The sequence below is a fragment of the Monodelphis domestica genome, chromosome X (assembly GCF_027887165.1).
Source record: "Monodelphis domestica isolate mMonDom1 chromosome X, mMonDom1.pri, whole genome shotgun sequence".
NCBI classification, from domain to species: Eukaryota; Metazoa; Chordata; class Mammalia; order Didelphimorphia; family Didelphidae; genus Monodelphis; species Monodelphis domestica.
In genome coordinates, this window is record NC_077235.1 from 58,076,840 (window position 1) to 58,332,184 (window position 255,345).

Genomic DNA, 255,345 nt, shown 5'->3' on the forward strand with positions numbered 1-255,345 from the left:
CCTGACTCAGTGCCCTTGCTGTCTACCTTCACAAAGTCTTCTAAGCAAGGTAATACAAATTTTGTCATCTCCACTCAACAGATGAAGAAATGAGTCACACAGTTCATAACCATCATCTGGACTCCGAGGGCACCTTGGCAGAGGATTCACAGGCAGCCCCAGAAGTCTCAGTATCGATAAGTGTCACTTACTATGAGGAGTAAGGAAACCAGGTGGATGTGGTTTCAGACTCATTTTTGAAGCTACTTCATTTTTTTTAGACAGGCACAATTTGAAGCTGTGAAAACAACATGCTAAAGAAGATGTAAGAAGATCATGAGCTGCAATCACTCCCAAACTGTGGTTTAACTGCAGCTGAGAAGAGGCGCATCTCTGTTTCTTGGAACTATCACCCAAGGTAACAAATGGTAATTGTGTGTGACATACTGAGCCCATCGAAGGCCTGCTTGCCCCACTCCCACCGTGACTGGGAGCATGGGGGTGGGGAAGCTTCTCCAGACCCCCAAGATACCATTTGTTTTTCCCAAATAGCACACAGCTCCTCTTGCTAACCCAGTAAAGATACGCTTTCCCCTGGCATACTACAGGTGGGCTATGCTTTCAAAAACTCCAAAATATGGCCACAGAAATGTACAGAACCAGTAGGTGGTAGAACTTGGAGCTGTCAGGAACCTTATTAACAGTCTAGGCCAACTCCCTCATTTTTAGAGAAAGAAATGGAGTTCGACTAACTTTCCTAAGGACACACGGGCAGACCTGGGACCCACACGACTTAAGGTCAGGGTTTCTGACCTTAAATCGAGCCCCTTCTCCAATCTGGATTGAGAGGGATAATTGATGTTATGGAAGGATTCACCAGCAGCATTCCTTTGATTAGGCTAGGTTAGGAGTATGTCAAAGAAACCAACTCCAAGCTCATACTGTAGCTGGAGTCACATCAGAGCCAACAGGAACAAAGATTAGGACCGTTCCATGAGGATCACAGACAGAGCTAGAAGGAATTTTGGAGGCCATCTAGTGTTAAGGTCCGGGATTTCACCCACCACCATGGAAGTCCACGAACAATGCAAACTGGCAGAGAAAGGCCATTTATTGAACTGATACACGCATCAGTGGGAACCTCTATCATCAGAGTTCCGAGTTGCTTCTGACAGGCTGGGCTTTTTATACTTTTCTGTAGGCACCTTATCTACTGTATACCATCCTTGAAATTTTGCCTGCATGTATGGCTCTTATCGGCTTCCTACTATTCTCGGAACTTTGACAATTCTATATTATTGGGGTCTTCCTGGCCTGTTGCTTGATATATTTGTTGGGGTCCTCCTGGCCTTTATCTGGTATCTACTTGCAGCTGGCGGTTTGGCATATTTATGGTTCTGACAAGTTTCTCAAGGCTGACCAGCTCATTAGGCCTTCCTGCTAGGATTTGGTATATTTACCGTTCTGACAGGTCAGCTTGTTAGGCCCTCAAGTTTGGCCATTTTCTGGCCTCCCTCATTCCCAACTCCTTTTTCTTTTAGGGGGCAGTGGTTAGGCCCACCCACTGGGGCAGCTCGTGGCTCTCAGCTAGGGTCTGTACTGTTGTCGAACCGCCAATACCTGGATGGCATTTAGTCAGTCTTTTATGAACCAAACAAGGCGGTTAAAGATACAGGGGCCAAATGTCAAAAGTAGGGTTAAGATTATAAGGGATCTTATAAGGAACGTGACTAGGGAGAAAAGGTCGGCGTATCAGGGGCCGGAAGTTTCCCTCTCCTTCCGTCAGAGCTTCTAGACCTTCTCGTAGCTTGCTCAGGGAGTCCCTAATAATCCCTGAGTGGTTAACATAGAAGCAGCACTCCTCGCCCAAGGCTGCACAGAGGCCCCCTCCCTCCTTAAGGAAGAGGGGGTCCTCCTTGGCATAGCAGGTCACTCGGGGTACTATTGCGAGGGGGTGCAGCGGGCAGTGAGGGAGCTAGGGGAGACACAGGGCTGTAGGCCAGAACGGGGGCACAGCCAGTGCGCTCCTGCAGGTGGGATAAGGTATTTCCCAGTTGAGGGATACTTTGTGACAAGGGAGGGGGAAACCAAGAGGTGGGGGAGAAAGTGAAGTAATGGAAGTGAGTGGGTCATGTATTCCTTTTGCTAGCTGTCTCCCCACTGCTTCTGGTGAGTCGTGCCATCTGGCCAGCCCAGCCATCCATAGGGGAACCACACAGCCTCCCGGAGGGCCAGAATCTCAGGCCCCACCTGGTTCAGTGCCCCCTGCCTTCCCATCCCCTCCCCTCTCCAAATGTCTAAGGGAAAAAGGGCGGAGGTCCAGATCTTCTGTAGTTTCTTCAGTGCTGAGCATGGGTGTAGAGCTGTCCCTACCTATGTGTAGGAAAGAGAGGGAGGGGAATACGAGGGGGAGGGAAGGCTGCAGACAGTGTCTTTAGGGGCGCGTCCTCAGTGGATTCCAGGGTCCCAGGTCAGTGGAGAACTGCCTGGAGATCTGAAGGGTGTCCTGTCACTCCTTCCCTCGATTGGCAGACCCGTCACAAGGGGACGTCAGCCCCTAAGAGAGAAGTGTACTGGGGCAAATAGCAGATAGGAACAGGACATTAATACAATAGCAATGAACATCACACATTTGCATTTGGGTATCTTAACCAACAGACTTCATCCTCAGAAATCATCTTCTGACAGGAACAGATCCCTTCCTGAGTTGTTTGCAGAGCTGGTATGTGACGTTTCTGTTAAAGAATATCCCATTGCAAAATACACATTAACTATGACGTCTATAACCACTGGAGTAACAATATCTTACAGATGTATTTCCTTACCCAGAAGCTGGGGAAACCAAGAAGGCTGTGAGCTATATTCCCAAGCTCAAGAACCAAACCTCAACTGTGGTAAATTAAGGCTACAAATACAAGCCATCTAGGAATAAACTCCACCTATTTCTCAAAGCATGTTCCTAACAATTTGAGAATTTCCAATTATTAGGGTTGTTTGAGGAAATGGAAATTTTAATATCACCATTTGCATTCTGTGCTGATCATGGGAATTGTCACGAAGGAAGACGGCCCTGAAAGGGAAATATCTCCAAGTCACAAAAGACACCCCAAGCAAGGCTGTCACTTGCCACTGTTGTTCCACTCGAGGATGGTCAGGAAAATTCAGTCCATGGTGAGCCTTGGGCTGCCTTCTCTATAGCCATCCTAGGACTTTTTCTCTCCTTAGAGCCCTTGCCCCTGGGTCCCAGAAGCCTTCTTTTTCCTTAAAGGACAAGTCTCACCCATTAACAGCTCAGAGAAATTTGCTTATCAGCAATCCAGAAACAAATCTCCACACCCCCCAAAGAAGCCTTTAATATCCCTACAAGGCTGATCACACAATTATTTTCATGTATTTACACATCAGGTGTAGTCACATGAGTGCTGAATTAAGTGGTTCCCTATAAACCAGGGCTGTAGCATCTCCTGGACCTAGGCCATCTGAAAGACTAAGACAAGGTCATGCAGGAATCACTTCAGGGTAACTGTCCAGAGAATCCTGTGTGATTTTCCCACATACATTCCTTTATATATTATCCCTAAGTCAAAGAGCCAATTGTGAGAGCAGAATGTTCATCTGTTCCCTTTCACCTTCTCTCTCTCCCCTTCTGTTCCTCCAAAACCCTCTGCTTAAAAAGCAGAACACACCGTCCATCCTTCCTTTACAAACCCGCATACTAAAGCTTTATGGACTCTAAATCAAAGTCCCCTCCTACCAAATCCAAACCCAACATACCTCCCCACTTTCTCTACCATGCTTTTACCATCATAAGTCAAACAACCATCCCCCCTGGTATCACTTCAACTGCTAATCGGTAACCCCAAAGAATTCTGATGTAAAGGATGACATCATTGAACAGTCTTGAGCATAGAGCGCAACCATTATAAATTTCAGTTCATAGCACAAATTGGTAGACTGAGGTAACAAAATATATGGTAGAGTCAGGTTTACAATAAGGTTTGGTTTACATCCAAATAATACTTAAACACATTTTAGCAGCCATTCACATAATAATCATAAATTTCTGAGCAAGCATTTTCACATATGTGCCCTTTTTAACACCCTACCTATTCTTTGGCTATTGTTTGCCACATATATCCTTATACAGATTAAAAATGTAACCAAAATATCAACCAACAATCCTCAGAACCCGTATGAGGTAACTTCATCAATTACAGATCACTCAACTCATTTTATCATTCTGGACCTGGAATGTTTGTAGTGAGATTCCACAGCTGCAAGCAAGCTTTTTTGGTCAGCCAGGGCTGGCAATATTTGCTTGCCCTCCGTATCTACAATTAAGATACACTCATCTGTAAGTTCTATCACACAGCGGTTGTTAACTCTTTGAAGCCCCCATGTCAGATCATAAGTATCAGTGTAGAATAATTATAAGCACTTCCTTCTCCTTCCTGTGTGCAAGGAAGGGGTTAATAGCTTCTGAGCAAGTTATCGTAAGGCTGCTTGACTCAATTTAGATTTATTACTTAACAGCCTTGTCCCATCCTTCTTTAACAAGTGAGCGTACTTCAATTTAAAATTTTGAATTTATCAAACCTCTTTCATAATAATTTACTCTCAGTAAATTTTTAGTTTGAACTTCCCAACTCCCAAATAACTGTGATTAAGTTCTCTAGCAATCTTTCAGGGTGTAACCAAACTGAAGTACAAAGCACTTAGATCCTCCTGATTAGTTTTCTTGTAGCTCAAAATATCGCTACAAACTTGATTAAATTCCAATTTATAATTTGTTGTATCTTAATATCAACTAGTATCTCTATTCATTATTCTCATTGAAATGGGGCACTTCGTAAAATGAATCGAGACACCCCAAAAGCCAATTATTAACGTATCTAGCTAGGTTATAAGATATGAAGTTATTTCCTTTCACATGGACTTAATCACCCTTCCCTAGTTAGCTGCATGTTACCTGGCGTTCCAGCCTGACCTCTCTGATATAGCTGAAGCCAGACTGTATTTAATCCTCATGACAAGCCCTCTCGATTACACGGCTGGTTGAATTTGTCTTGTTAAGGGCACACAGGTTGTATGTCATATACCCTTAACCTCTTTAGGTGGAAAACTTAATCCTCTTCATAACATAATGCATACATATTTAGCATTCACTCAGCATTACTCATTTCCAGCATTTGGCATCGGAATACATACATGTTCATTTCTAGATTACAAATTCCTTCCTATGCATTTTGCACGTTTAAAAACAATACGTGTGGGGGCAGCTGGGTAGCTCAGTGGATTGAGAGCCAGGCCTAGAGATGGGAGGTCCTGGGTTCCAATCTGGCCTCAGACACTTCCCAGCTGTGTGACCCTGGGCAAGTCACTTGACCCCCATTGCCTAGCCCTTACCACTCTTCTGCCTTGGAGCCAATACACAGTATTGACTCCAAGATGGAACGTAAGGGTTTAAAAAAAAAAAAGCAATACGTGTAACCTTGATTAAAAACATCATCATTTAAAAATTTCCTCTTTTGTAAAACATCAATTCTTAGCACTTATCTCATTAATCCCATGCACAGATTAACCACTTAAAAAAAAACTTCTTGTGTGTGTAATATAATTTCTTGCTGCTATTAAAATAAATGTGATTTGAAGGATTCCCAAATTCAAATTCTAGAATAAGTTCTTTTCAACAACACAAGTTTCTCTGAATGACTTTTACATCTATAAAGTAGTCAGTACAATTTCTGTCCATACAGAATAAACTTTCCTCTCTGCATCAGACTTGCTATCAATCACATTTACACAATTCTCAAATTCACTGAAATCATTGTGCATTGCAAGACCTAACAAAACAAACCCCTCGCCATGAGTTTTTGTGCTCAATAAAAATCTGGCAACATTTCACATTTAACTGGCAAACAGTAATACATGAAATTACATTTGTACCATATCAAAATCATTAGCAATCCTCCCAGTTTGAGAATTAATTTTAAGAGAAAGTTTCTAACTGTGGAGCAAGAATCTCCCTTTTCGGCTCAGAATTTTCTCTCTTCCACTCCTTTGGGGGCCCATCCAAAGGGAGAAGGAGGGAAAAATCATCGAACGGACAATTGCACTCTCTCTCGCCCTGAAGCCTGCTTGCAGGAGCAGGAACAGTGTTGTTACTTCATCATAGCCTGCCTGGTTGGAACGCAGGCAGAGGGAGCAGGGGTACAAAATCTATTCTCCTTTGTGACCCTGCATCCCAAACTCCCCCCCCTTTTTTTTTAATCCAGCCACAACAAAGACTCAAAGACACCTATAGGACACCCTCTCCCACACATCCACATACCTGCGTCCAAATACAGAAAGACACACGAGACAAACAGCAAAAGCCAGAAGAAAAATAACAGAGACACAGACACATAAACTGCTCCGATCCTAGGAGCTTATCTTAAGATCTCATTTCTTGGCATGTACTTGTAAGGACCCTAAAACCCTTAAGCAAGCTGTTTGACAAAGAGACTGGTTTTCTATTATTGAGACCAAGAAGTTGCAAGGAAAGGGTTAACCACTGCCCAAGGCAGCCTGACCTTCGGCTTTTTTTTTTCCCTGCTGCTTCCTTCACAGTAAAGAAAGAAACCTGATACCCGCAATTACTCATCAGTGGCCAGCTCCCTTCAGCTGCCTCTAGAGTCCTTCGGCTATCTCCGGCTATCTATCAGGGGCAAGCAGCCGGCAGCTGGCCACCTGATCCCTCCGTGTGGCAAAAAAACCTCAGTGCATCTAAAAATTACCTAGAGATCCTGGGGTGTCCCCCAGTCTCTCCTAGGGATGCAATATCTTCCCAAAAAGGGGACTGAAAAAACCCCTTTCCCTACACTAGACAGGGACTCGAACCCTGTCCCAAAAGTGCCAGGGTACCTGACAGAGACGCGGAATCCCGTGCTCAGGGCCTGACTAGACAGAGACTCGAACTCTGTGCAACAGAGACAGACCTCTGTTCTCAGGGGCCTCTAACCACCTGAAAGTTCCGATCTCGGCACCTGCCCTGGACCGTATCCTTCCCTTCCCCTGACCACAAATGCTTCCTCCATTAACTGACTGACTTTCTCGCGAAAGTTCAGAAATGCAGCCATCTGGAGTCCGCACTCAGAAATAGGTGGGAGGGTCAGACCAATGCCGCAAGGCTAAGCCTCTTGCCTTAGAAAAAGGCGGGCCCTGGGGCTTAGCATAGGGGCTCTTGTTTAAACCGCAAGAACGAATGCCCCACTGAGCCATATGCCCATCAGAGGTCGTCGTCTCCCCCATACACATTTGGTCACCATTCTCACCCACAGCCACACAACACTCAGCTCACCTGAAGGTCCGGTCCAAGGCAGTGCCTTAGGCCCTCCTGTCCGGGGGGTTCCAAGGTGGAGGGGTACCAGTGAGCCCCCAAATGTTAAGGTCCAGGATTTCACCCACCACCATGGAAGTCCACGAACAATGCAAACTGGCAGAGAAAGGCCATTTATTGAACTGATACACGCATCAGTGGGAACCTCTATCATCAGAGTTCCGAGTTGCTTCTGACAGGCTGGGCTTTTTATACTTTTCTGTAGGCACCTTATCTACTGTATACCATCCTTGGAATTTTGCCTGCATGTATGGCTCTTATCGGCTTCCTACTATTCTTGGAACTTTGACAATTCTATATTATTGGGGTCTTCCTGGCCTGTTGCTTGATATATTTATTGGGGTCCTCCTGGCCTTTATCTGGTACCTACTGCAGCTGGCGGTTTGGCATATTTATGGTTCTGACAAGTTTCTCAAGGCTGACCAGCTCATTAGGCCTTCCTGCTAGGATTTGGCATATTTACGGTTCTGACAGGTCAGCTTGTTAGGCCCTCAAGTTTGGCCATTTTCCGGCCTCCCTCACTAGTACAATGGCTCTTCTTTTGATATGCGAAGAGACAGAGGCTAAGAGTAATTACATAGCTTGTCCAAGGTCACAGTGAGATTTGAAGCTAAACGGACTCAAGAACCTGGATTCTTTCCTCTACAACTCAATCAAAATGAAAATAGGATTTGCCTTATGAAAAGGAAACTGACAATATTTGCAACTTTTCAGGCATGTGTGCCTGCTGAGGTAAAGGTAACCTGGAAATGGCATTGGGCAAAGGTTCCCATCTACTGAAGTTGTCCAATAGTGTAAATGGGACACTTTTAAAAGGATGGGGGGGGGGGCGCAGCTGAGTTGCCCAGTGGATTGAGAGCCAGGCCTAGAGATGGGACATCCTAGATTCAAATCTGGCCTCAGATACTTCCCAGATGTGTGACCTTGGGCAAGTGACTTGGCCCCCATTGCCTAGCTCTTACCTTTCTTCTGCCTTGGAACCAATACATGGCATTGATTCTAAGACGGAAGGGAAGGGTTTAAAAAAATAAATAAATAAAATTAAAGTGGGTTCCCCCTTAGTGGAGATAAAGCACTTAACCCAATATATTATAGAGAAGAATCTAATTGAGCTGGAGGTCAGACTAGATGCCTCTGTAGTTCCTCCCAACCAGGAGAAACTGTTAACATAGCAAACAAAGGCTATTTAAAAGAGCCAATATTTTAGTTCCCAGGAAACCTCATGTCATGAAAGAATTTACATTTTCTGAGAATTACTAATGTGGCTATGCAGGTGGGCTGCAGAGGGGCACCAACTAACCACAAAAATTTCCCCTGCTTGCCAGTGTCTGAACCCCAACTTAGTCAGGATTTGGAGGAAAGCATTGTATTTTTTCAGCATTGCCCTTCTCTTCTCTAACTGCCCTCAATTGCCAGACCCCTCCTCTGATTCTACCACTGATCTCCCTGCCCAAGCTTAGATCCCAACTAAAATCCCAACTTCTACAGGAAGCCCTCACTAATTCCTCAATTCTAGTATTTTCCCTTTTAATTATTTTCTATTTCTTGTCTATAAAGCTTGCTTTGTATGTGTTTGCTTGCATGTTGTCTTCCCTATGTAGAGTTTGAATTTTGAACCTTTAGACTTCATCCCCCAGAAGTCCTTCAGTATTTCCCAGAATTCCTCTTGTTATATGGTCACCTTTTATATAGTGGGGAGAGGAGGGGCTCCTTCCTGGCTCTCTCTTTCTTTCTCATCACTTAAGTGAGTTAGCTCTCTTTTAACTAGTTTTTAAAAAAATAAAACTTATAAATATAATATTTGAGTTATTGGATATTACTTTTAATCCTCACACCTATTCAATTGTAAGCTCTTTAAGAGCAGGGACTCTTGTGCCTTTTCATATCCCGAGAGCTTGGCACCTAGCAAATGTTTATTAAATGTTTATTGAGTTGAATTGAATTGTGAAAAAGCAAATGTGACCTAGAAGAGTTAGAAAATTAAGCTTTTAGAACTATCGTCCTCATATAAACTAGATTGTTCACAAGGGAGTGAGCTACTAGCCCTATTTCAGCATGGTGTAATGCAAAGAACCCAATATTTAATGGCATTTTATCTTATTTCCAGTTTTAAATTCTGCCTCTCCCCACCTCAGCTCCAAAAGCCATTACAGACATGCATAATTGTGTAACAGAAGGTTCTGCATTTGCCCTGTTCCCTGCTCCAAGAAAGCGGGCTTTAATCAGCATTTCTTCATGGAAGGTGGGCAGCATGGTTCATCATCGGTTCTTTGGAATGATGGTTGGCTGTCGGTTGAGCAGTTCCCAAATCCTTCGGAGTTGAGTGTCTACAACAGCTCTTGTTGTATTGAGTGTCCTCTGACACTGGGTATTACTTGGTTGGAGTCCAAATTAAGCCTCTCCACGGTCTCTCCCCTTATAAACAGAATAGCTAACATTTACATGGGACTCTGACTAGTGTGGACCATCTTCACAAGAATGAGGAGCATGCAGGGTTACATAAGTGATTATTACACAGTTATAAGTCCAGAGTGTGAGCTAGGTGGATTGGAGGAGTGTGGTCAGGGAAGAGAAGGGTCAAGGAGATCAGAGCAAAACATTGGAAAGGACCTCAGAGGTCCCATGATGAAACTTAAGCTCAGAGAGGGAAAGAGACTTGCCTAAGGTCACACAGGTGACCTTGGTGGTAGAGTGAGGATTTGAACCCAGGTGACTTTGTTCCACTCTTCCAGGACTCCTTCCACAAACAAATTTCATGTCACTTTTACCAAGCTTTAATACTCAGTTCCCCCCCTTTCCTCTCTACCCCACCCCAGGAAGCTTTGCACAGTACTATTCTTAAACTCTATTGCATTATATCAAGATCCTCCTGAGAGCCACTCCAAAGAGACTAGTAGAACTCTCCCTTTGGTTACATAATGAATGGGTCCTCATCTTCAGATCAGGGCCGGTTCTGCGGCCGGTCTCCTCACCCAGATAGACTAAGGCTTCCACCCTCACCTTTTGTCCTGAAAAGGCAAAGCCAAGGCTTAGTAAGAAACGGGCTTCTCGGTTAACGTGAAAGCTTGAGGCTGTTATCAATTAGAATCTTGAACCCTTGGACTTCATCCCCCAGAAGTCCTTCAGTATTTCCCAGAATTCCTCTCCTCTCTCCAGCACGTCTGCGTGGTCACGTTTGTATGTAGTTCCGTGTAAGCCACGCCCTCACTCTTTTTTCTCCCCACTGGCTGGGTTCGGGTAGTTCTTTTACTTTAGTTATTATTAATAAAATTTTACAAAATATGATAGTTAGCTATTACATATTGATTTTTAAACCCACAAGGCCAACTCCGTCTCCTGCGCAGGATCCTGCCAGGTTCCTTTTGGAAGGATTAAATAAGTGTTAGAAAACGACAGCCAAGCTAAGAGCCTGCTTCTAAAACCTTCTCGCGAGATTTGAAGGAACTTGTGACAGTGGTTAGAGCTCCGAGGGACCCTGAAAGCCCCTCTATTCATTCCAAGTCTATCCCCTTCGAGCAGGCATTACGCATTCTAATGACAACACTGAGGGAAGAGACCGGAGGGATGGAGCCACGGAGGCTATCTGACCGAGTCCCATCTAAAGTCACTCAGACTTCACATTTGTTATCACTGTCCCTCCCCCAAAATGGTTTACCTAATCAGACGAGAGTTTGAGGTTTTATTTTTCTTGGGGGTGGGGGGGAGGAGGGGAAAGGAAGGGTATTTGGGCAGTGCCAAAAATTGCCAACAGGTGACACCAACTGGCCCAAACTTTCTCTTGCTCGCCAGTTTCTGAACCACCACTCAGTTTGGGGTTAAAACATTGTTTTCCCAGCAGTCCCACTGGATCCCACCTGGACCTCCCCTCTGGTCCCACTCCTCATCTCCTTGCCTCCTAAAACTACCCCCTTCTGTGAGAAGCCTTCACTAACTTGGACTTCCAGGGCTTTTCTTTTCTTTTCTTTTCTTTTTCTTTAAACCCTTACCTTCCGTCTTGGAGTCAATACTGTGTATTGGCTCCAAGGCAGAAGAGTGATAAGGGCTAGGCAATGGGGGTCAAGTGACTTGCCCAGGGTGACAGCTAGGAAGTGTCTTGAGGCCAAATTTGAACCTAGGACCTCCCATCTCTAGGCCTGGCTCTCAATCCACTGAGCTACCCAGCTGCCCCCGGGCTTTGCTTTTCTTAATGATTTCCCCCTCCTATAAATAGCTTGCTTTGCAATATATTAGCTTGTATGTTGTCTTCCCCACTGGATTGTTGAACTCTCTGAGGGCAGAGACTTTCTCGCCTTTTCACATCCCCAGAGCTTAACACAGTGCCTTTTATTTATTCTCTTTATATTCCAAAGAGGAAAACAGACTCATGTTTCACGGCATTTACAAAAGCTTTTCATAATGACGCTGGAAACCATGGAGATACTCATTAATTGGGAAAGCTGAAAAAAGTATGGCATGGGGGCAGCTAGGTAGACGCCGAGACCTGGAGTCGGGAGGACCTGGGATCAAATTTGGCCTCAGATGCCTCCTACAGCTGTGTGACCCTGGGCAAATCACTGAACTCCAATTACCCAGCCCTTGACGCCCTTCTGTCATAGAATTGATACCAAGATTGAAGATACCAGTTTTTAAAAAATGGAATGAAAGCTTGGAAAGTCTATATGAACTGATGCAAAATGAAGTATGCAGGACCAAGAGAACGATTTCTACAATAACAGTGAAACAACTTGGTAAAACATCATTCCACGAACAATGGCGACTCCAGAGAGCTGATGTTGCTACCCATTCTCCTGAAAGAGATGGATTCGAGATGTTGAATTAAGACATACGTTTTTAGAAATGTTGACAAGAAAGTTATTTTACTTGATCAAGCACTAACAAGGGCTTTTCTTTATTTAAATTAGGGGGAGGGGAGATAATACCTTTTCAGTGTAAAACAATAAAATGAGGGGGAAAAAAACCAGTAGTCTTTGATCTGTTTGAGCTAGGAGTGGTAAACTCCAGGAAGACTAAGAAGTCTCCTCCTTGACTCTAAAGCATTATAAAGCTCCCACAAGCCAGGGGCTGGATGTGCCCTTTCATTTCTGACATATAACAAACCCATATGTATAATTTGTAGGCAGTTAGTAAATGCTTTTAAAACTGAGGGAGAACACAATACACTTGGGCACTTCATAAGCATCTAATACTGTTATGATCTTAGCAAAGGGTTTGCTCATGAATGGGTCAGTAATCCAAATACTTTTTTCTACAAGAAATGAATCTCTTCTCTAAAATATCATTAGATGACCCATTAAAAATAGAAAAAAAATTTAAAGCACTGCAGAAAATGGTGCTGGGGGTGGGGGGGAACAGCCAGTTAATAAGGCAGTAAGATGGGGGCAGCTGGGTAGCTCAGTGGATTTTAGAGCCAGGCCTAGACATGGGAGGTCCTAGGTTCAAATCTGGCCTCAGACACTTCCCAGCTGTGTGACCCTGGGCAAGTCACTTGACCCCCATTGCCTAGCCCTTACCTCTCTCTGCCTTGGAGCCAATACACAGTATTGACTCCAAGACAGAAGGTAAGAGTTTAAAAAAAAATCTGGCCTCAGACACTTCCCAGCTGTGTGACCCTGGGCAAGTCACTTGACCCCCATTGCCTAGCCCTTACCTCTCTCTGCCTTGGAGCCAATACACAGTATTGACTCCAAGACAGAAGGTCAGAGTTTAAAAAAAAATCTGGCCTCAGACACTTCCCAGCTGTGTGACCCTGGGCAAGTCACTTGACCCCCATTGCCTAGCCCTTACCTCTCTCTGCCTTGGAGCCAATACACAGTATTGACTCCAAGACAGAAGGTAAGGGTTTAAAAAAAATAAGGCAGTAAGATGGCAGACCAAGCCAGATCAGCAATTTGTAGGTCACTATAGGTAACTTTGCAATATGTTTTCAGTAGCAGATAACAATGAAGTCTGATAAAATGAAGGAATGAGAAGCCATGGATGGATAAGATCCTAAGCTCTTAGGTAAGGAAGAAAATATCTGAGAAATACCCTCTGTACCCCAACAAAGCCACTTCTTCAGGAGGGCTTATGTTTATGTGGAAAAGGGCAAATCCATGTAACGTGGACTTTCAGCTTACCAACAAGAAAAAAGTATTCAAAATTACTTGAGGAGTAATACTTATTCGGTGACATTAGGAACCATGTTCTCTAAACTACAAAAAGGGGAAAAGTGAGAGAATAAAGCTAATGCAGAAGCGAGATAAAAGGGAGACAAAATTAACCTAAAGTAAGTTTATGTTTAGGTTGGTTGAAGCCTAAACACATTTTAGTTGAAAAAAAAAAAGTTAATTTATGACAAATCAGTGTACTATAGGTCAAAAAGAATCTACAACATCAACATCTTGTATAGGACACTACAAATTCATTTATGAAAAAAACCTTTCTAAATATGAATGTTTCCTTTGTAGTAGTAAGATACTGATATTTTTGTCCTAAGAGGGCCACAATTTTTAATGAATATTGAAATCTAACAGAACGCTGGTTTCAAATCGGAACATAAACATGGCTGAATTTGGGTAAAGTTAGCAAAAAATGATGCATGATGCCTTCTAACACCGTTTAATCAAATAGCTTATATCCCAAACTTGAGATGAAGTAAATGTAACACACAGCTAAGAATTCTTATAAACTATTTTATGTCTCACGTTTTATGTTTGCTGTTTCCAGTACATGACTGGCTGCCTTTTTTGGATAAGGGGAAGGAAAAGGAGGTATATATTAACGTTATATGGACTCAAGATCCTCTGAGGGGCTGACAATTTCTTTACTGACAAGAACCAGGCCCGATTCAATTATACAGCTGCATCACAACTTTTTTTAAAATCCATAAGCACTATTTTTGAGTTCAGCCAATTATCAAATTTTACAGTCTCTTCCACATCTACTAGACCTTTTCACTGGAAAACATGAGAAACAAATGACTAAATATCATAATACTTTCTCAGGAGAGAAGAAAAATGATGCAATATGGAATAACCCTAATTAAGGGCCATTTTTTTAGCATCTCCTGTTGTATGCCAGCACTGGGAAAGACATTATCTTTCATGTATTTTCTTCTGATTCCAAAACCTCGCCAAGATGTCTGCTGTACGCCTCTTGGCCTACAGAAAGTAAGGAGTAATCCATCCTTCTTAGCATCTCTTTCCCAAACTGCCTATATCGCCAAGATTTCCTCACTAAGGTGACATAACTCTGCCTTGCCCTAAAGCAGATCTGTACCTGGCTCCATCTACTTGCTCGCTTAGCTTGATTGGAAGAAAACTCTTGTTAAATGAGGCTGGGTTGTTCATCACTCATGAAACGTGCCCTTTTGTCAATATGTGCTTTCTTCACGGGACAGTAACCGTTTGGATTTCTGCCTGCTGAGTCAGCAGTGACAAGTGTTATCGTTGCTATGTGTCCACTTTGAGGCTTGCTATCTCTTTGACCTAATCCAACCCACACCAACTCAAATGAGCTGGTCAGAACCCAACTGATCGTGTGTGTGTGTGTGGGGGGGGGGGGGGGGGGGGGGGGCGGCCGCGCCAGCGCCTTTCTTCTCATCTGCTAAAAACAAATTTTAATCTCTGAAGGTCCTTGATCTCTTCAACACTCACCAGATCAGTTGGTGACTTTGGGGGGAGACGATTTCCCGGGGCAGTTATTTTTGAAACAGCTCGATGCCATATTCGAAGACATTTAAAACAATCAGGATTGCATAGCTGGTCTACTTTAAGTTATTAACCCAATTAGTGCTTTATTCACATTAAAAAACTTGTACAATTTGTTACAAATATAAAACAGTGCTGTTTTCCATACATTATATCAACTTTGAAACAAACACTTAAAAGACATGGTAAAAGAATTCCTATAAACATAACATTTCCATCAGGATAAAGCTTACTTTAGCTGCCCTCCCCCCCAGCCCCCTTATGATTCAAAAAGAGCAAACATACAACATACTGTAGGTTTATTTTTATTCAAAAAGTTACTGTCTCAAGACATAAATACAAATCAGAAAACAGTACAATTAGGACAATAGAATGTAGAGGACAACAGGTTAAGGTAAATATATAAAACATTTTTAGCTGGTTGAAAACAAAGCTGTAAGAACTGCTTTCACAAAGAAATGTTCCTTTTTCAAGAGTGAGAAAACAAATCAACTTAAGTTGAAAATCATATATACAGTCCTCTCAGCAGCTCTATTAAATGCAGTGGTGTGGAGAACAACATAGGCAGTACTTTCAGACATGAGATTATTTGTTTATGAAAGTGAGTTAGGCAGGTCTGGTTGGGGGCTGGTCAGTAAGCCCATGACTTAGTAAAATATTGAGAGTTGCTCACGATCCCTTAAGATCATTTATGGTTTTTGGCTACCGCAGCCCAATGCTTACTTTTGGGAATCCAGAAACAGGAAGGAAGCCTTTCTTTCAATTCATCTAACTGGGGGATGTTCTGGTATTGCAAGCATAGTAAGGCATGGAATGATTAAAAGAATATACCTCAAGAACTGAGAGACAACTGACAAAAAATATACATATGTAATATAAGTTAATATTTTGTTTAAAATGATGTCTAGCTGCCTAAGCCTAGCAAAATGAGTTGATGTCAAAATGGCAGGTCGCCACTTTCTGTTGGATTCGTTTGTGAAAGGACACAAAATGAAGGTTTAAAGCTTAGCTTTCAAAGAATATTATGGGTTATGGATTTCTATTATCCCATCTAATTTACATACAGAGGAAATGTACTGTAACCTGTTAGAAGTATCTTTAACCTGAAGACTGCTTGCAAAGACAGATAGATAAAACAATATAAAATACAAATTTAAAAATCATTTTAAAGCATGGAACACTCATGCTTTTCTATTTTTAAACATTGTTAAACTTTCAATATATTTCTGAAACCTCATAATTTTAAGTTGGAATTTAAAAGTAAGAAAAAACTAAACAAACTGCGCAATTATAAAATCAGCACCAATTTATATATATATATAATTTTATTTAAAATTTAGATTCCCTATTCCCACACTCTAATAAGCTGTATAATTTTTGTTTAGATTTTTTCTGCAAACATACTACAATAAGCTTCTTTTATTTGGAGACAAAATACAGTGGCACTACTGGAAAGAATTTCACAACATTACATTTTTTTTTTCTTTAAAGGACAAGCAAACTTTCAGGGTTGATAATGGGCAAGCATGTCTGAGATTGGTTACCTTCTGGCAGTTCACTGAATCTGGATATTTCTGAGAAGACTAGAGAAGCTTTTGGATTTTAAAAATATCTTAAAATACATTTTAGATGAAAAAATTGTAAAAGTTCTGCTTCTAAGTTTACTTTTCTCCATGACTACAGCACTTAACCCAAAATTTCCATTGATTGAAGTTTTGAGCATTTAAATTTAAAATGCCAAACTCTTCTGTTCTACAATCCCAGGATGGGAAAAATTACTCCATCTGTCATTTCAGTTCATGGATGTAAACAAAAATCCAGCAGAGGTCATGATTATTTAGTACACTCAGTAAATAAATGTGTGAGAAAAGGATTTTCTATCTGTATCAAGTACCTCTCAGATTCTTGTTAGATTAAAAACAAAGAGGGAATACTTCTTATGATTTGAAATCAACTGATAGCACATAAATAAAATAACTGCTTTCCAACAAAAACTGTAGCTTATCCTCAAATTGTTTACTTGTCCTTTACTTTTTTTTTTTCAGGCAAACAAAACTGCCTCTCAATGCACTTGATCTCGGTAGGCAGGTTTCATTCTCCTTAGAGAAAAATCTGTACAGAATTTCACTGTATCTACTAGCCCAACTTTATTGAAAAACTTCCTCTTCCACTTAGAAAATGACTTCACCACAGATTAAAACATTGACACCCCAAGAACCTAATGAGAGAGGAAAAGAGATTGTTAAAATCAAGCATGTATTAGACCACTAGTTCTATATAACAATTCAAAAGTCAGTGTAGTAACGCATTTATGGCATCCTGCAAGAGATGGCCCAGCTCTCTTGCCAACTTATTTGACAAGGGCCTGTTTTTTTCCTTAACAAGAATGAAATGATTGAACCAGAATTGACTTTACATGTACAACTAAGGACAGAAGTTTCAAAAATTAATTACAGATCCCCAAATAAAAGTTAACATCTTGCTTCATCTCACAGGTTCATGTTCATAAAGAATATTTTTGGAGAGGAAAAGGTAAGACCCACTTCCATGGCCCTTATGTTTGGTCATCTGTACCCCGAAATAAGTATAGCTATCAAAGAGTAAACAGATGGCAGTCTGGGGAAACCTATGGGTCCCTCGGACTAATATTCAGAAATAGTTGAAGGAAATCCTAAATTTTAGCTAAACATTAGGAAAAATAAAGATGTATTTTTTTCCCCACCACCCTAGGTGAAGAACCCTTTTTTTAGAGAATTTACTCCAAGTGAATTGCCATGTAATTTTAATATTTTTAGAAATCAACGAAATAAGGATAACATGAAACAAAATACTCTTCTTTTCTGCAGCTTCCCAAAAAAGCTGGGAAAAGAATGGTCAACACACACACAATCTTAATAACTTATCAATGTTAAGATAGTTGCCAACCCTGGACAACTAAGAAGAAGTGTGGAGGGGGGTGGGAGTGGGAACATCTCTTTTAAAGAGGGGATCCAGGTTTCAGTTATGTCTCTGCTAGAAATCTAAGTGGTTACTCTGCCAATAAATTGAAATGAATCATCTTTTTCGTCTTGAGCAGAAAGATAGGATGAGAACTTAGCTAAGTCAAGATTTGCCTCAGTTTATAATTACAGCTGAAACCAAAAAAAAGCTGAGCACCATCACCACAATGGAGTTCAGGAAGCCTTCAAACTATTTCCCCCAAATAAAATGTACACTGCTATCAAAATAGCTTTCTGAGACCTAGGAAGATATTGACCCCAGACTTATCTGTAAGTAATTAACAAGGAAAAAAGAAATGCTTTGAACTCTGTAGAGGAAGAAGAAATGCATCATTCCCTAGTTCTCCCACTGTTTTGCTTTGGCAGTTACAGACTAGATGTAGATGGTGAGTATTTATCTGGGTGAAAATTAGGTCCAATAACAATGCCAAGAATACTTAAGTTTTTCTAATCAGACCGTGTACACAAGAGTCTTTGTTGTATATAACAGGCTAAAAAAAGATTAAGCACTGGTTCCATGAATTAGGCATTGGAATATAAGAACAGCTTTGTTATGCTATGCCTTCTTAGCAATATAATGGCATGTTGGCACTATTGCTCTACAGACAATTTTGATGATTAAAGAAAAAGCAGAAACTATAAAGGAAATTTGTTCTCAACATCTCCTTGTTCTTTAAACCCAAAATAGGCCTGTTCAAAACAGAATTTATAGCTAAATAAGAAAGTGCACACACATTAAAAAAAAAACCACTTTGGTGTTATCTTGATATTAAGAAAGAATGGTGGTGGCCTGTATGTGGAGGAAAAAGGCAGTGTCACAAAGGAATAAAGTAGCATTGCATGCTTCCAGACAGTAGAAAGCATCTATTTAAAAAGCTAGTGTCTAATAATAGAACACCTTAAAAATTATCTGTTAGAAAGGTAGTTGGAATGAAGTTAGGCCAGTATTAGATATAGCTGACAAAAGAATGTCAATTTGAAGAAGCAAGTTGAAGAATTTCCTTATTTTTTCTCATTTTCATTAGGATCTCTCTGATGAAGTGTTAAGAGCTATAAAACCCAAGAGATCAAACAGTCCAAACCTCATTTACTGATAAGAAACCTGTAGGCCCAACAGGGAAATGCTTTGGGAAAGATCACATGTGTAGAGTAAGCTTTATCACACCATGTCATGTGAATTCCTTCATGTACCTTACTATATATAGCATTCTAGAATTCTATTGCATAATACTTTTGTTGCTTCCTAATTGTTTGCTATGTAGATTTCACATATGAATAACGAGTAGGGATCAGGTAAAGGAACATGGTACGGGGTAAACTTGACTGGTTGGGAATGAAAGGACCTGGCTTTTAATCCTGGCTCTTGGTATGTGACCTTGCCCCAAACATTTAAGCTTTCTGAGCTCCTGCTGAACTGGAAATCTGTGGAATTTGGTCCTGTTATTCTAATATTAAAGATTGTTTTTAAAAACCCTCAATATCAAATGAATGCCTTAATGTTTCATGCTGCATATTTCAAACACTATTTCTCTGATACAGACTTTTTAGTCTGTCTCCTGAAGTAAGTGTCCAGAAAGCAATAAAAAAGGGCAGAAATTTAAACTGTTTGGGTTTTTTGGCTTAAAAAAACTCCTCTATTGTAGCAATAACTAAAAACAGGGCATTTCACGAAACACAAAACAGATTTGTTTTACTTAATCAAAATGCTACAAATGTACCTCGAAATAAGTCATTTAATTTGAAAAAAATTTCCACTCTTAAAATCATGTAACCACACAATGATAACCTGCTGCCATCATGTGGTGGTAATGAGGAAATGAAAGTTTAGGTTCCACAGCATGTGGGAAAGTCAGTTGATATAGACCAAAAAACACACATGAAAAAAATAGCGATCCCACATGGACTATGCTTTGGGACCTTTAACAAATAACCTCTATGCCTTAAACACAATAAGAGTGCTGTGCCACATAGAGCTGATGTGAAAAGTAATGCAAGAGTGGTTAAGTCACAATTTTACAGTATCTTTATATACTGACCTTAATTACAGTTTAACTACTAAATCAAAAACATTCAAAGGCTGATCGTTCATCCACACCTCTCCCTGGTATTCCATAAGTCCAGGACAATGTGTAGGAAACACAAATAATGGCAGTAATGGGCAGCCTGCCTCTCTCAGGATATCACAAAGAAAGAAAATGTTTACTAGAATTTTTTTTCATATTAAGGAAATACAGAAAAATCATCCTGGTTAAATACTTGGTTTGAATGCCTGCTGTGAATCTCCAAAATATATTACTGCTGTCCTGTCTTGTGACATAGAGAATACTGAACATAATTCAATATGATGTTGATGGACTACTAGTCTGAGCATTCATCCTCACTGTCTGTAATGTAAAGATTAGGTTGAATGCATAAAGCCAGAGAGAAATGTTATTGTAACCATTCATATAAAGAACTTCCTACCAATGAATTATCCGAAACCGAGAGTAGCTGCTGCGGCCTCATGAGATAGTGCCCACTAAAAGCGTCCGAGCAGTGGCTCTACGCGTGCTAGGGGCCGTCGCCTTTCTTCCAGTAAAGGCATTGAGCACTAGATAACCTGAAGAAGCAGCAGGAAGGCACCCAGGCAAAATCCCGCCTAGGATGGCCCTGCTTAGCAGGCACTAGAGACAAGTTAACAGGGGGAACTTTCAGAAATTGTACTCTACCCTAGAACTTCATTTGAGGTCAGAGAAAATCCTAGCTTCGGACATTTTCCTTCACAAAATTTTAAAATAAAAGTAATTTCCCTCTAATTCTTTGTGATAAAACACTCAAGATTATTGTTCCTTTGTAAGGAAAGATGGAACATTTCTGTCTTAGAGTTGTTTCTAAGATAAAGCAGCCCCGCAAAATGACAGACCCAGTGAATAGAGTACTCAGCCTAGAGTCTAGTGACCTAGCCTCAGGCACTTCCTATTTGTGTGACCCTAGGCAAGTCACTTGACCCTAATTCATTAGCCCTAGCCCCTTCTGACTGGTTACTAAGACAGAAAAGAAGGGTTGTGAGTTTTTTTGTTTTGTTGTTATTGTTTGTTTTGGGGGTGGGGTGGGGGATTGGAACAAAGGAAAGCACGTCTGGGGTTTCTTCCCAAATGAAGACTTACTTCCCTGAGAACAAGGGCAAGAAAAACAATTCTTTATCACAGGCCCAAAGGACAGAGCATGGAACACTGCTGTCATTTAGATATCGGTTGTGTACAACTCTTGGCTACTCATAAGCTATTCATGAGGTTTTCTTAGCAAGGATGCTGGAGTAGTTTGCCACTTCCTTCTCCAACGGATCCTTCTGTCAGGTAAGCAGAGGTTAAGTCACTTGCCCAGGGTCACAAAGATAAGAAGTGCCTGAGGCTGCATTTGAACTCAAGCCTTCCTAACTCTAGGGTAAGCACTCTCAACTGAAGCACAGCTGTTAATTGAAAGTGTGCACAAGAAGTTCATGTTTTTCCTAAGTCCTTCACCATCACCATCTGCCTCAACATGATCATCATCTCTGTGGCCTTTGGAATGTTAGAAAATAGTTATCCTCTAAAGGTATGCGAAAGAAATGTAATCCCTCATTTTAAAAAGTAGAGAAAGCTAGGGCTCAAGAGGCAAGCTAAGAAGATGCTAACCAAGATTGTGATCAAGGATCTGTTTTTATTCCAATTAATACAAGGCAACTTTTTCTCTTTCCCCTTACTCCTTCTTGGTCAATCCATAGAAGTAAAAGCCCTTTTAAAAATGCCCCAAAATACACAGACTTCATTCTGGGACAGAAGAGTAAGAAAGTACTTCTATTTCATAGTGATCAATGTAAAAGCCAATAATTCAATCCCTGGAGACCAAGGGAAAGGAAGGGTAGTGACTTGGAATCTTGCCAAAGACTATGAAGTAAACTCAGGAATTTATGCAATCAAAAAGCCCTAAATTACAAAAGCTTCACCACTGAGGTGGTTCCTATCACCTTCTCCTCTCTGCAAACTCCCCCAAACCCTCCAGTGTCCCATTTTCTACTGCTTGAATGAGAATATGGTAAGATATGTCCTTAGCATTCCAAACTAGAACTCAGAATGCATCTTCCCACAGAAAAACTGTTCTATGTGAAAGTTAAGTCTCATCGGGTATAGAATGAATTAATTATAATTAGGCTTCGTCAATTAGTCTGGGAACCCGTTCTTCGAGTATAATATGGAAGAATGTACTCCACAAGTTCCAAATAACTCACAAACATGTTGAACACAACACAAATTTTAAATGGAAAACCCCATGTACTTTTGAGTTTGAAATCCTAATGACTTAAATAAGACCTACTGATTCATCCATAATTGAAGCAGGATCAAAGAAATCGGGCTTCAGCTCTGTCCTCTCTCTCCTGTTCTTGGATGGTGGCTTTGAAAAAAAGAGAGAAAAGAAAAAAAGGAAAGTAAGTGTACATTCAGGAATAACTAGACGGAGCCTGATAAAGTATTGTTCACATTGGCATTAGCACGCAACAGGGGCCCCATTATTTTGCAATATTAGAAATATACATAGACTATGGAAGAATAAAGAGTTCACTGGAAGAAAACTTCATAAAAGTGTGGCTAAAATGCAAATACAACATTTCAAAACAAGATTTCAATAGCAAGACAATTAAACTACATGACTTCAAAATGTATCATCTCATTTTCTGAGTGACTTTATTTGACAACTGCAACTAGCAATAATTAAGCACCTGCTAAATGGGCACAAGGCCCTGTACTAAGCCCCAGGAAATGCAAGGATAGAAGACCTGGACCTTTACCCTTCAGCATCTTACAATCTAGGTAAGGAAAGCAAACATACTTAAATCTTGATTAGAATTTTCATAGCTAAATTCAAAGGAGGGCTACAAAGCAGTATGAGAGAACAGGATTATGAGATTACTATAAAGAAATATCACTGTCCAATATGGCAGGATGGTTGGAAGAATAAAGTTGAAGGTAGCCCAAAATATATCAAGCAATGTATATACTTGATCCAATAGAATCATTAAAGGGTTTTGAGAAACAAAGTGATAGGACCAAACTCTTCTTTGGTTGGCTATAAGGCCAAAGTGACAACGGACGAGACCAAGGGAGAGTAGTTAGAAGGATACAGTAACAGTTCAAATAAGAGAGAAAAAAAGCAGAACTAGAATGTAATGGAGAGATGGATTAAAGAGATATTAAAGAGAGGAACAAATAATTTAAGAGGAGAGACAAAATCTGTTTTTAACAACAATAAGGCAGCAGGAATTACAGGTAGAAATAAAAAGCTGGCAGTTTTATGTGGGGATGTACAGCTTAGTGAAAGGTTAAGACTGGATTACATGAAGAAAAAGATTTTTAAAAGATAGAAGTATTTAAAATATGTGAAAAATTCCAGAAACAAGAGAAAAAGAAACCCAGTCAAAAACACTTGGGTCAAAATCAAGGCAGGGAGAAAAAAGAAGTGATACTGCCATATAACCCCCATAGAAAGAAAGAATAAATTGTTGAGGAGTGTAAGAAAGATATCATAAGCTTGCCGTGAAACAGTGATAAGGAATGTCGGTTAATGGACACCTGCTGGAGTGCTTTCTCCACCAAAAGCAGAGTAGTTAATGATTCCTTGGCTTGATTTAACAATAATCTCACCCTTCAGAAACTTAGAGGAACTAACAAGGAAAACTGGTAGAATTTATTTTCGCCAATGAAGATGAATGCTACTGTTGGTAGAATGGGGCAAACAAGGGGAAGGAGGGAGAAGAGAAGTACCCATTTCTCAAACAAAGAGGGATGGGCAACATTTAAGAAGGAAATTCGAAAGATACAAAAGGAAACAATTCTGATCAGAGAGTACTTTTTTCTAAAGAAAATGGCACACAATGTCACTAACTTAAGATTCTTTTGTCACGATTTGAAAACTTATGAAAACTACGTAAAAAGAAACCACAAAGTCAATATATTTAAAAGATATACATAAGCAGATGAAAATGAAAAAATGGCTCAGTATTGTCACAATAACATAAGGAGCAAAACAATGCTCAAAATGAGGCAAGGCCGGAAAGGAAAGCTAAAGCCAACCCAAAAATATTTTAAATATAGTTGGTAAAAGAAGATGATCAACGAAAGGATAGGACTACTGTTTAGAGTGGCTTTGGAAAGAAGGCAGAAAAATCTAATTTACTTTCCTTCAGTTTTCTATGACAACATAATTTGAAATGGAAAGGAGGGGGGGAGCATGGAAATGAAGCACAAGATAAACTGAGAGAAAGTCACAGAGTAACTACTTTTCCTTGATGAGTTCAAGTTATTAGGCCTATAAAAACTACAAGCTAAGATACTGAAAGAAATGGGAAATGTATTCATAGACCACTGATCCGTAATCTTTGAAAGATCATAGAGGAAAGGTACCACAAAACTAGAGAGGGAAAGAAGTTCTGATTACAGAAAGAAATCAACTAAGTCCTACAAACTACAAATCAGGGCCCTTGATTGAGATTCCTGACAAAATTCTAAAATATGTGTTCATACAAGTGGTCTCTAGACAGCTAGAAAAATACCAGTTATCAAGTAACCAATTTAACTTCATTGAAACAGGCCATACCAGACTGACCACAGTGTTAATTTTTAAAAGAGTTACTAGATTCAGGGGAATGTTGTATATGTAGTGTACCTAGATTTTACAGTCCTTCATACCATTCCTGTGGAGAAGATAGAAAAATGCTGATAGTGATTTCAGAAATGGAAAAATAGCCAGACCCAAAGGGTTAATTAATGGTTCAATAAAATTTGCAAGTCATCAGTAGGGTAACCAAAGGGATCTATAGTTAACCCCATTCTCTATAACATTTCTTTTTAATCACTTAATCAATGACTTAAAGGTATGGAATAGCACATGCATTAAATTCATACAAGACAGAACCAGAAGAGATGCAACATGAAAGGATTTGATCCACATCAAGACGAATGGAAGAGTGTAGAAGTTGAGATAAAAAATAAACTTTTATCAGAAGGGAGAAGTATGGCTACATAGGAGACCCCAAGTATTTTCATGAATAGCAAGCTTATCTTGGAACACAAAGGGCATGATGTCCAGTAGGAAAGTGATCACTCTCTACTGTACTGTCCTTGCCGGATGACACTGTGTTAAAATTGTGTTCAGTTGTAGGCATCTTATTTTAAGGACTTTGATAAACTGAAGATTATCCAGAGGGAAGAAATTAAGACAGTAAAGGGCTTTGAGTCAAACCCAAATGTTTATCAGCTAAAGAAACTGGAAATATTTAACCTAAAGAAAAACAACTCCCAAGTGCTAAAAGATCATGGACAATAGGACAGGTACCACAAAACTGAAGAAGTGAAAAATACCCACCACAGAAAGGTTGACACAACTAAAAAGGATTAGACTGAAGCCGAAGTTAAAAACAACTAGAAGCAATGTAAGAGAGAATTAGTATCTTAAAGTAGAAAATCCAGAAAAGGACTGCGAGGAGTGGGCTCCTCTTTAGACATTCTTCAAGCAAAGCCTAAATGACCACCTGCCAAGTACAATGTAGATATATTGGTTCTGGCATAGTGCCCCTCCCAGTGCTGATTCTGGAGAATGATCTGAAAAGAGGAACGAAGTATTTACCAAGTCTATATCCATTGTGTCAAAATCCATCCCCTCATTAAGATCCTCAATCCTCCCTTCCGAGGACATCATGACATCTTCAACAATTGGTTCTTCATCATCTTCCATTAGGCTGGTACCACGACGACTAAAGAAACAAAATTTGAAACTGTCACGATTGAAGGCAAATATTATGAAAGATTATGATTAAATTTATTTTAAAAACACAAATGCTCAAACATCTATAAAGCCCCAGAGTTTCTGTTTATTTTACTTTACTATGAGAAATACAAGTATGACTAAGTTTTGTTGTCTTCTAAATGTCAATGAAACAATATGAGTATCAAATAACCCTAGCAAGAGAAGTTCATTTTTGTGCTTAGTTAGATCAGCAAATATGTTTGCAGAGTGCTTTCTGAATAAGAACAGATGAAGAAAATGAGGTTATGTGCCTCATCTATGGGTTGGCGCAGCTATGGAAGCACCTGAAGTTCTTGAGCACACATCTATTGACACCAAATCTAGCACTCTATCCAATGTAGTATGCTGCCTTTCAGTCAGTAAGTAATTATTAAGGGCAATGTGCTAAGCACTACATGAAAAGATAAAAGTGAAAAAAAATAATTTCAAGATTTACTTCATTCCAGCTTCCTTTAATAAAAGATGAGTCTCCAATACACAAAAGAGCATATAAGCCCTTGAAGGAGCAGATCTCAAATAATACATTTCAGATGATGATGATGAGAAAGAGCATACTTTCACTCTATGACTAAAGCTAATTTTCTGGATTTTAAGTATTGTGTTGTTTTTTTAAAAAACTTAACTTAAGCTTATGAGTTCCAAGAGCAATTTTTTAGTTTAGTCAGAATCAGGGATTAAGAGAAACTCTCAAAGTGTTATTTCATCCAACTCTTATCTGAAGTGTGAATCCTCTCCTCTAACAATCCTAACCCAAATGATCAGGAATTTAGACATTCTTAGGCCTGCCCATTCTGGTTTTGGAACTCCATGAGTCAGATTTTTATGAGTTAGCCTTTGCAGCTCAGCATTGTCAATTTCATTTTGCCTTAGAAGAAAATGTATCAAGAAAACAAAATAACTGACTTGCAAATAAAGATTTTTGGAAAGATGACCAATACTTAATTTCATTAAATTCCCAGTCAGATTTCTAAATCAAGTTTCAGAGGAAAAAATGTCTTTAACTTTGATGAAATATAATCTTTTACAAATATAAAGTGAAGCCTTTTAGTAGCTTCTCAATTCATCTTGTTCAAAAATATTTTACAAAGCCCTTTTATATGTATTATCTGCATGGTCCTATAAATCTAAAATGACTTAACTGGGAGTTGAAATCAAGGATAACTAAGAAGATAGTAAGAGTACTCAGTTGCCCTTCAAGAATTCAAGCAACATGGACCAGAACTATATACTTAGGTCCTGAAACAACCAGTAGATGTGATTGCTAAATTGTTGCCAGTAACACTTAGAAGATCACAGAAAGCAAGAGAGGTAGTACGATACAGAGAAAGCACAAATACTCTTCTGATTTTCAAAAAAAGGGAAAAGAACGATCTGTAAAGTGAACTTGATTTTGATTTCTGGGAAAAGATTTGTGTTTTGTCAAATCTAGATCTGACACCAAATCAAAAAGGCATTTCCATATACAACAGAAAAAGAATATTGTAAATGAAACAGTGAATCTCTACCATGTGATGCTTGCTATTCCTCTATGACAAAATGAACATATAAATTTCAAAACTGTCCTTTTTGCCTGTGTTTCCTTTTAAATTTCCTTCTGTCCTTTTTTGGGAACTTAAAAAAGAACTCTGATGATCCTTTCTTTTTTTGATTTTGGCAAGTCAACTTCCCTTGGAGGCCAGAGGGGACAGGGGAATCAAAACCCTTGTAACAAATATGTATAGTGATGCAAAAGAAAGCCCAAGAAGGAAATGGTGATTACATAAAGTAGCATGACTTACTCAAGAACAAGTCATTTCCCCTTTACACAGAATGACTAAACTAGCAAATGAAGAGAATGCTACTCGAGATATTAGCAAGTCTTGAGATAAAGTACTTCATACTATCCTTATGGATGGAAGATATGGCTTAGATGAAAATACAATCTCATATGGATTCAGAGCTGGTTGGGTAACCAGTCTCAAAGAATAGCTGTATATGGTAGATCTCCAGTCAAATATCTCCAGGATATAAATACCTGGGATCAAGGCATTTGGGGCATGCTAATCAAATTTACAAATGATATAAACTGGGAGGAATAACTCATATATTGAATAGAGGGAAAAGAATCCAAAAGGATCTTGACTGAATGGAATAAGAGTTAGAGATGGGGAATGAACCACCTGCGGTATCATTGGCATACAGAACTCCTAGATAAGGATATATTCTACCAATGTAGGTAAAAACTTTATTGGCACGTATGGTCAATAATAATAGTTAACAGCAACAGCAGCAAACATTTATGTAGAGTTTACTCTGTGTCAGAAACTGTGCTAAGTACTTTACAATTATTATCTTATTTCATCTTCAAAACAACCCTGCAAGGCATATGTTAACTTATTATTGCCATTTTGCATATGAGGAAACTAAGGCCAAAGAAGATGAAGTGACTTGCCCAGGGTCACATGGCTAATAAGTATCTGAAACCATATTTGAATTCAGGTCTTCCTGACTCCAGGTTCATTGCTCTATTCACTGAACCACTTACTTAGTTGCCTGGGAAAATGTAACGGATTTCCTACAGTGCTGAGAGGTTTAGTGAATTGACCAGGATCATATGGCTAGTACTGTGCCAAAGGTGAGATTTGAACTCAAGTCTTCCTGTCTCTGGAGTCAATCTTTTCATCAATACTACAGTTTGCTAATAATAAGAATCTATTTAGTGGATATTTAATAGGTACAAAATTTGTGCCAAAAAAAGAAAAAATATATCAACCTAAGTATAAGATTGGAGAAGGATGGTTAAGACAGTACTTGGGGGGAGGGAGAAGGATGGGGGTCAGACACCACTGCAGGTTTTAGTGAACCACAAGTTCAGTAAGTCAGTAGTGTGATATAACAGTCAAAAAAGTCACTATGATCTTGGGCTACACTGGGGGGCATAGTTTCTAGGAATAAGACAGTGATGGTCCCTTTGTACTATGTGCTATCAGACCGTATCTGGATTATATTCAGCTCTAGTCACCATGGTCCAAGAAGGGTATTGTTATGCTAGAGTATGCAGAAGAAGACAATCATAAAAAGTGTCTGGCCATGAGTTTCTGTCATAGACTGGTTGATGGAACTCAGCATGTTTAGCCTTCAGAAGGGCAATACAATAGCTGTCTTCAAGTATTGGAAGGGCTATGTTGTGGAAAAGGGATTGGACTTAATTCTGCTTGGCCTTTATAGAGTGCAGAACCAGAAGCAATTAGTGGAAGGTAAAAAAGTCACTTGGGCCTGATGTCATGAAAGACTTCCTAACAATTAGAACTGTCAAATAAAGATGGAATGGCTGGAGAGTCCTCCATGCTTGGAGGTCTCCAAGCCCTGTGGTGTAAGGGCCATCAAGGTTCAGTATTTTCCAACTCTTGTCTATGGTCTATGGTCCTCAAGACAGTCTTGTGAAACAGACCAGGCATATATCAGGAATCAAGGGATACATTACCTGAGTGATTTGGTCAACATTGTAAATATATTAAAGTAAATAAGATTAAATATCAACACTCTGATGTGCTTTTCACTGGATTATGTGACAAGGAAATCACTTAAAAGATTGATATATATTAATTTAAGGTCGCCAAGGAATTCAGCTATGTAATTCCTTAATGAAAACTCAAGTCAGCAGCAGTCAACCTTTTATGGAGTTTAATTACAAACAGGTGGAAGAAGAGGGAGGGAGAGAGGGAGAGAGGGAGAGAGGGAGAGAGGGAGAGGGAGAGGGAGAGGGAGAGGGAGAGGGAGAGAGAGAGAGAGAGACAGAGAGAGAGACAGAGAGAGAGAGAGAGAGAGAGAGAGAGAGAGAAGGGAATAGGGCTTAAATACCCCCTCTGTTTAGGCTGAGCCAAAAGGCCCAAGCCCTTAGATAGCTGAGGCAAAGAAAAGAGATCAGTCCCTATCACTCACGTGACCAAAATGGAGAAAGTCTCAGGGGCCTCCACCTCCAGCTTCCTTCAGAGCAAGCTTTTCAGAGCACAACCTCTCAGAGCAAAACCTCTCCAACCTCCCTAGTCCTCAGACCCCACTATCTTTAAGGAAACCATCCAAGTTCCCTCCCCTCAGTTCTCACATCTACCAATCACTGTCCATGTCTTCCCTGTGCCAATGGTGGCTCTAGCTTCACCCAGGACCACCCAGAGGTCTGTGGCTTTGCACATGTCTGTTGAAGGTCATATTCTCAAATAATTAAATCTTGATCCTTTGCTGTCTAAGAAATTTTAAGGTTTACAATTAGGATGGCTGTAAAAAGGTTAGACCAGGCACAATTTCAAGGATGTTAAAACTGAATTAGAGAAAATCCCAGACTTACAAATATATGGCCCTCTCACTTACATGGCATGCTGAAGGTTAGTTCGCAGCTTAACATAGCTCATTGCTGCTCTCTCCTGCTGTTGCCTGGCTGCTTCTTCTTGTTGTCTTTGAGCTAACATCCATGTTACCTGCGTGCTTCAAGGAGAATTTTATTCTTCTTTAACTGAACTTTTGTTTGGCATGTTGTTAATAAATTTAAAGCATAGAAAATGATCAATTGTACTTACTTATAATCAAGTGGTGTAGGATGGTGCTCTGGCTGTATTGGATAGACACCCATGTAGTTCTCCTCTGGTCGTAATCTTTTAGGTTCTCTCATTATAGTTGAAGTAAGCTGTGGTGTCTGCATCATAACAGGGGTGTGCATTGTCTGTTCTCTATTCAACCACATGCTATCACTACTACTACTTTCTTCAGCTAGAGGGAAGAATAAATAAGTAATGTCAATTACACACAGTGACCATATAGCATCAAGATTTATAATTTAGGACATATAAGTCAAAAGAGCTAGATCTATTCTAGCATTAAATGTTCATTTTATAAGTAAACCTATAAATAAGTGTGTCTCTGTGTATATGTATACATACACATATGTGTGTGTATGCATGTGTATATAGGTATGTTTGGGAGCTTGTTTTTGATAAATGTGTTTGTACATTAGTTATCTGGTACCCAATGGTCCAGGCACAATGGAAATGGAAAAGACAACAACCTACTTATTTCCAACAAATGTTTCAATCAAGAAGCACTTTCAATACTTTGTCATCACAATAAAGCCAAAAGAGTCAAGAAACTGCTTCAACCAACCAACATTTCATTTCACTGTGAAAATGAAAAGGAAAATTAAGAATAACATCATTGTGGAAGAGTAGCTCATTTGTAAATTAAGACAAGAAAAATCATGTTATAAAAGAGCAATTAGCACTGAAGGGAGGGAAAAGAGTCTACAGAAAGTTTAGAGTAAGAGTCAATTTAAGTAGAGAATTTCATCATTTAAGTGGAAGGAAGATGACGGGAAAGATCGTTCAAGGTTTCTGTGAAAAACTACTTTTCCACAAACATTGGTAGAGGTAACATATTTGGACTCAACATCACAAACTACAAGAGAAAGAACAAAAAGCACTTAAGGAAAAAAGGGGAGGAGGGGAGGGAGGGAGGGAGGGAAGGAGGAAGGGAGGAAGGGAGGAAAGCAGATGGAGCAGACCAAGTGAATAAAGAGGAGGGCTGTTCAGTATGTGACACAATTTTAGCTTGACTCTCGGTTGAGTCTCAGAGCCAGGCCTGGAGAACCAAGTCCTGGGTTCAAATTTGCCTCCGACACTTCCTAGTTGTATGACCCTGGGCAAATCATAACACCAATTGCCAGGCCCTTACCATTCTTCTGCTACTGACACTTAGTACTGATTCTAAGAAAGAAGTTAAGGGTTTAAAAAAAAAAAGAAAACTGATTTCTCAAGACATCTGAAAGAAGGGAAGATACAGAATGATAGGAAGGAAAGCTATGTGATCAAGTGAGTGAAGTCTGAAACTAGCAAGAGCATCTCTGATAATAATGTCTTCACAAAATATATTCACTAGGAGACCACATATTTGCAGTCATATAACTGATAGCAAAAAAGGGGAAAAAAACCCAAGAGTTATTGACTAAGGAAAATGCATTTTTTTCAGAAGTCAGAAGAGCAGGATGTAATCTTGTAGACTATAATCCAACAGAGTATGTAGCCCATCCAAGTGTTAAAATTTTATGATTCCATAAACAAAGCAACAAAAACTACCTTGAAAATACTTTCATTCTTAGTATTAAATGAGGCATAAAAGGAGATAACCATGCCATCAGCATATGAAGATTAACTATCTGGCAGCTCAAAATAAAATTATTTTAAATTCACAAAGAAAAAGAATGAGCTATAACAACAATTCTAACACATGAAGAGTCCCAAAGAATTAGCAATGTATACCTTCAAAATTTCAAAGCTTACCCAAAATGTATCCAAGACATTCAACACACTATGCTTTGCATTGAAGCATACAAATACAAAGAGTGGCTGCCCACAAAAAGCTTACAATCCATGCCTTTATCAAAGGGAAATTTCCTTGTGGGAGTCAAAAGGAATTAACAGCTAAGGTTAACAAGAGAGGCCCATACATAGGGTATAGTGCCCACACATTCTGAAAGTATCGAAAACATATCAGTAATCTATCAAAATCTTTCAAACAACTACAGAAGACATTCAATATAAAAAGGGTATCACTCCCAACAGTGTTACCTGACAAGTAGCATTAAGACAAAGAAAACCAGACTATCTTCTTTCTCTTAAATGACAATGACCATAAAAGACTGAGACAAACTATAGAAAGAATTGTTTTAGCTAACCACATGTAATAAACTCAAAGCAAAGGGGAAGCACAGTTTTTTTTAAACCCTTACCATCCGTCTTGGAGTCAATACTATGTATTGGCTCCAGGGCAGAAGAGTGGTAAGGACTGGGCAATGGGGGTCAAGTGACTTGCCCAGGGTCACACAGCTGGGAAGTGTCTGAGGCCAGATTTGAACCTAGGACCTCCTGTCTCTAGGCTGGGCTCTCAATCCACTGAGCTACCCAGCTGCCCCCGGGGAAAATATTTATAAAATAACTTGCCACCCCCACTAAAGAAAGGCTTCTCTCTTAATATTATATTAAATAATGCTAAATATGTAAAATGAGTATTTGCTATCTGAGAATATAGTTTCTGCTTTAAAAATATAGGAAGATTCCAATCAACACTTTGAACAAAAAAACAAATGAGATAGACTACCTTCTCTGTGACTGCAGAAAATCAAAACTTACGGAATGCCACTGATCTAGCCTACTGTGGCCCAACAAACTGTTCAAGGATCTAAAGAGGATACGTTGATCAGAAATATCAAATGGAAAAATTGGCACAATGCCCCCACACAATGTATTATGAGAGATAAAAACCACTTTACTGTTTAAGCACAAACACTCCTTTCAAAGTCACAGAGATATGTCTAGGTCACCTCCATTATCAGAAATAATAGCAACCCATTTTAAAGAGAAGAGGTATACTGAGATTAAATTAATTATCTAGACTCTCAGCAAATTGCTAGAAGTGCTCACATATCACTGCTTTAATCTTTTTATAGAACTATATTATACTTCATTTCTCATGTCAATAACTATTCATATATATATATATATACACATAAACATAAACATAACTATTAGGTGCTAGCTGCCAAATTCAGGACAGGTGTAATTAATAAGGCAAGCTCCAGAAGTAGTTTTCATGAGGAGAAGACCTATAGCCTAAACCTCCAAACCACCAGAGTCATTTATTTTCCAGTGGCTGAAAGCAAAAATGGTACAGTGAAGAGTAGGGACAGAACTTGAAGATCTAGGTGAAACGTGTGGTATTAAATTTATTGGCTGTGTGACCTAGGCAAGTCACTTCAGCTACGTCAGCCTCAATATTCTCATCTGTAAAATAAATTATCTAGGAATACTTATTAGTGTAAACTTCACATCAACAATGATTAAAGAAAAATTTGGAATATTAACCACAAGACCAAGAAGTCTGTACAGATCAACATTTCATGACATACATGTGCAATAGTATACTATAGTATGAAGTGACTTGTGGACTAGAAGACCTGGATTTCCATTCTGGTTATGGGGGAAGTCAATTGAAACAAGATAGTCTTCAAGAATTGCTCCAACTTTTTGATTGAACAGATACTGTACAACAGTAGAATTAATTGTCCAATCAAAACTGAAATGCACTTTAACTATAAAAAGCTACTAATGTCTTCATGAGTAATAAGAATGGAAAGAGGGATATTTAATGAAATAAGGCTAATTACCTTCAGGTAATTTTCGTTTTCCTGTAGCTGGTTTAGTTTTTTTATTTCTCACAGTTGATCCTCGACTGCTAATTCCACTGATAACTGACATGGTGTCATCATCACCTCCAGCTAATAAAGAATTCCTATAAGACATCAAAGGAAGCCACACATCTTCTCTTCGCAGTGACATCTGAAAGGTCATGAACTTTTCTAGATAAACATACCTAAAAGAGAAGTAATAGCAAAATCAATGCAACCAAAATTAGAAGGCAAGCAACAAATTGGGGGATAAATTATATAAGAAAAATCTCTGACAAAAATCTAATTTCTCAAATTTATTAGGAATTAAGTCATATTTAAAAGAAATCAAGCCACTCTCCAATTAACAAGTGGTCAAGGGGTATGTGAATAAGAAGTTTTCAGATGCAGAAATCAAAATCCATAATCACACAAAAAAGTATTCTAAGTCCCTCCTGATTAGAGAAATGCAAATCAAAACAACTCTGAGGCACCACCTATCAGATTGACCAATATGACAGTAAAAGAAAATAATAAATGTTGGAGGGGATGTGGTAAAATTGGGACATGGGCAGAGTTGTGAATTGATCCGACCACTCTGGAAGGCAATTTGGAATTATGCTCAAAGGGTTTAAAAAAAATGCCTGCCCTTTGATCCAGCCATAGCACTTCTGGGTTTGTGCCCCAAAGAGATAATAAAGAAAAAGACCTGTACAATAATATTCATAGCTGCGCTCTATGTGGTGGCCAAAAATTGAAAAATGAGGGGATGCCCATCAATTGGGGAATGGCTGAACAAATTGTGGTATATGTTGGTGATGGAATACTATTGTGCTCAAAGGAATAATGAACTGGAGGAATTCCATGGAGACTGGAACAACCTCCATGAACTGATGCAGAATGAAATGAGCAAAACCAGGAGAACATTGTACACAGAAAGTGAAACACTGTGTAATGATCAAATGTAATCAACTTTGCTACTAAAAGAAATGCAATGATCCTGGTGGACAACCCTGAGGGACTTATGAGTAAGAATGCTAGCCACATCAAGAGAAAGAACTGTGGAAATAGAAACACACACACACACACACACACACACACACACACACACACACACACACACAATGATTTATCAATTGTTTATATGGATAGAGGATGTTGGGTTTTGGTTTTTAAAAGATCACTCTATTAACAAAAACAAATAACATGGAAATGGATATTGGGTGATAATACATGGGAGGGATGGGGGGGATGGATGGACAGGACATGAATCATGTAACCATGGGAAAATAAAATAAATATTTTTTTAAAAAGAGAGTAACTGTTACAAATATGATTCCAAATAAAATAATAAAATTTTTAAGTGTGTATGATTTATCACATAATTCCTAACAACTTAGAGATAGGGAGAGTTTCCTAAAGTAAACTAACTGGCACCACACATTTCACTTTTCAACTGCAAAATCTTGATTATAAAATTCTTTCATATGGTTATCTTTACATTTAAAAAAATTTTCTTTAAAATCATTTATACACTGCTCTGTTTAAAGCAAACTATGTGAATTCACCAAATATACAATCCTTTCCTTTCTTGATTTATTGTCTTTTTTCCCTCAAGAAAACTATTGGGGTTAATAAACCACTTAAGTCTCTTCAATATTTTCTTAATTAAGTCATGATCATTACTGTTAGTTGAAATACAGAAAGAACAGATTTAAGTGATTTGGTTCAATCAAGGGTTTATAAGACACAACACAGTCTATTATGTCCAGTATTACTTGGATGTCTAAGTTGACTTTAACCATTTTTCCATAGAAGACAGCACAGTACCAAGGTAAAATAATCACTTCCAACTGTACAAATACTGGAAAGGGTTGCTCAGGTCTTCTCTTTCAGGTATGCACAGAAGGGTTCTAAAAATCATTACTTGATCAAATGTGGCCTCAGGTACTTCTTGGTTGTGTGACCTTTTTTACCCCAATTGTTTAGCCCTTACTGCTTGTCTGCCCTAGAACTAAAAACACTGAATTGATTCTAAGACAGAAGGTGAGGGTTTAAAAGAAATAAGTCATCACTTGATATTTTAATATGACAATACTATTTTTTGGTCTCGGATCAATATTGTACTCTCTTCACCAGGTGAAAGAAGGTTGTCATAGAAGATTCTGCTTCACTCAGGTTGTCTACATAGTCTCTCTAAATTAGGCCATGTAAATTATTTAGTCACTTCCCCACAAAACCAGGAATGAAGAAATTCACAGCTGTTCATAGCTAGCCACTGCATTTTAAAAGAATATATCAAGGGAGCAGCTGGGTGGCTCAGTGAATTTAGAGCCAAAGCCTAGAGACCAGAGGTCCTAGGTTCAAATCTGGTCTTCAGACACTTCCTAGCTGTGTGACCCTGGACAAACCACTTAACCCCCACTGCCTAGCCCATACCATTCTTCTGTCTTGGAACCAATACACAGTCTTGAGTTGGAGATGGAAGATGAGGATTAAAAATCTCTCACACACACACACACACACAAATTTTAAAAGGAAGAGCTTTTTAAAATTAAAATTTACTTGATACTATTTCTAGAATCAAACCTTTAGACGTTCTCTTTAACATTTTAAACTGGTATACTAAGCAAGCGAATATTTTAAGTCTTGTTTAAAAATATCAATAATAGTCTTAATGCTCCAAAGTACAGTTCCAATAGTTATAAGGTATAAGCATTCCTTTGTTTACTGTTATTTCAACCTTTTAAGCCTGTGCCATCCTGGAATTCAATGCAAGGAGGAAGCATAAAATGCCTTTGAATTCATGAAATTGAGTATTTTGGTAAGAGGTTGGATATTAAATACTTACACTGTTCTTTTGTCCTGTCGGAGGAGTTTAGAAGAAAATTCACTCAAAATATCAAGAAATGCCAAATTTAAAGGTGGGTGGCTTTCACCTTGTGGATTAGGTTCTTTAAATGCAAATTCAATCCCATCCCTAGAAAGAAAAGGGCATAATTACTATCTGAAAGATTGTCATTCAAATGTGATATTATAGAATGGAAGAGACTTATCTGGACAAGTTTTCCACTAACAAGAAGGCTAGATGGAATGGATTTGTGCTGGTGTCTATTGATTCAGATATATAAATAAGAAGTGGATGAAAGAAGGGTGACAAGTGAGGAAAGAGCAATTTATTGGTCATATAAATTCTAACTTTGCTAAAAGCAATATAGACATGGCATGGTATAATTAATTAATTACTTCTGGGACATCCTTAGAATCTTACCTAGGAAAGAACCCAAACCCTCCCAAATAGTAGACTATTCCTAAGTAATTGAATATTCAACATTTTAAGAATGTTGGGATAGTATCACAGCCCATAAGAAAGCCTTCAAAGGCTATAAGGGGAAGATGTAAAGAAGGATATGGGCAAGAATCCCACTGACACAGACAGTATGCATGGTAAGGTTATACAATGATCTACATTTGTGTCAGTCAACAGTAGCCACACTGATGAAATCACAAATCCAAAGTAAAATAAAGCAATTAAACCAGCTGTAGACATGTACTTGGAATGATAAAACCATCTGCTGGCAAAAAAGCAGTAACTAACTGAACAAGAAGTTCAATAACAGAGTAACTTCCCACAAGGCCTGCAGTGACACCTGGGAGTGCAGCAACACTTTTATCAAGGAAGAGGAGATCCTCCAATTACATACACAGTATGTACTTAATATATACACACATTCAGTAACTTTACTAGGATAATGAAAAGAGGGTAGGAGAGAAGAAGAGATTCAGGGTTACCGGAAGAAAAGAATTACTAGCTAAAATACAAGCATTATGGGCTCTGGGATCTCAGGGGCATAGCTTGGAAAAGAGAATGGATTGAGTAGTAGCTGGAAATGAAAATTCTGAAGGCAAAACAGGCTATTGACAGTAAATACAAGCTATTTGGGGAGTGGCAAAGGGTACTTCTGAAATCAGGAACTGCGGGGGACCTTTGCCAAACATAGAATATCACCTGACCTGCTTTGTGATTTCTAAAATAATTTTAATTGGAGAGGGGGAAGGAGTATGGGTAAAGTCTTTTAATATATAGGCATAAAATTACAGGTAAATAAAAGTATTTATGCGTTAGATAAATCATTGAGAATTACTTAGTCAATATAATACAACTCAAATCACATCATATAATATTTTACAAAAACAAAAGATCATAAATAAGGGGGCATAATTACCACATGATTAAAAATAGTTACGACAAAGTAGAAGCTACCAAGGACACAAAAGAAACTCCCCATACCACCCAACATTGCTTATGATCAGCACTCTTTACCTTCCACTAACAAGAAATAGAAACTGTATGGAGAGTTATTTGCTGTCATGCCTGAATGTATATGTCTCTATTTCCCATCATTTAAAAAAGCTTTGAGGTGTGTTTTGTTTAATAAGGGAGCTTGATTTCAAGATTGAGGTATTACTAGACCGATTTTTTTTAAATCCTAAGAATGGAGACTTTATAGCAGAAGTCCATACACTAAGGTATTAACTATTAGCCCAACAATTATTTACATTCTCACAATGATTCAAAGTCAAACTGAAGCAGGCCGAACAAAGAGTGGAAAAAGCACTAGGTTAGGGGCCAACAAACCAGGATTCTGGTTCTGGCTCTACCACATGTTGGGCAACTCCCCTTCCCCTCTCAGAATCCATAAAATAAGGGCAATACTGGAATTCCCTACTCTCACAAGTGTGTAGTGAGAAACAAACAAGAATATACACGCTTATAAACCTCCAAGGGTTATATTAATGTCAGCCATTATGATTAGTTGAATTCAAGTAAAATATTGGGAAATTACTTGTGTAACATGGCGATGGCTTCTCTTGTTTTCAACTGATCAAGTCCAAAAGTTAAAGCAAAACGTCGGGCAAGTTCTTTAATACCACTGAATGTTGGTGATGATCTGTCAAAATTATACCCATTTTCTTGTATCATTTCGTTGAACAGCTGTTTGGAATCAAAGAAAACATTTGGGATTTTTTTGGGTTGCTAATATTAATAATTAGTATAAACACTTCTATGCCTAATCTGTAATAAATATTTAATACTGTATAAATTAATAAAGAAGCACTTTAAGCCGGTGTTAGTTATCCTCTTTAGATCTTTTTAGTTAAGTCAAGGCAAAACTATTTCTTGATGGTTTCAACACAATTTCATAATTGTGTTGAACCTAATGAATAAGGATATATTTTTTAAAAAAAAAGAAAAAAGATAGAAAGAAAAGAAACAAAGCCCAGCACACTAATTATATCTATCCATAGCTATCAAACAAGAAGGGGTTATTGTAGTTCTCAAATTTTTGTAAATCTATACAAAAGGCAAATAGGCGTGTGATTTATTTAGGGGGAAAAAAGGTTTTTCAGTTTGAATATTAAACAGCTTTTAAAAGAATCAATAAATACTTTAAATTATTCATTCTTACCTGCTGTAAACTGAGAATAAGTGTCTTTGCACACTGGATTTTGTCTATCTGCCTTGTTTTACTCATTGTTTCTTTTATAATATCTCCATAATCATTGTAATACTAGAAAAGAAATTTGCATGTATTAACTGAACTTTACATCATAAAGAAACATTTGTGATTCATAGGTAGACAGATAGCCAAGGATAGTGGAAAGAAAGCTGAAGTAAGCATCAGAGGAATTGTAATCTCATGCTGGCTTTACCACTAATTAGTTCTGTGGTTTGGGGAAAGCCACAAATTCCCAGCCTCAGAATCCTCATCTGCTAAATGGGAACAAATGATGCCCTATCTACCCAGAAAAGCTTATTGTAAACAATAGTTTAAGATATGCATGGAAGTACTTTATATCCAAGGTCAGTGGACAGTCTATGATTAATTGAAATATTATTGTTTATCAGCCTGGAATCAAGAAAATGAAGCATTCTGCACAAACTATTTGGTGAAGAAAATTCTGATCACTAGAAAGGCATATTCAACAAGGGAACAGAAATCATCTAGGCTTTATTACAGCCCAAAATACCTCATAACACTATCCAATTCCCTTTGCATTGATTCCATACTTGCAATGTAACCATCTAAATTGGTAATTTGGTTTCCCAGCTAGCTTGGGGTACCCTGGGTATTGAGAATTAGTATTCTGGTTGCAATGTATTTCCCACAGTAAATTAATAAATTGGCATTCTGGTTTATAAATCCCTCTTGTGAATTTGGTTAGCATAAATTATTCCCTTAGTACCTGATCACCCCTGAGTAATAAGATAAAAATGAGTTTCTGGGCCTGCAAGACTGCAGACCAGACTCCAAAATACTGACAACGATAAGATCTGCAATCTTAAAAAATAAAAACCCAAATTGCTTTCAAGCAAAGAACAAGTGCCAAAAATCTTTTCCATGAAATGCTATCATTTACTTTCTAAGTACCAACATGCAAGTCAGTTCTAGCACAACAATGAGGGGAGAAGGAGGGCCAGGGAAAAGAGCAAGGCAGGCTTCAAGTGGTATATTCTCCAAATATTTTCCAAAAATATTCTGTCATATGTATTCATATTTACCTTCATATATTGCTTGAAAATATCTGCAGCTGTATTCATTTCCACCACAGTATATACAATGAGTTTACAAAAAGCTGCAAGTAAATTTCTCCGCTTGTGCAGTGCTTCAATTTTGCTAGCTTCATCATCCTGCTGTCCATCTGAAAAAGGGCCTAAATATTAAACTAGGAGGTTTTTGTAAAGCTACTTGCTCAATATCATAATTTTACCTAACACTAAAAAATGCTCAAAAAAGAAGAGATGGATTGAAGAAAACCCTTTGAACACAAGTTTTTCACAAAGCTGCTGGAGAATGGACAGTAACCTTTCTACAACATTTAAGTCAAAAACCACTCCTCCGTTCAAGTCCTTCTGTGATGTCTCACTGTCATATGGAGGTGAGCCAAGATTCTCAAGCCTTACTTGGCAAAGCCTGGCAGGTCCTAAGCCAGAAAGCCTTTAAGAATGGTCCCAGTAAGAAAAAAAAAAAAAAGAATGGTCCCAGTAAGAACCAGCCTTAATTACAAAGAGGCTCATCCACAAGTTGGGCCATAGCATACTAGCTCTAGATGACCAACTCCTAAAAAAGAAGGGCTGCAGTTTGTTCCTATAGAACTGATATTAGTATCCGTCCTTAGAGAGAGCATTTTTTTCACCTTGAACTATTTTGAGTTTTTTATGCATCTTACAAACAAAATATACAGGATCCCATTATACATACCAATTAGTGTACTATACATGAATAAAATGATTAGGGCCAGAGATATACATATAAAGCAATTTATCCATATGTAAAATCATCCCAGATTTATCTTCTTTTTAAGTCCCTATCTGATTTCTAGAGACCCTTCATCTGCTATCATGTCATTAAAATAACATCTCGCTGATGTTAGAAGGTCTAAAGAACAGCACTTGTTTCTCCTTGTTTCCTGTTTCTAATTTGAGACTTTTAATCTGCTATGGGATGGAAAAAGAGATCATTAAGCTTGTTAGAATAGTACCTGAACGAAGGGATTAACAACCACAAGAAGCTCCACAGTGAGTTAACTGTATGAGTTAGACTAAATGACCTCAGAGATCTTTTACTAATATGGTGATTTACTTTATGATATCCGACCAAGATGATCTCTGAGGGTCTTTCTAATTTTGAAAATCCACAGTACAGGATGTTACCCTAAACAGATTCCAGATCACCAAGTGTATTCCAAAAAGCTGATAATATACACATATTCTAAAATCTCTGGGGAAGCAAGATCTCATCATAAATTGTTTGAGAAAATTCTAAATTATGTTTGTTATTAGTGGTCCTATATCTTTAGACTCCTGCTGACAATAATTTGTAGGTATACATGTTTATAAACATGCTGGCATTAAGTTCTCTCTTAAGCAGAGCTGAACATCAAAAACATGAGAAATAAAATCATTACCTTAACATAAAAAGGCTACAAGGGAAAAAAAAAGTCAAATCATCTATGAAATCTCGGTTAAATAGAGAAATTCAGCACAATTTCCCCCCCAGAACATTTTGTATTATCTTGGCAAATCTGTAGAATAGTACAGAAACCAATTCAGGAAATTATTTTGCAGTCTTATTTATAGTATCAAGAGATATATTTTAAAAGAAATCTAGAAAAAATTACTTTTCAGAAATAATGATGCATAGACTATATTATTTTATTGGAATTCATGAATTTTAAAGCACCTAAATTAGTAAATGATCCTAATGGAAAAAAATCAGAGCACTTGAGCAACATGTATTTTGGGTTATTAAATATTTTCCAAAACATAATAGTTCAAAACCTTCAGTAAGTATTGCTTTAAAAACCTCAACTTGAATTAAGAAGAGAATTACCTGCACTATTGTTATCATCATCCTGGTCAATAAAGACATGATCCAGAATAAAGCTGAGCAATTCTGACTGCAATGAAGAATCAGGAGTGTAAACAAGTGGTTCTAGCATGTCCCGTCCTCCTGACATAATCTGATGGCTGGAGATCATCAACACATCACACAAAATAGTGAAGGCCTGTATAAAAAAATTAGATATTTTATAAACCAATATTTCTTAGTTTCTACTACCCAAAACAAAATTCCCAAACAATTTAAATATCAATTTAAAGAACTGACAAGTGACAGATGTTGGCAAATACCAGTAAGTTACAATTAAATATGTGAAATGTAAGGAATATACTTATGTTCTGCAAAAATATGTCACGTTAAAGGTGTTTGACAGAACTGGAAAAACTAACCATTCTAATTTCAAATATTTCTCCCTCTCAATGTCAGTCAATCTTTCAATAAACATTTATTAAGAACTGAAGATGTTGGCCCTGTACTAGGCACACAAAGAAAGGCAAAAGACAGGACCTGCTCTCAAGGAGCTTACAGTCTGAGAGTGGAGCTGACACAAACACAACTATGTACAAACAAGCTAAAGGAATAGGAAGGCATTAGCATATAACATTCAGGCACAATCTTGCATAATATAGTCCACAATTGCCACCTGATAGTAAATATCATTAGTATTATTATAAATTACTGGCTACTGTGAGCTCCTTGACAGCAGGGACTGTCACTTTCCTTTCTTTGTATTCTTAAGGCTGGCTTTGTTACACAGTGTCAGGTACATATTTAGTATTTAATTAAAATGCCTACTGACTGACCAAAAAGAAAAATTACTGGCTAAGAAAGTTTAGAGAGGTGGTGCCCAGGATCAATTGGGGGGGGGGGGGGGGGGGCGCCACGCATGCTTTGGAGACAGCAGTCATAAGGTATCTGGGAAAGAAGAGATTGAATTACTGACCCTGTCTCTCTGTCTCTCTGGCATTTTAAGAAGGGAAGAGGCGATGAGGATGGATAATGTTACATTATTGAGAAGCATCCAATGGGAAAATATTGGGGATTTAGAGAGTAATAAAGATAGGATACCAGAGATGTCCCCTATGTGTAGAGGCTAGGAAATTATATCCAGAAAGCAGTCTGAGTCAACTATAACTATCTTATGTCACCAGATTAAAAGGTTTCCAGAAAGTCAGATGAAATGACATAAGAATCATATAGGTTAACGCAGGAAAACAATGCTTAAAGCAACTGATCTAGTGAACAGGAAGACTGTCATATTGTATGTACTAAAGATAAAAAGTTTAGGTTGATTAGTTCTCAAACACCAATAGTCTACTCAACTAGAAAGGATCCAAATTAATTTTATTCTTTCAGAGACCACCTTTTCAGAAATTAAAATGCTAAAAAGGAAAATCTTCATCATTACATTTTATTGCTAAAAAATATGTAAAGTCACTGAAACTTGTCAGAAAATTTAAAAGAACAAGAATTCAAAGTATTTTGTAATTGTTTGCATTTGAATTAAAGTGTTGTGGGTTAATAAGAGGAAATTTTAAAAGAACTTGTCTTGGCAATGTTTGCAATCTTATGATTAAATGTCAGTATGACAGTTAAAGAAGTAGTTCCCCAATCTGTCACAGGTTCCCCAAAATAAGCTCTTTGAAAGACAGGATGATAGTATTTTGGTTAATTGGATTCTACAAGATGAGAAGGTTGGCTAACCAAAAATGGCCAAAATGATCCCATTACAAGGTAAGAGAGTAGCCAGCAACTTACAAAAACTTCTGTTTCTAAGTCATAAACACCACAACACCCTCTTCCTCTCTATTCAATATGACATTTAGAAAGGAGGAGAAAGAGATTAGCATGAGTCTAATTGCAACAAACAATCCCAATGGATTTTTATCAAACACTGGGACAAGATCCAAAAACTAAGTAGCTAAAGAAAAAGAGGAACTAGTAATATTTTGTTTTTAACTTCCTGCCGCCTGGTCTGAAAGTAGAAAATGATTTTATTCATAGAGGACTTTTGAAGGGTCAATGGCATCCTCAAAGAAACAATGGTATCAAATCTTCACTTGTGTTTTTCAATCAAGATCATAAACGCCCTTTTGAAAGTATAGTATGTTTCCAAAATATGTGAATATTTAACTTTCATACATCATATATGGAATGACAACTTGGCCAAAGTTATGTCAGGCAGGAGGCTGCCACTGTGTGGGATTCCTTTCTCCTTGACAATCCACTCTTCTGATTGCTGCTTGGGAGTATCCATTTTTTATTCTATAGTGTCACAAGGGCAGAGTGACCATTTGCAACTCTTTCAAGGTATCCAATGTCCTCTTAACCACAAAATTGTAAATACCTAAAGACTGAGATATGAGACTTTGTCTCATTTTTTATGAGGGGGTAAGGAACAGGGACCTATGGCAGAGCTAACTATGCCAAAAGGTTTCTTCTGGGAAAAGGCTTTCACCATATCGCTTGCCAATTGAGTAGAACTTTTATTTCCAAACAAAAATAGTCATTATAAATGTGTGCCAACATTGGGGAATTCCAATCTGATAATAGCAAGCAATAATATGCTCCTAGAAACTTAGGTAGAACTCTGAACAAATGGTTAGAGTTGAAAGACTAAGACCATACTTCAAGTATATGATTTTTATAATCATGTGCTTTCAAAATTCTAAGAAAATTGCTTATCAACAAACTCTTAATGTTGGTTTCTATGCTGGGAAATGTTTGTTTGTTAACTGGACTCTCAAAGGAAGGCTTTATGAAGAAGATGAACAAACAGAAAATTCACCATATTTGTATCATATTCAAGCCTAATAATTTGAACAATCATTACATTACAAAAGATATGTATTCCAAAATTCGATTCAGCTTTCTAATTCCATGCCAAACAATATAGCATCTGTAATATCTATTCAAATGACCTTGTTATTTACAAAACAAACAAAACTAACCTGTTCTTTAACAGCAGTATTCACATTGGTCAGGTAATGCTGACAAATCTGACAGAACACCCTCATTTGTTTCTTTAAACGAAGTAGATCCTCCTATAAAATAATTATATATAATAATTATATTTTTAAGTCTTTCTGTTTTCTCAATAATCATTCTCAGAGACATTCTGGAATATTACTCTACAAGAATCAAGTTATAAAAGATCAAAATTCAACTGTCCATACTATCAAAATGCTTTTAAATATCAAACATTCATTAACAAAGACAAGTCCCTTCTTTTGCTCTATCATTCTTCTTTTATTAAAAGTATCACAGATGATTATTTTTATATAACTGAAACAAAACCTCGCACTCCAGAATTCAGTTACATGGAAAGGCTACTAAGATATGGCCAATTCTATTTTAACACAAAGACCAGCAGAAATCAGGGCTGAACATTAATGATGTTTATTAGCAATGTGGTTATTAATTCCTTTTCTTTAAGTAATGTTAATGAGCTAGGGTAGCTTGTTAGGCTTTTTGTTATTTGTAAAATTGTTAATTTATATAATTTACCTCTCCAATTCACTAACTAGAAGACTAATCTCATTTATTGGGAAACTGGGTCTTGAGTCAATCCCAAGCATAAAACGAGAGCATAAATTTAAAAAAAAATCCACAACATCTAATTTGACGTCTTCATTTTAATGTTGAGGAAATTGTGGCCCACAAGGGTGAAATGACTTAGAGCAGGATACACTTCGCCTTTACCTATCCATTTCATTAATTTTTCTTTTATTTACTGAGTAATATATACTGAAATGTGCTTTATCTTACAACTACTCTCAATTTGTTTTTGAAATGTTGTTTGCACCTATATTCAATAGCCAAGCATGAGCTAAAAATATAAAATAAGAAAAATTTTGCTTAGACATAAAACAAATCTCAATAATCACATTAAAAATATTTAAAATGTACTAGAGATGGACTCATTTCACTTGGGCTAGTATACATAGCAAATGGGTTGAAAGAGGACATTTGAATAATTACTCATTTTTCAACACATCTCTGTACAATCTGTACTAACATTTAACCACTAAATAACATGACTATTAACACATACCTTGGTGGAGCTGCTTTCAGTAATTTTTGCTAGCTGCCAGAGGATTACATAGTGAGTACACTGCAGAGCATGAATAACAATCTATAAAAATAAAACAACGGTAAGTTAGGAATAAAAAGTCATGTTAATTAGAATCCAACTTATACATACAACTTTTAAATACAAACCTGCTCAGGCATGTCTCCATTTTCAATGCCAGTTTTCAGTAACTTGTAATTACAACCAAACAAATCCCATCTTGAAAGATCATGGGTACTGCAAGAAATAGTTGGAATGTTAGTATTAACGGAATACTGTTCAATTCATCACAATAAGCTCCCTCAAAAAGAAAAACAAGAAACAGACCAACATAACAAATTTCTCTTAAACCAATATTTTTAAATCGGATTTTCTTGTAAGAGTCTGAAATCGTTTCCCAATAGTTCTGCAATTCAAAGTTTAAGTAGTAATACATCTAAGATCGATAAATTGTAAAGATAATTAAAACTTCTTTCAACCTCAGGAAATTAATTTTTCCAAGAAAACCCTCACTAAATCCACAATATGAATAAATAAAAATAGCTTACTGATAAGGTCATAGAAGTTATAAAGGACCTTACTAACCCCTTCAGAGAAAACAAAACCTATAGTATCTTTAGCACTGGGGCAAGGAGTGCTAAGAGATCTTAGAGACCTGCCTACCTGCCAAAGCAGCCTTTACTGTTTGGGGAGAGTAGGAATCATTAGAAAACTCTTACTTAAAAGTGAACATATACCCGCTACACTGAAGCTTCCAATAACTGGATCTACCACCTGAGGCCCAGTAAAATAAATCATTAAATGGAACACTTACTTGTGAAAAGCAGTAATCCTCTTTAATGTTGATAAGACCTGATATGCATCATCCTCATCAGGTTCTTCTCCCTGTAAATGTTAGATGTATAGTGTTAGCCACTACAAGCCACAAAAGGAAAAGTATTAGCTATTCAACACAAAACCACCACCCTGATGATACGCAAACTATGAGAGGGAAAGCAAGGACAGAAGTTACAATTTTCATTCCTGTTTCCAGGCCTGCCACCATTTGAGAGATATTGCAAAAAGGACATAACAAACGTTATATCAGTGATACATTACAAAAAAGGGATCACTGGGGAGAGAAAGAACTGGATGGACATACTTTTTTCCCCATGCTAACACAAAACAGAAAGGGGGAAGGAAAAGAAAATCAGGTTCTTAAAGTGAAGCATCTAAGGGAGGAATAATAAAAAAAATGCTATTGTAGCAATTAACAAATGTATGTCCCAACAAACTCTTAAGGAAATATGTCTTAAATCCATGTAAAAGGAGAAAAAGGCACAGAGATGTGAGAGTTAAATTTGCAAACTGGAAAAAAATGCATTTTAGCCATTATTCTTATCATTACCGGGTTAAGATGAGGAAACAAAGGCAGAGAAGTTCTAAGTTCTAAACTAAGGGAAATGCTCAATAAGTTATGGTATATGAATGTAATGGAATATAATCATATTACAAAAAATGATGAAGCAGGCAGTTTGAGAAAAATCTGGGGAAACTTATGAACTAATATAGTTATATGAATAGAAGGGGAAAAATGCAATAATCAATCTCAAAGACTAACGAACTTTGATCAGTTCAACGACCAAGCACGTTAAGACTATAAATTGAGAGTTTCTTTGTTTTGGGTTTTTTTTTTTTGGACAAGGCCAATGGAAGAATTTTGTTTGCTTCATAACTCTTGCTTGGGGGGTGGTTGGTTAGTTGGTTGTTGTTTTGTTGGGGGGGATATCGGGATTTACACATTGCTGGACTAAAGTTCTATTTAATGAAAAAAGCAAAGTTATTCCTCTAAAATTATGGTACTTGTAAATCAAAAATCAGATTCCTCTATATCCCAATTTACTGCATTTAAGAATTTTTAAAAGGTGATTCAATTGCAAATTCCACACTAGTGCATTCACATATTTTAATTACTTAAAAACTGTAAACACTGTATAAGGATGGAATTCAAATGGATAATCTATAAAAACATTAAAAGTGAACATAATACGAGTCATTTAATTTTAAAAGAAGGCTTATGAGATTATTGTAGCAAAGAGAGAGAGAGCGAGAGAGACAGCGAGAGAGCAAGTGTACCATATCCAAGATAAACAAGTTACAGAATTGACAAGATAAAGGAGAACCTGAGTTCTCCTTGCCATCTAGTCCAAACTGAAACTAAAACTGTACCCCAAAAAATTTTCTCCTAACGTGACTGAAAAAGAATCACAGGCTCAGCTTGTCTTACACATGAAGAAACCAAGGCAAAGAGGGAAAAAAAGTTCACCAAGGTCAAAAAACTAGAAAGTAATTATGATATGATCTCAACAACCCCCAGGGGAAATATTTTATTATAATGGAATTCTGCTGAAAAAGATACCAAGTGGCATATAATAGCAACATTCTGAAGTAAATAAAGAACCAGAATGGTTCTGGATGCCCAATGACAACGCAATGACTAACACACACCTCACCCCACCAACTTATAACAATGTCTAACCTGATTCTATGGCACAAATACAACTGATCCCCTGCAGGAAGATTTGTGTCCCTTATGTACATACCATGTTAACTAGATGACCTTCATGCCTAGAAATTTAACCCTCCTCATTTCCACCTCTTGACTTTCTTGGTTTTCTTCAAGTCTCACATAAAATCTTAACTCTTAAAAAACTTAAATCTTAAAAAGCATTTCCCAGTTCTCCTCATGCTAGTGCTTTCCAATTTGTATTTTTTCTTGCATGTTATCTCCCAAAATACTCTGAGCAAATTCCTTCAGAGCAGGACTGTTTTAGCTTTTTGTTCCATCACCAACAAGCCAGGAACATGGCAGGAGTTTAATAAAGTATTGGTGATTGACAAGAAAAATGCCCATCTACAATCTTGCATCACTTCATAAGGCTGAGATGATATGTGTAAAGGGCTTTGAAAAGCATAAGGTGCTATACAAATATTATCTATTATTCTCATCATCCCCTCGTCCATTTGAATCAATGTTCTGCTTTGATCCCCTTCTTTCACCCATTTTGCTTTGTGGCCTTAGCCTTTCTTCTTTACCTGATTTAATATTTCTTCCCATAGTTTCAGATAAGATCACTATAAACTTCTCAAATATGAATAACATTAGAAGACTCTATTTTGAAGAGTACTAAGCAGTATGACAAGTGTCAAGAATGAAAGCTTATTCACAATTCTACTGAACAAGAAATTATAATATGATAAACACTGAGGATGAACTCCAATGGGCAAAAAGAACAAATACCTCTTGCAGAAAATCTTCAAGAAGTCGATTAAATTTATCTGCCAATTCATCTATCAACTGACTTCTTGCAATATCTACTCTGTTAAATATGGTGAACTCTTCATTACAGAGTGCATGGTATGTTTTAGAACAAGCTTCCAAGACATCCGTATCTGTGTGCTTCTCTACAATATCCCGGATTTGTCTCAATAAGGCATCCAAATGCTGCAAAAAAAAGTCAATTTAACATTGGTCAGTAAAACCAAAATATCTAGAAAGTGTCAACATCATAAGAAAAAGATGTGATACAAATAAAAATCAATCAATCTCAGAGTTTGAGTTAGTAGCCATGCAACACTGTCCCACTCTTAATAGTCAATGGCATTGATTCATACCAAGAATATCTAAAGCTATCTGTCCAAGGCAAGTGGGAACCAAAATAGTTCACACAAAGAACAAACCCGTAATTGTGACCTCAAGAGTAGTCTTTTCTAAATAAATAAGCTAGGATATAAAACTATGAAATAGTAGTCCCCCTTTGTGAATGAAGAGACTAGAAAACCAGTTTAAGGTAGGAAAAAACTAACATTTTATGCATGTTTACTTTATTTTGTAACAACTCTACAGAATGCATAAATTAACATGAACTCTGAGCAAATATTTAAAGTGATACAACTTAACCTTCAGGAACAAACTTCATGATCAAAAGTCTAAAAAATTAAAGAGGGGAAGAGGAATTTTCCCTGACCCTGCCTTCCCAAGCTACTATAGAAATCTATTATGAATTGTAACACTTACAAAGACATTGACACCTAAACCAAGTTATTAACTTTTATCTGACCATAAATTTTAATATAAATCTATACAAATTGATGGAACAGAAAATTACTTTTTTAAGGTATAATGACATATGTAATACTTTCTTACCTTTTCTAACCGGCCAGTTGTATAGATTTCCAAATCAAAGTACTGAGGCAGCTGCAACAAGTTAGTCACCTTCTCTGCATCTATCGAGTACTTTTGAAATGGAAAAAAATAGCAAAAAATAATAGTAATGTTAAATAAGAATTATAAGTAACAGATTTGTAAAATCAATTTGTAAATCAATCACACACGTCATTTACAAGTGATAGTAGTAAACAGTACCAAGTTTTTGGTTTCTGCTTTCATTTTCATTTTAACTTTTCCCCAATTACATGATATGAGTTTTAAACTTACTTTTGCTAACAATTGAGGAAGGGCTACTGCAAACAGTTCAGTAATTCTTGTTCTATCATCTAGTTGGGTCTTTTTCTCCTTTGCTGTCAAAACCTAAATAAAATACAAACATAAATTCTAAATTATATTTCTAATCTTCTACTATATTAGCACAATTTGTCAACTGGAAAAGATAACTATAACAGTGTATATGAGATAAGTTGTAAAATCTGGAAAATCAAGTTTAAAAAAAATTAAATATTTTCATATCTTCCCTGCCCCATCCTGTTTCAACTCTAAGCAGGAGAGTTGAATGTCTCTTAAAAAGACAAGAAGTAGAGGGCCACCTACGTGGCTCAGTGAACAGAAAGCTAGGCCTAGAAATGAGAGGTCTTAGGTTCAAATTTGACCCTGAACATTTCTGTGTGACCCTGGGCAATTCAATTAAACCCAAATGCCTAGACACCTCCCTCCTTCTGCCTTAGAACTGATTCTGATTCTAAGAAGGAAGGTAAAGGTTTAAAAAAAAAAAAAGAACAGAAAAGATAAACCAACACAGTTCTATTGAACAACTCGCCACATCTACCTTTAAAAAACAGAAACAAAACTAAGAACAGGAACTATGGAATTATGGGGAGTGCATGCCTTATTTCACTGTACTCTTGTCCTAAATCATGTATAAAAAATACAAATTTATATGTGAACTCTGTAATAATGTAATAAGATTTTTAAAAAGCAAGAGTCCAAAGATGCTGAAATGAAAAGTAGATGAACCTAAAACATTAACAGAGGGAAAAGACCATTAAATAATTTTTTTTAATAAAAACCATCAGCCTAAAACAGTTAAAGTATTAAAAACCCTGGTTGGCTTAAAAATTAAAATTATATAAGGCCCAAATGAAATTATGAAAATGAAAGGCATGAGGAAAACAGCTTTATAATATTTGAAAAGCCAAGGTCTTCAGTTAAGTCATACCCGTTTTCCTGTCCCTCTTCCCACAGGAGGATGACATTCAGCTGCTTGGCGAATGGTACAGAGCATTATCTCAATAAGCGCACTCTCCTGTCTGTCGGTTAATGCTGCAAATGAGAGATACTTGATCAACTCTAGCACCAAACTACTGTGAATAATTATCCCAGAATTGGCTCTTCTCAGATGCAGTATACCTTGAAAAATATTCAAAGGAGTTGCATCCCATAATAACAAATGCTTTTTAGGCATGACAGAGATATATACAGAGTTGTGGACAAGAAGATAAGACAGACATACAGAGAGAAATGCAAGAGGTCCCAGAAATCTTAATGCAGCATAGAGAAGACTTTTGGGAAACCACATGCACATAGATCATCCGATATTATTTAACATAATAATCTCTTTATATAAAATTAGAATGACATCACTATTTGCATACTATAGGAATTATTTGAAGATCAAGTCTGAGTAAGCCAGAGATCTAATCTCAAGAGTCTGCAAAAACTATAGTTAAAACTTCCTTACGTTCTTCTCCACTGAGTGGTTCTTCCAACAGCAAACTATTCATACATTCCCAGTCCTTCAACAGCTCTGTAGCACAGTCCCACATGCTATCCACAAGGTATGCAGCATGTTCGTGCAACTGCAATGAACAGAAATCTTTTTCTTAGTTAAAACTTAGCCACTTTACACCACGCCCCTTTCAAGGACATCCTGTTACTCCTTACCACCATGCAATAGACTAAGACTGACAATCAAGGTAAGAATTAGCACAAAATAGAAAGAAAAAACTGCAAGTAATTGGTCTAACTGGATCACAGCAAACTCTAGGAATGGCTCCTGGAAATGACATATGATAGGATTTAAGGAAGAAAAAAAAATGGATACTTTTTAAATGGCTAAAGACACTGTGGTACATGTACAGAGTAGACTAGTACTATGCCATAAGTATATGAAGAATACAGAGAAGCATGGAAAGACTTAGTAAAATGATGCAACATGAATTAAGACTATAAAAAAACTACACATACAATGATTACACCAATGTAAGAATCACAATCAGAGATCCATGTTACAAAATTACAGAGAACAAGAAATATAAGAATACATCTGCTTCTCCTTCCACCCCTACCTCCTTTGCACAGGTGGAATACAGAGTAAATGCTCAGATTTTAACAAAACTTTCCTGAATTTTTTCTGCACATTCTTTTCTTTTTTAATTTCTTTGTAATAAGAGATGAGATGGCTCTCGGGGAAAAAGGGACAAGGGGCATTTGAAATACAGGGAGGAAATCTAGGCAAAGTAGAGCATGAGTCATTGATAAAAATCTATTTTAAAAAGACTTCATAAAGGACAGCTTACTATACATAAAAAAGGAGGTTATCATATTGCTACTTGGACATATAACCAAAAAGCAGGATTTATATCCACCTTTAATTTTCCCACCAGAAAAATAAGGAGTTTGAAACAAGAAAATGTATAATGTCCCTTTCTAGTGGGAACATTCTATGAATGAAGTAGAATGCTTGAACTAGAAAACTACTTTGTGTGAATGATTGCTTCTCTGTAGCTCATTTAAAATTATAGACAGGTACCAAGTCAGGATAATTAGGCACAGAGGGCAACTCAGTTCAAAGTGGTTCAGAAATATTCAGTCCATGTAGAGCCTGTGATAAGTAGAGTCACATACAAATTCAAAAATATCATTATCTTCCTCTTAAATTTCTGGGTTTTTTTAAAGTAGCAACTAAGATTTTTGAAGTATCATATTTCCCTAAAAATTAAAAAATAAGCACATAACATAATAAAGATAATGGCATAATAGGAGGCTCCAGAAATTTACTATGAAGAGGTAAGCAAAGGCATTTATTGACTTGTAATAAGAGCTGTGTGCAAATTATTTTACAATGGAATGAGTTCAACTATGTACACTCCATCTAATTATGAAATATAATAGACATAAAATAAATGGCAAATGATAGTTAATTAAAACTTTAAATAAAAAATTATCTTGATCTATATTCAAGATCTGAAAAAAGAATTAGTTTGGGGGACTCTAGATAAATATTAAAAACACAGCAGATAACAGAATTAGATTTCCATCAAAATAAAAAAATCAAATAGCCATTTATGTGCAGAGTGGTTCTTTCTAAAGTCCTTTCATACATGTCATTTCATTTTCATGAAAACTAAGAGATTAAGCACTGAGGACTTCAACAATTATGGCAGTGTAGCTCGAAGCAAAATCAACAAAGGCATACACTTGGTGTATATAACATGTTGATGAGCTGTGAATAGCTAATATGAGTACCTGCTACTATTCATTGATGCCTGCTACTGTGCTTGGCATAAAGTTGGAGGAGAAAGCTAAGCCCATCAGAAAGAAGGTGGGCCCACTGTATTAGCATTTAAATATATTAGTGATCTTTGATACAATAACAAATGGAATGACATAGTATGTCATGTAAAAAATTACAAATGCATCAAATGATTTTAAATTAATCCAAGTTGGCCCTGCTCTACTAGCAGGAACAGCTATCAAAATGATCTTCTAATTAGCAATGATAATGTTGAACGGAGTATAAAAATGCCAACTAACCTCACTTTCTAAAAAGAAAAATACCAATGTCTTGACCAGGTTGGCATTTGGGCTTTGTCTTCCCCTTCTTTTGAGGATTCCATCTTCTTCAGGATCCCTGCGACTAAAAAGCCTACAACCAAGCAAAACATTTACTACTTGAAAAACAAAGAATTTTCTTATTTTTTTAAAAAGGACATCTTCTAACTTCATTATGTGACTGGCAAGACACATATGTGTACACTCTTTGCCCCTAACAGAATCTGTGGTATTCTGTCCTCAATTAGAAAGTGAACTGTTTTCATTTGATTCCCAATCAAAATCATAGGGATATTTAAGTAAAGGGACATTTCTCCTCTTTCAAGTCAAGGAAACCCTTTATCCTAAAGGTAAGTCATATATTCCCACCAACCCACCCACCCCACCACCCTAGAAAAAGAAAAAAAATTCAGTCAGTTTGAAAACAAGAAAACCTATAAACACATTTAGGAGAGTACATTTCAATGGGTAATAGAAGATTTTGTTTAAAAAATAAACAACAACAACAACAAAAAAGGGTCAAGAGTCAAATAGGGTGAACAATATGACTAGATTGTGATTTGCATCTTTGGTATAAGTAACCACAGCCCACAAAATTTTTATGGTTGATAAATGTTTAACAACCAGCTCTTTAAAAAGATATCATATACTTTTAAGTTTAAAATAATAAAATAAAACTGGGTAATGAAATGATATAGAATCAAATTAGTTATTATGATAAAAGTTAAATTTTTTCTACATAATACAATTAATAAAACCTCATGAGGTTAATTTCAGGGATCACGAAGATTTCTGACTCTGTGTCTTTCTAAATATAAGCATACTTATTTCCCACAAAATTTGCTTTGATCATAGAGTTCCATTATATTCATTCTCCCTATTCTGAGGTGTTCCAAAGTCTTCTAAATAAGAACAAGTTAAAAATCATACAAGATAAGAGACGCAGCATTTAATAAATACCTACTATGGGAGGGATACTATGCTATGTGCTGGAAGTTAGGTACTATTATCATTCTCATTTTACAACTGAGGAAACTGAGGCCAACAAAGGATAAGTGACTTGCCGACAATCACTAAGCTACTGTCTGAAGTCAGAATTGAATTCAAACCTTCCCCAATTCCAGGTTCTGAGCTTTAACTGCTACATCACCAAGTTGCCTAGCAATTCCTAAACTTCTGTTGATGGCCCCCTAAAAGTAAATGCAGGACTCATTGTTCATGGTTCTAAAATGTAGTTGACTATAGAAATTTAGTCATGCTTCTATTAATGTCAGTGATTCAAAAGAAAAATAATAAGTAAATACTGTAAAATAGCCAAATTTGAAGATTTGATGAGTGACGTTTAATTGATAAAATCAAGTTCAATATCACTGTGTTTTATTATGAAGATTAATCCACTGAAATAAAGTATGAGGTAAATTAAAAACAATGAACACACTGTGGTTCAGGGGTAGAAAGTACACTGAATATCAAATCATTCCAGGCACTCATTTCCCTGGGCCTTAGTTTCTTCATATTAAAATGAAGGCAGAGAAGTAACTGGTCTGAAATAGTTTTTCCAGCATCAAAATCTACTGAGTTAATCATGGGGGGGAAAAGAAATCACTGGAAATGATACAATCTGGGTTTTTTGCAAAACGTATCAAACATGGAGGAAAAAAACTGGATTGAAACTAATGTTTTCTTAAGAGAAGCACTTTTGGTTATGATTCTTAAGTGAGACATAGAAAACTATAATAAATGTTAGGAAATTTCCAGAGAAATCTAAAGTTGACTTACTTTTTGTAAAGAAATTCTCCTGCTGCTACTGCAACTGGCCGGTGGGCTGAATAAACCAAATGGTATACATTTTCACAGTCTTCTGCAGTAAGAACTTCTTCACTACTCCTATGGGAGGAACCAGGTTCCAGTCATTTTTAAAGTTTTATAATTTTAAACCGAAGTTCAAATACAAAAAACTGCACACCCAGGCCATCCTTCCAAAATTAGTCTTCATTTAATGTTACCAGACACAACTACCTACTTGCCCTGATCAAGAAGGTAAACAGCCACCAACCACTATCTGAGAGTTCATTATTAATCAAGAAAAATGCCAGAAATACTTGAAAGGAGTATAATCAACCTAAACCAAATGTGGAAGAAAAAAAACTGAGAAAGAGACAAAGAGAACTGGATGATGGTCATTTGTAGACTTGTCTAAGGCTCTCCCATACTGTTTTGAAGTTTGAACCCTTTCTTGAGCAAATCCTTCTCCATTAATTGCTTTCATGGGCCCTGAATCATAAAACAGCCTTGAAGATAAAGAAAATTGACCAAGAAAAAAGCACAACACTATCTTAAAGCTACAGAATATAAGTTTACTTTAGAGATCATCTTACATCCAGCTAGGAAAACAGAAGAGATAAAAAGGCCAGTTAAAATTTTTTTAACTTCATGAATAGATTACTACTTAAATACCAGAAATAAATTCAAACTACATCCAGTGCTCAAAAACAATTTAAATCTGATAGTATGGACATGAATGGTAAATCTTTCAAAACAAAAAGTCTGTTACCATAGAATACCACATATTAACAAAGAGAAATTAAAGAAATCATATGCGACTGGGCATATATTGAGAGTAGTGAATGGATAATGCACCACTGGTACCTAGAAATCTAAAGGCCCCTAATGTGTCGGTATAGTAGGGAGCAGAGTGAAAGAACAAATAGGTTGGGTTCTATAATGCTAAAGAAAGTACTCATACCATGCATAGTATTCTCACATTCACTTCTACTGGATGGCAGAAAGATGTGTTAAGACAAATGGATTTTGTAAGCATTTCTATGCTTCTAAAGAAGTTTTGCACTTTTTCAGTCTTCTTTCTTCTATACTATCAATCTCCTTGCATTTTCCCCTTCTTTACTAAGTGCTGGCAGAAACTGGATGAGCAAGGTTGTTCGAACTTGACTGAACTTAAGAATCAACAAGTCATAGTGCACGAGAGGAATAGAGTATTAGTGTTTTTAATAACTTCCAAATATGGCAAGGCTTACTATGGGAATCATAGAAACCAGAATAAGGAATATACATACAATGACTGTACCATAAACTATACAAAATGAACTGAATGCTGACTACACATAGCCCCACAGAAAAGATGAAAAAGCACCTCACTCCCTTCCCTATAAGGGTGGGAGCCAATGGCTGTGCAACACTACTTATGATGGTGGACTTACTTGGTTTTTATTCTTTGTCAAAAGAGATATCTCTGGAAGTGGAAAAAAAGTGACAGAAAACACAATGTTTTTTTAAAATGCTACCACTACTTATGTAAAAGAATGCTATCCACATTGTGGGAACTGTGGGAGTAGAAATGCAAAAGCAAAACATATGACATCACTTATCACATGTGTGTATATACAGGTATGTGATTTGGGGTTTTGGCTTTTAAAAATTGCTCGATAACAAAAATGAATAATATGGAAATAGGTATCAAGTGATAACAATTGTACAACCCAGTGGAATTGCTTGTCGGCTCTGGGAGGGGGAGGGAAAGAAAATGAATCATTGAAACATGGAAGAATATTTAAAAATTTAAAAATAAGTTAAAAAGCTAGAAGGAATCTTAAAAAAAAAAGCTAGCACTATTATGCCTTCTAGGTGCCTTTTGTTAATCATTTCCTAATATTCCCAATCCCCAAAACCTATTAGTTCAGCTGTCTTGTAGAAATCATTGTGTAATGTATTTTCCTTGATCTGTGGATTTGTCTCGGTTCATTCAGCTCTTCCAATATTTCTCAGAATTTCGCATTTTCCAATACACTCATATTTCAATTACTCCTGAAATGATGGACACTGCTTCAAATTTCCTACCACTATGCTTTCACACATGAACTCCTGAGGTTTCTCTTAAGTCTCAGTACACTCAATCATTCAAATATCCCAGGTCTTAAATGCAGAGAGCAGTTTTAAATATTGCCCAGGCTATAAAGTTTCAGGAAACTCAGAACTAGTCCAACCATTCCAATTCTCTCAACACTGTCGATGACAAATCATCCAGTACCATGTTACAAAGCATGGAATCTCAGTAACTCCTGAGAAATTTCATTCAACTTCTAAAAGAGCTATTTCTTTTTTCAGCTCAATTCCCTCTACAGTTTCGATCCAATGTTCCTAATACTGCCCTAAAGCTATAGAACAGATCCTGAAAAAAACATGCTATAAAAGTTCCTCAGGAATTCTTTTTCCAAAAATGTGAAAATTATTTCTAAACGTTTTTAAAAGTGACTAATTTTATTCAAAGAGCACAAGAGTAGGATTCAGAAACCCTGGAGAGTAATGCTGGTTCGGTGAGCTCTGTGAACTAAAGCAAAACACAAATCCATGTGAAAATAAATGTTCTTGCCCTCCCCCACAAATGAGGGGGTTAGGGGCTCAATGAATCTATTACAGATCCTTTCCCCTTTAACCTTAATTCATACTGCCTTCTTCACCTATTCTCCTACTCAATTGAGAAAATGTCTAGGCTATAAGTTGCAATAAAATATCTTCAGTTACTTCTGTTTCTCAAGTCTACCCCTTCTATGTATTCATTTTCCTTGACCTCCTTTAAAGTTTTTGACACTATCAATCACTTCCCATCCTCTGACTGCTTTCACCTTCCCTAATCAGACAGTTCTTCATTCTTCTTTGCAGAGTCTTCATGTATATACTAATCCCTAAGCACAGATGATAGCTCTAAACTAAAGCATTTAATAAGATGGACAGTTAGTCAATGAAATTTATTGGGCACCTACTACATTGCAAAGCTACCTTTAAGGTCAAACACCAAAAGAATAAGTGTAATTGTATTCCTTACTTTTTTGAGTAGGATGTATTTTACAAACCCTTTCCAATTAAATGGGAGGGGGTAAGAGAGAAAAGGAAGATAGAAGACAGTTTCTGTTCTCAAGGAGCTCATTCATTCTAATAGGAGAGACAACATTCAAAGAAGCATTTACAAACAAGTACACACACACACACACAAAACTGAATTAATTTCAGAGAGAGGGCTTTAAACTATAAAGGGTACTGAAAAAGACTTCTTGAAGGAGGCTTTGACTTTGAAGAAAGCCAGGAGGGAGAGATCAGGAGAGACAGCATTCTTGGTATATGAGACAACCAGTAAAAATGCTGGGAACTGGAAAGTCTAGTGTATGGAACAGCAGGGTCAGTTGGTCGGTGGCTCAAAAGAGCTTTTTTTTTTTTTTTTTTGGGGGGGGGGGAGGAGGGCGTATAAAAAGTTTGCAGGGGAAGAAAGAAATGTATATGGTCTGCTAGTTCGTGAAGAACTTTGATTTTCTATTTGATCCTAGAATTCATATGGAAACTATTATTGTTTACTGAGTAGAGAATGACATGGGCAGACCTATATTTCTGGAATATCACTTGGAAAGCAAAGTAGAGGAGGGACAAAAGAGAAAGACTAGAGGCAGGAAGATCAACACACACCCTATGAGAAGAGTCCAAGCATGGGATGATCAAGAATGCGGTGTCAGAAGGAGGATTATGTTAGAAGTTATGAACAACAAAAATCAAAAAGACTTGGAAAGAGATTGGATATTAGAGGTGAGACAGTATAAGGACTTTAGGATGACACCTAGGTGGCTTGATTAGAAAGTTGGTAGTGCCCTTAAGAGAAATTTGGCAATAAAGATAGAGTTCAGCTTCCAACATGTAGAGTTCAAAATATATAAAGGATAATCAGTTTGAGAAGTCCAATAGGGAAAAAGCAATACTTAACTGGGAGTCAGCAGAGAAGTTGGACCACATTCCCTTCTCCCTTGAAGATATCATTTATTCAGAGATTCAATCAACCTCTAAAGAGATGAATCCCTAATTTTTTAACACAATTCTAGTCATAAAGCACTAACTACATAGAAATCACCAAGATTGTCAACATTTTAAACACAAAATATCTAAAAACTATGCCATCATCTACCCTCATAAATCAGCACATTCTGAAAACTGAAATCTTCCCCATTTGTTTGAGACACCAAAATCTCAGGTTCATACCCTTAGTCATCATTGAATTCTGCCTCCCTCCCTTTCAATTCCACATATCCCGGAGCCAAATCTTATTGATATTCTATCATAAGAAGTTCTACCATCTACTCCTCTTCATAAAAAACTCATTACCATAGTTTAGCCTATTTTCTACACTAATAAAATAGCCTTTTACTTGGTCTCCTCTCAAACAAGCATGTTTCAAAATCCATGGATTTCCAGATATCAGCCGAAATAATCCTTTAATAGAAGAGATCTGAGCATATCACTCCCATAGTCAAGTCTTAAGTGACTCTAGGAAGAATCCAGGATACACATGAACATCTCAGCCTGCTTTTGAAGGCCCTCCACACTCAGGCTGGAAAGATCCTAACTTTGCAGACTTATGCCCCCCCCATATTCTCTAAAGCCTCAATTCCCCATAAGGGGTATGTAACCCCTGTGCAAGTACTAATGTTTATCTTACTTCAAAGGCTCAGCTCAGATACTATTCTCTATAATGAACTCTTTCCTGAAATTCTCCCCACTTGTTACCAAGTTCTACAGACTCAACACACTTTTTGTTAAATGATCTAGGTAAAGATGACATGTACCCATCACCACCCTGACCCCACCTCTAGTTCCTTAAGTATTTTCTCTAGGTATTCCAAATGTCTACAGTGATACCATGTACTCAGAATGTTGGTTGATTTGATTGTATTTTTTTCCATAAAGTCTGAGACTTATAGTTAATAAATTTAAATAAGCTAGTTGCAAATGATTCATCTCTTTGAATATGTCTACACTCATACATTTATGCAATAAATGGAGTTACTTACTGTAAAACAAGAGTGAGTAATTTTATTGCCTGCACTGCAACATCATATTCTTTATCAAGGGTCATGGAAACAATTCTGTCCTAAGAACAGAAAATAAAAGTATATTTAAAGGCAAAAGGGAGATGAAGAAATAAAATCAGTTTAAAATATAAGTATTTGTGCTTGATAATATCAGACCCTACTAACCTTGAATCGACTGGTGAAGAGCTCCAGTTTAGAATTAAGCTCCTTATTATAATAAAGACCTTGCAGTGCAGTAAGACATTTTAGTCTTACCTCCCCTTGCTAAATAAAGTTGAAAAACAGAATAAAAGTTTACTTAATTTTACATTTTAATAATTTTAATAAAGGTACATAGTATTGTAAACTAAAATGCAAATTAACCATCAGGAAAAAATCCCCAAACCCAGATCTATAAAATCCATCTTAGCAATGAAGAAATGATTCTTAGCAATGAAGAAATGAATACCTTTAAGATGTTATCAAATCTGTGCATAAAATAATGTTGAACATATTGTCAAGAATAGTTTCCCACCCTATTACAGCATGAAAGGTTCTACATGCCTGGCTGCCCTTAAATAGGAATGAAATCTTAACCCACAAGAATCCACTGAAAACAATATCTAAGGTAAGCCACAGTGCAAAGGACAAAAGCACTTTTTATCTTTATTATATTTAAGTGTAGTTGACATATATGATTTTATGTAGACATAGCTAGGAAATTCATCTTTAAAGATATTTCACTTGGTAAAATTATAAAAATGCAGAAACACAATGTCAAAAAAATAAGGAGGATATTGCCTAAGATATCTAATGCCTCTTTTAACTGTGTAACTTACCTTATCATGCATAGTCCACCCAACATATTTTAAATAGCTGTCATTGAGAAAGGCATCACTGTACATCTTCATCCATATTCCAATTTCTTCAATACAAATAGCACGGATTTCTGCTATTGCATCACTGAATCAAAAAGGAGAGAGTTATACCTACTAATAATACTGCAACAGAGTGTAACTATGTTCATTGAACAAGTATTATGTGGTATCCTCTACATATATACCATAGTAATAAATACCATCCAGAATACAAAATAGTATAAAAATAAACTCAGTGTCCAACCTGTTTTCAGCTCCCCCCATTCTTCCCAATTTGCTCCCCTTCCCAAAGAAGAAATTATTGGGCTTTACCGGTATCTATGTACAAAGACTCCTTTAAATATGGCATTCATCATATTTTCTATTTCATCTTGATTTTCTTGAAGCTAAAAACAAACACAAAACTCAGTAAGATGTCTTTAGGTGGACACATATTCTAAAAATACAAAAAAGCCCCCCCCCCTTCTAAAGAAGAGGGCACAATACTGTCCCTCATTAAGAAAATTTTACTGTCATACACATGTATCTTGGTAATTCCACTCAATTTCATTTTTCAAATGTGGCCACCCATCAAAAATATATGGGAGGAAGGGGAGGGGAAGCTGGGTAGATCAGTGGATTGTGAGCCAGGCCTAGAGATGGGAGGTCCTAGATTCAAATCTGACCTCAGACACTTGTCAGCTGTGTGATCCTGGGCAAGTCACTTGACCCCCATTGCCTAGCCCTTACCACTCTTCTGCTTTGGAACCAATACATAGTATTGATTCCAAAACAGAAGGTAAGGGTTTAATATTAGATAGATAGATAGATAGATAGATAGATAGATAGATAGATAGATAGATAGATAGATAGATAGATAGATAGATATGGGGAGTTCCTGTATATTGAAAATGCTTGACTGAAAAGTTTTGGAGGAGGCTTTTGATAACACTAAGTGATAGGAATAACATACCTCTGTTTTCTAAGAAATTTTAATTGCATCATTTGGTACTAAATCCTGAATTACATTAAAATTGAAGGATTTCTTTTTATGTCTATGAAAAAGGAGTCAGCAAGGTTAAGGTGAATAATTCAGTGCCACTGAGTTAGTTAAATACTGCCTCTACCCAGAAATGTACTGACAGCTAACCATATTATTACCCATTTACCTCTTTCCTCTTCTGTAGCAAAAGTTCCAGCCTATCATTTGCTCGTTTTCCAATCATTTTATTTCGCTCTGCTTCATACTGCCTTTGTGTGTTGTCCATGTTAATGCTAAGATTTAATGCCACATTCACCAATGCTGTCATCAACTTCATAGCTATTTTTTAAGAAAGAAAAATCAGAAAGAAACAACAAAGTTTTAGGTCATTTTAAGTCAAATTCAAACCTACTATTCACATGGAAAAAATTAAATTTCAGATAGCTGCTACAACTAAACTCAGAATTCTCTATTCTATTATCTAAATAACAACACATCCTTTGACGACCTTCTCTAAAGTAGAGTTTATAAGAAAAACAAAGTGTAGGTTCTAATTTTTGCACTTCTACATTAAAAAAATATATTTAAAATGCCTACTGTGAGAGACAGCATGACAGGACAAAGAGCCAACCTCAAAAAGGCTTGGAGGGCTTAATTCTCCACTCTGACCCACAAGGGCTATGGAGACCTTGGACAATTTCCTTCCACTGACAGTCCCATGGAAAGGTTCTAAAGTTACAGACATATCTGCATAGGCAGAGCATCTTATTGGGTGCTCACTAATATTAAGGAAAGTACAGATCAGTCCCAGGCCAATCCTCTGCAATTATATACTACCATAAAGCGAGAAGATTGCCAAATCCTAACAGGTATTGTGCTCCATTAAATAATCAAATAAAGGGAGATGGGGATCAATGAAAAGGAGATGTTAGATTAATAGCTCCAAATGAAATTAATTGGATTCATGCAAATCACAAAAAAGTGAATTTACTGGTGTTTCTGCAACTTGTTTTTAACTATACTTTTTATGAGCAGGTTTGTTCTCTGTTCTTGTCAAGAATTTTATTTTTAATGGAACTTTTATTCTCAGGAATATTTTAAAGACTATCATTTGAAGGGCACAATAATATCTATAGAAGGAGATCTGACTATCTTAATGCTTCCGTCATATCCAGCCTATATGTGCACCACAACAAAAATGCCTACACCAATGATGAAGGAAGCAGGTTCTTTTTCAAAGCCCACTTTGCACAGAAAGGTTCAATTTCTTCTCTTATTTTGAGATACTTCATAACACAAAAAACAAATGTAATTAAAATTGAGCATTTAAATTGAGCATTTTGATATTAAACTGATGAACCTAAAGAGTTGCTGATATTGAAAGCTGTGAAAAATCTAGGTTTATTAGATAGATGTAGATAGATACACAGATAAATAGAAAGATAGACTGAATAGATAAGATGGATTAGATAGACCAGTGATGGCAAACCTTTTAAGAGATGACATGCTAGGACTGCCCTGCCTTGACCCTTACCCCACATAGGGAAGGGAAAAAGCACTTATACTTGGCTGCTGGGCAGAGGGGTGGGTAAAGTGAGGAATGTTCTCAGTAGGGGAAGGGGAGTGGCCAAAGCACTCTGCTCCCCCTCCAGCTCTGCTCCCTGTGTGCTCCCATTGGGCTGCTGGGGCAGAGGGGTGGGTAATGTGAAAAAATGTGGTCATATGGGGGAAGGGAGAAGTTCTGCCCAAGTGGTGGACATGGCACACTCTGCATGCCATCTTTGGCATGCGTGCCATAGGGTAGCCATCATTGAGAGATAAATGGCCTTGGAATTAATGACTTATGCCCTAAAAATATTTATTGGATAAGACACAGAACAAAAATAACTGTACTATAGCCAAATTTAAGAGTATTAATTCACAAATTAGGATATAAATAATAAACCATAGAATCCTGAGCATTTTCAATTTTAACACAACATAGGAGTCAAAAATATTAATCAAGATATATGGATCAAAAATAAACTTAACCCCCACAAAATAATAACTTATTTACTATTTTGGATATGTTTATACAATCCATCAGCTTTCTATATTTACTAAAAACAAATGTCCTTACATTTCAGCAATAGAAAATTATTCTATGTATATACTGTACTAAAGTAGGTATCAAAGTATTCTATGTTCTCTCCCCCTAAAAGTTTTAGGACTACATTTTAGAAGATATTAAAACTCATATATTAATCTTACTTATTCATTTTGATCAAAATTGATATTAAGTTGTTAGAAATGTCAATCTTGTCAAAACCAGTCAATAAAACAGTAACCAGTACTATTAATCCCCTAAGATCAATATTTACTATGCAATGAGTTTTCCAATACTGCAATTGATGGAGCTCTAAGAAGGGAATGAAACTTTATCCTCCCTATTTGGTTCTCTCTTCATATCACACTCTAGCCTCTTGTCTTGGCCACTGGTCACTCATATTAAAACTGAGCATAAAAAACAGTACCATCTTTCTAAATAAGTACCCAATAAGGAAATCAAAGTTCTCACAAATTATCTATAATCTAACTTCTCATTCAGCCACTTAGTATTGCTAAGTCCAGGGACAAGTAACTTGTGTAATAGAAAAGGCCCTCTAGTGATAACAAAATCCTAAACAAAATTAACCTGACAATAAGCCAGTCTATGACTTGTTGAACCATTCTCAAGCTTCTCAAGTTGCACATAGGAAAAAATTAGAACTACTCACCTGCCAACGTGCTGGTATGTCTAAATGCCCTGACTTGAGAGTCAGACAATCCTGTAAGCAGTGAAATGACTGTATCCATCATGTACTCATCATATATGATACTATACTGACATTGCCTCACTAATACACCAATGAATTCACAAAAACTGGATTTGAATTTCTTCCATTGAGGACCAGCCATGGTGAGTGGATAATCTCCACTATCCTAAAATAAAATTTTAAAACATCAATTTCTTTAGAAATAGAAAAAATTTTAAATGTGTAATAAAGACTAATAAAGAAACACCTTGGGGAAAAAAGTTTTACAATAGTTGCTTATTAAACTGAATATTAGGGAAAGTAATGGACTATGGGGATAGAGGGCAAGAGGTATTTTTTATTCTTGGGAACAGTTCTAGCTTTCAAATATGGGTATTGAAAAGGAGAAGGTAAAAACTATCTGGAATTAATAAATTCAAGTGGCTATCATCTACTATTAATTCAGATATGATATAGAAATAAAGATTAAAATATCAGAAATTTAACTTACAATAGATTTGTATTATATACAATGGCAACATGAAATACAATTTTTCTTCCCCCCTTATATTTACAAAGTTCATATCCTTAGAGAGGTTTAAAATAAAAAGTATCTAGACTAAGTGACACCACCAAGAAGGAAGTATAGAATTGTATCCGTATGGACTTCTATGACATTCCTATCTAACCCACATCAATGTACCACAAGAGTTTGTCTCACTGAATAACAAAACAGTAGTTCACAGTTTCATATAAAATTCTCTTTTCTGGACTTCTTTGAATAAATAAATGATTGTCAAGTTCATAATAAAAAAGAAAAGGGAAAAAACTTGATGTTTCAGTCAAGGGAGTACAATAGGATAGCATAACACTCTAATTTTCTACAAAAGAATTTTATAAAGTACTGCATTTTAGAAAATAAAAAAAACCACAGCAACAAAATTGACTATTACCAAATGTCAATTTTTGGCAATGAAAGCACAATGGCTGCAGCTAATGGCAATGGCTAATTTAACAGTCAATTCACTCTTTCCTCAGGATTTCATTATAAGCAAAAGGAGTTGTCAATGATACATTAACTTTATTTGATTTAAGGACATGTACTGAATGTACACAGTATTAAAAAACAAACCAACCAGCAATACCTAAGGTGTGACCAACTCCATTTAAAATGTCACATTAGGAAGAAAAGGGCCTGTTGTACATATGGTAATTTAAACTGAAAAAAAAAGAAACATTTTTAATGTGGCTCAGTAACTTGACTTGAAAAGTGGTATTCTAATTATTTGTGTGGCTCATCAGATTGTATTTGGGGTATTTTTTAAAAATTCTTAATCTCTGGCAAAAAAAGTCCCCAATGTCCCCCCCCCCCTTGTTGGAGAAACTATTTACATATTTTAATTCATCTTGAATGCCATTTTAACTCATTTATAAAAAGTAAATAATCTAACTTTTCATCCAAATCCAATTCCAAGTCCAATTATGTCCCTTCCATGGCACAATAGTAACCCTGAGTTTCTGCTGGCAACGCCAGTATAGCATAAGTTCTGCCAGACTGACTAGAAGCACAGGACTCAGACACGGACTGAATGAACCATTTCCCAAGGACCACCCCTACTAAGTTAAGAGAGGAACATCACTAAACCTATTACAGAGTTAAACTCTGTGATAACAGTGCATGCTAAGACTTTATAAACTAAGTCATAAATTATTTCCAAGACTAAAGGGAATACCCATAAGACTAGAAGTCTAGGCCCAAGAAAATTTAAAGTATTTAATAAGGATTTCTCTTCTAATATTTAATATTATAGATGAAATTAAGGTAAAAAAATTATCCTCAATTATTTGTCAACTACTAGGTGACTGATTGACTTACTCATATATTTCAAATTTTTTCTCAACTACCTTTTAGATTAGACACCTTTCTAGAAATTAGGCAAATGAATCTCAAACACAATTGCTCGATCCCGCCTTAGTAATCAATAAGCAAAGTCATCATCTTTGGGGAAGGTAAAATTAAAAATTAGCTAAGGAGGTTTTGTGCTTATATAAGATAAATGATAACAGAGAAATCACTTTTTCATCAAGTTAATTAGGTTTCGTTTTTAAGCTAGTAATACCAAACCAGAGAACTATTGAAGGTTGCTGGCCAGTTCTCAAATTCTGCTTGTCTATTTTTATCCCTGAATGCATCTAAATGGAAATTTCACAGTAGAACACTGTGATAAGAGTTAAATCATAAAGACTAATTCTTACAAGTATGTCTTCACAATTAAGCTATAATAATCATTTTTTAAAACTGAACTATAAAATGAATTTAATGAACAAAAATTAGCTTTTATTCTTTCTTCTGCTGAACAAAGTCCAAATTCTTACCATAAAAAGGTACAATAAATTAAATATAAACCAAATCGTAAAACTAAATCTCTTTGAAAGTAAAAATAAAAACAACAACAAAACTATGGGGAGAAACTTCAATTTATATAGGATCATTTTGCATGTATTTTTTTTGTTCTCTTCATTTTATAACAATAAAACCTAAACAGGAACAGACAACCCAAAGTATAAGAAAGAGCCTCACGAAATCATAAATTCATCTTGCATTAGGAATTTGATCTAACAATGATTAAACCAGGAACATTTGGCCATTCAATTAAAGAACAAAACAATAACTACAACAAATGACATTCCCAAAACACTTTAAGTTACCTCATCAAATTCTTCTGTCATTTTTCGAATTATTTCAGAGTTCTGCATGTGCCTAAACATTTCGGCTGTGACAACTCCTACAATTTAATTTGTAAAATTGAGAGTTTAGTAGGGAATATACTAAAACAGAACACCTGTGAATATGAGCAATTACATTACATAGGCATATGACAAATACATAAGTCTTTATCAATAATGATACTCTAACCTAAAATTACAGGAAAGACAAGTTCTGAATAAAAAGTAATATAGATAGAAAGGAAAACTTCTGGCAACTTTTAAGAATCTCAACCATAGCCAGCATACAAACAAAAAAATCTTAAAAGGCTTCTTTAAAATATTTTTTAAAGTCTCTAATCACTAGATAAGCAGTCAAAGCATGTGAACAAACTATTCAAAAATAGAATTTTAACTGATTAATAGGAAAAATTGCTTCAAATACTTAAATGATAAAGAGACATAATGATAAAAATGCCCCCTATACACCAACAGATTTATAGTGGCAGTTTTTGTGGTAGCAGAGGACTGAAAACAAAGTAGATGCCAAAAGCCTTAACAAATTGTGGTACATGACAGGAATATCATTTGGATGGAAGAATATGTCGAATAGGAAGAAGTAAAGCCAAGACTTACATGAGCTGAAACAAAGAACAAAGACTAAAACAAAAAAACAGAAAACAAAAAGGAAAGAATGGTATCATCAGACAACAAAACAATTTAAAGTGACTTAGTTAAAAAAAAAAGAAAAGAAAGTGACTAAGATGTAAGGCCCAAGCTTTGCCAATTAAAGAGATATTAGAAAGTGCCTTCTCTAATTTCTTTGTAAAGGTGGGGAGGACCTTCCATTGTGTTAGACAACATGGCAGGCTTTTTTCATTATTTGCTGCTTTTTTATCCTTATTATAAGAAAAGGCCTCTATAGAATGGATGGGGGAGGTAAGTAATGGAAAATGTAGGTGAAGTAACAAAAAAAAAATTAAATAAAATGTTATTTTCAAATAAAAGAGGACCTCAGGGATAAGGAATGGATCCATCACAAAGCCATTTTTAAGGTATGAGGATGAAGTATAACTTTAGAAGTGTGAGGAAAGTTAGTAACTTTTCCCTTACAGAGTTAAATTCTAAACATAGTAAAGGGATTAGGTTGCTGTGGGAAACTAGGAGGCAGAAAAGTAGAAAATTACAGCAAGAGAATAGAAATGAGAAGTGAAGAAGAGAGAAGCAACCAAAAAACATTCTTGGATAATAGCAAAGCAAAATGTACCAATATATCTCAATGTAAACCTAAAGCCTAAACCTAATATAACTAAGATGAAGTAAGTTTAATGATTTAATTCAAGCTTCATTAAGCACCTTAAGCATTCTAAGGTGTTGTTCTAATAGGGATACAAAAAGAGTTTAAAAGAAAATCAGTTCTTTAGCAGAGGCAACCCCTATACAAATAACTAAGATTCAAAGAAGAGTGTGATAATTGTCAAAGGATTGGCCAAGAAAAATTTCAGGATCACTTTCTGGTTCTTTTTTTTCCTTTGAGGGGAGAGGTAGAGATAAGAGGATTTTCCAGGTGGTTGTACCTCCTGGAGATACCTTATTCCCTTTCTACTAAATCCAACAAAAGGGGGGGGGGGATATAAAACAAAGGCAGAAAAGGGTAGAATGTATAGCCAGAGTGAATACAGTGGGATCTAACCTGATTCCCTTAAGATAGCCTCTTGACAACTGCTAGCCTTGTAGTGTGCTCGATCCTTTTACATGTATATCACTACTCAACACATTTAACTGTGCTACTTGGTAGTATGATACATGGAACAGAATACATCATCATCTTACCTTTACAGCCTGAACACTGAATAAAGAAGTTGATGAGATCAAGAAGTGAGATATCCCGGTCATGTTTATATGACTCAATCCAATCATCCACTACAGACTGGAAGAGAAAAAATAGAAAATAGAATTGTCATTGACTTTTCACATGAGCTAAAAAGGGGAATAATGTTACTATTCTGAAGATCTAGTTATATGACTTATCCAATCACACACTCCAGACTGAAGAAAATAGGAAATAGAATTGTCATTGATTTTTTCACATATGCTAAAAAGAGGAATACTGTTACTATTCTGATAAGACACAGTATCCAACCTGAAAATATGCTCATAACATGTTTAACAATAAAATTTAGACTCTAATTTAGTAGTTGGGACACTCAGAAAAATTAAGTGAAAAGAACATTCCTATTTTCTCTGCACTAAAAGAAAGCCTAAAACAAAGTTAAATTCTAGAACAGGAATCATGTTCTTTCCTAAAATAGTAAATTTTATTGCTAATGTAAAAAAAATAATAAAAGCTAATATTTTCATTTTTGTTTACTAAACTACTGAAAGAAATAGCATTTCAGAATAATTTTGGTTGTATTTTAGATCTAAAGATGTTTCTTCATGAGATAATTTTAAATGATATTGATTACCAATGTCCTGATGGATTTAAGAGTTAGGAATATAGTCATATGTGTATAAATTATGAGTCCAATAGGTTATCACACTTTCAAATATTTATTCATAGAAATAAAGTTTGACCTGGACCTGGACCCTTTTCTTGGCAACCTTTCCACATAAACCACCCATTCTGTGTCTCTATCCCTAAAACTAAAGGCTCTAATGGTTCAGTTCTAACATTCTAAAATCACAATTGAATTTACTAAGTTAGTAACTAGTGAATTAGTCTTACTATAAACCACTGGTTAATATAAGTCACATGAAACCTTTAAAAGGAGATCATATTGAAGTTCTTCCCTGACCCTTCCATAGCACTTAATTTTTAAAAAAGACAAAACCATCCATTATAGGTTCACATTTATATAAGTCTGAGGGTCTCTTTCTCTCTGTGTATTCCATTTCTTCTCCCTCTTGACCTTTAAATTAAATCTTACTGCTTCATAAAAAAGATAGCTACAAGAATTTCAATAGCCAGGAACTTTTTCCTGTGATCAACACAAATGCTTAAAACATTTTTAAAACTAGAGAGGAAATTTTATATCATACCTGCATAGCGCTCTTGCCCATTTTGACAACTTCAAACAACATCATGTTTTCCACTCCATTCTGTTGATGATGCCCATTCATTCGATTTGGACCGGAAGGTTTCCCCCCTCCATTTCCACCTTTTCCCTTATCTCCAGGACCCTTTTTGCCTTTTTTACAAGTCTATGTTGAAAATAAAAAGATAAAAAATTATTAAAATATGCTTAAATAAATTTTTTCACACTTTTTCAGTCTTTAAAAAGGGGAACAAACCTCCCCACATTATTACAAGATGGTGTTACTCAGCCAAATAATTACACAGTATGGTGATCTTGCTAATTAAGTATGCTACTTCCCTAGGAGACAGCAGTTGGTTTCCTGGCCATTCACAGAACTAGACCTACCAAGTAGTCCTGTCAATTCTACCTTCTCAGATCTCTAATATATGGCCTTTTCCCTCCTCTTGCATTTCTACTACCTTACATCAGACCTGGATTATTGCAAAAGCCTCTAGCAAAGAAGCCTAGCCAAGATGGCAGAATAAATGCAAAGACTCACCTGAGGTCTTCCAAAAACGTTAAAATAAAGCCTCAACAATGTCCTTCAATTGGGCAATGGCTGAACAAATTGTGATATATGTTGGTGATGGAATACTCTTGTGCTCAAAGGAATAACAAAGTGGAGGAATTCCATGGGAACTGGAATGACCTCCAGGAATTGATGCAGAGTGAGAAGAGCAGAATCGAGAGAACATTGTACACAGAGACTGATACACTGTGGTACAATTGAATGTCATGGACTTCTCCATTAGTGGCAATGCAATGCCCCTGAACAACTCGGAGGGATCTACAAGAAAGAACACTATCCACATTCAGAGGAAAAACTGTAGGAATAGAAACACTGAAGAAAAACAACTGCTTGATTACAAGGGTCAGAGGGGATGTGATTGAGGATGTAGACTCCAAATGATCATCCTAGTCAACAACATGGGAAATAGGTTCTGATCAAGGACACATGTAAAATCCAGTGGAATTGCTAAGGGATGAGGTAGGGGGATGGGAGGGAGAGAAAGAATAGAATTCTTATAACCAAGGAATAATGTTCTAAATTGACTAAATAAAATTTTCCAAAAAATAAATGAGACTAGCTACTTTTTCCCACCAAGGAAAATAAAATAAAATAAAGCTTCAAAAGCAAAAGGAATAGTGGAGTAGCAAAACCAACAAATGAACAGGATGAAACCATTTTCCTCCTCAAGACAATTTGGAAGATTGACAGGAAAGGAATGCCTTACCTCACTGAAGTGAGCCTGGAGCTAGCAGCAGGCCTTGGAAGCATCTGAATATGTAATCTGGGCTTCAAAAGCTCTTGGCCCACCCACAATAAGGGGCAAGAATAATAATCATAATAATAATAGGCAATTAGTCAAAAGATTACAGGAGACCCTTTGCTAGCACTAGGTGTAAAATTCTTTTGCAATGCCAATAAAGGTTCTGGGTTCTAGTTTCAGGATGAAGAAGAGTACCAGCACACTGGAATTTGCAGCCCCAGGCAAGTAAAGACCCGGGTCACAGCTCCAGGGTGGAAAAGATTTACTGTTTTCACTCAAAGACTAGAGTACAGGCTAGCAGTGCAGTAACCACATCTCTCCTTAGGTTAGGCCACCCGAAAAAAGAAGAGAAAACTTACAGAATCCTAGAACTAGTTCTAAAAACAGCAGCAGTAAAAACCTGAAGCTTGGGGTGATGCCCCCTCCTCCTCCTGAACAGAACAACTTTAACTTAAAATTAAAAGTCAAGAAAAATGAGCAAACAACAACAAAAACTTGACCATAAAAAGTTACTATGGTGATAGTGAAAATCAAAACATAAACTCAAAAGCAGCCAACACCAAAGCCTCAAAGAAAAATGTAAATTGGTCTCAGGACCAAAAAGAATTCCTAGAAGTGGTCAAAATAAAATTTTTAAAAATCAAACAAGGGAGGTAAAGGAAAAATAGCATTCTAAAGTCAGTCCTAGTACTAAGTACCTCCAAGCCACTTGACCTCTCCAAATCTCAGTTCCTTATTTTTAAATGCAAAGGATTAGCTTTGCTTTGACATTCTATTATGTTAGAATCCTACTTTTTATCTCCATACTACCTCCATGAGATAAGTATCACCTCTTTAACAGGTAATAAAAACCATAACAAAAATTATATACACAAAGCAGTTTATTAAACTTGTTTTTCCATAAAATATTCTCAAATACGTTTTAGCTACATTAGTCTGATTCTGAAGCCTCTTCTTGACAGTAGGTCATGAAATCAAAACGATCTATTTTGCCTTTCATAATTAAGATCAGGAAGGGATAATACTTGAACATATTAAATTTTAAATACACACACACAAAGAGATTCATAGCTTTTTTTCTACCTTTTTATACAGAAGTGTTCATTTGTTGACATAGAAGAGTAAATATGTATAGCATAAAGTATAAATTTTTTTAAATTAAAGATTGTTGCCATAGCTCAGTTATCTAGTTTTTATATACAACTCCTTTATCTTAACATCATCAGTTACCACAAATCCATGATTATAAATACATTGTTTCAGATTTTTTTATATATAAAATGTTTTAATGTAGAATTTTAAAATTAAAGTCTAAGTGGTAACGTCCTGTTAACAACAATTAAGAAAAACCTTGATTTTCAAACCTCCTTTTATAAGTCTTTGACAGTCATATTCTAAAAGGCCACAAGGGGAGGCTCTTAACATCCTTTTTCTTTTTGAATGAGATCATAAAGGATGATCACAACAAAATAAAATTCAAGATCATGGCAAGGAAAGGAAAAAAAAACAGGGAAGATTATCACACAAAAATGTAATATTATATAGCCAATAACCAACAGGAAATTCAGATATTACTTTTAAAATCTGGTTTTAAGGCTAGCATTATTATCTACTCAGTCACCTAACCAACTTCTCTCCCCAAAAATACTAACAAAGTTAGCAATATAAATAAAAAACAAGGCTGTTTGGATTAAAAAGTGGACCAGAGCAAACTATATTTTCTATCAAAGTAGAAGAGGTCAAATTGAAAAGATCAGGACAGTCTTTCCCATGGAAAGGTGTGATTTGAAGAATTATGCTGATTTTTCCTTGTTCCTCAAATTCTCCTTTCCCAGGCTTTCTTATTCTATTCCTCACCTTCTTTCTCCAAGATGACTTGAAAATTGGGAATTTCCCTCTACCATGTCTCTTTCTCTTCTTCAACTAGCCAAAATATGGGCCCAGGGTATCAGGAACCCTGAGAGGAATTAGCCATGCATTTTAAAAAGTATACATACATACATTATATATGTATATATATATATATACACACACACATACATACATACACACATATTTTTAAAGTTAAAATCACCTAGTTCTGACTCCCAACTTTTCCACTAATATTTTTAACCCCTCACCTTCCATCTCAGACTACATACCGTTCATTTGTTCCAAGGCAGAAGAGTGGTAAGGGCTAGGCAATGGAGATTAGGTGACTTGCCAGGGTCACCCAGCTAGGAAGTGTCTGAGGCCAAATTTTAACCCAGGACCTCCCATCTCTGAGCCTGACTCAATTCACTGAGCCACCTAGCTGCCCCCGCCACTCTTATTTTAATCCTGCTCCCCATTCACAAACATTCTCAAGGCAATCTAACTGGTACTGGCACAGGGGAGTAAATTCTATTCTGACACACTCTTAGCTGAGGTCTCAGCTAAGGTGCTATGTCAAAGAACCCTTCCCTGATCCTTCACTACTCAATATTGTTCTCTTTCTCTTCAAAATTCTTCATACTAAAATTTCATGTACATATTGTATCTCTGCACCACCTTTTCACAGTATAATGGAAGCTCCTTGAAGGCAGGCATAGTTCCTTTTTTGACTTTATCAGTAGCATTTAGAACACAAATCCTTGCCCATAGTACCCAACACTTACTTACAGTTGAAAGCTACAAAAAGATCTTTTTGATTTGATGGGCTAACCTTAACTGGAACCTCATACCATTGCCTATTAGCCTTTCCTATCCTGGGCAAACCTTTTCCTCCATTCCAACTCCTCTCTAATTCAATTAGGTGACCTAATATGTGGCGTTGCTAAGGATAAAGCTATGAGTGTTCCTCCAAAGGTAAACTTTACACTTTATTCTTTTGCTGAAGGGGACCTAGATGGATATCTTTTCTCTTTGCCAAAACTAACCCCTCAACTTTCTACACCTGACACATCAGTCTAACTTTCAATTGATACGTTACTGTTGTTCAGTAATTTCAGTCATCTCCGACTTCTATTTTCAAGTTATCTTGCAAAAGATACTGGAGTGGTTTGCCATTTCCTTTTCCAGCTCATTTTACAGAGGAGGAACTGAGGCAAACAAGGTGAAGTGTCCCACCCACAGTCACACAGCTAGGAAGTGCCTGAGGCCAGATTTGAAGTGAAAAAGAGGAATCTACTATGTCATCTAGCTAAACTTCCTAAGCCACATTATTTAAGACAGCTCGTCTTCACACCAACCACTTATTTCTTCAAACCTATTTAAAATATGGTTTGCAAAGACAGCTTTCTAGTTGGGGTTAGAGCAGGGGATGGGGAAATCTGCTCTGTGCTTATGCTCCCATTAGTACTTAAGTTTTCTGAAGCCTTCGATTGAGAGCTATCCTCATTACCTTACTAACTGCTCTGCCTGTTTCCATCCCTTCACATGACTGCCAAAATAACCTTCTAATGACTGTCATTACTCTGCACATTTCAATTCCCTATAGGATTAAACTATCTGAATTCTACAGCCCCAACTATATTCCACAAAGAACACTTTCTACTATACTGGCCCTTTGAATTAAGACTTAAAAGAAAGAGGGAATACATTAATTCCCAAGCTAGCACATCTGAATTCTTTAAAATTATAATCATAAAGATGCCTCCCTGCAACCTGGTGCTTGTAGTTCTGTGCTCAGATCAAAACGATCAAGTCAAAAGTGCAATTATAATAGTAAGCATAATATTATTAGATTTGCCTAACATTTTAGCCTATCTATAATTTCTATTGTGTCCAGCAATCCAGCTTTTAAACAAACTACCAAATTTGTTTCATGGGTAAATTTGATAGACAAGTCATCTACTCTTGTATACAAGGCACTGATAAAAAAAGATATAATTATAATATTTATATCATTTATAATATGATTATTATATATTAATAGCACAGTATCTACTGAAGACTTCCTAAGTTGACACTGACTTAAGTTTTACGTTTGATTTTTTTTAAGTTAGTAAGCATTTTTTCTACAACCCATCTACATCTCCTGCTCTCCTCCCTCCCCCTAGTTGGGGTGGAGAGAAGAATCTTGGAAAAAATATACAAATATACAAAAATTTCCTAGGCTGACCATGTCCAAAAAAACGTGTCTGGGTCTGAAACAAGTCATTTCAGTCAACATAAATAACATGCTTCATCACCTGTCCTCTAGAATCATGTTCTCCCATTTTAATTTTCAAGTTTTTCAAAGTTATTTTACTTTGTAATGTTTTTGTTCTTGCATAAACTGTTCCTCTGGTTCTGCTTACTTCATAAACTTTTCATCAGTTTACATAAATCTTCCCAGGTTTCCCTTAAAACCATTAATATTTCATCATGTCTTACAGAAAATGGTCAATATTGTTCCATTAACTGACAAACCATAATTTGTTTAGCTATTCTTTTAAAAAATGGGGATCCCCTTAGATTCCAGGTTCTTCCTACTACAGAAAGAACTTGGAAATTATTTTTTTAATCATTTAGGGGAACAGGCTTAGTAATGGTATTGCTGGGACAATGCGTGTGCACTATTTAGTAACTTTCGGGTTAGTTCTATATTGTTTTCCAGAAAGCCAGGACCAATTCACCACTTAATCTAAAGTGCATTAGCTTAACAATTTCTCCAAAGCTCTCCAACAATGATCATTTTTCTTGTCATCTTTGCCAATCTGATGGGTGTGAGGTGGAACCTAAAAGTTGCTTTAATTTGCCTTTATCTCTATTGCTGATTTTGAGTGATTTTGATGGCTGTTGATAACCTGAATTTCTTCCTTTGAAACCAAGTTCATATATACTGATCCTTTTATCTATTGGAAAACAATTTGTCCTCTTATAAATTGGAATTACTTCGTTACTTTCTTTCCAAATACTTTTCTTAATACTTCTAAATCAATAAGCATTGTTGTTGTTCATTCATTCAGTTGTGTCCAACTCTACATGAGCCTGGATGGGGTTTTCTAGCTGGATACTGAAGCAGTTATTTCCTTTTCCAATGATTGAAGGCAAATGGAAGTTAACTTGGCCAAGGTCAAACAACTAGAGAATGTCTGAGGCTGGATCTGGACTTGAGTCATCCTGACTCTAAAGAACCAAGCGCTCTATCCATTAAGCCATCAAGCTGTCTCTACAAACTTTAAGTGCCTACATTTTTTATTGTACTTGTTTGTCCAATAATTTTTTGATTTGATAATCAAATTTCCCATTTTTTCTTCTCTTTGCTCTTCATAAATTCTTTTATCAATAGATCTTGCTTCTCTAACTAGGATTTGTCTCTGCATCTGGTCATTCAGTTGTGAATCCATTTAAATGTAATACCTTCAAATTTCCATACCTCAATCTTATTATTCCCTATTTAAAATCTCAGCTAAACTGGACTCTTTTTTTTTAAACCCTTACCTTCCATCTTGGAGTCAATACTGTGTATTGGTTCCAAGGCAGAAAAGTGGTATGGGCTAGGCAATGGGGGTTAAGTGACTTGCCCAGGGTCACACAGCTGGGAAGTGTCAGAGGCCACATTTGAACCTAGGACCTCCTGTCTCTAGGCCTGGCTCTCAAGCTAAGCAGCTGCCCTAAACTGGACCCTTTATTAACAATAGTGACAGCTACTTTTATATCAGGGGAGGTGCAATTCTTATTCTCATTTTATAAACTCAGAAATTAACAATGAAGTCAAATGGCTTGCACAGAATTACAGACAGTAAAAGAGATAAAATCCAAATGTGTTGATCTATTAATTATGCCACCTAGCTGCCTCATATGGCTGGCCATGACTGGAAATCATACAGTCCTCAACCTTGCCTTTCTTATCTTTAAGCTCAAATGGCATACTTCTGAGACAAACAAATCTTCCAGGAATTAAAAATGGATAGTCCCTCTGTATTCTGCTTTGGTCAAAGCAAATATGAAGCACAAGGTTTAGTTTGGACATCATAAGTTATCAAAGATAGTTAATTTTGATAGTGTTTAACCAAAACTGTGAAGTCCTTGCCATGAAAATCCACTGAAAAGACAAAGGATATTTAGGGAGGAGACCCAAGCCATGACAGATGTTTTCAAGTACTTAAAAGGAGAATGATGGGGGCAGCAGGGTGGCTCAGTGGATTAGAGCCAGGCCTAGAGACAGGAGGTCCTGGGTTCTAATCTGACCTCAAACACTTCCCAGCTGTGTGACCGTGGACAAGTCACTTTACCCCCATTGCCTAGCCCTTACCACTTTTCTGCCTTGGAACCAATACACAGTATTGACTCCAAGATGGAAGGTAAGGGTTTAAAAAAAAAGTGGAGAATGATGTAGAATAAGGGTTTAGGCTTTTATCTTCAAAGGCAAAATCAGGAACAATGAATGAAACTGCAAAAAGGTAAAAGGTAAGTTTGGTATGAGGAAAAAGCTTAATAATAACTAGTGCTCTCCAAGAATAAAATGGATTGCTACAGAAGTATTGTTTTCTCTATCACCGATGGTCTTCAAGCAAAGGCTGGATTTATCACTGTTCCAGTTACAGGTTTGTCAAAGTGACTACTGAGGTCAATTACAACACTGAAATCCATCAACACAAAAAACATGCTTTCTAAGTTCGGAATCTCCAGGAGTATTTTCCATGAAAATCAAGAAATTTTGCTGGGAAACTATTGAGAAGCTGACTTTAACTAAATGTGAGGAAATAATTTCTAATTACTAAAATTGCTTAAAAGCAAAGCAGATTGAATGGGCAGACAGTGTTACCGCAGGTCTTAAAATGGCAAGAGGGCCATTTACCTCAGTTACTACTATTTTAGATACTGGGTGCATTGATGATCTTGGAACTCTATTGCATAATTTAAAAACAGAAACAAAAAACAAAGGGACAGCTAGGCAGCTCAGTGAATAGAAAGCCAGAACTAGAGACAACAAAGAGGTTCTGAGTTCAAATCTAGACTCAGACATTTCTACCTCTTTGATGTCTAGGACCAGTCATTTAAATGTGGTTGCCTAACCTTTAACATTCTTCTAAGGTGGAAAGTTAAGTTCTAGGACAAAAACTAAAGTAAACTAAAAATTGCTTAAAGGAAGAAAACATGGAAGACAGGATAATATACCACCAATGATATTTCACAGAAATAATATATTTATTTTTCTCCTTTTAGAGGTGGAAAAAGAAGGCAGAGGGTCCACCAATGCGGAATGTTACATATAATGACAATTTTTTCTACATATTCATTGATTTGGGAGGATCTTTTTATTATTTATTTTAATAAATTATAATTGATGGCTTTCTGGGAAGGGACTAAAAATAAATGAATAGTTTCTGCCCTTGAAAAGCTTACACTGAGGGGAGGGTATGGAAAATGTATGGATATACTGAAAAGTATGTCATGGAGCTATGATTATTCACCATTAATGGAATCACTAATCCATTAACTGCCATAGTTCATCATGGTCAATGAAACAGTGCTCTCTCTCGCTCACTGTCTCTCAAAATACACATAGACTGAGGGTAAGTAAACAAAGAAATAAGTATACACTGAAAATACCTATCTACAAACCACATTCGAATTTTATATAAACCAGATTTAAGAGGGAAATTTTTTGTTGTTCAATCATTTTGGTCACATCCAAGTCTCTGTGACTCCATTTCAGGTTTTACCAGAGTGGTTTACCATTTCCTTCTCCAGGTTATTTTACAGATAAGGTAACTGAGGCAAACAGACTTGCTCCCAGTTATACAACTAAGTAGGTGGTTGAGGCCAAATTTAAACTTGGGAAGAGAAATCTTCCTGACTCATGGCCTGGCACTGTGCCACCTAGCTGCCTTAAGGGGGGAAAAGTGAAGGCCCTGTTCAGAAAAAAATTGCTAAAACTAATATCTAGACTTTAATAAGGGAGAAGTCTCAAATCTCAGTGAGAAAAGAATCAAGTTTCAATACATTAAAGAAGTTGAAGTTCTAAGTATACATAACATTGTAGATTTGATTTAAATAAAAATACCTTAAAGCACTTCATTTGACATAATCTTTACAACTATGTGTTTTTTGCATTTTAGATAAAGGGCAATGTTTATTCAAATTACTTTAGAACACTGAATGATAAGCAAAAATATTTGCATAAAATATCTTTTCTCTGATAAAAGTCTGAAGTTAAATCTACTGAGAGAGAAGGCAAGCTTAACAGGAAATTACTGTGGTGAAGAAAATATCAAGTCGCATTCCAACAGACAAGTGGCCAGACAATTATTAACATACTATCAAAAAGAAGAAATACCAACTATCAACAACTATCTGAAAAATCGTCCAATATTACTAATCATTAGAGGAATGCAAATTAAAATAACTGGAGGATACAGCCTACAGTCCTGAGAAAGCAAAAAATTACCCCAAGTTGGCAGGATGGCAAAATGGCTTCTGGTGAAACTATTCCTTCAGTCACTTCAAAAAATGATTTCTTTTCCAGGATAAATAACTGTCATACCTTTTTATTCTGTATGTTTATTGGAAGGAGAAAAGAAGGTGCCCATGTTTTGCCAGTAACTTTCCAGATAGACCCATTAGGAGGCCAGAAACCAAGTTTACTTACTTTATGATTAACAATGAAACACGTGAGTCACCTCTTATTCCTCAATCTAGACAAGTGACTGGTGACTTTTCTTTGGACAGTATTTTGGTGGTATTTTCATGAAAGCATTCAATCTTCATCCCGATTTTAACTCTTCCCAAATACCTTTCAATACAGATAACAAACCCTTTGGATAACTTGGGTTTTTTTTTAATTTTTGAATTAAAAAAAGAAATTTGTAAATCTTATATTTGTTATCTTGATAAAAATTAATCTATTATTTTTTCTATTTATACCAGTCAATTTGAAGATAAATAAGGTCATTTATGTGCATGAATATTCATTATCATAGGCTCTCCTCATCACTTTAGTAAAATTTGCTCTACCACATTTCTTTCTTTGATTTTAAAAACCTTATCTTAGAATCAATTGTGTATTGGCTCCAAGGCAGAAGAGTGGTAAGGGTGAGGCAATGGAGATTATAAGTGACTTGCCCACGGTCACATGGCTAGGAAGTGTCAGAGGCCAGATCTGAATCCAGGACCTCTTATCTTTGGGACCCACTTTTAAATCTATTGAGCCACCTAGCTTCTCCCAGTCTACCACATTTCAAGGTGTTGATATTCTGTTGCTTTTTTAAATCCCACTCACCATTATGAAAAATAAAGAAGACTTTATGAATGAAACGGCCTACAATTCAAATCCAAGGTATGCCACATTTATAAAGTTTGCAAAGCATTTTAAAGACATTATCCTGTTTGAGTAACATGGAAACCCTGTAAAGTTCATAGTACAGGTATTACAATTTCTTCTTTTTTAGGTAAAGAAACTGAGGTTTTAGTTAGGTCACAATGAATGTCAGAGGTTGGATTAAGACCCAAGTTTTCCTTTGCTCCAAGGGTATCACTCTTATGCACTACAAGCCATGTAACCTTAAGAAAGCAAGATTGTTTCACCTTTCCAGGCCTTATGAGTTTGTTCTTGTTTAAAATCAATGACTGAACTTAGTTGATTTCTAACATAGTTCTCAGTTCCTTCTGCCTAGTTGATATTTCTGTATGTTAGTTATAATTAAAGGAACTGGCAAGTGGGTGGAGAAATGGAAGAATGACAAAAAAAGTATCTACCTAAAATTGACAAAAGAATAAGGTGGGTCATAAATGATTATCATGCTCCTAAGAAAGGAGTTTGAAAGTACTTGACCCTTTTAATAAGAGGTTATTTTAGGACTAAAAGTCTAACCTAAAACCAAAATTCAGCCCTACTTGGAACTCTATTCCACTTGCCTGTGATAAAAATTACAAAGGAATGCTTCTAGCATAAGTAACATTATTTTCGTTATTTTTTTTCATGTCATAAATCTTCCTATGATTCAGAAAAAAAGCATTAGGCAGGAATGTCATCAATTACAACTTTTCTATGACACTATAGACTCAAAAAAATGGGAAATCACAAGATAGTATTAATGGTACATGCTGTACTGAATATTAACATCTCCTATATTAGCTTCAAGATTTTGCCAAAAAGAAGCTTAATACAAAACAGATAATCAGCCTTCACACCTATCACCCAAGAATTAGGCAGTACATTCTTTATAATCTTAAGCCAACACATTCTCAATGTTAAAAAAAAAATTACTATTCCCTTTGACACTGCAATCCTTGGGAATGCTTGCATATTTTGAAAAGTCCAAAATACTAAAGCAATAATTCATGGTAGCAAAGTGGGCTTCCATTAATTAGGCAATGGCTGAAAAAATGCTAGTATATAACTGTCCACCAATATTCTTGTACAAAGAAGCATGGGAAGATCTAAACAGGAGGGAACAAGAAGTAGACTCAAAGAAAATACACAATGGCTCCAAAATATGGTTGGATAGTCACAAGGAAAATGGTTGGGAAGGAGAGAAATGAATGTGTCATAAAGAGAAAAGAGAGCAATAAAAAAAAATTTTTTTTAAAGAAAAATGACTCTTGGATTGATCATCAGTGGATTGAGAGCCAGGCCTAGAGACAGGAGGTCCTGGGTTCAAGCCTGGTCTCAGACACTTCCCAGATGTGTGACCCTGGGCAAGTCACTTGACCCTCATTGCCTAGCCCTCACCACTCTTCTGCCTTGGAGCCAATACAAAATAATGATTCTAATATGGAAGATAAGGGGGGAGGAGGGGGTTAATTAGCTTATTTAAGACTTATCTAGCTTAGAGAACATCTGACAGTAACAAAGCAAACTAGAAATGGAGAAGATCAAGTTTCATCAGGGGAATAGGAAAAACAGGACATTTGGACTATCCCTCTCTTAGGTAAAGAGGTGTAATGGTATTTAAAGTCAGAAGAACAGCTGGTCCTGACCAAGTATATACTCAAGAAATCTACACTGGAGGCAATTCAATTTAAATGGTTACAATATGTTTCCAAGAAAGGGAGACTGCAAAAGAATGTTAAAAAAAATGTCATGGCCAATGCCATGGAGGGACAGGGGGCAAATAACTTTACTTAACCGTATGCTTTTCTCATTTCTATAACGTCTTTATGAGACAGCATGTGTATGCATACAGGCTGGAAACATAAGAAGAGAACAGACCAGCTTTTGGAGACAATTTTCTACAGAGGACATCATCATGGTTATACGACTCATTGAAGCACATGGATTATCTCTACATAAGCTTCCCCCAGCTGTCTCAGAGAATGGCCAGGAGATAGGATCTCAAGAGTAAAGCCTGAAACCAATGTGAACACTGGAAAAACTTACCCACTGGCAGATGTCCAGCCCTCCTAAACCACAACATTGAAATCCACAGTAAAGTGAAAGAAAATGGTCTAACAGTCCACAATAAAGAATACAACATATAAAACCTATTTTGATCAAGTTCTAAAACAGGCCAGCTTCAGGAATTAGTCTGTTAATATATGTGTCTAAGAAAGCAGTAACAGATGAACTGTTAAGCAAGAACCAGAATAGAAGAGGAAAGAGGAGTATACTCAGGAAAGTGAATGGTGTTTTCAAAGATCTCAAACTACTTGCTCTTATAAAAGTTCCCAGGTTTCTCCCTGACCCAGGCCTATAAAATTTCTGACTACAATTTCAGATCCAGACATGATGTCATTCCACCACACCTAGCCTCTAGCCTCACTTTCCTTCCTTCAGCCATAATCGGAATATCTATATATGATCAGTAACTATTCTTGAATCCCTTGCTACCTTGTGTATGGTCAAACTATGACCTTGGGTGTTCACACCGTTTGTATTCTCTGTTCATACAGCTTAACACTCGCAGCTTCTAGACAAAGTTAGAAAACCATCCTGGATTCCCAACAAAGTTATATCATCTAACTGCAGCCTCAGTGCTAAACAAAAAATTTCTAACTTATTTTCTTTTACACTCTTCACATCAGTGGTTCCAAACTAGCTTCTCTCTTTAAATCTACTCTAAACCAACCCCATAGTCTCTAAAGAAGGATACAAATCATACTTTTCCCCCCTTGCATTGTATGTAGACTTTTTAGACTTGCAGTGAGTAAAACAGAGATCAAATCCCACCACAAAACCTGATCAAGTGGCTTAACCTTGTCTCAGCCTCAATTTCCTCATCTGTAAACTAGAAAAATAAATAATAGAACCTGAGTTGTTTTAAATTCAGGTCTGTTAAGTGCTTTGGAAAAGCATTGTATGAAGGTGACCTATTTTAATCTCTTATTTCACACCTGAAAATCCCATTGTCCCCCATTATTTCCTACTTTAATCCAGTACAGCACAAACAAGTGGCTCTTCTTAGTCAAGGCCCACTACTCTCTATCAGCCCTACATCACATCTGTTCAAGGAGCTTTCCCCTCCACTAACTCCCTCCAAAAGTCAATTCTCAGTTCCTATCTGCTGGCTACTTGCTTGCTGCTTCCATACATACATGACCAGATCTTCCTCCTCCTTAGGTCCACAAGTGCTTATTAAACTAGGTGCTAGGGACATACAATGAAAAAAAGTGAGACAGTTCCTGCTGTCAAGAATTTCTTCAAAAATTTTACTTGATCCTATCATCTCAAGCCATTTCATACTTTTCTTGCCTCCACTTCCCCATTATTCTCAACCCTTTATATTTAGGGTCCCATCCCATCTCACTACTAACCTGAAACAGCTCTTTAGCTCTTTATAAACTTACCAATGGTACAGGGTCTATTCTCAGTCCTCATTTATACTGATTTCTGTGCAATAAGACACTGTCAATGGCTCCCAATAACTAGATCTCTCTTGTTGAGTTGATCAAAGGAACTCTTAGTCAGATTTGAGTTTAACTAGACAGCTTCTGGTATTCCAAGATACCTAATCTCTTATCTGATATCAGTTTCACAGTCTTATCAGCTTATCATCATTCAATATCTCACACCCTAACACGGGTGACTGACAAGGTTCTTCTCTCAAGGACCCCACTAGGTCCTATGGGTTTGTCACGTACACGGATATGTCTCCCATGAACTAATTTATCCAGCTAGCCAAACTATAGCTTTCTTTCATCAAATGCTTGGATGTCCCAAAGGCCTATAAAACAACACTATAAAGCCTCAATGAGATCCATAGCCACTCAAAAAAGGTTTGAGTTAACCATCCATAGAAAAAAATGAAACAATGCCTATTATACAGATTATGACATGTGTACAATTAAGAGTTCATCCATTTTGCAATGAATAAGGGCTAGGTCCAGAACTGAACAAGAGAAGAGAGTGAATTGATGCGGGGAAATTGCAAAACTCTTTTAAAGAGTTCAAATTTCTCCCTGAAACAAAGATTTATCTTTATAATATCAATTTTATATTAGTACTCAATTACTGGTAAGTTATGGAACGCCAAGGTAAGCAAAAACTGAGTATCCTTACAACAATGACCAATATGGAAATGTTTTGCATGATAATGCATGCATAATCGAGATCAAACTGCTTACCATCTATGAGAGGGGAGGAGGGACAAAGGGAGACAATTTGGATCTTATAATTTCAAAAAAATGTGGGAAATTGTTATTACATGTAATTGGAAAATAAAATATTTTTTAATAAAAAAAAAAAGAAAAATTGAGTATAAGAAGGAAAACACGAGCACAGAAGAAAGGAACATGATTTGACACATAATAAATAAGCAAATAAGAAGAAATAGACTGTACCACTGGTCATGTGGAAAGAGTGACAGAGCCTAAGCATATTGGTGTCATCAAGATAGCAAAATAAACCAAGCTTGATAGAACCCCTGTGTCAACCTGATGGAGGGATAAGAAGCTACAGATAGAACGTTCATATCAACGAGATCAAAGACCCATTTAATTGAACTTCTCTGCATCTGTGTTGTATAGTATGTTCCATCATGCCCATCCCTTCCCTGACAAATATGCAAGGGCTATTGCATAAGATGCATCCTTAATAATCACTTGCTATGATTCTGTATGACTGAAACCTAAAACAAGAAAAACAAATTAGAAATAACCACCAAAGATAAAAAGGAAAGAGCATGGTGAGTATAAGTAACACAATTTCCACTTCAGACCTAATAGATAAAGTATCCTTGTTCCTTTTCTGAAACTATGTTTCTGTACACAATTTTTAGAAAAGGAGTTAGACTAATGTACCAAGAACAAATATAAAGACTAAATAATACTGATAATCCCTGAAATAAATTAGAGATAGGATAATAAAAGGAACTTTTGGGTTCCTGAGGAAATAAAGAAACCTTTAAAGACCATCTAGTTCAAGCCCTTATTTTATGGAGGAGGAAAGTCCTGAGAGAAGCAAATTGATTCATCCAAGGTCACACAGGTACTACTTAAGCCAGTCAGGATTAGAACTAATATTGCATATTGTATTTAAGGAAAAGAAAAGACAAAAGTAAACGGGAAAATGCATAAGCTTTAAACACAACCATACCACTCCTGGACTTATATCAGAGAGAAAGAAAAGAAGGACAAAATGCATACAAAATATTTATAGCCAGATCTCTTGTAGTAGCAAGAAACTAGAATCTAAAGGGTTCTCTATTCATTTAGAAATGGCCTTATGCCAGGAATGTATGTGATTGTAACATTGCCCTGTAGGAAATAGGAAATGAAGAAGTGGATGGTTTCAGAAAAACCCAAGAAGACCTATATAAATAGATGCAGAATTAAGTGAGTATAACCAAAGGAACAATTTATACAAAAACAGCAACATTAAAAAGATAAACAAATTTCATAAACTTGAGGGCTCTAATCAAAGTAAAGGCAAACCATGATTTAGAAGGAAAAGTGATGAAGACTTGGCGTGCATGAAGAATATGACATTTTTTTTTGGCACATAGCCATTTCAGAAGGTTGTTACAATGGTATTTTCCCCTACCCAAGGTAGAGTGGAAGAGGTGGGGTGGGAAAATAATTTGTTAACTAAAAAAGATTAAATTTTATTTTAAAAAGAGAAAAGAGGAAAGGGACTGTGATCTGTATTAGTAAATTACACTGAGCTGCATTTAGGAAATCAGCTCTAAAGTACCACTTTTCTTTAGAATCTCAAAATGAATGCATGCCTGTACACATACAAAAAATGTAAATATCTAAGTATTATGATAGAGCTTTTACTGTTATAAAGATGTTTTATTTGTCAAAAAGTTGAGCAAGAAGGAAGAACCCTTGATTTTTAAGCACTTTAAAAAATTAATCTAAAACTAAAGCAAAGACAACAGAAGCTGTGCTATAAATTAAGCAGGCTAAAATGTTCTTTAAAAAAAGATAATATTCTTAAAATAGTGAGGCACATTGAATGATTCTCATTTTAAAGATGTAGGAAAGTTATTGGATATTATAAAAGCCAAATACATATTAGCACAACCAAGACAATAGCCCAATTAGCTGGAATATAACAAGGCATTCAACAAAATTCCATTAATATTTTTTAAAACTTGGGACCTTCATTCCTTTCTTTTATTTTTTTTTAAACCTTACTTTCTGCCTTGGAATCAATACTAAGCTTGGTTCCAAAGTAAAAGAGTGATAAGGACTAAGCAATTGTGACTTCCCTAGTCACTCAGCGAGGAAGTATCTGAGGTCAAATTTGAACCTGGAACTCCCTGTCTCCAGGCCTGGGTCTCTCTATGCACTGAACCACCTATCTGCCCCATGTCTTTTAAAAGTTGGTTTCCTGGTCCAGATCTTCAACAACTTTAAATTATTTCCAGCCAACAGCAACATTTAACAACTCCAAAATCTACAACACAGGTAATATGAATGTTGTACATACTTTTCCTTTGCCTTGTTTTTGGTTTTTTCCTTCAATATCCTCAAAGTCTGTGTCAGAAGAAAAATGTGTCTCTGACTCCCTGTAAAAACAAGATAAGCAAATTTTGAAAACTTAATCAGAAAACATTGCAAATTTCATTGTTTTACAAAAACAAAAACTCAAAGGTTTTAGAAATTCCACTGTATACTTAAACACTAATGTCATTAAAACTTTAAAAAACCTACAAAAATCATCCATGAAATATTTCTTTTAGCAAATGCTGCATTAGATATTATTTTAAGGTTTTAACTTAACTTTAATAGTCTAAATGTAAAAAACAATCAGAAATTTAGAAACTGCCATTTTATGACTTTTTTAAATATTCATTTTATCTAAGAAAGTAAAAATTTCAAAAAACCTTAAATACTAAACGTTAGGACATTTCATTACCTAAGTTTCATTTTCTGGTTCTTATAATATTTTTATAGTTTTATCTATTATAAATCTAGAGTCTGTATATATTGAGTTATTTTAAATTATGAAGGGGGAAAATAAATTACAAAGGGAAATATAGTATCATAGATTTAGTGAAGGGAACTCAACCCATTTTACAGAAGAGTAAATCGAAGGTCCTGGGTCTACAAATCTAGCACTTTACACTACTCAATGTAGTGGTGATTCAAAATTTTGTCTTTTTTATAAGAAAAAAGGCAATTTATTAATGTATTAACAAGGGTTTAGACATAGTGATTCACTAATCACACACATGAATCCACATGGATAAAAAGACAACAAACTTAAAGGTGTTGAAGAAAATAACATCTATATTAGAAGGATACTTGTTTGGTAAAGGGAGTTATCTAATGAGGGGGCTCACTAAGAAATAAGATCATGAAGTCATCGATCCAGGCAGGAAAAAAGTCAAGACAAACTGCGTTTTATATTTTAATCACAAAAAGACAAAATAAGCAGAAAACCTAAAATGTATAAGTCACTACCAGTTTTCTTCGCAATATATGGAAGAGAGTTCAAAGAAGCAGACTAAAAGGATAGGTTTCTCTGGTCAATCCAATTTCTTCTAGTTATATTTTATTACAACAATAAGTACTTCTCCAGATGCCATGCAGTGGCATTGATTTTTTAGATCTTAATATAATGACTAACACACCAATATTTAATGAAATATTATTATTCATCAGCTCCTTAGCCTCGGTGCCTCCCTTCAGAGAATTTCAGAAGTATAAATAAACAGTGAGGTAATCTTTGCTCTATCTAGCTCAGGGATGCTGACAAGAGAATATGTCATTTTGTTTATATTTAAGATATTTTATTTTTCCAATTACATGTATTAACATTTTTTCACATACCTTTTCTGAAGTTATAATATCCAAATTGTCTTCTCTACCTCACTTCCCTCACCCCTCCCAGAGATGGCAAGCAATTTGATCTGAGTTATATCTGTATTATCATGCAAAACCTATTCCCATATCGTTCAATGTTATAACAGAATACTTATATAAAACCAAAAACACAAAATAAAATGAAGTGAGAAATAGTATGTTTTGATCTGCATTCCAAATATAACAGTTGTTTCTCTGGAGGTGGATAGCATTCTTTGTCATAAGTCAATCAATGTGATTTTAGAGAATCAGTAGATCAACTGAAGGCATACACTTAAGCTAACTTTTTATAGAAGGGCAGAACTTCAGTTCTGTTCTTTGAAAAACAACCCACCCTAACTCCAGGAAGCAAGGCTTTATAAACCTTCCAAAACTGGAAAATTTTTGCAAATGATGATATTTGAAATTATTCTAAGGGGAAGGGGGAGGGGGAGGGGGGGAGGGGAGGGGAGGAAAGAGGTTTTAATACCCACCTGATGTTTAGGGGAAACTTTCTGCAGCCTACAGAATTAAATAATTGACAGGATGCCATAAAACAGAGAATTTCTCAATAGCAGCTGGTTATTCTTCCTTGCTCTCTATAATGCTCAGTCTTAGTATCTAAAGCATAACTATCTACTGGGGGGGGGGGCGGTTTAAGGCGGGGAGAAAGGGGTGGGAGGAATCAAACAAAAGTAAAAGTGCCAGGAACTTTAGGTTCTTTGAACTTGTATCACTTGGAGAAGTTATTTTATATTACTGGAGCTTAAGTAGTTACAGGACTTTCCCACTGTAAAACCTATGAGCTCAAACTCAAATTGAAAGATTGTTTCAAGTTTCTTTCAATAAGGGAAAAAATATTTCCTTCAACAAAAGGACAAAAGATAAATAGAACGCTACATGGATCATCTAGGGGTGGAAAACTCATGAAAATTGCTCAGCCTGAAGCTTGGTTTCCTGAATTAAAAAAAAAAAACTCTTTATTTTGTGGGCCAGAGGGGGTAAAATGGCTTGCTGATGGTCAGCAACAGAACTATTTAATGGGAGAACTCCTACTTCAGTTTTACTGCTACTTCCTGAAGAGGAAAGAAACTAATCACCCCATGGTGAATAGCTAGGAGGTAATATGGCATAAGGCCCTGCAAGGTTCTTTCAGTTCTAGAGCTATTGTTGATCCTATAACTTGGGTAGGGTCCCACTCTGAAGCAGGATTTAAATGAACGTAGGTCTTCCTGGCCTGGCCAAACAATTTCCACCACACCACACTGCCTCTCCAATTCCATAAAAACAAGCTCATGACTGAAAACTGTTAGAGCAATAAAAACAATAAATCAAAGTTTCACATTAAGGTTATTTTTATGTAGCTTCATCTTGTCCTTTCTGCAAAAGTAAGCTGACAAGGATAGGGTCAGTGTCTTCTTTTGCTAACCTCTTACACTGTTGATAAGTACATTTATTGTTAACAGTGATTATAATAACCACTTTTATGAGGACACTAAAATCTAAAGAAATCTTATGTTTTATTGCAACTAAAACAGCTAATTTCCTCACTAAAGATGCAAAGTTGGAGAAAGGAACATCTTATTATTCTCCAAAGTACCCCTCCCCTTCACCAAGACAACCAAAATCACATAAATGATCTACTTATGTTAGTGACATTACAAAAGACCCAAGACTAAAACCACAGGAAATTCGAAAATCAACCTGTATCATCAAAACTCCACACTGATTACCAATCTCCATTTTGACCCCTATAATTAATTGCCCAAATCTACACACAAAATTAAATATCTGAGAAATTATTACAAACTCTTAATAACTATACAAAAACCTTTTTAAGATGTATTATATGTAATAACAAATTTCCACATAAGTTTGCCAAAGATATATGATCCAAATTGTCTCCCTTCTTCCTTTCCCTCCCCCTCCCAGAGATGACAAGCAATAGATCTAGGTTATCCATGTATAATCATGCAAAACGTATTTCCATACTGATCATTTTTGTAAGAGAATACTCATATAAAACCAAAATACCAAAATAAAAACCCAAATAAACTAAAGTGAAAAATCACAAGCTTTGATCTGCATTATGAATATAACAGTTCTTTCTCTGGAGGTCAATAGCATTCTTTGACTTATGACAAAGAATTGTTTTGGATCACAAAATACTTTTTAATTAAATTATGCTTATAAAGCTTCTCTAGACCAAAAATTAAGTTTATTAAATTATGAATATTATTCTTCAATTTGCATCTAAAAATTTTGTGAATTGAATTTAAATGCAATAAATTTCCAGGTTTTCCTCAAGCAGTAACTATCTGAATTTAGAATCTACACCACCATATTCTTCCAACACTGCTTGGTACAATCACTGAAGACTTTCCAAACATTCCTGTGGAAAAGGATGGCAAAGTGACAGTCCTCCTTCATTTTCATTTGTTTTTATCTTCATTTCTGAGCACTTTTATTTTTGAAGTTTGAGGGGGTTAGGGTAGGCAAAGGCTTGGCACAATACATTTTTTATTAATAAGAATCAAATTTACTTTAGAAAATTCTGTTATACTCCTTGAAATAACTGGTATGTCACAATTGAAATAATTGGAATATCACAAAACCAGGACCAGAAATCACTGTTCCAGAGTAAATGTAAGACTTTTAAAAGTTTATTTGAAAGAGTACATACTAGTTCCTATTTTTGGAACCAATGGAAGATCAATAAATATGGGGGAAAGTTAAGAATAATAATTACCATAATTTAAAATTACTTACTGAAGTAGGTTAAAATCAGTTGGTATTTCTGGAGCTGCTATCATTTCTTTATCATCTTCTGGAACACCACAGTATTAGAAATGTGTTCATAAATTTACGTTTGCAAAGTGCAAGTGTACTTCTTTCTTCTGTGATAGACAATTCCTAAAAAAAGAAAAGCAGGCAATGTTTATTCGGGAAAGCTGAGAAAGGGAAGACAGCAAAACCATCATCCTCAAAAGCTATAGACACCAGTGCCTGCTGTCTGTTTTAGCAAATAAAAGGGCTTTTTTTAGCCTCCCCTTTACTTTAGTTGATGCTCATTTTTGTTATAACTGGGTACAATGCCACAACAAAAGTAAAACAAAAGAAATGCTACTACTATAAATTTATTTTAAAATTTATTTTTTTTATTCCTTAGTTTGATTTCTAAAAAACTACTCTAAATAGCATGTGATTTTTTAAACAGCTTCACGAAATCAACTACTACATTGTTTCAATTTAAAATTCTCAAACTTCAAACGTGTACAAGGAGAAACTGATTTACTGATTTGACAATGAAACTAAAGCTCTTCTCAGCTATCCATTCATTCATTCAATCATTTATTCAAGTTTTTTTTCTATGCAACTCAGTAGAAAGTATGCAGCTTTAACTGGTAGCTGAAGGTAACTTAAGCTAAGAAGCTGATAACCCCCCTACTGCTACATAACGCTTTCTAATTTATTGCAATTTGCAATTGAAAGTTCTTTAAGGTTAACATTTCAAACCAATAATAATGTACTGATTATCTTTTCCAATAGCTCATGAGAAATTAACAAGAGTTTTTCTCTTCCTCTACCAAGTATTAAATAGATGCTATAAAAGCTTTAAGTAAAAAGGATAATAAAAAACAAGGCAAGCTGAAAACCCTGTCCCATTCCAACAGAAAAGAGACCACTACAGAAAGGATCCCTGCTGGCAGCATATTGACGTACGTCTTAAAATGTAATGCTATCTAGGTTTTATCATACTTTCAAATTTATTTGGTTAGATATTTCCAAATTGCAGTTTAATCTGGCTCCACTTACACTTGGGCCACATGCCTGCATTTGACACCTCTACCCTAAAACTGTAGAAAATTCTAATAGCAAAGTAGAGGGACAAGTAAAAACAGAAGGCATGAATAATCTGCAAATTAGAAAAAGCAATTCCTGAATTATCCAAGAATTGTCTTATAAAATATACTGAATTTTGTTACTCTTCTAGAGTGCTCATATTGTAAAAACACCTAATTTAGTGGCATGCCCATTATATGACTAAATCCTCAACTGTTCCCCTCTAAGACTAACATTTAAATACTTCCATTTAAAAATAACTGTGTTGATTCTCAAACCTAGTCAAGTGAGCAGAGGTTCTGTGCTTGCTACAACTTCAGGCACAAAAGCTAACTATACCCACTCCTAATAGAATTAGGAAAAGAAACTGGCAACCTTATAATGTATTGTAACTTATATACACATTCAGTTTATAAACTAATTCTGATTAGGCAACATGGTATAATGGATAAAAGTGCAGGACTTCAGCTTCAATGTGCACCTCTAACACTAATTGTATAATCAACACCAAATCACTTAACACTTAACATGCTGCCCCCCCCCAGAAGTTCTTCTCAAGAAGAGTTTGATGTAACAACATTCTAGTGAATAATGTTGCCAGGTTAAATCAGAATCAACAATGTTACAGAAACTTGAGCCTAGTAATAAGAATAAGTCAATATAATGGCAAGAATGCATTATTACCAAAGCATGAGGGTCATTCAGCAGAAAGCTCTACTTTAAAAAAATTGTTAGGTAATTAAACTTCACCAACTATTTCTCCATCCCATTAAAATAAAATATTGTAGTCATAACTGGTTTTACAGGAACTCTAAAAAACATTTTTTTAAAACAAGAAAAATACTGCCCAGCCCTTGCCAGTCTTCTTTCTTAGAACTGATACTAAGACAGAAAGTAAGAGCTTAGAAAAAGAAATTCTTGCCTCATACATAGTGATCGTGTGCTACTAGGCAAGTCCCAAGTTACCCCAAGCAAGATTCTCAAATGCAGAATTATTATTGCTACAAGAGAGCTGGTCTTTGGCAGCTAGGTGGCTCAGTGGACTGAAAGCCAGGCCTAGAGATGAGAAGTCATGGGTTCAAATATGGCAAAAGACATGTTCAGACTATATGACACTGGGCAAGTCACTTAAACCCCATTACCTAGCCTTTAAAACCAATAATGGAGGGGGGAGAGAGAAAGAACTTCATTCAAGCAATAAAACAAATGTTGAATCCGATAAACATTTGGTCCTTTTTTTTCTTTTTTTAAGGTCAATCTAAGTCCACATAAATCCCCAGTACGCATTTTTTATTTTACCTCGTGAACAATGACACTGATAATGATTTGAATTGGAGAATCCACAAGGAATATCTTTTTGATTACAGATATGGCCACTAATTTTCCTATAAGAAGATGAGATTTAATTTTATGGAAGCATAAGGGTATGAGTTTTGTTAGTAAAAAAAAAGTTTACTTAATGAAATCTAACCCTTATAGTGCTTTCATAAATAATCAGTATATTCAAATACAACTGTATACTCAAAGATCACAAGGTGGAGCTCTCACTCAAAGCTAGAAAAAAATGAACAGAGGTCTGAGTCTCTATTTATAATTTGATCAGATATACTAAATCCATGTAGCATTAAGTTAATCAAAGTCTTACTACAAGGGGGAAAAGGAGGGGAGGGATTACAATGTACAACTCCTCTATCTCTACAAGATTTTGCTTCAGGAGAAAAATTATACAAACTTCCCAACATCCCTTTTTTAAGTTAGACAAGATCAAATGCATAGCTATGATGCATGATTTGCTTTTTAGTAATTTTTTCCACTAAAATACAATCCAATATCCAGTTCAATCAACATTAACCACCCGTAATAGGGATAAATTAAAAAAGACATTTGCTAGGAGCAGCGAAGTGGCTCAGGGGAGAGAGCCAGGAGATCCAGGGTTCAAATCTGGTCTTCTAGACACTTCCTAGCTATGTGACCAACCCTGAATAAGTCAACTAACCCCAACTGCCTAGTCCCTATCACTCTGCCTTGGAACCGATATTCAGTATCAATTTTAATAAAGAAGGTAGAGGGGGTTTTTTGTTGGTTTTTTTTTAAGACAATTTCTTCCCTCGAAGAGCTTACAATCTAAGGTAAATCATAGCAGTATGAGTTTTAGCTTTTACTTACAGGAAGTTATAGATGAAGAAACAAAACACAAAATCACTATAACAAACACCAACTCCCTTTTGAAAAAAATCTAACATCATATCATTAGAGACACTTTCTGATTTTGTAACATAGGTTTATAATATAGACTAAACGAAAAAGCAAGTTTTACTTTATACAAATTCATATTGCTAAAACACCATTTATTACTTCTAGAATGTTATCCTTCCTCTTTGCTGTCTCTGAGAATACCTGGCTTCTTTTATGAGCTCAATTTAAGAGTTAAGACTGTCAAGTGTTTTCATGTAAACTGTCTTCACACATATACTATATACAATATGGTCTTTGGTTAAATTGTAACCTTGAGTGTGCAGTTAACAACGACTAAGAAACTCTTGTTTTTCTATCTATAAAATAGGAATAGAGATGTTACAAAGAAGTAACTTTGCAAACTGCACTGAGTTCTCCTTAATAGAAAGCCTCTGCCAACATACAAAGGAAGGCGATTATTTTGGAGAAAAGAGATTGCAGACTCAGATACATAAATAACTTCATAAGATCATAGATTTGGCACTCAAGGCACTATGCATTCATTACTTTGGCCCAACAGTCTCTCCAAATGTCAAGCTAGGCTTGAAAGGCTAACAGAAGTGTCTACTTTGGCTGTAACGCATCCCCAGTTAAGAATTTTAAGACAATTCTAACAATAAAGTAAATTTTTACCTAAGTAGGAAGAGACTCCTTCAATAGGGCTATGGGCATGTCATCTTCAAACAAGTTTTTCAGTGGGTAAGCAAGAAGATAGAAGCAGAGATGGAGCCTTTTTGAACACATCTAAGCCATCTCTAAGAATTACTAGGAAATAACCTTAAGCAATACAAATAAGGCCTTGTCCCCCTCAAAGGTTAAGTGTACAATGCTGGATGACGTAGAACGAGTACATGTTCAAATATCTCCTACTGCATTTTTCAATTGTAAATAGAAGTGCAAAATTGCGTTAGATTTTTCTCATATATCTTCTTTACAATATACATCCTTTAAAGTTGTTCCTGAAATTCTGTCATTTTTAACAACTAAACCAATAATGTAGGGACAATCCCTAAAACTGGGTTCATTGCCTACTCCTCAGCTCATTTGTTTCCAAAACCACAGTAAGCCTTGGGTTATTTGAACTTTATTAGCTTGAAAACCATGACTGATCATGTGCCAAAAGGCTAAATAAAGTACAGTAGCAATAACCAACATTTTTCAGAGAATTACAAAACAGATTTAATTAAAAGATTTCTAGACCTTGAAATGCATAAAATGCACATTAGGTTACAGGGAAAGTCTTTTATTGATTTAAATCCAAATCCCAGTAGATATTTGTATCATAAAAATCACTTCACACCTGGTTTATCATTTGAGTCAAGTGGTAAATCTCAAACAAAAGAGAATTCATACCAGAAAACACTAGCTCTAGGCAGGATTATGTCATCTATGTGAAAAATCCAAGTTACATATGGCATTAAGCCCTACGCTTTTAAACCATTCTTAAAAGGACTAGAAAGTATCTAGTAAATTTTTCACATAGGTCAAAGTACAAAAGTGACACAATTCAGTTCAAAATATAAACTATTATGAGAAAAGAGCTTGCTCCTAAAAAGTAATACTTTTTAAACTTAGTAATTATTTAATGTAATAAATCAATTTACTAATACTGGCATTATAATTATCAAATTCATTCCAAATTTTAATCATCATTTCCTCCAAACTCCACCCATTTCTCTTCCTTTTCACTTCAAATTAGCTGACATCATAGTAAGTTATTGTCTTCAAGAATCCCATATCAAACAAATTTCTAATAAGAGTAAATTATTTCTATAGTGTTTATTATGAAATACTTCTAAGAACATGTTAACAAAAATAATTTCATCATTAAAATACTTATATAAACATATACTCTTGATTTTAAGTAGTTAATATTATGTTAATAGATATATATAGTAAGAACCGAGTGGCTCTGCTACAAGATGGAATTCTTTCAGGCCAACAACTGAACATAGGATAGATAACTGCCAATTTAAATACCCAAAGGTATTAAAAAAGTGCAATCAAAATCACTTGATCATTATAGAATACCACTCTTTTAAAGTACTACTCAGTGTCTTTTACATGGTCATTTTAGAAATTAAAAGAATAACAATTATATTTATGATATTTTAAATTTAGTAAAAATACAAGTATCTTATTTTTTAAAATTAAGTAACTTTAAATTTTCCAGTTTTATAGCTGGAGAATGATCTAGCCATGTCAGAAAACATAATATTTGCCGCCTTAAGATAAACACTATTTCTGGCATAAGAAGCAAAAATCCTTTATCACATAAAACCATCAACACTACAGTGCTTTTCTTATTACATCAGAAACACAGATGAGTTTACTAAAATTTAGGTAGGGAACGTATCCATTGAAAAAATTGTATTAACTAAAACTACCCACTATATAGACAGCAATATAACAACTAACATTTACATAGCAATTTATAATAACTTTGTCAAGAATGTGGCACAAATATCACACATTCTGCAGATGAAGACAGTGGGGTGTTCCCTTCTTTTTTTTTTTACCACTGAAGAAATGCTCTTACCTACTTCTCTCAAGACAATGATGCCATCGAATGGAGGTAAGAGAAATAAAGGTTATTTAAGAATAATAATCCTATCCTTTAACTACTTGGTCTTACAAAATAAGCAGAGGCATGGAAACAATATGCACCTATAAAAATGTGAATAAAAAAAACGCAAATCAAAATTATTAAGTCACAAAAAAACAAGCCAGGTTCCAAAAAGAGAAATCTCCCTCCCAAATTGCATATGGTGTCAGAATTATTTACAGTGTTGATCCACTTAAAATCATGTGTTATATAAATGGATGGGAGAAAATGAAATTGAATATGGTTATATATTATCACCTTCATTAGTTTGGAAAAAATTACTAGTTCTTTTAACATTTTAAAGTTCAAGGATTTAAACTTAATAAGCTTTAAAAATACACTAAAATTTAAGACACCTTACATATGGCAAAACTAACAGACATACAAATGTTGTTCTTCTGATTTGAAAGATATTTACTATTTATTTCATAATGCATATATTAAAGATGTTCCTTTACTGTAGACCAGTAATTGTTGTTTTTAAATTGTTATGACTTTTTCTTCTCTGCTTCATCTACTGTCTTTGCTCAAAAAGAACGTTCCAGTTTCTGATTATTTCATGCCAAGATGTCTGCTACAATTTTCCAATATCCCACAGCTATACTACTTTGGCTTAAATTGTGTTTCCATGTGTCCTTATATAGATTTTCTCTGCTTGCCCAGCTTGTATAGTCATCTACTCTTGATAGTCATAACAGCTGTTTAGGTATCCTGCTGTCATCCATCCTCCACACACTTCCTTACCAAGAGTACTGTAGCTGGCAAGCACAGTATATTGGTAGACTGTCCAGATTCTAGAAACTTACTGATGATCATACCTTCCTATTCAAGTTAGGTATGGCTTATACATTAACTAAATCAGCTTACCACTAAAAAAAACAACAGTTTATTGGTTCTAAGGAAATTTTCAAACTGATACTAAGCTAAACAGCCTTGAGAAATAGTTAAGCCAAATGTAATACAACTGTAACTAGTTCCATTTTTAAAACTAGGAAAATGGGACGGGATATAGATGGGACTTTTGAGCTGGAAATGAAATTAGCAAATTTTGTTATCTGTTATAAATTTATATTATTTGTTTTTGGCATAATATATTATTATTAGTTGAGTTAGAAATAAGTCTAACTGGCTTACATTAAAGTGTCCCGGTCAGAACTCAAACTCGAGTTCTTTTCACCAAATGTGGATGATGTCCTTTTAGTTTGTCTATCACTCACTCACTGAACGATGTACTGCTGCTCCAAAAACCAAAGGGACAATTTTTAGTTTCATATCACTGACAAAGTAGAACTTGGTGGTGCCGGATAGTTTATGACAGGTGCTGGCTTCCTATAGTTAGATAGCTGTGCAAAACAATCTACAATGTGTACACATTCAGAACCCCATTAGTGCAGATATGACTGCCTGGGTTTGAATTTACACAATTCGAAGTTATCATTATGTAAAGTATGGTTATTAGTTCCAGCCCAATAGAAACACACTGTAAGCAGTATTTTCAGGAGTCATCAAAACTCATTCAAAATTAGCTATAGCAGATTGAGATTTTCCTCATGAATCTGGAAACCTAAGAACCTTCTCTGTTGCATATTCAAAAATAAGCATTTAAAATAATTTGCACAGTTCTCCTTCATTCAAGGTACAGAGAGTAAAGCACCCAAAAAGGAGTGATACAAAGCACTGGTCCTTGAGTCAGAAAGACTTGAGTTCAAATCAGGGCTCAGACACTTCATAGTTGTGTGATCTTGGGAAAATCGCTAAATATCTGCTTGCCTGGCAAAAGGAACCACTGGAGAAGGAAGCTGCAAACCACTCCAGTATCCTTGCCAAGAAAACCCCAAGGATAGCTATGGTCCATGGTGTCAGGAAGAATTGGATACTACTGAATGCTGACAGGCATGCTGAAGGTTTGCAAGGCATTTACATATATTACTTTATTTGATTCTCAAAGGAACAATAGGTATATACCATTCCCATTACAATGATCTGATCCAGATTCTCCTGATTTTTAAGTCCTGAGCTCTACTCACTACAGAACACTATTTTCTTCACCGTAGGTAAGTCTACCACTCTCTCCTGGTTTCTACTCTAGGACTCTAAGTTACGTTGACTCCACTTGTGAACCAATAATACATAATGCATACATGGGATTGTTGCCTGTACTTAATACAATCTTGCTAGTCAGTCTTTGAAAGTCAGAATTTCATCAACTGACTTGTCAGTAATTCCCCATATTTAGTAGCACTGCTACAGTCTGAGGGCATTATTTATTTGATATACCAGAGTATCTGCCACTCATTCTCTCCTGATTCAGTTTGAGATAGTGCCTTTTTGAAAGACTGAGCTCTATCCTAAAAAAGGTTGAAAAGATTCAAGGAATTTTACAGATTCCACCATCTATGACAGATCCTCTGCCACTGTCAGCCCTAAAACTGGTTAGAGCAATAATTTTACATAAAATGGTATGTTTTAGGAGGTGTGGCATTAAGTGGTTTCTCTGAGTAAAGTGCTGTGTTGGGTAGTGGGGAGACAAGACAATATAAAAAGGTGCTCATCCCCAGGGATGATTACTAGATTGTAGGGGACACATACAAAATACACTATAAAAAAGTACAGTAAGTTGACTGAGAAAAGTACAAACTGACAACATCAGATGAGAACGTAATCACTTGCAATTTGGAGAGAAGAGAGGAATGATCCCAAAAGGCTTTCTGAAAGAGACAGAAGCATCTGAGATAGACTTTGAAGGAGGGGGTAAATAACTGTAAGGAAGTGGACTACTTGATAAAACTTTGTTTTTTGTTTCAAAAATAAGAGGAAACAAAATTAAAATGTTTCAAGGATAGATTATCTTTGAGCAATAAGAAATAACAATAAGAAATTCAGAAAAAAATGTGGTAAGAACTGTATGAACTGATACAGAACAAAATAAAGACAGACAACTGATACAACTGCAACAATGTAAATGAAAAGATTGCTAAAAGGAAAGTGAATATCCAACAGCAGAATATTGTATCTAGTCATATTTAGTAACTTTTAAAGTATGTTTTGGTTGACTATTTTTTTGACAGGGGTCTTTTAAAAAAGAGAAAACTTATTGGATATTGGAGCACTGTGTAGAAATAATATGTAAAAAAAGACATCAATTAAAAACAGCATTTTCAAAATATTAAGGACATATAGATTGAGAATCAGGAGACCATGGCTAAATTCTGGTTTAGTATTGCTACATTTTGAAGTGTCAATGTCCTCACCTATAAAATAATTATATCTAAGGTCCCTTCCAATTCTAAAGTTTTATTTTCACTCTCACCAGTCTCCTTAAAAAAAAAAAAAGGAAAACAGACTCTTTTGCCTCTCTAAAGGATGACAGGACTGATGAGGTGTCACAAGGGCAACCTACTGTTTTCACTTAACAGAAACATTTGTAGAGAATTGAAGGAGGAAATCCATTTGTTCCAGTACCTCAGAAACTGGAAATAAGTCATAAATCAGTTTATTATATCTACCCTCAAGTTAATTCTCTCCAAAAGTTACCCTAAAGCTGTCACTACTAAGATCCCCCAAACTAATTGCAATTAATGCCAGTCCCTACTCTCAAGAAGGGTAATCAAATTAGTGAGACAAACTGTTTTCTCAATAGCTGATATTAGCTATTGAAAGAAATTATAAAAAGGAAGGAATAGGAATTAGAAAGAATAGTAATGTAGGTCACACTGTATTGTATGACTTAACACTCATGCTGGGTGTTTCCTTCCTTCATTTTATATTATTTCATAAGTCTTTTCCCATTTCTTTGTTTTCCTAATACTGTATTAACTGCTGTTATTTCTTTATACTTATGCACCAACAAATAAAATGCATTATCCCTAATTTTTCAAGTTTCCCAGTGAGTGAATTTGGCCAAATGAGTCATTACATGCCTATAGGGAACTCTCAAATGTTGTGAGAAACCCCTTAGCTCAGGGGTCCCCAAACTTTTTACACAGGGGGCCAGTTCACTGTCCCTCAGACCACTGGAGGGCCAAACTATTAAAAACACTATGAAAAAATTCCTATGCACACTACACATTATCACCGCCACCACTATACAGGGCAGCAGTATACACAGTGTGGAATCCCCTCCCCCAGATCGCCACTCACCATGCTGATGTCCTCCATTGTGCAGCCACATAATCCTTTGCGCAGCACCTTGTTCTCCTTCAGTCACTCTCAGAACAAGGCGCCACGAAAAGAAAGGATTATGTCACTGGAAGTAGTACTGTACATGAGCAACGCCGCACTTTGCAACGGCACCACATACAGTGCTCCTCTCACTGACCACCAATGAAAGAGGTGCCCCTTCTGGAATTGTGATGGGGGCCAGATAAATGGCCTCAAGGGGCGGCATGTGGCCCACAGGCCATAGTTTGGGGACCCCTGCCTTAGCTGATGTGATGGCTTCTCAAGCTCTTGCCTAGTTTGTTTCTTGCCTAGGACACTCAAAGTTAAATGACTTGGCACAAGTCACTAAATTATTTGTGTCAGAGGCAAGACCTGATCCCAAATTTTCAGGATTACAAACCCAGTCCACATTCCTCTCCATTAAGTAATGTCATTACTATATTGAGAAGTTAAACTTTGTGTATATATAAAAAAGACAGCCCTTTAAACATGTGAAAAATTTCTGTCTCTGAGGCTAGAAACGACTAACAAGGCTGTAAAATTTTGGAAGCTTATTTCAGTATATGCAACACTTTTAACATTAAAAGAACTGGAATTTAAGAATATCTCAAAAGAACAAGGCAGTCTTTTTTCTTAACCTATGAGGAAAAGAAAATGGTAGGATGAGAATTTCATTTCAAAGTAAAATTACAATTATTGGGTTAACTGATACACTTCTTTTCCAATTTGCAGATTTCACAAAATCTAAGCCAAAATTTTAAGCAAGTTGTCTTAAGAAGACAGTCTTTATTAGAAGTTGAAAAATATATCAAAATTACAAATTCAGCAGGCCCTCTCTTTGGCTAAGTTAAAATTTGCAATAAATGCTATTAAATATAATTCCAGAATAAAAATCAATTAAATTTAAATTAAACCTGATTTTTTTTTGACTCTAAACAGCATGATACGCAGTTCTTTTGAATGACATTGAGACTGTACTTAACTTTTGACACCTAACCTTTTCCTAAAGAGAAGCTACTTTTCATTTCATTACAAACTGAAGAGTTAAGTGGGTTATAGGAAGGATAACATGTTGTCAGTACTATGAACAGTTGCCAGTTTGTAGGCCTGGAACCTAAGGATTGAGGGTAAGAAAGCAATTAAGTTATCAAATTGAAAAAGACTTAGTCTTTCATATCAAATTCTGCGATAGGTCATGAATGTTATAAATTCACAAACGAGAATGATTTCCAAAGTTCTTTCAAAAGTCAATCATATAGACATATCTCATAGAAGAAAATATTGTAAACATAAAATAAGAATAGGTACTACAGCCATAAAACTTTCATTGCTTTGAAACTATTCCAAATTTTATACCAAATTCTATATAAACCATAACATAAGGAATGCTGTTTCTGATTATAGCATGAAGCAAATTGTTATAATACTAGTAATGAAATAAGTTGAATGATGTCTATTTGAATGCTATGGGGTGCTAGAAATCAGGTTTAAGCAGTGGATGAACAAGTAAATGAATGAAATAAATGGAGATGTAGAAAAAAGTTTTTGGTAGTTTAAAGGGCTAAAGCCACTGGTTTTTTACTTTATATGAATGCCAAAACTGGCAAATTTCTTCTTAATTGATATAAACAGAAGACTGTGGGCCCATCCATTCTCTAACCTCCATTCCCATAAATATAGGAAATTAAAGAATCCTTTTCCTGAAGTAATTGAACAAACAGAAAGAAGGTTATTTAGGATACTTTGGGTTTTACTACTCTTCAATTTATCACTCCTTTGTATTCTAGATAACATCACACACAAATATCATTGCTATCTGTATAAATCATGTTATTTGTCCCAGATTCGGCTTAATGTTTCAACCCAATTGAAGGTGTATAGATAGATGAGAATTCTGAGGAAAAATAAACTTTGTGCTTTCAACATGAGAAAAGTAGGGAGAGGAAAAAAGGTGATGAGGAAAAGACAGAAGAGATGCTAGTAAAGACAGTCACACACAGTCAAAAAGGTGGCAGTCTCAATAGTGATGTGCAAAAAATCAGATGTCTTTGATTTAAAGAGTCATCTTACCAAAAAAGAAATTGACTCCATGCAAACAAAGTAAGAAAGCATGAGCAGGTAGAATTTAAGAAGAGTAAAGCAGTGAAGGGGCAGCTAGGTGGCTCACTCAATTGAGAACCAAACCTAGGGAAAGAAAGTCCTAGGTTCAAATCTGACCTCAGGTAATTCCTAGCTGTGCAACCCTGGGCAAGTCACTTATCCCTCATTGCCTAGCCCTTATCTTCTGCCTTGAAACTAATACCCAGTATTGATTCTAAGATGGAAAGTAAAGGTTTAAAAAAAGAGTAAACAGTCATTGTATGCTGGGTAAGAGCATGGACAATTGGGGAATGAATGGCAGAACAAATTGTGGTATGTGATGATGATGGAATACTATTGTGCTGTAAGAGGAGGAGGATCTCAGAAAGCTGGAAAGACCTATATGAACTGATGCAAAATGAAATAAGCAGAACCAGGAAAACATTGTAACACAGTAACAGCAATATTGTGGAACTGTGAAAGACTTAGCTACTCTCAGCGAATGCAATGATCGAAGACAAATCTGAGGGACTTCAGACAAATAATGTTATCCAACTCCAGAGAAGGAACTGTTGGAGTCAGAATGCAGATAAAAGAACACAATTTTTCACTTTTTTATTTAGGTATATGTTGGGGGGGTGGCTTTATAAGATTATTCAATTACAAAAATGAAAAATATGAAATGTTTTGCATGATAATACACTTATAACCCAGATCAAATCACTTGCCAGGTTCAGGAGGGAAAAGGGAAGGGAAGGAGGAAGGCAAGTTTGACCATACAACTTCAGAAAACTTACGTGGGAATTTAATACATGTAATTGGTAAATAAAATAAATAAGAGCATGGACAAAGTCAAGGAAGGAGGAATGTTCACTGAACTGTAGGAAAATCAGTTTGATTGGGACTGAAAATATCGGATTGGGAACTAGTGGGACAAAATGTTGGGTAATAGGGTGAGGCTGGCTTATGAAGCAAAAGAGCAACAAGTGTTTTAAAGAAAATTTCTGGCAATGGTCTGTAGGAAGAATCTGTAGGAATTGTTTAACAATTTTTAGGAATTTAAGAAAAAGAATATTAAGTCAAAAAATAACTAGGATTTCTAGAACAGTAGCATCAACAAAAATAAGGAAGCTGAAAAAGGGAGAAAGATCTCGAAGGTGGCAGCATAAAGAGAGGGGATGGTCTCTAAATGTATGATCCTATGTTAAAAAAAAATATCACTCTACTGCAAATATGAATAACATGGAAATAGGTTTTGAACAATGATACATGTATAACACAGTGGAACTGTTTGTCAGCTCTGGGAGGGGGGGAGGGGAGAAAAGATGGTGGAATCGTGTATCATATAACCAAGGAAAAAGTATTCTATATAAAAAAGGGGGAGGAATAAAAATAAAAACAAACATACGATCCTAACACTTCACATCTAGCAATGCCTACAAAATTCTAAACCAATGGAGAGGTACCTTTTTATCTTTTCTGCAGGACCAAGATGAGTCATTTGTTTTCAATACCACTCTGCTCTTTTAGTATTACTGTCATTTACCATAGTCGGTTTTTTAGCAATGGAAATTTCAATGTCTACTACGAACCTAGTTTCTACCACCCTTAAATCAAGAATATTTTTTCTTTCTGATCAGACACATGATTGGGAACAGAGAAATTAATTTTTAACTGAGCATTTTATTCATCCTATTAAGTATTTTTTTAAAAAGCATTCCTTTATTTTTAACTGGCCTTTGCTCTCCACCTCAACAAATTATCTCAAAAAAAGCGATTACTAACTTGTATGTATGTAGTAGAATATGTCAATACTTTCATGAGCCAAGCAGTATAATACGATTCAAGTATAAAAACTGGATGCATTTCTGCTTCCAGGAAGCACTACGATTTTCAGAGATGAAAGAGGGATTCAGTCCTGGCCTCTTTGTTGATGTGTTCCTAATTTTTTATTCCTTTCCCAATAAGACATGAAGAACTGGAAGTGATGTACACACCTACTCTTACAGATAACAAGAACAATTCAACCGAGAGTTTAGGGTAAGAATAGTCTAAAGGTTTTGCAATGAAGTCTGAACCAGGCTCATCCTAGTTGTTTGACTTAAGAGATGAACAAAGAACATGAAGGAAAAGTATATCTAGGTTTTTTTTAAATAAATAAACATTAGTTTGGTTTTGATGGGGAAAGGGAAGAAATTCTGGCTCTAAAAACCACTAACTGAACATTCAGGTTAAAAGAGTCATTGATTGCAGGACTATCATTTTACAGATACAATCTGATCAATCAATATTTATTCTATTGGGAAAGCCAGGGAATGGAAAAAAAAAAACCCAGAACATATACAGAAAAGTAATTACAAAGGTATATAAATAATGAGGATATTCACTTGCCCAATGTCTTACTTGTGTGTGGTAGAGACAAAACTAGAAACCCAAGTTTCTCTCTGACTCCCTCCCAAGTGTTTCTGCCCATAATCCAATGCTGACAGCCTGGCAGTGCCAATTAAGCTCTGTAGAAGCCACAGGACACAGAAAGCACACAAAAAAATTTTCAAAGAAAACTGATTGTGATAGGAGGTTCTACCCCTTTTCTTGCCCTTTTGGCAGTCTGGTGAAATCTATGAACCCCTTTCCCAGAATAAGATATTTTTGTTTTTAATATAGTTTACATTTTTTTTAATATTTAAAATTTAGTTCCAAATTGTTTCCCTCTCTCCAGACCTTCTCCCACCCATTGAGAAAAGGAAAGCAATATGATATCAATTATACATGAAGTCATACAAAACATCTTCTTCTTAGCCATGTTGCCAAAAAAGAAGTAAATGAAAAAAGTATGCCTTAATCTGCACTCAGAGTTCATCAGTTTGCTCTCTGGTATGGATAGCGATTTTCAGTATGACTACTTTGAAATTGTCTTGGATCATTGTATTGATGACAGTAGCTAAGTCTTTCAGAGTTTATTATCAGTGCAATACTGCTGTTATTGTGTACAATGTTCTCTCACTTCACTCCAGTTCCTGTAGGTCTTCCCAGATTTTTCTGAAATCTTCGTTCTCACCATTTCTCATAGCATAATAGTATTCCATTGTGATCATATAAACTACAACTTCTTTAGCCATTTCCCAATTGATGGACATACACCCTTCCAATTCTTTGACACCATAAAAAGAGCTGTTATATGAGTATTTTTTGTACCTTAAGTCCTTTTCCAGAATCCGATCTTTAAGGGGGCAGCTGGATAGCTCAGTGGATTGAGAGCCAGGCCTAGAGATGGGAGGTCCTAGGTTCAAATCTGGCCTCAGACACTTCCCAGCTGTGTGACCCTGGGCAAATCACTTGACCCCCATTGCCTAGCCCTTACCACTCTTCTGCCTTGGAGCCAATATACAGTATTCCAAGATGGAAGGTAAGGGTTATTTTTTAAAAAAAGGGGAAAAAAAAGAACTAACACAGAATAAGGTCTTTAAATGCATCCAAATATATAATATGTAATATACACAATATAAATTTAAATGTATATATAACTCCATGATAAATACATAAGGATTACAAAGGAAACCAAGTATATAGAAATAGTTATCCAATTTTTTTTAGAAGTATATTGACCCTGGGCAAAGAAAAGACATTTTGCAAGGACATAGCAATGGTAAAGATCATAAACTGCAGTACCAATCAGGCAGCAACAAAAATTCTTGTGAGAATAACAGTGGCCAACAGAAATTAACAGTAGGGTTAGCAGGTTGGGAGCTCTCAAACTATAAGTCATATGGTGGAGTATAAAAGAATCAACAGAGAAGAAAAAGAGCAACTCTAGAGGATCATATATAGCCAGTTGAACCTGCATACTATAGCCTCTCTGGGCATCTTTGTGATTTTATTGAAAGATTTCTAGCCACCATAGCTCAATAGTACCAAAGGAAAGATTTTCATTCTACATAAATGACAATGTCTCTCAGCCCTGTATGTCAAGCACCATCTATACCTACAACTATGTAAAATGCCATCACATTCATTTTAAAAGGGAAAAAGGTATATTATTACATTTTAGAGGGACTACAATGAAAGAAGTTTAAAAAGTTTGACTCAATTTTCTGGGAATTTGAATTTGAATTGCCATTTAAGGCAAGCGTTTTAATGTAATCTGAAATCAAGATATTAAACTACAGGTATAAGTAAAATCTAAATTTCAATTAAAACAATAAATCTTAATCAAATGCTCCCAAATCTGATGTTTGTTCTAAGACTTTAACAATGAGATGAAGGCTACAGGGTCAGAAAGTTGTCTTTATTTAACAAATTAGACACAACTCAACCCTCCAGCATCTCTCCTCCCCCAGGAAAAATGCTCACACATTTATTTCATTCTACAGTTTAGTCCAGGATAGAAGTATAGTAGTCATTTACATCCTAGACCCAATGCTGATCATTTTGGAAACTTTAAGCACATCCAACCTGGGTCAGTTCACCCCTTACACAGTATGGTGGCTATTTCCAGAGGTTCATCATATGTTGCCTAATATAGTCCTAATCTAGCTCTAAACTCTTAGCCTCCAATGATCCACCTGAATGCCTTCTCCAAGTGGGATTACAAGTGTGAACCACCATGGCTGGCTGAGAATTATACATAAAACAACATAAAACCTAAAGTTGATCAAAAAAGGAACTCCAACTCTCTCATGTTACGAGTTAGGCCACCTCACATCCAGGAAGATCAAATAACTTGTCCAAAATCACAGAGTACTATCTACAACTACAGAAATAAAAAAAGTTACTACAAAATTGGACAAATTTGGCTAAGTCATATAATGGTAAAAATTATTTTTAAGAGTTCCTGACCCAATAAAGAATATAACAGTTTAAAAGGGGAAAAAGTCAATAAACTTTTGGACACAACTGATATGGGAATTTGTTTTGCTTGACTATATGTATTACCATCATTTTTTCTTTTAAAAAGGAGGGGATGGAAAAAAAATAAAAAGTAAAATAATTTAAATCAAGTAATAGGATGAACAATTTTTCAAAGCAAGAGTTACAGAAATATTCAACAGTCATATACAACCCCCTGTGTTGTACTTGGCATAGAGAAATGTCCATGGTTTATTCTTTGGTAATTAAGTTTAAAATTTTTTGAATTATGTTCGGTCATTTTCACTACTATCATAGATTTTAGATGTCTAAGGAACCCTAAACTACACTTTATAGAAAAGGAAATTGGCCTGAAAGTTAAAATGACTAGTTCAGGATCATATAGGCAATACTTATCAGAACTAGAATTCTAATTCCAGTCTTCTGACTCCAAATCTAACATGATTTCCACTTAATATTCACTACAGAAGGCCCACATGGCAATAAAGTCCTTTGTATGAATCAGCCCAATTCCTACTTCATACACTGGTGCTTACAAAATAAAATGCTCTTCCATCATACTAACAAGATCATCCAGTTGGTATGTCTTCTTGCCTTAAAGAGTTCCTGCCCAAGTCCCAAATGTATTCAAAGAATGCCCAGAGAATATTTTTTGAAAAAGTATGAAATTCATCTTAATTCAGTCCTTTGTATGTAAAGATCCAATTAGAACCAGCAAACCTATGGCTTTGTTGATACAAAAATGGTCTAACTTCCCTCACGCTCTGCACTTGTCTTTTTATTTTTTTTAAACCCTTACCTTCCACCTTGGAATCAATACTGTGTATTGGCTCCAAGGCAGAAGAGTGGTAAGGACTAGGCAATGGGGGTCAAGTGACTTACCCAGGATCACCCAGCCAGGAAATGTCTGAGGTCATATTTGAACCCAGGACCTCCCATCTCTGGGCCTGGCTCTCATCTACTGAGCCACCCAGCTGCCCCCTGCACTGTCTTTTTAAACTCTTCCTGGATTTCCCTTTTGTTATTTACTAGCAACCAAACAAAACCAAGGAGACTTAATAAACGTGGAAAAGAATATATGTCACAATATAGGGAGGAGAGAAATGTCAGGTAGAAATAGATAGCAGAAAGAAAGTGAAGCAACCTACTAGGAAGCAAAATAATAGAGAACCTGTTGAGACCAAGGAACATTACAGACATCTTACAAGATGTCTGACATTTTCTTGGTTCTAACTCTTGGGAGCCACTCCATGCTCCTCTACCCTTGGAGCCCTATCCTAGGAACCACCTTTAGCTTGAAGCTTATGGAAGTCACCACTCCCATTGTCCAGGAAGTGTTCATGTTTCCTCCCCTCCACTGTAGGGAGTATGGGTTTGGGGTATGCAACACACAGCACAGAATCAAGATACATTTTCCCATAGAAACAGTATCACACTTGGTGATTAGTATGAGCACAGGATTATGGGTTAAAAGAGGCCTTTGTGGGCTGGCCAAACCACCAGCAATATTTTTAGAGAAAGAAGTGATTAACAATGAACTCATTATAACACAAAACATGTAAATTGGGGTCTGCCTCTAATATGAACTTTCTTTGGATATTATTGTACTTCTAAAACAAAAGTGCAAAAGTAGCATGCAGGAGTGGATTAGAGGATCATCTTTGAATCAAAGACCTGGTTTAAACATAACTAGCTTTGTGACCACGGGCAAGTCATCTGACCTAGGATTAATTGAAATAACTGTTATTGTCTAAGACAATAGCTTGAGCTAGAAGAAGCCTTAAATGACAAGAGCCATAATCTGAACCCAAAGACCTCTGCCTCCAAATTGTTCATATGGATCAGGATAGTTTCCACAGGAGTAGATGAAATCAAAGGTCACGCAGTTGAGTGACATTAAATAAGTAAAAGGAAGCTTTAAAAATGTTGTTTTTTTTTTCCCTCTATCTCACCCTAGACCCTCTCTATCCTCTGAAAAGAACCACATCTTATTTCTTGCATACCTTTCAATAGTTTCAGTTTCAGGAGATTTGATTTTTTTTTGACCATTCTAAAGTCAACCACTAAGCAACTTTCTGCAGAAACCAAGAGATAGTAGAAGAATCTATTTCTCTCTAAATTTTACCTAAGAACCAGATAACAGATAGGCCACTGAGTGGAAAAAGGGTACTTGGAGTTATTAAATCAAAGTTTTAAGTCCCAGCTCTCATTCTCTTTAGCTGTATGACCATAATCATGTCACATCCTATTTCCCACAGCCCAAGTTTCCTTGTTTACAAAATAAATACCTGCATTTCCTTTCTCACAAAGTTGATAGCGTAAAAAAAGCATTTGTAATTCTTTGTACAGTGCCTAGCATAGGACTAGGATAGTCAATTAATGTTACCTATACTTTTTCCAACTTTACTCTTCTTAATTGAATCAAGCAAGTAAACATTTATCAAGCACCCTGTGCCAGAGAGTGTTTGTTTTGGGGTTATAAAGACAAAAGAAAATAGTCTAAAAATTCTGTACTAGAAGAATTGAATTCATCTTTCATTTTACATATGAGACCCAAATAAACTAAGAGCTTTGCTAAAAATTAAACAGGTAGTAAATGGTAGGGCTTAAATTTAAACACAATTCCTAAAATTCAGAATGCTCTGGGGGCAGAAGAAAGCTTCTGGAAGTGAAGAGTGATTATACATAGTCGTATATATCCCAGAAGCATTGGGGGGGGGGGGGGATGAGTTAAGAAAAAACTGAAGCAGAAACAAATCCAATTCAAGCATAGGAGGCACAAAAGCTCCCTTCAGCAGTGGCCATGAAAGGGATGTGGAAAACTGAGAACATGCCACTTCTATCACATCAGCTTCAGGAAAACAGACACTAGGTCAAGGATGAGCTGATACTGGGACCTGGTCAAAGTGAAGGAAGCTACTGCCAAAGTTAACCTCATCAGAAGTCATTTGTGGAGGGCAAACATAGATTTTCTATCTCAGCTGAGGGAAGCAAGAAGGAAAGACTTGTTAAGACTCCCTGGAAGCCTAGAACCAAAGATTTTCTTGGAGATGAAGGCAGAGAACTTTTGGAAGGACCAATGAGAAATAAGTTCTCAGAGTCAGAAGGAGTACAAGGACTAGAGATGGGATGGCAATGTTTGTAGTGTCAGTGATAAATACTAACTGCCTTGGAAATCTTTCATCCACCTTGGGCAGAAAATGCAGAATTAAGCCAAAGAAAAAATTCAGAAGAAAATAATTCAGTTTATTTTCTGGGGGTAAAGGAAGAGAATCAAAAAGATACAAGTCTAGTTTCCCATATATTTTAATTTGAAGACAAAGATTAGACTTTTAAGATTTGTTTATTTTTCCCTTTATTTTAAACTCATACATGTTTCCTTAAAAACCCTTGCTGAACCTCCTGCGGATATCAGACAAGGTCAGTTTAACAGTGGAGATATGAATCCTAGAAACTACAACACTTGAGGCAGCAGGAAGAGTAGAATCATCTACCAAAAAGCAATTTGGGGCCATTCAGTGAAGGAAGAGGAAAAAAAAAAAGCCTAAACACATGAATATCTTGAAGGGCATCATTGTATTATACACAGCAATTGATATTCATAATAATCCTGAACTACAGATAAAAAGATTAAGTTCACTATATTGTTTAAAAAGCAGGGCTATAACACTAGAAAGCTTTCCTTTCTGAAGTTCAATAGTCTCTAAGCTTTAGGTCTCTAAAAGTTCTTATTGACTCAGCAATACTCTTACTAGGTTTGTATCCCAAAGAGATTTTTTTAAAACCGGAAATGTACAAAAATATTTAAAGCATCTCTTTTTAGAGGGGCAAAGATTTGTAAACTGAAGGGATATCCATCAAATGGAGAATGGCTGGGTAAGTTATAGTAATTGATTGTAATGGAATACTATTATTGCACTGCAAGAAATGACAAGAAGGAGCTCAGAAAAACCTGCAAAGAGTTGCACAAACTGAAGCAGAGTAAAATAATCAGAACCAGGAGAACATTGTACACAGTGACAGGAATACTTTATAATAAACAGCTATGACAACTATTCTCAGCAATACAAAAGATACAAAACTATCCCAAAGGACTCAGAATAAAAAACTGCCACCTACTTTCAGAGAAAAAGAACTAGGTCTGAAATCAGACCAAAGCACACTTTTTTCACTTTCTTAATTTTTTTTTCTACTTGAGTTTTCTTTCACAAGAGGAATAATATGGGAAAATGTTGCTTATAATCTCAAGGGGTTGGGGATAGGGGGAGAGATCATTTGAGACTATTCTTTGAAAAATGTTGGAAACTGTTTTTTTTTTTTACATTTAAGGGGAGGGGGTAAATTAAATTATTATTTTCCTTATATCAAAAACCTCACTCCCAAAGGTAAGTTTGAGCTTTAGTTGACACCCTGATGTCCCCCCACCAGTACCTCACTTCCAAAACCTGTTCCTCTTCTAACTTTTCCCATGAAACTTTATGGTACCACACACACACACAGGTTCTAAATTTCTCATCTTTAGACTTGAAGTATTCAAGAGAGAAAAGGTCAATCTGCTCCTAAACCCTATGGATTGTACCTTCTCCTAATTCTTGCAATTCACCTTCCACTCACATTGCCACCACTTAGACCAGCATTACCTCTTTTTTAAGAAATGAATTTTTACTGGTGTCTTTTTAAATCACCATAACATTCACTTTTGGGTTGTGGGTTTTGGTTGTTTCTTTTCTTGGGGGGTGGGGGTGGGGGGAGCTGCTCATTCTGTCTGCATTATTGTAGTACTATGTCTATATGGCTTCCTTGACTCTGCTTAGTAACTACTCTGTATCAAATCTTTCCATGCTTCTCTGTATCTATATTATAGTATAATATTGTAGTACACCCACATACCACAATTTTTAAAATCAGTCCTCAATCAGGAGGCATCTACTTTGTTTCTAATTGTTTGCTCTCACATAAATGGTTACTATAAATATTTTTATGTATGTGGAACTTTCCCCCTGAGGTATAAGCCCAATAATAGAATTTCTTTTCTGAAAAAGATATAGACACTTTAACCATTTTACTTGCACAATTCTAAATTGTTTCCCAAGATGATTATACTGATTCCTAGGGCCACTAACAATGAGCTATAGTGTTTCTTTCTACAACCTTTCCCTACTAGTCTAGTCTCATCTTTTTTTATCTTTACCAATTTGCAGGATTAGAAGAATGAAAATATTTGTACAGATTCAATTATCAACTTCTCTTTAAAGAAATAAAAGACAACTCAAATACCTGGAAGAATATTCAGTGTTCATGACTGGGTCATCCCATTATAATGAAATGGCAAAGTTAAAACATTTTTAATGCTATACCAATTAAATAATCAGAAGAATATAGGAAAAATAAAAACTAGAACATCAAAGGAAATAATGAAAACATAGGGATGAAAGTGGAAGTGCACTTCCAAACCGGAAACTATATAATACAGCAGCAGATAATAAAGAGTTACTAAGTAACAGCTGGGGGTGGGAGTGGGGGTTCAGTAGAATGAGCCAAGCCTTGAGAAAGGAGGTCCTAGGTTCAAAATATGACCTCAGACACTTCCGAACTTTGTGTGACTCTAGGCAAGTCTCTTTATCCTAATTGCCTAGCCCCATGATGGTGAACCTATGACACCTGTCAGCAATGTCACACAGCCATTTTCGATGATACATGGCGAGAAGTATAAGGCCACATGCCAAGGAGGTTTTCTTCTTGAAGTGACACACCACCCGAGTTATGCTCAGTTTTTTGGCGAATTTTGACACACCAAGTTCAAAATGTTGCCCATCACTGGGTCTAGCCCTTACCATTCTTCTAACTTGGAACTGATACTTAGGATCAATTCTAAGTCACAAGGTAAAAGTTTTTTAAAAATGAAAAAGAGTTACTGAGTTCCTACTAAGAGTCAAGCTCTCCGCTAAAAGCTGAGTCCTTATCAAAAACCCCTGACACTTGTTTAAAAAATAAGAGATGTATATCAAAGGAATAGACTAGATAACCAAGGTAGAATCAAAAACAATGTTCAATAAACAGGAATATAAGGAAAAACCCCTATTAAATAAATGAAGGAAGGAAGGAATAAATGAAACTGGGCAGCAATGTAGCAGAAATTAAGACTTAGACCAACACTTTACACCATATTCCACATTACAATCTTAAGGGATACTGGATCTTAAGATTAAAAAGCAATCATGCTATTTTAAAAAAACAACAACAAAATACAAATCATACAGATCTCAAAGCTAGAGTTAGGAATGTACTCTTAACAAACATGGGTTTGGTTAAGCAACCACCAAAGACAATAAATAACTTAATATATCAAATAGAAAACCTTCTGCAAAAATATATATTGCAGATTCCAAACCCTTCATATAAGACCAAAAACAATTCCTCAATAGAAATGTGGGCAATGGATATGCATAAACAGAATTCTGGGAATTAACCATATGAAATAATGTTTCATATTACTAATAAGAGAAATAAAAAACAAAGCTAAGCTGAGATTTTCCCTCACACCCACATTACCTCTTACTTGGATGGTTTGTAATATAGTCCTCCTTGGGGGTACTCCAGCCTCAAATCTTTCCTCTCCAGTTCATACTAGTTAATTAATTTCTGTACCCTAAAACTACAATTCCCAGCACCCCACTATCCTCACTTTCCATGCTGAGCTAGGGAGGATATAAATTTGGTGTAGCCCCACCTCTCGCTCTCTCTTCCTGTCTTTGCCGGAGCAGGCTTTTTTAAAAAAGCAAGGAGAGCTTGGTCACATGGTCTTATTTTGTTAGATTACTTTTTTATTCCTTTACTTCTAGTGATTATTAATAAACTTTATAAAATATAAACCTTGGAGTATTGGACATTAATTTAAATCCTACAATACCTAAAACAGACAATCTTTTCTTAATGATACAGGCATGGCCATGTCATCCTCTTGGTCAAAATTCTTTACTTAGTAGATCCCTTAGCCTAACTCTTTTTTTCTTCTAATCTACCTAACAAAAAGTCTACAGGGCCAGTAGATTTACAAGTGCTTTCTACCAACAATTCATTCTAAAACTAATATTAAAATGGTTAAAAGAATAGGTAACTAAAGAGACCTACCAATTTCCTGCTTTCACACAAATATAATCAGGAAAACAAACTACAGACTAAATTTTCCTAATAAATACTGCTGCAAAAAAAAGTGTTCAAAAATAAAAACAAGGAGATTTCAGCAATATAATACAAACCAGGCTAGACATACTTGGAATGCAGTTTGTTCAATATTAGAAAAACTACAATGACAAGTGACCTTACCAATATAAAAAAATTACAACAGTTTCAAATAGATGAAATAAAAATACATAAAAGAGAGAGAACAAAGCTTTTGACAAAATACCTCATTCATTCTGGTAAAAAAGAAAAAGAAAGAGAGCATAAAAATAAAGAGCTTTCCTTAAAATAATAAGTAGCACCTATCTACAACCAAAGGTAAGTATTATCTGTTATGGGGATAAACTAAGAAGCCATTCCAATAAGATCAGGAATGAAAAAAGGATGTCCACTATCACCGTTACTGATCAATATTGTACTAGAAACAATAGTTATGACAAGATAAGAAAAATACATTGAAGGAATAAGCCCAGGCAACAAGGAAACAAACCTATCACAATTTTGCATAAAAGATGGTTTACTGAGAGAACTCAAGAAAATAAACTAAATAACTAACACAATTAACTTCAGCAAAGTTGCAAGATTTAAAAACACACACACTGTCAGCATTTCTATATATCTGTATATTCTGTAATCAACAAAACCCAGAGAAAGATAAAGAGAAATTCAATTTAAAATAACTAAAGGCAAGAGAAAATAACTGGATGTCTACTGGCTAATATACACATAGGAACCTTATGAATACAATTACAAAACACTTCACACAAATAAAGACAGACCTACTTCCAACCACCAAGCCATATAATAAAAATAACAATGCTACCTACATTAATATACATCAATGGTAGTGCCATACCAAACTATTGAAGAATTATTCTACAAAACTATCTTGGTGTTTAAATTAATAATGGGAAATAAAAATGTCACGGATACATCACCATTCCCTATAAGTTTAACTGAAGTAAAACAAACACAACAAAAAAAATTTAGCAAGCAAACACAAAGCCCTTTGGCATATAAAATGCATGGAACTCAAGGATAACTTTTTAGGATATTCATTCATATTCAAAAGGGGAAATAAATATATAGAAAGCTCATTGAGAAACCCAATCATTCCACTAAGAATGTGGAAGGGAGACAACAGAGAGATTTGTAAAATGAAAAAAATGGAAGAAATCTTTCTAACAGGCTTCATTATTGAAGTCCATACCTTAATCCTCAATAAATTATAATGGAGAAATATAAACAACACTGAAAATAAGAAGGTGGGAAAGGCAATCATACTAAACCAAATGCACATAGAAAAAAACTTGAAAGTATTAAGAGTTCAATTTAAGATATTGGAGAAATGACAAGAGATCTTGAATTATGTTACTAAAAGAAATTAAGCAACCAAGAGGATGGCAATAGTTACCAACACAAAAGCCTTTTTTATTCCCATAAAATATGTATCTAGAACTACATGCAAAAAAAAAAGATTTTCTAGATAAAAATGAAAGAACACAAGGCCACAAACATTGTCCACAACAAATCATATCTTTAGTTGCATAACTGACTAGAACAGAATAGCGTGTGATTATCTAAAAGCCATCTGATAAAGAAAAGTACAGCATTAAATAAAGTGTTTGCTTTATATTTTGTTAAAGACACTGTAGTGATTTCTTTAGACCCCAAATCATTTACAGGGCTTCAATAATATCCATTATTGTGTCCCCTCAAAATGTCCCTAAACCTAGAAAGATGAATGAATACCTGTTGTCCAAATTATGAGGCATCAGTCCTAATATCAGAGACATACACTACATAAAGACAACAATTTAGGCACAGAATTGAGTAAAATTAGAGTGGGATAGGTTAATTTGGAAAGTTATCACTGGTAAATATTGGGGGAAACCATAAGCTTTTTACCTAACAACAACAATAAACTCATTCATTCAAGAGTATTTTTTTTCTTGTGGTGCAATCTGAGAATTCATCATAAAGCATTACACTCTCAGGAAAATCGAAAGTGACCCAAAGGGCAATGGAAGCACATCTCAAGGAAATATATTAGCAACATCTCATTCTTCATGAATTATACTGAAGAAATGGTTTTTTAAAATTAACCAAAAATTTTTCTCAAAAAATGGTCAGAGAAGTTTGTGATCAGAAAAAGAGATGAGTTGGTCATATGGAACTAACACAGAATAAGATATAGAATTCAAGTGTTGTGCCCACAAAATGTAAAAGGACCAAGACAAAGAACTTAAATGCATTGGACAGATTCTCTTTGGAGGATTTATGAGAAGACATGGACCAAAATGCAATCAAATTTGCACTCATCTTTTGTGATCACATCTCTTTGGTTAGAATTTACACTTCTGGATCTAATGGGTCTTGTTCTTTTTTAATTGTTTTATGCTATATCCTTTAAGAGTCAGGAATGATTGATTCACTTTGAATTTATTGTGATAACATGGTGCGAGAAGTTGGTCTAAACCTGATTTCTTTCAGACTATCCTCTAGTTTTTCCACCTATTGCTTTCAAATAAAGGGTTGTTCCCAGGTAATTTAAGTTATCAGGTTTAGTGAACATTGCATGTGTTTGTTTCCTTTTTGTCTATATTATACTGATGTTCTTTTTATTCTAAACCAGTACTAAATATCTTTAATTACTTTTTCTTAATAAAACTTAAAGTATATCCTTGGTTGTTTGGCTAGGATAGCACTTAATCTATGAAGTCTATAAATTAAATCATATTGTAATAATAATACAAATTCTTGTGTTTGCCCCATAAAATGACTCCTTGATATATTATGCATTTTGTGTTTATTCTGAATGGCACTTTCCATTCTATTATTTCCTCCTGAATATTGCTATTGCTATAAAAATTGCCATTTAATTTCCATGAGTTTCTCTCTTAAGCTACTTTTGCTAAAGTTTCATTGCCTCAGTGTTTCTCTAGATTTTTCTGAACAAAACACCCTATCACCAGTAAAGAAGGAAAGTTTTGTCTCCTCTTTCCTTAACCATATTCTTGCCTGTCCTTTTTTTCTTGTCTCAATGCTATTACTAATATTTCTATAAGGATTTAAGATAACAGCAAGGAAAAGCTGTGTCTTTATTTTACTATTTTATTTATTGGGAAAGCTTCTAGTGTTTCCCCAATGACTATCATGTATGCATTTTTTCTAAAATACTTTTTAGTCAAGATAAAAATGGTCCCTTGCCTAAGCTTTGTAAGATCTTTAAAGACATATACTATATTCTGTTGAAGGCTTTATCCAAATTAATCATAGTATTTGGGATGCTTTTTCTACAAATATGATGATTTTGTTTACCGTGACTAATTTTTTTCTATATTCTTTTTGCTAGCATTTTAAAGTTTTTGAAACAATATTCATTAATGAGTTTGCTTTTCTCTGCTTTATTGTTCCCTTGTTTAAGTATTAAGACTATATTTGTCTCCGCAATGATGTTTGCTAGTGTTTTCTCCAAATTTTTGAGAAAAATCAAACACAGGTAATAATGCTTTGTAATAACTAGGAAGACATGAAATTACACAAAGTGAAATAAGCAGAAGCAGGAAAACAATGTGAACTGAAAGAACAATTGAAACTGAATGTTATAGAAGTATAATGGCCAAAAGAAGGCACCTCTGCACCCCGCTCCCTTCTCTGCAGAGGTTGGATCTACGAGAGTGGAACACTGTATACATAATGTCATATTTGTTTACTGTGTTATTCTTGGTGGGCTATTTTTCTCTCTTTTCTTGTAAGGGGAGAAGGACATATTGGGAAATGCAGTTGACAGAAAAACAAAATGTATTATATGTTAATGCTCTCTACTGGCTAGCATTCACAACAATGATCAAGATGCCTGGATCATTTAAGAGTTGTTATTAAAAAGATCATAAAGCATCAGTGACCAAGAAAATCTCAAAACATAATGTGTGTTCTGCTATCTTTGACCCTAATCCACACATAAAAACATCTTATTTTTTCCCAAGTGAATTAGGCAAATGTGCTTTACTGATTATCAAATAAGAAATGATATCGATATTTTATATCATATAGTTCATTTCAGAAAATGTTCATTGCAACCAGGATGCAGTAGAACTTCAATTAGGTAGAATGCTCAGGGGAGCATGTGATTCTTTTTAGCTAGAAAAATCAATTGACAATGGTTTATCAAAAAATTTGTTTCCAAGTCCACTTCTACTAGGAGGAATCTACAAGAAAAACCACTATCCACACTCAGAGGAAACACTGTGGGAGTAAAAACACCGAAGAAAAACAACTGCTTGATTACATGAATTGAAGGGATATGGTTGGGGATGTAGACTCTAAATGAACATCCCTAATGATCAAGCAACAACAACATGGAAATAGGTTCTGATCAAGGAACCCAATGAAATTTTGGGTCAGCTGTGGAAAGGGTGGGTGGAGGGGAGGGAAGGAAATAATGTGATTATTGTAACCAAGGAATTATGTTCTAAATTGACTAAAAAACTAATTCAAATGGAAAAAAATAATTAAAAATAAATAAATAAAAATCATTCAAAGTGTCTATTTTACCTAATTCTTAGTAAAGTACAATATACTAAAGATTATTTGATTATTCAGGATCTTCTGGTGTACTTCAGTATTATAATGTCAAAGATTTAAGGATATTGAAATCCATCATTATTTAGAACATTTTTAATGTCAAAGAATCTGTAACACCAGCATTAATCCATCATTTCCCTATGTGTTTTAAGAGAGAAATTCCAAAGGAAAATTCATTTCTTTTCTTTTACATGACTGAGTTAAGCTTAAGGAAAAATAAGCTCTCTCCAATAAGTATACACTACGTGTCTACTGTGTGTCACCCATTTACATGGGGAGTGTGTTTTATTGACAGACAAGTCAATAAAAAATGTGCAGGAAGTAAAGACAAAGTATTTGAGGGAGGTCCACAGAAAAATGAGCAATGTCTTAGGTAGGAGTTGGTTGTTATATTGAGCCCAGAAGAGAACTAAGGAATCCAGGGGACAAAGATAAAGAAGAACATTGTAGACCCAGCGGACAGCTTGTATCAAGAAATGTATTATCTTGTACAATGAATAGCAAGCAGGCTATTTTAGCATCATACAAAAGGAAGAAAGGGAAGATAGGTTGGAGCCAAATTGTGAAAAGCTGAATAACTATTCTTTTATCTTAGAGACCTTATATGCAGTATGGTGTCTTTTGGGAGTTAAGATTATCTTGGTCCAATTCTACTTCTAAAACTTACTATTGTATGTGTCTATCCCTTAGCCTCAATTTGTTTGTCTATAAAATGAGGGAGTTCAAGTCCATGGCCTCTGAGATCCCTTTCAGCTCTATATCACTATTATGATATAAATTAACAAAGTCAACTAAAAATAAAAAATTCAATGATGCTGGCAGAGCTATGGAAAAACAGGCACACAAACTACTTATGGAGTTAAGAATTGGTAAAATCTTTTTGGAAATCAACATGGCAACAAATAAGTAATACCTTTTGATAGAATACTTCCATTCCATTCCCTAAAGATCTTACTGACAGAAAAAGACTAAACAAAAATAATAAGTATCCTTTTCCTTGTAAAGCTCTAATTCCAAGCTTTAAGTATAAAATATGCAATAGCTCATATACACACAATCAGAAGCTTTAAAAAGTATACTTCCTGCCCTGAAGGAATTTACAGATAGTTGAAAGGGGAAAAAGGAAGCATAGTTCAGTGGATACTGCTATATTAGAATGAGGAAGACCTGTGTTCAGTCCTGCCCTTCACATTAGTTTAGGTGACCATGAGCAAATGGAAAATCTAATCCTGAGGCAAATCAATAAAATCCTAAATTATAAATGGGTTGAGATCTGCCAGGTGAAAGGAGTTCCCATACTGACTAAATTCCAGCTGTTGATACGAAGGGTGTATACCAGTCAAAATGGGTGTCAAGAAGGAGCTAGCTTATTCATATTCCTTAAGCTCAGATAAGACCTTATCACTCCCCTAAACTCAATAAGCTCCAGTGGCCCTCTCTTGCCTCCCATTTGTATGTTAAAAGCCATTCAAATCCTTCTCTAGCCTGCTTTTCCATTGTTTATTACACATCATTCCCCTTCTCACATTCTAGGGGCCAGCCTACTTGCTGTTCCTCCCACAGAACACCCTGTATTTCTTTTCATCTGTTTCTAAAATATATTTCCTCATCACCATCATCACTCCCTTAGGATCACAGATCTCAAAGTGGAAGGAACTTCAGAGGCCATCTAGTTCAATTTCTTCTTTTTACAGATGCACAGGTAAGTAATGTCCTTCAACTCAGATCTGACACTGGAACTAGTGCATTTTGAAATGTATCAAGCTGCCTCCAGGAATCCCTATAGCTTCCCTCAAAGCTCAGTGAATCTCCTCTAGAAGGCTGTTATGCTCCTCCAGCTGCAAGTGCAGCCCCCTAATCACAGATGAGTTTGTACATAACTTATGTACGTACATGTTGTTTCCTTTCCCCCATTAGTTAGAATATAACCTCCTTTAGGGATGGGGAGGTTTCTTTTTTATCTTTGTATCTCCAAAGAATAGGAACTTAAACCAAAATTTGATCATCAATGTAAGCGGAACTATCTTATTGTCCAAACGTAAACATTTCAGATACTTTGAACAAATAAAGCTGACCAAAAGTCCTAAGTAAACCGCACATTTACCCAACAATAATTTAGGACTGAATTAATTCATCATTATAAGGCGGTTTTAATAAGGTTTACGTCCATACTTCTGTCCCCTGCTAGTTACATCTAACTTCATTTATTAAACCGAAGTAGAAATAACCCTACAGGAAAGATGAAAACAGGCAGACCAGCCCAAATATTCGGGAGATACCTAAGCAGGAGATCTATCACATTTGAGATACCAAGGGGGAACAAAATATCAACTATTATATCATACTTACCATGGCACAGAATCAGAGCACTAAAGAGTTGGAAAGGACTTCAGTGGCCAAGTCCAATGCATACTAGAACAAGAATCCCCTCTTTAACATTGTCAAAAAGTGATTATAAAATCTTTGCTTTAAGACACACTGAGAAGAGACTCCACTACTCCCCAAAGCTGCACACATAAGACTTGACAACGTTTTTAAAAAAGCATTTGATCTATAGAGCTATAGTAAAGTTGGAGTCTTTCTTCAAAGTATCTCCCACACAAATGTCAAAAACAAACTGCCTTCAAAGATGTCACAAATAACTTTTGTTTAATTGTCCCTCTCGTGATTAAGCAAGACATAGACAAGGGGGAGGTAGGTCCAAGAAATGTGTGTGCCATCAATACAAAGCAATACCTAAATGGAAAAAAGATCCCCAATAGCCAGTAAAGTACTTCAGATGCTCCAATTGCAATAGGATATGGTGCTAATTCCACTAACTCTCAAAATACTGTAGTCTAATAAAGGAGATGGGTAATATAAGAAAAATTTGGCCTAACAATTCAAATAGGATAAACTAATTATATAAAGAATGTCTATTGCCTAAACCTAGATTCAGTAGTACCTATATCTTGGATAGCCACAACTGAATAAGAAGACAAAAAGATTGGTACTCTAAGGATATCACTTTATGAACTGAATGGAAGAGCTTAGAGTCAGGGATCAATTAGGAGGACAATGCAACAGTCCTCATGAGAGCAGTTAGGGCCTTGAACGAGGGTGGTGGTCCTGCAAGCAAGTGGAAAGAAGCTGTAAGAGATATTATAGAAAGAGAATTGAAAAGACAATGAGTTATATATTAAAAGGGAAGGAGGTAAGAGTAAGTAGAAGATACTAATAGAGAAGTTAGGGGAAAGGAGAGAGACAGGAAAGATAATGAATTCCCTTTTGCAACAAGTTGAGTTTGAGATGCCTAGTCAGAAATGTGTTCAATCATGATAGCAAACTGGAGCTCAGGAAAAAGACTAGGACTAGCTAGATAGATGTGATTCATCTGCAATGTACAAATAACCAGAATACAAAACAACATGATAATTACAAAGAAGTGATAAAATTCTAGTCATTTGAGGTCTTAGGGGAATGGTTTATGGAGATAATATTTGAGCTGGAATGATCCAGATTCAGGGAATGCTGTTAAGGGGCACTGTAGCCCAGTTTAAGTCATTATTAATGACCACACTATCTACTGTTGTTAAGAGAATAGAACAACAATCCAGGAAGTGCAAAGTTAATCCTCAAAAACAATTTCTTATACTATCTAAAATTAGAACAGGAAAAAACAAAGCTTCTCTCTCTCTGTCTCAGTCTCTGTGTGTGTGTCTCTCTCCCCCTTAGAGTCCAGTTCTTTCAGTGAGATAGGAGGAATAAGCAAGATGTATGCTCATTTGTATAAACTGCAACAAAAGATCTCTCAATTTTATATGTTCAAGTAGATGACACCACCAAAAGAAGTGTCAGAAAAACAATGACTGTCTGAGAAAATATACTAGCAAGTTGTAAACCAAAATCATCCCCTCCACTTCAAGAAAACCCTCATTTACAAATAGGAGGTTCCCTGTTCTCATCTCTGACCCAAGTTATTTTTCCATATTTGACTCAACTGTACCTTTAGTTGTTGAGAAGCTATCACTACATTTTAATACTAGAAAACAAACTTTAAAATGTTACCAATAACTGCATGAAATCAAAGACCTATCTTCCATAAGACTTTATTATTGTCAAAAATCTGTTATGACCCATTCTACTTAAAATGAAGCTCTGCCCAAAATTACTTTTTAAAAAAACAATGTACTTAGTTAAAATATTATCTTTCACTAGTCACTTTTCCATTTTTTCCAAACATTTTCCATTTTTCCAAACAATGCCCTTGAATTTTCTACATTTAAAACTTTCTTCTTACAAAAATGGTAAAGACTGGAAAATTTAATAGGACAAAAACCCCAAAAGAAAACAATTTCCTTGAATTTCTTCTTCTTTAGGAACATACAGTAATTAATCTTAACACAATGCTCATAATCTTCCCAAAATGTTGACTTAAAAACCTACTAGTGATACACAATATCCAACTTAAATTATAAACTGACCTTCATAATAAATCAAACACTAATAAAAACAGCCTGAGAAGAAATCTATTAAAAGATAAATAGCTCCTCAGAGTCCAGCAGTATCAAGGAATTAAAACCACTTCCAGCCTTCTAAACATCACTCTGCTAATTTAAAAGTCATTGTCAATGACTTTTTTATAAAATGCTTTTAAACTGCATACCAAATCAACACTGCTCCCAGAACATTCTTTTTCACAAATAAAATCATACATTTAGCATCCCAGATATTCTTTTAAATGCTAAGTAGCGCCAACTGCTAGAAACGATACAAACCAGCTTATGGGATAGATGGTCATTGACAAGGAGGTATATTCACATTTTATAGTTGAGAGATGATAGATATAGATATATATAAAATACCACTTTTTCTGCAAGGAATTAGAAAAGTTGCCTGACATTTGAACCAAACAGTTATATTTTATAGGAATATCATCCAAAAGGTACTACTATGGAGGAAAAAATCCTACTGCTGAAATTTTAGTAGTCTAAACATTGACTAGAGTATAGCTGTACCTCATTCGTTCTCACAGAACCATACAAATCACCTATCAGTAGGCCAACCAAGTATGTGTTCGAAAACATTACCAATATATTCGGTATTTCATATCACCTAATTTACCTAACTTGAGATTAAAAATTAAAATTTTAGATTAAACAGACTTCAGACCCTTTATAACAAGAACAGAAGGGGGTGAACTGCCTGGAGACCAAAATGATTATCAACTGACTAAAGAGTCCATTGTATGATAACTAGGTTTATCCAGTCCTGAATGGGTTTTGCTGTTATTGTGAAACTGTGGTGCCTTTATCATGTTAGTAAAAATAGAACCGCTTTTGGTAAAAAGGCAAAAATTTGAATTCACATATATGGGAGAGATTAACCAGTGATAAGAATTCCTAACAGATTATCTCCATAATCGAAGAGCAAAGCAAGTTATCCAAAAGCTAACATGAGTTTATTTCTAAGGCATGTATGCTAAGGCAACCATTTTAGATTGAACACCCACACCCACACCCACACCCACACCCCAAAAATACAACAAACAAACCTGCCTATCACAAAGTGACACTTCACTTTTTCAGTAAGGTTTCTCAACATAATATTCACAAACTTTGGAGTAGTAAACATGTTCAAGCATAACTAAAGACCAGGCTTATTTAATACATTTCAGCTGTTACCATGAAAACAATTTTTGGAAAGGATATCAGGCAACAACCCACACTTAAGCCTGAATACAAACGAAGCCACTTGATAGTGACTGAAAGACCAATTCCATGCTTCCTAATTTTCAGATGTTACAAACCTAAGACCTAAAGTTTTATAAGAACGCTTCATGTGAAATCTCTACAGCAGGACAACTATGTCAAATGTTGTTAAAACAAATGATTTTTCAAAACCTAAACAACACTAGGGTGAAGAAACCTTTTGCAAAATGCCTCCACTTTAAAATAGCTTTCAACTATAGTGGCAAAAGGGGGGGTGGGGGGGGAAGAGGGACAATCCCTTGTAGCTTATACAGGGACTTGACCTGAGAATTATAACAAAAGGAGTTATCCCCATTTCACATCATATTGGTTACTTTATTGCTTTTCTATGGAAGTGAAAACAAAAATGGCAGAATGAAAATCTGAAGTTAAAGGAACACCTCCACTTTTACTGCCTCTAAGGATAACACAGAAGAAACTCCTTTGCTTGGCATTTATGACATCTGACCAAAAGCTACCTTTCACCCTTTATTTCCCATTTTACTCTTTCTAAAGAAAAAGCAAGGGAAAATTGAACACCTCCTCCTACCTATTAATAAGTACAAGCAGTCCCTTATGCCTTATTAAATACACTCCCTTCTCAACTCCCCCTCCTCAGAATTCTCATCTTCCTTCTAGACTCCATTCAATTGCCACATCAGCAGAAACCTTCTTTCCAAGATGCCTGAATTATTAGTGTTCTCTCTGGCCTCAAATAGCTTTTTTTTACTTTATCACCACCTAGGACTTAGTTCACTGAGGGCAAAAATTGTTTCCTTTTTGTCTCAAGTATTCTCCAAGGCACTGAGTAGGCACTAGTCACTGAATTGCATTTAAATATTTAATTCTTCCTTAGAATGAATTAGTAAGTTTTGAAAATTCACTTTTGATTTCCATTATTTCAGACATTCTTTACAAGTTGAATATATAATCCAAAATACATCTTATGGGGGGAAAAGCTAATATTTGAGCCATTCAAGCGGCATAAATGGAGCTACTTATAATATTAGATATAGTTTAAATAACATAAAAATTAAACTTCTTAAACTAAGGAAAATTATTGTATGCAAAAGTAAATCATTTTCATTTGTAACATATTCTATAAAAAAAATACTAACCATTAAAGCTAAAATTTAAGTTCCATGGACCTCTTGATGTTCATCAAAACACATACATAAATCCACAGGAAAAAAATGGAGAGAGAAGCAAATGCAAATAATCATAGTAAGCAAGGATTTACAGAACTTTAGCAAGAATGTTCTTCCATGAAAAGGCATGGACAGTTGCAATTTGCACCTTGGGAGGGGCATATTCAGGAAGATACCATACATAGATCCATGCAAGTAATGAAGGGAGACACCACTCCCATTCCACCCTTCTCCCATGCCCCATACCTACCTACAGTATTCCTAATGGTTCTTTCCACTTCTACAGCAGCAGCAGCATTAAGGAAGGGCTGGTTAATAAGTGGAATTCTACTTTTAGGGCCTTCCTCATATCCCTCCAGGAATCCTCAACTAAGGCCCTGTAATCCTTTCTGTTATCACTGGATCTTGGATGCTACCCACCAAGTTTGTTCAACTGCTGCCATTAAACTGGCAAAGCCCATTTCGTTATTAATCCTAGCCAGTAGCACACATGTCTATGTAGGTAGGACCTACCAGATGCAGCTTCTATTTCTGCTAGGAGGGACTTCAAAATAGTCTTTCCAAATTCAATTTCATTAAAATTACATTTTTCCATTTTCAAAGAAAAAATCAGAAGCTTAATCTGAATGTGGCCTGTTCTCGGGAAGTATAAAAGCAAACTCAACCAAAATCTTAAGATAAATCATTATAACTATGCTCTTAATTTCTCTATGTGAATCTCTTTAAATAGATAAACCTCAACTACCTCTCATGGTATGGAATTGACAATTCAAGGCAACAGCAAAGGACAAGCTCAGACAGGTGCTACCGTGATGGTAGAATACATTATTGTCTGAGGAGTATGCTAGCTAAATTTGGAGAGGCTCATCGGATCAACAAGAGATTAAAAAAATTTTTTTCAGCTAAGGCAGAGGGGGGCTGGCTACCTTCATGGGTAGAAAGAGTTTCCCTAGAAGCTTGAAAGAAGTATAAACTCAAAATAAGTCACAAGAGAGAAGAATTGAGAAAGTTCTCAATAAATACATCGATTAATTTAATAGCATTTTCCTTAAAGATACTTCACTTGAAGTAAAAGGGGGGGGGGGCTTAACAAAATCTGCTGCAATAGAATCCATTCATGTATGTTAAAAGTAATTAATCAAATCATTTACCCTCTTTACAATTATCCCCCCCAAAATAGCTATTAAAAACCAATGACAAGAAAATGAAACGAAATCAATAGCTGAGTAATATGAAAAATCTTGTTCCAGAAAGGGGGGGGGTGGTGTATAAATACAAAATATTGCCTGCACTTCTAGATCTTGTCTGGTTAGGTTTTCTTACCTGGCTTTTTTTTAGGAGGGGTGGAGAATATATTCAAAAATGACTGGTTAAAAAACAAAAAGGTATTCATAAAAATTAAGTCAACTAAAAACTGAAATGAAAAATCTGAAATATATTTTCCATTAAAAGCTTTTAAAGAAATATAACCTTTATTCCCTTAGACTTAATTCTAAATAAGAACACAGAAAATAAACGATTATTTACTATTGTAATCACTTTCTACCATTCTTCAAAAAGGAAAAAAAATCATGAAACAAAATAACAGAATGGTCTCCTAAAATCATGTTTCAAGGGCTAGAAAAAATAGCTTTATAATAAATTGTTCCTTTTCATTTCTAATTATAGGACATTAATAGAAATATGATTAGGTCACTTAAAATACATTTTGGAACCCTAATGGTTCAGTGATTAGATGACACCGCAGTTAACTAGGCCAAGGATTAAATCAGTTTTTCTTATCAAATTATTTTAAAGTGTCCAAACTGTTTGAACCAAATATCTATAAAGAAAAAGGTTCCGGTTTTCAGAGCCCCGTTTCACTAGGTAGAGCTCCATTCCTAGGGGTCTAGGCACCAGGATAGGACTAAGAGACGGCCTGGTGCTTTTTTTTTTCCTATCCAATACCGAGAGCAGGAAAGTGCAGCTAGGACAGTAACAAACACAAGAGGCTCCAGAGCAGGCCCAGTTAAGAGCCATGAATGACGCACTTCGGTAACCCGACTCTCTTCTCTTCTCTACTCTTCCCTTCCCTTCCCCTTCCCCTTCCCCTTCCCTCCTCCCTTCCTTTCCTCTTCCCTCTCCCAGCAGTGGTGCTGACACTGCCACCCGTCCAAAGGAGGGAGACAACAGGGAATAAATAGGCAAAGCTCACCAGGTTGGTTCCAGAACCCTTGGTTATTAATCTTTCAACAGACTACTAAGCGAAAGAGGAAAAGAAGCTTGAAGCTTAGGAAAGTCCAGTGACACTAAATTAAGCCAATAAAGAGTCCAGTCCAAAGACAGAGACACAGGGTGTGGCGACTGTGAAACTGGGAGACAGGGAGAAAAATAGGGGTGCAGAATAGAATTTACAAAGCAAGGGAAAAGGTGTCCTAGTTTTAAAACAGGGAGGAGGGATGGGGGGTACTCTGCTACGCAAACCAATACAATTTTGTTTATATGTACACACATATTATATGTGTGTATAGATATTAATAATGTCTGATCCTTCGTTTTAAAATTGTACTATTAAATCCATTTCATGGGAAAGGAATCAAACCTTTCAACACCAGGCTGGAGCCTGGAAAGAGGCATATTTTCCCTTTACCCCTTTCTCTTACAACTATACATAAGAGGTTTAAAAAAAAGCCTACAAGGAAACACCAACGGGGGGGGGGGGGGGGGGACGACGAAGTCACAGTAGCGAAATAAACTTCTAGGGCACTGAGGGAGAAAGTGAAATTAAATACAAGAGCTGAATATTAAAAACAAAATAACAAGCTAGCCCAGAGACTGGAATTGAAAATGACAAACGCATTAAGACTTTACGGAAGGTGTGGGGGGAGTGGAAGAGGAGCCTCTGCTGGAGAGGAAATAAGCAATGAAAAGAGAAACTGTTTCAATCAAGGAGGAAAAGGCAAAACAAGATACATTCCCCATAAGTAAAAGCAACACATTAGCTATTAGTTTGCCTGGCTTAGAGTGTGTTTGGAGGGGGGGGGGGCGTTAAGAGATGAGAACGGGGCTCCAAAGTTTGGTGAAACTATTGGGTTGCTACTAAGATCAACCCTTGCCCTCCCCCACCCCCACCCCCGTCCCAAACATACGACCCGAGATCCCGATCCAGGGTTAAAATTCTGCGACTGATGTTAAAAATCCCCAAAGCCGAGGAAGAAGAAATCGTAGAGGGACCAAGCAGCTGCTGCTTCCCACCTACCTGAGGCAAGATCAGCTCGGTTCAGTGTGCGGTGAGCAAAGACGTGGGGGGCGGGGGTGGAGACGCAAGGCAGGACTAAAAGTAAAACAAAAGTGGCGCCAAAACCCCCCAACCCGCAGCCCTCCCCCTTCCGCCCTTCCCCCCCAGCCGACGAGCGCAGCCCCTTTCAGAGCATGGCCAGCACGCGGGGCCTCCAGCTCTTCCCACCACCCCCCAGCCCCAGCCCACTTGGAAATTGTTCCCCTCGGAGAATTGCCCAAAGTAGGGCCTGGGGAGCGAGGGGGAGGGTCGAGCTCCTACGCATTCCCGCGGAGCGGGCTCCCTGGCGGGGCTGGGGCCGGGGCCGAGACTGGGGGGGACGGAGTGGGCGGGGGGCCAGGTCACATGAATGCTGTTCCCTCTCTAAGGAAGGAGGGGGGAGGCAGGGAGGGGTACTTGCCCCTCCTCTCCCCCAAGCCCAGATGTACACAAGCTAGCCCCCTCCCTCCTTCGTCTCCCTCCTCTTCCCCCCACCCCCCTCCCCCACCGTTCCCAGCACCACCATTTTTGCTCCGCTCCTTTCCCCCACTATGACACCCGCACCCCCTCCCCCCGCGCCGAGCCAAGCGGGGCCGCAGTGGGCTCCCACCGCCGACTACAGCCTCGATCCTTTCCCTCCCTCCCTTCCTCTGTCCGTCCGTCTGTCCGCACCTCGCCCCCCCTTCGTTTACACACCCGGAGAAGCGGAGCCTCCATCTTGCGTGGCTCCGCGTTCTCCATTTTGGGCCGCCTGCGGGGGGCGGCTTGGAGGGGGGGTCTCAGCGGGAGGCTACGGGGAGGGGGAGAAAAAGAAAAGCTGCCCCCGGTGCGAGGTGGGGGAAGCAGGGGCGGAAGGCGCGGGAGCACAGCGCGACGACAGTGGCGCGGGAGAGGGGGGGCAACCCCTGGGGCGGCTAGGGCTCTGGGGGTGCGGGAGGGCAGACAAGGTACGGGGCCACCGCCGACCCCCGACCCCCACCGACAGCTCCAGGCTGACGCCGGAGCGATGGCTCGCACCTCCTCCCGCCCCCCCCCAGCTCCTGCTCTGCCCCCATTTCCAGCCCACACAGACACGCACACGCATACACAGGCAGCCCCCCGCAAACTTCTCGAAGCTTCGCCTCCGCCATTTTCTAACTTACCTCCCCGCGGGCACACGCAGAGGCAGCAGTGGCGCTGGCCCTGGCCGCCTCCCCGCTCCTTCCTCCTTCCTGACGCGGGGCCTTCCTCAGCAGCCCAGGCCCGGCCGACGGGATGAGGGGCTCTACCTCTGGCTCGCCCTCGCGGACCCGGGCTCCTCTCAGGGACTCCGGCTCCCGCGGTTTGCCGGCGCCGGGGGTTGGGGAGGGGGGGGGGGATTGAAAGTGGCAGTCGGATCCGGCGGGTTTTTTTTTTTTTTTTTGGTGGCGCTTCGGGATTGTTTGGGGTGTTTGCTGTTCGGCGACTTGGAGGCGAATGGTGCGTGCAAGCGCCACCTGGCGGCCACAAGCTCGCGCCCGACTCCCGTTGGAGGACAGCGGCATCTAGCGGTTTAGCCCTGGCACTGCAACGCCCCGCTCCTCGCCCTCCCTATCTCTGTCCTCCCTCCGAACTCCCAACCAATCCGCGTGGACCTAACAATGACGTAGGAGATGGGAACGAGGCGCCCGCAGGGGCGCGCCGCCGAGTAAACAAGGTGTCGTGGCCGCGCCTCGCTTACTCCCTAACCCGCCTAGCCAGGCGGCTCCTCCCCTCCCCCCTCTCCCACTTCGGGGGGAGGATGGGAAGGGGGCCAGGCCCGGGCAACTCCGGACGTGGGCGGCCCCCCCTCCCCCGCGGGAGGGGTGCGGTGATGTGTCGAGTTAGGACACACCCCGTTGGGGGCCGCCCGCCTGCCTCATTCCCTCTTTCCTTCTGCCTCCCCCAGCCCTCTGGAATAGACAAACACAATCGTGCCCATTTTTCGATCGCGCATTCACTTGGAACAAAGCGCTTCTCCCATCACAGCCCAAAGGCAGAAATACGATTTCCTCTCTTTGACGGAGGAGGAAACTGAGACTCGGACACGTAGAAAGAGATTGATCCTGGATCCTTTGGTCAACAAGGATTTGGGCAGAAACTCAGGCCCAAACCCTCGGATTAGGGATCCAGTTTTCTCTTCCTCTCCCTCCTCAGCGCTAGAAATTCTAGTTCCATCATCAGTCCTAGCCCTCCCCAAACCCAGGGGGCTAGGGGGGAAGGCAATTTGAGCCTCATGGATGGCCTGCCGGCTCCCCTGCTCAATACTGAGGGTTTCCTTTTCGCTGGGGGAGGGGGAATGGCCAATTCTCCCACGCCGGCCTGGCAGTGCTGAGAAAACGCTTTACTCCCATCATGCCCCAGCACCGCGCTGGAGTCGCGAACTCGATACCGGAGCCATAGCAAACTGGGCCAAAATTTTTGCTATCGATTTAGCGGAGGTTGAAGGGTGGGGCGTGGGCTTGTAGCTTCGTTTTTCCCACCATCGCGGATCATTTTGGTCTGCAGCATTTCTCCCTAGATTCCTAAAGCTCTTGCTGATGAGACTTTAAGGCCAAGTAAATTCCAATTTATTGTATAAACTCTTAATGATAGACCATTTTGAATGGATTCGAGCTTCCCTTCACAAGCACTGACTGTCCCTACTATGTGCCAGGAAACTTCACAGACAAAACCGAAATTGTTCGAGCCCCCAAGGGTAGGAGAAACGAACAGATAAAATAGATAATACTATAAAACCGATATGAAGCAACCAAGGACATTAGCAACTAGGAGACTTGCAACAGTCCAGGCTACCGAAGATGAGGGCCTAAACCAGGGCGGTTATGCTGTAAGAAGAGTGAGGGGAGGGGTGGAATCCACGAAACTGGGCAACTGGCAGAATACTGGGGGGAGGGGGAGGGGATCGGTGAGGAAATGAAAATCCTTTATCAGGCTGACTCTAAGGGCTCGACCCTTAGTGTCTGAAAGGATAGTAGTGCTCTCGGTAGAAAACAGGGAAGTTGGGAAGGAAAGGGGAGGAGGGGGAGGAGGACTTCTCTTTGGACCTAAGTTTGAGATACCTGGAGAACATGCAGATGTAAAAAGCTATAGGGGTCACAACCATTACAACGCACAGGATCGCGGAACCTCGGCAGAATTATCTGTTAAACACCAACTACATGTGTAAGACATCAGGGTTAGGGGGGCGATAAGGACCCTGGGCGGGGGGGTGGGGGACAGACGCGACAATGCTAGACCTTGAATATGATGGGAGCATAGTGATCTAGATCAAGTAAACAGGAAAATACAGAGAGAATCAGTACACTTTAACTAGAGTGATAGAGAAAGCTTCCAGAAGAAAGAGGACACTAGAGCTAAGTAAGCTTTAAAGAGATTAAATTCAATAGAGGAACTGTTCTCTAATGGATAAAGCCCTGGGGCTAGGAGTCTGGGAGAACTAGGTTCAAATGCTTCCTTCACCACCAACTAGCCTAGTGACCTTGGATAAGTCACTTAACCTCTATGTGCCTTAGGCCACTCCCTCAGATACAATAGCAACAAACCACCCGGGAAGTGCCCTTAACTTAAAGACCAAATCCCCGGGAAAAACACAAAGGAAAAAGGGAAAACAGTGGAAACCTTCGGGGAGTTTACATTCTACTTGGGGAGATACTTTGTCACAAATTACTAAATGCTTGGTAATTTGAGGAACTGAGTACTTGAAGTAAATTAAATATTCTCAAAAGCCCTGGGGGTGTGGGAGGTAAATGTATTCAAGACTGTGGAGGTGTGAAGACTGGAGAATGGACCTACCAGTAGTAAAAAACAGCTACTAGAGCAGTTTTAATAGTTCCATGCAATTCATGTCAAAGCTCAGCCAGACCTTGGGAGGCAAGCCTTCAGCTCTGGGAAGCAAGCCTTTGAGCTATCAGGCTAAATAAATAGCCTGAGTCTTGGAGTGAGAGCAATTTTGAATGCCCTTTCTTACAATTTTTTGCAGTATGACTTTGAACCTTGGACAAGTCCCTTGCCCTCTCTGAGCTGCACAGTTTCCTACTCTGTAAAACAGGGGGAAGGGAGAGGAAGGTTGAACCAAGCTCCTTTCAAGGTCAAATATTCTTGGATTCTGTCATTCATTTTTCAATCTCATCCAAAGGCCTCATTTTACAGAGGAGGAAACTGAGGACTAAACGAGAGGAAAGATATGGTGGCACAGGTGTGCCTTTTGCAAAAGGGGGGGATGGGGAGTCCCTGACTTTTTGAAGGTACCCTCAGGATTTAAATAGGGGAAAGATGAGAAGATGTCAGTGACCCTTTGCAGTTAAAACTGCGAAGAAAGGCCTTCTTTAGAATATCCTCAGAAGCTAGAGTATCCCTCTGCTTTGTTACAAGGAAGATGCCAATTTTAATTATAATGTAACATTTTTTTAAAAAGCAAAAACAAACCTGATGTAAGTTAAGTGGCAATTCCTCCATGAAGATATATAGTAACCAAAGCTGGTAAAAAAGTGGCAGATAAGGAAAAACAATGGTAAGAATATAGTAGAGATAAATCAGTAATATCTAAAGGAGAGACAATGTGTCCACTACACACAGAAACCTCAAGTTATCAGAAAAGTACACTCTGTCAATTCCAGTGTGGTGAGTCTGAAGTCTGAGGCCTTGGAGTTGAGTCCCCATTTTGCCACATACACTAAGTATGTGGCCCTCCTTGGTAAGTCTAATTAACCTCTCAGCCTATTTTCTCAGCTATAAAACAGAAAGAATACTTTCATTATGTGGGTCACAGGTTGTTTAAGGTACAAACCTTAATGCAAAAGTGCTATAAAATGTGAGTCATTATTAATAATAATAGCTTCCATTTATATAGTAGCTTAAGGTTTGCACTATTCCATTTGGTTCCTTCAACCTCCAGAGGCAAGAATTGAGCCAAGGTCTTCCAGATTTCCATTCTTAAGCTTTAACACCATGCAGTTACCATGATATTGATAGCAGGCTCCCCAAGCCACCAATTGATTGCCACCTTGAGTTTCCAGACACCAGAAAGGGGGTACCTGAGGATAAATGGCATAGCTATTCTAGTCACTTTTGTACATCCAATTGCATTCGAGTTTACAAATCAAGTTCTGAAGAACTGGACTCCCATGGAGCAAATCCTTGGGCGTTTGATGAGCCATGGACCATCAAATAATATCAATATCAACCTGATAAAAACAGGGGACCAGAAACTACAGTGCTGAGGCTCAGACCCTGGATCCATGACAGCCCCACCCCACCTGGGACCCCAGGGGAATGACTTAAAACAGCCAAGCAGATATCTGTTCTAAACCTCTCGAGTGTGCTATTTAGTATAGCTGCTTGTAAGAAAAATTTGGACTAGCATGGGCACATTGTCCTCTTGACTTTGCATATGTAAACAGAAGCTTGAAAAACTAGGTCTACACTGGAAAAGCAAAGTGGGAGAGTGATCCAAGTGCTACTAAGCCACCTCCTGATAGATGGGTGAGAGACCTAAGAAGCAAAAGGAGACTGACAACTTTGGATATGTCCAATTCAAAAGTTGTTTGGCTTCTTTATTTGTATTTGTCAGAAGGGTTGTTTTTCCTTTTCCCTCAACTAAACACTAGATGACTTATAATGGAAGATAAGTGTGTAAGTGAAAGAAAGTAAAGGCTTTTGCCTCGAAAACTAAAAACCCAGGAAAAAAGAAACCTGACCTAACTAACTGGAAAGCTTAAGCAAAAAGTAAAAATCTGCTTCTGCCAAAATCATCTGAATAATTCTAAATCCAAATCTAGTTCAGCTGATTCTTGTACCACCTAATGTCATCAGCATTTTTGAGGCTGGAATAGGGAATTTGGAATAGGGAGGTGAATGGGATCTGAAGATTTCAGCTGTGCTGGGAACTCCCACTATAGAAACTAGAAACACACACACACACACACACACACACACACACACACACACACACACACACACACACACACACACACACGCTTACTTTTCCTGCCTGAACCCAAGGATAAGTAATCAAATCAGCATTCTTCTCTCTCAATACTGCTTCAATTGATGATCTCATCAGCTCCCTTGGATTTAATTATCATCTCTCTATGCTGATGATTCTTAAATCCACTTATCCAGCCCTAACCTCTCAGCTGACCTCAAGTCTCACTGTCTCCAAATGCCTATTACACACTGAGAACTGAATGTCTTGTAGATATCTTAGACTCAACATGTCCAAAACTGAACTCCTTTTTCCCCACCAAGGCTCACAACTTAAGTGTCACCCTCTATTCCTTGCTATCTCTCATCCCCTCTATTCTAAGATGATTCCAAGGCCAGTTGATTTCACCTTTGTAACATCTATCCACTATGTGCCCTCCTCTCCTGACAGGCAAGCTCTCCTCTCCTCATGCCTGGACTATTTCAGTAACCTGCTGGTGGGTCTGCCTGCCTCAAGTCTCCCCTGGTTCCAATCCACCTTCCAGTCCATCATGATTTTCCTAAATGCCCAGTCCCTTCACCTCCAATTCAATAAACTCCCATGACCCCCTATTGCCTCCAAAATCAAAAACAAAACCCTCTGCTTAGCATCCAAAGCCTTTCATAACCTGATCCCTTCCTACCCTTACAAATTTCTTACACTTACCACCTCTTCCCACACATCTTCCTTCATCCAGTGTCACTAGACTCCTCCTGGCTGTTCCTTAAACAACTCTAAATCCTGGCATTTCCTCTTACTGTTCCCTTGGCTGGAATGCTCTCTTTCTGCAGCTCTACCTCCTGGCTTCCTTCAAATTCCACCTAAAATCCCACTCTGTCCTGGAAGCCTTTACTCAACTCTAATTCTAGTGCCTTCCCTTTGTGGATTATTTCCTATTTGTCTTGTTTTTGTGAGTTCCACAATGGTAGACGTTGCCTTTTGTCTGTCTTTGTACCCATGTCACTGAGCACAGTGCCTGACACATAGAAGGGGTTTAATGAATGCCTACTGATTGACTGCCTGGCTCCTTGCATTAACTTGTAGGGTTAGAAAGCTGCTGAAAATACTGAGCATAACTTTCTTATGGGCACACCATCTATATGGATCAGTTGGGATTTGAAACCAAGTTTTCCTATCTCCAAGGCCAGTACTCTTATCCAGTGTATCACACTGCCTCTATTCATTTCAGTAGTTGTCATTTAATACTTGAAAAAGTTTCTTTAGGGCTACTAGTTAGCACAGTGGGGAGGACCTGAGTTCAAAAGTGACCTCAGTCACTTCCTAGCTGTATGACCCTAGGCAAGTCACTTAACCCCATTTGCCTAGCCCTCGCCTTTCACTAAGATAGAAAGTAAGGTTTTTTTTTTTAAAGTTTCGTTGAATCTTGAAGACAGATGACAGTAGTGTTCTTTCTGGAGACCCTAAACACCAGGTTATTCTTACACTGAATGGAGAACAAAAGCAGATCTTTCATTTCTCCCTTGTTTTGAATTCTTTTTAAGATGATTAAAAAAAAAGATTTTCAGTCTCTTCAAGAGACTTTCACAATGTTAAATGCAAGTGTGTTCAAAAGTTACATGTGGGTAATATTTAATGTATTCTGGTCAACGAGGTCATTGTTGGGCAATAGGCTGAATGGTGGTGGCAATGCTTGCTGTAAGATGGGTTATCAGTCGTCTTCCTCAAAATCAGGCTATTTCCCAATGTTGCTAAAAGTGCTTTCCGTTAAAATCAACATTGCTCAAAGATTCCAAATAAGGCTTCCCTTTTTTGTTGGCAGACACAGGTTTACAGAGCCAAAGGTCTTCTGTATAGCTTTGACACAGAGAGAGACAGCACAGTTATTCATTATTCTTTGGTAATATCAGTACGTTAGTCACCAAAACAAAGAAACTGATCAATTATTTGACATATTAACCTCTCATAGAGGTCCAGTGCAATAACTCCAACTATGTAGTTGCAATTTTCAATTAAATATCTAGCTCCAGGGAAGGGGTACAATGTAGTGGATAGCAGACCACTCTATAGTCAGGAGTTTAAATCCTACCTCTGATATATCCTAACTCCATGCCTCCTTAAATCACGGCCTCCCAGTTCCCCCCAAGAATCTCTCTAAAACAATAAATTACTGAGGAGTTGCTGGATCTATTTTTGGTGGAGGGAGTTTCCAAACTGGAATTCCCCACCCTGATGAAAACACACACACACACACACACACACACACACACACACACTACACACACACACACACACACTTGAGTTTTGTGTGTATGTGTGTTTTGTTAATAGAGTTCTTTTCAACCTCAAGTAGTACCCAAGAAAGAGAAGCAATATACCTGGCATATATGTGTATTTCTCTGTCTCAACAGTTTTCCACTCACAACAGGTCTTACATCTCTCCCCTTCTCTCCTCTGCAAAGGCCACCAATCCTAACTTTCACCCAGACTGTTGCTCTAGCCTCCTGCTTGGCTCCCTTCTCTTGTCAAATCCATCCTTCACACACCTGCCAGAGTAATACTCCTAAAGCACAGGTCTGAAGTCATGTTACTGCTGCTCAGAAAACTCCAGTGACTCTTGCCATGAGAATGAAATGGAAACTCCCCTGTTTGACTTTTTAAAGCATTTCAGAATCTGTCTTCGACCTACCTTTCCAGGTGTATTACAACATCATTCTCCTTCACACACTCCATTCCAGGCAAACTGGTTTACATGCTGTTCCTCACAGCTTTCCACCTCCCACCTCTCTGTTTGCACAAGCTGTACCCTCACCCCACTCCCTCCCCATGCCTGGAATGCCTTACCCTCACCATCTTTACCTCAAAAATCTCTAGTTTCTTCCAAAACTCAGACCAGATGCCATCTTCCATAGAGATAGAGTCTTTCCCAATTTCTCAGTTGCTAGTACCCCACCTCAACCATACCTTAGATTTACTTATGAGTAAACATATCATCTCCCTGGATCCCACAGAATGTCAACTCCTTGAGGGTGAAGCCAGATCCTAGTACTTAATCTGTTTTTAAAAACCCTTACCTTCTGTCTTAGAATCAATACTGTGTATTGGGGTAAGCAGTAGCCCATATACAGCCCAATACAGAAAAGGCTAGGCAATGAGGGTGAAATGACTTGCCCAGGGTCACACAACTAGGAAATGTCTGAGGCTAGATTTGAACCTAGGACCTCCTATCTCTAGGCCTGGCTCTCAATCCACTAAGCCACCCAGTCCCCCCCCCCCCCGACTTTTATTAATGCTTGTTAATTGATTTAAAAGATGTACTCCATGGAAGAGTAGACAGAAATCTTCCAATTTCTACATTATCCTATTCTCTACCTCCGTTTGTGCTCACTAAGCAACTTTCTAATTTTTAATCTGATTTTCCAAGAACCTCTAACCAAGTATTAGGGATGGGGTACCCTGCAGAGTGGACATCAGTATTCTAGTCATCTTTGTAAATTAAATTGGCTTTCTAGTTTATAAATCAGTTTCTTGAGAGTTAGGGTAGCGGGAATTGATTCCTCAGAGAATAATCATCCCTGGGTAATCTTTTTCCTTCATCCAATTAATCACTAAATTCTATCATTACTATCTTAAAAATACATATAGTCCCTCCTTGCAATTCTCACTGTCAACATCCTAGTCAGAGCCTCATCACAACATGAATGGATTACATTTATAATCTCCTGCTGCCTGAATTTCCTGCCTCCAAATCTATCCTACACACTGCCTTGAAATTAATCTAGGAACAACAACAAAAAACCTAAATTGAATGCCATGTAATTATAATGACTAACAACAAAACACTTAAAAAAAATACACAGAAGAGACTAGAACAAACTTCAGAAGGGAAACAAACAGGCCTGCCACTGTGGGTACTATCAGGATGAATTTAATAAATACTTTAAAAACCCTGTATATTATAAGAGCCTCACAGTTTCTTTTTCTGTTCCTTGAATAAGGAAATGCCTGTTTGTTACTGGTAGTCAAATACATAATAAAAATATATATAATAACCAAGCTTGGTTTCTTTTCCTTTTTTTTTCTTTGTTACAAGGGATTCGACTAACTGGTGGGTAGGAGAGGGAGAAAAAATGAAGGTGAAATAAAAGCAGAATATATCAATGAAATTGAACAAAAGAAATTAATCACCATTTTTATCACATCCTCTTGCCCAAAAAATCTTCAGTGGCTCCCCATTACCCTCAGGATCAAGTCTAAAATTCTCAAATTTTCAGTGTTTTCAAGGCCTCAATTCATCATTCATTTGTTCTCCAAATGTTTATTGAATGTTTACTACATTCAAGATACTTTGTAGGATACTTAGCTTTGTCAGGCAAAGTCCCAGCCATTAAGGAGGCAATAATCTAGTGTGGGAGGTAAACCACTTATACAATTAACTAGAATACTAAGTGAGAAGTGTCCTAGGAGTGCTACAGTGTGACAGAATCTGGCCTTGCCCTGTTTAACAAACCTAAAGAATCCCTTGTATAGGCTTATTTCTCTCCAACTTTCTCCCTCCCTCCCTCTCCCTAACCCCCCACCCCACCCCTCTCTCCCTCCCTTCTCCTCCTTCTCCTCCCCTCCCCCCACCTCTCAGCCCAGGGCTAATACTGTCTCCCTCTCTTCCCCCAGACACCCACCCCTTTTCTCTTTATGAATCCAAATCCACCCTTTTGGACATTTGAGGAGAAAGCCTTTTGTTAACCATGGTAGAAACCTAGTAATAAATGCTTGTTTGTCTGTTTGATTGATTGATTGATTAGTTGATTGACTGATTGTTTCTCACACCATTTATTTGTCTCACCTCCCTACCTCTGACATTTCCCTAGCAGCTATCTTTGCATTTAACTGGAGTGGCTCAGCAGAAACAGTTGGATGGAATTGAATTAGCCCTGCTTTCCAAGACTTTATAGGTTAAGCATTTTTTTAATCCACAGAAATCAACATTTCTATGAAACCCATTTTGGGAGAACAGCGATACAAAAGGAAAAAGATGGGGAGAAATTAAGGAGTTCAAAAGTTCTAGATGAATTACAATTCTATCAGGTTATGTGCGGGACTGCTGGGTACAAAGGGATGCTCATGCAAAACTGGAACATTTGAATCTCCTTAAGGCTCTAGGAAGGTATTCTTACACCCGGACAGCTAGGACCACTACTTGCATTTAAATGCAAAAAAGGATTTACTAGCGACTAGCCAAGTTAAATAAAAACAAACACTGGAAGCCTGGTCAGCCTTTGATGTCTATCATGGGTAGCAAGTCTGCTGTTTTATGCTGATAGCACTTCTAATGTTAGACACTAGAAATTAATGCTAGAAGCTGTTGGGGACTGAATAATAAAAGGTGAGAAAGAGAAGGGAACAAAATCAATGAAGTTGTGGGGGAGGGGAAGGGGGAGGGGGAGGGGGAAGATAAAAGCTCCCTCCAGATGTAAACGCCTGAGAAAACATATTTCCAGAAAAACAGTGTTGCTGAAGTCATCCTCCCAGTTTAAGGGAGGGATTCTGAGCCTTTTCATGTCTTGGACCCCATTTGGCAATCTTCTGAAGCTCATAGACTCTTCTCAGAATTTTTCTTTTAAAGACATAAAATAAAAATGCAACGGACTACAGAAGAAACCAGTTATTAAAAAGATGAATTCCCACTCTCCTCATCCAAGTTCATGGACTCCAAGAAAAGAACTATAGATGTAAAGGACTTGGAGTGGAGGGAGTGCAGATTAGGAGGGATGTGTCTAATGAGGTTAATTCTCTTCTGGAGTCCCAGGCTAATACCAGATAATAACAGCTGGCATTATGGCAAGTTAATATTTATTATTATATATTATTATATAGTTATATGTATATATAATTATTATATACAATATTTTATTTATATAAGTATAATATATGCTATTTTATTTTATATTTATGTATATTTATAAAATATATGTTATGTTTGTATTTTATATTTATATTATATTTCAGTTATTTATACATTTTTATATGTGATGTTTATTTATAATATAATATGTTTGCATTCTGGCATTATTATATGGTGCTGAAAGGTTTGGAAAACACCTTACACATTAACTCATTTGATCTCTGGCCCAATCCATCCACTACACACCTGCTGAAGGGCTACACCTAAAACACAGGGCTGAAGTCATGACATCATTCCCCTGTTCAAAAAGACCACGGAATGGAGGCAACTGGGGCATCTCGAAGGCAATGCCAGTTGAATACAGTCTTTGGACTGGCCCTAGTGATGGAGAGAGGCAATGTGGCATGATGGATAGGGCTTGGGATGGATGGCAGATCCACAGGTTCCAACGCGACCTCAGATACTTACTGGCACACCAGTAACACTCTTGGTAGCTATTTGACTAGGAGCAAGTCACTAAACCCTTCTTTATCTCGGGTTCCTCATCAGTAAAATGGAGAAGACCAGTAGTTTTGAACTGAAAGCCTCAAAAGTCTGGGCTAGCTATAATCTAATTAGAAACACAGCTACATCCTCTTGTTGGGGAGGGGCTTGAGGTGCACCCTTGGGGTTCGGGACAGGTACCCTTTGCAAGAATGCAAGACTTCAAAACTTAGCTTAAAAATAAAAAGAAATGTATTCATTTGGTAGAAATGTTGTTGTTGTAAACCTTCACCTTCCATCTTGGAATTGATACTGGGTATTGGCTCCAAGGCAGAAGAGTGGTAAGGGCTAGGCAATGGGGTCAAGTGACTTGCCCAGGGTCACACAGAATTTGGTAGTAATGTTGACAGGTCAGGAAACAGGTTCAAGAGTAGACACTGCCTCCTAGGAGGGATGGAGTCCAGGTTTTTTTATACCCGATTTACAACAGGTTCTATGTGACTGGAGAAGGGTCTGTGATGGTATGAACTTAGCCAGAAGTGGGGGTGTTGGTCACTTGACTGGGGCTAGAGTGGTGTTTTGTATCCCTAAAACACAGGGTTTGGTTGGGCCTAGTTTAGGGGACAAGTAGATGTCCTAGATGACAACCCAATGGATTCAGAGCATAACCAGAAGCTGTCTATCTGTGACCATCTTGAAATCTAGGGGGAAATCCAAGGAGAATTTTTCTCTCAGGTGTCCTTTCTTATCGTGAGTCTCTGATGCCCAGGGTCACCTTTTCCTCAGCATTACAGGAATTCAAGGAAGGGAAGACATTTTCCTGCTCTCTGTTTGACCTGAAAGGTGTTCAGGAAGGGAAACCCAGAGTCACACTCCACTATGGGCTTATTTTTCAAGCATTAGTCTAACTAAGTGTGGCTAGCAGATTCTGATTCATTTTTAAGACCCTAACCTTGGGGCAGCTAGGTAGCCAGGCCAGGAGTTGGGAGGACCTGGGTTCAAATTTGGCCTTTGATAACAACTTCCTAGCTGTATGATGACCCTGGACAAGTTACTTAACCTCTATTGCCTAGCCCTTACAGCTCTTCTATCTAAGAAACTGATCCTAAGACAAAAGGTAAGGGTTTGAGAAAAAATCCTAGCTACTCAGGAGAAGGACCCTGGAACACGGAAAAGTCATATATATACTGGCTTTGGACTTAGAGGACCTGAGTTCAAATTTAGTCTACTAGGGCAAATTATTTCTTCCCCACTCTAGGCCTGAGTTCTTCCTTCATGTGTAAAATGAGGGGGTTAGATTGACTGGCCTCCAAGTTCACCTTCCACTAGTATAAATGGGGATTTTGAACCTTTGGATTTCATCCCCCAGAAGTCCCTTAGTATTTCCCCAAATTCCTTTTAATCTCTCCCCCACGTTGTGTGCTCACGTTTGGATAAGTTCTGAGGCTCTGCCTTCCTTTCTCTGTTTTTCTTGTGACCCAGCTGGGTTCAGGTAGTTCTTTTCCTTTAGTTATTATTAATAAAACTTTATAAAATATAATAGTTATTGAATATTAACCAAAAATCCCACGCACTCTAGAGCCATGTTCTTAATGTGACTTTGGTCAAGTCCTTTCGCCTCTCTGTAGCTCAGGTTCCTTCTCTACTAAATGGCAGCTCCGAGGTCCCTTGGACAGCTTTAAATCTTAAGTTCATGGAAACCAACTACATCCTGACAAGTGGAGAGAGAAAATCTGTGGCTAATGTATTCGATAGCTAAAATATACTGAGGACAATTTTCTTAAAAAGGCTTGCTACACGTGCCCACAGCAAGCAAAGCCAGCCATAAGATAAGTGACATAATACTATGTTCCTCCTGTCATGGGAAAAGCGCTTTGTAATCTTGAAATGGGAGCCATTATCATTATAGTCGTAGGCAGTAATAGTAGTGGAAAATGCCTTCTTCGAATAGCCTAAAAATGCGGCATTACAAACTTACGAAAATGACTAAGTATAGACGTTATTTTATAGTCAGGGAGACCAGGCATGGAATGAACCAAAACCCCAGTGACTAGCCCTAGCAACAGGACTCAGTTTACCCAGCTTCTAGGGAAGCTCATTTCTTTGTCTTTCTCTGTCTACCTTTCAATTGAGGATGGTTAAAGAACCCAATTAAATGCCAAGTGGACTGGGATGTGGGGAAACAGAGCCAGTGGTTCTCCCTTACTGGTAAAATCTGGGAATTGGGGATCTGGAATCAGGGCAATCTTTTAAGCAAGCCATCTGACAGTACCCACACAATAAAGATTGCCAGACTGTTGGAGCCCCTTTGGCCTACTGACCCTGCCAGTGGTGAGATCAATATTTCCCTTTCATTGATGTGGGTGTTCCTCTGACAACCTCGATAGCAGATCGGAATAGATCGGCATCTGGTAGCCAATGAGCATGGCCACACTTACTAGCTGGGTTCTGGAACAATGGACACACGGGGGAAGGAGGGCTAAACAAAGTGCCTGGTGAAAATCAAGAGAGATGGCGTGGAGGAGGGAGATCAAAGAAATTCTCATGGGGAAGTAGCACCTCATAATAGGCAGGAGACCAGTAACGAATACATTCATATTCATCAGGACAAAGCAAAATGTACAAGGTAATAATGTACTGTTCTAGCAAGTAACCACAAGATGAAGATTGGATTCCATTGAAGGCTTTGGAAGTCAAGAACCTTCTGAATGTATTCATCGTATACTTTAGATTTCTCCCTTCATTTCTATAAAAGCTATAAAGAGACAACGGTTTTGTTAAAGACTGACAAAAGGACTCCCCTCCCTGGGAGACCTGAGCTGACATCCATTCCACCCAGCCTCATACTTAGCCTACCCAGAATCCCTGAGAACAAATTGGGGTTCCAGCACAATTTGGACTAGGGAAAGGATGTGAGTCTCTGGAAGCCTTTTTCCAGGCCCCAGTAGAAAGGGGTTCTGGAGGAGAGTGGGGAGAACGAAGGGAAGAATTCTACTCCCCTAACAGCTGATGTGGAGCGCTCTGAGGATCTGCTTTCTGATGCCATCAGGGCTTGCCCCACCCCTCCTGGGAGCATGGTAACTAAAGACTATGTATGTATATGTATGAGTGCTCCATGCCTGAGGGGTCAGCTGTCACCTGCTGTCACCTGCCTTAGCAGCTGGCACTCATCAAGTGGATTATGTGTACAGGGAAGGAGGAGGGAAGGCTGTCACCAGTACTTTGATCCTTCTGCTCCAAAGGGCAGCCAGAAATTGAGGAAGGCAGAATATCAAAGGTTACTGGATTTAGTAAGCCCAGTCCTTAGATCCTGTTCTGCATAGCTTCCTGTTAATGCTCAGGGATCAAACCTGGACCTGGATTTAGCTTAAGTCCTCAACTTCTTTGACTCCCTGAGAATGAGCACCCTGTTGGCCTAAGGGACAAGTCTTCTCTCTTCTCTAACATTTCTTGACCCTCTGGATCCACAGATTGCCTCCATTGCCTTTGGACACACTGTCCACCATGACTGTGAAGTATTCATTCCTCACCTCCATCTCTTTAAAATCTCTGGCATCTTGTAGGGCTCAGCTCTTATGTCACCTCATAGATGACACTTTCCCTAAATCCTATCCCTGCCCCTTGCTCTTTCAAAAAATTATTTTTTTAAATTAAAGCTTCCTTGCCACCTAACCTAAGAATATCCTAGTCATTTGGGGATGTAGCCCCACCTACCCAATGAGCTTCTCTGTCCAAAGTTCTTTGTCCCTTCTCCTTCCTCCTCAGTTATAGTGTACATACTTATCTGTTGTTCTCCTCTTCTTCCTGAGAAAATGTAAACTCGGTGGCAACAACGCTTGTTTTTCCTTTCCCTTTAGCATTCCCAGCACCTAGAACAGTGCCTTGCATGTAGTAGGAGCTTAATAAATATTTGCTGGATTGTCTTCTGCTCCAGCTTCTTCCCTGGGTGACCTTGGGCAAATCAATGCACCTCCTTAGTTCTGTCATCTGGAAAATGAGGAGATTGTACTAGATGAGCCAATAAAAAACCCTTCAAGCCCTAAACTTAGGACTTTGCCTCTGGTAGGACTTTGCCAAGCACTCTAGTAGGAATCGGGGATAAAGTGAAATGATCCCTGCCCTCCAGGAACTTACATTTGTCAGGGCAGATGATTTGTACACATATAGGTACATACAAAATTAACACAAAGAAGACACAAGGTAACCTTGGATGAGAAGGCAGCTGGGGTTTTGGCTGGGGGTATCAGGGAGAAGATGGCACTTGTGCTTTGTCTTGAAGGAAGAAAAGAGTCAGAGAAGGGATGAAGGAGAGCATTCTAGGATACCTGGGATGACCAGGATGGTGAGGAAATTTGCAACCATGCCATAGGAGGATCATTTGACAGAATTGAGGGTTTCTGAGCTTTTTTAGGGCTTGTTCTCAAATACTTCTATTCTCTTCTTACTGCCAAAGACGCAGCTTCTACTTCTGGGAATCTAGAGATCTCCTGATCCCCCCACCCCTATGCTACCAGTGCCCTCCCTCCTGGACTATTTTAGGTTTAACTTTTTTGTGAATATCCATATCTATTCATGTTATGTTTATTTATGTTGCATGTATTTATATATGTTCCTGTCTCCTCTTTAGAACACAAGCTCATTGGAAGTAGGGATTGTTTCATTCTTCCTGCTTATATTCCTAGTACTTGATAAAGAAGGTGTTAACTGATCCATTGCTAGCATGGAGAAGAAGGATTTGACTTATTCTCTTGGCCCTAGATGACAGAGCTCAGACCAGTTTACAAGTTACAGAAAAAGAGGCTAGTTCAGTAAAAGGATGTTTCCTAATGATATATAGCTGTCTCAACAATAGAATGAAGTAGCAGGTTCAGGAAGTCGTTGTTCTTTAGTTGATTAGTCTTGTCTGATTCTTTGTGACCCCATTTGTGTTTTTGGCTTTTTGGCAGAGATTCAGGAGTAATTTGCTATTTCCTTCTCCAATTCATTTTACAGATGAGGAAACTGAGGCAAGCAGGGTGAAGTGACTTGCCCAGAGTCACACAGCTAGTATCTGAGATTGGATTTGAACTCAGACTGTCCTGATTCCAGGCACTCTATCCACTGAGCAACCTAGCTGCCCCAACTAGAGTTCAAATCCAGCCTCAGACACTTACTACTGGGCAAGTCGCTTAACCTCAGTTTGCTTCAGTTTCCCGACCTGCAAAATGGGGATAATAGCACCTACTTCTAAGCGTTGCTGTGAGGACCAAATGAAATAATATTTGTAAAGTAAGTGCTCAGCACAGTCTGAAACATTGTAGGCACTTAATAAATGCTTATTTCCTTTCCTCCCCCCTTTCCCATCACTGGAAGAGTCCTGGGGCTGAGGAACCACAGGATGTGGTAGAGGAGGAGGTCCAGGTAGCTGTTGAGCCCTTCAAGGTCCCTTCCCTCTCCAGCAGTCAGGGATTGTAAGTTTCTAACTAGCAACTATTTGACTTTAATTTTCGTAGTTCATTTCCCTTCTCTGTTTATTTAGTATTCTTCTATAACCTAAATCTCATGTTTATTAATTAATCCAATTAATTTTCACAACAGTCCTTTGAACTAGCTATTCTAGTACACATGTCGGAATAGAAATTGAAATGAAAACTCAAATATGAAAGACATGCTAATGTGCCTTTTTTCTCTTTCACATTTTCTTTCCCTCCAGCCAGACTTCTTTCTTTACAATGAAAGCAAATGTGATAATATGTGAGAGCTTCGCCAAGTATAAAGCCCATATAAATGTAAGGTATTATTATTATCATCTCTATATTATGGTGTAGGGTCTTTTCTGACAGCCTTTGTTCCCTGGCTAGTTTTCCTTTACTTAATCAAGATGGGGACAGGGGAGGGAGGGGAAGGGGAGGAAGAAGGGCTGAGAAGGCTGGAAAGAAAAGGAAGGAAGAGAGATGAAGGCTTTGTTGCTGTACAGCACTTTTTAAATCCACTGTTTTTATCTTGGGGGCCTCCTAGCATCTTAGGGCTGGAAGGAACCTTAGAGATGATCTTGAAAGCAGATCATCTGCATTTTCCTCCCTGGCCCCTGATGGACATCATTAAAAAGAAAGGTTACCATCGGCGTATGGGGGTGTATGAGGTGCTCAGGGAGGAGTAATATCTTTGATATGGAGGGCTTGTCGTGCCCTCCTAGGGCAGCTCTCCAGCCTCTGACCCTCACCTGACACCCAGCTCTCACTTGTGGCTTCTAGTAGCTGCTAGCATGTGGCAGCGGCCACACCCCGGGCAACGGGCTTCGACAGGCCGGCTAAACCTTGTGAGGGTAGCCATCGGGTCGTCGACCCCTGGTGAACTAGGGCTTTGCTCACCCGGCATGTGAAGACTGCTTCGGCTAAACAGATGGAAGAAACCAATAAGAAGGTTCAACGGCTGAGAGGGTGACGCAGCAAAGCACTGTGGAGTGCTTAGGGCATGTTGGAGCACAAAGGACAACACGGCCATCCAATGCAGCTGAGGAAGTCTCTAGGTGTAACGACTTTTCGTGCCACTGGACCCAGGCTTCCAATGCCAAGAGAGTGGGACTGTCACTGTGCTTCGACTTTTCCACTTAAATCTTCACGCACAAGTGTCTTTGTGCACACTCATCTACATCACAGATGAAAGTGCACAAAGACAATTGTCATCCTTGGTTACCGAGAGACTACAAACTGAACTACCATCAGTGAGAAGAGTTGTCCAGAGATCTCCAAAGAGAGATGAAATCTCTCTCTTTGGGGAGATTTGTTGGAGGCAAGGGCTTCAAAGTTTGGTTCAAATGGTATGGTGAAAATGGGCATAGCTGGTTTGGTTTTCCCCATAATCTCCCTGCACCCTAAAGATACCCCATTAAGGACCGGGAATCCAGAAACCTGGATTTGGGTCCTAGTTCTTAAAATTCTTTGATGGCCTCCTAACTCTGTTTCTCAGAATTCTTCACTGGTCTCGTGTAGCAGCCTGCTTCATACCCCCAATCCCATATGCCTGTCCCTTGCCCTCTGTAGAATGCTTACCAGTCATTCTTCAAAGGAAGTGGTGCCCTACATCTCAGTGAGATAGAGTGACAATGGTAAATAATGTTTGCAATGAAAAGCTATATCCCTGCTGTCATGGGAAGCTTGAAGTCAGTAAGAGAATTTTGCTATTTCCCCAAAGTAATCTAGCCCCACTGTCCTCCTCTACTTCTACTCTGGCCCCAACTCGTTGTCTATGTATATTTTCTGTCTCAGTTATACATATAAGCTCCATAATGTGCCCATTCAGATACCTGTTGCATCTGGGCCAAAGATATTCATCATTCATTTGCTCTTTTCTTATGTGAATGGACAATTAAAGGTCTTAGGATTGGTGTAATCAACATGTCTTTCACAAACAGGAACATCTAGGGGACTTCAATATTGATGGGGAATCTCAACCCAAACTCTAGCTGGCTCTCACCCTTACCTTCCATCTGAGAATCTATACCATTGATGGTGAACCTTTTAGAGATGGAGTGCCAGGTCACGCCCCCCCAGACTGAGTGCCAAACCCTACCCTCTCACCTCAAATACCCGCCTCCCTCCCTCCCTTATCACCAACAGGAGAGAGAGGAAGTGTTCCCATTGGGCTGCAGTGCAGAGGGGCAGGTGAAGTAAGGAATGTCCTCAGGTGCATGGAGACGGGGAGAAGAACAGCTCTTCCCTGAGTCTCTCTGGCTTTCTAGTAATGAAGTCTGGGGAGGGTAGTATGTGTGCCCATAGAGAGGGCTCTGCGTGCCATCTTTGGCACCTGTGATGTAGGTTTGCCATCACTGATCTATACTAAGTATCAGTTCCAAGTAGTAAGAGTTAGGCAACTGGGGTTAAGTGCTTTGCCCAGGGTCACATAGCTAATAAGTGACTCAGGCAAGATTTGAACCAAGGACCTCCTGTCTCCAGGCCTGGGTCTCTATCCACTGAGCTTCCTAGCTCCCCCATGGAAGATACTTCAAGTAAGCATTGATCTCTCTAATTTATGCCTCTCCTAATGTTTATTATCAGAGGGCCAGTGAACTAGATTGTTTCTGTCTATACATCTTCACAGGAAAACTGAATGATATGACTGTTAATCGTAATAATAAAAGCAACACAAGTAGTTATATATGGCCTTAAGGTTTGCAAAGCACTTTACATATATTAACTAATTTGATCTTATTAAAGAGCCTGCAAGGTGGCGTTATGTTCTTCCAAGTCAACTGCTTTTATATAATCAACAAGTAATGACAATGGGATATTACAACTTTAAGTCAGTTGTGAAATGAGAAAGATATGGTCCACTGTTGAATATCATTTATAAAAAGCCTGCATGTTCCCTACCAATACCCTCAAAGGAGATACCCTCAATTTGTATCTATATGGCAATATTTAGCTCTTCCAGTAATATGTCCACTCACTGGTCATTGGATAAATATGTCACATTTGAAGCATCAGCCATGAAATTAAAGTTTGTCAATGGTCTAAACCTTGTGTGATTCTTAGCACTCTCTGTCCTCTCTTTCCTTCTATTCTGACAGCAACACTAAAGAAGAGGAAGGGGAACCCATAAGCTTTGAAGGCCATTTTCCATTTTTTCTCCCTTTCAAAAATATTTCATCATAGCATGGCCAGTCTACTAGTGATTTCCATTAGTGGTGCAAGAAAACAGTCTATTCTTTCTTGTCGTTGTTCATCCTGCATTTTCATGGGGTGATGTCTTGACTTTTGCTTGAATTAGATTTAAATGAAGCAGAGTTACACAAAGTCATCAGCCTCCCTCTCCCTTTCAGAGTCATGCAAGTACAGGGGCAAGATAATAGTCAGGGTGTCTCATGATGGCCCCAGATACAGTGGATGGTCTTAGCATCTTCAATGTCTGATCATGCTCTGAGTCTGCTTTAGCTACCTTCATGGCAGCTGGAACAAATTGTCCTCCTCTGCCCATGCCACTGGGGGAAGTCTCCATGTGCTCGGAATAGACATTCCCTTCATTCATGTTGGGTTTAAAGCCCATAGGTTACTCTTCTGCTGGGATGGTTTTACCAGTAGTGTGACCACTTCTACAGCTTCTTGAAGTCACAGGTGAGAGCTGGGTGAAAAGCAGACACCAAAGGTGGATAAGCAGGCCTGAAAAGGGCACCAGAGGTGCTAGTTCTTCCTGAACACATATATCCCACTCTCTTCCTAGAGTCATCATGAAAAAACCTACCAGAGCTTGTGCTCCAGTGGCATAGCCTTTGGGAACCCAGGCACACCTGCAAATCATGATAAGGGATTGGAGTAAGACTTTAGCAGAAGAGGGGGCAGCTGGGTGGCTCAGTGTATTGAAAGTGAGGCCCAGAGATGGGAGGTCCTGGGTTCAAATCTGACCTTCCTAGCTGTGTGACCCTGGGCAAGTCACTTAACTCCCATTGCCTAGCCCTTATCACTCTTCTGCCTTGGAGCCAATACACAGTATTGATTCTAAGATGGAAGGTAAGGGGTTAAAAAAAAGACTTTAGGGGTTCGAATCAAGAACATACGTGATACCCAGTGAAATCGCCCGTCGGCTATGGGAGAGGTGGTGGGAGGGGGGGAGGGAAGAAAAGAAAATGATTTTTGTTTCCAATGAATAATGTTTGGAAATGATCAAATAAAATAATGTTTAAAAAAAGACTTTAGCAGAAGAAGTCTGGCAAGTAACCCAACTAAACAACATCATCCCAAGGAAATTCAAATAAAGCAAAAATTAAACAACAAACTGAAGAAAATTGAAAAAGATTGATGAAAATGCTTACAACAAACTCTTTTTTCCATCAAGGATACTGGAACTCTTCTAACACTCTTCTAACATCACAGTCTCTGTGGTAGGGGATTTAGAAATGGCACCATAGAGAACAACAACAGGAAAACCAGATAGATTGGAATACCAGTCAGGTGAATAGGAATATCACCAGCAGACTGGCTACCTCATGATGAAATTCTTTTGGCCAAGGCAATCTATAAAAAGGGAAAAATGGAAAATGGCCCTCAAATCTTGGAGGTCCCCCTTCTATTTCGTCAGTGATGGTTGGAGAGTAGAAGGAGAAGAGGGAGAGCGTACTAAGAATCACACAATGTTTAGACCATCAAGGAATTTTAATTTCATGGTTGATTATTTTTTTATTTTATTTGGTCAATTTAAAACATTATTCCTTGGTTACAAAAAACATATTCTATTCCTCCCTCCCATTCCCCCACCCTTCCCGTAGCTGACGCACAATTCCATTGGGTTTTACATGTGTCCTTGATCAGAACCTGTTTCCATGTTGTTGGTGTTTGCAGAAGGATGTTCATTTAGAGTCTCCATCCCCAATCCTATCCCTTCCGACCCATATTATCAAGCAGTTATTTTTCTCCGGTGTTTCCACTCCCACAGTGTTTCCTCTGAATGTGGATAGTGTTCTTTCTGGTAGATTCCTCCAGGTTGTTCAGGATCACTGCATTGCCATTAATGGAGAAGTCCATTACATTCAATTGTACCACAGTGTATCAGTCTCTGTGTACAATGTTCTCCTAGTTCTGCTCCTTTCACTCTGCATCAATTTCTGGAGGTCGTTCCAGTCTCCATGGATTTCCTCCACTTTATTATTCCTTTGAGCACAATAGTATTCCATCACCAACAGATACCACGATTTGTTCAGCCATTCCCCAATCGAAGGGCATCCCCTCCTTTTCCAATTTTTGGCTACCACAAAGAGTGCAGCTATGAATATTCTTGTACAAGTCTTTTCCCTTATTATCTCTTTGGGATACAAACCCAGCAGTGCTGTGGCTGGATCAAAGGGCTCATGGCTGATTCTTTAAATGTGAAACCTTTGTCCAATGACCATTGTGTGTACATATTGCTGGAGGAGCTAAATCATGGAAATGACCATATTCTTGCTATAAATTAAATCAAAAGAAACAAGGAAGTTGCAGCTAACCAGAAGAATGGCTTGCAGGCACTCCTTGGAGAAGCAAAGAAAAAGGTTACCAGTAGGTTTTATCCTATGCCCCAAAGGTACAAGAAATATTATCTCATGGGTAATATGGCCATCACAAATTTTAGTATTAATGAAAAACTATTTTCAAAAAGTCTATCACGAAAATAATTGCAAGGTACATAACATCAATTAAGAAGACCAAATTATGGAGAAATTCTACAAATAATTTGATAAGACTCTCTAAATAAAATAAATATAGACTCTGATACTTGATGACTTAAGTATAAAGATAGGGGGAAATGAGAACGGGAAGAAACATGGAAAAGTATGGTTGAGGAGAAAGAAATGAGAGAGGCCAATGGTTTACAGATTTTATGGAGGCCTCACACCAGAATCAGATATCCTTTCTTAAAAAAAAAAAAAGAATTGGTGGATACTGACCAAGGATACTGACATCAAACAAAAATCACCCAAAATGAAATTGACTACTTTTTAAATTTTTTTATTTAATTAAGAAAATTTGCCAATGGTTACATGATTCATGTTCTTTCTCTCCCCTCCTCCCATCTTCCTCCCATAGCCAATGCTCAATTCCCCTGGGTTTTACATGTGTCATTTATCAAGACCTATTTCCATATTATTGATAATTGCACTAGGGTGATCCTTTAGAGCCTATATCCCCAGTCATATCCCCATCAACTCATGTGATCAAGCCGTTGTTTTTCTTCAGTGTTTCTACTCCCACAGTTCTTTCTCTGGATGTGGATAGCATCTTTCTCATAAGTCCCTCAGAATTATCCTGGATCATTGCATTGCTGCTAGTAAAGAAGTCCATTACATTCCTTTGTACCACAGTGTATCCAGAAATTGACTACTTTTTAACAGATAAGAAAAAACATTTTATGGATGTGGGGAAGTTATCCTGAGTAAGTTGTCTGGGTAAAATCAAACCATCAACTTATCAGAATTAGGATCAGATTTTATGATAAATAAGAAGTGTAATGAGAAAAAATATGGCATACAATTAAGATTTGATCTGAATTAAATAAGCTATTGAAAATTAAAATGGGAAATGGACAATGGAAATGACACCTACACCAATGGTCATAATTTCATCTAGAAGTTAAATTAATTGCCATAACAAAGGAACCAAAAGAAACCAGAAAGTGCCTCAGTCCCCCAAATTCTGATTTACTTGCCAAACTGAGACTGTTAACAAAGGCAACATCTGGTTGGAATATATAAACTCATTTTAAAATCTTACAAAGGAGGAAGATAGACAATTATGAGTAGTACTGATTGTCCCATAAAGCAGAGAGAAGCAATGGAAGCTAAAACAGTGACATAGGTAGTATAAATATTAACGTTGCCATTTTCTGGAAATCTGTAAAAGAAAAAGGGCCTTAATCAAGATCGTGCAACTATTCTTTTTGATTCTAAATTCAAAAGTCTTTCCATCATTCCACACTGACTATGGATTCCTCTTAGAATTTAGATGGCTAACCAGCATATGAGGTTTAACATGTTGCTTGCAATTTGCTAGTGTGCTAGTGCATTTGATGGTGCTATAATAACTGTGATCATCATAAACTTCCCAGCCGCATTGAAAATGATGGTTTTTACATCCCATCACAGTGCTTCTGAAAGAAACTCTGTGTCCTCCAGTGCCAACTGAGTGCTGATTGCAAATGGTCCCAGTATCGTTCCAGTGGGGGCCTTCTAGAATGAATACTTTACATAAAGACTTACATGGGAAAACCAGGATCTGTTTTCAGTATGTAATTGGTTGACTGGTGGTTGGTTATTGTCCTTCATACTCAAAGAGGACCAAAATGACATCACCATGGCAGGGTCAATATAGTGTGTCTGACTGTGCCTGATCAGACCAATAGAAGTTTGGAAGGCTCTCGCCCAGGGTGGGCACAAATAGCCAGTATGATTGTTTGGCGTGGAGATGTCACGAAATCGGCCCATCTCATGTTTCTTTGGAAATCCTGCTATTTTGCTTTGCTCGTACAGCACAGCACCTCCTTTGATGCGGGTATGTCATGCCTGGATGGTCTGGTACCAATGTCTCCCATGTCTTTAATGGATACCCAAATTCTTCGGAGAGTTCTTCAGCATGTAGTTAAAGCTTTTCCATAACCTTCACTTTCCTACCACCACTGATTTCTCAGCCCCATATTCAGGTCAAGGTCTTTATTTCTGTCACCTTTGGGGAGGCGCCATAGCTTAGTGCCTAGGGAGCCAGCCCCAAGACCAGGAGGAACTGGGTTTGAGTTTCCCCCCATAACACATGCTGGCTTTCATTTAACCTCCCAGAGCTCTGGCACAGAGAAGGCTCTAAAGTGCAAAGAAGGTACCATTACCTGCGAAGGGCCCTATCGTAATGAAATCACAGGCGTTGTTGCTATTCTTTGGTTAATTTGTGGCTTCTCCAGATCAGAATAATCCTCCCTTCTGTGTCTTTTCTGTGGGTAATTCTTCTTTCCATTTTCTTCTGCCCATGTCATTATAACTGAATATTGACTCACATTTCTGTAGCCTTCTACCAAACTCCTTTGCTCACACAATAAACTTAAAAGAGGCAAAGCAATGATTCTTCCCCCCACTTGACAGATGAGAGAACTGAGGCTGGGTGAGATTAAGTGACTTGTCCAGTGTATACCAGTGAGGAATAGCAGGATGTGAACGCATGTCTCCTGCCAGTATTTTTCTCACTTTGACACATCATCAACTTTGGTTAAGTGCTTCCTGATTTAGGATTATTCATCAAATCCATACCTCAAATACTCTTCCCTCCCTTCTTTGCAGAGGTGGGAAGGGGTCAACTAAGGATGTGGAGCACCCATCTAGGTTTTTTTGAACCCTTACCATCTGTCTTAGTATCAATTCTTTTTTTTTTAAACCCTTACCTTCCGTCTTGGAGTCAATACTGTGTATTGGCTCCAAGGCAGAAGAGTGGTAAGGGCTAGGCAATGGGGGTCAAGGGACTTGCCCAGGGTCACACAGCTGGGAAGTGTCTGAGGCCAGATTTGAACCTAGGACCTCCCATCTCTAGGACTGGCTCTCAATCCACTGAGCTACCCAGCTGCCCCCCGTATCAATTCTAAGACAAGAGTAGCAAGGGCTAGGCATTTGGGGTTAAGTGATTTGCCCAGGGTCACACAGATTTGAACCCAGGTCCTTCCAACTCCAGCCTTGGCACTCTATCCACTGAGCCACCTAGCTACACCTAAATCCATATAGTTTTAGACTCGGTTAATATGTTGGTTAGTTTCCCAGAAACTCTTTCTTGTGCCTCTCCCTCATCTTTTCCTTCTTGGGAATATTTGGAATGAAGGTGATAGGAGGGCTAAAGACATCCAGAAAACGGACTTTTCAAAACTCAAATCTGGAGCCTTTAGCCTTGATCTTTCCTAATCTCTTTTAAATGTCCTCGTCTATGTCGGTGGCTATTGCTTGGTTGACTCTGGTTTTGGAGCGCTTGTCAACCTTTAACAGACTTTCGGTCAGTGTTCCAAAAGCCTACACCTACACGGTAGGTCTGCTGCCAGTCTGGGACACCCAGGCCTCAGCCGCATGGTCAAAGTCGAAGGCAGGGCTCCTTAACTGGTGGTCCAGAACTTGTTTTCGTTGGGTTTTAATAGTATAGTGTCCTTGTTAATCACATGTGTTTTACTTTATGTAGGGGAAAATGTGATTCAGAGAAGAGGCCCATCCATAGGTTTCACAAGACTGCCTGCCACAGGGGGCCAGGGCACACACAGAGGGTTTCTCCTTAAACTCTGGTGGAGTTCCCTAGCCTCAAGCCCCTAAAGAAACAGAGCCACTCTCACACCTGATTGGCGGCTGTGCCTTTGGATCCTCTGGCAAATGCTTGGAATGCTTCAAGTCTCTGTGATTATGTCTTCCACCCACTAAGGGAATTATTGACAAAGAGTCCACCATTAGCCTGTACTCCAAACCTTTCTGATGTGGTGGGACCTGCCAGAGCTGGTGCTTTCCTGGCACGGCATCAGAAAACTCAGAATCGCCTCAGTGACACAATGAACCTTTGAAGGAGGGCTATTTTGGAGGCCCTTGCATGCAGTGGAAGCATCTTTTTTTTTCAAACTGATGAAAAATATATCTTGCTTCAGGGTTGGTGGATCAAGTGTTGGACTTTGCAATCAAGAAGACCTAGAGGGGGCAGCTAGGTAGCTCAGTGGATGGAGAGCCAGGGCTGGAGATGGGAGGTCCTAGGTTCAAATCTGGCCTCAGACACTTCCTAGCTGTGTGACCCTGGGCAAGTCACTTAACTCCCATTGCCCAGCCCTTCTCACTCTTCTACCTTGGAACCAATACACAGTATTGATTCTAAGATATAAGGTGAGGGTTTAAAAAAAAGACCTAGTGATCAATAATGACACAAGTAAAACCCAGTGGAATTGTGCATCAGCTATGGCAGGGGGGGGAGTAGGGGAGGGCAAGAACATGAATCATGTAACCATGGAAAAATATTCTAAATTAATTAACTAAAGAAAATTTTTCAATTAAAAAAAAGACCTAAGTTCACCTATGAGCTGTGTGACCCTGGGCAAGTCATTTAACTTTTCTGTGCCTCAGTTTCCCCATCTTTAAAATGAGAATTAATACTTTCGGTACTTATCTTACAGGGTTGTTTTGAGGCTCTAATGAGGCAATGTGAGGAAAGTTTTTTGCAAACTTTAAAGCATTAATCAAATGTTAGTATTGCCGGTGTTAACTATAATGATGGTGGTGATAAAGGGGCAGTATCCTTTGATGGATAGAACTAGATTGGAAGTCAGGGAAATCTGGGATCAAGTCAGACCTATGACACTGGCTGTGTAACCCTGGGCAAGTCACTAAATGTCTGGTACTGCTGCCAATTTGTGGTAGACCCAGTCACTGTCCCAGTCTATGTGGTCCAGAATATAAGGTTTGCTTTGCTCAAGACTCCCTAGGATTTTTCTTTCAAGCCATAAAGGGGAGACGGGTTGAAGTCTGCAGTAGTAAAGGGAGTTCCAAGGCTGACAAAATCATAGATATTTCCAATATTCATACGCTGTGTATACTCCAGGAATCTATGATGTCCTAGGTGTGGATACTCTCTCCACATACAGAGACAGCAACTCCTTCTATGACTTAGTGGATGGTTTGTGTGGCTTTCTGAAGCTGTAAGTTATAGAAAATAAAAATACTAAAACTAAAAAAGATTCAACAATACGCATTTTAAAAAAACAAAACCCTCACCTTCCATCTTGGAATCAGTACTGTGTATTGGTTCCAAGGCTGAAGAGTGGAAGGGCTAGGCAATGGGGGTCAAGTGACTTGCCCAGGGTCACACAGCTGGGAAGTATCTGAGGCCAGATTTGAACCCAGGACCTCCCATCTCTAGGTATGGCTCTCAATCCACTGAGGTACCCAGCTGCCTCCAATAATTCACATTTTAAAGAGACTCAAAGCACCAAACAATTAGGTACCTTTCTGACTGACCCTTAATTTTTCCTTTATCAACCCAACTGGAATCTTAGCTTATAGGGAATGGCTGTTTCAGATAGTTTAAGTTCGAGAAAATTCTCTCTCCAGAAGCCAACTATATTCTTTCTGTCTTGCAAGGCCATAAGTACTCTGGCTTAGCTGTTCCAGCTGGCTTAACATTCCCTAAAGTCTGAGCTCTGCATCTTTTCTGTAAAAATGAGTGGAAAACAAGCTCAGTAAAGTAGCCCGATACTTGGAGCCATGTAAAAGATGGCGGGTCTGTTTTCCCCCTAATCAGGAGGTACGCTTCTACCACCCCAAAAAGGAAGCTGGATGGCTCCCTCCCTTTGCTTCTCAGGGAAGAAGCATTTCTTTTGCACAGAATAGTAAAGCTGCACCTTAGCTAAGATAGTAAAGAATAGTAAAGTTAGCACCTTGGGCTTTACAATTTCTATGAAAAGCAACTCACTTCAGTTCAGACCAGCCAGTATTTATTATGTCTGTTGTTTGGAGAGAACAGAATTGGAGTTCCAGAGTTGGAAAGGACTCAAGAGGTTTGCTAGGCCGACCCGTAAGCCTTCAGCGAGGAAGGTAGGGGACCAGCGAGGTGGAGAGCACAGTATCACAAAAGCAGTGATGATGCTCTTAGGCTCTGTTAGCAGTGGAGAGAGAGTGCAGTTCAGATGAGAGAGAAGCCTCGCCCTCATGGAACTTAGATGTCAGATGAAAGCCCATATACAAGTGGATCAAGCATTGATGAAGCACCTGCTGTGTTCCAGGCACTGTGCTAAGCCCTTGGAGATACAAAGAGAGGCAAAAGACAGTCTCTGCTATCAAGGAGCATCAAGGAGTCTAACGGGGGAGACAACATGCAAACAATGTCCAAACAAGATATAGACAGGATAAATGAGAGTTAATCAACAGAAGGAAGGTATTAATATCCCCTTTATACAAATAACTAGAATACAAAATAATCAACAAGAAAGGCACAAGAGCTAAGCAAACAAAGAGTCACTGGAGGTCTGAAGAGGGGAACGAAAGGTAATTAGCAACTGGGGGGTTCCCAACAGTGTTCCGGAAAAAACAGCTTTTGCTTTAAAGATTGGGCAGGAATTCTTCAAGCTGAGAGGAGGCCCTAGGAGGGGAGAGAAAAAAGGAAGCTACTAGCAATAACTAATGATAATGACTTAGGATCAAAGATTTAGAGCAGGAAAGGGCCATAAGGGTCATTTAGCCCATTCCTTTCTCCTCCCCCATTTTACAGAAGAAGAAACTGAGTCCCTGGGAGGCAATGAAGACTTGCCAAAGGCCACACAGGTTGTAAGTGGCCAGGCTGCGATTCTAACCAGGGCCCTCTGACTCTGTCTTCAGGGTTCTTTTCCATCATACCACACTTCAATTAAAAGCACACTTCTTATTCAAAGCAGACCTTCTGGCAAACACACGCAATTTTGTCAAAACAAAATGTGAGTCTGGACTTTTTTTTAAAACCTTACCTTCCAGCTTAGAATCAATACTGGGTATTGGTTCTAAGGCAGAAGAGTGGTAAGGGCTGGGCGATAGGGGTTAAGTGATTTGCCCAGAATCACCCAGCTGGGAAGTATTTGAGGCCAGACTTGAACCTAGGACCTCCTGTCTCTAGGCCTGGCTCTCAATCCACTGAGCAACCCAGCTGCCCCCATGAGTCTGGACTTTTAATGAAGGATTAAACCAAATTCCTTTCCCAGAATCCTCTAGGCTCTTACATTACAAATATTAGATTTGTTTCCCAATGGCTGTATTCAGGTGTAATAAAAAAAACTGCATGGGTGCTGTGGGGGCAGGGAAAGCAGGGCCCTGCCATTGACTCCCAGGTCGTTTAAACCTTGCTGGGTCCCAAGAAAATAGAGGGGGGGGGTGAAAAGAAGAACCAGACCTAACCTTTGTGGTCCTCTCAGCTCAGGCTCTAGAATTTATACTTTGGAAACAAACATTTAAGTCCTTTGGACTTCAAAGGGAAAGTCTACTTGTCCCTTTCAGTTCCAAGAGCCCAAGAGGCCATGTTACCTTGGACCACTCTTAATGTCGGAGGCTTTCAGATATTTTCCCACTGGTGGGTGGGGATGGATTTGCATCCTGTGTTGACCTGGAAGGGCTGCTCCTTTGTTCTCTAGCCAAGCTGTGGCTTCCGGTGGTTCCTCCTCTAGAGAGCTTCTCAGGTTGTCCTGTCTCACTACCTTCCTAGCATCTGTTCTCTTGTTCTGCCCAATCCCTGCCTCTACTCTGCATTGTGATTACATCTCCTGCTGTGTAGTCCACTAAAGAATTTCAGGGCTGGTATTTTCCCAAATCCAATTAGAATCAAGCAAAATGCCTCTACCTGCAGGTTGAAAGAATTTGGGGGGAAGAGTAAGAAAGGCAAACAAGGAATTACCAAGCATTCAGCAAAACAAAGAGCGGGGCCTTGATTAGGTTTCAAAAAACATATTTGGGACTCTGATCAGAGCCACCTGAGGCTGGCAGACCAATGTGTGTCAAAGCACGGGTCATCCAGAGCATGCTCTGCTCCCAGAGTCCAAGGATCATTGAATATTAGAGCAGGAAGGGACTTAGATATCATCTAATCTAATCCCTTCCTTTTACTCCTGGGGAATCAAAGCCTGGAGCCAGAGGGAATCCGATTTCAAGCTGGAAGGGACCTCGGAAGCCATCTGATCCAGCCTCTTCCATCTTATAAACATCATTCGGAGGAGACCAGAGGCATAACCAGTCTTCCAAAGGGATCCATAAGGCATGAAAAAGGTTAAGATCGCCACATCAAGTCTCACCCCTTCATTTTACATATGAGGACAACTGAGGCCGGGGTAGGTGAATCCATTTACCCAAGCGTGCCACTCAAATAGCAGAAGGGTTATGACTTGATTCTGTCTTCTGTCCCTCTTTGCCCTGTACAGTTATTGCCAACCTTCCCGGTCCTTCCTACCACTGTGGCCTTCATTTTCTATTAAAGGCCACTAGGCCAAATAAAAGAATTATACCATGGAAAGAACAAAATATATGTCATTTTCACACCCGTAAAGAACCCAGTGGAGGAAGCAAGTCTGACAGACCCACTACATTTGTTTAATTATATGCTTAAAAAGCACCATTCTCCCCCCTGGATCTCAAGGCACTTAAGTAACTTTAATTATTTTCCATAACACCTCAGCAAGGCCATTATTATTAGTTCCAACAGACAGAGAGGTTACTCAACTTCTTAACTCACACAATGAGTCATTTGCCGAGTGGCTCCCACTCCCAGTTTGGTGCTTGGATGATCTGACCATTGCCCAACTGAAAAATAGCATGCCTGTGCAATTTTTGCAGTGAATCTTGGCTTCTGTTCTTGTTTGGAAGCCAGGGAGGCTGCCATTCCCTTTTGGATGGAATGTGTACCAGTGTTATTATTAGATGGAATGTGTATGGAGATATATTGAAATGGTATTCAGACCACATTCCTGCACACACATACAATCCTGCCTTAGTAACGCTGCCAAACTGGGCCACATAGACAATCAGCCAACACTGGGCTACAAGGGCCCTTGGAGGTCACCTCCTTCAGCCTCCTCATTTTCCAAAGGGGAGACACCGAAGTTCAAAGAGTAGAAGCAATCGGTTCCAAGTTACCCCACAAATCTGGGGCAGACAAGAGGCCCTGAAGTAAGGCTCCTGAATCCAGGGCACTTTCTTTCCACCCGTCCATGCTGAGGATGGGAAAGGTTCCAGCTGTTCCAGCCCTCCAGTCCAGAATGTCATCCCCCCCCTCTACCAGTTCAACACCTGCCCATCCTTTCAGAGCCAAGACTTCCCACCATGTGCATGAAATCCTCCCCGGCCATTCAGGCGGGCTCTGATGTCATTTATTCTTTGTGCTCCACAACCTGGAATTTGAACACATATGGCCTTGTATTTTTCTCCAGCTGTTTCTTGTCAATCAATGAGTTGCTTAAGCCCTTGCTAGCCAGTACCTTGCACCCGATGTCTAGAAAAGCAGGCACCTAATAAATGTTTGCTGAGTTAGGCTGCTACGTGCCTGACACTGTGTGCTAGGTGGGATACAAAAGGTGTGTGTGCGTGTGTGAGACTTGTGGAATCTCGTATTCCAAATTGGATTGTAAAGCTACTCAGCTGACTGAATTAGCTGGGTAACCTCACACAAATTATTCCTCTGGGCCTCAGTTTCCTCACGTGAACTTAGCTGGTCTCTGGCCTCCTTTTCCAGCAGTGATGGTGTGATCTCTAGAATTAAATTTGAATTAAAATTTGGTTCGAAAGAAAGAGGCACTTGGACTCAGTGACCTCTAAGGTCCCTACCAGCTCCAATCACCATTCCCCGATTCCTATTTCTCTTATCCACACCCCGACCCCATGGCAGGCACTCATCAGTTTACTTGACTCAGTGCCATCTTGAAAGAGATGCCTACTGAGGCCCAGGACAATTCAATTCCACAAATGCAATAACAAATATTTATTAAAGCAACTTCCATTTAAGTGCAAGCAAGGTAAGACCAACCACGTTTCCCAATATAGATATGGATATTTCAAATCAGATGGATTTACCTGAGGATTACTTGGACTGAGCCCTAAGCCTCAGCAAAGCCCTGGGACAGAACATTGTACTTAGAGAGCCTTGGGCTTCTTGGTCAATCGGGAGATTCAGTACCTGTTTTGCAAGATACACTTCTGCATTTATGTGACCTTGCCCAGTAATTCCAAGTCCTTTGTGTTCTCTGATGATCTTCTCAGCTTTGTGGGCAAAGAGGGACGGGGATGCAGGCAATCTTAATATTCTCCCCGAGGCTCAAACCCCCAGAAAATTGTGTGCTTTGGGAGTAAGTACTTGCTGACTGTCATTTGACCTCGCATTTAAGGGTTGGGTCATTATTTGGAGGAAAACTTATAAAAACTCCTAATGGCCTTATAGACGCCAGCTCCAGTCCAGTCATTATTTGAAAGGAGGAAGTCTTCCCACTCAGTCCTCTAGGAGTACAAAGGCTGACTTGAACTAGTCAGAGAATCGTCTTTCTCCCTTCTTTCACATCTTGAGATCAGACGTGTAAATGGGAAATTTGGGTTATTTTTTTTGTCTGGGACTTTTCCCATTAGAGTTGAGTATTTGGGAGATTAATATAATAGAAGAGACAAAATGGCACAGTGGCCTGGAGAGTAGACCTCCCAGTCAGGAAGACCTAGGCGCAAGTCCAGGTGCTAGACTCACATACACCTTCTCCAAGTCCTCCAAGCTAATTATGACCTATTTATCCTATGCTGGTTTGCGTACTGTCTCCTCCATTAAACTGTAGGCCCCTTGAGGGTGGGGTCTTTTCTGCCTCTTTTTGCATCCCTAGCACTTAGCATGGAGCAGAAACTTAATAAATGTTTCTTGATCAATTGACTGTGTGATCCCACATAGTAACCTTTCAAGGGAGAGTGCCCCAGGCAACTCTCTAAGAAGATAAATTGTGACCCAGTTGCTAAAATGACATTAGTACAGGGATTTTGCTGAAATCCCAGATCTCAAACCAAAAGTTGATGAGGCATGGGAAGGATCATAAGTATTATGATGTGGCCACAGTTCTGCATCTCAAATGAACATACTTCTAAGTTCAGGCTCAGGCAATCCGCCAAACACTTGAGCTCACTCAGGCCCCAAATTATAAGCAGTTTCATTAAGGCCTAAGAACAGCTTGACCTCATAAGGGTTATCGAAAGGATCAGAAGAATTAATGCATGAGAATATATTTTGAAAAGGGTGAATTTTTACAATTAGGAATGTCAGTCCTTGTATAAGTGAACCTTCCTTTTTTTGGTCAAAAACTTTTTTATTATATTGCTAACTTTTGTTCTCATATCACCTTGATTTCCAAATAAAACCCTCCTCACTCTTGTAGCCATTCCTTGTTTTTGTTTTTGTTTTTTAAACCCTTACCTTCCATCTTGGAGTCAATACTGTGTATTGGCCCTAAGGCAGAAGAGTGGTAAGGGCTAGGCAATGGGGGTCAAGTGACTTGCCCAGGGTCACACAGCTGGGAAATCTCTGAGGCCACATTTGGACCTAGGACCTCCCATCTCTAGGCCTGGCTCTCAATCCACTGAGCTACCCAGCTTGCCCCCCCTCCCCATTCCTTGTTAACAGAGAATAAAAAAGACAGAAAAGCAGTTATGTATTATTTGGCAAAAATAATGAACACATTAACTGCCTCTGATGTCCCATACCTGTAGTCCCTGCCTCTGCCAAGGAGGGAGGTACGTTCTTAACCCCTTAATACTTTATTATGAAATGAAAAATCATCCACACACAGAAACATTTGGATAGGCACACACAAAAAGTGAGGTTGCAAAAGAGCCTGTGAACTTCTGTTATTTATTTTCCTTTTTAAGCACATGTTAAATACAACAGGGTAGTAACAAAGCTGCTCTGTTTGTGTTACCTTTCAAACAACTTTCCCCCCTCTGGTGTATTTTTAAATATTTTATTGATGTTCTTTTATTTCCCTCCCTCTTTCTCTTTTCCTTATCTCTATTACTAGGAGATAAATAGGGCAGGTAGGTGGCATGGTGGATAGAACATTGGGTCTTGATTCAGGAAGACCAAAGTTCAAATTTGGCCTCCAACAATTTACTAGCTGTGATCCTGGGCAAGTCATTTAATCCTTTTGCCTCTATTTATTCATCTGTAAAATGAGGTGGAGAAAGAAATGACAAACCGCTTCAGTATCTTTGCCAAGAAAACCCCAAACGAGGTCACAATGAGTCCAACACGACTAAAAACCACTGAACGAGGAAAGGAACGATGTTCTCACCTCTTCAGGGACAAACTTGTGGACTTTGCTTTCTGCAACAGACAAGTTTCTGAAAAGTTGAACGCAAACTGAATTTCTTCTAAACCCCGATTCATTTCATCCATGAAAAGTCTGCCCCCACACATCTTGGCATGGAGATGATCCCATATTCATAAAGCTAAAACAGAAGAGGTCATCCATCTTCTGACTGAAATGAGCCATGCTATCTATCTTCCTCGGAGTAAATGACAGAGATACTGACAAGCATCTAATTGGAAACACTGTGGTATAGAGCCTGGAGCACCGAACCAAGAACTAGTACATGAGGTTCTATTCCTAATTATGCCACAAATAAGTTGTAGGACATTGGGCAGATCAGTTCCCATTAGCTATCAAAGGGGACATTTCTGGCAAGAATGCCAGATATGGTCAACTCTAGAGGAAAAGTGGGGCAGGGGCAGAGGGTGGGACAGACCAAGAGCAGAAGATAGCCTGTCACCAGAAGGCCAAATACTTTAAGTTTCTCTGAACTCCTGCAAATATTCATCTAGTCTAGGGTTGGGGTAAGCTTTTTTGACTGCCATAATGCATTGCAGACTCATATTAATCTTGCAGTCTACTAAAGCCTCAGATATTTTTTCACAGGAATCTTCGTTGAGCCACACCTCCCTCCATCCCATATTTGTGGAATTGACTTTTAGAACCCAAGTGTAGAATTTAATTTCATCCCACTGACTGGTCTATTGTTCTAGTTTGTTGAGATCTTTTGGATACCAACTGTGATCGGGTGTTAGCTAATCCTCTAAGCTTTACGCCAACTGCAAATCTGACAAATGTGCCATCTGATGCTCTCATCTGAGTCAGTGGGAAAAAAAGTTCAGAATAGGACCAAAGAGGGATTCCAGGGGCCCCCTTTCCTGGGACCTACTTCCAAGACATTAACCAATTAGTGTCTATTCTTTGGGGTTCACTCATTCAGCTATTTCCATTTCCATGTATTAGTTGTGTCAGAAGAATCAATGAGAAAGAATAGATTAGACATCCAGAAAACTCCACTGGTCACGATAAGATATAAGAACTAGAGGAAAGACTGAAACCTATTGGTTGCATCCTATATGGAGGAGTTATGGAGTTACTCTGATAAGATAAAAAGGCATAGAGGGCCTATCAACACTGAAGAAATCAGATTCAGCAATTTACCCAAAGTGCCTCGCATGTACTACCTCCACCAACATCGATGATTCATTTTGTGTGTGTGCAGAGCACTTTGCTCAGCAGTGAGGGAGATACAAGTTTAGACAGAAACCTGCCTTCAGTGGGGCTCATTGTTTGAGGGGGAATGAAAAACCAACACAGATAAAACACAAAGTTACATGTTGAGTGAGTTCATCAAAGAGGTGCAAAGTGCTACAGGAGGTTCAAGTAATTGTTGCTTAATGTTTGTTGATTTTGTAACCAATTTAAAAAAAAGACTAACAGGAGACAGTGTAATTCCTATACTCGAAATCCTGGTATGTGAATATTTCTCTGCTTTCCAAAAATCTTCATGGAAAAAAGGAAATTTCAGCATAAGAACTAAGTGACAAACTGGATCATTCCTTTCCCTCTCTCAAGCCAATTAAATTACCAAGAAAAATTTTTGGACAATCCCAGATGATTGTCTTTTCACTTTAACCTACCTGTTCGTGTACTTTGGAGAACTAAATTTTATTTCCCCCCCTTTTGAAAAATTTTATTGAATTAGTTAATTTAGAATATTTTTCCATGGTTACAAGATTCATGTTCTTTCCCTCCCCTCTCCCTTCCCCCTTCTCCCCCAATAGCCGACATGCTATTCCACTGGGGTTTACATGTGTCATTGATCAAGGCCTATTTCCATATTACTGATATTTGCACCAGGGTGATCATTTAGAGTCTACATCCCCAATCATATCCTGGGGAACTATATTTTATTTTTATTTATTTTATTTTTATTTTTTTACTAATATTTTTTTTATAAGAACAGTAGCAACAAAGCTTCCTCTTTACATATATCACATGTGATCACAAACTTAAAGTACAATGATAACACATATGGGTAAGGAATATATATATATGTCTCTCTCTCTCTCTCTATATATATATATATGTATGATCAAGATTACTTATTTTTCCAGTTTTGCAGGGATTCAGTATCCTTTTCATCTTCATAGATATTTCATGCTGTTCCTGTATGGGACTCTGTCTCTATGGGGCAAATTGCTCAGCTGTGGGGAACATTAACAAGGACTTCTTATTGAAGTGGGAGTCATTCCTGAGGTAGCCTACTATGCAGACTACCAACTTCTGAGCGTGAAAATCAAACAGTACTGATACTAGAAGAATAAAAATGGAAGGGAAAAAAAGAGAGGGTATTTGACTGAACCAGCTCCAACCCAATCTATTTAAATAAGTTGATGAAAAATAGGAATTGAACACTAGCTACAATAATTTTATACGGAAGTTTATTAAACAATGCTATAACGGGAAGACCAAAAGAAAAATATCTATCAACCCCCATAAGACTTTATAAAAGTGGTTATATAAACTAGTTCTATTCCTGACTATTACATCTTTCTGCTTGTCAAGGATATCAATTGCTTGTTGCCACAAGTGTTTTCTATGTCCCTTTGGTCTATTATGACAATTGGTCTACATCTGTTAAACCTCCTAAGAAAAAAAGAATAATAATCTCTGTTGATGTCTGTTCCTTTATCCAGGTTCCCTTTCTGGTGAAAATAGCTTATTTCTATGGGTCAAGTTAATGACATCCAATATCTTCTCATTTTTAGCCTTTCTTCCAATTGGATGCGGAATTTGATCTCTTCAATCATAAGTTGAATGTTTGACTCTATAGAAAGATGATTCTTACATCAATAACTAGTTGCTTCCTACTGCTGGTATATATATTAAATTTCATTTTTTGTGATGTTATTCATTGCTCACTGTGTCTAGCACCTCCCAGGTCTCTTCTTGAATAAAGTATTTATGATATAAAAAATGCTTTGAGAAGCACTTTATGTACCAAACAATGGTCTTAATTTGCAAGCAGACAGAGATGTTGGCTAAGGGCAAGACTAGCTCATGATATAAACTTGTGTGAAAAATCTTATGGAGTCTGGGACACCAATTTACTGTTGGTAGAATTGATACAACCATTCTGGAGAGCAATATGGAACCCTGCTCAAAGGGCCACATGCATACCCTTTGACCTAGCAATACCATTACTGGGTTTGTATCCCCAAGAGATCAGCGATAAGGGAAAAGGACCTACTTATACTAAAATATTTGTAGCAGTTCTTTTGTAGTGGCAAAGATTTGGAAAACTGAGGGGTTGTCCTTCACTTGAAGAACCTATGAACAAGTCGAGGAATATGGTTGTAATAGAATCCTATTGTGCCACAAGGAATGATGAGCAGGATGAATTTTTAAAAATCTGGAAAGACTTATATGAATTGATGCGAAGTGAGCAGAACCAGAACGATATATGCAGTAACAGAAGCATTGCATGATCAACTGTGAAGGACAAAATCATTATCATCATGTCTCCAAGATAACCACAAGGAATGCATGAGAAAGATGCTATCGATATCCAAAGAAGGAACTGTTGGGATCCAAGAGAAGGTCAAAGCATCTGTCTTCCACTCTATTTCCTTCATGTGTGATATGTATCTTCTATCATGACATGAGCAAAATGGAAACATGTATTGCATGAAAGTATGGGTATAATCTATATCTAACTATTCACTGCCAAGGGAGGGGGGGAGGGAGAAAATCTGAATTTTAAATGTCAAAAAGTGTCTCTACATATAACAGAGAACAATTTAAAAAATTAAATATGGAGAAAAAAATCTTATCGAGAAAGGTGGAAGATTCTGAGTAGCACCACTTCAAGAAAAGTGAGAAATCTGTTTAATGAGGGACCCAATCAACAAAATCATTCCAAGGATACCTAAGAATGAAAAGGGAAAAACAACAAAGACAACTGGAAATCTTTTCACCATGAAGGACAGTATAGTCACACTTCTAACATTCTAACATCACAGTCCCAAATGTTTATGGAGAAAGTAGAAGTAGCACTAAAGAGAACAAAGATAGAAAAAGCTGCTAGATTCAGCTAAGTAGAGGAAATAACAGCCATAGAAGAAATCTGTGCTAGAGGTGACAATTACCATTTTGAGGGCAATTGAAGAATTGGTTGATTAAAAAAAAAACCTAAAAGATATTAAAGGGAAACAAATCTCAGACCTTATTAATGCAAAAAAAAAAATTAAGGCAATTGAAAAGAACAGTAAGCACCACTGACTTTACACGCCTACTTTCACATCTATTTAAAATTTTTATGAGAATGATCCATACACTCATCCAGGGCATCTCAATGAGGGTATTGGGAGGGAACAGGGAGGCTTTCATAAGTGCAATTCCGCAGAAGACTACATCTTTATTATTACACAAATGATGTGGATAAGGCCACTGTGCTAATTGTTTATTAACTATAAAAAAGCATTTGATTTGGCCAAGCAAAGGGCTGCCTTAAAGGCTCCCTTCCAACAAGCAATCTCCTATCCATACATAAAAACCATTCAGGATTCCTTGGAAAATAAATGAGAACCTTGTTGGAGGATTCTCTGATCATTAATCTCAGGTGAGGCATAAACCAGGGAATATAAAACATCATCAGATACCTTCGACAGTTTAATGCCAGGAATTTTATGACATACTGTGCCAGATGTGGAGTAGTCAAAGACAAAAGAAAAAGCAGTTCCTGCTCTCAAGAAACTTACCTGCTAGAAAGTAAATATATTTTTTGTTCAGTTGTGCCCAACTATTTGTGACCCTTTTGGGGTTTTCTTGGCAAAGATACAGAAGTGGTTTACCATTTCCTTCTCCAGTTAGTTTTTCAGATAAAGAAACTGAGGCAAACAGGGTTAATTGACTTGCCTAGGGCCACACACAGGTAGAAAGCAAGGCTGGATTTGAACTGAGGCCTTCCTGACTCCAGGCCTAGCGCTCTATTCACTGGGCCAACTAGCTATATCCAGAGTGGACATAACATAGTGGTAAGTACAGCTGGACAGAGAGAGCACTAACAATTAGGAGAGAATCAGGGAAGGCTTCATGGAAGAGGTGGCATCTGAATTAAACCTTTAAAGGAAAGACCAAAAAACTTTAGAAGTCAAAGATAAGAGCATATGCCAGGCACAGTTTAAGAATGGATTGTACAAAGGTATAAAGGCAGAAAATGTAGTACTAAGTTCAGAAAAGCATTGAATATTGGTTGGAATCCAATTTGTGAAAGAGTGGTAGAAAGCCCAGTTGTGTTCTCTCATGATCCCCACCTCTAATTCTTTATTTTAAGTTGCTTGAAGCACCTCCAGCATAGAAGTTTCTTTGGAGGCAGTTCCATACATAAGCAATTTACGGTGCCCATCATTTATCTTAACATGGTTAGCCATTAAACTAGGGTAATCTCCTCTCCTTGTGCTTTTGGGTATTCTTCATGATTTCACTAGAAGGCAGGTAATTGGGAATGGAAGCAACAACTCAAACATCCTATCTGGGTATAATAATATGATATACAATATAATAGATAGGGGAGGTTACATGTCTGGGTTTAAAGAGAGGAAGCTTGTGACAGGAGTCAGAACACTTGGGAAAGGCTCTATCACTTAAACAGTTCTGTGATCTTGGGGAAATAAGTTCTTTGGGCCTCATTTTTTTTTTCATTTAGAAATGTGTTCAGGGAAGCCTAGCACCTCTAGTGTGAGGACTTGCTGAAGCCTTTTCTGGGCTGCTTTCATCTGTTGGTATCTACCTGCCACCCAACTCTCACCTGGGGCTCTAAGAAGCTGTACAATGCAGAGGCCACACTTTGGCAAACTGTCTTGGCACGCAGACTAAAACAGGTTGAAGGTAACTGATAAGTTAGGGGAGTAGGGGGCAGGTCTACCCAAAGCATTTGAAGACGTCCCCTGGTGGAATGAATGGATAAGAACAATTCATTCTGAGAGTCATGGTGGCGGTTAAAGCCTGTGCTATGGAGAGCTTAGAGCTTGATTGGACACTGAAGACACGTTGGTCATCCATCATATCACAGCCACTGACTGTCATGTTGGCTTTTTTCTAGCCCTTGGACTTCGATGACTCTCAATTTATATGTTAAGTCAAAGGCATTGCCAGTGATATCATTTTGGTCCTCTTCCAGGATGAAGGACAACCCAACCCAACCCAACCCAACCCACCAACCAACCAACCAACCCAAAAGGGGTTTTTCACTACCTCTTCATAGTAGCATTTCAAGGATAAAATGGGAGCACATATATAAGCGGTAAAGCATGATGAGCAATTACTAAAAGGTTAAATGTGATTGTTCCTCAAAGTGAAACCTACAAAATCATTGATCTTTTTTTTCAGGATACAATACTTTTAAATTATTGAACATTTTGTAAATCTAAAAAAAATTTTTTTATTATCTTGATCTACAAATGTCATTTCTATAGAGTGGGAAGGCAAGTCTCTTCTGTATAAGATAGTAATTACTCCTTAAGACTCGTCTATCCAGCATCCCATTTGTGTGCATTCATGTAGTATTTGGATGATGGATAGATGAGTTTTGGGGGGGTAAATTCTATCTACACAATTCCAAATAAGATTTTTCTGTTAATACAGAAAATGGTTTTTAAATTACTTCACAGGAGGCAGCTGGCTGCTCAGTGGATTGAAAGCCAGGCCTAGAGACAGGAGGTCCTGGGTTCAAATTTGGCCTCTGACACGTCCCAGTTGTATGACCCCAGGCAAGTCACTTTAACCCCCATTGTCTATCCCTTACCACTCTTCTGCCAAGACAGAAGGGTTTAAAAAATAATAATAAATAAAAATAAAATTACTTCACAACAGTTATATGCATCAATATAATATTTATTTTAAAATGTTAATGATTACATAAAAAAACTAAAATAAAACAGTAAAAATGGGGTAAATGTTCTGTTAATAACAAATACAAGAAATTAAGTAAAATCTTGGCTGTATCAAATCAAAACTTGAAATCAGTGAAAACCCTATTTAGCAAGTACATTTACACATCCATAACAAAAAATGTTCAATACACTGTATTTTTCCCTTTTCATTTGAGGATAAATTCTTGTTCCTTAAGAAATGGTGAAAGGGATGGATTCAGAGAAAAATGAGGCTTACATGAACTGATGAAAAGAGAACCAGAACAACAAACACAATTACAACATTGTAAATAGAAGTAATTTTGAGAGGCTTAACTCTGATCAATGCAGTGACCATCTAGTATTCAAGAGCCTTATAGAGAGGTGGGGGACTTATAGATAGAAGACTTAGATATACACTGAGATATATTTGGAGATGACCAATGTGTAGCTATGTTTTGCTTTACTATGCTCATCTGTTACAAGGGAAGATTTTTTCCCCCCTCAAATTTTGGGAGAAATCTGGGAAGGAGATTAGGACTAGGGATGCTGCCTTCCCCCACCAAAAAAGAAAAAAACAAACAAACAAGAAAATCAAGAGATTCATTGTAGCCTTTAAAAAAAAATACACAGAGAACAGAAGGGAGTTCACAAAGAGACAAATAGGGCAATTAAAAAACTAACAGTGTTGAATTCATTATATTCTTCAAAAATGCAAGTTATACGTAACCCTCTTAATTCAAGTGCCTTTCTTCTGTTATTTCTAATTTAACTTGTCTATAGCTTGCTTTTGGATATATTCCTTTGTATGTTGTCTTTCCTGTTGGATTGCAAGCTCCCTGAGGGCAGGGATTGTCGTTTGCCTCTTTTTTGTAGTAACAGCTCTACACATAGTGTCCAGCACATAGTAGGCACTTAATAAATATTTCTTGATTGGTTAATTGATTGATTGGTTTCATGTTCAATTCTTTCTGTTCCAGGGTATACGGAAAACATTCCATGTTTGAAGATATTTGTCAGGTAGAGAGTAAGAACAGCACAATTATAAAAGCACATTATTTTACATATACTTGGAAAAAAAGACTTCAAAATATGAGTCTTACTCAGAGAGAGCATGGTATATGGTCAGGTGTATAGAGGTCAAAATGAAACTGGCTATAAACACTGATGAATGAATAGACAATTATATCAATCAGGAAAACTCAAAACCAAGATGAATGAAAAATAATTAAGGTTTTACATGTAAAGAAAATGAATCTGATTCTCACATTTTAGGTCTTAGACAAAGAAGTAAGATTAAAACCTACGGCAAAAAATCACTGCCATAAAGAATAAAAATGATCTAAGACCATGGGACTGGTGTAGTGGGGAGTGTTAGATCTGGAGTTTAAGGACCAGAGGTATTATTCTGGCTTTGCTATTTATCATCTACGTGGTCTTGGCCAGGTTGGTTCACCTCTTTGAGCCTCAGTTTCACCAAATGTAAAATGAGGGAGTTGGATCAGATCTCATTTAAGGTCCCTTCTAGTTCTAAAATGCTTATAATCTTAAAACAAATAGTCTCCTGCTTCTGGGAGAATAGCAAGAATGTTCGAACAGCACCAGGCTGAAGAGTGGTCCCTTCAAGTTCACATAGCCCTTTAAAAAGGAGAAGCAAGGACACTCACATATTCATGGGAGCACATTTTAAGATGGTAAAGTGGCTGCCTCAATAATAACTGATATTTTTGTAAAACTGCAGCCTGAGCCAGGTTAATATGTCATTAGGCAGTATTTATAAATAAAAATAAAATAGAGCATAATGTTAACATGTGATTTTCTGGTTGATATATGGTTCATTGGGATCCTTATGTATGTGGCCCCTCTGAGTTTTACAGCACTGGTGATAGGTACTACACTTAAATTTAAGAAAACTTGAGTTAAAATTCTGCCTTTTATTTAGTAGCAGTGTGACCCTGGGCAAGTCACCTGACATCTTTTGTTTCAGTTTCCTCATCTATGACATATCGGAGTTGGACTTGATAGCTTGTTGGGGTACCTTCCCTCTCTCTATGAAATGTCAGTTTCAAAGATGAGGGAATACTTAAACCCAGTTAGACAAGAGAATGACATTCTTGTTCTTTTGCTGGAGTACCTGTCAACATCCTGCTATCTTTTTAGTGGGTTGGACCCAAAAGGGATGTTCCTGACTTATATCTCCAAAAGAAATTCTACACGATGGACACTATTCCCCAACCTGCTCTTCAAGTGCTAGGGTAATGAGGAAATAAAATTCTTTTCAATGAACAGATACATTTTTAACCAAAAAAAAATGAAAGACCATCCAAACTAGAGATGAATGCTAGACCTCGTGCCTTGTTTGTCTGATTATTATAACCCCATTCTCCAAAGTTGAGCTACAGTGTTGAAATCACACACTTCTATTTTAAGATTAGCACACTAATATGAAGAATTGCTCATTTACAAGCTATAAGTAACATTTTATCAACCAGCTGCTAACTATTATTTACATCAAGCCAGGAAGGCTTTGAGGATGAATCTGATGCTGGACTGTCTGGTCTGCAGTCCAAAGACCAGCCTAGCAAAGTTGAGAGCAGCTCAACCCTACTAAGTTGGCCACACAGGGATTCATTTTAGGGCTCAAACAGCTCTAAGTTGTGGAGAGCTTTTGCCTGGCATTGGTGGATGAGGTACTCTCATTGATGAAATGACATCTTTGAAATATGGAGAGTAGCTTCCATTTTTGAAGTGATCTAGAGTTTACAAAATGCCCTCCCTTCTACAACCCTGTGAGGTATTCAGTGTAAAATATTATCATCTCCATTTTACAGTTGTGGACACTGAGGCTTAGCAAGCTGATGTGGCTTGCTCAGGGTCACAAAATACTGGAGCCAGGACCAGGCCTCTTGTTTCCAAGTCCATCAATCACTGTTCTCTAAACCATCCTGCTTCTTCTATCACAAGTGGCCAAATATACCAGTCTTAAAATAATGGGACTGGAAGCTGGGGTGACTGGGAAGAACCCAAAGCAACAGTATTTTCTAAACAACTCCTAAAATAGAACTCGTTAGCCACCACACCAGCTTTAAATGTCACCACTCATGATAACAGTCTTTGCCTGCTTCTAAAAAAAACTCCAACCAACCCCTACTTTCTTCTAAACATTTCTCAAAACCCCACAGAGTTTTAACTCAACTCAGACTCTTAGAAGGGGAAAAACCTTTGTCCCCTTCAACTAATCTAGCTGTCCGCTAATAACTAAGTTCAACTCTAAGTGTTAGGCCCCAGCACTTAAAAAAGAAATAAATCTCCTTAAAAAAAACAACAACACATGAACCGTAACACTTATTTCCCTTTCAAAGGACTAGTAAACTTAGATATATGTAACATGTAAACAAAATACATAACTCAGCTTAACTGGAAGGCAATGCAGACTTGGGAAAGACAGAATTTAGAGAGAAAGGAGGACAGGGAAGGCAGCCATTTATGTGAAAAATCTCATCTAAAACCCTGCAAAGCTAACTTAAAGCAACGTCAGATGAAGTTCGGAGGAGGGCATGACTAATCTTTCCCTTGCAAAATATATTTTGAATAACAGCTTTAATGGTTGTATTTTGAACCTCTTCTGTGCAGTAAAATGCCTCAATGTCAAGTGTTGCACCAGGAGGCTCTCTTAATGCAAGCCCCTGAGGTACTCCTTAGAGCATTAGGCAACCTCCATTATTATAGCTAAGTATTCTTAATTCAGGAGTGCTTTTATGCAATCTTGCCAATACATAAAAATCTGTTTGTTTTGTTATGTCCTCCTCAGTTCTTATGATTTTTATAACTAGTGCTCCCCTCCCCACCAAGTATTACATGCCCTAGGGTCCAAAAAGGCATTGGTAGTTTTGAACACCATTGGAACTGCACTTAACGGGTGCTCACAACAGGAAGAAAGAGAGGGCAGGGGACATTAAACTAGTTACACTAAAAGCCAATAATATAATCATATTTGCCAAACAAAAGTATTTATTGAGCACTTAGTATGCTCAGAGCTTCATGCTATGCTCTGCGGGGGATATAAAGAATAAGATGCAAAGTCTTCCCTGCCTTCATGGAACACAGAGTCCAGCTGGGAAAGTAAGACAAGTTCACAAATAAATATAAATACAAGGGTAGAGCGTGAAAGTTTACAGTGAGGTGCCTTGGGAGTTCAAAGGAGAAAGAGATCATTTCCCACTGGGGCTGGCAGGCAATCAGAGAACAAACATTATTCTACTTTTCCTTACCTCGGCTGCTGGGTTTTACACCAGGTTAATAAAATTCATCTGGAAGTTCTGAGAATAATTCTGGGGAATTAACTTAGGCAGGCTTAAATGGGAGAAGTGTTCATTGTCTTACTTATGAATGAGGAGTCTTTTCCATGCCTAACTTTAGGAAATCAGAAATATTTGACTTGGAAACAAGAGACGGGGGAAAATTTCATCCTTTCTTTCTTTCTTTCTTTCCCCACCCCCACCCCCCACTACATGCTAAAAGACAACTAAAGCTTTTCAGTACCAATCTAAAATGAAAAGCTTTCCATTCTTGGGAGAATTAGGAAAATTGGTGCTGAGTGACTAATGTTTGTAGGTGTTTAAGCACAATTAAGCCTTTTAAGTCATAAATAATTACCTAAATAGCAAAAGGAATTGTTTTTCTTTTACCATTCTCATATACATTTGGTCTTTGGTACTACTGTTTTAATCCTCATTATCATTTGAAAGAAAAACTATATAAATATCTACAAATTAGCCCCATTTCACGACTGCCTGGACAGTTCCTTCCTTTTATGAACAAAGAGGCAAGTTAATCACAATCTCTACGGTGACTCAGAGGTGTTTACCAAGTCTTTTATAAGACTGAACAATTCACAGTTGATTAAACCCCTTACGTTGATGCTCATTCAGCACACCTAGAAGCAAACATTGTGGTCAGTTTAGGGATAGCTTCCTACTCTACTGATTACAGTGAAAGACAAATTAGAAAGACACGCTCTATATATACATATATATACACACCCACACACAACACACACACTAAAGTTTCAAAGACATTTCAAGGGAGGAATCTTCAGTTTTTAGGAAAAGTTATCGTCTGCATTATTTCTTCCTTCAAATACCATCAAAAGCCATTCCAATGGCTTCATATTACACAGTCAAGTCAATAAGAAGTAGCACACCTAGAAGCATACACTGGGATCAGTTTGGGGATGGCTTCCTACTCTACTGCTCACTGCGAAACAAAAAACGAAATAGAAGGATACTACACTAAGGGTTCAAAGACATTTTAAGGGATAAACCTGTTCCATTTTTAGGAAAAGTTAATCTTTGTTGGCATATTTTCTTCTTTTAGGTATCATCAAAAGCCAGTCCAGTGGCTTCATATCATAGTCAAGTCAACAGGGAGACCTGACTTATCCAACTACAGAATTCCCATCAAGACATAAAAATTTTTTGCTTGAAAGTAATGACAGTGTAACACATCGGACACTTGTCAATTGCTTCGGCACACAGCTGACAGCTAACCAGATGTCCGCAAGGGATGAAAACAACAGCGATGTTCTCATCCATGCAGATCTTACACAACTTTTCCTCTTGCAAACGTCTGAGCTGTTCTTCGGTACTAATCTCTGTGGGAAAAAACGAGGGGACAAAATGAACAGACTTTAGATTAATTGCTTACATCCCTCCCACTCTTTGAAACCAGTTCAATAAAGTTCTTAATGAGGAAAGGCCAGGCTATATTCATCAATATTGCAGGCACAATCACCAATAATGAACTACCTATGACTACTGCTGTGAGTTGGATACTCTAGCTTCTGCTAATACTGAACACTGCTGGAAATTAAATACTTGTGGCAAAAGTTTTACAAGAAAACAGCAAAACCAAATGGGCATTTTTGCCAAAAAGGGATGCAGGAGTAATTTTCGAGTTAATAAGATAAGAAACCTTGAGACCCAGAGACCTTAAGTGACTTGCTTAGAGAGCAGAGCATTTTAATACGTACCTGAAGTAGGATTCAAACTTAGGTCTTTCTGACTCCTAGGCCAGTGTCCCATGGGCTCCTGTTTGGTGCCCCACACTGCCTAAAATTTTCATGTCTTCTCAGCTCTCCCCACTGTACTTGTCACCCTTTGTTTTTTTTTCCCCTTAAGCCCTCAATGCCAAGTCATAAGGCCACTAGCATGGAGAACAGAAAAAGTCAGATAAGACTTTTATGGCCCTGACTGCCATTCCAAGAACCAGCTGGAATTATTCATTGTTTCTATTACCATGTACCCAAGAAGAAAGGGACCCTAGTGGCCAGCAAGAGATTTATGGGGACACGTTGAGTTTTTAAAAATTATCTCAATGGATCACTTACTCAAGTCCTCTTCTAATACCTCATTTTGATATCAAGATGACCTCGGGGTCTCCAAAGCTGTGCCAGCTCAGCATAAACCCTGGCTGTTCCTACTAAGGTTTGAAAGGTTGGACTGAGCAGACAGGCCCATTTGAATGCAGATTGAAGCATACTTCTTTTTTCACTTGCTTTATTTTTCTCACTTTTTTTGGACAAAATGATTAATATGGAAATATGTTTTGCATGACTTCACATGTATAATGGATATCATTATATGCCTTCTCAATGGGTAGGGGAGGGGCTGCAGGAAAGGAGAAAATCTGGAATTCAAAATGAAAAAATGGAGAGAGAGAAAGTACATAGGCTTGGTGTTAGGCTCTGAATGATAGAGATCTAGCTTGTACCAATCATCTGAAGACCAGTCGGACTAGTAAGTTGCTGGGTATTGTTTTTTGGTAGGAAAGAGTGTTCAACTATGATTTCATCAGCTCCCTCCATTGATGCACAGATGCGACTTCTCTGCTACTTACAGCCTTACAGAGTTATCATGGGTACCCAGAGGTTAAGTGGCTTGTCTAAGCATACAGAAGATATATCAGAGGTAGGACCTGAATACCAATGTTCCTGATTTTGCTGGTCCTTTCTCCACTATACCATGTTTCCTCTTAGTAACACAAGTTGACATGTTTGTAGACCACTTGTTGCAGACTCATGTATCTAGAGCTAAAAGGGACCTCAGAGGTCTTCTAGTTGAACCTCCTCAAAATGCTCACATCTTTCACATCATGGCCAGTAACCTAAAGAGGCGTGGATCAAGGAGGTCTGGGCAACCATAGAATCTGAAGAAAGAGATTCTGTTCTGGTTCCTAACTTGGTTAGATGGCTTAGTGAGGGGCTACTTCCAGTCACCCAGGAAAAAACAAACGGTGAACCCAGGCTAAAAAATGGCAGCCCCATCTCATTAGATGTCCCTTTGCTATTAGTGAGCTGTACTGATTGCTCTTATGTTCTCCATTAGTTTCCAGCTCCCACTATCTTTGCCACCTTCCTGTTTTGATAAAATTAAAAGTTCTTCCTAGGGCTCCTAGGTAGAGAGACCACCAGTAACTGTAAGCACTATCAAGACAGCTGTCATCAATTTGTCCTCTTCATTTAGTAAAAAAATAAATAAAATAAAAGAGAAAGGCCCACTGCAGAATCCTACCCACGTTCCTGGTTGGCTCTTTGTCTGGCCCTGATAAATGGCATAGCTTAGTACCTATACCACCATGTTGTGTGGTTTTTTAGAGAGGACAGTAGAGATGTCCTTTGTTCCTATAAGCAAGAAATATGAAACAATATGTTTAAGATATTACTTCTTTCCCCTAAGCTTCCTTACTATATATCTCTGTTTAAATCATCTTCTTTCTTCCTACTCCCTGAATTACTTCACATCTGGGCAATACATGGGAAGTTCATTTACTCAAGCATTTTCTTTCAATAAAGTGGTATCCATTTTGAAGGAACACGTAACCTGTAAGAATACTCTAAAGAACAAATTTCAGCTACATTAATCATCTTTTCCTAAATTCCATCATTGTGTTTTATGTTCAAATTGATACCTGAGATAGCAAACAAAATTACCTCAAAAACTCAGAAATAGAGAACCAAGCACTGATGTTACTTTCCATTTGATGTTTTAATTATAAAGCAGATTACTACCTTTCTCTGATAAAGTTGGACTTGACTCTCCATCTTGTGAGCTTTCTTTCTGAGCACTCACTAGATCTGCTACCAGAAGTTCAAGCGATGTATAGTTGTTTCCAGATGATTGTATCTTTTCTCTCATGATTTTCTTAATTTCAAGAAAATTGAAACCCATTCGTATGGCATCTTGTACCAGAGGATTCTGCAACACACTGTCATCTGAAATGAAAATTGGAGGTGAGGAATGATAACCTACAGATTAACCATAGTCAATCAATTTCATTACAATTATCATTGTAAACCAAACTCATTAAGAAAAGTTATAATTTTACCAGATTGTAAAATACAACATAAAACAGGAGTCATGAAAATTATTTGGTACTGGTTTAAAAAACATATCAGTGGAAGAGATCAGAAAAACAAAACCTGGAAGTAAATGAAGCCATTAGCCCAGCATTTGAGAAACCCAAGAATACAAACAACAACATAAAAGACTTACCATTTGATAAGAACTGCTAAGTAAACTAACATACAGTTTGGCAGAAAACAGAGTTAGCTCAGTATTTTACACCACATTTTAAAGTAAGCTCCAAATGGATAAGCAATCTAAATATAAAAAATCATTTTTTAAAATACAGAAACACCAAAGGAAGTACCCTTCACAACTATGTTTAGGAGGAGAATTCATAACCAAATAAGGAATAGATTACAAAAACCTGCAAAAGATAATTTTGTTGATATGAGACTTAAAAAGCTTTCCCACTAACAAAAATCAAGGCAGTTAGAATGAGAAAAGAAGCTAAAGATTGTGCCTATGTGGGGGAGGTCTTTGGATCAAGATCAAAAACCTTTGATAAAAGCCCAATTTCCAAGATATATAGAGAATTAACACAAAAATAGAAGAAGAGACAGTTGGTCCATAACAGATAAATGGTCAAAGAATATAAACAAACTATTTCTAAAAGAAGAAATACAAACTATTAACAATTAACTCTGGAGCTGAAATCATGCACAAGTAGTCTGCCAACAAGATTTAAGAAACTATTTCCAGGAAGGACAGAGCATATGTATGAGAAAGCTTATATCAAATCTCCTTAAGCTTCTCCATAAATTAAAATTGAATTAATGGTATAGTACTTAAATAGCTAAGATAATGAGATATATATTGCTAAAGCTCTTGTTATACATATAAATAAAACTCAAAATTGTGTAGAGTTTGGGTCTCGAAATCTAGAAAGGAAGCAAAAAATTAGACGAAAGCTAAATAGGCCTAGATGTGAAAATATTCCATGTATCAGCATTATATAGTTGGTTAAGTATCTACATTTTCATCTCTGGATGAGGAAACTGAGGCCAAAAGAGGTTATATATATCACTTGCCTCAAATGCTAGCAAGTGTTAGAGCTAGGACAATGGCAAAGGGAGCTTAAATTACAGCAAGAGTTCAAGGAATGCTTTGTTCTCAGTAGGGCGAACTAAATATTAAAACTGGTTCCCAAGGCAGGTTGTGGACTCTTCATATTTGGAGAGTCTTAAAAATATAGGCTGCACCATATGATCTCCAGAAGTCCCTTCTAGTTTCATGATATGTCTATTAATACATTCAAATATAATTGGAACTTCATACACAACAAGAATTCATCTAATGTACTTATTTTAGCTCCTTAGGCACTCAAAACATTTTAAAAGGTAATTCAACCCTAACCTCATTTATGAATATATTTTCCTACTTCCTCATGGTTGCTGAACTATACCGAGTATTTTACTGTGATGTGCTTTTGGTATGTCAGCTTTATATAACATTCCACATATTGTCCATGCCTTTTGCAACTCTTATATTAAGTAACAACACAATAGCTCTCTTGTCTTTCTCAACCATATTTATGAATAAAAACTATTCTCCTTTGTAATAAAGATATGAAATAAATGCTGCCACAACAAGTATGGGAAACGGGAATTGTCAGATAGCTGAATCTTAAATTAAACTTCCCACTTGACACTTTTCTGAAAGCTAATAAAGATATGAGAGGTAGAAGACCTGGATTCTAGCTCCAGATCTGACTAGTTTCCTCATCCATAAAATAAGAAAATTAAGAACCCAGCCTGCTCACAGGGTTACTATGGGGATCAAATAGTGGCCATGGTTACCTCTTGAAGTGGACAAAAAGGCACTGTAACGATGAGTAAATTTTATCTAGGATTCCTTCAACCTCACAGAATCAGTATCATTTATTTGTCCATTTTCAGTTCAAGTAATAAAAGCATGCATAAAGAGAATACCTAGGCATGTATGCAAAGGAAAGAATGAAAATCTCAACTTCCTTTAAAGCTCAAGAAGAGTTTCTACATAAAGTCTTTTCTGATTCCCCCATCTCACCCTCATTCCCCAAGTTGCTTGGGCCTCCCCACCCATGAAATTATCTCTGGTATTTACTTTGCATATATTTTGTTTGTTCTTATACAGAAGTCTTATCCCAGAAGTCCTAGCAGTTTTAAATTTTAATAACTTCAAACTGTGTTAATATTTTTGGAACACTTCATCTCTGCTTCCCTCAGAGCATAGGAACACCTCAAGTGCAAGTACTGCTGCATTTTTGTCTTTGTATCCATAGCTCCTAGCATGGCACTTGGCACATAGTGGGCACTTAATAAGTGCTGAGAAGCTTTGCGTTCTTTCTGGGTAAGTTCCTTCAGTTTCAGTCTTTCCCCCCGACAACGTAAACTATTTATCCCCCCACTGCTAATCCTGGATTCTAAAGCCTGGATTCACAACGGACATACAATCTGTGATGAATATCCCTACCAGCTGCTAGCTAAAGCCTCTGCATGTGGCAATAGAGATCTGGTCTTGTCAAGATCTCGCGAAAAGGGGGGTTAGGGGGGGTGAACTCATAGATAGCATGGGATAAAGGAGAGCTCAGTTGCTAAAGCCAATAACTATGGGGCACGAATAACATAAACAATTTCAAGTCTTGCCAGGAGAAAAGTGCTTGAATGGCTCTAGACGAAAGTGACTGGAATACTTTCTTTACTTGCCCCTAAGTGAGGGGCCACGTGTACAGTAGAGGAGGATGGAGGTGGGTGAAAGAAATGCCTCATAAATGCTCCTTAAGCAAGCCATAGCATTGTAAGTATTGGCAAGCTGAACTTTCAGAGAATTTTCTCCATTTCTTAAGCCACTATTAATACTACAAATAGAGCAGAGCAGCTGGTTAAATGATTTTCTCTATTTAAAAAAAGAATCAAATAAGGAACTGGTAGAGATGCTTAAGGTCAGTTTTATCTTGATGAAGCTACTCACCAATTTCTTGAGTTACTGATGAAGCCATTTTGCGAGATTCTGCCTAAATAGAGATATGAACTCAGGTTAGAATTCTTTTTGTTAGAAGCAATGATTTCAGGTTATATATACCATAAATGTATAAAACTTGCTTGACTTAGCATTCATTCCATGAATTGAGTTTCATGCATTAGATTTTAAATCTTGTTCTGCAAGCAGTCTTGTCATTGTTAGTTTATAAGGGGGGGTGGGGTGGTACATGACACAACCAAGGCTATGGATCACTTCTGGAAAGCCCCTGATTTTGGCAGAAGGGAAGCAACCAATTTTTTAATTCTTCCAGCTTAAATTTTGGTCCATAATAATCCCATTATCCTGGCACTTATACATTTGCTTTAGGTAGAGGATAAAAAACATTTTTCAAAGTCTTCCCCACCTCAAATTTACAAATTTAACAGAGAGAAAAAAAACTGTAAAACCACCATGTAGCATTTGACAAAATAGATCATTTTATGAGACTTACCATAGAACTGTTAAATGGATGCACTAAATGAATACTGCTGACATATTCCTGGCCCTTTTCTTCTAATAGATATTTACATCTACAGAATTAAAGGTTAAGCTTTAGTACCATTGGACAATTTGCAAGATTATAAATAAGTTCAAAGTCTATAGCATCTAATGCCATTAATTTGCTTTTAGATGTGGCTAAGCAATCAAACAAACATTGTTGCCCCATTCATCATTATGATAAAAACATATTCAATTTATTACAACATATATGTTAGGATCTATTATTAGAGCAATAAATGTTCTCACTTAAAGACATGAGATTTGTGAGCAAGAAATGCCATTAAATTAGCACCACAGAAGTATATTCTGGAGAGTTTCCTATTAATAGACTCTTATCTAAAAGGCTGTCCAATTAAACATTTCAAAGTAATTCTGCAAGCTTTTCAGCCTTTCCGCTTACTTTTCAATGGTCATTCTGAAGTTGCAAGTAGTTTATTAGAAATATTCAAACAGTGGTGTAATAGCCACATATCTAGGTGCTTAATAGTACTGTATAACGAACTATACAGCTTTCCTCTTCATTTGCAGGGAAAGATGCTACAACTCATGATGTGTTCCAGCTACAATTCAATCCTATTTCCATAACTTTAAAAAGTTTGACATACTTCACTGCAAGGGGACTATTGACTATGATTCAGCCAGGCAAAAACAACTCCCACCCATTACCAACAAATCTCATTTTTTGATGATTAAAATAAATCACATTCCTGAAGCCTTCCACTTTGTGGGTATTTGGGGTTCACCCAAGGATATAGCCCTCCTGACAAAGTCCACGTCTCTCTAAACACTAAATACAAACCAGTGACACCCCTTCATGTTAATTGGATAATATTTAGGTTCTCTTTCTCTGTCTGCCCAAGAATTTTTCTTCTGAAAATATACTGAAGGGGCAAAGATAGCCTAGTCGCTGCTCATCTTCTAAAGATGAGTTAGGTTCTGAAGGGTCTCTCTGTTAACTCTGGCATTTATCGTATCTACTCCAAAGTCCTAAGTATTTACTAATCTGGAGAGTGAGAAGTCTGTGTCTGGATGGGAGATGCATAATTAACCATATACAAAGGATGAACACTTTAGTAACCAGAGACTGTTTCCTATAAAGTAGGTAACCTGATTTTTAACATTTGGGCATGAAACCCATGCCTTTTTTTTTTGATGGCAAGAATATTTAATAAAGTGGCAAGGATTAAGTCTTCAGTGTGTAAATACTCCCCCTCTCTTCCTGCTACCATATGAATATTTAAGTACTTTACCCAGGATACCACTTAGCATGCTGTTCCCAAGGGTCTTCGTTGGGTTTCCAATCAGTAAGTCCACCTCCACAATGAAAGCATAGTACTTTATCGTGGTCACCTGAGAAAACATTTAAGTACAGATAGACAAACTTGGGAAATGGCACCTTACACAGCTGTAGAAAATGAAAAACTGAATTTCTGCTAAGTCATATGCAAAAGTGCCTGCTTTAAAAAAAGATTCAAATAATTGACACATTTATGTAACCAGGGGAAGAAATTCTCATTAATTATTTAAAATAACTTGCTTTTTAGGCAATTCTAAGGAGCCAAATAATAAAAATTTATGATGCCAAATTCAACTTTTTATTCAAGAAGACGTCTTACATGATACATTTGTGTTTTTAATATTTATCAATACTCACTTGGGAATATTCAACCTTTGAGAAAGCTGATGATTAAATTAGCATGCTAGCATTCTCTAGTCAGTACTCATGAGATCCAGTTCAATGCAGAGGCAGCTAGGTGGTATAGGAGACAAAGAGGGCTGGACCTAGAGTCAGGAAGACTCCTCAAATCAAGCCTTGGACACTAGTAGTGTGAGTATGGGCACAAGTCATTTAATTTCTGTCTGCCTCGGTTTTCTCAAGTATAAAATGAGGATGATAATTATGAAATAAAATTTTAAAATAACAATAACCTCCTAGGGTGGTTATGAGGATGAGATGAAGTCATGTTTGTAAAGCACTCAGCACAGTATCTGGCACATAGTAGGTGATTATTAAATGCTTAGTCCACTCAAATTCTCCACCAGAATTACTCTAAATTCATATCTATATGATACTTTCACAAAGTTAGGTTTCAAAAAACCCCCTGACTTCTAGCTAGCTATTTAAGGTTTTATGTATAAAAATGAGAATAATTAAAGTATGTTTAACTAAACCAACTAGATTTGCTTTGGAATTATTTAGCCTAATAGAGAGAGGACACAGAAAAAAGGCTAATTTAATTAAGAAGAAGAGAAAAAGACCAATGTAATTTAAAAAGTGTTCCTGAAAGGTAATATATGAATGATACCTACTGAATCCAATCCGAACCCCTTATTTAGAGGGAACTGAGGCTTAGAGGGATTTTGAATTGCCCTAAGACTCTATGAATCAGCAGCAAAGCCAGAGAAAGAACCTAAATCTCTAACTCCCAACCAACCCACTGTTGTTTTTGTTTCTCAATTCACACTGCATGGCCTTGTATCTAGCAGAATTTTTCTTTAAAGAAACTATTTCCCACAAGATAGCATAAATAGTGGTGCTTTCGCTTGAATAGTCCTATATTTCAAAGATAGACAATCTCGATGAGGGATTGTTCACCCTCCCAACTTAAGTGGGAAGGTTAAGAGAACTATAACCAGCTCCACCACCAGAGCTGATTTTCTAACATGGACACACAAGGCCTTGTAAATGTCACCCCTCCTCTAGAATATATTAAATGAAGATAAACATAATAAACCACTCTACTATAGCAGACCTTTTTGCATAAACATAAACGTTAACATTCCAAAGTCAATATAACTGCCCAAAGAATTAAGCTGAAATAACTTGAGTATTAAGCTTGTATGGTTATTAAGTATTTACCAACCCAGGGGGCATCCCTTTCCTTTCTTTCCTCCTTAAAACATTTAGTAATTCTGGAAGAATTTATTTATTAATCTAGTTTAATAATAAAGTTTACCTAAAGCATAAAATCCAGCTTTTGCAAGCTGCTCCTTGTTAACCGAGTATATCCATGTTGCAAAGGTAATGAGTCGTGCTTCATAATCCGCCATGGCTGGATTCCTTGGGAGATGGGTAGGGTTTGGGCAACTCCTATCACAGCTAACATCAGTTTCAATTCGTGTATTACCAACATCCCGTCCCAAGACAAAAAAACACTTAGGGAAATGCCTCTTGTGTTCGGACATTGCCCGATCACACGGTTCCCAATTCTTTAATTTGCCCCCACAACAAAAGCACTGCACTTGATCCTCAAAGCCCATGTAATAGAGTCCAGCACTTGCTAACTCCTGTGGGGTAAGGTGAGCATAGTCTGGCCAATTCTGAAAAGATCTCAGTCGAGCTTCTTCACTACACATGGAAGGATTCCGTGGGTATATGGTATCTGACATATCAATGACCTGGCCTGTTCTCAAAAGATATTCCCCATGAGTTTCAGAGGGTCTCTCCAAAGCAAAGTGATTTCTATTCCTTGAACAATTTTCAACTCTGTACTGACAGTTTTGGATAATGGGATTTGGAAACCGTGTAGCATTTTTTTCAAAATAAAAACCATTAATAAATCTGCAGTTTGGGGATACTTTTCTATGTCTTCCAACTGCTGAGTCTCCATACTGCCATCTATCTACAGCTGCATGACAGCTAAAGCACTTGACAGTATCTCCCTCACCAGTATAGAGGAAACCTGCTCGCGCCAATGTTGATGCGGAAATAGGGCTACTACTTGGGAAATTAGCAAATGTCTTTAATCTATTAAATTCCTCTACAAAATCTTCATCTTTATTGATGTCTGGAGGCACACAAGTTTTAGAATCTTCAAAACTCTTAAAAGTCATCTTCTCTGGAAAGTGATGATTGTCCGCCTGTCTTAAAAAGAGAGCATTTCATTAAGGAATATAAAAATATAAAACATACCAGCTGCTCTTGTCAATTTGATTCCACAACTATCTAGTAAGCATCTACTATCTATGAAGCACTCTGCTAAGCGTTGCAGACACAAAGCCAAAAACCAAAACAATCCCTGTCCTTAAGAAGCTTACATTTCTGCCAGGGGAGAAGGGAAATAATATATAAACTAAAACAAGTGGATAGGCAGAAGGGTATAGTAAGAGAAAGAGTTGGGCTTAGAATCAGGGAAGACCTGGGATCAAGATTTGCCTCTGATGTAGACTGGTGGTGCGACTCTTGGGCCAATCACACTTAACCCCTTGGAACCCCAGGTAAACTCTCTAGCCTCTCAGTATCAGAGGAAGTGCTTACTGGCATTAGTGTGGGGAGATTCCTTACTCAGGAGTTCCTTATACCAGCAAAATTACAGGTCCAAACCTCATTCTAAGAAAATCAAATATGAGGAACTACTAGGAGGGAGAGGATTAACAAGTGCAGAGATCAAGAAAGATTTCACTGAAGAAGTGGCACCAGACTGTGGAGGACTAAGGAGTTCTTATTTTATCCCAGAGAAAAAAGAAGCCTCTCAAGTCTTTGAACAGATCTACTTAGGCACTGGGAAAATTATCCTGGCAGCTATATGGAGGATGGATTGGACAAGGGAAGAGACCAGAAGCAGGGAGACCAATTAGGAAGCTATTACACTAGTCAAGGAAAGAGGTGATAAAGGACTGAACTATGTTGGTGGCTGTCACACTAAGTGAGCAAATTAATTAACGGGATCAAAATAATTTTAGCATATGTACTACAAGGCAGAAAATGGTATTTTTATTTTCCCTTCGAGGAAAGAGATGGTCAGACCTGCTACTAATCTTAAAATATTTATAACACCAAAGCCCATGTAGCACGATTGTTAACTACATAGTCATTAACTGGGAAAACCATGGTGTTGAATGAGGATATTTATCAAGCTCATAGGCAAATAAATGGATCACTGTGCATTGAAAACATCCAAAATGAGCTCTTGCTTCAAGTCAAGAGATCAGAAGGTTAAAAGAGTTACTCCTTGAAGAATTCTCAGTTTACTCTCTTGTCTAATAAAAAACAGCAATGAATTTTGGGTCTAATAACAAATATAACTAGTGCATCTGACTTAGAATCAAGAGGGGTCATGATATGAGCTTCACCCAACACTCAAGATGTGACATGATAAATGGGTAAGTCATTTCACCACTTGAAGACTTAGTTTCTTTATGTGTAAAATAGAGACATAGCGCAGGTAGTATTAATCTCACAGGTAAATACTAAAAGTGATTATGTATAGAAGCCTGGCAAAGTTCAAAGTGTTATGTAAATATCAGCAGCTATACTCATCAAATCTCATGGGACTTCAGGCATACAACCACTGCCCCCTATTGGCTGGGGCCCTTTAAACACTTTGATGGATCTTTGATCGCACTGAAGTAGGGCTGTCCGAAGGTGTAGACCACAACACACAACTCTCCATGTATCCATAAAACAAGTGTGAGAGATTTTGTCAAATGTTGCCCTAAAAATCTGAACAAACTGTATAGACAGCATTCATCTACTCTACTAGTTTATCAAAAAAGGAAATAAGGTTAGTCTGGCATGACCAGACTGGCGTGGGGTGAAGCCATGATGACTCCTTCTCATCAGTGTTTCCTTTTAAAAATACTTTAAACCGTTGCAGTGATGTATGCATCCTCCTTCAATAGTGCCAATAACAATCCATGCAGACTTTCTGATTTTATGCAACTGTGGACCATATCCTCCTAGAAATCTTCCACAAGGAGTCTACCATCACAGGTGACCTTCCTTCTACATATCTTGATATGATGAAGATACTTGATAGAGAACCTGGGCTGTTTTCTCTTTTATTATGAGTTGTCCACCTCCTTTTCGGTATCATATACCTCTTTGATGATTTCTTCTGATATGCAAATTTCCATGTAAAACCAACTGAACTTCTCATTCATCTCATCATCATCCAAGTCAACTACAACTCTAATATTTCAAAAACCAAAACAATATATTTCAGTTAAAAAGGTGAAACCCTTTTCCCCCAGAGAGATGAATAGGGGTCATTTAAAGGCATTGTACAACTTCCCAAAAGTAATCCTACCCATTTTCTTCCAGCTATTTAAATCTAGGCAAGAGTCAGATCACTTAAAACATCCAGGACCATATTGCCCTCTGGAGGCTGACTCAGGAAAAAAAAAATCCTACCAATCTTCTTTTGGTTTAGGGTGCCTAAATGTCGAGGGGGGAGGGATAATCTCAATCCAATTCCCAAACAAAAACTAATTTCTCCCACTATTCCAGCTCTGATGTTTATTAGCTACATAAGCCCAGTCAAATCACTTCCCCTCTAGGAGCCTGTCTTCTCATTTGTAAAACTGAGAGAATACTTACACTACTTAGCCATAGGGCTATCTGTGAGGAGGAGCTTTGTAACCTTAAAGTATTATATGAATGAGTTATCATCTGAATATTGATGACTCCTTGAAAACCCTACCCTGATGTCTCATTGTGGCATACATGTAGCTTATCTGCTGGGTGGATGGAGGGATGGGTCTAAAGCCAGGAAGACCCAAGTTCAAATTTAACCTTGCATACTAGCTGTATGACTTTCAGTAAATCATTTAATCTCTGTATCAGTTTCCTCATTTATAAAATGGAGCTGATAGGCTCCATTCATCTCTCAGGGTGGTCGTGAAGATCAAATGAGACAAAAAAGTGCTCATCACAGTGCCTGGTACAGAGTAAGCACTATAGAAATGTTATCTATTATTGTTGTTTCTGGTACTATTATTGACTCTGGGCTCTCAAAGGCCACTATCAGTGATACATAGGCAAACTGGAAAGTGTTCTAGTATGAGAAGACTATCTGGCAGTCACTGGACATGCTCACTATCGGACTGGCCACAAGGTGACTATTTTGGCCACAGCAATTCTCCAGTAGGAGGCAGTGTGGCAAAGTGGATTTGGTGGGGGTGGAGTGGGGTGTAGGTGACTGAGTTAAGACAACCAGGGCTCAAATTTCCCCCTTTGATATTTATAAGGTGTGTGACTATGGGGCAAGTTACACAACCTCTCTAAATCTGAGGCAACTCAAAACTTGCCTACTAAGTTATATATAGTCAGCTGGTCATAGGTAGGTGAAGGGAGTTCCCACATTGAAGAAACCACAGATCCTGCCCTTCAAGGCTATCTACCAAGTCATAGAAGGGTTGTGAGATACAGAGATGGAAGTTATACTAAACATGTTAGCTACAGGCAGTAAACTGTATAAATAGGGGTAGGGAGAGATGTGGCAGTAGTGGTCACAGTCCCATGTAAGTATATAGTCTCTAACTTAGAAAAATGCTGGCAGGAACTAGACTGGGGGTGCCACAAAACAATGATTATGCCTGCTAGAACAGGCCTGCTTTAAAAAACATTTGATAGGTTGTTTCAGCACTATGTTGACACAATCAATAGAACCCAGAGGGCCACTAGGCAACTATCAACAACTTCTAATACTATCACAAAGAACTAATTTTCTTGGATAAATAAAAAGACATAAGAAAATCACCTTGTTTGAGGTATAGGCAATTCAACTACGAAAAAGAAAATCTCAAGATTTAAGGTATATTCACATTATAAATTGTTTTGATTTGATCACCACAATTTTCATGTTGGACAATAGTCTGTTAATTTTCATATTTTTTGTTTTTACATGGTCTAAATTTCCCCTTGTATCTTTCCTAGGGAACCCTCCCTTCCTTATATTATGTTGCTTCTGTTTTTTTGTTGAGACCAGATCTCCCTAGCTCTTTCAGGTTAGAAGCTAAGTAACCACTACTACTTGGTACAGTAGCCATGACCAGTCTTGGCTTCCCTGGTAGCAGGAATTACAGATGTGTGTGTCACCACAGCTGGCTCTCATATTATTTTAACAAATGCTAATTTCCACTTGAAATTCCCAAGAGGAATGGTACCTTCTCTTGATTAAACAATAAAAGAAGGAAATTCATTTATAGTTTTGAAAGCTGTTTGTTTCCTCATTACTGAATAATTAGATTTGTTCCCCACATAGCATCACTAGAAGGGAGGGCTTCTGGAGAAAGATAAAAAAATGCAGACTACCTGAAAGGAAGGAGTGATAAGAAAGTATCCCCAACGAAAATGGATTATTGAGGAGCAGGCGGGACAGTGAGATAGACAAGGGAAGAGGAATGGGAGAAAAATGAATTATGAGTGATATGGAAAGAACTGTTGTGGAGGGGGAGTGCCTACCTAAGTAGCAAAAGAAGAAACCTTCAGCAGGAGTTCAGTCTGAATATTAGAGAAGGGTAACAGGAAATGACTGCTGAGATGGCAGCTAAGAGGATCTTGAGGATTCTTGGAGTGGTTATAAAAGGGTCTTATTTAAGGCTATTTGTAAGAAAAAATGGGGAAGGGGGGGTGCTGAAATCAGCAAAAATGTCCAAAGGGAAAGGAAATAGCTCATGGAAATTTGGTGCCAAGGGTACAGTAGGGGATCCATGTGTATCACCTTGTTACAATGATTAGCTTATTTTATGCCTAGCGGGCCATATAATAGCCTCTAAGGTCCTGTTGGTTCCCTCCTTCTTTAGCTTTAGGGAATTTATTTTATATTTTCAAAAAATGTTCTTTGGTCACAATGCCTCCAGTTAGGAAGGCGAAAAAAAGGTGTTAAAACTTTACATTTATATCTATCTCTAGTTAACCCCTGCTCTCTTTGGGATTGAGGCAAAGTTTGGTTTTCTGGAAATCATATGAATAAGAATATAGATTATATTATAGTGTCTGTGGACAGACAGGCTCCAGAGAGCAGAAACTGGAAGGGAGGAAGCTGACCTTTCCTTGAGACTTCTTTTAGACTGAGTTCCCCTCTTCAAGAAGCCTGTGAGGCAAAGACTCTCCCCTTGCTACTTCCCTTCTTCCTTACATTTCAGGGCCTCCCTTGGCTCCAAACTTTCCAGCCCAAAGGCTCAGAAATTTGAAATTTGGACCTGGTTTACGGCTTTTATTCAACCTGGGTAGGTGATCCAGATTCGAGTGTATGCTGCATATACACAATGGCCCAAGTTCACAGTTCTGGTTGTTTGATTCCATCAACAAGTGTTCTAACCTAGTCTAAAGCACCAGAGCAAAAGAGGGTGTGTTTCAATATCATTCTTACATTTGAATAAGAAGTTAGCTGCAGATATCACTTCAATTCAAGCCAGGGTCTACCATGTGCTAGGGATTGGGGATACAAAGATGAAAATGGCAATCAATCCCAGCTCTCAGGTTTATAATTTATGGGGCGGGGGAGAAGAGACAGGAAGAGAGAGAAAGAGAAAGACAGAGATACACATGTAAGTATAATATGGCGTACAAGGAAGAAAGGCAAAGGGAACACTCAGGGCAAGTGATCTAAGGAGAAAAAAGGATTCTGAGTGATATGGAAAGAATACTCCTTGAAGGGTAGAGGCTATTTTTCATTTTTGTCTTGGTGTCTTAGGCACAGCACCTTGAATACAGCATACTGCAGGCACTTAAATGCTTGACTAGGAGAGGGATTTTGAGAGTCTGAGTGGAGGAGGGAATTCATTCTGAGCCTGAGGGACAGAGTGTCTGAAATGAGTCATAGGAAATAAAGTTGGAAAAGTAGCAAGTCAAAGGTGACACACACAAAAAAAACCATCAAGAAGCTAATACCACTGACATTATACCTAGAAAGCTTGGGCTATTATCTAAATGGGTTATTTTTATCTGGTGAAGAGGGTGGAGAGGAAGAGTTTGAAAGAAGAAAAATAGGAAAAAGGGATTGATTACTAGTGTCTCTGGCCAAGTTATAATGGAAGAAAATACCCCCTCAATATCTGCACTAAAGACAAATTATTTTAGCCCAAAGCAGCTACTAAAAGCTCAGATTGTTAGGGGAGACCAGATTTCTAACAATCTCAAGTCCTAAAGCTCTTTTTAGTCTGTCTTTTGTGCTACGGTTAGACATTTTGAGAACTCCCAAATTTGACTTCTAACAAAAATACTATGCAAAGAGCAGGGCATTATTCTGGAAAGTATTGAGGACTAAGCTTATTAGCATTCGAGTGTATACCACTTTAAATAAGACTGAACAGGGTGGCGTTTTTTTTTTTTAATCAAGTCTTCCGGGGTTCAACATTTTAAAAATAATTTAATCCAGGAAGTCAGGAGCTCTAGGATTCAGAGTATGTGGACTAAACGCCAGAGCCAAAAACAAAAACAGCAACAGCTTTCTGTCTGCCTCAGCCACTGGAAAACAAAACAGGCGACTCTGGGGATTACAGCCAGAATAGATTAAAATGGCTGACCAGAAAAATATCCTTACCATCTTTGACAAATGCACCTTTGAGGAGGGGCCGTTTAGAAATACCCATATCATTTAAAGGGCCAAAGCACCGATGCAAGAATCACTACGATTCTAAATCCACAAAAATGAGAGTAAAACCTTTAAATAGTTTCCATGGAGCTCATAAATCTCCTACTTGCTGATTACCTTGTTTGATTATGTTTGCGCCTGGAGGCCTCTGGGTGAAATCTGAGCAATGTGGACTGGCTCATTTAAGGAGTTGTAAATGTTTAATGAATGTTATCTATGCAAATGTAAGCCTAGCTTTATTAAGTGCCTATTTGCACGTGGTATTGTACAAAGAAAATTAAATGGCAATGAAAATAAAGCCACAATCGAAGAAGTTAAAGGCTAGTAGCTCAGAATGTAACACCAGACTGACCTACATATAGTAAAAGCTTTCAGATGGGGGGCCCTAACCTTTTTTTCCCTTCAGCCCCTACCAGTGCCACACAGGACCTCTTGGAAGCTGGGTGCTCCTCCAAATTCCATCAAGGCCCCCACTCCAGCACCCAGAATCTGGTGCCAGGCACCCCTGAGTTGCCTAATAAATGCTGAAATGATTTAGAATGATAATGGGAAATCAAGCAAACTCTAAATTCCAATTTATCATCTTGGCCTACACAAGAATTCCTCTTGATGCCCCCATTTCTATTCATGAGTCATCTTTGACTCATCCATTTTTCTCCCTCCTCTTCCCAATCCCATCAGTAGACAAGTACCATCTCCTCCAAATGGCTCTCTCATCTTCCATCTCCCCAGGCCAGGCCATCCTAACCTCTCACCTAGACCTGGTTCTCCCTCCTGCCCCTTCCTTCCCCAATCTCTTCTCCTTCTAGGCCATAATATATAGTACAGCCAGTCTGCTTTGCAAACTTTAAAGCACTATGTGCACGTTAGTTATTAAATTATCCTCTCCAGCACAGAAAGAGCTTTTGCTCTTTCCTTGACACCCACCAAATGAAGCTCTAACACATCAGGTTAGCCATTCAAGGCTCTTCACAATTCTGCCTTAACTTCCCTTTCCAGCATCATCTCTGACTTCTCCTGTTTACGTCCCTTCACTTCAGATTGGGGCCCTTTAACTGAACATGCCTCCATGTCTTTGGTTTATCTCCTGTATCATCTCTCTTGGAATTCCTCCTATTATTTGGGGTATATCTCTAATACCCTCCCTTTCGTGAAGATTTTTCCCATGTACTATCTGCTCTCCCCAAAAGGCAAAGCTCTCATTGAGACAATCTATTAGCATACTCTCAGAACTTTGGAGCTTTTTTTGGTTCAATTCTTTCTTGAACCTGTTGCCCCCTCTTAAGATCCTGGTCATGAAATCATACCTATCTGTTTTCTAAACTACTATACATAACATTATCATTATGATAGAACTCTGTCCTTTAATTAAATCTACAGTTCTAAGGTAGGGGACATTTTCCCCAAGTGAAAAAAGACCTTCCTATGATTAAAAAACCAAACCAACCCCAAGAACCTTTAACTAGAATTCTAAATTAAATACACACTAAGGCAAAACAGAATTTCCCAAAACACCATTATAATCAAGTTAATCCTTTGCATCCATATATGCTCTACACAAGGTAAGTGTCCCACTTCTTGCTTCTTCCACCCCAACCTGGAGTGATTCTCTCATTTTCACTCACTGAAATTCTTCTAAGTGCTAACTGATTTCATTTATATTCCTGATCATACCACTTAATACTTAATTATAAGCTACCACATTTGCTCACTAATTGTCTCATCTATGTTAAGTTTGTTCTCTTCAACTAGGTACTGTCTAGTATTATTTAAGAACATAAAACACTGCTCCTGCCCCGCCCTGCCCCCCACACCCAGCACAAAAGCCAGTACTATGTTTCCTCCTATTAGCCACTAATATCTTAGAAAACCTAAGCAATACTTCACATGCTTTGATATGCTTCTCAGTTGTCTCAATCTTCCTGACCCCATATGGAGTTTTCTTGGCAAAGATACTGAAGTACTTAGTCATTTCCTTCTCTAGAGGATTAAGGCAAAGAGAAGTTAGGTGACTTGCCCAGGGTCACACAGCTAGTAAGTGTCTGAGGCCAGATTTAAACTCAGGTCTTCCTGACTCCAGGCCTAACATCCACGAAGTCACCTAGGTACCTCCAAGACAAACAGAAGCTAAGGTACTTGCTCAGGGTCACAGAGTTGTCAAAGGCCAGGCACAGCACTTTTATCCACTGAGCCATCTAGCTGCCTCTATCTGGTATGTTTACAGCTTATTAATGCATTTCAGCAAACTTTGATTACCAGCAAAACTTTAAATGTTTTAATTCTGTAACTAATCATTTCACTTACATAACCAAGTTCCAAAAGATATCTTTTCTATCTACTACTTGGCTATTACCAAAACCTAGTGGACTAGTATTAATAATCAATAGACATCTTGATTTTAACTTTGCAAACTGCCTGGGGGTAGGCAGGAAAAGCACCAGTTCTGTTTCTCCAATGGGGAGGCTGAGGTTAAAAAGATAGCATCATTTAGAGAAATGTAGTGATCACAGTTACAGTGCAATTAAATTCCTAGTCAAGATTCCAACCAGATTTTAATAGCTCCAAACTCAATTCATGCTACCTCTCTAAAATATTTTGATATATTATTTAAAATATAATTAATTATAACAATAACAATCAAGTTATTGCATGTTAATACATTTAATAACAATATCTAGTCTGACATCTTCCCAAGAGAATTTAAACATTGGCATGCTTTTTAAGAAAAGAAATGACTGAAATTATAAACTTTGACCGTTTAACTGTATCAACTGAAAAGCCCATAAATTAGAAAAATTATTATTAAATCTTTGATTTACATCAAGGCTTCTTAAGTTGGAGTACATGAACCTGTTGGGTTTTTTTTTAGTATTATTTACAATGGCATTAGAAAATAATTGGCTTCCTTCGCAATCATATAGATTTTATTTTGCACATTTAAAAACATTATTCTGAAAGGGAGTCCATGATCCAAAAGGTTAAGAATCCCGACTTAAGCCAAGCAATCGTGTGTGACATGAATCTATAAAAGTCCTGTGGTGTAGGCAGGGGTTGTGCCTGGTGTGGAGAGAACCTTTTCTTTTATTAATAATGAGAGTGGGGGCAGGGAAGTGGTTGTGGCAGTCCGGCTCTTGGCAGAGAATAAAAGAGGAAACAATAGGGTAGGAAGGTTAGGTCACAGAATCTTAGCATCCCATCCTGACTAAAGTCCTAGGTCTGGTTACTAGGTAGCTGTATGACCCTGAGTGTGTCATTTAACCCTTTTGGGTCTGTAAAATGAGGAGGATGAACTACATTTCTTCATTTAAATAAACATTTATTAAATGCTTGCTGTGCATAAGGCACTGTTGCTGGATATAAAGTCCAGACAAAATATAAAAAGAAAATGGAGGCAGAAATTAGGAGGGAGTCACTGTGGGAGGTATAGAGGGTAGCAGAAAAATGGAGAAGACTTCATAGAAGTAACAACTGAACCTGGCTTTGGACAAAGGAAAGGCACAGATACAATTGTAAAGAGAGGATGAGAAAGGAAGGGAAGAGTCCAGGGTCCACTCTTACTCTAAAATTTTGTGATGCATTGCCCAAATGATATTTCTAGAAGTGCCAAAAAGGTAAAAAATGAATATACTATCAAGATGAATTCCACTAATTGTTTCATTTTAAAATAATGTTCAAAAAAAAAATAATGTTCAAGCTAAATTAATTAAAAAGGCTATTAGAAGACACTGGATGAAATCTGAAGACATTTCCAACAGTTAACACCTCAACACTGCCACTACCACAAACCCCTAGGATATGAGACCCCTAAGACCAAAGTTGCCAATCAGTTATTGTTTCCAGGAAGCGTAAGCTAAAAACAACACACAAAACCTTGCATACTAAGCCAATACCATAATACTAGGTTGTAAAAGCTTACACTGAATCACAGTGTTCAATGTGATATTTGCCAACTCTTTCAGCCACATAATCAAAACTAAAAAATGTGCTAACTTAAGAAGATATGTTAATAACCTTAGTTTTAATATCTTCTTTACACTACTTACAGGAAAATTGCAATTTTATTTATAAGCTCAGCCTCCATTTCTTCCTCATACTAAAGAGGAATAAGAATTTACTAGTTTTTCTGAGTGGTATTGACTTTGACCCAGCAAAAGTCAATCCCCCTTTAAATATCTTAAAAGTATTAGTCACAGCTACTCCCCCTTCAGGAATAATAATAATAATAATCAATAGACAATATTGTGAAAACATTAGGATAAAAAGAGCTAGGCAGTACAGGTACTTCTGGCGCCAGGCCAGAAGTCAAGAAGACTCCAGTTCAAATCCAGTTTCAGACCGTTACTAGTGGTATGATCCTGAACCAGTCACTCCACCCTGTTTGCCTCAGTCTCCTCAACTGTAAAATAAGCTGTAGAGGAAAAATGGCATTCAAGTATCTATGCCAAATAAGCTCACAAAGGGTCAGACAGAATATTTAATTGAACTATTTAAGCTTTTAAAAAATTCCTTTATAACAGATATTTTAATCTTCCCCCTTCAATCAAATCAAACATAAACTTTCTCTTTTGGAGTTGAAGTCATAGGTTAAAATAAATAAAGTCAATTCAAGTAGCATTTTAAGTACCTGCTATGTGCTGGGCCGGGTTCAAGGTCCAGAAGATATAAAGACAAAAATCAAACTCCCTGCCCTCAAGGGGGTGGGGATTTCTTTTCTTTGGGGGTGGGGAGGGAGAAGGGGTCAGGGTGAACATAAACAAAGAAAATTAAACACAAAATATATCCAAATAATTTTTCAGGGAGGGGAGGGAAAGTACAGATCCAAAATAAAGAACAGTTCCTTACCAAAAGAACAGAGGGTACATTGGAAGGGCAGAGTAGAATACGACAGAGGTGAGGGAGGGCTGCAGCTGATATTGATGTGTGTCAAGGAGGAAGGAATGATGGTCAGAAGGAGTTTAGGCCTTGGCAACCCAGAATCAAATGTGGTAGGCACAACTTCTACATTAGCAATAGTAGAGTTTATTTGATTATTAATTCCTAAGCAAAAAGTGGAAGTTAGGGTGGGAAAAATGAGCTCCTAGTCCAGCAAAGGTAGAATGCTAGAACATATCTGGTTAGAGAAGAATGAGGTATGTTTAAGGTACTCACCTTCCAATTCTTAGCCAGGTCAGTTCTTCCACCTGGGCTCACTCAGAAAGTAAAATTCTTTCCCTGAAACCAAGCAGTAAGGTTACTTAGGTCACTTGAATAACTGAATGAGCCCATTGGCTCAATGAATTATAATACTATTGGTAATGCGTGCCGGCTTTTAAATCCCAGAGTGAGTTCTGTCAATACCAAGGAATACGCAAGGAAGCAGCCAAGAAAGAAACATTAGTTGTATGTGAAACCAAACTACTTCATTCAGAATTTATTCATTCGCAGTTTAGTTATAAATAAAAATTTCAAATCTTTATCAATCTATTTACTCTAATTAAACTATCTTGAGAGGCAGAAGGGGGGGGGGCACAAAGTCTATCCCATCTTTTAAGAAAAAGAAATTCTATTATCCCCAAATCCCATACCTAGCTGTCTATGGGACATTCCTTTACAAGTATATTTATTCTTTTATAAGCATATTAGTTAACAAATTATAGCACTGGGCTTCCCAAAATTACACATTATTACACAAAATTACACAAATTAATCAAGGGGATTGGGAGCTGGGCTAGAGGCAGTCCTGTTTTTAGATGAACTGAATTTCTGGAGCTCACATGTTAATACTGTATCCAGACTTCTTGCTGCTAGCTGCATCTGTCCAAGAATAGGCTGAAACCATCTAATGAATCGACTATGAGAAACGAAATATAGTTCCTTGTCAGCCAATGCTGAATGCAAGAAGTAGGGAAAGATGGGGGCTGCCCCACTAGCAACTTACTGAGTTTACATAGTATTTCTGCCCTATAAAATGGGCTTAAAGGTAACTGTGTAGAAATCATAGTCCTTTTGAGTGAATGGCAAGCAACTTTTGATGATATGTGATATTGGAGGAGAACAGTGACCTAGATAATCCTAACACCATTTCTTTGGTGGCTGGAAAGAGTAATGTGCCACCAGCAGCTACTGCCTCTTATTTCTATCTTCTGGGGCCAAGCACAACAAATCTTTCCCTTCTTTTTCATGACAGATCTTAAAATACCGGAAGACGGTTATCATATCCACACTAAGTCTTTTTCCTCCAAGCTAAACATCTCCTGTTCCTTAAACTGATCCTCTGGCACAGTCCTTTCACCCTGATCACCCTGCTTTGGGTATATTCCAATTTGTTTATGTCTTCCGGTCGGCATTCCTGGTCTGATACTCTCTAAGTTTCCAGTTCAGCTTTGCCTCTCACATGCCCTCATCTACTCCCTTTCGGGTATTTCATACTGGTGTGTTCCTTTCCCCATAGTCATTCACAAGAAACTCTTGGACAGATGGAGACTTAAGTCACTTGCCCTTGAACTAACAGGACCAGATTTGAGGAGAAACTACATCATAATAAAAGTTTTTTTAAATTTTAGTCTGAACTTAAGAAACAATGGGACATTTTCAGATACATAGCAGACTAGAAAAAAAGAGTACTGTACACAAACCTATAGGTATCTATTATGTAAATCTTGCTTCCCAGGTTTCACTGAAATGGTCCATTTTCTCCTTTCTTATAGCACAATAACATTCTGTAATATTTGTATATCACAACTTGTTCAACCATTGTCCAAAAGATGGGTAAAGTTTAGTTTCCAGTTCTTTGCCACTCCAAAAAAGTGCCACAATAAACATTTTTGTATACATGAATCCATTCCCATTGTTTTGTATCTCTTTGGAGAATAAACACAGTACTGCTCTTTTTTATGCCCTTACCTTCTCTCTTGGTATTAATTTCTTTTCTCAAATCCTCACCTTTCATCTTGGAATCAATACTGTATATTGGTTCCAAGGCAGAAGAGTGGTAAGGGCTAGGCAATGGGGATTAAGTGACTTGCCTAGGGTCACACAGCTGGGAAGTATCTGAGGCCAGATTTAAACCTAGAACCTCCCATCTCTAGACCTGGCTCTCAATCCACTGAGCTACCTAGCTGCCTCCTCTCTTTATTATAATTCTAAGAGCAGCAACAGCTAGCCAACTGGGGTGGGGTAACTTGCCCAGGATCACATATCTGGGAAGTTTGTCGGTGGCCATATTTGAACCCAGGTTCTCTGGACTCCAGATCTGGCACTCTACCCACTGTGATGCCCCCCTAGTAGTAGTATTGCTAAACAAAAGATATAGATAGTTCAGTGAATTTTAGGTTATAACTTCATTTTTTCTTAATATTTTAAAAAGTCATTTTATTGCTATCTTGTTTTTTTTTATATCAACAAAAAAAACAGTATCAGTCTCTACCCACCTCTTAAGTAAGTCATCCAACATGACAAATATTTTAAAAGCAAAAACAAAAAAAAGAAAGAAAAAAAATCAACAAAACTGATCAAAAAAAGAATGAAAACCTATGCAATACAATATACTACCACACTTGTGGACCTCCACTCCTACAAAGGGTGGGATAAAGTTGTTTTTTCATGTTTCTTCTTTGGGGCCAGTCTTATTCTCTGTCATTTTACAACATTCACTTTTGATTGTTTTGTGGTTCTTTAGATTTAAATTGTTGTAGTCATTGTGTATATGACTTTCTTGGTTCTGCCTCCTTCATTCAGTAAATCTTTCCATGCTTCTCTATATTATTTCTTATTGCACAGATTTTATCCCATTGCATTCATGTACCACAGTTTTATGGGCTTGAGTTTCAGATTGCTTTTCAGAATGGCTGGTTCGATTTGTAGTTCTTACCAATAGGTTACATGAGCATACCTCCTTCTCTTAACACTTGCAATAAATGTAATTTCTCTTTTTTGGGCATCTTTGTCAATCTGATGCGTTAGAGAAAGAATCTGAGTTGCCTTATTTTGCATTTCCTTCAATATTTTTAATCCCTTACTTCTGCCTTAGAATCACTATTGTATATAGGTTCTAAGACAGAAGAGTGGTAAGGGCTGGGCAATGGGAGTTAAGTGACTTGCCCAGGGTCACATAGCTAGGAAGTGCCTGGGACCAGAATTAAATTTAGGACCTCTCTGGTCTAGGCCTGGCTCTCAATCCACTGAGCCACCCAGGTGCCCCCACATTTCCCTCATTATTAATGATTCAGAGTATTTTCACTTCTGTTGAAAAAGAGGTCTCTTATTTTGAAAATTGTCTATTTGTCTATTTGTCTATCCTTTAATACTGGAATCTGGAATTATTGGGAAATGGTTCTTAACAAATCTGAATTAGCTCCATATATATGTATACACACATGTATATCATATATGCATATGTATCTTTATTTTCCCACTTACATATTTTTGGGTGACTTTTATCAGAGAAACTTGCTGCAAAAATTCCACTCTCCCTCCCCAGTTTACTTTTTTTGATTCCAATATTAAATGCACTGGCTTTGTTTGAAAAACCTTTTGATTTTATGTAATCAAAACTGTTCATTTTCTCTTTTGTGATGACATCTCTTACTTGGCTGTGGGATCTTCCCTACCAATAAAGACAAAAGGTAATTTCTTCTTTGCTCCTCTAATTTGATATTACCCTTTATTAAATGTAAAGGCCACATAGCCATCTGGAGCTTATCTTGGTATATACAATTTCTGTCAGACTATTTTCCAGCTTTCTCCAAAGTTTTGATCAAATAGCCGAGTCCTTAACCCAGTAGCTGGAATTTACAGAACATTATACTACTGTTTCCTTCTATATGGTGGGTACCTATTCTGCTACACTTAACTACTTCTCTATTTTTTAAAATTAATCCTGAATAGTTTTGATGATTAGTGCTTTTGTAGCATAGTGGGAGATCTGGTACTGCGAGATTTCCTTCCTTTCTGCTTTTTTTCATTATTTCCTTTGAGATTCTTAACCTTTTTTCCCTCCAGATTAATTTCATTTTCTTTCAAGCTCTATAAAATAATTCTTTCGTAGTTTGATTGGAATGGAAATGAATAAGCAAATTAATTTAGGCAGGATTGTCATTTTTTATTATAATGGCTTGGTCTACCCAACAGTAATTAACATTTCTTCAATTATTTAGATCTTTAAGTCTGTAGTTTTGTAGTTGTATTTATACGGTCTCTCCATTTATGGCTTATTGACTCCCAAGTATCTTATATATTCTGAGCTATATATTTGGAATTGAATTTTTCTTTTTCTTCCTGCTGGGTTTTGTTAGTAATATACAGTAATGCTGATGATTTATGTGGGCTTATTTTTTTGTCCTGCAACTTTGCTGAATATATTTCCATTTAATTTTTAGTCAACTTTTTTTCAGGGTTCACTAAATACACCAGTATATGATCTGTAAAAAGTGGCACTTGTTTCCCTTTTAGCCTAAATCTCTGGTCCCTCAATTTCTTTTTCTTATCATTTTGCAATAGCTAGCATTTTTCACACAATGTTAAATTACACTGGTGATAATGGACATCGTTACTCTGCCCCATCTTATTGGAAAGGCATCTAACCTTTTTCCCATTACAAATAATGTCCACTCTTAGCTTTAAATAGATACTACTTACCAGGATAAGGAAAAGTCCATTTATTATTATGTTTCCTAGTCTTTTAACTGAAACAGCTGTTGGATTTTATCCACAAAATTTTGGACCTATCAGTATAATCATGTTTTATTATTTTTTTGTGATTAATGTAGAATATCAAATTGATTGCTTTCTTTACACTGAAACAACCCTTCATCTTGGTATAAATTCAAACTGATCATGGTGTAAATCCTTTCCATGACAATTTGAAGCCTATTATTTTATGGTAGGATCCAATAATGAAATAAAAGCTGTGGTTCTTTGGTAAAAGCTGTCATTTTGATAGATGGTCTAGTACAGACAAATAAGGGCCACACTATTGGTTTTTCACTACTTCTAGTCTAATATACAGACTGGCTTTTTACACAGATGCTATTTCAATAAAATAATCACACTTAAAATATTCATTTTTCTTCAAATTGAAATTCTAATCTTTACTTAACATATGAAATTTAAAAGCTGAATTTTTTTTAAGCCAGCTGATTTTCATTATAGCAGTTCAACACAGAAACTGTCTGCTGTTCCTTTAAGGAACCAAATCCTGTATGAGCCCAGTGGGCACTCACTGAAAAAACTTTTATTCTACCTGGGGTCTGCCAGTGGTAAACTCTAAGGGAATGGAAATAAAGATGGAACTCATTTTTTTTCTGGCCAAAAAGAGAAGAGGGACATTCAAAAACTTTTGGCAAGATTGATGCTGCCCAAAATGAGAATCCAAAGGAGTCATTGTAAGAGGAAAGGTGCTAAGAAAGATCTGCTGTTTGTATTTCAGTGAAAACTAACATACCTAACTACTGAAGGTTATTTTAAGTTTTTAAGATGGTTTGTAACTGTTTATTTTAAATCTATTTCTCTGTAGCTATTAGAATTTTTAAAAACTCTTACAGGAAAAGCAAACTAAGGAACAGTCTGTCTACTTGTTTCAAAGATAGCAAGTAAGGCAGGGGAGTAGTTGATAACTTATCATTTTGTTCCAAGGTAACGTGGAAGAGCTGGAACTGAGATGAAGGCCAAATGATAAAGAAATGAGCATAATAATGAAAGTTTTGGGGACTTGCAGGAGAGAAAAAGAAAGGAAAGGACATAAACAAGGAGAAAATCCAGTTAGGAAGGGTTTCTAGACCCTGTTGCCCCAACACTGACAATTCATTTACTTGCTAATCCTGAAATAAGAAAGCAAACTATATCTAATGGAAAAGTTTATATTTGGTCAACGATTTTCCTTGGGGTTTTCTAGTTTTCCTATAGCTTTCTTCATTTCTTGGGACCTTTGCTGCATTTTTATTCTCTAATCCCTATTCTGCATAAGACAAGTCATAGCTAATTAAGGCCCACTGTGCCTTAAATATTAATTTGTCTCTCACCATAGTCCTGTGGGCAATCTTGAATCTTCTTGGATAGTGGTGATCCATACCTAGCCTTACAGCACTACCAGGAGGATACTGATATTAAAAAGATTTCTCTAAGGGAGAAGTTTGGGATCACTGAAAACAAAAAACATTTTCTCAAACTCAAGAATTTATTAATCAACTATGTGATAGAGATATGATAAAAATGCAGGCTAGACCTTGTCCTCAAACTTGCATTCTACAAGAACAGAACATGCTCAAAGATAAGTAAATACTTATCTTTACAAAAGAAATAGGAGGGCATTATTAACTAGCCTGAAGGGAGCTAGTCATGTAAAATATGAAGAAATGAAACTGAAAATATTGCTGGGATTTCCTAAAATTAAGTGATCATTTGTGACCTGTAGGTATAATTTGAGTAAAGCCATATGTAAATCAGATTACAAAGGATTAAGGAATGAAGGGCTAGTGAAGAAATAGAGACAGCATTCTTATAAAAAGAACTCTAAGTTATTTTATACACTGTTATTCTTAACACCATTTTACAGAGATGAAATAAAGATTAAATGATTGCAGTTCCCATTTTTCACTACTTCACTCATTCAGCAGTGGCTCACATCTCAATCAATAACCATTCATTCATTAAATGGTATATTATATTCTGGGCAGAAACAATGATATGTAAATTCTAGAAATACATTGCATCTAAAAGCAGGGGCTACCTGTCACCTTAACTTCCAATCCATTAGATTCAACATGTATAAAGGCATGCCCAGTGGAGTAGAGACATGGAACCAGAATCCTTAGGTACAAATCCCCAATGTAGTACTCACTAGCTATGTGATCCTAGGCTATTTGCCTGAGATTCAGCTTTCTCATGTGTAAAATGAAGACTAAGACTTGCACCAGCTTTAACACTTTTTCTTCAACTAAAAAGAAGCTACTATAAAAATTACTATTTAAAAAAATAAAAAGTAATGTGAAATAAGGTTCTAGAATTAGATTCCCTTTCTCACTCTGTCTAACATTTATTACACTGAATTCTCTCAACTGATGCCTCATTCCACATAACTAATCAGTTGCTAGGTCTTGGCTATTCTACCTCCATAACATCTATGGAATCCTTGCCCCTTTCTCCCCTTACAAGGATACCATCCAAATTCAGACGCTCACTGCTTCTACCTGGATTGTGCAATAACTTCCTAATTGATCTTTCTGTCTCAAGTCTCTCCTCTCCTCAATTCATCCTCCACAAAGCTATCAAAGTGATATATTAGGTCTGTTTGGCCTTGTTAGATGCCTGGTAAATGAACTCCCATGGCTCTCTATTACCTCCAGGAGCAAATAAAAATTCCTATTTGGTATTTAAAGCCCTTCAGAACCCTCCTCCAACTTACCTTTCCAGCCTTTTTATAAACCACTCTCCTCTGCATTCTTTAATTCAATCAAATTGAACTCCTTGCTGCTCCCCACACAAGGCAAACCATATCTTCTCTGTACTTTTCTACTCTGTATACCCTGTGCTCTGCCTGCAATTCACTTCCTTCCTCATCTCAGCCCCTCTGGATCCCAAGTTTCCTTCAAAAAAAAAAAAAGTTCAAATCATCTCCTCCTACATGTGGCCTTTCCTGAACTCCACCCCCAGCTGCCAGTGAATATTGTGCATACTTACATGAATACATCCTATCTCCACAGATAAAAGTAGCTAGGTGGCACAGTGGATAGAGGATCAATCTATCCTGAGTTCTAGCCCTGAGTTCAAAACAGTCTCAGACACTTACTAGCTGTGTGACCCTGGAAAAGTCACTTCACCTGGTTTGCATCAGTGTCCTCATCTGTAAAGGGAGCTGGAGAAGGAAATTGCAAACCATTCCAGTAACTCTGCCAAGAAAATCCCAAATGGGGTCACAGAGAATCAGATATGACTGAAACAACTGAACAACCACCCCAGATAGAATATAAATTCCTTGAGGGAACTTCATGTTTTTTTCTTTTTGTTCTTTTCTTTTCTTTTTTTTTTAAATTCTCAATATATAGCATAGTGCCTGGCACATAGGTGGATAATAAATGCTTATTTCTCCCTAATAGGAAAAAGAGATCATAACTATCCATATTTACACATAAATTAGGTGCCAGGTAGAATTGACTGTTTTTTAAAAAACAAAACAAATACAGTTATGACATTTGTTTGAATAAAAAGGAAGCTATTTCCATATCCTGGTCCATTGTCATTGTTTCCTTGATCTATTCCCAGCAAATATTAAAAACACAAATTCTGTTGAGTAACAATCACTAGTGTGCTCCCTGCAAATCCATAATGACTACATCATTGTTTTGGCATTTTCTAGTAATGAAGTAACCATTCGGAATGCCACGTCAGACATACTTAAAACTCGATGGGATTGTATAAAGAAGAATGCATGCTCGATACTGGGGTGCAAGGAGGATTTCCTCACTTCTGCATTTAAAAGGGGGGTTTTTTTTGGCCAAGTTCAAATTCACCTTTGTTCCACAAAGTTGGCTGGGAAAAGGATTTGGCAGCAGAGGGGTTAATCATGGGCTCACTTCCTCAGGGGGAGGGGGCCTTTTTTCCTTTCTCTCCCGTCCTCGGTGTGTGTGTGTGTGTGTGTGTGTGTGTGTACATAGCCTGACAAAACCTGTTTTTTTCCAGGCCTGGGAGGGAGAGTCAGGACACCCCGATCCCTGCCTTCCTCCTATCTTTCGAGAAGACTCGGGGAAAACCCAACCCGCCCCCGCTGGGGAAGACAGAGGAGCAGCCAGGGCAGTTCCCGAGAGCCGCCGCCGCCCACTTCCTTTCCGCCGCCGCCGCCGCCGCCGCCGCCACCGCCTACTCCTCCCGTTCATGATCCCAGCCCCAGTCTCGGCCCGGGGAAAGAATAGGGGGCGAGAAACAGAAAGGGAAGACCACTCGGGGGCCGGGGGCTCGCCGAAAAGGCAGCATCCCGCAGCGTTGTTCCCAGCCCCACCTGAGGGGCTACCTGCATGGGGGTGGGACGAAAAATTAATTGGGGGATCCGGTCAGCACTCGATTCCCCAGACCTGGGCCGGCTGAAGCTTCAAAGCACAGCATAATTATGGGGACCCCTGTCCTAAGAGGGGTGGGGGTGAATCCCATACCTGCCCCTAACTTTGGGCCCCTCCTTCTCTCATCCTCCCCTTCGGCTCACTTACCTTCCTAACCAGCGAGAGCTTCGACTATCGCGCATGTGCAGCCTGCGCCACTTCCCGTAGAGGAGACTTCGGCCCTAGGAAAAAACGTCTACGAGTCAGCTGAGAAAGTGAAAGGCGGCGTCAGGCGGTGCCAGCCTTGGTGCATGCGCAGTGAGAACAGTGGATCCTACATCAGCGCATGCCCAGTAAGATTCACTCGGCCTCTTCCACGTTTAGACTTTCCGGTTTTCTCTGGATGGGGAGGAGGCCTGGGGGAGGAGCAGAGCCAGGAAAGGAAGGGAAGGATGGAAAAATGGAGTAGGGCCTAAGAAAAAAAAGGGCGGGGCAGAGTCAAAGGGCTGAGCTGGAAAGAGCGAACTCCGCAGGCTATTTCTAATTATAAAAGAGGGTCCCCCTCTTTTCAGAAGAGCCACAGGAGAAAATCGAAAGCACTTTGACCCCGCAGATAACACTGTATACCGAAATAAATTGCAAATAGATACACGCCCCAAATATCGTTTTATTTTTTCTTTTAAAAGTAGGGGAACAGAAAGGAGATCATTCAAAATTGTGAGTAGAGGAGAAAATTCTTTACAAAGCCAGGGCTAGAGACAATCATCCAAAAAAACAATTTTGAATACACCCAAAGAATAGAGCGCTGGCCTCTAAGGAAAACCTGAGTTCAGTTGTCCCCTCTAACACATCCTGGCATTGTGATCTCAAGAAAGGCACTTGAGTTCCCTGGACCTTAGTTTCTGTCTGTACAAACTAGATTCCTTAGAGGCCTCCTCTGGTTCCAGGTCAAACACTGGCAGGATAATACAGAGCTAGTCGCTTTGATTCTCAGTAATCCAAGCAGTTCTAATTTGCAGAGCTTCTGCTGAGCTGCACTAGTGAAGGGATTTTCCTCACTGACAGTTCCCTATGACACTGAAATCAAAATCAGGAGTCTAAAAAAATGTTTGAGCTTTTCCACAAGCAAAATCAGTGAAATTACCTTAAGAATAAAAACTGTCAAGTAGGGGGAAAAGAATTTTGAATCAAATAATCAAAGATGAAAGGATTGTATCTCTGATGTAGGGAGGGAATTACCACCAATATCAGAGAACAAGAGCCCTTCCCTAATAGATAAAGGATATTAACCAAAAATTTTCAAAAGAACTGCAAAATATTCCAAGGCACTAATGATAAAAGAAATGTATGTTAAAAGTGTGAGATTTCTCTTCTTGCTCTTCGAAGTAGAAAAGTAGAAAAGAAACAATCCATGTTGAAGACAGCACTTGAATATACAATAGATGTGTAAATAGCAATTAATAGGAATAGTTTTCCAGAGGAGAATTGAAAAAATTCTCCAAATCATTGATAATAAGAGAAATGCACATTAAGGCAACCCTGAGGTTTCACTTCAGGCTCCTTAAAGTATCAAAGCTGACAAAAGATAGAAGTTATACATACTGGACAGAAGGTGAGAGGATCTGGCACTAAAAATTCTTGGTGGTGGGGAAGCTGGGTGGCTCAGTGGATTGAGAGCCAGGCCTAGAGACAAGAAATCCTGGGTTCAAATTTGGCTTCAGGCATTTCCTAGCTGTGTGACCCTGGGCAAGCCATTGCCTAGATTTTACCATTCTTCTGCCTTGGAACCAATACACAGGATTGATTCTAAGATAGAAGGTGAGGGTTTAAAAAAAACCATTGGTGGATCTGCTCCAACCTTTCTGAGAAACTATGTGTAATAATTATCAATCAATCAGTATTTATTAAATGGCCATTCTGTGCCAGGCACTGTGTCAGATCCTGTGAATACAAAGACAAAAAAGTGAAACAATCCTAACTCTTAAGGAGTTTACATACTTTTGTGGGAAACAACCTGAACATATATAAATATATATAAAATTAAATACAAAATAAATAAAGGTAGTTAGGGAGGGTCTTCAGGAATTCACATCCTGGAATGGCTCACATCAGTAAGTAGAGGCAATTGGCTAGGGTTATACTAGGTCCGATTAATCAGCCAAAACAAACAACTCTCCCAAAGATAATTGCTATAGCATTTTGGTTTGTATTTCTAAGATATACTCACCAACTTTGTCCTTTAGATACCATTTTTTTTCTTTTCTTGATTTTTTTTTAGGAACTTGGGTTTTCTTATCTTCTGTCAGGTGCTGTGGCTTCTCTTCAGCATGGAAACTTTAGGCTGCTTATTTTTTCAAACCTGAGCTAGTTCACCCCTCCTTAGGCAGTTCTGGGGGCTCATCATATTGGTGCAGCACTTCATGTAGACACTCAAGTTGCCTTCATGGCAGCTCAGAACTCCAGAGGTCAATTAATCTCTCAGCTTCATCTTCCTCAGAAGCAGGGATTACAGGCTGCCCCCCCCCCAACCTAAATACAGTATATTTTACAGTTCTGATTGCTTCCAAATATTCCTAATCCTTGGAATTTTAATGCTTTCTTTTTAAAAAATTTTTATACCCTTACCTTCTGTCTTAGAAATAATGTTGTGTATTGGTTCCAAGGCAGAAGAGCAGTAAGGGCTAGGCAATGGGGTTAAGTGACATACCCAGGTTCACACATCTGGGAAGTGTCTGAGGTCAGATTTGAATTTTGGACCTCCATTCTCTGGGCCTGACTCTCAATCCACAGAGCTACCCAGCTGCCCCTATTTTAATACTTTCTTTTTTTTTTAAACCCTTACCTTCCATCTTGGAATCAATACTGTGTATTGGTTCCAAGGCAGAAGAGTGGGAAGGGCTAGGCAATGGGGGTTAAGTGACTTGACCAGGGTAACACAGCTGGGAAGTGTCTGAGGCCAGATTTGAACCTAGGTCTCTAGGCCTGGCCCTCAATCCACTGAGCTCCCCAGCTCCCCCCTTAATGCTTTCTAATAACATTTCACATAAGTCTGATTTTTGTCATTCAGTTGTTTTTTCATCTCTGTCCAACTCTTTGTGACCCCATCTGGGGTTTTCTTGGCAAAGATACTGGAGTGGTTAGCCATTTCCTTCTCCAGCTCATTTGACAGATGAGGAAACTGAGGCAAACAGGGTTAAAATGACTTTCCCAGGGTCACACAGCTAGTAAGTGTCTAAAGCCAGATTTGAATTCAAGGAAGTGTCTTCCTGACTCCTGCACCAGCACTCTAATCCACTGAACTACCTAACTGCCCATATAGGTCTTTTTACCAAACTCAAATGAACTCTGACAAACTGGAATACATATATTTGAAAGCTTATGACAATACTAACATGACGATATTATTTTTAAAACAATTAACTCTACTATTTAATTATTCCAATTATAAATCTGTCACAGCATTCAAATCAGAGTGATTTAACGTAGTGTTGCAAACGCCCCAAATTAACGGTGCTTCTATATAATAGTTTCCCAAATCATACTGCCCAAATTTATAAACACAGCACTAACAAAACAATCTCATGAACTTAAGACATAAACATGAAATAAGTCTTATCGCCAATCTAATAATATTAATCCATTTGGATTGCATCTCTAAACCACCTACAGGGAAACAAAGAACACATCCCTTTCATCTACCAGTTTTGGCAATCTAAAACAATTGTATTCAGAAACTAACTTAGAGGATTTTTCACTTTTAATGTGATTTGGCAGAATTTTAATTGCCTGGCAAATTAGTAGCAAAAATCATCTAAAAGGAATTCAAATAGAGGATGTGAATAGATAAATGATACATTTGTTGGTTCTTGGGAAAGAAACCAAATTAGCTGAGAACATTCAAAGGTGCATTTTGAGAATTTTCTGCTTTCAAAAGCATCACTATATGTTTCTCTTTTTATAATCGGACTTCAAGGTGTAAACCAGTCAGTGTAAATAACATGTCATTTCTTTTATTTATCTTGACCAGTTTTCCATTTGGGGGCAGTTCAAAACCAACCATACTTCTTTCTCCTTCCAGTTTCATTTCTGACTCTCAGCTTTGCTACCCTTTCACCCTGGAATTTCCTCAGTGCCTCCCTGTATCAGTCTAGCCCCCTTCTCTCCCTGTTCCTTCTATGGCTTCCATTTTGAGACCCATTCAGGAACCATCTTTATTTTGTTTTGAGGGCTTGTAAGCACATAAGTATGTTCTTCTTTTTTTTTTTTTTTTTACTCCCTCACCTTCCGTCTTGGAGTCAATATTGTGTATTGGCTCCAAGGCAGAAGAGTGGTAAGGGCTAGGCAATGGGGGTCAAGTGACTTGCCCAGGGTCACACAGCTAAGAAGTGGCTGAGGCCAGATTTGAACCTAGGACCTCCCGTCTCTAGGCCTGGTTCTCAATCCACTGAGCTACCTAGCTGCCCCCAAGTATGTTCTTCTTAATAAATTTTGTTGCCTTACCTTTTTTTAGTTATTAATTCAGTTTAATCCAGACTGTTATAAATCACAGTATCAGGGGGCAGCTGGGTGGCTCAGTGGATTGAGAGCTAGGCCCAGAGACAGGAAGGAGGTCTTAGGTTCAAATCTGGCCCCAGACACTTCCCAGCCTTGTGACCCTGGGCAAGTCACTTAACCCCCATTGCCTAGCCCTTACCACTCTTCTGCCTTGGAGCCAACTCCAAGATGGAGGATAAGGGTTTAAAAAAATAAATAAACCACAGTATTATATCTCTATGTCAATTCAGTATTTCGTTTTCTTTTTAATACTGTTATTAATTTCTTAACATATACTCTCAACCTTGCAATCATGTTTCACATTTAGTTTCCTTTTTCTCCAATAAATCTCATTTGCACATTAGCACAATATTCCCATTCATTGCAAAAGTTTGCTTTTAGGCGATCAGGCCTGAAACTTTCCGTTTTACTGGCAGTTTCTCATTTTGTCACCAAAAGCCCCCCCAAACCATTTTCCATTTGTTCCCTAAGAACTAGCAAATGCACCGTTTGTTCTAATTCCTTTTCGATGATTTTACTTTTAATTTACCAGACAATGAAATTCTGCCAAATCATTCAGAAGCTCACTGTGGTTGTGGTTGGCTAAATTCAAATCTGAATGTGAAATTTGACCCTTTCTGAAATCCCTTGTCTTTTACTGAGGCGATTCCTTTCTCTCAAGGCTATTTAAAAGAAAGCCTCCTTCCTTCCAAAGAGGAGAGAAGAGGAAAGCGAAGACAATACTTGCGAGGCCGGGTGAGCTGCTGGAAAATGGTAAAATTTTATATTGTGCAGTGCTTACAAAAGCTGCTTTTTCACTCCATTTTTTTGTTGTTAGTCAGTGGAGAGAAAACCCTTCAACTGGCTTCAGGCCTGTTAAGCATTGAGCACTTTTTCACTAAAGAGATTTCCACAGAGACTCACGCAGAAGACAAACATTCTGTTGCTAGGGAAAATTCATCCATACAACCAAAACAATCCATCTGCAATCCTCTTTGGTTTTCATTTTTTCATTTTTAAATTTTGAGTTCTAAAATCTGTCTCTCCCCCCTTCAGAAGGTAATACGCGTACTCTTAAATAATCCTTTTCTGAAAATTGTGCTAGAGGATGAATTTGCCCAAGAATCTTGGGCTTTCATTCCTCTAACAGGCCATACAAACACTGACTCTTCCTAGGGCAGAGACAGTCTTATAGGTTCTGCTCCCCATTCAGCTTTTCCTAAGGCGGGGGTTCAGGGGCATTGGGGAGGCTCTGTCCTCAAAGCTCACTGACCCCCCCCCCCCCCAAAAAAAAAACCAGATTCCAGCTTGAATCCTTTAATATGGAACCCGGTCTTTCTTTCTTCCTGTCAGAAAGGCATTATTAGTGTTTCCCATTCCTGAGGACTGGCTGATTTGAAAAGCAGTTACTCTATTGAAGAGGATCTGCTGAACAGTTTGGGGAAAGGACTGTGAAGTAATCAGAGGAATCTTTGGAGTAAGAGGTCATATATTTGGGGGAGGGGGAGTCCTCATGTTCTTGTGGTCCCCTGTTCTTTAGTGGGGGGGCTTTATTTACTTGAATATCTGTCACTCCCTATGTTGTAGGGGTGAAGAGGTGCACCCCTGGGGTTCGGGAAGGATACCTTTACAAGAATGCAAGACTCCAATAAAATAAAAAGAGAAATGTATTAATTTAGAAAAGCAATGTTGAGAATGGCCAGGAGGACAGTAAAGCAATAGCAAGATGGAAGGCTGCTCCTCGGGAGGACAGCATGGATGGAAAGGCTGTTCCCCAGACGGCATCAGTTCTGGGGATTTTATGCTCTTTACAACAGATGCTGTGGCATGGCGTGGACGTGACTCTAGACATAGATCATTTTCTTTTCCTCCCCCCCCCCCCCCATAGACAACGCGTAAATCCACTGGGCATTACATGTTTTCTTGATTTGAACCCATTGCTATGTTGATAATATTTGCATTAGAGTGTTCGTTTAGAGTCTCTCCTCTGTCATGTCCCCTCAACCGCTGTATTCAGGCAGTTGCTTTTCCTCGGTGTTTCCACTCCCATAGTTTATCCTTTGCTTATGAATAGTGTTTTTTTCTCCTGGATCCCTGCAAATTGTTCAGGGACATTACAGCGCCATTAATGGAGATGGACGTGACTCTAGAGTGGGTAACCGTCAGGCCTTCAGGCAGGGGTTTGGTTATCTGACTGGGGGCTGACCCTCATAAAAGATTCTTTAGTTTTACGGAACAGACAGATGTCTGAGATACAGCCCGATAGTATGGAGGTATAGCCTGGAGGTGCATCTCTCTGTCCATCTTACATTTAAAGGAGGATCAAAGGAGGACCATCATGTCAGGGTCCTATAGGAGTCATTGGATGTTTTAGGTAAATAAGGGAGCAAAGGGATTTCCCTGATAATAGTTTGCCTGAGATTCTGGGGGTACAATGCCCATGACACCTAGGCTTTTTTTTTTTATCTCCAAGCACAAAACATCCACATAAATCCCAAACTATCTAGCAATGAAGAAGATACCAAAGATACATTTTTATCCAGTTGGAAGTTTGGGTTTTTTTTAAACCTTTACCTTCCATCTTGGAGTTGGCTCCAAGGCAGAAGAGGGTAAGGCCTAAGGCTAGGCCATGGGGGTTAAGTGACTTGCCCAGGGTCACAGAGCTGAGAAGTGTTTGAGGTGAGATTTAAACCCAGGACATCTTATAGAGGCCTGGCTCTCAATCCACTGAGCCACCCAGCTGCCCCCAGTTGGAAGTTCTTGCAAAAAGAACCATGGGGTTATGGGATTCTTTTTTTTTTAAAACCCTTACCTTCCATCATAGAATAAATACTATGTATTGGTTCCAAGGCAGAAGAAATAGGGGGCAGCTGGGTAGCTCAGTGGATTGAGAACCAGACCTAGAGACGGGAGGTCCTAGGTTCAAATAAATAGCACGGGGTTGTTGTGAAGACCAAGTGAGATGATTGTAAAACACAGGATTTGGTACATAGTAGGTACTTAATAAATGCTTATTTCCTTCCTACCTAGAGGCAACAAGGTAGTACAGCGCTGTAGGCCAGGAATTAGGAAGACCTGAGTTTACCTGCCATATGAGTAAAGCACTTCGCACAGTGCCTGGCACATGGCAGCCAGTGAACAAATGCTAGTTTCCTTCCTTCCTACCAATACAGGCATGAACAGAGATATGCATAATTACCTCCTTCTCTGTGGCTGCCAGACTTGGCCTTTCTCTTACTGAAAAGGTCAGATTCCAAGAACCTAATCAGGAGGCAGCGAGACTGGGCAGCTCTGCCCCAAAAAAATCTATAAGTGTTTCAAAGGTCTCTTACATCTATTTAATTGGCCATGGAAGTCTTAAAAAAAAAGGCAGGCCCAGCCTGTCCTGGCTTTCTATGACGGATCAGAATTGAGGCATAAAAGGCGCTGTTTAATTGTAGAACAGAAAGAAATTAAGGCTTCATTTTGTCTTAGGCACAAGTCTACCAGAAACACTTTTTATTAATTTAACATTCGAAACCCAAGAATTTGTAGCTTCTCTGTCTAAACTGATAGTAGTTTCTTCCTATGCTAAGTTACACATATGATCTCTTTTGATCCTTACGACAAGCTGGGGAGATAGGTGGTGTTATTGTCCCCATTTTATAGCTGTTGAAACTAAGGCAGAGGTGAACTGACTAATAAAAGTCTTCCTGACTCCATGTTCCGTATTGCATGTGGTGAGCCGCTCAGCTATCTCATAGTGACGATGTTATTGAGGAACCTCTCAGGGTTGGTTCCATGGCAGAGACGGGTGGCTTTCTTGGCAGAGAGAGTGAATGGGCACTCACTATGTTGGGGAAGGGCTTATGTTCCGCTTAGATCCAGTGATAAGTTTGTTTCATAATTGGATCCCAACCCAATACACTAAAGATTACACAACTCAATAGGTTTTGTCCTTCTATTCATTGCTGTTATCATGTCCTGCTGAGTTTCTTCATGGCTAGAATGTTCATGAGAATAAAGTTACTCAGTTAACCATGTGGTTTAAATGCCCTTGGTGGGGGGCAGCTGGGTGGCTAAGTGGTTTGAGAGCCAGGCCTAGAGACGGCAGGTCCTGGGTTCAAATCTAGCCTCAGACACTTCCCAGCTGGGTGACCCTGGGAAAATCCCTTAGTGTCCATTGCCTAGCCCTTACCTCTCTTCTGTCTTAGAATCAATACACAGTAAATAATATTAAAAAGAATAAAGAAATAGGAGGTCCTGGGCTCATCCTAGCTGGGTGACCCTGGACAAGTCACTTGATCCCCATTGTCTTACCCTTATGGCTCTTCTGCCCTGGAGCCAAGACACAGTATTGATTCTAAAATGGATGGTAAGGGTTTAAAAAAATGTCTTGGGTAAGGAAATCTGCAAAAAAGGAATTTGGTCTAAGGAACTTTGTCTAGCACAAAATGTGGGAAAAGCTTTGTTGTCTTAGTCGAGGGAAGAGAAGGGAATAAGCATTTATATTGTTCTTATTTACAATATTAGTCACGTCTGATTCTTCATGATCCTATTTGGGGTTTTCTTTTTTTTTTTAATTTTATAGTATTTTATTTGATCATTTCCATGCATTATTCATTAAAGACAAAGATCATTTTCTTTTCCTCCCCCCCTTCCCCCCATAGCCGACGCGTGATTCCACTGGGTATCACATGTGTCCCTGATTCGAACCCATTGCCATGTTGTTAATATTTGCACTAGAGTGCTTCTCCAGAGTTCCTCCTCTGTCATGTCCCCTCAACCGCTGTAGTCAGGCAGTTGCTTTTCCTCAGTGTTTTTACTCCCAGTTTGTCCTCTGCTCATGGATAGTGTTTTTTAGATCCCTGCAGATTGTTCAGGATCACTGCATTGCCACTAATGGAGAAGTCCATCACCTTCGATTGTACCACAATGTATCAGTCTCTATGTACAATGTTCTCCTGGTTCTGCTCCTCTCGCTCTGCATCACTTCCTGGAGGTTGTTCCAGTCTCCATGGAATTCCTCCACTTTATTATTCCTTTTAGCACAATAGTATTCCATCACCAACATATACCACAATTTGTTCAGCCATTCCCCAATTGTCAGGCATCCCCTCGTTTTCCAATTTTTGGCCACCACAAAGAGAGCAGCTATGAATATTCTTGTACAAGTCTTTTTCCTTATCTCTTTGGGGTACAACCCAACAGTGCTATGACTGGATCAAAGGGCAGACAGTCTTTTAGCACCCTTTGGGCATAGTTTATTTGGGGTTTTCTTAGCAAAGATACTGGAGCGATTTGCCATTTTCTCCTCTAGCTTGAGTTATAGATGAGGAAACTGAGGCAAACAGGGTAAAGTGACCTGCCCAGGGTCATATAGCTGGTGTCTGAAAGTCAAACTTCAACTCAGGTACTCCTGACTCCAGAGCCAGCACTCTATCTACTACACCACCTACCTGCCCTAATCATTGATATAGCGCCTACTATGTGCTAGGCACTACATGAAGCACTTTTATAAATAGTATCTCATTTCATTCTTACAACAACCCTGTGAGGTAGGTACTATTATTATTCCCATTTTACAGTTGAGGAAAATGGTTAAGTGACTTGCCCAGTGTCAGGCAGGGAGTAAATATCTGAGGCCATATTTGAATCCTGCCTGCACTCTATCACACTGTAGGACTTAGTTAGCTACCCTTGAAATGAAAGGCTTACCACAATTGTTTCTCCATACCAAGGGACCCCACCCATGTAAAGCACTCATTTCCTCTTGAGATTTTTTCATTTGTAAGAAAATATTTTCCTTTGTGGAATAAAAATATTAAAGTATTTCATTATTTCTTACAACTTCATTTTTACATTTCACATTACATTTTTCAAAGGCCCTTCCTTAGGAGATTTACACGCAGAAATGTGGAGAGCGAGAACCTCAAAACTGATAACTGGAGCACAGATTACCGTGACCTGTGACCCTTTGTGCTTCAATGGGATACATGGCCTACCTACCATACATTTGTAAGGATAAGGCTTTTGCCCCTCCTTCAATGAACATAATCAGACACCATCAAGCAAGCCACAGAGTAAATTAGGTGTTAAAGAATTAACAATGTTATCCATTGATTAAGCCCATTAATTAATCTGAGAGGATTGAAGCACTTTTTAGCCTTCAAATAAAAGTAGACACATCTCTGGGCCTATGCACAAAAACAGACACCAGTTAGATATTTGTAGCCCCAGCGTTTAGCAAAAGGCCTGGCACACAGTAGGTGTTGTATAAATGTTTACTGTTGTCAACATTATATTATGCGTTTGTATCCCCAGCGCTTTGCACAGTGTCTGGCACATAAGGAGTGCTAAATACATGTTTATTGATTGCCTGAAGCAGTGAACCACTTTAGGATGTGGGACTCCAAGTGCAGGAATAAAGGAATTGAGCTTTGGAGCCAGATACCCTAGAGGTAATCACTTTTGGAGGGAGGAAAGAGTTTCTCTCTCCCTCTCTGTCTCTGACTCTCTCTCTGACTCTCTCTCTCTCTCTCTCTCTCTCTCTCTCTCTCTCTCTCTCTCTCTCTCTCTCTCTCTCTCTCCCTCTCTCTCCATCTCTCTCTCCTCTCTCCTCTCCCCCCCTCTTTCTCTCTCTCCCACTGTCTTTCTTTGTCTCTCTCCATCTCTCTCCTCTCTCCCTCGCTCTTTGTCTCTCTCTCTCTTTCCATCTCTCTCCTCTCTCCCTCTCTCTCTCTCTCTCCATCTTTCTCTTCCTCTTTCTCTCTCTCCCTCTCTCTTTCTCCCTCTCTCTCTCTCCTCTCTCCTCTCTCCCCCTCTCTCTCTTTCTCTCTCTCCCACTCTTTCTTTGTCTCTCTCCATCTCTCTCCCCTCTCTCCCTCTCTCTTTGTCTCTCTCTCTTTCCATCTCTCTCCTCTCTCTCTCTTTTTCTCTCTCCATCTTTCTCTTTTTTCTCTTCCTCTCTATCTCTCTCTCCCTCTCTCTGTCTCTCTGTATGTCTCTCCCCCTTCTTTCTCCCTCTCCCTTTCTGTCTCTCCCTCTATCCCTTCCTCTCCCTCCACGCTCAGATTTGTAGTGAAACTCACAGAATTAGGGAACAGTAAAGTAGTCAGAGGTGGAGATGACAGCTTGGTTCCAGACCTACTATGTTTTACATGTTTTGTCTACGTAGAAATGCCTAATAGTTTGAGATCTAGGACTGTTTACAGAAGAACTGTTGGCCATGATATTCCCCAAATTTGGCATGGGCAGACATTTCACATTCTAAGAAAACTGTTGCCTATTTTACATATTGCTGTATTTAAAAACTTCTAATATGGGTTAGCGGGCAGAAAAGAAATGGTTGTGTCTTCAGAACCATTTCTTGATTTCTTGACGTTGGTACACGTTGGAGGACTGCTACATTTGTAATACTAGGAGGCACAAGGATGCCTTTGTACACAGGGAGATAAGGAAGGGCCTTGACCTGTGATTTCAGAGATGGAGGGAACAAACTCCCTAGTGAATGAACAATGCAAGTCAGCACCTTCTTTGCAACTTAGAGTCTTTTTCCCTTCAGTCAGATACTTTTTTGGAAATTTATGACCATGATTCTTATTATGAAGTCAGCTCTTTAATTCCTTCCCTCCCTCCCTCCCTCCCTCCCTCCCTCCCTCCCTCCCTCAGTTCCTTCCTTCCTACCCCAGATCAGGGAAAGAACAATAGTTTTGAATCCAGTTCTGCTATATCCTAGGCACTTTGACCCTCAGTTTCTCCATTTGTAAAAATTGGAGTACTTGCTTGGTCTTTCTAAAAGGTTCTTCCCAGACCTGCTTTTTTTGTGCTCTAAAGTCCTTTCTATCTCTAAATCACTTCAATTCCCTTCCCATGTATCAGAATCCAAACTGGAGATGGGACCTAGGAAACTTGGGTCATCTGAGGGGTCCAAGGCTGGGACGTCAGGACGTAAGTAATTCGGTGGAGGTGTGGGGAACAGTCAGCTGGGTTGATCAGGAGTACCAAGGGCTGAAGAATCAGGATGCTGGGGTTCCTTTGTAGGTGTGAGGCTGGAGTTTCAGGCCATCTGAGGGTAGGACTGGGGACAGGTTGGACTGGACAACCTTCCTGGGGGGCAGGAGTAGTAGGAACATGCTAATGCTTCTGCATTTCACTTTGAATCCATTGCTATAGATGCCAGGATACCTCCTCACTGCAGCATTCCATGCTCCAAGACGCAAGGCCTTACAGGGCTCTATCTACCAAAGGGCTCACAGAGTCACTCTGGCAGGACTCCTTCCCACCGTTCTTGTCCCCAGCACAGACCTTGTGGTTCCTGGGAAGGTATTTTTGCATTTTTCCTCAGATGACATACTAATGTTGACACACTGGAAAGTACTGGGAAATTGAGCAAAAGGCCTAGAAGTGGCACCCAAGCTGACACAAGTCCCAGGATTCTCATAATCTTTTGCCAGCTTAATGGGTTGAACTTCAGGGGTCAGCTTCACCGGTTTCTCAAGGTGAAGTCATGGCTGATGGAGTTGAAGTTGTACTTAGGGTAGGGTATCCAGTGATCCAAACTGAGCAATTGTTGTGAGGTGTCCTAGCACACCAGACTGTATTTCCCTAGGACCACCCGAAGGTTCTCCTGGGCACAGTGAGTTTCTATGAGAACTCACTGATTGGACAATGGGACACCACCACAGTGGACCTTTTAATATATTAACAGAGGGGGCAGCTGGGTGTCTCAGTGGATTGAGAACTAGGTCCAGAGATGGGAGGTCCTGGGTTCCAATCTGGCCTCAGACACTTCCTGGCTGTGTGACCCTGGGCAACTCCCTTAACCCCCATTGTCTAGCCCTTACCGCTCTTCTGCCTTGGAAGCAATACACAGTATTGATTCTAAGATGGAAGGTGAGGGTTTAAAAATATATATATTAACAGAGTATCCTGTCAGGGTCAGGAGTAGGGAATACATGTTTGACCACCAGTGATCTTGTCCTCATTCCTCTTGGCAGTGGAAGTGACCAATAGAAGCAGTGCTAATATGTGATCAGGAGCAACCTAGCTGAAGGAGGAGGAGGGGAAAGATCTGTGAGAAAGAGGGTTGAAGAGAGTAAGAGAAACAGATGTTTTGAAATATGGACACAGAAATTGAATGCGTCAGAGACAAGGAGAGCAGCAGAGGCAGAGAGATGGTACAAGAAACAGAAGATAGAGCCTGAGTACTTTAGGGATGGTGGCAGAGACTAGGAGAATAAGACAGGAAATGCAGTTAGAGATAACCACACAAAAAAGGAAAGATAGAGAGCCAGAACACTAAGCTAGAGAGGTGTCCCCTCTCTTCTGCCTGCCCTGGGAACGTCCCGTAGAGAATATCTGGTAAAGGAGGAATGATGTCTCACTTCCATGATGCAACTTTTAGTCTAACTTTTAGTCTTTTTGCCTAGACCACTGAGAGGTTTGTTTTTTCAAAACCCTCACTATCTGTCCTAGTATCAATTCTAAGACAGAAGAGCAGCAAGGGCTAGGCAATCAGGGTAAAGTGACTTGCCCAGGGTCACCCAGCTAGGAAGTATCTGAGGCCAGATTTGAATCCAGGTCCTCCTGACTCCAGAACTGAGAGGTTAAGCAACTAACTCCAGATAATAGAGACATCATATGTCAGAGACAGATCTTGAACCCACTTCTTCCTGGTTCCAAGGCTGATGCTCTATTTACTATTCCTTTGGTAGTATAGCAATATAAGATCAGAAAAGGAGATGGAACAATCACATAATTAGAATAAGGAATAGACCACCTTAGTTCTCTCTCCCTCTAATCAGTAGCCAAGGTCTGTCATTTCTCCCTTTGGGATCTCTCATAGATATGCCCCCTTTCTCCTCTGATACTGCCACCATCCTGGTGTAGGCTCTCATCATCTCACACTTATCCTGTTGAAATAGCCTGCTGCTTGTTCTCTCAGTTTCAAGTCTTTCCACATTCCAGTCTGTCTCCAATTCAGTTGTCCGATAGCTCAGTTCTGACCATGTCAAGTCCTTCCTCAACAAAGGTCAGTGGTTCCCTATTACTTCCAGGATCACATCTAAAATCTTCTGTTTGGCCTTTAAAGCCCTTTTTACTTTCCCCATCTTCCATCTTCTGCCTCTCCCCCTACTCCGCAAACCAGGAACACTGGCCTTCTTGTTCCTCATACATCTTCTGACTCCATATATTTTCTTTGGCTTTCTCTCATGCCTAGACTTTTCTCCCTTCTCATCTGTGCCTCTTGAGATTCCTTGAGAAGCCTTGCTCAGACCTCTTTAATTTGAGCATCTTCCTCTGAGCTATTCTCCAATGTATCCTGCAGATATCCTCTCTGTATGTATGTAAGATTTAAATTAATGTCCAGCAATTCCAAGAATTATATATTTATAAAGCTTATTAACAATCACTAGAAGTAAAGGAATAAAAAGGTAATTATCTAACAAAATAAGACCACATGCCTACATTTTCTTGCCTGTTTAAAAAGCCTGCTCCACCAAGGCTGTGACAGGGAGAGAAGCAAGTGAGAGGTGGGGCTACACCAAATTTATATCCTCCCTACATCAGCAGGGAGGAGGAGAGTGGGGTGCTGGAAATCATTGTTTTTAGGGTAACCGATTCTAATTACACAATCACCCCCGTGATTCCCATGGAAAAGGAGCATGTAGAAATCTCCCAGATTTACATGCCTAGTTTCCCCACAGAATCAGTATACATAACCAACTTAAATCTCTAAATATCTCTAACTAGAGGTACATACAATATTGTAGTTTCTAAGGGGAAATTACAATAATTTAGGAATAAGAGGGAAATAAAAGAGAAAGAGAACAAAAACCAATGATTACTAGGCACATTGACAAAAAGTCAATTAGGGGGCAGTCCCTTTTGGCATTCAAAATAAATGTGTTCAGCCCCCCACAGTTCCATCTCACTACATCCCAAAGTTCACTCTGGATCTTTTGGTGCAGTATGTGGTTTCTGCAGGCTTCTTTATGGCACCTTCTTCAAACAGTTCACTTTCTTGATTCAGGGAGGTAGCAAGTTTCTTAACCTAAAATTACTCTCGAACAAGAAAAATGTTTATGAAATTAGAATTTTATAACAATTATACAATCTCCCCTGAGGAAGGTGTTGACAAACACATTGATCACCCTGAGATACATGGCTGAGTTATGAGGTATGTAAATCAATTGTTAAAAGGAAGTAAAAAACATAAAGAAAACCAAATTGAAGAAAAGAAAAAAAATCAAAATTAAAAGTACATAAAAATTCTGAGTAAGCAAGAATAAACCCACAAAAGGTTCTAGAATCAGGGCCAAATAAAATGATTTATGTCCCACAAGTCTTTAAGATCGTTGCAGCAATATGCACTTACCCAATCAGCAGCCAGGACTACAGAAAATTGCCACACTTATGAGAAACCGAAAAAAGGGACTAGATTCTTGCAGTAAATGGGAAATATCATTCTCTGGTCTGATTTTACCTTCACTCTCAGGGATAGGGGAGCCAGAATTATAGCTAAGCTCTGAAACTGACATGGGGAAATTCTGTGTCTGACATTGTCAAACAGCCACTTCCTTGAACCCAAAAACAAGTCCTCTGTCTTGGTGCAGATTCTCATCAATCTCATTGGGATTGGTTGGTCTCCTTTGACCTTGAGCTTCTTGGCACTGTATAATGGCTCTTTTGTGGTCCCTTCTTCTGGAATCAGACACAATCATTAATCAAAGTCACATAATATTTAACAATAATAAATGGCAGGTTTCCATAGTCTAAAGCTTTTGGGTAGGCATTAATATTAAGAGGTACTCCTTCAGAGCAGAGAATGTTTTTTGTTCCTTTATTTCCAGGGCTTAGCCCAGTACTTCACACATAGTAGGCACTTTAATAAATTCATGTTGACTTGAATTAAATACTGCTCTCAGTTATCCACAAAATGTAAAGTGAACTAGAACAAAGCCTCTAGTAAAGTTAAATAGATTTGCTACAAAAAAATCTTTGGGAGAACAGTGAAGAGAATTGTAGATTATATAGATTATAGCTTATTATAGATTATATTATATATGAATATATAGATTATAATTTTTGTAATCTTCATGAATGAAGATAATACCCAGATAGATAAAATCATGGATCAGTAGAATTATCAAAATTTATCTTTCAGAACCTAGTATTATGTTTTTTTTTTTTACATATGAGACAATTAAAATATTTGAACCAAGGAGGAAAAAACAGGAACTGCATATGAGAAACAGTGAGATGGCTAGTGGGAAGATGGGATTAACTCTCCCCTGCCCATTTTTAGATTTAATCACCAGAAGCATATACACCCCACTTATCCTTAAGTGGGGGAGGTCTGTGACCTACATGTGTGAAAGTGGGTGACGACTCAGAACCTACTGACTGCCCAGCAGTCCTAAGTAAAGCTTTAGCTATAATTGGCTCACATAAAATGGAGGAGGCCTTATGGCTAGAACCCTTGTTTAATTTACCTCTGGGCCTCCTTTGCTGGGCCTCTTAAGCCCTGCCTGGTTTTGACCAGGCCAGACTAAATATCTACTCTCTCTGATTTTCTTATTTTCACTCTTTCTCTGTTTGTAAATAAATTGCCATAAAAATCATTTGGAATTGAGTAATATATTTCTTGGCGACCACACTCTTATAAATTTAGTCCAACTCTTTTATTTTTACCCCTTACATTCTGGCCCTTATACTAGGTAAACTGGATTGTAGAATATGTAAAGAGAAGTGATGTCTAATAAGGGCATTCAAAAGAGAGGGAGGGAGGGGGCAACTAGGTAGCACTTAGGTGGTTTAGTGGATTGAGAGCCAGACCTAGAGCCCAGAGGTCTTGGGTTCATATCTGGTTCATATCTGGCCTCAGATACTTCCTAGCTGTGTGACCCTGGCCAAGTCACTTAAACATTGCCTAGCCTTTACCACTCTTCTGCTTTGGAACCAATACACAGTAGTAATTCTAAGATATAAGATAAGAAAAAGAGAGAAGGAGGGAAAAACAGAAAAGGGATATAGGATTAATGGACTAGAAAAGGAGAAAGGGAAAAGAATGGAAAGAGAAAGAGCCAATAGTTCAAAGACTATAGAGACTTGGTTCTCAGCAGAAAACTAGAATAAAGGTTGCCAGTTCCTCTGGCCCTTTTCATTCTTGCTCTGGAAATAAATTTTGCATTGACCTCTATTCTCCTGATAGAAATGGAAGGGAGTTAAATTTGTTGAAAGGAATTTTCTAAGACCAAATGAGATTAGGGTTTCAAGGTGGCACTGAGGCAAAGAAATTTAACAAGATAGATGTAATGTCTGAGGGCCCATAATGAGAACCTGGGTTTATCAGTCAATGGACAATCAATAAACATTTAGGCCACAGCGTGGGAGGAACTGGATATACAAAAACAAAAGTATTTTTGTCCTCAAGGAGCTTTTATTCTCTCCTGGAAGACAATGTATACATGTATAGGTATATACAAAGCGGGTGATGCCCTTTGCAACTAAAGGGCGCAACTAGGAAAGGCTTCATCTAGTAAGACAGTGGTGCTTTAGTGTGGTTCCAAGAGGTGGAAGTAAAGAGGGAGTGGATTCCAGGCATGGGCAACAGCCATTGCAAAGTCATGGAGATGGGAAATGAATTATTGTTACATATGAGGAACAGTAAGAAGGCCAGTTTTACTGTACTGCTGATTGCATGAAGGGAAGTAATATATAATAAGGAGGGAATGGTAGTGTGGGGTAGTTCATGAAGGGTTTTAATGCCAAACAGAGCTGATGGACCATTCATTCCTCTATCTCTGGGGAATAGGCTACACATCTGCTTTGCACTAGTACTAGATGGAAGCAGAGAGCAGCCCAGGCCTAGAATGCCATCAGATGGCAGCAGAGAGTAGAGAATAACCCAACAATGCAATCCAGCAGTCCAGTCCAACAACCAATAACTCCATGACATCACTTGACCAGCAGTTAGTGCTAATTGTTCATCAACAGAAAACAGCCGAAAGCACCATTTGAAACATTGGCCCTGAAAATGCCTTGCTTGGCCTATATGTGTTCCTTACATATTCCAGAAATGTACCCTAGCCATATACATTTCCTGTTTGTGTGCCCTTCTTCTATACATGTTCCTAGAACACATGTAAAACCATATACATGTTCTTTCATTCACCAGTAGTATGGGAACCTGTAGGACTATGTATCTCTTTGACTATGGTGAAAATTTTTCCTTATCATTTACTTTGCTATACCATTTAATTAAATGTTATTTGCATTGATCTAATTGTTCTCCTGTTGGTCTGGTAAAAGAACCACCAGTGGGGGCTCATGATCTGTGGTTTTAAGTGGATATTGACCCAAAGAATGCTTTGAACCTAGGATATAGTTTTCATAGAAATCATGTGTGAGTGGGACAAAAGGATACAAAATGAAATTAGTGAAATGGAAAAGGAGAGAAGCAGATGGAGAGGAATGGGGGGAACCTATGCTAGAGAATATCGTGATAAGTAGTGCAGAGAAATAAGTAAAGGAAAGGTGACAAGTATCACTTTAATTCTTTAGATGTAAAGTGCTATTAATTAAATGGTATAGCAAAAGAAAAAACTGATTTGGGGTTGTTTTTGATAATTACAGTAGTCAAAGAATAGACCATATAGGCAAGAGAAAGACATGCATAGGGATGTTAAAATGTTTATAGGTTTTCACAAATCTCAGGAGCCATCAGCTGTAATTCATATGGACCAGGATCATCCAGCCTTCAACTGAAGACCTCCAGTGTAGGGGCATTCTTCATTTCCAAAACAGCCCATTCCATTTTTGGATATCTCTAGTGGTTTGGGTTCGAAATCTACCTTTCTATAACTTTCACCCATTATTTATAATTCTGTCCTCTGGTGACAAGCAAAGCACATCTAATCCATATGTGAGTGAAAGCCCTTCCATCACTCCCCCACCCCTTGCTAAATTGTTCCTTTTCTGGGCTGTGCATGCCAATTTCCTTCTATCAGTCCTGGTATATGGTTTCAGGTCTCTTATCTATTCTGGTTGACACTTTTTATCTCTATCAACAGCCTTCCTAAAATATAGTTTCTAGGACTGAACACGATTCCAGTTGTGATATGATCAGGGCAGAGAACAGTGGGATCTTACCTCCCTGATTCTGGACACAAATACTTCAATTAATCTGAGTGAGGAGCACATCACAATTCATCTCTAACTTTTCATCTTCTGCAAATTCTGTCCTTGCCATCCCATAGATCCTCTATAGAGGGTTTATACAATGGGCTATAGGCCTCCTTCTAAAACTTTCTAAATTTCACTGGCACCAGTGTAGCATTCAGGTATTCATCCCTTGTTATCAAGGCATAATTGGCTAGCTTTCATTACCAACTATATCTTTCTTTGGTGGAATGCCTTATGTGATTTCTTGAAATAGTCTGCAGGCTATTTGTGCCCATCATGAATCTCTCTGTTACCTTTTGGGGTGCTGAGAACTTTGATTCTTTTTTTCAGAAGGAAAGGTTTTGTTGTTTATTTTTAAAATTAATTAATTAGGAATATTTTCCCATGGTTACATGATTCATGTTCTTTCCCTTCCCTCTTCCTTCCCCCCTCCCTGAGCTGACAAGCAATTCTACTGGGTTATATATGTATCATTGAGAATTTTGATTCTTTACGGGTACTGATGTCCCAAAAATTTCAGTCATCTTTTTGTCAAAAAAGATGCATTTTTGCTAGGGGTAGGAGTCTATGATCACTGAAAGCATAGCACAACTTCTGAAATACAATAAGATCCACTCTCTTCTTCCTATTTAATCCTGCATCAAAATCATCATACATCTTTAGCACCTGTTCCAAGTATATGCACTGGCTTACTTACTCAATGAACTGTACATCCAAACTGCATGTCATAATTTGGGCAATAGACATTTCTCATCCATTTGGTTTTTCCTGTCTGGATTGTTGTTAATCTCTTTTGAAGAATTATGGATCCTATTGATCAGGCTCTGTAACATCCTAAGGCTCCATGTAACCAGGTCAATGTCATCCGCAAACAGGCACATTTGGAGGATTTCATTAGCTATAAGGATCCCTCTTCTATTTGGACCTTACCTATGATTTCCTTCATTATGATGGCAAATAAGTTTGGTGGACAAGCACCTTCTAATTTTAAGCCTGGCTTAGCATTAATATTTAGAGGGTTGTTAAACAATTGTCTCTCTTGCTGCTTCTGCCCATAACCTTGTATGAGTCTAACACATGTGTGAGAGAATCCCTGTTGGAGGAGACTCTTTAAGGGTGTATTTTGTTCTTCCAAGTCAAATGCTTTTTTGTAATCAGCAAAACATAAGCACTGTGAAACTTTATATTCTCTGTTTCTTTCAGTCAATCGTGTCACTATAAAGATATGATTGGCTGTAGAGAATTGTTTGCTAAAGCCTCCTTGTTTACCTCTCAGGTTTTCATAATGTAAGAGTGGGGTAATTGATCTACTTGACTCTATCTCATGAAAAGTAAGCCATAAGATGCTCAATCAATCAGATTAATTTATAGACTTTAAACTAAATGGGAAAAGGCTTTTGAACTGAAAAGACAAACCAAAATCATGTTTCAATAAGCTGAAGAAACTTAATTTTCCCTCAGAGGTCATCTACAACTTATCAAACAAGTTGGGAAGAGATTTATTTGAAAGGTGGGAGCCAGTCTAGCAAAGATATGGAAATGCAAGGAGAAGCCTTGACAACAGATTGGGTATGGAGAATAAGAGAGAGTGAGGAATGGAGGACAATACTAAGATAATACTAATAATAATGCCTGGGTGATGAGGAGGACGTTGGTACCTTCAGCAGTAATTGATACATTGGGAAGAGAGGAGAGTTTGGGGGAGAAGAGAAAGTTCAATTTTGGAGATGCTAAGGTTGAAGTGTCTATGAAACATCCAATTGGAGATATCTACGAGGGCGGTGGTGGAAGTTAGGAGGGAAGTTTTGTTGAAGAGACTAGATTTGAGATTATCTGAAAAAAGATGATGTCCCTTGCCCCTAGTTCAGGATCACATCACCTTTTGCTTAGATTATCGCAACTGTCCCCTAATTAGCCTCTCCTCTTCAAATGTTTCTCCACTCTATCCTCCAACCATCTGCTAAAGTGATCTTCCTAAAGCTTAGTCTAACCATGTCTCCCCTTACCCAGTAAATTCCAGTGGCTCCCCATTACCTTTAGGATCAAATATCAACTGTCGTTTGACATTTAAAGCTCTTTGTAACATGAACTGTCCAGTCTGGTTCCATTACTCTCCTCAGGGCGCTCTAGTTGCTGTTCCTCATTTCTCCTTTTGTAATGACTGCCTCCCATGTTTTCAATGTTCTCCCTCCTCTTAGGATTCCTGGCTTCTTTCTAGACTAGCTCAAATCCCACATTCTACCGGAGACTTTTGCTCCAGCTACTGGAGCCTTCCCCTCTAGGGGTACCTTCCATCTACTCTGTATGGACTCCATATACACTTATTTAAAAAAAAACAAAACCTCTTACCCTCCGCTTAAGAATTGCCATTGTGCCAATTCTAAGGCAGAAGAGCAGTAAGTGGTAGGCAATTGAGGTTAAGTGCCTTGCCCAAGTCACATAGCTAAGAAGTGTGTGAGGGTAGATTTGTACACAGGTCCTCCCGACTTCAAGCCCATCCATCTATCCATCGGGGTACCTATCTGTCCCTTGCCTATTTATGTGATTACCCCTGGCAGAATGGAAGCTCCTTAAGGGCAGGTGCTGCTTTCTTTTTTCCTCTGTATCATCAATGCTTAACACAGTGCCAGGCACATGGAAAGTACTTCGTAAATGCGACATGATGGATAAGCTGGTTTATTTGTTCTACTTTAACCCTAGGTCACAGTTTTCTTATTCTGCTTCTGACACATGAAAAAGCATAGATTCCAAGAGTAACCTATGATTGTTAGAACTATCATGATTTTATAGTGAATAAAAAGAAGACAATATGGTGCTGCTGTCCAAAGGTACCGATTAGAGCTAGGGAAAGTCCTAAAGCTGCAGCCTTCCCATCCACTTCTAGGGCATGAGAAAAGGCACATTATCCTCCATGCCATATGGCTACACGGTGTGACTTCCCCAATTGCATTTGGCTGCTCCTGCTGATACTTCCGTTCCCCCTTACACGCACATACACTTTTACCCTATGGCAGAGGGAAGAAGAGGGGGAGGGGATGAGTTGTCCTGCCTTTAGCATTCTACCCTGTGACTGGTAGCATACAGAGATAGAAGCACTGCAACCTGGGTAAATATATCCCACTCCCTCTCCAACATGCTACCTGCTTCTTCTAGCAGGGAATGAAAAATCGTAGAGTTCCGGGTGCAATAAAAAAAAGGCCTAAAGAATGGATTAGGGATATTGTTGGGGCACCTTCCGGTTCCGCCACTCACAACATCATTGAATCAAAATCCAGTAACTGATTTTCTTGACTTCAAAACTAAATTTGCTTCTTACAACTGCTACTTGTTGTCGCTAGTTCTGCCTTCTGGGAACAAATTTAATCCCTCTCCCACATGATAGACCTTAAAATACTTGGTGATAGCCTGTTTCCTCCTATCTCTTCTCCCCAGTCAACATTCCCAATTCTTGGAATGATTTCTCAACCCTGATCACTCTTGTTCTCTCATACCAGGAATCAGAGCCCAACACCAACACTGCTTCTGCACAGTTGTGTCACTGACTGTAACCTATGGCCCAGAGCTGAAGAAGATGAGACAACATGGTTTAGTTTCATTTTGGAACCCTTTTCATCATAACCCAGAACTGTTCCCATAATCCAAGTTTGCAATGGGAACTTCGGGATTTGATACTTTCTTACATCTCTCCAGCAAAAAGAAAAGAGCCCTTGGTTCCCTTGCAAGGATTTAGAATTCTAGGTCATCATATATGGGAAGAAAACATTTATTTAATCCCACAGAAATATGTAGTCTACTCATTCACAAGTCTAGAAACAGTCAAGACAACTGATCTTCCCTATCTGGTGAGCCCTGCTTCCCCAGGGGCCGATATGGTTTTCCAGACTACATTGGGTAACTGGTACACTCCCATATCAAGAGGAAGGAATTCAAGGCTGCTAAGAAGGTGAGGTAAGCAACCCATCTTATCTCCTTGTCTCTCCTGGGACAGCGCATCCCAATTTTCAGGTACCTATATAGCCCTCCCAAATTATAGTAGTATCTTGAGTGGGTTCCCTCAACAGGGGAAAGCATTTGGGGGCACTAGAGAATTCAGGATTGCCAAGTAATTAAATAACTCATTCCTACAGTAAGCCTTACCTTCCAGGGTTTTCTATAGCCTTCCCAACTAACTTGCATGGGGCCCTTCCAACTGGGGAAACCATTTAACTTGATCTAGGTACTCCTTGAAACTTGACCACTCCCTCTGTCAACCTCCAACTAGGTAGGGTTCACTACCACCAGGAAAGAGATTATAGCAATGTTCCAGACTAATCCTTACTATCTAGCCTCAGGGACCCCTATGCTTATTTTCTGCTGCCATTGAGCAGGTTAGTTCCGTATCATTCACAGGCGAGCTATGATGTATACAATTCTAGGACACTATTTGCAGACCCACCATGGGGCTATTTGTGGACCATTTCCCACCTTAGGTATTTTGAGCTTCCCCATCTAGATTGTGAACATGGGGGCTAAGCTTCAAACTACACACAGTACCAAGCCTCCCTGAAATCCTGAAGGATCATGGTCCTGAGGCTACAGTGCATTGTGGAGTCAGGAAGCAAAGTGTAAGAGGCAGAAAGAACTAGGTGACTTGGCATTGCCAGTTACAAGTTTCTTGTGGGAGATGTGGTGGGTTGGTTCTTTGGCCTAATCTACTAGGATTTTCCCAGCCACTACTATGGCTACTCACTTCGTAGCTTCTTCCCTTCAAGCTCAGGTCTCTACTGGCTCAATCTGAGAGATTTTCTGAGTCTATATAAACAGGACAGCCTATCCGGTTGATGGGCCCTATCACTTTCCTGCTCAGTAAACTCCAGGGACTCCCTAATGACTCTAGGTTAAAATATAAACTGTTTATTTTTTAAAAATCCTTTTACAATCTTTTTTGGCCTTCACTCATTTTGGTCATGTCTGACTTTCCATGACCCCACTTGGAATTTTTTTGGCAAAGATCCTGGAGTGGTTGATCATTTTCTCTTCCAGCTCACTCATTTCACAGATGAGGAAACTGAGGCAACCTAGTCCTAACCTATATTTTCAACCTCACTTAACATAATTTGCCTTTCCACTCTACACAATACAGCCAGAGTAGCTCTTTTACTCTTCTCGAACCAAACTCATTCTCTCATCTCTGGGCTTTTGCCTAGAATTGGCTCCTTTTTCATGTTTACTTCACGAAATCTCTCGCTTTCTTCAAGCAGCAGCTCAAATGAGTTTTACATGAAGCCTTTCCTGAAGGCTGCCTGCCCTCACCTCCATCACTTTATATTTATTATTTTATTTTAATAACAAATTTTCACATAAGTTTTTCAAAGTTATATGGTCCGTATTGTCTCCCTTCCTCCCCTCCCCAATTACTTTACATTTCAACTATGTGGGATTTTTAAAAAATGTATTCTTTCTACACTTATTCTTCACACACACACACACACACACGGAGCCCCCCGTTTGTTTTCTGTCCTTATTTCATTTTTTGTACTTGTATTCCCAGTACCATACCCAGCAGAGTACCATAAACACAGTAGTTGCTTCATTAATGTCTGTAGATTGGTTGAAAGGATACCTAGAACAGTTCCCACTAGTTTTCAGCTGTGCTTATATCACTTGAAAATGATCTGTTCCTTATCTAGCTATAGCGCCCTGCCTCAGGCAGGCAGGAGGTGTGGAGTGGATAGAGCATGGGACATTCTGGCCATCCTTACTAGCTTAACAGTGTTGTTATCTGGACCCGGCCACTCAACTTCGGTCTGCTTCCTTGGGTCATCAGGACCAGATAGGATGATATTCTATAAAGCACTTGGCAAACCTTAAAGTGTTGGAAGAATGCTGGTTATTGGAACCATGCTTCAGATTCTTATTCTCTTGCCATCCAGCCTCCATGGATCAGAATGGCCAGTGGAAGACAAGGATTGGTGACCTGAACCCTTTGCCGTTTGTCTATATCCTTTAGCTGAGCTCCTTCATGTGACTCCCCCAAAACAACATGCCCATACCCAAAGCGGATGCCAAAACGCCTTGATGGCTTTCCCTCAGCTCAGGTGACAAGGTCTCTTCTCTTTGGAAGCAGGACAGAGACTGGGGGGGAAGTTGAGTGACCACTCCAGGGCTTTTTCTGTGTTAGGCCTTCTGGCCGCTGTAGAAAATCCAAAATGAGAGCACCTCCCTCACAGATTAATAGCATTCCTCCAGAATCACCTCCCTGGGCCCATTTTCCTTAGTAAGGGGTGCGAAGGTGGCAGAGAACTGGGGCCAAAGGGGCCCTTTGGGGGGATGCTAACACCCAGGTGATAGAAAAGACAGAAGTTTGTCCTTTAATGGGGACAGCACATAGGCTCTCACATTCATTTGGCCTGCATGATCCAGTCTGGCCATTGGCCTCTAATACTGGTATGTGGTCAGGCAGCTTTCACAGACCCCTGTGGGGACCCAAAGGGCAGTTCCTGGAAAAGCAGAAAGAAGGGAAAGGAATCAAGATTCCTTGGGCTCATTTTCTGCAAGCCATTCACTTGAGTTGGGGCCTGTTGCTAGGATTTTTCTCCTGCTCCGGATCTTGGCCTGGAGAAGGAATGTGGATTGTCTGGAGGAGCTGTGTACCTTGGCCAGGGGATCCAGCTCTCACTGGGTCCTACCCAGGATGGATGTGGCACACCCCTTAGCAGGGAACAGAGGGGTTCTGAGCCTTCCAGCCTGGGTAACTTGATCCCTAGCCTGCCACTCAAACCAGGTATTTCCTGGAGTCTGTAAAATCAGCCATTCTGTGCTGGGGAACTGCCACGCAGGCCCAGGCAGGCTGGGGAGGGGGAGGGGAGGATGCTGGCAGTGTTCCTCAAGGACAAAGGAGGGCAGAGGAGCCAAGCCTCTTTGGTTCACCAAGCCTGATCCTAGCCAATCACTAGGCAGTATTCAGCCCAGCTCATAGCGGTTTCTAGCTAGCTCTGGCCTACTGCTGCTGCTTGTAGCAGTGCCCTCCCCCTTCCCCCTCTCTCCCCCCTAACGACTCCTCCTTCCTCCTCCAGCAGGGTCTGGCCTGCCTGCTTCTCCTCCTCAAGCTCCTACTGCTTGCTGTCCAACCCCCTCCCGGAAGTCTCTCCACTCTGGGTCTTCCGGAAGTCTCTCATATTAAATGACAGTCACCTTCCTTTTAAAATGTCCGCTGTCATAAGACTGAGATGTAGAAGCGTCCCAGAAGCACCTCTGATTCTCCCCCCCCCCCCCGCCCCCCGACAGACAATAACGCAAAACTCCAGCCCCATCCCCCACCCCGGGCAGTAAACGACTAATAATCCAAATGGCAGTTTTCCTCATCTGGTAGTTAGTTATCTTCTGAGCCATGAGAAATAGAAATCTAGATTTACAGCTGGAAAAAGAGGTCTGAGGCCAGTTTACTGAGGAAGAAAAGGAGGCTGGGGGAGAGTAAGTGACTTGCCCCAGGTCACACACAGGATCATAAATCAGGGGCCATCTAGTCGAATCCTCTAGGGTCATAGACTGAAAACCAGAGGAATTAGCAACAATCCTTTTTTCAAGCACTTAACCCTGGGAGAGAGAAAGACAAAAACCCGGGGTCTATCCTCGGAAGGATTTGTGATTTAATAGGAGAGACAAATTGTAAATAACTAGGTATCTAACAATGCAAAGGGGAGGCAATCTAAGAGGAAAGATGCTGAAGGGGACCAGAAGGAAGCCTGGTAAACCAGAATTCCAAGTATGAGGTGGGAGTCATGTGAAGAACAACCAAAAGGCCTGTGTACTGAAATCAGGTAAGAAGATGGGTAAGGTAGGAAAGGTTCAGGTTATGAAGACCTTTAAAGACCAGAGCATTTTCTGTTTGATCCTGGAGGAAACAGGGAGCCACTGGAGTTTATTGAGTGGGAGATGAGGGGGTGACAAGGATAGACCAGCCCCTTAGGAAGTTTACTTTGGCAGCTGAGTGGAAGATGGACTGAAGCAGGGACAGACATACACGGGGGAGGGTGTAGAGGGAAAGATAACAAGTTCCATTTTGGATGTGTATTTAAGAGGTCTAGGGGCCATCATGTTCAAGATGTTGGGTGATAGAAGGCAGATGAAGATAGGTTTTGCATGACTTCACATGAATCATTAGCATCATATTATTTGCCTTTCCAGTAGGGAGGGGAGAGGCTGAAGGAAGAGAATTTGGAAATAATGGCTTGGGAGGCCATCAGGAAGGAGCCAAAAGATTGGAGATAGGAAGACACTTCAGAGGCAGAGGCCATCTATTTCCAGTCCCTTCATTTAAAAAAATCTGATGGCTGCATACGAAAGTATCAATAGCTCTGTCTGCACCTTATGTCTGTCTTCTCTTTCGGAATTTAGATAACAAACTTCCACATAGGTACTCTGTTGGCATGTGCTTAGTCATTGGGGAGATCCAAATCAGAGTTCTTAATTCTTTCAAAGCTATTTTCCTTTGTACACTTTGTTCTTTTGGTTCTGCTCACTTTTGTAATTTTATACAGCCCAGAATTAATATGTTACAATTTGTTCAGCTGTTGTCAGATTGTCCAAGTGGCCATCTGATACCCTTCCCCCTTAAACTCTAGTTCTTTGCTTTTTTCTCCTGCCTCTAACTCCCCATTTTAGAATCAGGATATTTGGTTTATTTGTATCTTTTCTCTCATTTGGTATTACCCTCCCTTTTATTTCCCTATTTAATTTGATGTACCCTTCCTTCCTCCTTCCCTCCCTTCCTTTCTCTCTACTTCCTTCCATCCTTCCTTCCTTCCTTCCTTCCTTCCTTCCTTCCTTCCTTCCTTCCTTCCTTCCTTCTATCCTTCCTTCCTTCCTTCCTTCCTTCCGTCCGTCCTTCCTTCCTTCCGTCCTTCCTTCCTTCTCTATTTTGCCCAGATTGTAAGAATAGCAGCTACTCACGGACCAAATCCCACTAATAATCAATTTTCCTCAGCTTAGGTAGTCTGATGGTCCCTCACTTACTGAGGCTTACTATGTTGATGTCGGACTTAGTGTGGATACCTGATCAACTTTAGCCCCATTGAAGCTCAGAACTCCTGAACACTCAATCCATTTACCTAATCCACCACTCCAGTTGTAGCTCTTACAGGCCTGCAACAAAATGGTGGCTGAGTTTAGAGTATTTCTAAATTAGACTGGTTTAGTGTGTGTGTGTGTGTGTGTGTGTGTGTGTGTGTGTGTGTGTGTGTGTGTGTTCAGCCTTCCTTTGCCTGTTTAAGTTAAGGGTAAAGTTCATCTGATGACCTACTTCTCCACCCTGTCCTCTATGTTTATATGCTTTTCTTCTCATACTGTTTTGAGAAATGGCAAACTCTACCTCCTCCTTCTTTTTTCTGTATTATTACATTTTTACCTTCCTTTTTCTCTGCCCCCTGTTTAGACCCTCGGAACAGAACCAATCTACTCCTAGACTTCTGTTTTTCTTCTTGAACTTTCTCATTACCCTTTGAAGACACAAGATTCTAAAGGGACACTTGTTTCTTCTTCTTTGATGATCCTATTATCACTATGTCAACATTAAGCTCCTTCCAATTACTTACACTAATGTACTTTTCTATATCTGCTATTCCATTAAATGGCCATTTCCCCCCTTGATCCACAGGCAATCTGGTTTAACCCTCCGCTACTCCATTTTCCAGAGTAGGAAACTGAGACTCGGGGATATTGAATGTTTGTCAAAGTCACACAAGTAATAAGTATCAGAGGTGGGATTTAAATGTAGGGCCTATGACTCTGGTTTCTACTGTAACACGCTGCCTTCATCCTGTATAAAATCATTCCACAATGCTTTCAGAATTGTGTAACCTGTAGCCTGGCTTTTATCTTTATTAGTTGGTCTAGTCAGGCTGTTCTTCCCACATTCATCATAGGTGTTGTCCAAAATCCTTCATGTTATTTAAAATTCTTCTAACATATTCGATACTAAAATCAAAGGGTACGAATGTGATGGTTCCTCTTTAGATCACATTATAGAAACATTGACCAATTTGTTCCATTTTCCATTCATTTGTTGTTCTGCCAATTACATCTACAAATGCCCTTGGGATAACACGGGCCAATTGGGTCTTATATCAAGCTTTCTGAATATTTGTTTTTGCTTTCAATTAAAAAAAAAGTTTGGAACAGCTATTGTGGGTAGTTGGATAGTAAATTGAAGGAGAATAAAAATATTACCATGCAGTGGCCCCAGGTGAGATCAGATAGCAAGAATTTGTATTGGACTTAGTGAGCATGATCATGTGATCTCCAGCTGAAACATACTGCATTGAATGGCAGTAGGAGTGGAGGAAGTAGATGTGGGAGTGAGGGTATGACCAGGAAAGGAGGGAAAGGATGTGAGTGAAGGACAGCACATCATTGAACCAGTTAATGAAAAGGTGTACGGTAGAAGGTGAGAGGAGAGTAAGGTCTAAATGAAAGGGAAGTGTAGAGGTTGCAGTGATGATGAAGGAATCAGACAGAGGTAGACTTAAAAGGATGATGGGTTGTGGTTTGAGGGAGGAATTTCAGAGAAGCCTGGCCTGTGGAGGTAGAAGAACATAATTATGAAGGGTGATGAGATCCATATAGATCCCAGTGTGTGGCTGAGTTGGAACAAAGTTGGCAATCATAGGAACTAAGGAGGCTGATAAACCTGAAGGCCGTATCACAGATACTGAGGTCTCCTGGCAATGAATGCAGGAACTGAAGTCTAGGAAGACTGTGAGCAAAGTGGGAAAAGAGAGAGGAGGAACTCAAGGCTGATAGTCAACTGGAATCAAGGTCTAGATGAAGGGGTATAGGTGATTGTGATAAACAGAAAAGGAAGAGAGATTACGAAGTGACAGAAAGAAGGAAACAAGCATTCATAAGGCACCTACTAAGTAATGTGTTCAATGGTTTTATCATTTGATCTTCATACCAACCGGGGGGGGGAGGTGCTATTATTGTTCCCATTTTATAATTGAGGAAACTGAAGCAAACAGAAGTTAAGTGACTAGTGTCTGAGTTCATATTTGAACTCAGCTCTTTCTGACTCCCATCCTAGTGCTCTATCCATTGTGCCACCTAGAGGTCTCTAGGTCTGGAAGTGGCAGTGAGGACCATGGAGCATACCTCTTTTTCCTCCTGACTCAGCATGCCTGAGGTATGACAGAAGGTACATAACCAATACTTGAGAGGGCAAGCAGGGATGCAGTGTCTTCTGGGGGAGCCAAGTTTTTCAAGAAGGAGCCTCAAAGGGGAAGGACTAAGATGTCAATTATAGAATAGGACTTGAAGAGGACACAATGGAAGGGGTAGGACTGAGATGGATGGAGATGTAGGATTGAGCAATGGTAGTGGGAGAAGGAGGTCATCTAACCAGCTTGAGACTCTGAATCACAGGGTTAGATGAGCCATAGAGATTAGTGTTTGCTAGCCATAGAATGAGGAAGTACCCTTTGATTGGGGCTCCCACCCCAAAGCAATTCTGTGATGCTTGAAGATGGTATCACTGTATTCTTTTCCAAACACCGGGGAAGAAGGGAGATTAATAGAGTAAAAATCCAATAATTGGGACCCCAAGGACTTAGCTAACTTTATTATCAGTTTCAGTTTCTTTGCTTCATCTCTAAAGAAAGAGGGATGATGATGATGATGAATGTAGTCACAAGATATCCTTCACCTGGAGTATGCACTTGGTTTCTGGTTGGGTCAGGAAGAATGTTCATTCCCCAAGTGACCTGATGTTTCAGGTTGATGGGGACTTGGTGGTAGATTCTGGTCCTTGAGGACTTTATAGTTATGGAAGTCTGAGGCATTGTTGATTTTCTCACGCTTCCCAACAGAGTGCCTGCTTCAGAGTGAGGAAGAACTAGGTTCAAATCCTCCCCTTGAGGTATACTGGCACTGTCTAACTAACCCTAGGCAATTCGCTATCAGTGCCACACATAACTAACTCTCCATGATTATAGGTTACAGAGAATGTGCTACACTGCATTGGGAGAGGAATTCTCTCTTCTCAGAATTCTGTATGAGATCCCAGCCCTCTCCCCTAGGCCTGTGTCTGATCTAGGATGGTGGCAATGGAAAGCTACAGACATTGTTGAATTATTTGCCTTGATAACTAAATCTCTAGTTCTGAGCAGGGTCCTGGGGGTGAATCTGTGTTAATGGTTATGGAGGTTGAACCAATGCTGATTATCTCACTCTTCCTGGTAAGCAATGACACCTCTCCCTCTCCCCGCAATCCTTCTCCCAGCTGGTAGGAGAGATTTGTCCTTAATTTCAGAATGATAGGATAAATTGGAAGAAACAAATGAAATGGAATATTGTTGTGTTGTAACAAATAAATATGTGTTGTAACAAATGGATACGAACAATTCGGGCAAACATATCAGTCTGACAACCTTGATCTCATCCTTAACTCCTCTCTTCCCTTGCGCTCATCCCATGTATCCAATTCATTGCCAAGTCTTATCATTTCTACCCTTACCACATCCCTCCTATCTAACACTCTGGTACTTGTCCTTGTCATCTCACCTCTGGAATATTGCAAGAGTCTGCTTGTTAGTGTGTTTGTTCCAAGTCTTGCCCCACTCTAGTCTACCCTTTACTAGCTGCTACCATCAATGATCTTCCTAAAAACCAAGTCTAAGCATGTAACACCTGCCACCCTCCCACACACCACCCCTTTCATTCAATAAACTCCAGTGGCTCCCTATTGCTTCCAGGATCAAAAACAAAATCCTCTGTTTAGCTTTTAAAATCCTTTATAATCTGCAGCCCCAACTCACTTTCCTATCTTCTTACATCTCACTCCCTTCCATATACTCAACGATCCAGTTACAGTGCCCTTCTTGCTATTCCTCACATGTGCTACTTCATCTCCCAATTTCATGTCTGGAATGCTCTCTCTCCTCACTTCTATCAAGCCTCAGCTACCCAGCGCCTTCCAAAATCCCTTCCATTTATGCCATGGATGTCTTGCATGAACCATTTTTCACGTGATGTCTCTTACCCACTGGAATGTCAGCTCCTGGAGAGCAGAGACTGTTTTTGTCTTTCTCTGTCTCAGAATAGCGCTTGACGAATAGCAGGCACTTACTAAATACTTGCTGATTGACTAGTAGGAACTGAGGTAGAGGAAAGAAAGTAGAACCAGAGAGTGGATATACATAGTCACTACAATGAAGTAAACCCCACTACAAGGCAGCAGAACTCAGATTAAATGTGATGATCAGTCTTGGTTGCAGAGGACAAGAGATGAGAGGTGGTGGCCTACAGGTAGCTCAATGGATCAGATGATTTTGCTTATTATTATTATTATTATTATTATTATTATTATTATTATTCCATGGTACAAAGTAGAGTCATATGGGATGAGAGGGTGAGGATGTATTTGAAAGCAGCTGAGGTGTATGTAAAAAAAAAGCATCAATAAAACTTTTTTCAAAAAAAAAGGAAAGAAAAATGAGCCAGACTAAATGTAAGCATTAGAGGGAAAATGAAAAGGCAGAGTTTAAAAAAATCAATAACCAAGAGGAAGCCTGGAGACCATTTACAAACACCTTATCTGAAACCCATGAAAAATATATGCTGAGGGTCAAAACCATCAGGCCCTCTGAAGAATGAAAACATCTCGGCATGGTTAACTGCACAGGTCAAGGAGATTATTATTTCAAGAGAGAAAAGGCATCTTTCAAAAAAATGGTAATAGAGAAACCTCAAGAGGAGCAAGGAAGCTCAGTAAATAGAGTAGGCCAAATTTATTGTCATTGTTCAGTCATTTCAGTTGTAGCTGACTCTTCCTGACCCCATTTGAGGTTTTCTTGGCAAAGGTACTGCGGTGGTTTACCATTTCCTTCTCTGGTTCATTTTACAGATGAGGAAACTGAGGGCAACAGGATTAAATGACTTGTCCAGGGTCACCCAGTTAGTAAATGTTGGAGGCTGAATTTGAACTCAGGTCTTCCTGACCCCAGGCCCAGCACTCTATCCACTGTGGCACTAGCTGCCCTTGCAAGTTGAATACCAACTAGAAATTGGGTTGGCCAAAGCAGAATCTAAAAGTCTTATCTTTTTTATTGTTGACTTTAACATCAACAAACATGCATATTTTAATATAGAAAGAACATAAGAAAGAATTGTACATTAAACTGTGACCTGTTGGTGCATAGGCTTTTTTAAAGTGTAAATTTAACACAATCGTTATAAAACTACCCTGCTTATCCATGTTCCCTCCTGAACTTTCTCCTTGATGAGTAGCTTCCCAAGGACTCTGAAAATGAGAGCACTCATCTAGTAAACAGATGTAACTCATGCAGTACCCAAGAGAAACAACATGTACTTTCAGGCAGAAAGAACAGTCTTTGAATACCATTTCGTACAGTTACTGTGTGACCCTAGGCGTATACTTGACCTCTCTGACCCTCAGTTTTCTCCTTGTAAAATGAGGAGATTTGGATTAGATGGCCTTTGCAGTACCTTCCAGTTCTAGATGGAAGATTTAAAAAAAAAACAGTAAGAGGTTCTTTTTGAAAAAATTAAATTGCTTTTGTTTTCATTTTACAAGTATTTATTTTTCTCTCTCACCTCTCCACACCCTTGGGGTGGGATGGGGGAGAGAGAAACCTTGCATAGTCAAGCAGAATAAATTCCCATATTGGTCAAATCCAAAAATGTCTTTTTTTTTTTTTGCAGATGGCTATCACCTTTCTCTCAGGAGACGGATATATGTGTTGTTGGTTCTTTGGAATCATGGTTGATCATTGTGTTGATGGGAGAGCTTAAGCCTTTCAGAATTGCCTTTTATAATCCCATCAGCATGTTAGAAATTGTCCTCCTGGTTCTACTTACTCCATTCTGTATCAGTTCACTGAAGTCTTCCAGGCTTCTCTGAAACTATCCCCTTTGTAACTTTTTACAGAACAATAGTATTCCGTTACATCTATATACTATAATTTTTCATTACAGTTTTCCAAACAATATAAATTCTCCTTCTCTCTCTTCCCTGCCTCCCCATCTAAAAAGAGAGAAAAATGAAACCCTTGTGACAAATATGCATAGTCAAGCAAGACAAATTCTAGCATTGGCCATGTCCAAGAAACACACGTCTCAATCTGCACCCTGGATCCATTACATTTCCTCTCTGCCAGGAGCAAGTAGCATGTGTCATCATGAGTCTTCTGGAATAGGGGTTGGTCATTGTTTTGTCAGAGCATGGCTAGGTCAAAGAGTTTAGTGACTTTTGGAACATAGTTCCAGATTGCTTTCCAGAATGGCTAGAACTTCTAGCTCCACCAAAGTGCATCAATACAACTATTTTCTCACATTTTATCCAAGAATGATCATTTTCCCTTTTTTGTCAACTGTACCAATCTGATGGGGTTGAGGTATAACCTTAGAGCTGCTTTAATTTGCATTTCTCTTATTATTAGCAGTTTGGAGCTTTTATCCCTTTCATTTGACTGATGATAGTTTCCCTTGAGAGCTTCTTGTTCTTGTCCTTTGATCAGCTTTCATTTGGGGAGTGGCTCTTCCAACAAGGGATGCTCAAAATAATTAGAGAAAAAGCCAAACACAGAATGGGAATAGGCCGAATAATCCCTCTATTCTGATCAGATTTCCAGAATGTATTCAATTAAATTCAACACATATTTCAAGCATCGAAAAGAGAGAAACAAGAGAGCCCTGGACTTGGAGTCAGAAGACTCTGCTTTGGACATATATTAGGGAGCTGGAGGACCCTGGGCAAATTGCTTTACCTCTCTGAGACTCATTTTCCTCATCGGTAAAATAAGTTGGAGTTGGGATTGGTATCTTCAGAGATCCTTTTTAATTCTAGATGAATGATCTAGAGATGTAGCACGAGAAAGAAAGGCCTGGCTTGCTTTGAATGAGCTCCAGAACGGTGGCAGTTTTAAGAAATTGGGCAGTTCTGGAAATAGGAATTAGGATCAAGGCACTGTGTAGGAGGGGGTAACAAGTCACGGATAGGATTACAGACATAGAGCTAGAATCCAGCCCCCTTATTTTATAGTTGGGGAAACAGAACCCCAGAGGAGGGAAAATGATTTGCCTGAGGACCTATAGGTCCAAAGTTGTTTGGACCCACGGCTTCAAAGGCCAGATTCGAGGCTTCTGATAGATCCCACTATCACAGAACCAGGTCTGGAAGGTTCTTGGGCTTCAGGGTCGCCACACTACCTCCCAAAGGTGCGTTCTGAGGACCAAAACAGTTACAAAGTGGAACTGCCATCGATTTGGGGCAAACGCCTTTTGTCTCGTGTGCCCCTGCCCCGCCCACCACTCCCTTTGCCCTAGCTGTAGCTTCCTCACTGTGCCTCTCCTTAAAGACTTCGGGACGGGTATTTTTTCAGAATAAAGCCCTCTGGAAGACGCCAGGGTAGTTGGGGCTGGGCTTACTTAGCAGCCCCACAATTTGTCATCCGAAGTTTAGTGGCAGGAAGATTTCACAACACACTCGCTCTGCCAAAGTTTAAGAGGGGGGTGTAGCTGCAGTCAGCTCATTCATTGGTTTATTTGGGGGTGGAGGGAATGGGAAAGAAGGGTTGGGAAGGAATAAATGGAAAGTAAGCCTCTTGGCCAAGTGGGCGGGGGAATTGGGCTTCTGGCTTAGGTGAGTCTGACCTCTGGTGGTCACACTTGGGAAGTGCAGCCAAGGAGTTTAAGCACTGTTCCATTCAAAATGAGAGTACTCTACTAAGGCAGGGACAAATTCTGCAAGGGGCATACATAGATTATCCACATCTTAATGCTTATAACTCAGAGCCCCCAGGAAAAAATCCTTTTCCCTTCTCTTGCCCTATTGACACATATGGGCATGAGCAGAAACACAATTGGGCATTATGGTGCCAAGGGGCAGGCTTATTGATGCCCAGTTAGAATCCTGCTTGAGCCCTCTCCATTGGCTAACAACCTTGAACTTTTCTGAGGAGGTGGAGGGGACCCAGAAGGAGAAGGCAGGAATTAGGGGGAGTGTCTAATGATGACCCTACAGGGGTAGGAGTTCAGGTCAGAGTGAAAAAGCAGGGTTCACTATACCACGAAGAACATGGATGGCCAATGGCCACAAGGTGCAGGAGTGGACCAGAAGGGCTCTCCTTGGAGGAGATGCTGGCTACCCTGGGGGCTCTGAGCAATAACCTCATTTGTTCTTTCCTACTTATGGCTCTGCTCCTGGTAAGAAGGGAGAAGAACAATTTAAAGAATTCAATTAAGGGGCAGCTCTGGTGGCATGGTAGATAGAATGCTAGGCCTGGATTCAAGAGGACCTGGGTTCAAATCTATCCTCAGACATTCCTACCTCCAATTGCCTTAGTCCTTGCCATTTTTCTGACTTGGAATTGATACTAAGACAGGAAATAAGGGTTTTTTTTAAACCCTTACCTTTGGTCTTAGAATCAATACTGTGTATTGGTTCCAAGGCAGAAGAGTGGTAAGGGCTAGGCAATGGGAGTTAAGGGACTTGCCCAGGGTCACACAGCTAGGAAGTGTCTGAGGCCAGAATTGAACCCAGGACCTGCCGTCTCTAGGCCTGGCTCTCAATCCACTGAGCTACCCAGATGTTCCCAAGATTTTTTAAAATCAATTAAAACTAGGAAATTAACAGAGTGCAAGAGGCAATGTTGTATAGTATCAGAGAATTAGACCCAGAAGCCAATAAAGTCCAGGTTGAAGTGTATTTAGGCTTTCTACTTTAGCAGTTATGTGTACTCAAGCAAGTTACTTGAGGGGTCATTTGAAGAGGAATAATACTATAATAGAAATAGCATGTACCCAAAAGTCAGAGGAAACGAGTTCAAATTTGGCTCTGATATTATCTGTATGAGTGTTAGAAAGTTACTTAACTTCCCTGGGTCCTAGGTTCTTCCCTGTAAAATGAAAGGTTTGAACTAGAAGGCCTCCGATATTCCTTGCAACTGTATGCCTAAGAGTTGAAGTCATTTCACCTCCAAGGGTCTCAGTTTCCCTTTCTGAAAAATTAAGGGAAGTAGACCAACTGGCTTCCAGGGTCTCTTCCATCTTCTCTGTTTAAGAATCTGTGTGTGACCTTGGACATTTTAACTCTCTGGGTCTCCCTCCATAGAAAGAGGGGATAGGACGTGTTGGTACCTGGGTTTTGATTTATTATTCGGTAACCTCTGTTAATTTCTGATTTCCTCATCTGTAAAATGCATATAATAACACTTATACTAACTATTTAACAGGGTTGCTCTGAAAGTCAAATGAAATAATATATGCGAATGTACTTTGCAACCACATAAATGTCAGTCCTTAAGCTGGGGTGGGGTAGAATGAGGTGGAACCTATATAAACAAGATATCACTTCATAGCCACCATTTGAAAGTTGCTTCACAAACTTTCAAATTAGCTAGTAGAACTAGAAGGCCGCCATTCCAAAGTCTACTCAGTTGGTTGTAGAGCAACCTGATCACTGTCCAAGATTTTGAAAAATCGTGAAATATATTTAAAGCTTCCTTTTTAGTTTATCTGCAAATCTGTTCCTCTAGTAAAAAAAAAAGCCCTTCCCAGACTTCTCTGTTTGAAGGTGCTTGAGGTCAAGGAGAAAAGGCTTCTCTTCCTCCATCCCCTGAAATGATCATGCTCTGATCCATCCTTCTCCACTGGATCCCAGGGAAGTCATCCCTTTGCATTCTTGGAAAACACTTGAGGGGAGTGGTCCAGGAAGGAACTGAGAAGTGATGATTGTTTGGGAATGTTAATCCTAAATTGTATGTTAACATATTATATTTCCTTGTTCAACATTCCTAGAAATGTTACCTCAAATCGTTGGATGTAGAATTATGTTAAATTAATAAAGACTTGTTTCAGGGAGTCCATATTTTTTTCATCAATTTCCAATCATTTTGATCTCACCCAAAATGTTAATTGCCGCAATAATTTTGTTCTGCTTTCTTACAGGTACACCCCAAAATTTCTGAAAAATAACAAAGTATATTCAATCATTTTGAGCTCACTAAAAATGTTAATTTGGGGGGCAGCTGGGTGGCTCAGTGGATTGAGAGTATTAATTTAATTAATTTAGATAGTATTGAGAGCCAGGCCCAGAGATGGGAGGTCGTAGGTTCAAATCTGGCCTCAGACACTTCCTAGCTCTGTGACCCTGGGCAAGTCCTTTAATCCCCCTTGCCTAGCTCTAATGCCCTTCTGCTTTAGAACCAAAACACAGTATTGATTCTAAGACAGAAGGTGAGGGTTAAAAAATGTTAATCTGCATAATCATTTTAGTAAGATCCAAAAACTTGTCCTACATTTCTATAGTTATACCCAAATTGTTGCCTTCCATATAACCAACTGAATTGTCATTATTCTTATTCTAAATGTGAGGTGATTATCCAGGGACCAGAGTTAATATACTGTTGAAGGAATGAAACATCAATGTAATATAAATAAGAATGAAATGGGAGAAAAAATGTTAAATATTTTATGGTTTTTAAGTGTTTTGACCTACCTATAGGTAGGTCAAGTCAATATAATAAAAGTGACAATACTATCTAAATGAATTGACTTCGTGTTGTACAAATTAAACTCCTAAAGGAATATTTTACAGAGCTGGAAAATAATAATGAAATTATGTGAAGAGATAAAGGTCAAACATCGCAATAATAATCTTTGTAATAATGAAAAAAGTGAGAATAAAGGAAAGGTATCAGTATCAGGATTTCAAACAGTACTACAAAAAAGTAACCATTAAAAGCAGAAGTGTTGGGGGAGGTTAGGTGGCTCAGTAGATAGAAAGTCAGGATTATAGGTCCTAGGAGGTCCTGGGTTCAAATGTAGCCTTAGATACTTTCTTGCTATGTGACCCTGGGAAAGTCACCTAACCCTAATCAACTAGCTCTTACCACTCTTCTGCCTTGGATTCCATACTTAGTATCAATTCTAGGACAGAAGGTAAGGGTTTAGGAGAAAAAAGGCAGAGGTATCAAAAGCAGAGGCCTTGGCAAAACTCTTGATTGAACCAGATTGAAACGAAATTGAGAAATGTTTAACAAAATACACAAAAATACAAAATGACGTAATATTAATTTGTGGTTTTTGAAATTGCCATGTAGCTGTAGGTATCTGTTTCTATTTGAAATTGATGACAATTAAAAACATTTGGTACTAGTTTAAAAAAGAGATTGATTAGGTAGTAGATTAGATACAGACATAGAAAAGCAAACAAACTCAGTAGCATGCTGTTTCATAAACCCATAGACTCCAGTTTCTGAGGGATGGCATACTCACAAATTGGCAAAAACTTTTGGGAATGCTAGACAGCATTATGGCAGAAATCAGGTTTAAACCAGCACTTCACACTACATACCAAGGCAAGCTCCAAATGGATAAATGATCTAGATATAAAAGGCCATATCATAAACAAGTAGAGGAGCAAGAGAAAAATTAATTGCCTTTCAAATCTTTGAAGAGTTCATTACTAAATCAGGGTAGAGAAGATGACACAAGATAAGACAGATAATTTTAATTTTATAAAACTAAAAAATTTTGCACAAATCTAATGTAGTAAAAATCAAATGGGAAATTGGTAACTGGAGGGGAAAAATCTTTGCAGTAAGTTTCTCTGATAGAGATATCATACCCAAGATACATAAAGGAATAATTTAAATAGATGAGACCAAGGACTATTTCCCAATAGATAAATGGTTAGTTTTCTATCCAGCCTATATAGTAGCCACTTGAAAAATGTTTACACCCCTCAGACTGACAAAAGAAGATAATGACAATGGTGAAGAAGCAGCAGGAAGTCAGGTACACTGGTTTATTGCTGGGGGATCTGTGAATTGGTCCAACCATTCTGGAAAGCAATTTGGAACAATGCCCTCAAAAGCTACTAAAAATATATATTCCCTTTGACCCAGCTATACCATGACTATGCCTATACCCTCAAAGAAATAGAAGGAAGAAGAATGGGACATAGATGTACAAAAACCTTTGTGGCAGTTTTTTTAAAATGGTGGCCAAGGATTGGAAATTGAGAATATTCTCTTGGGGATTGTTGAACTAGTTATCATTTATGAATGTAGTAGATTGTTGTTGTGCCATAAGAAATGTTGAAATGGATAGTTTCAGAGAAAATTGGGAAGACTCCACTGAACCTATGGGGAGTGAAGTGAGTAGAACCAGGATACACTCTATGTAATTATAACAATATTAAAGAGATAACTTTGAAAGACATCAGAACTGATTGATAAAACTATAAACCATGACTTTCTCACTCTCTTTTTTTAGGCAAACAGAGGTTAAGTGACCGGCCCAGGGTCATGTACCTAATAAGTGTCTGAAGCTAGATTTGAATTTAGCTATTCCTCACTCCAGACCCAGTGCTCCATCCACCAAACTATCTACCCTCCTTTTAAACCATTACCCTTTCCCCCGCCTAAATCCTTACATTCTGTCTTTGAATCAATACTGTGTATTGGTTCCAAGGCAGAAGAGTGTTAAGGGCTAGGCAATGGGAGTTAAGGGACTTGCCCAGGGTCACACAGAAGTGGCTGAAGCCAGATCTGAACCCAGGACCTCCCATCTCTAGGTCTGGCTCTTAATCCACTGAGCTACCCAGCTGCCCCGAAGAAACATATATTTTCAAAAATGGCCGACGTGGGAATTTGTTTTGCTGGACTATGCATGTGGGTATCGAGGACTTTATTCTTAAGTAAAACCCAGAATGGGGGAAATGGGAAAGATAGTGGGAGAGATGGGATGATAAAGGGAAAAAAATGCAGTGTTCCAGACCTCTGCTCCACAAAGGAATGTGTGTGTGTGTGTGTGTGTGTGTGTGTGTGTGTGTATGTTTATGTGTATGTATGTGGGATAGAGGAGGTGTCTTCTGATATCTCTTTTTCAGGGTCATGTTTTTTTTCCGTAATTTTCAACATTCATTCTTCATTGTTGTCCTGCTAGGCTTTCTTTCCATGGACACGGATGCGCTCACTGTGTATGTTGTTTTCTTGGTTCTTCATCATTAGCTTTGGCCCAGTTCATGGAGGTCTTTCTATTTGTTGTTTCTTATGGCATAGATCTCCCAGATTCATCAGTCTTCTCTCTATCCCTTTTGCCTCACACTCTCTCTGGTTCTCAGCGTTTACCACAAGACAAATGAGAAACAACGGAATATTTAGTCTCTGGCAGTTGTGGAGGAGAGAAACATTCTTAGTAATAAGACAAACAGAGACGGACAAACTAGAAGACAGAATGAATGAAAACTTGAAGATCAAAGATCAGCCTTTAAAAGAAGATGCAAATGCTGTTTGATCAAATGCTGGTATTAAGTTTTTGCTGTAAGATTTTCTGGGGACAATTTTTCAAGACTTTTGATTTCTCAAATAGTTTTTAAATGATTTTAAAGTCGCGGAGATATTTACGATGACACATTTCTATGCTTTTTTAAAATGTCCATTTCTTTTAAATGGGTGTCATTTGGCAAAGCTGCATCTTGGCAGCTGGACTGCATCATATGCAGATTGAGATCAGTGACCTCACCCTGCGATGCAAGCCTTGGGGTGGGTAACAGTGACAAGCCAAGTCAAGTTCAGTGAATAGCCTATTGTCATCTGTACACAGTAAACCTTTTGCCAGCTCAGCTAAGATTTCTATAACACTTTATGGTTTCCAAGGAGCTTTTCTCCCAACATCCTCCTGATGGAGGTAGTGAAAGTTTTACAGATGAAAAAACTAAGGCTCAGAGAGGTCATGACTGGCTCAAGGTCACATAATTAATGCCAGGGCAGCACTCATGCTACTATATTATATTCCTCCCTCCCTCCTTTCACTTTCTACCCCTCTCCCTCCCTCCCCTGCACTTGTGTAGGAAGCTTGCCAAAGCAGAAACCATTCGTGTTGCTAATACATTGGAATTATTATTATTATTATTTGCTGGAGAGTTGTTTTCAGTCATGTTTGACTTTTGGTGACCTCATCTGGGGTTTTCTTGGTATTTCCTTCTTCAGCTCATTTGACAGATGAAGAAACTGAGGCGAACAGGGTGAAGTGACGTCCTCGGGGTCAAACAGCTAGTAAGTGTCTGAGATCAGATTTGAAATCAGGATGAGGAGTCTTCTGACTTCAGGTCTGGCACTCTATCCACTGCAACACCTAGCTAATTATTATTATAGAGCTTTGATGGTGAACCTTTTAGCAACCAAGTGCCCAAACTGTACCCTCATGCCATATGTGAGCCTCCCCCTTACCCCAGACAGGGGAGGGAGGAAGTGCTCCCATTGGGCTGCTGGGCAGAGGGGTGGGTGATGAGAGAAATGTTCTCAGGCTTGGTGGATAGGGGGAGGGGAGCAGCCTCCTCCAACACACATAGGTTCCACCAACATGGTTATAGAATATACTACTTCTGAATCTATTCTAGGCTTGGATTTTTATGCATGGAGTAATGGACTTGCAGTCAGGAAGATCTGAATTTGAATTCTGTCTCTGACATTAGCTATGGGCCCTGGACAAATCATCTGTGTGCCCAAAGACTTATAAAATTGTGTGTATCCTTAGATCCAGCAATACCATTGTTAGGTCTCTTTCCCAAGGTGATCAGGAACAAAGGAAAAGAATGTATATGTTTAAAAATATTTGTAGCAGCTCTCTTTGTGGTGGCCAAGAACTGGAAATTGAGGGGATGTCCATTAATTGGGGAAAAGGCTAAAAAAGTTGTGGTATATGATTGTGATGGAATATTACTGTGCCCTAAGAAATGATGAGCAGTTTAACTGAAAAAAAAAAAACCATGGCAAGACCTACACAAAATTATGAAAAGCAAAATGAGTAGAACCAAGAAAGCATCATATAAAGTTACAGAACTAATGTTTCAAGAATAACTTGTGAATGTCCCTCTCAAGAGAATTGATAAATAGAAACATGCAAGATAATATAAATATATGTGTGTGTGTATATATACATACATCTATATATATACATGTATATATATATATATATTTTGGGGGGGTCAAATGATGCCTTCTCTAGTTCAGGGAGAGGAAGGAGTTATGTAATCAACAAACAAATTAATTAAATAATAAAAAATAAGTCCCTCTTTGCTTTAGTTTGCTCATTTGTTTTTTTTTTTATCACAATTCCTTTTTGATTTTATTGTTTATTTTATTTTAACAATAAATTCCCATATAAGTTTTCCAAAGTTATATGATTCATGTTGTCTCTCTCCCTTCTTCCCCTGTCCCCTTCCAGAGTTTACAAGCAATTCAGTTTGGGTTGTACATATATTATCATGCATAGTTTGCTCATTTATAAAATGAAAAGTTTAGACTCCATGGCTTCAAAAATCCCCTCCAGTTCTAAACTGATGGTCCTTTAAGTCTTTGGCTCCATCTAGTGCCCTAGTACTAAGTTCCCAACTTCAGAGAATTGATTACATAGTCTCCACAGGACTCCTGGAAAAACAACAAACCAGTGACTATGGAGTGGGATTTTACAACTGAACCATATTGGGAAAGGGACAGAGAACCAACCCAGAAACAATAAAATCACAGGTAAATAAGCTAGATGCTCAAGGAATTGGAGTTCTAGTTAACTGAATTGGAACTGGAAAATGTTGGAGCTAGATGGGCCCTTAGTCCTAGGCATTTAGTCCAAACCAAGGCCATCATTTATAGATGTTGGAGGAGGTCAAAACCACTCACCCATATTGGCTTGATACCTTCACTACATGAGAATAGCTATCAATCAACCAAGTATAGACCTTAAAATAAAATTTAAAAAGTCTCTGAAAGCTATTTGGTTAAGGGTAATAAATCCAGATGAGACTTCTTGTTCTCAAGGGAAGAGATATAAATTACCAACAACCACATGAAAAAAATGCTCCAAATCACTGATAATTAGAAAATCGCAAGTTAAAGGAACCCTGAGGTTCCACCTCACACCCATCAGAGTGGAAAAGTTAACAAAAAGAAAAATGACAACTGTTGGAGGGCCCAAGGAGAAAACAAACACATTAATGTACTATCCGTGGAGTTATGAAT

General features: G+C 38.4%; 2 protein-coding genes across 13 annotated transcripts; both read right to left on the reverse strand.

Annotated features, from left to right (window-relative positions):
• Positions 1–15,105: 15,105 nt before the first annotated feature.
• On the reverse strand, positions 15,106–133,390 carry STAG2 (STAG2 cohesin complex component). Of its 6 annotated transcripts, none has more exons than XM_007507074.3 (34): positions 133,044–133,390; positions 92,980–93,123; positions 88,853–88,931; positions 71,781–71,942; positions 70,572–70,668; positions 68,742–68,818; positions 66,015–66,219; positions 63,446–63,597; positions 62,610–62,683; positions 62,259–62,382; positions 61,606–61,704; positions 61,420–61,499; positions 56,354–56,461; positions 54,557–54,668; positions 52,482–52,599; positions 51,960–52,063; positions 51,005–51,097; positions 50,714–50,803; positions 49,808–50,011; positions 47,342–47,412; positions 46,677–46,764; positions 46,510–46,590; positions 45,407–45,499; positions 42,447–42,621; positions 40,616–40,755; positions 39,522–39,623; positions 38,898–39,046; positions 36,902–37,030; positions 34,051–34,256; positions 30,416–30,605; positions 30,210–30,323; positions 25,683–25,809; positions 22,377–22,454; positions 15,106–17,263 (listed from the first exon to the last, which is right to left on the reverse strand). In XM_007507074.3, exons 2-34 carry the CDS (start codon positions 93,021–93,023, stop codon positions 17,240–17,242), a joined length of 3,789 nt encoding a protein of 1,262 aa, XP_007507136.1. In that variant the 5' UTR covers positions 93,024–93,123; positions 133,044–133,390; the 3' UTR covers positions 15,106–17,239. The 6 variants fall into 6 exon arrangements, with proteins under 6 accessions (XP_007507136.1, XP_056664871.1, XP_016282118.1 ...); XM_056808893.1 differs by lacking the exon at positions 133,044–133,390 and adding an exon at positions 132,598–132,677; XM_016426632.2 differs by lacking the exon at positions 133,044–133,390 and adding an exon at positions 131,884–132,238.
• Positions 133,391–174,362: 40,972 nt separating this feature from the next.
• XIAP (X-linked inhibitor of apoptosis) lies at positions 174,363–211,096 on the reverse strand. Of its 7 annotated transcripts, none has more exons than XM_007507069.3 (8): positions 210,797–211,096; positions 201,771–201,833; positions 189,261–190,164; positions 187,554–187,653; positions 186,254–186,332; positions 185,752–185,794; positions 182,466–182,669; positions 174,363–180,050 (listed from the first exon to the last, which is right to left on the reverse strand). In XM_007507069.3, exons 3-8 carry the CDS (start codon positions 190,135–190,137, stop codon positions 179,857–179,859), a joined length of 1,497 nt encoding a protein of 498 aa, XP_007507131.1. In that variant the 5' UTR covers positions 190,138–190,164; positions 201,771–201,833; positions 210,797–211,096; the 3' UTR covers positions 174,363–179,856. The 7 variants fall into 7 exon arrangements, with proteins under 7 accessions (XP_007507131.1, XP_007507130.1, XP_056665201.1 ...); XM_007507068.3 differs by having other exon boundaries at positions 189,261–190,168; XM_056809223.1 differs by having other exon boundaries at positions 210,743–210,802.
• Between the last annotated feature and the right edge of the window lie 44,249 nt (positions 211,097–255,345).

Bases quoted from the DNA above. Each gene is read 5' to 3' on its own strand.
- XIAP (XM_007507069.3), bottom strand. From the start codon at position 190,137: ATGACTTTTAAGAGTTTTGAAGATTCTAAAACTTGTGTGCCTCCAGAC. The intron at 182,670-185,751 runs GTGAGTAGCTTC...TTTTCATTTCAG, and splicing joins ATCAGTAACTCAAGAAATTG to ATGACAGTGTGTTGCAGAAT. The intron at 180,051-182,465 runs GTAGTAATCTGC...TTTTTCCCACAG, and splicing joins TCCAACTTTATCAGAGAAAG to AGATTAGTACCGAAGAACAG.
- STAG2 (XM_056808892.1), bottom strand. From the start codon at position 90,763: ATGGCATCCTGTCAATTATTTAATTCTGTAGGCTGCAGAAAGTTTCCC. The intron at 68,819-70,571 runs GTAAGATGATGA...ATTAAATTGTAG, and splicing joins TCAGTGTTCAGGCTGTAAAG to GAGTTGTCACAGCCGAAATG. The intron at 22,455-25,682 runs GTAAATACTTCG...TTTTTTTCAAAG, and splicing joins ACACAATGGATATAGACTTG to CCACCATCCAAGAACAGGAG.